This window comes from Chiloscyllium punctatum, chromosome 37 (genome assembly GCF_047496795.1).
Source record: "Chiloscyllium punctatum isolate Juve2018m chromosome 37, sChiPun1.3, whole genome shotgun sequence".
NCBI classification, from domain to species: Eukaryota; Metazoa; Chordata; class Chondrichthyes; order Orectolobiformes; family Hemiscylliidae; genus Chiloscyllium; species Chiloscyllium punctatum.
Window position 1 is genome coordinate 36900033 of NC_092775.1, and position 288358 is coordinate 37188390.

General features: G+C 40.3%; 3 protein-coding genes across 7 annotated transcripts; 2 read left to right on the plus strand and 1 right to left on the minus strand.

Moving 5' to 3' along the window:
- Window positions 1-1883: 1883 nt before the first annotated feature.
- On the minus strand, window positions 1884-58337 carry LOC140462997 (stathmin-3-like). The gene is made up of 5 exons (XM_072556582.1): window positions 58191-58337; window positions 11380-11475; window positions 9277-9446; window positions 7076-7267; window positions 1884-3644 (listed from the first exon to the last, which is right to left on the minus strand). The coding sequence occupies exons 1-5, from the start codon at window positions 58207-58209 to the stop codon at window positions 3585-3587; spliced, it is 537 nt and encodes a 178-aa protein (XP_072412683.1). The 5' UTR covers window positions 58210-58337; the 3' UTR covers window positions 1884-3584.
- A 17402-nt stretch (window positions 58338-75739) lies between these two features.
- Window positions 75740-225201, plus strand: rtel1 (regulator of telomere elongation helicase 1). Of its 5 annotated transcripts, none has more exons than XM_072556584.1 (36): window positions 75741-75986; window positions 80591-80700; window positions 81991-82186; window positions 86098-86191; window positions 89272-89353; window positions 91044-91104; window positions 96513-96588; window positions 107275-107359; window positions 111534-111599; window positions 114188-114341; window positions 117409-117447; window positions 118682-118760; window positions 124691-124788; window positions 125610-125665; window positions 128672-128746; window positions 138203-138284; window positions 141865-141997; window positions 142462-142575; window positions 144485-144525; window positions 157557-157642; window positions 158826-158903; window positions 159057-159134; window positions 159976-160122; window positions 165405-165520; window positions 167049-167172; window positions 171070-171223; window positions 184768-184913; window positions 193224-193310; window positions 194563-194773; window positions 204375-204518; window positions 207626-207766; window positions 208859-209113; window positions 212341-212541; window positions 213901-214131; window positions 217289-217389; window positions 220559-225201. In XM_072556584.1, exons 2-36 carry the CDS (start codon window positions 80599-80601, stop codon window positions 220685-220687), a joined length of 4062 nt encoding a protein of 1353 aa, XP_072412685.1. In that variant the 5' UTR covers window positions 75741-75986; window positions 80591-80598; the 3' UTR covers window positions 220688-225201. The 5 variants fall into 5 exon arrangements, with proteins under 5 accessions (XP_072412686.1, XP_072412688.1, XP_072412685.1 ...); XM_072556583.1 differs by having other exon boundaries at window positions 75742-76266; XM_072556585.1 differs by lacking the exon at window positions 207626-207766 and having other exon boundaries at window positions 75740-76266.
- Window positions 225202-246462: 21261 nt separating this feature from the next.
- On the plus strand, window positions 246463-252044 carry LOC140463223 (tumor necrosis factor receptor superfamily member 6B-like). The gene is made up of 4 exons (XM_072557012.1): window positions 246463-246489; window positions 247614-248001; window positions 249515-249718; window positions 251106-252044. Exons 1-4 carry the CDS (start codon window positions 246478-246480, stop codon window positions 251435-251437), a joined length of 936 nt encoding a protein of 311 aa, XP_072413113.1. The 5' UTR covers window positions 246463-246477; the 3' UTR covers window positions 251438-252044.
- Window positions 252045-288358: the final 36314 nt, after the last annotated feature.

Here is a 288358-nt window from a genome sequence, read left to right on the forward strand (position 1 = left end):
AGACCCCACAACCAGGGATATATTTCCCTCTCCACCCCTAAACGTCGATTTCGCTGCTCGTTGGATGCTGCCTGAACTGTTGTGCTCTTCCAGCACCACTAATCCAGTATTTGCTTTCCAGCATCTGCAGTCATTGTTTTTACCTCATCTTTCTGTATGTCAGGTATGACACTAACCAATGGAGAGTTTACAGCTGATACCCAATAATTCCCGTTTTGCTAGGCTCCTTGATGCCACACTCAGTTGAATGCAGCCTTGATGTCAAGGGCTGTCACTTTCACCTCACCTCTGAAATTCAGCACTTTTGTCTATGTTTGAACCAAGGCTGTAATGAGGTTAGGAGCTGAGTGGCCCTGGCAGAACCCAAACTGTGTGTCACTGAACAAATTAATGTTGAGCAGGTATTGCTTGATAGCACTGTTGATGACACCTTTCATCACTTTACTGATGGTCAAGAGTAGACTGTTGGGGTGGTAATTGGCTGAATTGGATTTATCCTGCTTTTTATGTACAGGACAAACTTGGCCAATGGAGAGGCAATGGCCTAGTGGTATTATCACTGGATTGTTAATCTGGGGACTCAGGTTTGAATCCAATCATGGCAGATGGTAGAGTTTGAACTCAATTTTTAAGAAACTCTGGAATTAAGAGTCCAATGATGACCATGAATCCATCGTTGATTGTTGAAAAAACCCATCTAGTTCACTAATATCTTTTAGCGAAGGAAACTGCCATCCTTATCTGGTCTGGCCTATATGTGACTCTAGACCCACAGTAATGTGGTTGACTCTTAATTGCCTTCTGGGCGAATTAGGGATGGGTAATATTGCCAGTGATGCCCTCATCCCATGAATGAATAATGAAGCAAAAAAAACCTCCATATTCTCGGGTAGATGCCAGTGTTGTAGCTATACTAGAACAGCTTGGCTAGGGGAGCGGCAAGTTCTGGAGCACAAATCTTCAGTACTATTGCCAGAATGTTGTCAGAGCCCATCGCCTTTGCATTAACCAGTACCTCCAATCACTTCTTGATATCATGTGGAGTGAATCAAATTGCTGAAAACTGGTATCTGTAATGCTGGGGAGCACTGGAGGACGATCATCTGGCTGAAGATTGCTGCAAAAGCTTCAGCCTTTTCTTTTGCACTGATGTGATGGGCTCTTCCATCATTGAGAATAGGGATATTCCTCCTCCAGTGAGTTGTTTAATTGTCCACCATTATTCATGACTGGATGTGGCAAGAAGACAGAGCTTAGATCTGATGCATTCAAAAAGAATGAAATACGATTATTAGAAATAACATGAACGACTACTAGGATTGGGAATGTTGGCTGGGAAAGTGAAGAGGAAATGAATGTGATGGGAATAAAGGTGTAAAGGAACAAAAATAAGAAGGAAATAGAAATAGAGGAAAGCATTTACCTGATCCCCAGTGACAAAGATAGCCTGTAACCATTGATGGCTCCTTTGTACACATCACTATATAATACTAACCATCACTTCCAACCAAAAGAAGAAAACAAATGTTAGAGGAGGAATGAGGAAAGTTAGAGCAAACCAAATTGAAGAGAAGAAGCAGAGAGGAAAGCAAAACAGAGAGATAGAAGTAGAAGGGACAGATATAGCAATATTATATAATCTCAAACTGTTGAGGGAGTGACCATATTCTCCAACTTGCCACATGTACACAATAAGCTAAGAATTCATACATGTGCCCAAAAAGTGACATTGTTTCATCTGACTGAAAATCCTTACACTAATCCTAGTTATTTTGGTTGCCAATGGACTTCTACACCATGACTGCATATATATGTGTGTGTGTGTGTATAAGAAATATACACATTTATTTTTGTCAGTGCGAAAAAGAAACAACAGAAAGAAATTGTAAGTGTATATATCATGGAATTTATTTTGTAACCACATTTTGCACACTACAACAATTTTGACCTGACATTAAAATGCACATTATGGAACCTATAATGGGTGGGCAAGAATCTTCAGGGTGATCATCTTCCTGTGACTTTTACTGTGTGATGGGAGAGAATCGTTAACTTCCTCCCAAAAAGCCCAAAGGATTCAAATACAAATACATCAATAATTAGCAAGATCTAATCAAGTGATTAAAAACATGCCACCTTCAAGTACAGTTAATAGATGAAAGTATCTAGCACCATTTACGGTCTTACCCTGACTCTAGTTTCAATTCCAGTAGGCAGATATACAAACCGTCAGAGTTCGAGGTGAAATGGCACATAAGTAAAGTAGATATTAGCAAAGTACAGTGTTACATATTAAAGGTTATGTACTAGCTTGCCGAATACAATCTTTTAAAGAAAATTAGGTATTTACAAAAAAATTTTCAAAGTCAGATACTCCACAATAAACAATCCATAACTTATACAGCTTAATATTTGGCAAACCATTTCTACTCAGCACAGCTACAGCAGTAATAAGACAAAAATTCAGCTGGATAATTTAGGAATGTCTCACAGATACAATTAACCATTTACTTTTTGCAGAGAGACTATTTTCACCAAAATGTTGCTTACTTACATGAAGGTTTCTCCCTCTTTAGTGAGCATAAGTTATAGAAAGAGTTGCTTAATCTGACATATGTACTATACAATGTTACCAATGACATTTTCTATTTATAGGTGGAACTTACTCCATTTATTAACAACTTCAACCAACAAGATCAACTGTCAAATAGGTCTGTTGAAGGCCTCCATATTTTTATTTTCTAAATATGAAAGGCCCTATGGGCATCAAGCATTAATTAATAAGCTGTGATTCCTCCATAGAATAAACATTGACATTCATTTCAAATTACATATTTGTTAAATTATTACGTTAATGATAAATTTTAAAATATAGCAATTATAAAGTACATAAGACATTTAAACAATAAAATGTATAATTTAAAATATATCTTTGGGTTACTTGTTCAGAAGTATGATTAGGAACAGTCACATTATTATTTGATTTGATGAATTTGGCCACACTTATGTAATTTATTAACGTGCATCATTACTTGCTTCAGTGATGTTCAGTTGCCTTCAAATGGCTGAGGATTCCAACAACATGGCATGCTGGAGAACTGCTATCCTCTAAATGTGAGGTCCAAGAAAGGAGCTCCAATGATTACACTGTGGCATAACAATTCAAAAGTTGACAATGCTTAAGTGCCCATAATAATGTCAATATAGGCCCAATGGCTAATTACATATTGGATTAGAAAACTTTAATTAATTTGTGGGTAAAACTTTTCTAATTGTAGGTTGAATCTGTTAATTAATATAATGGATCTATATATACACATGTTAAAATACATTGGCAGATTATGATGTTAATAACAATTAATACTCTGAATGTTTTAAATATCATTAGACTATTGATATTTTGCTGATTTTTGCCTACTTACAACTTTCTGTATTGCACATGAAATAAGAACCAATAATCTGAATGCAAAAAAGCATGAACTATTAGAAGTACTGAATTCAGGAACAGAAATCGTAACTTGATAGCCAGGACATTGTCATTAGATTCATTCAAGGGTGTTCTTCACAATGTGATAGAAAGACGTTCAGCCAGAAAGTTCCTCTCGTAACACCTTGTTCCTACGAACCTCAGCTGCATGCCTTTCCTAACAGAGAAAATGCACAAATTATAGAAGACAACACATTCAAACAGCTAGTCTTAAAAAACATAATCCTTTCATTGCCATCAAGTTGTACCAGTTTCAGTCAGAAGCTTCTGGGATGAGATGAATCTGAAATCTTTTTCAATGATGCAGTTGATGGAGTTTCAATTTTATTTGACAATCTAAAAACCTCATAAAATTGATACAGATTAACTTCATTCATCTCAATCTCCTGAGATAAAGCATTTAATTCCCACAAAGTGTTCTACCCATAGGTTTTTAAAACTCGCTTTATGGATTCCTAGAGTTGCATCAGGGTTTTAAATTTCCGTCCTTTTTAGATTTTAAGTGCAGACACCAAAGAACAGTGGCACGGTGGCACAGTGGTTAGCACTGCTGCCTCACAGCGCCAGGGACCTGGGTTCAATTCCCACCTCAAGCGACTGTCTGTGTGGAGTTTGCACATTCTCCCCGTGTCTGCGTGGGTTTCCTCCGGGTGCTCCGGTTTCCTCCCACAGTCCAAAGATGTGCAGGTCAGGTGAATTGGCCATGCTAAATTGCCCGTAGTGTTAGGTAAGGGCTAGATGTAGATGTAGGGGTATGGGTGGGTTGCGCTTCGGCGGGGCGGTGTGGACTTGTTGGGCCGAAGGGCCTGTTTCCACACTGTAAGTAATCTAATCTAATCTAATCTAATCTAACAGGTCTTTTGTGATGTATTGATGTATTCAATTATTTTCTTATTAATTGTTCTAGTTGTGCATTGAGTCTATATGCATTTTTTAAAAGCTGCAATCATAGTTTCAGAAAAACATTATTTTCTTCTGAACATCAAAATAAATATTGTCAAAAACATGTCAATATTTGCAGAGGATACCCAGAGTGCTCCGTATATATAGTTTGCAGGACTGGGTTACTATTTGTCTGGTGGCCCCTCATGGGAAACTTTGGAAAATTATTTGTAAGACACAGACATATTTATTTGAATTACACATAAGCTGACATTCTCTGACTGGGTTGTTAAGGAAATAATTTCTTTACACAAGTAGTGCAGATATAAAGTATTTTAATTATCATTAACAATCTTACATGAAACTGAACATGAACTATTCAGATGAAGAACAGTTTGAGAAAATATAATATTTTAGATGTTACTAAAGCACATTTTCAAATGCAGGGCCTAATCAGTAAGAGCTACCACACCTAACTTACATTAAAGATAGCATGGCTCCACTTTATGACAAATTATGGGTCCTCCTTTACTGAACAGCATGACTGTTGCACAGAACCTAATGGTAATGGATGCTTTATCATAAACTGTAGCGAGCAGAAGAAACATCCATTAAAAAGTTACACTGTTGCTACATTCAGCATGCAAGTATTTCGCAAGGTGTTCTTTATTTTCAATCTACTGTACTTATAGAGCAACCTGATTTTCCAACTCATAAGTCACGAATACAATGCAACCATAGGTTGAAATGAATGAAGTAAATACAAATTATATATGTATAAAGTATATCAGCAATAAAGTATTACATTAAGAATATTGCAAATTATGAGTTTCATCTGAATATGTTGATTTTTACCAGAAGTACATAGAGGTCATATGGCACAGTAGGTACTGCCCCATAATGCAGGCTATCAACCTGCAATTGCCACCAATACATGCTAATGCCAGGCAGTAAGAGTGGGTAACATTCCTGATTAGCCATGTATTAGAAAGAAAATCGGTGCCTCCACTGTCCATAGGTTGAGGTTGTGTATTGTGCCAAAATCCATTTTGCCCACACCTAGAATTCCTGACTGAACTGGAACCCACTAAAGTTTATGTGATCAGTTGAAGTGGAAACATATCAACAGATCATGGATAAGAAACTGAACCTCATCATGCAAGTTTTTGCAGTTGGGAAATAAGTGCTATAAAAGTCAATTCTGGGGACTAGAGCCTATGCCCAGAGTACATTTGCCTGAAAGTTGCGTGACCTGATATTGGATTCAGTAATTAAAGTTTCTTATTTCTACAGATAAGCAGTCTGCTTTATGCTCCCTGGCCAGTTGGGCTAGTGGCTGATTTTTTTTTTAATGAGTCTCTGGAAGCAGCTTGTCAAAATAATAAAAGGTCCAATTTTGAGATGTCCTCTGGCTTTCTGGTTGAGATTTGCACTCTGTGCTCAGCAGCAATTTCAAGGCCCAAAGGAAATTAACTGATATCTGCTTGGGGGCTCTTTTTTAAAACAACTTTTTCATATAGAACATTTCTGAATGCATATGGGGCGGCACAGTGGCTCAGTGTTTAGCACTGCAGCCTCACAGCACCAGGCACCCAGGTTCAATTCTCACCTCGGGTGACTGTTTGTGTGGAGGTTGCACATTCTCCCCGTGTCTGCGTGGGTTTCAACTGGGTGCTCCGGTTTCCTCCCATAATCCAAAGATGTGCAGGTCAGGTGAATTAGCTATGCTAAATTGCCAATAGTGTTAAGTGATTTCGCCAGGGGTAAATATAAGGTAGGGGAATGCATCTGGCTGGGTTACTCTTTGGAGGGTCAGTGTGGACTAATTGGGCCGAAGGGCCTGTTTCCATACTGTAGGGAATCTAATCTAATCCAAATACTGTTGAATGTTTATCAACCAGATTCATGACATTAATAACAATATATATGAACTATATGCCTTTGAACTGTTGCATGTGTTTCAACTTAGTTATTACTGTAAATCTTCCAAAGCATAATCAAGTTTTTTTTAAAATCACTACTTTTCACAGAAATTATTGTACAGAGGAACCTTGATTATCTGAAGGACACAGGCGGGCAGTACTTCGTTCGGTTAGTCGAATTCTGGATAATTAAATGCTGGATAACATAGTTTTGCCGAGCATCAGGTCCTTGCGATCTTGCCGGATAATCTGATATTCGGGTAATCGAATGCCAGATAATCAAGATTCTTCTGTAAATAGGACATTAAAGGTGCAATAGACATAGTCATAATGAAATTTTCAAAATGTATTACTCCATTTACGAACAATCAAAGTGCAATAATATTAATATGCCACAATTCATGCTTACCTCTCGAAGTCTACAGCTTTATCAGCAGTAAATAACTTAATAATAATTGCTAGAGATTCAAGTGTAAGTTGGAAAGAGTGAAAGGCAGTGTGGAAGCTTTATCTCTTCCTGAACTTGAGAGCAAGTCATCTATGAAACTGCACGCCCACAGTGTCTATACGTTAAGATTCACCAATTAAACTTAAAATTAAAATCTACCTAAGACAGGCCACCAGAAACAATAAAACACTAGAAAGCTTTTTCCTGGATAAATGTCCAATAAATAACAATGGGAGTGGACAATTATTTGCTTTTATTCAAATGAATAAAACATAATCATTTAGAGTTATCTATTTTTGAACATGAAATAGAATTTAAAAGATGTGAAATACTTGCCTTTTCACGAAGACGATCTTTAAGGGCAGCTATATGAGCTTTGCGATTTTCACTACAAATTTCCATCTTCTGATTTAACTTCCTTTCAGTAGTTCTGCTGAAGTCACAGTTATCCACAATTGCCCTGTGTAGAACGATACGCCTGTGTTGCTGCTTTTCTGCAAGTTGTTGCAGAAGCTGCATCTCTTGGGACTGTAAAGCCAGAGAATAACAGTTATGCTGATATGACTGAGATTTTAGAAACAGATTGCATAATTGGGCTGCATTTTGCAGACAGCAGCAAAGACATGTACTGCTGACCTTGAGGAAAACACTACAAAAAGATCCAGCAAACTCTATGGTATGGGTTTCCCTCTTTCCAGCCAGGAGTTTATTTCTGGTGCCAAGATATGGACACCTTTAGGCATCATGCAGTCATGATACAATTAAGCAGGGGAAGCAGCCAATCACATTCAAACGTTCTGATAAACCATCAAACCAGGGGTTATATTAGAGTTAGCATTTTGAGTCAAAAATACTCCTTTCAGCATCTGTTCCTATCTCTTCAGATGCTAACAGACCTGCTGAATTTCTCCAGCAGTTTCTGCTTTTAATTTAGATCTGTAGTACATTGCTTTTGAATCAGGAAGTAACAACTGAATGGCTTCAATCTTAAGTTTTGATTTTTTTATAGATAACAAAATTACATTGCATAAATATGGAATTTAGATGGATGATTAAATATCGTAAACAAAAAATATGCATAATTTACTCTCAAAATGAAGATATTTGTTATTCAGCAAATATAAAATTGCTCTTTCAGAGCCTGTAAAGCTGCTTATCAATAATTGTGAATCGAATGCACCATTCACAATCCAAATTTAACAATTCAGCAAGTACAATCTTTTCAATGATATTTTTAAAGGAACTTATAATTGAACTTATTGCCAGCTCAGGGGTTTCCAATTGATTGAAAACTAGGAACACGTTCTGGAGAAGTGTAAAATCACTAACAATCTTTGAACTTCTGCATTCAACAGTACATAGTAGCAGTATATTAGCCTTTGTTAGAAAGGGCTGGAGTGTACAGTAACACAGTCTTACTACAATGTACCAAGCATTGATGAATAATCTATTGAGTACTATGTTCAGTTTTGGTTTCCTTAGCTAAGGAAAGACATACTTTTTCCAGAGACAATGTAGTAAAGGCCTGTTAAACTCTTGGAGTGAGCATGTTGTTCTACGAGGAGAGAAACAGTTGATTGGATCAATATTCTCTAGAAATTAGAACAATGAGTGATCAAATTGAAACATAAAATTCCTAGAAGGCTGAAGAAGCTGAGAAAAAAAAAATTCCAGGTCCAGATCAAAAGGTTGGTCATGTAGGACTAGGATGAGAAAAAAAAAATCTTCATTCAAAGATTCATAAATCTCTGGAGTTCTCACACCAGAATGCTGTGTGCACTTAATCATTGAATAAATTCAAGACAGACATCAAACAATTTTTGGATACTGAGGGGATTGTTGGATATAGGGTCAAGGCAGGGAGGTGCTCAAATGGAAGATCAGCTATGATCTTGTGGAATGGTGGTTCAGGCTGTTGGGCCACATGACCACTCTTGCTCCTTTTTCTTATAGTTTCATGTTATATTCTTCTGTGTGGACTCCTAAAGTTGCTTTCCATTTTGGTGGAATCATGATGTTGAATGCAACAGTGTCTCAGTCACTACTTTTGCAAAGTCTTGGACATAATGTTAATCAGAAACTGTTTACATGAGCAGAAGGGCTGATAGGGCCCAGATTTAAAGTAGGTGGGAAAAGAACCACACGGAAGGTTATAAGAACCTTTATGCAGCAAGTTGTTACTGTCTGGAAAGCATTACATCAAAGGAAATTGGAAGCAGATTCATGAGTAACTTTCAAGGAATTAGGCATTACTTGAAAAGTGAAATTTTAAAGTCCAAGGGAAAAGAACAGGGAAGCACAGGCATTATAGGTATAATGGCTTCCTTGGACTATATTATTCTATGAATAGCGAAGATAATTTTTATTTTACTAACTTGTGACTTCAGTTGGAAAAATTGACTTCAAATCCAAAAGGCTATGGGAAGATAGTTTTCCATAGGTAATGTTCTTCTAAAGTCTCTGAGTTTGGAGTCAGTGAGGTAGGTGTGGAATGTTCAATTTTCCACTTGACACATAACACTGGTATTGCTGTTTACCTTTCTCCTGTCCTCAGCAGCATCCAGCTGTTGCTGAAGTTCCTCCAAAGAGATTTCCTTCTTCTTTGGTGAGATAGGTTGTTCAGGTGTCAGATCAGTGGACTGGGGCTTCAGGATCACTTCAAAAGCTTGTCCAGATGCACGCTTATTAATTGGTTTCACTTCCATATCTAAAGAAAGGATGGATATTTGAACAGACGATAGAAAGTGAATTGAACTATGGAGTGAAGGATAAACTCAAATCTCTTCTTTCTTCAAATAACTTGTGAAATTATCAACAATAGTGAGTAAAGCATAGTCCAGCATTATTATGTTAATTTTAAAACAGCTACTTTCAAATTTTCCTTTGATTTGTTCTTTTATATTTCTATCTAACAAAGAAGTGTGTAGAGTGGGAATGAATTATCATGGGGTTTCTTCTGATTGCACACAATGCTTGTTGTGGAAGGCTCCAGAAAACTCAGTGAAATTATAATCTGTGCAGTTTGGAACTGTAGCAGCTTTTCCATTGAAGTTACAGCAGCTGAGCAGGAGGTTCCTTTGGTGACTGACTCAACCACATATTTTATGGAACACAAAATAAAATTATTACAACATCATACTTTCTGGAGGCAATGGCAAGTGTTCATTCCTGGTTTTTATGCTATCTCTGGAGTGGGGTTCGGTGATCGACCCCTTCTCATTGTACGGTACACTGCAACATCAATAGTTCTGGCTTTGCTGAGTAAGGAACTTATGCCTAACAGTATTATCAGTTAGTGTTGCTGAGAAATGACAAGTTGTGAGAACCCAGAGCAGCAATAGCAATTTACATTGATAGAAAGGGAAAAAAACAGAACATCCCTTTGGGTCAAGGGACAAATTCAGAAGACTAAATTTGTGTTGACTTCTTACTGATCCTTTGAATTCTTTTTAATGAAATCTGATTGCTGACAGTCACAGAATAATGGGAAACCTCCAGTCTAGATTTCAGATTCAGCTAAGTTTGGAGTCCTGATATTTGAAACATAATCGTGTTTTTGTCAAATTACTTCACTGAAAGAGATCTAGAGAGTGCTGCTTTCAGCCCCAAGCTCTGTTTCTTACCGACTGAGAAATAGAGAGACAGTACTGTCTCCCTGCAAACCTCTCCAGCAATTGCCCATAGCTTATAGGCTTGAACTGAAATATTATCCATACCTCAGTCGAGAGGCTGTTGCTAGGTCACAGCAGCATGGATCCATTAGGAATTTCCATACTTGTTTGTTCAACAATTGAAGCAACAAAACTCCACCTTTACTTCTCTAAAAACTTTGCTGGGCATTGCTTTCCAAGTCACTTGTTATTTTTTGTAAGCAGCAAATAGACCACAGTCTCCTTTAACCTTGTGGCTTCACAGTTCCAAGCAACTGCATGATGAATCCTTTAACTTTATTCCCTCAGGGCTCCTGCAGATCAGGTCTTTGGCAGAACAACCACATTTTATTGCTGACAATCGGCCCATCCCACATTAAATTCCATATATATGGCGAGGAAAGTAAAGGGTAAGTACCCAATAATTGTGAATTACTAATGATTTAAAGTGTTAAGTATGCACCGAAATGTTGCCTTAGAAGGGTACAAGGAATGCATAAAGAATTGTAATGTCACAGAATTTCATTTGGATTAAATGTGTTTGCAAGGTTTTGGTGCTAATTCTATCAGAAATGTCAATATGATTAATTTCGTGATCTAATCATCACAGTCCTAATATTGTCAGATTTAAGGGGCAATGGTCTATGAAGGTTGATTGTTTGATGTCCTGTAATATGATTGTTCACTTTGGATTCTGGACCTTAAATGATACATAGCACTGCATTTAATAATTAGCTTTTTGTTGTAACATTTTTACCACATAGTTTTATCAATAAATCAGTATTTCAGAATTACGCCACATTTGTTGTCATATATTTATATGAAATAAATAATTGTACAGATATTAAAACTGGTTTTACAAATACATGAATAAAACAATAACTATTACTACCAAATTATGTTTTGGGCAAATACAGTTTTTACAGTATAGTTAGGCAATTTGAACATATTAACAGAATAATCTATAGATTACATAAAGACATCACTCACCACCAAATTTGCTAATTGTGTTGGGATGTGGTTGAGAGTAGAAACAAGAGCAGATTAGCGAGAGCATTGATAGCTCCTTCATTTTCTCCTTGTAGGCTTTAAAAATAGAAAATATAATTGTGATTAAGATTTGTATTTTCATTCTTTTTTTCAGCAAACTTATTCCACTTGAATTTCCTATAAATGACTGTTCATTACGTAAGATCCAAAATTTAAATGAAAACCCAAAAGTTTTGTGCGGTAAATTGCTGATACTTATGTTGTTTTGACAAACTCAGGGTGTCATTTTCTCAGGCCTGGAAAGAACACAGCATTGGCGATTGTTTTCAGGAAGTACGGCAGATGTAAAAATTAGATTTTACTTTACACAGGAAATACAAAAAAGCAACAAGGTATTTACTTCAATTAGTCCATGTCAACATTTATGCACCACTTGAGCGACTATCCAAGTCTTCCTCATTTATTTCAAACAGTATAACCTTATTTTTTGCTTCTCGGTGTATGTTAGCATAGTTAGCTGAATGGCTGGTTTTCAATGAAGAGTGACACCAAAAGCATGGGTTCAATTTCCACACTGGTTGAGGTTATCCTGAAGGAATCTCTTTCTCATGATGACCCTCAGATTAACTCACCATCAGTCTTCTGTCTCTAATGGGTGTCTCTATAATCTGGTAAGACTATGAGAATTTTATATTTGTTTCTCCCTCATAAGGTAATCCAGAACTGAAAAGAAAACTCATAAGGAGCTTTACAAAATATCCTATCACTTACATTTAAAACTGGATGAGAATCTGTTGCCGTTGGTCTTTGGAAATATATTTTGTCAGTTTTAGGTACAAAATGTTAATCATGAAAGAGATGGATTTAGAAAGAGCATCATGCATGGATTTTTCCAAAGCAAATCCCATTTGGCAACTTAACAAACTTATGAAGAGAATGAACAAGTATTGATTATGATTGTTCAGTTTGAAGGTTTTGAACATTTAGAACATAGAACATTACAGCGCAGTACAGGCCCTTCGGCCCTCGATGTTGCGCCGATCAAAGCACCCCTAACCTACACTAAGCCACTATCCTGCATATACCTATCCAATGCCCGCTTAAATACCCATAAAGAGGGAGAGTCCACTACTGCTACTGGCAGGGCATTCCATGAACTTACGACTCGCTGAGTGAAGAACCTACCCCTAACATCAGTCCTATATCTACCCCCCCTTAATTTAAAGCTATGCCCCCTTGTAATAGCTGACTCCATACGTGGAAAAAGGTTCTCACTGTCAACCCGATCTAACCCCCTAATCATCTTGTACACCTCTATCAAATCACCCCTAAACCTTCTTTTCTCCAATGAAAACAACCCCAAGTGCCTCAGCCTTTCCTCATAGGATTTTCCTACCATACCAGGCAACATCCTGGTAAACTTCCTCTGCACCCGTTCCAGTGCCTCCACATCCTTCCTATAGTATGGCGACCAAAACTGCACACAATATTCCAGATGCGGCCGCACCAGAGTCTTATACAACTGCAGCATGACCTCAGGACTCCGGAACTCAATTCCTCTACCAATAAAAGCCAGTACGCCATATGCCTTCTTCTCAGTGTTGAGGAAAATAAGTATGATTTTCTATAAAAGCTTTCAACAGCTAGTTAAGAATCCTGGTATTGAGTGGTGGAAGGTCTCTTTGCATACATTAACATCTTATAATTACTTAATCTCACTTCATTTCTATGCAGATTGCTATTTTCCCTTGGAGTCCAAATAATAATCTGGTGGCTGCAGCTTGCCACTTACTCCTCTGGGCCTCCATCTTGGCTAGTTGTTCCCAACACCTCATGATTTGGAGGTGTCTGTGTTGGACTGGGGTGTGCAAAGTTAAAAAATCATACAACATCAGGTTATAGTCCAACAGATTTATTTGGAAGCACTAGCGTTTGGTAAGGTATTTTCATCAGGTGATTGTGGAGTATAAGATCGTAAGACTCAGAATTTATAGCAAAAGTTTACAGTGTGATGTAACTGAAATTATATATTGAAAAAGACCTGGATTGTTTGTTAAGTCTCTCATCTGTTAGAATGACCATGATAGTTTCACTTCTTTCAGATATAAATACCTCACAGCAGATTTCAAGGGCAGGGTCTGTCTGCCCTCGCCATCCATGTCCATGGAGGTTGTCATTGGCAGACACATTGCCTAAACACATCAGCATGAAACGTCTTAGACCCCCTTCAGTGCTTCACTCTGGAGCTCCCTGCCAGCTTACATTGCAAAGCTGCTGCCAGGCTGCATTATGTGCAGGGGCAGGAATCCATTTCATGCATGGGAACAGGTTGCAACCCAGCATTCTCAGCTTGCATTTTTAGCACTCATTCACTTTGTGCCTAATCGGATGCTTACATCATCTCTACCTTGTCTTGCCCTTTTGCACTTTGCTACTTCCATCAGAATATATAGACTCATTCTACTTCTGTCTTACTGTGCCGCTTAGTGCAGACACAAAGCCAGGCATATTGTCATGAATGCCAGCAATGAGCAGTCTTGGGGTGAATATTTTGCTGTGCGGGTTTGTGCGATACCAATATCCAAGTTTCTGTTTGCACGAGCAGTGTATATAACAAACACATTGAAAATGCATCAACTGAATGACCATGTCTCAAACGGGGGTCGTCCTCAGCCAAGTCAATGGGGATTGTTATGAGTCTCAGTACACTATGTCAATAGCATGGTTAGTTGGCATTTAAGGTCAGCAGATCTGCATCATTTCAGTCCAGGGAGTGGTCACACACAGCCCTACAGCCCAATACAACCAGTCTGAGACTAGCATGGGTCAGTCAGAGAACTACAGAGATCATTCAGGGATCAGATCAGTCATCAGCCAGGGCTATTATTTCCAGTTAGTCCACAGGTTGAGCTAGAGTCAGTCCTGGGGCTCTGCTCAATGAAAGTCATAGGGAGGGGTGGTTTATTGGGGCCACTGCTGTGGTATGTGCATTGGGACAGTCATTTGTGGAGATTGGAGGCAGCACTCTGGGATGCAGAGGGCATAATAATTGTGAAGGAGGCAACACAGCGTATAAGGGTGAGAGATGTTAGAGAATGGGAGACCATGGGAGGATGGTCACTGACAGTGACTATCAACCTAGCTTTAAAGACGGTCAGTCTGTTCCAATTTCAAAATGGCAGCAGGAACTTGTCCACTCTATCCATTCCTTTTTTCTTTTGTTTATCTTTTTGATTCTCATTCATGATTGATCATGTCAAAGATTTGGAACAAAACATTGAACTAATAATGGAATTGTAACTCAAATACTTTGAAAAATCACTAAACTATAAAGTAATTAATTCTACTCTTATTATGGATGTGTTCAGCAATAAAAAACAGCAGCTAAAGTTACCTTGTAGAAATTAGCTGCCTTTTTGAAACTATTTACACGATTAATAAGTTCTGGTTAAAGATTCTTTAAATAGTCATGGACATAAATTCCAACATAATTATAAAGCATGAAAGAGATGTCTGGCATTTCTTGCCTGATTAGCTAAAAAAGTTAACAATAGAAAAAAATTACAAACTTTTAATTATTATTAATATTACGAGCCTTTATAACAGAATCAACTTTTTATATAAAAAGGGGTAATGGACTTGGATAAGAGATAGCAAGTACAAAGAAAAATAGAATTCAAGCAATCCTTCAAGATAAACAATGTGCGTCGTGACTGAAAAGAGGACAGCCAGTAACACTGGAATGCAATATCAAACAGTCCCAAGACCGAGAGATTACAATAATTGTTAAACATCATTAAAAAAAAACTAAGAACCTAGGGCTGCCCATCGGAGTGTCCATCATTGACAAGATTGGTCTCACAGAAGGGAATAGGTAACCACATTGTGTATGATCATAGTAACACAAAATGTACAAAAATACTGCTTTTTACCTGTAAATTCAGAGTGTGTTATTGATTTGATCTCAAGATTAAGGAAATGATTGTGTTTTCAGGTCAAAGCCAGATTCAGAGAAGATCCACTAACCAAGTTTTGCTTTAATAAAAGTCCACTCATGTCTGTATCCTGTCTACCTCCTGAGTCTTTGTTGGGAGCTCTTGCTCTTGCATACATGCCAATAAACCTAATTATAATTCTGATTTTGTCATTACTAAATTGGAAAGTCAAGCATCCCCTGTTTACTCCCAACTGCAAATACAGCTCATTAGTTTGGTCTTTTTTAGGTTTTTCTGTTGTTTGATAAAAGTTAAATTCAAACTGATGGAAGGCTTCAAAACATTTGTCCACCACCAAGACTGACTTGACAGCAGTAATACAGATAGAGCTGGTCAGGTCCGAAAGGACAAAGCTGCTAGACTACGTCAGCAGCAAGTGGTGAGGTAAACAACAATACGGAAAAACATATTTGACCTCATCCTCACCAATCTGCCAGCTGCAGATTCATCTGTCCATGACAATATTGGTAAGGGTGACCAATGCACAGTCCTTGTAGAGACAAAGTTCTGCCTTTACATTGAGAATAACCTCCATTGTGTTGTGTGGTACTATCACTGTGCTAAATATAACAGATTTTGAACAGATGTAGCAACTCAAGACTGGGCATCTATGAGGCACTGTGGGCCATCAACAGAATTGTACTCCAGCACAATCTGTAACCTCATGGTTTGGCATATCCCCCACTCAAACTAGGAGATCAACCCTGGTTCAATAGAGAGTGCAGGAGGACATGCCAGGAACACCACTTGGCGTATGTGAAAATGAGGTGTAAAGCTGGGCAAGCCACTAAACAGGACTACCTGCATGCCAAACAACATAAGCAGCAAGTGATAGACAGAACTATGTGATTCCACAACCAACAGATCAAATCTAAGTTTTGTAGTCCTGCCATATCAGTTGTGAATGGTGTTGGACCATCAAATGACTACTGGAGGAGGAGACTTCACAAATATCTCTATCCTCAACGATGGAAGAGCCCAGTACTTCAGTGCAAAAAATAAGGCTGAAGCTTTTGCAGCAATTTTTAGCCAGAAGTGCTGAGTGGATGATCCATCTCGGCTTCCTCCAGTGCTCCCAGCAAGACAGATACCAATCTTCAGCCAATTCAATTCACTCCACGTGATATCAACAAATGTTTAAAAGCACGGGATATTGCAAAGGCTACGGATCCTGACAAAAGTCCAGCAATAGTACTGAAGACTTGTGCTCTAGAACTTGCTGCTCCCCTAGCCAAACTGTTCCAGTACAGTTACAGCATGGGCATCTACCAGACAATGTGGAAAATTGGCCAGGTATGTCCTGTACGTAAAAAGCTGGAAAAATCTAACCTGGCTAATTACCACCCCATCTGTCTACTGTTGATTATCACTAATGTGATGGAAGGTGTCATCAACACTGCTATCAAGCAGTACTGGCTCAGCAAAACCTGCTCAGTGATGTCCAATTTGGGTTCCGCCAGGGCCACTCAGCTCATGAGCTCATTACAGCCTTGGTTCAATATTGCACAAAATGCTGAATTCCAGCAGTGAGGTGAGAGTGATGGCCCTTGACGTCAAGGCTGCATTCAACTGACTGTGGCATCAAGGACCTCCAGCAAAACTGGAATCAATGGGTATCAGGAGGCAAACTCTCCAATGGTTAGAGACATACCTGATACATAGGAATTTAGTTGTGCCTGTTGGAAGTCAGTCATCTCAGCTCCAGGGCATCACTGCAGGTGTTCCTCAGGGTACTGTCCTAAACCATCTACCAATTGCTTCATCAATGACACCACCCCACCCCCCCCCCCCCCCCCCCCCACCCCCCCACCATCATAAGGTCAGAAGCGGGGATGTTCATCGATGATTGCACAATGTTCAGCACCATTTGCGACTCTTCGGACACTGAAACAGTCCATGTCAAAATACAAGAAGGTCTGTGTGCATCTCCAGTGGGCAACAAATCCTCTGATGGACTTGACTCTAAAGGCAGCTGCCAACCTAATCACAGAGGGGCAGGCAGGGGCAGGGTGGTGAAATGGGGATAGGTGAAGACAGGTAGAGGGTACGACCTCGTTGCTCAATGGGAGGAACAAGTCCGGCTGGTGGCAAGGAGCAGTGTAAGGGAGGGGGAGGGGCTGGGAAGGGAGTCGGGGTTGGGGAGAAAGGTTATTTGAAATTGGAGAACTCAATGTTGAGTCCTCTGGGCTGTAGGGTGCCCAGGCGGAAAATAAGCTGTTCCTCCAATGTCGGCAGGTCTTGTATCTTTTCTGGTTGCAGGGGGTGGTGGATTGGTGTGAACCAAGGACTGTTGGAGGGAATGGTCCTTGTAGAAGGCAGAGAGGAGTGGGGAAGGGAAGATGTTCCACTCCTTCACCTTTACCTAGGGCCCCAAACATTCCCTCTAGTTGAGACAGTGGTTCAGCTGCTTCTCCTCCAACCTAGTTTACTGCATCAGCTGCTCCCAATGTGGTCTTCGTTACATCAGGGAGACTGCTCAGGGACCAGCTCACCAAGCATCACAGCCAGGTCTGCAGGAGTTGACCGGACCTCCCAGTCACCACCCATTTCAATTTGCCAAACCACTCTCTTTCGAACATGATCATCCTTGGCCTCCTCCTTTGCCAAAACAAACCATAGCTCCTCTTGGAGGAACAACACTGTATCTGCTGCCTGGTAACCCTACAGCCTGGAGGACTCAACATTGAGTTTTCCAATTTCAAATAACCTCTATTCCCATCCTCCGACTTCCTTCCCAGCCTCTCCGCCTACCTTCCACTGCTCCCTGCCAACCGGATTCATTCCTCCCATTGACCAACCAGGTTGTACCCTCCATCTGTCTTCACTTATCTCCACTTCACTACCCTGACCCCACCTCCTGTTTATTTGCAGCTCCCCCCACACCTAACCCCAGTCCTGAAGAAGGGTTACACTTGAAACATCGACCTCTGCACCTCCTGATGCTGCCTGGTTTGTTGTGTTCTTTTAGCCTCTGCCTGTCTACTTTGGATTTCAGCATCTGCAGTTTTTTTTTGTCTCTAACCAAATCATAGAGATAGCCATAGAGTCACACAGAACTGAAACAGACCCCTAAGTCATGCCAGAGCCAGCACAGTGCAGATGACATTGTTGATCTCATCTCACCTTCCAACTAGATTCACAAGTTTCTCCAATAAACTTGCCTGCTGCTCCCTAGCCATTTTGAGCATTGGTGGAATGTGGGTGCATTAGTGGAGTTAGAAAGAATGGTGGAACACAGAATGTCATTTACCTCCTTATTGCTGGCGATTCCTCTGGACCATGGACCCAAGCACTTTTGCCACTGGTAAGCACATAATAGTGCAAGAGTACAGACTATGGTGCATGCTTAATCAGGTGATCGCTGTAAAATTGTGAGAGAAAACTGGCTAGAGCTCACAGAGGATAATGATACTCCTCGAAAATGACACTTGGGACTGAACTTACCAAAAGATTTGGCAAAGTTTCTAATGGAGATTCAATGAAACGTCATGCCTAAGATTCCCTCAATTCACACCTTTGCCATCATGGTTGGTGCATCAATAGTCATATTAAGAGCAGTGGGATACTCAGGAAACAGAAATTATGGTACTGAGCTTGTGATAATTTGGAATTAGAGAAGTCTCCACTTCACAAATAATGTCAATAGCTTTACATTGACTCATTTTATTTCCCTGCTGATTACTCATCTTTTTTTGTCTGTTTCTGCATTTGCTTCTCACAAGTTTATTTTTGAATGAAGCACATTAGAGAGGTGCATGGAGATTGCAACGTAAGTTTCTCTAGGACAAGTAGGTTCAAGAAGAGGGAAAAGATTAAAAAATTTAAACAGAATTGATTGAGAAGGAAGACAATAATAACAATGGCCTAGTGGAAATAAATATAAAGAAAGAGAAAAAAAATGAAAATTAGAAAGCAAAGAAAAATCCATAAAGAAAATAAAGCAGAAATAAAAAAAGTGAAAAAAACATTGAAAATACAAAAATAACAATAAAGGGGAGCAAATAATAAGAAATATTCTGAATCTTCAATTGTCATGAAAATAATATTTGTCGAGTGGGGCAGCAATGCCTTGTGCAGAGATACACATACAAAGGAAAATTGTTGGCACTGAAATTTAATACTTGGGCTGTATCACCAACTGACATGTTCAACAAATATTTGAATACACAACTGAGTCTTTGATACCTAGTTGACTGCATTGTCTGTTAGTAGGAATACATATATATTAATTTCCATTGCTGAAGTTTGAAACTTTTATAACTCTTTTTGTTGACATGTCAGGATCACATTAAAAGAATTGCCATGTGAAGCAGGAGATAATGTAGCGAGATATCATTTAGCAACATTTTAATGTGCTAAAGTGCTTCAGAGTCCTTAAACTGAAAGATTGATGCTGAATAATTTATGCCTGACTCCAAGAGATCATTAATATTGTCTTGAACATATAAAAAATGTAAGATAAAAGTGCATAGGGTTTGTAGCTGAAAAATCATGTCATTCAGGTGTGGATTTTTACCATACAATACAGGAATGTTTTTTTTCAACTGGACACATGGTGAGATGAGCATGATTTAAGGAAAAGTAATGTTTTCTTAATGGCTGGCTCTGGCAAATATTATAATTAAGTTACAGCAGGAATTAGGAAAGTTACAAAATCTAAAATGCAAAATCAAATGTATATGTTATGGGGAAAGAAAATGATCCAGCAGAATTACATTTTTCAAAGAATATACCAGAATTCCGAATGAAAAAAGAAATCAGCATACTCAGGAATCAAAATGAAAGAGATGTTGGATTTCCACAGCATTTTTTCACAACCTTAGGATAAATCGAATTGTTCCAGACAAGTTACTCCACAATATTGTTAACCTTGGTATTGACTTTAAAAAAATCAAGATTTGATTATCATTAGTTCATTTCCAAAGTTCTACCCAAAATAATTCTAACATAATTACCTATGGCTGCTGAGGCTTTAATAAATTTATCACCCACTGGGATTGTACTTTTTTTATTGCAGCAGATAGCAATTCCTACGTGACAATCAAAATCCGACATGAAACATAAGCGGCGCCATTATGTCTCCGGTGATTTCTCAACAGATGTGCTGGTTGCACGAATGGTGCAGTGCAATAATTGTCACTCTTCTGTATGACAGGAATTGCATACATTGTCATGCCCCTGAGGCATGAAAAACATGTATTAGCATGTTCCTGTAGACATCCTGTCCTGATTTCTGAAATGCAGTATCACCTTCCCCTTTGCATTCATTGTAATAAATGATTTTCTGTAATATAAAGGCATGGCAATCACGTGAAGACTTTGATCATGGACCTTGGCTTTGCCCTGATTGCCTTCTAGCAGTTCCTGGAATGCTTCGATACCACTTTCAGGTTCTGGTCTCATTTCCTTAGTGTGCTGCGCACTGCTGCCATTTGCCAATTTTATCAGGGGAAAATTTAACTGGCAACTGCAAACAGCTGGTCAACAGATAAGAGCTGTTGTGGAAGTGAGCAAATCTCAAAGGATGTGAATAGGTCAGCAGCAAGCAGGAAGGTTGTTGGGGATGGGGGGCAGAGATGCACACCTGCTTGTCCTGTTTGCAATTCTTTTTCATAAAACCCTCCATAATTTCAGGGAGGAATCCTTTGGCCCATTTAACAATTGTCATGTAAATTTCTCAACATCTGAGGAACTTTTTCAGGTATAAATATTTTTAAACAACCTGTTCAGTCATATTATGACACACCTCTGGAGCAGGTGAGACTTGAACCGAGGCCTCCTGGCTCTAATGTAGGGATGCTACTCTTCACCAGAAGAGCTCTCTGGGGCTGGTTTTTGCAATGCACCTACCACCCATTTCTCCTTGGAATTAGCAATTAGGGTTCTACAACAAGTGGAGCTCAAGTTCTATCTTTAAACCCTCTGTGGGAATATTGGGTACCTAGCTGCCAGTTGAAACAGGCAGGCAAATAGATGCACAAGATCTCTACCAAGCTTTCAATTGCTGGTTAGCACATGAGTAACAAGGGGCTAACACTGTCACTGGCTCATAATCCTGGAATTCCCTCCCTAACAACTTTGTTGGTCCACCTTCAGCAAGTGGACTGCAATGTTCAAGAAGGCAGTTCACCACGACTTTTTCAAGGGCGACTTTGGATGGGCGATAAATGCTGGCCAGCCAGCGATGCCCACATCCCACAAGAGAATAAAAAATGTCTCTCCTAACTTCTCCTTTCATAACCTATTATAAATCATCACAATTTTCAGACATCAGTATTTATTTTTACATTTAGTAGCTTGGCAAATGCTCAGCGGGTTGATTATAATTTTTTTTTAATATCAGTAAGAACTGTGATGTCATTATGATGGAAATGCATGATTCTTCTGACTCTACTCCCTCTCCTTTTTTTAACATTAAATAACGCAGCATTGTAGGAACGGAACATTTTATAACACGGATGAAAAGCCATTCATCCAATCATTCCCCTGTCAACCAAAAAGGACGATCTAACCTCATCCCATCTTTCAGCTCACAGTCTGGAGCCCTGCATGGTGTTTTTAATTACTGAGTTGTATAATTGTTATAGAGAAATAAAGATCCTATATCATTTTGAGAAGCCACTCAACAATAGTTTTGAGCCACCACTAATTTAATTGAGGTTCACCCTCAACCATGAACATTTTTAAAGTGAATGGATCTAGGGATAAAATAAGGTGGCATCTTTTATAAGCAGTTTTATTTTTATTCATTCTTGAGATGTGAGCAACAATGACAAGGCCAGCATTTACTGTCAGTCATTAATTTCCCTGAGGAGATGGTTGTGAGCAGAATTACACATTAACCATTTCAGACATGTTATATTATTGACAAGATAAATTAAACATGTTGCTCTTCATTAACTGTTTTGATTACTTCCTCTCAGCTAAGAGTTTAGGAATATACTTGTCCATATTCCACATGATCTCTCACTTACCAGAATTGTCAGAAACTTGTATTGTGCAGAAAGTTGGACAGAATTTCACCCACCATGGTCGAACATAATCCTAATTCATGGCTCAGGATTGTTGAAATCATATACTAAAAGCCTGCCAAGGCATTTACCCAATTTTTTGACCTCTTCAATGCTGTAGATGTTCATGTATGTATTCATAAAACACTACTGTAGTAAATCATTAAATGTTGCACAATGTTTTTGCAAGGATGGACAAATAATAGTATAATGATATATTTTAATTTCATATTGCATGTTTGTTTTTATTCAAGTGCAATTTTATTCTGTGTTCAGTGAGATCTGACAGATCAACTCAGATACTTCTTCTGTTCAGACATACAGAATCAAGGAGTCATTGGTCCCATCATGTCTGTGCCTGCTTTTTGTGAAAGCTTCATTCCCTTACATATGTTTCCCTTTCAATATCCAATTCACTTCTGATTGTTACTACAATTGAATCTGCTTCCACAACTCTTTCAAGCAGTGCATCCCAGCTTATAACAGAAAATTGTTTACTGCCTTCATTGAAGGTCACCAACGATGGATTTTTTTTTAACCAAGTACCAGTTGTGTTGAGATTTTTTATGGCTAAGTGCTAGTTGTGTAAGGTTTTTGGATGAGTTCTCGCTGCAAGGCCTAGCATAATTTATTGCCATGTCTAACCAGATGTACCTCACCTTCCCATTCCCTATAGCTTCTCTCACATCTGTTTCTTTCCCCATCCCACCATGCAACGTTAATGGAACAAACTGCTATTCACTGTATGTGTGCTAAAGCACCAGTATTCCTGGCACCTGCACCACACTTTAAAGGTCATTGGATGAGCACTGGCATTCCAAAGCTGCCCTGTACATTGCTGGACTGAATCGGAATCTGTTAGAGAATGGGAATTTGGCACCTCAATTCTCCAACAGCAATTCAAGGTCCTGCTGGACAGAGTGATGCAAAGTACTGGCATCCACTTTCGCAAGGACAGATAGCGGAAGCCCTGGCAGGCCCTAGCAGCCTGATCTGACATATCATCCATGGCATTTTCAACAGTGCAGAGGAATGGCCAATAGTGCTGTAAGAAGGTCAGTGACCTTTTACTGGTCTGTCAGACTATGTGTCACACTCTTCACTTTGCTATCTCACACTAACTCCATCTCTGTTACTGCACCCACCTCTCTCCAAGGCTCATGCGCTGCCACTTTCACTATTATGTGCAAGATCTTCCATCACTCAATCTCCACATTACCAACCCTGCATGGTCTCTGTGCTGGCCACTCATCCAGCTGGATGACCTTTCAACCACTTTCATCCAGTAGTAACAGCCATGCTCGCCCCCCACCCACTTTCAACTCACTCAATTACTACCTTTTTCTCATTCCAGGAGAAGACAACTGCATTAGAAAGTGCCCAGATGTGTGGAGGAGAATCCATTGGATTTATCCTAATCAATTGGTGGTGGACAATTAACCCATCATGGCATGGGGTCCTGTGGTTCTTTTGTACCATCCCTTCAGCAGTACAATCTCTGCTGTTTGTACCTCCTGGGATGGTCTTTTCTGTTCAGATTGCTAATTCACATAAATGGCCCCTGTACTAAATATGACAACTTATCACTGATGGTAGTACCCCTCATGGTTTGTGCCCCATTGTGCACGATAGGACTGCATCTTTCTTATATGCATCTTGACAGTCCTTTGGGTATAAGTAGGGAGTTAACATCTTTGGTAGGATGGGGAACTAAGTCTTACTGACTCAGCTTGGACCCATGCTTTCCCATTTGATTATGACATGTTTAATTCAAAACAATTGTGAATTGACTGAAGCACTCATAGAGTCATAGAGTTGTACAGCATGGAAACAGAATCTTTGGTCCAACCAGCCTATGTTGAACAGCTATTGTAAATTAATCTAGTTCCATTTGCCAGCATTTGGCCCATATTCCCTCTAAATCCTTTGTATTCGTGTACCCATTCAGACGCCTTTTAAATGTTGTTATTGTACTAACCTCCAACACGTTCTCTGGCAGCTCATTCCATACATGCACTATCATCTGTGTAAAAAAGTTGCCTCTTAGGTCCCTTCCAAATCTTTAATCTTTAAATCACTCATGAGCAAACTGTGATCCATTGTCCAAAATGACAACATCAGGGAGACAATGTGTTGCAAACATTTAATGTGAGACTCCTGGGGCTGCATTCATAGTCATGGTGTACAGCTTCTTAATCTCTATTCACCAGGAGAAAAAATGGATGACAATGAGCTAAGATCTTTCCACCATAAACAAAAAGATCTTTTGCCCACATGTTCTCATGGTTCAATGGCGAAGGTGGTAGGTATTAAGAGTTCTATAAACAATGAAATAACCACAGCGGCCTTATTTACACATGGAGAGTCATTCACACTGATCCAGCTTCCTCAGAGTGAGCTCTGAGTGAACACAGCTTCTGACATGCCTATATATCTGTAAGCTAGCGCTCCCTGATTGGATCAAAGTAACAGCCCCAAACTGGGAACTCATATTCTATAAGGTCTGTATGGCTGACCTCGTTACAGTCACTATAGTGAATGGCACAGGTTTCAGGATTGGCAATGAGATCCTCAATGTCCTTAGAGATCCCAACCACCATTTACTGACTGAGATCTGGCTTACACTTGATGATTGTGGTAAAAGTGAGCACTGCAGATTCTGGAGATTAGAGTCAAGATTAGAGTGGTGCTGGAAAAGCACAGCAGGTCATGCAGCAGGAAAATCAATATTTCAGGCAGGAGCCCTTCATCAGGAATCTGGCTTACACTTGATGATCATCAACTGTCCCTGGCACATCTTCTTTCAGACATCTTCCAGAAGGGAAGATGGATTAACCAATCATTCATCGTAATCTAGTATGTTGTCCATAATTGTAAAGCATTGTTGGTGCTCAACATATTTTGTTCATGTGAATCTGCTGAATATTTGGTCTGGCCAATCCTAAACATAATAACAATGGATGTTGCAATATCCTTGGTCGAGCAAATACTCCTGTTAGATCTGGCTAAGCCAGTTGTGGCTTGCTGGCCTATTTGACGCTGTCAATTTTATGAATAAACTTAATGTCATACCCAATAAGGTGGTTATCTGTCACTGTAAAGAATATATCAGACATCAACTGAAGTTTTCTCTACACTTTAGGTGTTATATATACAACGTTGAAATCTTTGTATAATCTTGGAAGTATTCTTGCTAAATCCTTCTTGTCCAGTAAAGAAACTAAAAGTTTTTTGATCCATTTCTATGGAGACTTTAAGACAATGATGTATTCTGAATAACTCTCACAAGCTCATGTAACTGAAAAAGCTTCCTGCTTAATCACAGCATATCATACTTTTCCTCTATTTTTACCATGGAGAAAGACATGAAGACTTGGGAACTTAGGGAAGTCAGTGGTGATATCTTGGGGACAGTCCACATCACAGTAGAGGAAGTGTTAGACATATTAGAGTGTATGAAGGTGGATAAATCTCCTGGTCCTGACCAGATATATACAAGAATACTGCAAGAGGCTAGATAAGAAATTGCCGGGGCCCTGGCTGATATTTTTGCATCATCATTAGCCATGGGTGAGGTCTCAGAAGACTGCACGGTAGCGAATATTGTGCTCTTATTCAAGAACAGCTGCAAAGAAAAATGTGGGAACTATAGATCAGTAAGCCTAACATCTGTGCTAGGTCAGTTACTTGAGAAGATTCTAAGAGATAAGATATACATGCATTTGGAACCGAGTTTGATTTGGAGTAGTCAGCGTGGCTTTGTGAGTGGGAGATCATCCCTCACAAATTTGTTAGAGTTCATTGATGAAGGATAGCACGGTGGCTCAGTGGTTAGCAATGCTGCCTCACTGCACCGGGTTTGGGGCCCGGGTTCGATTCCAGCATCGGACTACTGTCTGTGTGGAGTTAGCACATTTTCCCTGTGTATGTGTGGGTGTCATCTGGGTGGTCTGTTTTCTCACACAATCCAAAAGATGTGCAGGTTAGATGAATTGGCCATGCTAAATTGCCCATAGTGTTCAAGGAGGTGTTACTTAGGGGTAAATGTAGAGTAATAGGGTAAGGGAATGGGTTTGGGTGGGATACTCTTCGGAGGGTTGGTGTGGACTTGTTGTGTCAAAGGGCCTGTTTCCACACTGTAGGGATTCTGTGAAGTGACTGGAAAGGCTGATGAGGGCAGGGTGGTAGACATAGTCTATATGGATTTCAGTAAGGCCTTTGATAAGATTCTACACAGTAGGCTGCTCTGGAAGGTTAGATTGCATGGAATCCAGGGGGAGCTGGCAAATTGAATACAAAATTAGCTTGATGATAGGAAGCAAATGCTTCTCGGAAGGATGCTTCCCGGACTGGAGGCCTGTGACTAGTGGAGTGCCTGAGGGGTTATTGCTGCAACCATTGCTGTTTGTTATCTACATCAATGATTCGGATATGAATGCACAAAGCATGATTAGTAAGTTTGCAGATGACACTAAAATCGGAGGCATTGTGGACAGTGAAGAAGGTTATCAGAAATTGCAGCAGGGCATTGATCAGCTGGGGAAGTGGGCCGAGAAATAGTAAATGGAGTTTAATATAGATCAGTGTGAGATCTTGCATTTTGGAAAGTCAAATCAAAGTCAGAGTTTCATGGTGAATAGTAGGGCCTTAAGGAGTGTAGTGGAACAGACAGATCTTGGAGTTCAGGAACACAGTTCTCTGAAAGTTGAGTCACAGGTAGATAGGGCAGTGAAGAAGGCATTTGACAGATTGGCCTTCATCAGCCAGGGCATTCAGTATGGAAGTCGGGAAGTTATGTTGCAGTTGTACAGGATATGTTGCAGTTATGTTGTAGTTGGTGAGGCTGCACTCAGAGTATTTTGTTCAGTTTTGGGCACCTTTGCGATTGGAAGGATGTTATTAAACTGGAAAGAGTGCAGAAGAAAGTTACAAAGATGTTGCCAGGACTCAATGGTCTGGGTTATAGGGAGAGGTTGGACAATCTAGGACATTTTTCCTTAGAACGTAGGAGACTGAAGGGGATGTTATAGAAGTGTGTAAGATCATTGGAGACATCGATAGGGTGAATGCACTCAGTCTTTTTCCCAGGGTTGGAAAATCAAGATCTAGAGGACATCAGTTTAAGGTTAGAGGGGAAAGACTAAAAGGGAACCTGAAGGGCAACATTTTTACACAGAGGGTGATATGCCTATGGAATGAGCTGTCAGTGGACGTGGTTGAGGCAGGTACATTAACGACATTTAAAGGCAGTTGGACAAATACATGGATAGGAATCGTTTAGAAAAATATGGGCCAAGTGCAGGGAAATGGGATTAGCATGGATGGACATTCTCGTCGGCATGGACCAGTTTGGACCAAAGGGCCGTGCTGTAGGGCTCTTTGACTCTATGACACTATATTGCTTTGTCATTGATGTGCAATAGACTGGTTTGTGACAGCCATCTGGTTGCTCATGGAACAACTCCTTAGTCTGTAGCTGAAGCATCAGCTGTATAATGGTTCTAAAGAGTGGATTATGGTACATTTAGCCATCTGTGGACATCAGCATGTCTTGTTCCTCTGAAGGCATTCTTTCAAGTAGATTTGAATCACATCCTTCCATCTTCTTGAGGAGGTATTTCAAGGGTTCTGTAGTAGTTGCCAAGTGATGCAAGAATTTTGACAACTGCTTTACCATCCCTAAGAATCTTTTTGAAAGAGCCTGGACTGAGTTTGGAGTACAGAATTCTGTGATGGCTTTAGCCTTCTGAGGATCTGCCATTCATTGTTGACAACGTGTCTCAAAAAAGAATAGATTCAATTCACACTTGTCTTCAAAGTTGAACCCTTTCACTTGTATGTGCTTTGAGATTGCGTGCACTCACTGATCATGCTCTTTAACTGTTTCCCCGTGTATCAATATGCCATTACTATGATATGTGACTCTATGATGACCCTGTAAAATATTGGACAAAGTATAAGGTCACCCAAACTGTTGACATGAGACTTGGTCTGCTAAGGTTTTTCTTCTCCCCAACATTGATGCTTTATTAGCGGCTTTGTGATATCCCCAGGTTTGTGATCTCAGATTAATTTTTCTTTCACAGTACTTTACTTCTGTTTCAGTAACCATGCCTCATATTGCTTGCTCACCATGGCAGTGATGCTCATATTGAGTGCTAAGCAAGTTTTTAAACTTCTTGCTCTTCTGTCCTGCTTTATTGTGCTTTTTTAAAAGTTTCCTCCAGCCCACCAGGGATTTTAAGGTTTACTCATGGAGAGGCCAATGTCTGTTCTCTCTCCGCTGAGCCCGGTCTCAGGACTGTGCTCATCGACCAACCACCTCGTGTATTGCCTGTATCAGCTTCAGAATCCTAATATTCCTTCCCCAGGGAGTTATTGACTCTCCTTTTCCAATGCATCTCTTACCAGATCTGAAATGTTTCTACCATTCACTGATGTTGAAATCATCACTGGTTTCATTTATTTTCTCATTTTTGGTTTGGAATAGTGAACTGAAGTTGAGAATGGAACTTCGAATTTTGAACAGCAGCTTGTTGTAAAAAAAATGAACTGCTTGTGCATATGGGAATTGGCCTAGAAAGATTATTGTTGGTTAATTATTGTTATAAGAACACTGCAGTTATTATGGCACCAGGATATATTATAAATCATAGAATCCCTACAATGTGTGGCAGCAGGTCATTTGACTCAGAGAGTCCACATTGATCCTGTGAAGAGCATCCCACCCAGACTCACCTCCCTACCCTAACCTTGTAACCTTGCATTTCCAATGGTTAATCTACCTAGCCTGCACATCCTCGGACACAATGGGGAATTTAGCACGGCTAATCCACCTAACCTACACAATTTTGGACTGTGGAAGGAAACCCATGCAGACACGGGGAGAATGTTCAAGCTCCATACAGATAGTCAGCCAAGGGTAGAATCAAACCTGGGTCCCTAGCACTGTGAAGCAGCAGTGCGCACCACTGAGCCACCATGCTGCTGAAAAAGAGTGTGTCCCCACCATCAGTTTATGAGACTGACATGCTGCCTACTGTACTAATGAGGCTCTTTATGATAAAACGACTGGCAGCTAGTTGGATGCTGCATTGATCAAAGGGAGGTGGGTGCCAGCCAGCCACAGCAAGTGTTGAAACAAGATCGAGAAACCTCAGATTGAACTGCTTGAAATGGTTATTGAACTGGCACATTCCATTTTTAAAGTTTTCTTCTAATTTATCCCTTAACTGTGTTTGGCTGGGTACATGTGAGAATGGGGGGTTGTAATCAAAGAAGATTAGGTTTAAATCATATACATTAATTAGATTACCTTTTGTTTAGCTTTTCTCTGCTAAGGTACAGTGTTTTGTTTTATTAAGAATAAAATTGTTAATTTTTATTCAAATTATAAACTTCATGTCCGAGGTTTGTATTTCTGTTCTTGCCCTCATCATGGTGGCTGGTGCTAATGTCACTCCTCAGTAGTAACACCTTCACACAGATATCCAACAAGGATTGGGAACAACGTTGACAGCAATCTGACAAATGTTCAATCAGCATGAGACTGAAGCTGCTAGAGAGACCGGTGATACATCAAGTAAAGGAAAACAGTCATTCTGAATAAGGGAGAAAAGGGATCTGTAAAGTTATTCCTGACAGTTGCAAGATACATAAGAAAGCTTATTAGTTCCTGAGCTTGGAAATGAATGGAAATCAGGGAAAAAAAGAAAACTTGGGCTGGTCTCAAATGTTCTGTATTGAGACGGTCTAATCTCAACTCTAGAAATAGATTTCTCCACTTGATTTCAACATGATCTTAGACAATGGAAGAAAATATATGTTGCAATATCATATAATTAGGCAAAGTTAAAGCTCACACAACACCAGGTTATAGTCCAACAGATTTATTTGGAAGCACTAGCTTTTTGAGTGCTGCTCCTTCATCGGATGGTTGTGGAGTATACGATCATAATACACAGAATGTATAACAAAGGTTTGTGTAATGTAACTGAAATTATATTTGAAAAATACCTGGATTGTTTGTTAAATCTCTCATCTTTTAGAATGAACATGTTGGTTTCAGTTCTTTCATATGTAAATCGCAGAACTTTTTAAAAGTTACATTCTCAAGTGAACTGCACTGAAGGTATGAGGTGCCCTGTGTGAGACTGTCTGTGCCACAATGTTTAGACTCATTCTAATGTAAAAAACAGATTTACAGAATCTTACAAGGATTCATGCAGTTTTTGAGCAAAATAAAATGTAATTCAGCAAATACAAGTTCACCCCACAAACTTATATTTGGGGGGGGGGGTGGGGTATATGAGTTTCTGTTAGAGAGTGTGTGTATGTGTGTGAGTGTGAATGTAAAGGGGTATAACTCTGTGAGAGTCTGCATGTGAGTGTGGGTGTATATGTGTGAGCTTGTGTATGAGAGAGGGTCTGTGTGAGTGTATGGGTCTGTAAGAGTGTGTGTGTCACTAGGAGTGTGTGTATAGGAGTGCCTGTGCATCTTTGTTTATGTGTGTATGTGTAGTGCAGTGGGGTCACGTGTAGTGTGACATGAACCCAAGGTCCCGATTGAGGCCATCCCCATGGGTACCTAACTTGACTATCAGCCTCTGCTTTCCATTTTTGTCTGTCCCAAAGTCTACCATGGAGGATGGTCACCCGAAGGTCCGAGGTCAAATGTCCCAGACCGCTGAAGTGTTCTCCGACTGGAGATTGTTGATTGTTGTGCAGTGTCCACTCATGCATTGCCGTAGCCTCTGCTCGGTCTTGCCAATGTACCATGCCTCAGGGCATCCTTGCCTGCAGCGTATGAGATAGACAATGTTGGCTGAGTCACATGAGTACTTGCCACGTAGTGGTGGTATCTCTGTGTCGACACTGACACGTCTTGCAGTGTCTTACTGAATCCATGTAAGATTCTGTAAATCCCTTTTGTAAAGTAGAATCGGTCTAAACATGTGGCACAAACAGTCTCACACAGGACACCTCATACCTTCAATGCATTACCTGGGCTGACATGACACCAATTGTTAAAGTTCACTTGAGAATGTAACTTTAAAAAAGTTCTACGATTTACATAAGAAAGAATTGAAACCAACATGTTCATTCTAAAAGATGAGAGATTTAACAAACAATCCAGGTCTTTTTTAATATATAATTTCAGTTACATCATGTAAACCTTTGCTATAAATTCTGCGTCTTATAGTCTTATACCCCATAACCACCTGATGAAGGAGCAGTGCTCCAAAAGCTAGTAGTTCCAAATAAACCTGTTGGACTATAAACTGGTGTTGTGTGAATTTTAACTTTGTACACCCCAGTCCAATACCAGCATCTCCATATAATCAGGCACTAAGACATTAAAGTTAGATGAGTTTTTGGGTGTCATATTATAAAATTTGCACAGTTTTTGTTCATAAACAGAATACAGTACCACAGTTTAGAGATGAATGTGTCAATGAGATCTGAAGGGTGATAGTAACCCTGTCTGTTTGGCAAAAAAGACAAGCAATTAAAATTCTCTGTGCGACAAAGTGGTCAATATTCCACAAGGACTTTGATTTTAATCTGCTGTTCTGAGTAGGCGAGAAGGACAGCCCCCTCAAACGACTGGGTCCTCATTGAAATAGGCAGGTTCAACAGTGGGCCTGAATACACTGATTAGATTTCCCCATTGGTAAAATCTGAGTTTAATAGGATATGAAGACATGCAATGTTTTATTGCCAAAGCAAGCATAAATATGACACATAGCTTTGAGAAATACAGCAATTTGCAAAGTGTTAAAATAAGATGGTTCAAATTGCAGGAATACTCCTGTATTCCTATGACTGATACTGAAGAGAATAGTAATCCTAGTAATTATTGCTTATTGACAATCTGAAAGGTTGTAACAAGACCGCCACTTTTCTATCTTCACATTGAAGGTCTTGATCAATATGAGATTGTGTAAAGAAACTAGCAACACAGGATAATGGGATGGTGAAAGACTAGCACAGGAGACATTTAACCAAAATGTTAAACTAAAGCAAAATATGTTCGATGCTGCTGGCCTGAAAGAAAAACAAAATGTACAATTTCAACCAGTCTGGCAGCAATAGTGGAAAGAGAAAGAGAGAGTGCACATTTTGTGTCCAATATATCTCTTCTTCAGAACTGAAGAGCAAGGTGGATAAGTGATGGGTTTTATACTATAGAAAGTGGTGGAGGGGAGCTAGCAGAAAAGGTGTGGGAAAAATTAGAGGATGAGGGAGAGTCAAAATCTTGAGATCAGTGTCGGCGTGAACAGTAGAGCATAGGTTAGCTCTGTTGAAAGCAAAACCAAAAAATCTGGAAAATTGAGGGAAACAAAATGGAGGCCAGAGTTCATGTGGTGAAGCTGGTGAACTCAATGCTGAGTCCAGAAGACTGTAAAATGCCTAAAGAAAATGAGTGCTGTACTTCCAGATTTTATTTTGCTTCACTACAGCAAATGTCGGACAGAAATGGAAATATTAGAGTAAAGTAGTGTATTGAAATGGCAGGTGTCCAGAAGCCTGTGTCATGTCTGTAGCTTGAATGGAAATGTCTGCTTTTGGTGTCCTCAATGCTGAAAAGACTGCATTGTAAGCAGTGGTTGCAAGATTGAAAGAAATACAAGTACATTTTTTATCTTATCAGAAAAGAGATTTTGGAATCGAGGAGAATGAGGAGGCAAGCAATTTTGATAAAAAGAGTAACTGTTACACCTCCAGCATTTGCATGAGAAGGTGTCATCAGAGGGGTTCAGGTGTTCAGAACGTGATTCCAGGATGGTTTGTTGTCTTCCTGGTGCTAGGGTCAGGTATGTTACAGAGCAGCTGCAGGAAATTCTTTTGAGGAAGGGCAAAAAGCCAGATGTCCTGGTGCCTATTGGCACAAACAACATTGTTAGGAAGGGAGATATGGTCCTGCTGTTGGAATTTAGGGAGCCAAGTAGAAAATGAATAAGCAAGATCTCTAAAGTACTAATCTGTGGATTACTCCCAGTGCCATAAGAAAGTGAGTACAGAGACAGGAAGATAAAATAGATGTTATGGATTCAAAAGTGACTCAAGGATAGAGCACAAAACATTAATGGTTAATGTGTATTTTTTAGGCTTGAAGACTTTTTGTAGTGGACCTTCCCGGGGTTGTTATTGGGACCCTTGCTATTCCTGATATTTAGCTCTTGATGTGTAGAGGCAATTTCAAAGTTTCCTGATGACACAGAACTTGGGAGAATTATAAATTGTGAGGAAGACAGTGTAAGACTCTAAAAGGACACAGACATGTCGAGGTGGAGTGGGCAGATAGATGGCATGAAGTTCAGTTTCAAAAAGTGTGAGTTGATACACTTTAGTACAAAGAGCATGAAGAGACAGAATAAAACAAAGGGTATTATTCTAAAGGATGTGCAAGAGCAGAGAGACCAGGGCACGTGGAATATAAGCCATTTCAAATTACAGGACAGAAAGAAAGCTCTTGCTAGATCTGTGTAGTGCTTATATATTACTTACACAAAGTCATGTAATTTAAGGAAAAGCTGATTTGTCCCACATTTTGTGGGACAAGATAGCACCAGTTGTCTTTGAGATGAAAAGCTGCCTAGCAACTGCTTTTTGGAGTTTTAGGTTGCAGTTTGTCCAGTTTGCAGTTGGAATTTTAGGGAGCAGTTGCATGCAAATCTCTGGAAAGTCTGCAAACAAAGACAGGCTTCTCTCATTCTCACTCTCTGTAAGGGGAATAAACTAAACACTCAAAGACTCTGAAAGGAAGAATTTCTAACTCAAACAAAGTACTAGCTCCAACTGACTAGCCATCAAATTGAAGATCTAGCTCTCTGCAACTAACAGCAACATGATAAAGTCACCAAAAACCCCCCAAAAATGGAGGTAGCACCTCATTCTATCCTTGTGGTTGAACTCTTGATCCACAGAATTCACACCTTCTTGGCTAAGTTTTCCATAATGATATTGCTGCAGAGCTGACTGTCTTGTCTCTTCTGTAAGCAATGCGTCTGTGTCTGCATTTAATAGGCTTGTAGGAGAAGTCTGCATTGTAGTAGTAGTTGATCATCTATTTTGCCATTTGTTAATGAATAAGGTATATATATAATCTTTGATCTTTTCATTTACTGATAAAGACTTAGTATGAGATTTTTTTAGTCCTGGATGACAGTCAAAGTCAGACAAAATAACCATTTTATTCATTACAAAACAGAAACTGATGGAAAAACTTGTTCTTCCAAATTTGTTTTATACTCATTTACAATCTGAACTGAGCTAGTGACTTTGGTGACAAATTCTCAATTGTTCAAATTTCTCTCCTTATCTCAATTCCTCATCTTAGTATAGTTGGCTGTTGTTGGATATCTTTCCACAGCCAGCACAAGTAACTCCTCTGTCCCACCCCAAAAATCCTCATTCGATGGGAGAAGGTAATGAGGGTGAATATCACAAGCAGGCTACATTCTTATCTGATGTTCACATTTACATGATTTTGTGAGAATCACTTGACAAAAATCAAGATTTTCTTGTTTCTTAGCAAAAGGTGCTGAGGGTAATAACCAATGACTCTCTTACTGTCTATCTGTATAGCTCTGTTCTACACTCCCATTACTATCAGGTTATGGTATTCTCATTGGAATTAATGACTAATCTAAACTTTCCAATTCACAATTCATATTCAATCAGAATCATGCAAATATTCAATCCTTTTGAAATAGCTTCCATTAAAATCTTTAATTTACATTTTGTATTACCATAACTGTGTACTGAATTTTGCATTGTCTTGCTTTAAGTACTGATAACAAATAGAGATACATTTGAACACCATTTCATGTTAAGATGAATGTGGTCCAATGTATACATGAAACTTGGTCAGCATGGTAATTTCATGTTTAATTAATTTTCATGCTGGCCTGTTCTTGATAAAAGCTAAAAATGTTCCTTATGAATCATCCTTCCAACTGATGAAATCAACTGGAATTGAAGAAATCCAATGGTGGCAACAACAGTCCATTTAATTAACTGAATAATATGAAAAGTTACATTTGCAGAGAATGTTGAATTGCCTTTATAGATCAATATATTGATAGGTGAAGTTAATGGGCAAGAAGTTGGTAAATGGAATGTCATGTAGGATTATGTGAAGTGGTTCATTTTGTAAGGGAGAACAAGAACAGAATATTATTTAAATGGAGAAAAACTGCAGAAAACTACAACACAAAGGGACTTGGGGGTACTTGTACACAAAGCACAGAAAGCTAGCCCACAGGTGCAGCAGGTAATCAGGATGGCAAATAGAATTCATCCCCTCATGGGAGAGGGTAGGATCAGAGAGCAGAGTCTCAGAATAACGGTGTACCAATTCAAGACTGAGATGAAAAGGAATTTCTTCTCTCAGAGGATTGAGAGTCTTCGGAATTCCTCGCTACAGAGTGCAGAAGGGGCAAAGTCCTTATGTATATTTAAGGTTGGGATAGATAGATACTTGCTCATTAGGGGAATCAAGGGTTATCGGGGAAAGGCAGGAAAGTGGACGTGAGGAATGTTGGATCAGCGATAATCTTACTGAATTATGAAGCAGGCTTAAGGGGCTGAATGGCCTAATCCTGTTCCTATTTCTTATGATCTTACGAAAATAGTCCTCAAACCCTTGATTTTGACATAATATTCTCTACATCAGTAATAATAGTTAGACAAACAAGCATTCTTAATTTGTAGATATATTCTCATTGTTAAATTCACTGGGAGATTGGTTCACCCTCCCATAATGGGTATGGGACTGAAAATCTCACTACATTAAAGCCAAATCTAAATTTAGTAAACTTTAGCCAAGGTCCCTCTTTCTAAGACTTTTGTAATACTGTTACAGAGCTCTTAATCATTGTTTTTAAAAGTATCATTTATTCTCTGAAAATATTTGTCACATAATAATAATCCTCCAGGAGAGAAATTTGTGCATCTGACAAATATTCACTGTATTGTGCGTATTCCATTTCAAGCTATGCCTTTTGTTTAGTTAGCAATTTTGAATGCATAGGAGCTAATCCTGCAATACTTTGCTTATACTCAGAAGGAACACAAGTACAAAATTCCACAAGAACATTTTGATGCAGATAACCATATTAATTTCAAATCCTACGAGAGTTTTTTTCTTTAAATAGTCTGAGCTGTGAACAATGTAAATCCATTATAACACAAAAATGCACTTTCTGACTTAGCTAATCTTTTTTTCTTTGACATTGTTCAATAAACATGGCTGATTTATTGCTGTAACTCTTTATTGCTTAGATTTGATTTTATGTTGAGCAATAAGTAAAATGTGCATCCAATATTCAGAATGAATACTGTTTCCACAAAACTGTTTTATTAGTTCTTTATTCTGTATGGATCTGTGATATAGTCCCTTGGTATTAATTAAATTGGTCAAACTGAAATGCTACTTTAGATGTGCCTTCTGAGGCCACTTTGAAAAATCATTCCCATAATTGAATAAAAGCTACGATCAAATGAGAATTTATTGGCTCTGCACTAACCTTCATCTTAAATATCTTGTGCACAGAGATTCCAGCAATCTAATTATGCAAATAGCAATATTTGAAATTAACATATTTTAAAGATCAATTTCATAAAATGTGGATAAACACGAGCACAAATATTGTGTTTCTTTTATTCCTCTGCTTAAAAATGTTACAATATCTGTAAGATGTAGATTTCAAATATCACTAAGCATTTTGAAGACAAAAACTAGCAATCCATATTCACAGTGCTTTGCATGCCCTTCAAGTACCCTTCCTTTATACAACACAAACTGCACGGGAACAAGCACTTTGGCCCACTAACCCTGCGCCGATTCATAGCCCTTATTTAGCCCCACTACTCATTGTCCATGTGCAGTTAATAGTCTGAATCCAAATTGTGAAATGCTGCATTATTTTTCCTTGCCCTTAAAATTTGCTTGAAGTCCAGATTTCATCCAATTTGATATGATTATTAATAGCATCGCCAAGAAAAGTAAGATGATAGAAGCTGCATCGATCTGCATTCTGCTGGTGGTTTCTAATAAAGGCTGCTCTATTCTTAACAAAAAATGTTTTTTAAATCTGACTAATCCTTTCACTGCAATTTCTTTAATGGTGCATATTAGATTCGATTACTTACAGTGTGGAAACAGGCCCTTCGGCCCAACAAGTCCACACCGCCCCGCCGAAGCGCAACCCACCCATACCCCTACATCTACCCCTTACCTAACACTACAGGCAATTTAGCATGGCCAATTCACCTGGCCTGCACATCTTTGGACTGTGGGAGGAAACCAGAGCAGACATGGGGAGAATGTGCAAATTCCACACAGGCGGGAATTGAACCCGGGTCTCTGGCGCTGTGAGGCAGCAGTGCTAACCACTGTGCCACGGTGCCGCCCACAATAGCTTTTATCTTTTATTAACTTGCAATTAATCATCTCGGCAAATATGCTGATAGGCTTGAATGGCATTATGTGTTGAAATAAACTAAGTCTGTTATTGTATGAATTTCAAATAATGTGAATCATAACTTAGTGAATTTGATTCTGGTTAATGTCAGTATAGCACTTCATTTCCCTCCAAGTGTAAACCCCTTCTCTTGAAAAGCATGATTCTTCAATGCCAGCAGATGGATTTAAAGTATCCTTTTCTATTCTGTATGTTCCTATTCATATTAAAATACATTTTCATAACAGTTGGCTGCCCTCCGATACCTTATTCAAGAATCCATGCTTTGTGTGTAAGTTTCTTCACTAGGTTACAGCAAGCTTATTATCTACAGATTCTTCAATCCTCATTTTATCCACACTCAAAAACAGAAAGCGCCAGAGGAACTCAGCAGGTCTGGCAGCATCTGTGGAGAGAGAAGCAAAGTTAGAGATTCAAGTCCAATGACTCTTCCACCAGTTCTGAAGAAGAGCCATTGGTTAACATTGCAAACATTAATGCTGTTGCTCTCTCTACATATGCTGCATGACCTGCTGAATTTTTCCAATACTTCCATTTTATTTCAAATCTCTAGCATCTGCAGTATTTTGCTTTATTTATCCTCATCTGCATTTTATACACGTACCTGTAAATGATTTTCATAATACCTTAAATATTTTCTAAGGTAAGTACAACTGATCTCTCCCAGTATGGTCTAAGTGTTAGGAATGTACTTTCAAATTTCTGAGTTTTCATGAGGAACCAGGTCTTGACCACAGATCAGAAACCAGAAAACTATGTATATTTTTGAGCTTTTAGTTCCACAATGTGGTTTTTAGAACTGGGCTGATGTAACCAAAAATGGCTGTGGATCTAAATTAAGTGGCTGCCTGGGGAGAAAGAGATCCATGGAATGTCACAGCTAAAGATACTAAGGGAATTTAAAAGAACATCTTTCAGAAGGGGAAGGAGGCAAGTCAAAACAGACTAGATTGTGATGCCTTATGAAAAGAAGCTTTTGCTCAATAAAAAACTACCCCCTGCAGATTTTATTCCAAAATGTCGATATATTTTGAGCAAATCGTTTTGAAGAATATAGAAGAGCAGAAGTTGAAAAAGCCAGTTTCAATTTCACTAGACTAAATACTCCCATATATCAGCCTGGGTTCGAGTATTTGCATACCGTGAAGTTCAATCGAAGAACTATCTCCTAATCGCCCCTGTATGGCAGGTAAAAGGGTTCTCTCACTATGAGTCTTAGAATTTGGTCTGAGATAAATCAGAACAATAGAATCTCAACCAAATTTAAGGAAATGGACAGATTTTTAATTAGTAATGGGTTGAACGGTTATAGAGAGCAGGCATGGAAGTGGAGTTGAGGCCAAGATGAGATCCACACGATCATATTGAATGCAGAAGTAAACTCAGGTGTTGAATTGCATGCTCCTGCTCATAGTTCTTATATTTAATCAACTCATCTATTTTCTTCAAATAAAAGCAACGCATTGCGGATGCTGGAGATCTGGAATAAAAACGGAAAGTGCGAGAGAAGCTCAGTAAGTCTGGCAGCATCTGTGGAAAGAGTTAACATTTCAAACCCATTATAAAACTAGGTAAAAGCAAAGGACCCACTCTGTACTACGTTCTCAGGAGAATTCATACTCTCAACAAACAGTATTTCAATTCCATCTCAAACATCAAAAACTGTAAGTACAACAAATTTTTACCCACCCACCTCCATAACCAGCGCTCCTCAAACATTCCAGAAGATCCCCCTGGCCTTGGAACCTATTCCACCATTAGCCATGTGGCTGATGTAGCTGCCACCCCCACGCTGATTGATGATGTCACTTCCGCCCCCATCATGGCCACTCCCACAACCACTTCCACCCCTCACAATTCCTCATGCATCACACCTGACATCACTTCTGCCCTTCACATCATCGCTGATGCCACATGCTCAGTGACTTCCGTCACCCCTACTGCCGTGGTCACCACCACTTCTGCCCCCACCAGCGCCACTCACCTACATTCTGCTGACATGCCTCCCACAGACCCCACTATTACTATCCCCACCCCCCAGAACCCCAAGGGGAACACTACCCCTGCTCATGACTCCACCCCCATTCCCCCCACCATCACACCCACTCCAGTTACAGGTTCCACCCCCACTCCCAGCTCTACACCCACACCAGATCCCAGCTCCCAACCCTGCCGAGTTTTCACCATCCCCCCCAGACCTCCCCCTCACTGAGGATGAACGATCAGTCCTCAGCAAAGGACTCACCTTCATCCCCCTCCGTCCACGCATCAATGAATTTAATACACGCCGTGATGTTGAACAATTCTTCCGTTGCCTCCGCCTCCAAGCTTACTTTCACAATCAGGACTCCCGCCCACCTTCTGAGGACCCCTTTGCCCACCTCCAACACACTGCATCCACCTGGACACCCCGCGCTGGCCTATTACCTGCCCTCGACCTCTTCATTTCCAACTGCCACCGGGACATTAACCGCCTCAACCTGTCTACCTCCCTCCCCCACTCCAACCTCTCACCCTCACAACGCGCAGCCCTCCAATCCCTCTGCTCCAATCCCAACCTCACCATCAAGCCAGCGGATAAAGGGGGCGCAGTGGTAGTCTGGCGCACTGACCTCTACACCGCTGAAGCCAAACGTCAACTCAAGGACACCTCTTCCTACTGCCCCCTCAACCATGACCCCACCCCCCATCACCAAACCATCATCTCCCAGACCATACAGAACCTCATCACCTCAGGAGATCTCCCAGCCACAGCTTCCAACCTCATAGTCCGGGAACTCCGCACTGCCCGGTTCTACCTCCTTCCCAAGATCCACAAGCCTGACCACCCTGGCCGACCCATTGTCTCAGCATGCTCCTGCCCCACTGAACTCATCTCTACCTACTTCGACACTGTCCTATCCCCCCTAGTCCAGGAACTCCCCACATACGTTCGAGACACCACCCACGCCCTCCACCTCCTCCAAGACTTTCGTTTCCCCTGGCTCCCAATGCCTCATCTTCACCATGGATATCCAATCCCTCTACACCTCCATCCGCCATGACCAGGGCCTCCAACCCCTCCGTTTTTTCCTCTCCAGACGTCCCCAACATTACCCTTCCATCGACACTCTCATTCGTTTGGCTGAACTGGTCCTCACCCTTAACAATTTCTTCTTTGAATCCTCCCACTTCCTCCAGACCAAAGGGGTAGCCATGGGCACATGTATGGGACCCAGCTATGCCTGCCTCTTTGTTGGCTACGTAGAGCAGTTGATCTTCCGTAATTACACCGGCACCACTCCCCACCTCTTCCTCTGCTACATTGATGACTGCATTGGCGCGAGGAGGTTGAGCAATTCATCAACTTCACCAACACATTCCACTCTGACCTTAAATTTACCTGGACCATCTCTGACACCTCCCTCCCCTTCCTGGACCTCTCCATCTCCATTAATGACGACCGACTTGACACTGACATTTTTTACAAACCCACCGACTCCCACAGCTACCTGGATTACACCTCTTCCCACCCTACCTCTTGCAAAAATGCCATCCCATATTCCCAATTCCTCCGCCTCCGCCAGATCTGCTCCCAGGAGGACCAGTTCCACCACAGAACACACCAGATGGCCTCCTTCTTTAGAGACCGCAATTTCCCTTCCCACGTGGTTAAAGATGCCCTCCAACGCATCTTGTCTACATCCCACACCTCCGCCCTCAGACCCCACCCCTCCAACCGTAACAAGGACAGAACACCCCTGGTGCTCACCTTCCACCCTACCAATCTTCGCATAAACCAAATCATCCGCCGACATTTCCGCCACCTCCAACAGACCCCACTACCAGGGATAAATTTCCCTCCCCACCCCTTTCCACCTTCCGCAAAGACCGTTCCCTCCACGACTACCTGGTCAGGTCCACGCCCCCAAACAACCCACCCTCCAATCCTGGCACTTTCCCCTGCCACCGCAGGAACTGTAAAACCTGCGCCCACACCTCCTCCCTCACCTCTATCCAAGGCCCTAAAGGAGCCTTCCACATCCATCAAAGTTTTACTTGCACATCCACAAATATCATTTATTGTATCCGTTGCTCCCGATGCGGTCTCCTCTACACTGGGGAGACTGGGCGCCTCCTAGCAGAGCGCTTTAGGGAACATCTCCGGGACACCCGTACCAATCAACCACACCGCCCCGTGGCCCAACATTTCAACTCCCCCTCCCACTCTGCCGAGGACATGGATGTCCTGGGCCTCCTTCACCGCCACTCCCTCACCACCAGACACCTGGAGGAAGAATGCCTCATCTTCCGCCTCGGAACACTTCAACCCCAGGGCATCAATGTGGACTGCAACAGTTTCCTCATTTCCCCTTCCCCCACCTCACCCTAGTTCTAAACTTCCAGCTCAGTAACTGTCCCCATAACTTGTCCGGACTTGTCCTAATGCCTATCTTCTTTTCCACCTATCCACTCCACCCTCTCCTCCTTGACCTATCACCTTCATCCCCTCCCCCCTTACCCATTGTACTCTATGCTACCTTCTCCCCACCCCCACCCTCCTCTAGCTTATCTCTCCATGCTTCAGGCTCACTGCCTTTATTCCTGATGAAGGGCTTTTGCCCGAAACATCGATTTCGAAGCTACTTGGATGCTGCCTGAACTGCTGTGCTCTTCCAGCATCACTAATCCAGAACCCATTATAAAACTGCAGAGGGTCTTGTTTTCATTCGTTCATAGGATGTAGGTGTCATTGGTTGGGCCAATATTTATTAGGAGAAAGTGAGGATTGCAGATGCTGAGGGTCAGAGTCAAAAAGTATGGAAAAGCACAGCAGGTCAGGCAGCATCTGAGGAGCAGGAGAGTCGACATTTTGGATATAAGTCCTTCATCAGGAATTCCAGTATTTATTACCCATCCCTAATTGCCCAGAGGCAGTTAAGTATCAACCACATTGCTTTGAGGCTGGAGTCACATTGTAGGCCAGAGCAGGTAAGGTTGGCAGTTTTCTTTCCTTAAAGGACATTAGTGAACCCAATAGATTTTTTCCCCTGGCAATTGACAACGGTTTAATGGTGTCCATTAGACTCCTAGTTCCAGATATTTATTAAATTCAAATTCGACCAGATGGCAGGATTTGAACCCGTCCCCAGAACATTACCAGGGTCTCTGGATCAACGCTCTAGCTCTAATATCACCACACCATCACTCCTCTTTGACCTTGAAATGTTAACTTCTTTTCTATCTCCACAATGCTGCCAGACCTAATGGGCTTCACCAGCGCTTTCTGTTTTATTCCTAATGTCTTCATTTATTATTCAGTGTCGATTCCCTTCATGTGCCTGTGAAATTTTCTCATAACTCAGGTGCTAGATAAATGTTCATTCTTATTCTTGCAGACACTCACCTTGATGTAGATTAGTTCTGGAGCATTATGTCAGCTCAATCTGTCATAAACCGCACTGTATTTGTTTAATATCAGCACAATTATTTGACTGTTTGTTGCCAGAAATGGAACAGCAGTACTGGTATTAAATGAATTAATTCCCTTGGAAGCTAGAGGTAATATTCTCGCATAATGAGCAAAAGAACGTACTTGTACTTACAGGGTGCATCTTATGGCCTCATTTTGTATTTTGCAGCCAATTACATACTTATGAAGTGTCACCACCATTGTATTGCATGAAATCAAGGAGCTAATTTGTGCACAGCAATAATGTAATGACAACATAATTCCAACTTAAGCATGTTAGTTCATGGATAAATGTCAGCTCATTATACAGGAAAGTTTTGCTTTTGTACATGGCACCAGAAGCATTATCAATAGCAGGAACACAAACAGTAGCCTCACATTCCTTGTCCTCAGGGTTGAGGTGATGTACACTGAGATTCTACATGCAGGACAATTCCTCAGTTTGTCTGAGCACCGACATCTCAGGATGCTCAGGCACTCACAACAGGCATCTACTGACATCTGCAAACTCCTGGAACAGGGCATTATTCCCAATAGTAGTTCCAGGGTCCCTCCTTTCCCTCCACTCCCTCACCCAGGATATTTTGTTGTCTTCATGTTGTGTGTTCTTTCTTCTAAAACAAGCGAAAGCGGGGCACAGTGAGTAAGCACTATGGCTTGTGCGGAGAAATTGGAATGACACATTTGTCATTGGGTGAAAGCTAGTAATAGCTTAAAGGTGAGTGTGGGTGTTGGCTGTTTGGATGGGGCTGGGAGGTGCCTGCAGGGAATAACTGCAGCAGAAAGGTGTGTTGTTTCGAGGAGTGCTGCACAAGAAAATACTGTGAAAGTCTGAATGTGGCATCTGAAAATGTTAGGTCATTCACTTACCATGCATTCATTTGGTGTGGCATCTTCTTGAATTCACTACACAATGTTGAAGGGACTAGATTAATGCTGCTAGTCCTCTATCCAGTTTGCCTGCTTGGAGAGCTCAGGTCACTGTCGTCCATCAAATATTGCAGCATGACCTCCAGGTAAGAGTGATAGACCTAGATGGCTGTCATCCCAAGCTACTTCTCTATTCATATAGTCATCAATATTCCAATATTGTGCAGAACATCTCACCATACAGTATGCCATTCTCATCTTCATGACAAAAACAATCACTCAGTACAAACTGAATCGTTCATGGATTGAATCCTATACTTTTGGCTAAGTGTCAGTTTTCTCACGTTTCTTGGTGGGTTTCTCTCTACAAGGTCCAGTCAGCTCTCTCACCCCATTTCACAAAGCCAACTCATTAATTACCTACTGTGTTCCTATGGTGTACCCCTTGTCCAATTCTAGACCCATTTTACCATTCACCGTACCTCTAATGATTTACCAATGCCGGGATATTTTGTATTTCTGATGCTGATGCCATTTTATAAAGTTTGTTGTGACCCAGATGAGCACTGTTTAGTCTGGAGCTGCCCTCACAATCCCTGACATTTCCTCTGGACATGGCAGTGAAGGGAACATTTGGCACCTCACTTTAATGTCCTTTCGCCCTAGGATCACCAGTGAGGCCACAAGACCAAACAATGCCAGCCTGCTTTGGGGTGGTCATCTGGGTCAGTGCATTATCAGTCACTTATGGAATGTCCAGTAGTGTAGGAAGAAGATTAGTAATCCCTCCACTCTGCCAGGATAAGTGCGACCACCTTCCCTCTGCTACCTTACATTCATTCTATCTCTACTACTGTACATATCCCCCACCAAAGTTCATGCTCTGTCACTCTCATTATTGCCTGTGACATTGTACCTCAATTACTCTCATCCACCTAACCTCCTGCTAGGCAGTAAAACTGCATAGCCTCTGCACTGCCTACACACTCGCTCGGGTCACCTCCCAAGCCGCACCTCCAATAACAGCTATGCCAACCTCTTTCACCTCCTGTAATACCTCCCAGTCTCTCACTCCAGCAGGAAAACAGCCTACAATAGCCAGGCGGTGTGCTGCCTGACACTCAGCTTCTCCCTGTTTATGAGAAGAGGAGCTTCTCATAAAGTCCAAGTCCAAGGCTGGTATCAGAGGGCTCCAGTAGGCTCAAAGTGAGTGTGTTATAAAAGCAAGCAACAGCCCAGAAATGTAACCTGAACTGGTTGTGTGTCCCTGAACACAGTGTCCTTGCTACAGCATTACAATGAGAGTTGCCCCTGAATCCTGCAGTGCACCACTGAAGTACAGAAGGGTATCAGAGATGTGCCATGAGGTTTCTTAGAAGCTAGCACATAAACAGATGTGAATATCTGTACATGTGAGATGCACGTGACTGGTACTCATAAAGCATGCTGCATGTTGACAAACTTGGCATCAAGCTGAAGTCACCAGATACCCACTCTGACTCTTATGTCGACAAACTTTCAATTTTCTTACAGTTTTCACAGTTCTAAATGAATTTCTTAACCACTGCAAAGGTGACTATAACCTAAGTTTTACATAATTTTCTTCTACTAGTCCCACACCTCCCAACAACATTCTCACCCCCCCCCCCCATACAAATTACAGAATATTCTTATCATATGTAACTACTTTGAGAGTAGAAAATCCCTCAAGTGGAAAAAAGATAAAGTAAAATACAACTTTGTTCATGCTTATCTTTTCCAACCAGTTCTAATAACTAATGACTACATATTGATTTTCGATAACTGTTGAGTCTCTGGGGATAGATTTTGCAATTAATCTTTTCTTTATCTAAATGCATCTCCCTTGCGTACATTGGAAATTCACTTTCATCAATCCCCAAACCAAAAGAATCCTCATAAAAATCAGGACTATTGTCTGTGAAGAAAATGTTACAGAAGTGTTTTGGTAATTTTTGCCATTTAATTCAGCAAATTAATTGTCTATTTGTTAAAATTCTACAATCAGTTTGAATCAATTTACCTTTCTGTAGAGTCTAAACTTGATTCAAGAATAATCAAAATTCACTTAGTAACTGAGTAAGATATACTGGATTTTGTGAACACTGTTTTCAATTTGCAAGCCAAAATGAAAAGCATAGATAATAGTTTTATTCCAAATATAAGGTTTGTGTTAATCTGCAAAATATCCATCTTGGAGCATTTTTTAACCAATTGTTAATGGTTGCTCCTTCAGTTTAAAGGAAATTTTGATACTGGCACATTGATCAAATTCAAGTATGAAGCTCCTTAATGTTCACAAACAAGTAGACAAGAAAGTCAATGCATCTTATATGTCTATCTTGCAACTCCTGAGACACAAATATGCTTACGAGTATGATCATTAGTTCATGCAAATGATCATTGTTAATTGTTATTAAGTATGTCATACAACTGAGGGCTACCTTTTCCAAGGAGTGGCAAGTGGAAAGTCCAGGCCAATGAATGTGGGGCATATCTCAAATAAGTATGGCAACCTAAAATGTGATAACTTTGCTTTGCGAGTGGGAATAGATGAGATAGAGACAGTGCATCTTTTGAGAGAAATCTGAAAGATATTTTAAACAATGAAAAAAATATATATAAATTAGTCTAGCAAAAATCTGTGATAGAGGAGATATAATTGCCTCCTCCTCTGTTGTATTAAATGTTTGACAGGCGTATGTTTTCTAGGCAATCATTCTCCTTTGGCATATTTTAAATTTTCAAGGAATAAGACACAATGTGACACATAAGCCCAAATTAAAACTTGATGAATATAATTATTTCACTGTGTGTTTACATCTCAAGAGCAACCATTAGCTTGTGCACAATAAATGTATGCCAGAAATATAAAAAGTAGGATGATCATCATGTTGGTCAGCATATCACATTGATTTAATACCAGCAGGGTCATTATCTAACTCAATGCTCCAGTCAATATCCTCTCTTAATCTTGCACAACTCAATGTACATTCAGCAGCCTGGAGAACCCTACCCCACAGCCTTCACTCATCCTATTTAAAAGGATCATCACCAACCTACAGATTAGTTACTGGTTGATTACTTCTGGATGTTGATTTGAGTTTGCAAGTATACAGTAATTTCGATTAGCATTTAAATTTGGAAAAGTCTACAATCTGGCAGGTGCTGAAAGTTTGTTTGCTGACTTTAAGGCTTCTGTATAAACCAGTTGCTCCTCGACAGAGATGCATTAGGATGCATATACTTTGAAACTCAGCATGACTTGGAAAATGAACAGAGGCCATAATTTGCACAACAAACTGCTGGATGAGGCAGAGGAGGGGGAGAATTACTCTCATGGGAGATTGTATTTGCTCAGGTTGTTCAGGGAGCAAATCTATCTGAAACTCAACAAGGGATAACATGTGAGGTCTGCTGCAGCCACAAGCGCAATCTCGGAACAGATGATTGGCATGCTGAAACAACGACTTAGCTGTTCTGGAGGAGCTCTGGAGCACTCAGCAAGGCAAATGTCCAGATTCATGATGCATGCTACACAACAATCATGTGAGGAGTAACAGAATTAGGAGGTGGAGGAGACAATCAATAAAACACCTGTTTTGCCTGAATTTCCATGAAGAACTCGTCTGAAAGTGAAATTGATTGTGTAGGGCTTTAGGACCCAGGAGCTACCTTCTGTTGATGTTGCTCCTAGTACACCATTAGTTCCACTCAGAATAGGGTTCATAAACTGCTGTCAGGGCCTACAAGCCCCTTTGCAAATTGCAATCCGTAAGCAGTTCTTTCAGCTTGTCTTACTTTGACCTATGCTACCTCTACATCTTTCAGATATTAGGTGTCTGTTGCTGGTGCAAAATTGAAGTTGTGATATCAACCATCTGGAATTACATCATGGTTGGCTCCCTATGTCCATTTTGGGAAGGATGGACTCCAAGCTCTGTGCCAAGATGATGCTGGAATCTTCCATGCCCCTTAAAACTGATGACAGGCCTCTGGTAGTTCTGCCAATGTGTCTAGCATTTTGTTATGCATTTACGTCTTCCGTGTCTCTATCATCATTCAGTTTGTTTTATTTCTCCACTGCCTGCCTAGATTCAATCCCTAGATATTCCTAGATATGTGAGAGAAAAACAAGGGTAAAGTTGTGATACAGAAACAAGGTGAAAGTAAAAGGTATATTTTTACACTCACTCTTGCTTGAGTGTGCAATGAGGGGGCAGTGCAATGTAAAATGGAGGACTGGATTTAAAGATACTATAATTAATGGCTTCACCCTAACCACTGATCACAGTGGCTATCTCAAACTTGCTCTCCCTAAGGGTCAGGAAGCATCTGTTCCCCTCAGGTTAACCTTTGTTGCACCCAGCTGTGTGCCACCCTGTGGTATAGTTAGAGAGAGGGAAGGTGTCTGAGTGTCAGGAAATCTGTCTGGATGGTGGGTTGTCTTGGTTCAATAGCTGGCAGTGGGCACAAACTGAAATGTGGGTATGAGGCTGACAGCATTGCTAGAGGTGCGGCGTTGAGGTGAAAGCATATAAATGTTAAATGCGAGTCCTGATTGATGAGGATGGTGCTACTTGTTGAGGGATTTTTTTTAGGGATTTAAAAAAAATTATTCATGGGCCAGAATTTTTATTGCCATTCTTAATTGTCCAAAGAGTAATTAAAAGTCAACCACATTGTTGTGGGTCTAGAGTCACATGTAGGTGTGGACAGTGGGTTTCTTCCCCTGAAGGACATGTGTGAATTAGATGGGTTTTTACAATGATTGACAGACCATCTTTTTCAAATATCACCATCTGCCATGGTGGGATGCAAATACATGAGTCCAGAACATTAGCCTGAGGCTTTGCATTACTACAGTTGTCCATTCACTTTACACTACACTACCACTTCCCCTATTATAATGGATCTGGTCATTTGAGCCGTGTCTGAGGTTAGTGGTGTATTGGTAGTTTTTTACAATTGTTTTTACTGACCTTGAAAGTGTGAGATCACAGTTTTCTTGGCATACATACATACATACATACATACACAGTTTGCTTTAGCTTCAGCTTCCATTGTATCTGCTTCGAAAACCTTTGGCTACATGTCTGGAGGGCAACTCGATCCCCTGCAGACACAGGAACATCTTTCCTCCTTGTGATTTCTTCCACCAAGATCTCCAATGCACTGTTCAAAAGCTGTGACACACATTGTCACCCATGTTGCTCAGTTTAATACTTGCACATGGTATGGTGGCTCAGTGGTTAGCACTGCTGCCCTAGTGACCCGGGTTCGATTCCATCCTTAGGCAACTGTCTGCAAGTAGTGAACTAGCGTTTAACATGGTAGGGAACCGTATGCATTTAATTGAATTACACATAATGTAAGGTGAGCAGCAATGTGAGATCTTCAGGTTTACTTCATACACCACAAATCAGCAGCAGGGAAGAACTGAAGGACTCTTAAGAACACCTCGTGACAATCTTTAACATTCTACCCGTGTCTGTGTGGATTTCCTCCAGGTGCTTGGGTTTCCTCCACAGTGCAAAGATGTGCAGGTTAAATGGATTAGCCATGACAAATTGCCCATTATATGCTAGCTAGGTGGATTTAACATGGGAAATGCAGGGTTAGAGGGTAGTGGGATTGGATGCTTTTTGAAATGCCAGTGTGGACGTGATGGGCCAAATGGTCCTCTCCACACTGTAGGGATTCCATGATTCTCTACCAGTGCTTGCACATAATTCAGCTACATGTGTGCACCATTTTAAAATAATTAGCACAGCTTTAAGCAGTGCAAGCTAGCTTTAACAGATACAAGTTAAGATTTTGGGTCCCATGTTGATGCATGCATGTTTACAACTAGCTGCATGCAGCAGTTATTCAAATAAGCAGACAGTATAAAGTTGGATGCTGCCTGCATTACACTGATCAGGCCCAGTTAATTGCACATTCTGATCCACTACCCATTTTTTTGGAGTATCTAATCTTGCCGTGTCAACATGAATTACTCAGCGTGGAACTAGTTGAAGGCAGTAAAGCAATTCACATTTTTGTTCGTCGGAACATAGTAGCACAGGAACAGGAGTAGGCCATTCAGACCGTCGAGCCTGTTCTGCCATTCAGTGACATAATGGCTGGTATGTGGCCCAACTCCATTTACCTGCCTTTGGTCCATATCCCGTAATATCTTTGCTTATCAAAAATCTATCCATTAATTTAAAATTAATAACTGATCCTGCATCCACTGCATTTGTGGAAGAGAGCTCCAACTTTCTATCACCACTTGTGTGTGGAAGTGCTTCCTAACATTGCTCCTGAACGGTCTGGCCCTAATTCTAAGGCTATACTGCATAGTTCTAGAATCTTCAAACAGTGGAAATAGTTTATCTTTATCTATCCTGTTTCTTCCTGTTAATAGCTTGAAGACTTCAATTAAAATGTTTAAAACACATATTTCACTGAATGTTGACTGGAACCACTCTAAAATTGGTTCACTTAAAGTGGAGAACTGAATAGAAATTGAAATTGGCAATTTTTAGTAAATATTGCCTAATTTCTCTTTAAAGATTATGGATCAAGATTATGGTGGCTACATTCATATACCACTTTTATGCAGTGGATCCTTGACAGAGCTTGAGAATGGCTGCCTGGGCTCACTCATCTGTTCTTGCAACTTTCAACCAAGTACCATCAAGTAGAATGCTGCTCAAAAGTGACTGCTTTTGAACATGGACCTTTTCAAAATGAACACAGCAATCACAGTGTTGCCATTTGATGAAAACAAATGTAAGGAGAAATTAGTTTCTGCAGCATTACACAGACTGCAAAGAATCCTCAAGCAGGTACTACACACTGCACAGGTAATGACCACAATGACCCCTGTCCCCAGGCAATGAATACAAGACTGCTTAAAGTGACATGCATTACAAATCTCTCCTTTATAGTGTCAAAATGGATCACACCAATATAGACAAATACTTACACATACAAGAGGAAGTCTGGTCATTGTAAATCGTTACAATGCATAACATTATTTAGCTAAAGAAAAGTTTTAACATTCATTAAGTAATTTTGCCTTGAAGTTTTCCCATGAGACACTAGCAGATCAAGATTTAAGACAGTTAATTGAAATTCCTGTCTCTGTTTTGCTGGAAGCATAATTTATTTAACGAGATTCTGAACTTCATAAAAAAATTATTAAATCTGAATGGTGTCCTTAAGACCATTTTATTGTGTTTTATTATCAGGTGTTTACCAGCATAATAACAAAGTTTCTGACTGTAAAGATTCTACATTTAGAGTTATAGATGATTAGATAACAAAGATTAGCTCTCACCAAACTATCATGCTTTTGATTCTCATACATGATATAAATGGACACTGGAATTTACTTTAAATCTGCAAATTCTTTGATATACATAGGAGGATGGATATTTGGACATAACAAGTAAAATGCTTATGTTAATTCGATACATTGACCAATCTAAAAACTCTGCAATTAATTTCCAATTTGTGTATGCTAAAAGCATCCATGAGTCAGTTACAACAGCTGGCCATGCCATTATCGTACTGGTGTTCACTTACTCACAGTGGTTCATAAAAGTGGTACTGTATACTTTTCCATGCAATTGATGAACTGCTTTTTCTTTCCTCGTGCATTTAACTTGCACTTCATTTTAGCCAGTGCAGATTATCTGAAGTCTCATTTATCACTGGATGTGGCAAACATCCTTTTATGAACTGGAAGCAAACATTTGACATTTCAAAAATGATGGATAATGCTGATTAATAAACCAAAACACTCATTCATAAAACAGCATAAATTGAGATTGTTCTGTAACTCCTACTTGATTGTATGATAACCAGCAGCCTGAATGAATGAATGTATGATTTATTGTCACAAATATCTAGGGTGATACAGTGAAAAGTATTTTGTTGCCACAATCAGGTGCCATTTTAAGTTACAGAAAGAATAAAAAGAAAGTACTTAAATAGAGTTCATCTTTACCAACCAGTGTCCCAAACACAGCTCCAGGACTTCTGCAATGTCTCTACAAGGTTGGCCTCAAGGAGTTTTCTGCTCCAGATACAGCAAAACCAGGTAACTTGCAGAAAATGTGCAGAGGAACATGCAGTTTCAGGAAAGTAATAAATCAGATAGCTATCCATGAAAACATTAATGTGCAAGAACGGTCTACAACAGGAGGAAAACCTAAAGTGTTCCTGGGGGGAATAGGTGATCCAGCCCTTACAAGCAATATGCAGAGAGAATATCTGCCATCTGATTGCAATAGAAGAATGCCAACTTTGCCTGTAGCCTAAGTAATGAGCTGAGAAGTAGAAGATTGCATGAGAAATGTTACTGTGAGCCATGATGGGACGTCTACCTGAAACTGTCTGAAATTAAGCCATAACCGGAAAAAAACAGGAAAATCTGGTCCAGTGATTTAAAACAAGTGTCTTTACAGGGCATTTGAGTTCCCAAATTAACTCAGATTCATTCCTTATTCCATAGAACAGCAGGATGCTGATTGTTTTAGATGTACCTGCTACCAGTGCTAATTTTGTAATATGTGAAATAGATGGTAATTAAATTACATTTTCCCTGCAAAAATAAAATCTTGGTATTCACCATACTAACATTTCTGAAAATGCCATCTCTACAATCCATGTGAATTTCTGTCTGTAGATGCAGACTTGAATGCCTGCAATTTTTGCATCTTCCACATCATCATCCATTTGTTGTTGTAACTTTGATATAATTGTGTACTTGGAAATGTAGCTTGTCCTCAAATGTACTTCATCACAAACTGTTTTTTCAAGAGTGCAGTTACATCATTTTAAGGCAGCCAATGTTCACTAATGTACTCAGCAAAGAGGGACTTGTGCATAATATACAGGAAATGGATGACTTTCCACAGATTAGATAATCTAGGACAAGCTTTCTTAATAGTTTTCAGCTGTGGTGTAGAAAGAAAGCCCTTCCCTAAGTAAAGATTGAAACACTTACCCCTCAGTGAGAGGGAGTTCCACACTCGAGAGCTACCCTAACAGTCCCAGCAGTGCCCACGACTCCATTCTGATGCTGCTGGGACTGCTAGGGTAGCTCTCGAGTATGGAACACCCTCTCACTGAGAGGTAAGTGTTTAAATCTCTACTTGCAGCTCACCTTTTACAAGGTGAGCAATGCATGCTCCCTTGTGAAATTCAGCACTTGGTTTCCTTTCCCAGGAGGGGGAGAAATATATTGACTATACAGATCTTACAGATTGCACGTTCTATCAGAAGCTCTGGTATAATTTAAAATTTAATAGTAAGTTCAGAGGAAATCATAATAGAACAAAATATCCTTCTCATATGATGATGAAGTGGGATTATTGTCAGTTTATTACTCAGTAATTTAACTGCTAAGAATCATGAATCTTTTGGCAAATTTCATAGTTTGCAATCATACGTGTCTATAAATGCATGTTGTACTGTCCACCTGTCCATACTTCTGTGCTCTCGTTGATTTTTTTTCCTTTATGTGCATTGGGTATATAATCTCAAAATGCTGCCAGAGACAAAGGAATAATACAATTTACTAATTTGAATCCTACAATTTTTGGAGTACAGAAATGCAGAAAATTGCACCTGGGTAAGAGATTTCTCTCTTTCATGCTTAATACAATTTGATTCAGCACATGATGAATTTTTGAGAGAACAAATTTAAAGAGAAATTAAATCTTTCCAATTCACTGGAACACTGTAAGCTTTTACATATCATGTAGGTAGTGACATCATCTAGCTGTAATATTTCAACAGTTGACAGCAGCTTTGAAATGAAATATGCTGGGTTGCATTAAGTGATTTTGCATTAAGAAGAGATATATTGTGACCTCATTGGAATTGTCCAATAAAGACTATAGTCCTAGTCAGTGTTTCTAAGAAATTACTTCATTGTGCCTGCAAGTGGCTTTTCCAACAGCAATGTAACAGGAAGATAATCCTGTTTTCTGGATGACTACCAGGAATCCCCTTTCTGATGAGTTATAACTTGCATCAAACCTAACAGCAAAGTTTAACACATTGAACCAATTGGAAAATACTACTTATACTACAGAAGCATAAAAGCTGAGAACTCTCAGAAACTCCAACAGCATTTCTATGATGTAAAGAAACTTTTTGTTTCAGTTTTGACCCAAGACAGAAAATGTTGCCACTAATTCCTGTTATTGTTTAAAGCACCGAATTTTAGTCTTCCCTATTTAAACCTATGCAATGACTTACTTAGACTTTTGAGGTGATGGACAATATTTTCTTATTAGAAAATATACAAACAAATGTAAAGGTTATGAGATTTGGTTCTCATAAACTCTGAAGTTTTGGTGAAATATTGTCATTAGAAATTAATAAGGAGGTTGTACACAATCTAGTCATTCCTATATAATTTTAGAGATTGCAATATTTAAAGCCATTTGGTCCATTGCATGTTCAAGAATGGTGGGTAAAGTTTTCACATTGGGCATAAAGGTTTTCTATATTTCTCAAAATGTATTTGAATAAATATAACTGGATATTTAAAGAAAGTCTTGTATCTTCATAGGAAAAAGACTGCGCATTTTGAAAATGGAAAGTGTTGCATAACTGAGAGACATACTCATGGGATTTTTGAAGAAACTTGACTTCAATTTTCCTCTAATCTCTGTGTCTCTTATGAATAACAATGTAAATCTGAACTGAAATGGTATGGTTGAATGGAATATCATTTAGAGGAGCATGGTGCAATGAAAATCAGCAGTATGACCAATAAAAACATATCCTAAACCTTGTTTAAGGTCACACAAAACTATCAGTAAAGACAATATTGTGGTCTCTTGTCATGTCATAAGTCCAATAGATATTTTACAATAATTTACTATGTAGGTTGTATTTCATGCAGCATTATTGAAACTAATTGCAAATTGCAGGTAGTTAGTATGCCCTTATATGTAATGGTATTTTAGGATATCTAATACAATAGACATTAAATGATGGTGTCACAGAAGATAACTGATACAGTACTGCTCAGACTGGTAACTTATAGGTTTGTGATGGAAAGCTCAACATCTGCTAAAGAAGCAATTACACATTTTGGGCATATGTAAATGTTTATTACAACATTACTGCCAACATACATGAAACATGAGACTTTTCATAATACAAAAACATTTCAGCCTATTAGATTTGTAAAAGTTAATGCTTGAGAAATTGATCATGCACTTCAGTAGCAAATCAACATGTAATAATTGAAACGCTAATATGCAAGCATTAAAAAATGTAGAAAAGCGAATATATTGTTGGCAGGAGGTCTGCAGTATAATTTTTAAGTAATTTTTTAAATGTAAGCCTGTGCACTATTTATATTAGTCCCCTGTATGCAATTTATAGATCTGTATTGTTGAATATTGTAGAGGAATAATTGCACAAAAGGAACAAATTATAAGGAGACTTTAGTCATTAATCCAAATGATGTTCCTTTTTTTCTAACTTAAAGCTTACAAGAAAAATACTGCTAACTTTGTAGTTACTGTTTAGCCATGTTTTCTGCCACTGACACGGACAAGCATTAAACCATGCGGTATAACATAAGTACTTGAGAGCTTCAATATCAACGTAAAGCAATAGTTAATTAAAAATATGTTAAAGAATTCAATGAATGGAAAAAATTACTGGCTGACTCGACTAGCATTCTTTCAAAAATCCTAATATATGATCCACTATTGCACAAAGAATAAACAGATAAATTACGATACTATGCTTAAAATATGGACCACTTATTAAACCCCCTGGCACTTTATTATAGTAGCTCCCCCCCATTTTGTGTTGCAGCATAGACTGCAGTACAAGTGATTTGACACTCACAGACACTGCCTCAGCTTGGTGCAGGTTTCAGCTGTGACGACACAGCCTGCAAATCTGTTCAGACACTGCAGATACTGCAAACCTTCTTTGTCATTAATGTCAGCAAACTAACTGCTCCTTTGCAATAAATAGTCTTTATATTTTAATTTATTCCTGATACTGTGCAAATGTATGCCATGTCAAATAGATCCATTAATTTCCATATCATTAATTCAAATCAAATAAATGTTCCACATAAATCCCTCTATTATTATTTACATGCATCTAAAATCTTAGAAGATGGATATAATTTGTCTAAAATTGATGAAATTAATCAAAAATCACTTTCCATTCCCTTTACTAAATTAGCATAGAATTATAAAGATAAATATGTAATTTTAAACAATTTAACTATTTAGAATTTTTATTTGTTCATCAGCAATCTGATATCAGCACAGTAGGTTACATAAATATATTCTTCACCTCAACAATTTGCTTATATTTACCATATTTCTTTCCATTTCATGCACACAAAATTTAATTCAGCAAATAAATAAATGCAAATATTTTGTTAATAGTTTATTATTCTATGTTTAAAGTAGGAAACTTTTACAAACAAGTTTTGGCCTTCATTTTGGCTGCATATTTTGCAAAGCAAATTATCTCATTTTTAAAGACCTAACTAATAACTAGAGGTCCAACTATGTAAAATCACAACCTGAATTTTAGATCACCTGATGACTATTACTTGATTAATGCCAAATGTTTTGTAGTGTTGCAAAATATACACAGATTATACGTCTGAGAACTTGCTTCGAGATTCTGTAGAGTCAGGTGCCAAGTTCTTTACGACTTCTAGTATACATGGTTTTCTTTATACATTACTAATCAATAATGCCAGTGAGTGGCTAATCTGTTATAGTGCAGGCTATATCATTAAAGATGTTGATGGACTTGTTGCTACTTACCCAGAATGCTATTTTCTCACCAAGTCATTTAATATTCTTTAGAATAATTTCTCTAAACATGGGTTTGCTTGGTAGTCCTGAAAACTTAAATCGATCTTTGTTGCAATAGATGCCTATTGCAACCATAAATAATTAAACTGTACACATTTATATCTCACTGGGGATAGTCTTCATGCTGGAATCATTAAGCCTTGCCCATCCCTTAGCTGCACTGCAAAAACACTATTGTTTAAGAATTGCTCAGCAGATAATCTGTTTTTCTCATAGCTGTTCTTTATTTATTGGATCAAGAAGTATTGGATTTAGAAGACTTGGCACTACAAATTATCTTTGTTGGGTAGTTTCCATTAACTATTAATTCCCTATTACTTAGATCAATAAAACAGGTTAGATGATTCGGGGAGCTAGCTGCAATCAGTAACTGGTTCTTAGTAAATCTTATAACACATAATCTTTATACAATAACTTCAAATGCAGAAAACCAATAAGAGTTGATGTGTTATTTTTTGATTCAGATGTTATTTCCTGATGAATACTGACTTGAAAATATTAAGGGTTACCAATTACGAGATTGTCTCATTTTAATATTTTAGTGACCTAGTTTCAGTGACATTCTATGGCCTATTTCCATTGCAAATTGCTAACGACGTACTTTTCTGTCTCCCACTGGGTTTGCTGTCAATGTTATTTCTGATCAATTTATTCAAAAGGCAATTTCTTCTGATGCACTACCTCAGGCAATTTATAATATACAGATATACAGTCCACCCAGGAAAGTAATATGGCTGCTGGGTGGAACCTTCTGCATTAAGTCATATTTTCCTCAGTCAGCTTATAGAACACTGAAAGAAAATGCCTTGAATTTCCCCTTTGATTATTTTAAACAATACAGCCCAGGTTTATTAGCAATCACACATACTCTGCAATATATTTAAAACTACCACATCTACTTTCACTGAAAATGAAAATATCAGAATTTTAAGGAATCAGATAAAGCAATTAACAGAATTATAATTCACTATATGTATTTCACATTGCATTCAAATTTACCTCTGGCAAATGAGATGCAGGCAGATTTTGCAGCAACACTGCTTTCTGCTCTGCTCAGAAATAAATTAACAAAATCCACATTTTAAAAAATATTTTTTACATACCTGCTACAGTGCTGGACATGGTGGCGCAAGATGTAGAGGCTCAGGCAGCAGGAATGAGATGGATCTGTGCTGCAGTGGTGTGGAGACAGATATCTGAATAAGGCACTGACTCAGTGGTGTGTAAACTGCAGAAGGGAAAGAGGAGAGGTAACCTGTTAGAAACAGTAAATCTGAGTGGCTCTGATCATCTTTTGATGTCACTGCTGCACTGCCTCTTTCTCTGCACAATGAATATTAATTTGCTCAATAATCCAAAAACCCAAACCCTTAAAATGCATGTTTAAAATGTTTGAATTAGATAGTCTATCTCAAAACTCCCCTATCAATTGTACATTCCAAGGAAAAGCTTTTTTAGCCTGTTTGATGTTAAAAATTATTTTGAGACATTGGATTCTCCATTTGAAATATTTTCAATTCACACAATATTTGCTTTGAGTGATCAAAATGAAAATGGTTGACTACTAAATTAAATCTTATGTTATGCATAAATATTCATAGTAAAATTACTCAAGTGCTATTTGCTAGCCCAGAATCATTGTTGTTAAAGTATTTATGATGGATAATATAATTCTTTAACCTTTGCAATACTGTAGACTGCATAACATTTGTGGTATGCTAAACATACATAAATTATCTGCATATACATTTATACACTTTATCATCAAGCTGATTTTCTGTATTAAAGGATTTCCAAAACATTTGACCTTGACATTGCACATTGCCATGTTTGTATGAAAATTGCCAACACTTTATAAAAAAATCACTGCAGAAGGGCATTTTTCACATTTTCTTACAAGAATTCAATGCTTTCTAACAATGGGCTGAAGAGATATAATTGGTCATTCTTTATTCTCCTCTCAGATTCAAGGAGAAACAATGTCATGCTTGGTATAACTAAAGGCACAACAGATGAACAAACAAATGTCGTGAGATCTGTCAGACTCAAATGATGTTCCCAAATGAAGAATAAAATCCATTTTCACATAACCTGTTATGCATAATTACTTTATAATAAGTAACAGGCTCATAGTTGATAATAAAAGTTATTATACAGGAATATTCAATCTTCTCTAACACATCTTTTACCATGCTAAAGGCCTTTTGTATGAAAGGATTTTTTTCAAAGAATCATGCACTTTTTAAGTTGAAATTTATATTTAGGTGGCTGGACATAGGACACTCCAATAATTATTCAATGAGGCCCAAATTATTTTTGTGGTTGAGCACTGATATAGGACTGTGACTACAATTAATTTAAGGCCCAAAGTTTTGTAATGGCCAGGCTGCTACTTGGGCTTATACCTAGTCCAGGGATGAGAAAGTAGCTCAGAATAATTTAGCACCAGATTCTATTCATTTTTGTGGTGTCACTGATTATTCCGCACAGGTTTGAGTGGACTATCCACAACCTTCCTTTTCTTGTCTAGAGACATAACAAGAGAGTACATGCATTGCCCAAAGATTTCTGACCTGAAAATGTCGCAGTGAAATTTACTCCAGCTAAAAGCTCTTCAGAGTCCTTCTTGAGGCAAGAATGCAATTGAGACTGGAATTAGTTTCTGTAGGAGCCTTTTTTTTAAGATTTCACTGCCTTGAATCTATCCATTGTTCCCATTTCCTTGGCTTCCCTTAACACTGTTCTCCAAACATGCTGACCCTGTCCTTTGTTTGTCTTTATCTTTGTTCCACCAATGGTTCATTCTCGAAACCCAAGGCAGCACTGATAACTTCCTTCTCATGTAGAATACTAATTATTTGCACTCAATGATTGCTTCACTTGCATATATTGTGATAAATTCCTGTTCCTTCCTTTCAAAGTCCACGCCTCTTTCTTTAATAAAAATGGAAACAACAAGTGTAAGTTTTGGAGAGAGAAGCAAAAGGTTATGGATCTATAACTTTTCATTGAAATGTGTTTTAATCAGCAGTATTTTAAGATTTGCATTATTGCAAAACATACAGCCACCTCTCTTCCAGGAAGGTGTCCTGCACTAAGCGGGATTTTCTTTTGTCTAGTCCTGTTGGCTGAAAATGTGAATGTTTTATTTCCACAGATGGCTTCTGGCACATCGAAGCAATCAAGTATTTTCTCTTTTGTTTCAGCTTTTTTGCAGCTACAGCATCCTACATTTTCTTTGTTAAAGCTTGGTAATTAATAGGTAGGCTCACATCATTTAGGTAATCTATTAAGGTTGATCTTTCCATTTGTAAACAACCCATTTTAAGTATAACTCCACCTCCAATTTACATTTGCTTCTGTCAGCTTTCTCCACGCGTCACATTTGTCTTGTTACTTCCATGTCTCTGCTGTTTAGTTCTCCACTTATTGGCTACCTTTCAGTCATTTTTCTATTCTCACTTTTCATTTGCTGTATCTCTCATATTACTGCCTCTATTTTGTCTACCGAAATGGTAATTTTCCCAGAGCTAGATTTTTTTCTGGTACTTTGCCTGTAATTTTGCTTTCACATTTTTCTCTGATAACACATCTGTGAAGGACATCAAGATGTCTTTCAACATTAACAACACTATAAAAATGGAAGTTTTCTTTGTTTAATATCCTGAGAAGCTGTAGATATCCAAATAATTTATTCAACTCTGTATTAATTGATGCTGCTTCACTGACTTAGAACTATGGAGCTCTCCCAATAGTTCAAGCTTCCCTAATTTAGTTAAAGTTAAAAATCACACAACACCAGGTTATAGTCCAACCGGTTTATTTTGAAGCACCAGCTTTCAAGATGCTGCCCCTTCATCAGGTGGGTGTAGAACATGACTATACGACACAGAATTTATAGCAAAAGGGTTACAGTGCCATGGAGTTGTAATGACATATTAAACAACTTTGTTTAAAAATCACACAACATCAGGTTATAGTGCTGCAACAAATTTAGATTAAGTCAGAATGGGATATGCTGGTTTAGGTTCGTTGATATGGAAATCTCAGAATTACATTCTCAAAATGGCATCAGCTTATTTAACAATAGGTGTCATCTCAGCTCAGACAATGCATTAAATGTAAAGGTAAAGCCTGTACCAATGTTGAGTCAATTCTATGTCTAAAGTGGGGCCCACAGAAATTTACATGGATTTAAGCAGTTTTTAAGCAAAACAAAATGTAATTCTGCAAATACTAATTCACCCCATAAACGTATATGTGTGCGCATGCAGGAGAGACAGAGTGGGTGTGTGTATGTGCATGTGTGCTTGTTGGTGTGAGTGCATGTGAAAAAGTGTATGGTATGTGTGTGTGTAAACTTGATCAATTATGTGTATGGGTGTGATGCGGTATAAGCCTATGAGAGGGTACATGCGTAGGGGAGAGTACGGGGGGGAGCATGTGTGTGCATATGAGAGAGAGCTTGTGTATGAGAGAGGGTCTGCTTGGGTGCGTGAATATGTAGGAGTATGCGTGTGTGTATGTGCGCACGCGAATATTTAGTGCAGTGGGGTCACCTGTACTTGAACCCAGGTCCCAGTTGATGCCTTCCCCATGAGTATTCAACTTGACGATTAGCCTCTGCTTGGCCATTTTGTGTTGCTGCTTATACCAAAATCCGCCTTGGAGGATGGTCACCCGGAGGTCCAAGGCCGAATGCTCCAAACTGCTGAAGTGTTCTCTGACTGGGAGGGAATAGTCCTTACTGGTGATCATTGAGCAGTGTCCACTCATCCGTTGTTGTGGCATCTGTTCAGTCTCAACAATGTACCAAGTCTCAGGGCATCCCTGCCTGTAGTGTATGAGATAGATGACATTGGCCGAGTCGATGAGGATAAGCACCTCGCCAAGACCTTCCCAAGCCTCCACTTCTTGCCTTTAAACAACTACCAAATCTTAAACAGACCATTGTTCACAGCAAATTCTCCAACCTTCAGGACAACATCGAAAACTGACACCTTACAACCATGTCATGGCAACCGCTGCAAGAAATGTCAGAGTGTCGACACGGATACCACCATTACACGTGCGGACACCTCCCATTATATATGTGGCAGATTTCATGAGACCCGGCCAACATTGTCTATCTCATAGGCTGCAGGCAGGAGTGCCCTGAGGCTTGGTACATTGGTGAGACTGAACAGATGCTATGCTGATGGATGAATGGACACTGCGCAACAAGCACCAGACAGGACTGCTCCCTCCCAGTTGGAGAATACTTCAGCAGTCTGGGACATTTGGCCTCGGGCCTCCGGGTGACCATCTTCCAAGGCTGATTTTGAGATAATCAGCAACACAAAGTGGCAGAGGCTGATAGCCAAGTTGAATTCCCATGAAGAAGGCCTCAACTGGGAACTTGGGTTCTTTTCACACTACAGATGACCCCACTGCACTATACACACTATACACTCTCTGTCTCTTTCTCACACACACACACACACCCTCTCACAGGCTTATACCTCATCACACTCATACACATAATTGATCAAGGTTACACACATACATACACATGCTCTTTTACATGCACTCATACTCACATCCGCGTACACGCACATATAAGTTTATGGAGTGAATTTGTATTTGCAGAATTACATTTTGTTTTGCTCAAAAACTGCATAAATCCATGTAAGATTCTGTGGGCCCCACTTTAGAAATAGATCTGTCTCAACATTGGTACAGACTTCCTTCATACAATTAATGTATTGTCTGAGCTGAGATGACACCTATTATTAGATAGTCTGATGCCACCTTGAGAATGCAATTCTGAGATTTCCATATTAAAGAACCTAAACCAGCACATCCCATTCTGAAAGATGAAAGACTTAATCTAAATTTGTTGCAGCACTATTAGCTAAAGTTGCTTAATATATCATTACAACTCCATGACATTGTAACCCTTTTGCGATAAATTCTGTGTCGTATAGTCATGTTCCACAACCACCTGATGAAGGGACAGTGTCCCGAAAGCTAGTGCATCCAAATAAACCTGTTGGACCATAACCTGGTGTTGTGAGATTTCTAACTTTGTCCACCCCAGTCCAGCATCGGCATCTCCACAAATCATGACTAATTTAGTTTAAACTGGTGGAGTCTCTTCCCCACTGTGCTTAATATGTTGTTATTGATCATTGTGTGCACTTAATCCACCCCAATGTTGATGGATTTTATTCAATTATGTGTTTGGACTGGAGGAAACTTTAGTTGTTGCACTGGAATAATTTTTAGATTTTTTTTGGTTGTCACTTTCACTGAGTTTTTTCAAAGGGTTTTTTGCCATGAAGCCTGGCGAGAACACTCACTGCATGTTACCAAAGTTGCCTCATTGACTACCTACCACATTCTGATGGCATCCGTCTCATCCAATTCTAGCCCTAAATTGGCACATACCACTCCTGGAGCAACTCACCATGGCCAGGTTACCCTGGATTTGATCAGCATCCCTGGCATTGGTGCCTATTTTAGAAGGGTGCTGTGCGCCCTCTTGAGTAAGGAGCTGCCCTGTGTAATTCCTGAGATTTGCCTTTTGAACATGGCAGACAAGGGAAATTTAGCTTCACACTTTGCAGGCAGGGACCCGCATATCCTGTTGGACAGGGTGTATTGATTAGGCAAGAGGCAAGATGTCCCTTCCCCCAGGACCAGCAGAGGAGGCCATGACACAAGAACATGCCAAACTGGTCCAAGGTTATCAACTGAGTCAGTGTAGCTTCAGCCATTTGGATGTAGGTAGAAATACAGGACCATCTCTAGTGACCATCTCCATTCCACCATCTTTTCTCTAATTCATCATGGTTACTCTAGCTCTGTCACTGTGGTCACCTCACACTAAGGCTTATACTCTATTGTTCTCACTATTGCCTGCAACATTTTCCCTCACTCACTCCCACCCACCTCAACCCCAACAAAGCTACCCTTTGTAGTGCCTTGTCAATCACTCGCTCACTTCCTCGTCTGCAGGAGTCACAGCTATATCATTCATTTTCAATTACACTAATGCTAGCCCTATTCTCATTCCAGGAGGAAAGCAGCCCACAGTTGAAAGAGATAACATGGGTGGCTGTCAGTTTCGGTATTAATTCAGAGGTGAGGTTGTCACTGGCTAGGCAAGCATTTATTGTCCATCCCTAACTGGTCAGAGGGCAGTTAAGAGTCAAGCACATTGTTATGATTTGGAATCACTGTAGGCCAGGCCAGGCCTACCTAGAGGACATGAGTGAATCAGATAGGTTTTTTCCCATCATTGCCATAGCAGGATTCAAAAGTAGGCTTCCAGAACATTACCTGAGTGTCTGGATTAACAGTCCAATGATAATATCACTAGGCCATTGCATCCTCATTATTCTTTACTCCCCTGAAGTGGTGAGGGTCCTGACTCTGACTGCTCTAAGCAACAGACTGACCGTGTCCAAGATCCTGGATGGGTATCAGAGGCTGCCCTTGACTTACTGTATTTGTACCACTGACCAAAGGCACACTCTCTTGTTTTGACTGAGGACTACTGACAACAATAACAAGTTTCCTGACTTTGTATCTGTGCTAAATGACATGGCAGTACAGCAGTAGTGTGACCCTAGAATCCCTGGCTGAGAAGATAAAACACAAAAAAGCAATGTAAGGCAAGGCTGCAATGAGTCTCAGAGTGGGTGCTACAATGGCAAGTAAACAGACTGGAGATGCAACCTATGATCCAAAGGCTGGATGTATCTTCCTGAGTACACCGTGTCATCACTGCGGCATTACAATAATAGTTTCTGATCCAGCCCAAGTTGCAGCATTAAAGTGCAGAAGGGATTGTAAGTGAAGGTGTCTTAAGGGTTTTTAGAGGTTGGTATTTGTAAGATTCCAGTGTCCATGGAAATGGGGTGCATCTGATCAGAACTCATGCAGTGTGCTTAAGATGTTTGTGTCCAGTATCCAACATAGTGATCTTTTGTAACAAGCGGTGAACTGAAGTCACCAGCTCCTGCTCTGACTTCCATATCAAGGATTCTCAGCATTCAGTTTGTTTGGCGAGTTTGGTAATGCTGCACATTAATAAAGTCATTAATAAGATATATTATTTAATTGGCAACTTAGCATTACCCAGCAAGAAACTCACCTTGATGCTCGGCAGATGCATAAAAGAGGCAATGAGTTGCTCCAGTGTGGGATCCGCCTCCACAGACTTCTCAAGTAAGACTGCCACAAATTATGTCATAGCCCACCTTGTTCAGGCTGCTGTAAGAACCCCATGTTGGGGAGGTGGTGGTCTATTGGTATTAGTGCTGGACTATTAATCCAAAGCCACAGCTAATGTCCTGGGTACCTGGATTCAAATCTTACCATGACAGATGTGGAATTTGATTTTTAAACATCTTGAATTAAGAGTCTAATGATGACCATGAATCCTTTGTCAATTGTCAGGAAAAAAAATCTGGTTCATTAATGTCCTTTGCAGAAGGAAACTGCCATCCTTAACGGGTATAGCTAACATGTGACTCCCACACCCATAGCAATGTGGTTGATTCTTAACTGCCCTCTGAGTATGGGCAATAAATTCTGACTTAGCCAGAGACACCCTCAAGAATGAATTTAAAAAGAAGCTGTCCCTCATGAATTGCTGTTGTTGGTGCCTTTTCAGCGTTTTGTTACTTGCGTTTTTGGATTAGGTATTTGTTGTTTTTTTGCTTGACTTCTATTTTACTACTGGAGTTTATCATTCACTTTGCGTGATCTGTTAGTATGCTTGACCCTGATTATTAGCAGTCCTCTGCTTCATCCTAGTGCAGTAAAGCTTACCGAATTTGAAGTGAACAAAGATTGTTCACGTATCACACTATGACCCTGCAGCAACTTATTCCTATGCAAGATGAGGGTCCTGCAAGGAGTGCATCAACCTATTATGATTGGATAGCAGAAAACCTAAGGCAGCCCTGTATGGGTGCCAGCAGCACAGAATACGCCTAACAAAATGCACCTTTGGCAGTTTTCTTCATTCTACTCTGGAAGCTTTTTGACTTCATGTAGAGATGCAGTTCCATGGATGCCAATTGTCCCTCAGTTTTTAACCTATGCAGCAAGTATAAATTTTTATAATAAATGCTTGCTAGCTATTCAGCTGTTGGGCTATCTCAAGGAAAACAAATTGCTACCTGGAGGTGTGAGGTTCCTCCTTCTGGCCTTTATGGTTGTATGATATTGCAACAACATCAATCTTGATATGGGTTAACAAAATTGTACAATCTTATGATGGTTACGAGGAGGTCATTTGGCCTGTCATATTTGTGCTGCGTCTCATGTAACCCCACTCACACTCCTTTTCCACTTACTGTTACCATTCTTTCTCTTCAGATAATTATCCAGTTATTTTGTGAAGGCCTCAATTGAATGCTGAGGTGATTTATTCCAAATCCAAAATACTCACTGCATGTTAAGGGTTTGATACCACTGAATGAAGACATTTTTCCTCATCTCTGTCATAAATGACTACTTTCTTGTTCTAAATGCCCCAGCTGGGGGAACAGCATCTCAGTATCTAGTTGACCAAGCCCCTTCATAATCTTGAATATTTCAATGAAATCAGCCATTGTTCCCAACACCAGATAAAATAGACCCAATTTACTTAGCTTCTCATCTTAGGACAACCCTCACATCACATGGACCAAAGCACTGTCGCTGGAAGCTTGATTACTTTGTATCCTGCGGGAATCAGTGTTCATCTACACCCTGCTTATGGTTTACAGAAATGACTTAGACTTAAACATAGGAGGGTTGGTCAGTAAGTTCATGGATAATACAAAAATGGGTGGATGGTAAATATTGAGGAGTATAATCTTAGATTACAGGAGGATAGACAGGCTATTTATCATTGGCAAATGGAATTCAATTCAGATAAGTCTGAGATGCATTGCGCAAAATAAACAAGGCAAGGGAATACAATACTTGATGAATGGTAGGACCCTGGGAAGCACCGAGGATCACTCTTGGTGTGCTCATCCCATGGTCCATTAAGGACAGATAGATAAAGTGGCTAAGGAGGCATATGGGATACTTGCCTTTATTAGCCAAGGCACAGGGTTTAAGAACAGGAAGGTTATTGCTGAAATTGTATAAATTATTGGTCAGGCCACAGCTAGACTATTTGTGTGCAATTCTGGAATCCATATTGGTGGGAGGTTTGCTACAACTCATCAGAAGGTTTAAACTGGATTGGCAGGGAGGTGCGAACCTGAGTTCTGGATCAGATGATCAAGTAAGCGGTGAACAGAGAGTCTGTGAAAAGGGACAGGCACTTGATAGGGCAAAGGTGCCATCAGTATGATGTTTGTAGCCATTACTGAAACTTGGATATTCCAGGGTTTAGATGCTTCAAAAAGAAGTGTGTGTGTGTGTGTAAAAAAGAGGTGGAGGAGTGGCGTTGCTAATCAGGGATAGTATCACAGCTGCAGAAAGGGAGATCAGCGAGGAGAGTTTATCTACAGAGTCAGTATGGGTGGGTGTCAGAAAGGGAGCAGTCACTTTATTAGGAGTTTTCTACAGACCCCCAATAGCAACAGAGACACAGAGGAGCAGATTGGGAGGCACATTTGGGAAAGGTGCAGAAGTAACAGGGTTGTTCTCATGGGTGATTTTAACTTCCCTAATATTGTTTGGAACCTCATTAGTTCAAATAGTTTGGATGGAGCATATTTTGTCAGGTGTTTACGGGAAGGGTTCCTAACTCGATATGTTGATAAGCTGACTAGAGGGGAGGCCATATTGGATTTGATGCTTGGCAACAAACCATGCCAGGTGTCAGAGCTCATGGTGGGAGAGCATTTCAGTGATAGTGATCACAATTCCCTGCCCTTTACTATAGTCACGGAGAGGGATAGGAGCAGATGGTATGGGAATGTATTTAATTAGGGTAGGGGAAGTTACAATGCTATTAGGTAGGAACTGGGGTGCCTAAATTAGGAACATATGTTCTCAGGGATATACACAACAGAGATTGTTTAGGGAGCACTTGCTGATAATGCTGGACAGGTTTGTTTCACTGAGGCAAGGAAGAGATGATAGGTTGAAAGAACCTTGGGTGACAAGGGATGTGAAATATCTTGTCAAGAGGAAGAAGGAAGCTTACTTAAGGTTGAGAAGGCAAGGATCAGAAAGGCTTTGGAGGGTTACAAGGTAACCAGGAAGGAACTGAAGAATGGACTTAGGAGAGCTAGAAGGGAGTATGAAAACGCTTTAGCAAGTAGAACTAAGGAAAATCCTAACTACGCTTATGTGAGGAATAAGAAGCTGGCCAGAGTGAGGGTAGGGTCAATCAGGGATAGTGGAGGGAACTTGCGCCTGCAGTTGGAGGAGGAATGGGAGGTCCTTAATGAATACTTTGCTTCAGTATTCACGACTGAGAGGGACCTTGATGTTTCTGAGGACAGTGTGAAATGGACTGATATGCTAGAGCAGGTTGATGTTAGGAAGGAGGATGTGCTTAAAATTAAAAAAAAAACATAAAACTAGATAAATCCCCTAGGGCTATGCCCTAGTTCACTATAGGGTGTGAGAAAAGAGATGTCTGCACCTTTGGCAATTATCTTTGCATCCTCACTGTCCACTGGAGTAGTGCCAGATGATTGGAGAGTGTCAAATGTTATTCCCCTGTTCTAGAAAGGGAATAGGGATAACCCTGGGAATTACAGATAAGTCAGCATTACATCTGTGGTGTGCAAGGTATTGGAGAGGATTCTGAGAGAATTTATGATTACTTGGAAAACCATAGTTTGATTAGAGATAGTCAGCATGGCTTTGTAAGGTGCAGGTCATGCCTCACAAACCTTATTGAATTCTTTGAGGATGTGACAAAACATGTTGATGAAGATAGATCAGTGGATGTGGTGTACGTGGATTTTAGAAAGGCATTTGATAAGGTTCACCATGGTAGACTCATTCGGAAAGTAAGGAGGCATGGGATACAGGGAAACCTGGCAGTCTGGATACAGAATTGACTGACCGATAGAAGACAGAGGGTGGTAGTAAATGGAAAATATGCAACCTGAAGCTTGGGGTAGTTCCATAGGGATTGCTCCTTGGACCTCTAGTCTTTGTGATTTTTATCAATGACTTGGCTGAGGAAGTGGAAGGGTGGGTTAGTATGTTTGCCGATGACACGGAGGTTGGTAGATAGTGTGGAGGGCTGTTGTAGGTTGCAACAAGACATTGATAGGATGCAGAACTGGGCTGGTAAGTGGCAGATAGAGTTCAACCTGAAAAAGTGTGAAACCATTCACTTTGGAAGATCGAATTTGAATGCAGAATACACTATTAAATGCGAGATTTTTGGCAGTGTGGAGGGACAGAGGGATCTTGGGTCCATGTCTATAGATCCCTCAAAGTTGCCCCCCAAATTGTTAGGGTTGTTAAGAAAGCGTATGGTGTGTTGGCTTTCATTAGCAGGGGGATTGAGTTTACAAGCCACAAGGTTATGCTGCAGCTCTATACAGCCCTGGTTAGACCACACTTGAAATATTGTGTTCAGTTCTGGTTCGCTTTGTTATAGGAAAGATGTGTAAGCTTTAAAAAGGGTGCAGAGGAGATTTACGAGGTTGCTGCCTGGACTAGGGAGTATGTCTTATGAAGAAAGGTTGTGGGAGCTAAGGCTTTTCTCATTGGGGTGAAGAAGGATGAGGGGTGACTTGACAGAGGTGTACAAGATGTTGGGAGGTGTAGATAGAGTGGGAGGCCAGAGATTTTTTTCCCATGACGGAAATGTCTATCATGAGAGGGCATAATTTTAAGGGTATTGGAGCAAGGTTTAGGGCAGATGTCAGAGGTCAGTTCTTTACACATAGAGTGGTGGGTGCATGGATTGCACTGCCAGCAGTGGTAGTAGAATCAAATACATTTGGGACATTTAAGCGACTCTTGGATAAGCACATGGAAGAAAGTACAATGAAGGGTATGAAGATTATTTTGCTCTTAGAGTAGGATAAAAGGCTGGCACAGCATTGAGAGTTGAGGGGCCTGTACTGTGCTGTACAGTTCTATGTTCTATGCTCATATTATAGGAGGGAGGTGATTGCAGTGGAGAAGTGAGATTCACTTGGAACTTGCCTAGACTGGACAGTTTTAGTTATCACATTGGATAGACTGCAGTTGTTTCCCTTGGAGCAGAGGAGACTGAGGGGAGACAGGATTGAGATGTATAAAATTATGAGGGGCATAGATAGGGTAGACTGGGGCCAAAGATTTAAGGTCAGAGGCAGAAGTTAAGAGGGGATGTGAGGAATGTTGTCTGTATCCAGAAGGTGGTGGGAATCTGGAGCTCATTCACTGTAACGATCGTAGAAGCAGAAACCCTCATAACAGTTAAGAAATATTTAGATGTACATTTGCAATGCAAAGGCACACAAGGCTATGGGCCAAGTGCTGGAAAATACGATTAGAATTGTTGGTGCTTGTTTTTGATTTGTGTAGACTTGATGGGCCAAAGTGCCCTTTCCTGTGCCACAGAGCTCTGTGACTCAATGCTGGAATGTTACCTCACCTCCTATGCTTTGCATATTTCTGATATGTGAATGTTTTGCTCCATTTGAATCAGAAGCTGCATCTAGGAATTCTCTAAAATGTCTTAATGGGCTCCATCCTGTGTTTAAATTATTGTTCGAAACAGAACAGTCAAATAACCTCATTTCCTTGATGTTCTAACTGATAAATTAGCCAGAGAGTTCTCCATTGCTATCTTCGTAGGTCAGAATACACATTGAGATTCTTCTAATTCCATGTACTGTAAGACTGGTCTTATTGGCACTTCATCAATTGGATCCAAGCCATTTGTTCACCATGTATGCTTTAGGTTGAAGTAGAGCATGTCAAAGCAATCCTTTGTAATAATAGCTGTCATTATTAGATAATTTCTCTCTGTATACCTAAGGCTATTGCTTTTGATTGTGAAAAGTGCCCAGTCTACTTCAGATGACACCGGAAAGGCAAGATTTCTTAGAAGTTTAAGTAATAGGTGAAACTTGCTGTTTGTCACTGCTGCTTTATGGAAGGTGTTTGCTCCTAACAGAAGATAAAAGGATGTTCTGCCTATGACACAAATATGTAATGTGGTATATGAATTGCATTATTAGTGTGATGCCATGTGCATACATCGTACATCCCAAAGACAGGCAGATTGTATCAGACAGTGTGTCCCTCCAGCTGTTCATTACAAGGAAGATAATGATTACACCCAACCAGCCCACGTTTGCAAAACTCACAATACAGTAGATCATTGGATCACATTCTGCAATTTGGTAATGTTTGTTAAATAGCCTTGTTTATGTGAAGTATTACACTAACAACCAACTTAGAATTGACTGTCAGGATTGCACTGTAGTGCACATGTGTTTCTAGAAGCTTCATGTATGAACATACAACCTGCTCTTTGCAGACAGAAAGAATATGTTCATATACTGTACCCATTTCAAGTCAACAAAATAAGTGACAGCCATTTGCTGGTTCATTTCTCAGGACAATGCCTTGGCCAATTAGAGTCTGCCTGTGTGGCATAAAATTGAAAAGAAGCCTGGCAGTCAAGTGGTGCATTCTCCGTTCCAATGCCCTTACCAATCAGAGTCCACTTACCAACCAATCAGCACTTTCCTCTCATGCTGTATAAATGTTGGTTTTTCCTTAAATTGGTATTTTTGCAAACTGTCCTGTTGCATGATGAATAACTATGACATAATCTGTCAATATTCAGCAATACACAACAGAAACTAATGAAATGTATGCAATGCATGAAACTTGACAACATTTGCAGGGGCATTAAGATATATAGCTGATGAAAAGACTATTATTAGTTTAACCATTAAGCACATTCACCTGCAAAAATACATTTAGAAATGCTTAAATGAGTTAGGAAACAGAATCAAAAAATGCTAGAGACACTCAGATGTTCAGGCAGCTTCTGTGTCTAGAATGAGCAAGTTGCTTCACAGGTTGAACTTCCAGTCTGAATTAGGTAAATAGGCAAAGTCTTTTCCCTGGGGTCATGGAGTCAGAACGAGAGGGCATAGGTTTAGGGTGAGAGAGGAAAGATAAAGAAGAGACCTACGGGGCAACATTTTCACACAGAGGGTGGTATGTATACGGAATGAGCTGCCAGAGGAAGTGGTGGAGGCTGGTACAATTACAACATTTAAGAGGCATTTGGCTGGATATATGAATAGGAAGGGTTTGGAGGGATATGGGCCGGGTGCTAGCAGGTGGGACTAGATTGGGTTGGGATATCTGGTCGGCATGGACAGGTTGGACCGAAGGGTCTGTTTCCATGCTCTACATCTCTATGACTTTATGAGGTATCAGGACAAATGCATGAGAAAGGTTTTTCCTAATTTATGCAAGTTCCATGTGCTTGTGGGTGTAGATTCATTATTGTTATTAATTTCCTGTCATTTCGAAAATACTTAATACAGAATATCATTTCCTCATCTTTCTGTAAACCAACGACTATGATACATATATTGGAAGTTAACAACCTATTTCATATCATCTATACTACAGCTAATGGGAGTGCAGATACTGGTGAAACATTTTATTATGGTGGCATGCTCTCCAGCGCCAGTGTACCCAAATGTGTACAGATACTCATTCATTTCAATTGTAGTGTTAACCAGGGTTGAATTACATAATTCTAAAAAATAAACAAATTATGTTTATTAATTCTTTTTAATTGCTAATCCAACCGTTAGTTATCGTAAATCATATTCCTCACATTTTCTAGCATTAATAGTCCTGATTCCATCTTAAGTTCTTCTGCATTTAATGGATTTTTAGATCTTTTATGAGAATCTTAAAAATTAAATGTGGTACAGTAGACTACTGAAAAGAGAAGTCCGGCTCAGCAAATGGTATGCCTAATTTTCCTGTTACAATCCCCAAATGAAATCAGATAGGATACTGGGAATGATGGGAAAATGTATCAGTGAGGCCAAGCAAACTAAATTTTCCTTTGCCTATCTTCTCTGTAACTATTGCTGGCCATTTATTTCACACATGACAAATAAAAACATTGTCAGCCTTCCTTTCTCCATCTTATTTCCACCTGCTAGATCGTTGGGGTATTTGGTAGAAAGTGGCTCGAGGCACTGAAATATAACGGTAAAACCATTAAGCACATCAACAGAAAGAGAGCCCTGATAAATGCCTCTTCTCCTTTCAGTTCAACTCTAACTTACCATTGTAAGCCTTGGTCTCTTTTCAACACCTGATATAGTTATGGTTGGGTTGCATCTTTAGGTGATTTTCTGTCTCTTTAATCTAGATATTTGCCCACTTGTGTCAATTTGAGACATCATAGGCTATTTAGTTACCCCTTTTTATATAATTTGCTGTTCATGGTGAAATGGTAGGCTCTGCCCCACAGCCAGAACCAGAGATTCACCAACAAAATGGCTATGGTGTTTGAACTGATTATTCAGAGATGCCGGCAAATTGCTTATTGTTTACAGACTTTACATCTTTATTTCAAAAGTAGCTAAAATCAAACCATTTAATAACATTAGGATGGGAAAATTGTTTGCAATATCATGAACTACTTCAGCTTGCATCTGCCAATGGGTGTGAAAGACGAATTAGAACAAAGCAAAGAACAAAGAAAATTTACAGCCCAGGAACAGGCCCTTCAGCCCTCCAAGCCTGTGTCGATCCAAATCCACTGTCTAAACCTATCGCCCAATTCCGAAGGATCTGTATCCCTCTGCTTCCCACCTACTCATGCATCTGTCCAGATGCACCTTAAATAAATCTACCATGCCTGCCTCTACTACCTCTGCTGGTAACGCATTCCAGATGCCTATCACCTTCTGCATACTTTTCGCTTGGATCCCCCTTAAACTTTTCTCCTCTCACCTTGAATGCGTGACCTCTCGTTATTGAATCCCTCACCTTGGGAAAAAGCTTATCTCTATCATCCCTGTCTATACCCTTCATGGTTTTGCAGGTGGCATTGAAGGAGGGAAGCTGACACTGAAGACACAAATAAAGATCAAATTTGTAAGCACAAAGCATACAAAGTATCTTGGCATCATTTGGGGAATAGGCCTTCAGAATTAGGCTGAGGCTGAGCAATAAATGGAGAAGACACAGATGTATACCATTTGCTGCAAAATGACCCCCCCCAAGCATTGCCTGAGTTTAGATGTGATGGCACCATTCCAATCACTTACTGGCAAATAATTTGCCATCCATAGATATTTCATAGAGTTTAATGATGCCTTTCCCATTGTGTCAATAGCAATCACTTTTTCATGAACAAACTGCCAAAAGAGGGTGGAAATGTATTTTCATTCAGCTGCTGATTTCTTAACAGTACAAGGTTTCTTTTCTGATTTTCTGCCCTTTGTACAATACAACAAATTATTTAAAGGAAAGTGATTTTACTCCATCACTGTAGAACATTAATGTCTGCATTTTACATTATTTCTGTTCCTTTTATATTTGGAGTGGAGTAAAATAATCTGGAATAAATCACTAATCTGCTGGCGGCCATGTAACTCCTGGTGATTGTCAGTAAAAACTCGTCTAGTTCACCAATGACCTTTAGGGAACAAAATTTTCCATTTTTACCTGTTCTGGCCTACATATACATTTTTAAATGTGTTGCTGGCTGGCCACTATTTGTTGTCCATCCATAGTTGCCCTTGAGAAGGTGGTGGTGAGCTGCCTTCTTGAACCGCTGCAGTCCATCTGTTGACCCACAATGCAAGCAGGGAGGGAATTCCAAGATTTTGTTCCAGTGACAATGAAGGAACGGCGCTATATTTCAAAATCAGGATGGGGAATGGCTTGGAGGGAAACTTGTTGGTGGTGTTCTCACTTACAAACCCATAACAGTGTGGTTGACTCTTAACTGCCCTCTTAATTACAGAAGCCATGATGTGAAATGCCAGTATTGGATTAGATTCCCTACAGTGTGGAAACAGGCCCTTCTGAAGAGTAACCCACTCAGACCCATTTCCCTCTGACTAATGCACCTGTGGGCAATTTTTGTATGGCCAATTCACCTCATCTGCACATCTTTGAACTGTGGGAGGAAACCAGAGCAAACCCACGCAGACACAGGGAGAATGTGCAAACTCCACACAGCCAGTCACCTGAGGATGGAATCAAACCTGTGACCCTAGTGCTGTGAGGCCGCAGTGCTAACCACTTGAGGCTCCGTGCTGCCCCCAGATTGGGGTGGACAAAGTCAGAAGTCACATGCCACCACTTTTTATCCAACAGATTAATTTAAAATCACAAGCTTTCTAATCACTGCTCCTTCGTCAGGCGAAGGACTTCACCAGGTGTTGTGTGACTTCTTGCAATTAGGCAAAGGCAATAAATGCTGACTTGGCCTCATACTGTGAAGGAACAAAGCAAGTGTGACAAACCTCGGGAGTACTATAACATTAAAGGCGCTATATAAATAAAGGTTGTTGCTGCAAGTAAATGCCCGCTTCGTCAGGCGCCTTATAAAAATACAGCAGCATTTTGATATTATTAGCATTTCATTATAATTCAGACGTGGTGGTATTTTTAATTAGCATTCAACCACTTCCGAAGGATAGTTTGAAAACTCGGTTGACACTGAGCGAACTGAAAGGACAAGTTCCAGGAAGTCTGGTCCCTCCCCCGCGCCCAGTTTAGTGACTGAGGCTGCACATGTGAATCAGCAGGAACAGGAGTAATAGGGGCAGGAGCAGGAGCGCTAGAGGAGGAGCAGCCGAACCCGGGCTGATCTCAGGCAGGCGGCTGCAGCGAGGGAAGCGGTCCCGGGGATCCTACAGCTCGATCTCTGGCTTGGGCCCGTCACTCGTCTTTCCAGCAGCAAGGCGCTGCTCTCATCTGGAGGTCCCTGTAACTGGGTGAATGCAATAAGGTGGCTTCAAACTAACAACAAGGAAATCATCCCTCATCACCGAGATCCAGCAGCAACTCCTCACTGAGCTTCCAGTCTACCTTTTGCTTATTTCAAATTAACTGATCACAAAGTTCACTCTTATGGGTTACTTAAATTGCCTGTTGCAAATCGTGAATTCATTTAATATTTTTTAATGCAAACTGTGAATTATTTTAAATGAAGACTACTTTAACCAATTATCCAGTGCAGTCCAATTTTTGTTCTCCCGCGTTTACATAACTGAGGTAATGCTTTCCTTTGGGAAACCTCGCGATTAGTGTGTTGCTGAAAGGGTTCATGTTGTTTCAATGTACAGACTAGAAACTAAAGGGTCAGGCTTAATCTGAAAATGACCTCTGGTCATTCATTGCCATGTTTATGCCGATTTTGGGATTGCACATTCCTGGTGATCTGATTGTCCACTGTTATGAGCACATTAAATTTACAAATGTTGCAGTTAACTTGTCATGCGGGAAGTTAGTGTGTGACCATTATTAGTTAGTTGTCTGGAATTTCACTGAGTTACCGTCATATGTTGTTAAATTACGCTCTGATTCCGTCCTCACTTTCTGTTTTGCCCTCTCCCCTGCTGGTAGTGGCCTCCAAATTATGATGATGTCCAGGACCTGAAAAAGTAATATTTTAAAATTGAGATTTTAAGATAAATTTTGTAATTATCAATTTAATGTTATTTGATAAGCTTGATTTTTAATTTCTAGCCCGAGACTTTTTATGTCATCACTATTGTCCAGCAGTCAAATATTGCACTGACAATTCCAAACATCTGTGTACCTAGTCAGTGGAAAAGATTTTGTAGAACTTACACATTTGTCTCTTTTTAGCAAAGTCAAAACTTTTTGTCTTGCACTCATCCGGACTGACAGGCAAGAAACCAAGCTTGGAAATAGAATATTAATTCATACAGCAACAGAAGAGGGTGCTGATTGGTGTAACTGTGGTTGGTATGGAGATGCAGCAGGCATTGTCAACTTTAGTTAGCAGAAAAAATCTCAGATCAGGCAGGTAGTCTTCAATGGACCAGGGGAATACCACAACAACTGGATTTTTTTCACGACCCCGTCCTCCATAAAAAGGTGCGATTATATGGACAAATTTCTTTTGCCTGCAATGATCAGGATCTTGTGTGTTAATATGTAGCTTCTCGAATGTTCAGATGAACCAAGCTGCAAACCAAGTAGATCACCTTAAGTTGTTTTCTGGTGCATCTGTTAGCACAGTCACAATTATATAATAACCTTGGAAGTGGAGTCGCAGGTAGATAGGATAGTGAAGAAGGCGTTTGGTATGCTTTCCTTTATTGGTCAGAGCATTGAGTATAAGAGTTGGGAGGTCATGTTGTGGCTGTACAGGACATTGGTTAGGCCACTGTTGGAATTGTGCAGTTCTGGTCTCCTTCCTATCGGAAAGGTGTTGTGAAACTTGAAATGATTCAGAAAAGATTTACAAGAATGTTGCCAGGGTTGGGAGGATTTGAGTTATAGGGAGAGGTTGAATAGGCTAGGGCTGTTTTCCCTGCAGTGTCAGAGGCTGAGAGGTGACCTTATAGAGGTTTATAAAATCGTGAGGGGCAAGGAAAGGGTAAATAGACAAAGTCTTTTCCCTGGGGTGGGGGGAGTCCAGAACTAGAGGGCATAGGTTTAGGGTTAGAGAGGAAAGATATAAAAGAGACCTAAGGGGCAACCTTTTCACTCAGAGGGTAGTACATGTATGGAATGAGCTGCCAGAGGAAGTGGTGGAGGCTAGTACAATTGCAACATTTAAAAGGCATTTGGATGAGTATATGAATAGGAAGGGTTTGGAGGGATATGGGCCGGATGCTGGCAGGTAGGACTAGATTGTGTTGGGATATCTAGATGGCATGGATGAGTTGGATCGAAAGGTCTGTTTCCGTGCTGTACATCTCTATGACTCTCAATGTTATCTAACAGCAAGATTACATCTAATGTTGGCAGCTATGTTCTGAGGTTTATGAGTAATGATAAGCAGGATCAGCATGCTGTCAATGTGTGGTGCTGGAAAAGTACAGCTGGTCAGGTAGCATTTGAGGAGGAGGAGGAGAGTCGACATTTCGAGCACAGAGCTTATGCTTGAAACGCTGACTCTCCTGCTCCTCTGATGCTGCACAACTGGCTGTGCTTTTTCAGCACCCCACATATGCTCCCTATGACACGCAACCAAAGGGATGTGTTGTTTGGTATAGTCCACCAGTCAGTGGGACATACTGCCTACCTACTTGGCATCACATTGGCACTGATCACAGTATTCATTTGTGTGGTAAGCAAAACATTTTTTGACTGACAGCAGCATCTTGTTCATTGAGAATGGCACCAAATGTTTACTGCAGAGAAGCAGAGTGATATAGCTAGCTGCCCCTTTTGCTTAGATTTTGAGGCACCTTCCTGTTCCAGGGTAATTTCAAGTAGACTGGACAAAGTTCAGGGTTAAAAGTAGTGGAATTATGCCCTTTACTGACTTTGGACAATACAGACCAATTGATCAGGGTAGCCATTATTATGCAGAATAGTTGTGATATGCCCAATCTTGTCATCATATTTGTATGATGAGCAGGTGACCAGGGTGTTATTAACAAGGTTCATCTTGCAGTGTGTGGAACTATAGCAGTTTCCAACATATGTATTGATCAATGAGTGTAAGTTTCACCATGAGTTTAAATATCAGTTTGAGGTGCAGAGTGTTATAAAGTGCATTGGTGACTTTTAAATTTGATCTTGCACTATGGCATTGCTGGCTGAGTCATTAGATTAGATTACTTATTGTGGAAACAGGCCCTTCGGCCCAACAAGTCCATACTGACCCTCCGAAGAGCAACCCACCCAGACCCATTCCCCTACATTTACGCCTTCACCTAACACTACGGGCAATTTAGCATGGCCAATTCACCTTACCTGCACATTTTTGGATTGTGGGAGGAAACTCTCACAGACACTGGGAGAATGTGCAAACTCCACACAGACAATTGCCTGAGTCAGGAATTGAACCTGGGTCTCTGGCGTTGTGAGGCAGCAGTGCTAGCCACCGTGCCGCCCACTTTATTACTTCAGAAGGTAGTAATGAACTGCATTTTTTTTTATTTGTTGACTCGGCCAGCATTAACTGCCCAGAGGACAGTTTTAACAGTCAATCACAATGCTCTGGAGTCACATATATGCTGATTTTCTTACCTAAAGGCCATTAATGAACCAAATTGATCTTTACAGTGATCAATAACCATTGTGTGGACTATAGGCCATGTATAATTAAAAACAGCCCATGGTGGGATTTGAACTCGAGCTTCCTCAGTGCATTAACCTGGAGTTCTAGCTTATTTGTCTTATGACGTTACCACTACGCCACCACCTCTTGTTGAACCTTTGAAGACTTTTAATTATAGATAAGCCTGTTAGGAAGGGAATTCCAGAATTTGAGCCAATGTTAGTGAATGAATGATGGTATATTTCCTAGTCAAAATGGTGTGTGGCTTGGAGGAGCATTGCAGGTTATGGTGTTCCCAATCATCTTCTGTCCTTGATCTTAAAGGTAGTAAAGATTGTGCGTTTAGAATGTGCTGTTGAAGAAGCCTCGGTGAGTTGCTGCAATGTAATTATTAGATGGTTGCTGTCAGTGTGGAGGGAGTGAATGTTGAATGGGGTGCCAGTCCGCCAGGGTGCATTATCCGGAAAGGTGCAAAGTGTCTTGTATGTTGTTGCAGCCAGACTGAATCAGTCAAGTGGAGAGTAATACTATCACACTTGTGCCTTGTCAACAGCAGACAGGTGCTAGGAAGACAGGAGGCAAGTTAGTCATAAGGGTTCCTCGCTTCTGACCCGTTCTTGTAGCTGCTGTATTTATGTGATTGTTCCAATTCAGTTTCTGGCTAATGTTTTTCCCAAGATGGTCGTATATTTTGAAATTAGTGACGGACACATCTTTCACTGTTGCATGCTTTGGATTGTCTTCAAAAGCTTTCATTGAAAGGGATATCTAATCATACATAAACATTGTAAGTGAAGATGCTGTGGACATGTTGTATTAGATTTCATTAGAAATGAGGAAGAGCAGCATTGAGTTTTGCATTTTACTCACATGCTCATTTTTTAAAAAATTGGGCTTCAGTCTTTTTAAGCTTTTTCCTTTTAATTCATGAGGCAGGAGGGCAAATGGATGGTATTGGATATTTTGGTTACAAAGCAGAAAAATCTTGAATGTAATGATCAAACAAGAAGTTGCAGATTAAAAACAGGAAATGCTGGAAATACAGAGCAGGTCAAATAGCATTCATGGACAGAAAAGCAGAGTTGAACAAACTGTATTCTAATGAAAGGTCATTGACCTGAAATAATAATTCTCTTCCCTCTTCACAGATGCTGTCTGATTTGCTGAATATTGCCAGTACTTTTTGTTTATGTTCCTGATTTCTAGCATTTTTAGTGTGTTTTTTTTTGCTTTTCTATTAGTAAACTTTGGAAAATTTATAAATATTGTCACACTCAAGTCATGTATTCTTTTCTTAATTTTAATTACTTCTGGTTTTTATTTTGTTGTCTTTAGATACCAAGATGCCCAAAATACAGCTTGATGGGATTACGATAGATTTTCCTTACATTCCTTATAAATGCCAAGAAGATTATATGTCTAAGGTGATAGAATGTTTGCAAAAGGTAATATGACCATCGTAATGTAGCCTTATTATCACTATTTTACACCTGACATCGAAAAGATTTAATTAATGTTGCAGCAAACCAAACTAATAATTCATTCAATAGAATGAGGAATCTGCTGTAGCTCTGTATAAACATAAAAGGAAGCATTTCTAACACTGCACTGTTGTTACAATCTATAGTCAGAGCAAACTGCTGTATTACTTTGTGTTACTGCAAGAAAAATAATTTTAATACTTTTGTGAAATTGAATGCTGGATATTTCTAATCCTTTTTCACTAAGATTATGTTTAGTTTTTCCGTATTATTGTGCAGTAGCAATGTAACTTACCCACAGTAGGGTTGAAGTTACCACACCTCCACTGATATAGATGCTTCTATTCTTGTTTTTGGTCTCTTTCGCACTCTTGCACCCATTCTCTCTCATCATCTGAACTCAATTGCACTGATGCCAATTATACTGCCCCACTCTTTTATTTCTGGGACTTGAGAATCAGTCTAGAGTCATGGTGAGTTGTATGGCTTCATAATGCAGTCAAATAAGCCACAATGAGAAACTCGAATTGTATCCTAAACAGTGTATAAATTATTATTAGCTTGATCCTGTGCTGTGCTGTTGGCTGAAACATTATGTTTTTGTTTATAAAATCCAATTCCTAGTGGGTGAAAGGCCACAAAACTAAACTACCCTTAATGAGTATAACGTGGCCATCATCTTCTTGACCAACAGCTAATAGGTGGCGGAGCACCGCTGTACTATTCGCTCTTTAATCCCTGGGAGTATTACTAGCTTCAGTGGTCAAAAATCAGGACAAAGACAGCAGTCTTTGGCAATGAATTATGGTAGGCATTTCTTAAACAACCTTGTGTGTAAGGTGTTATCTACTAAATTTAGTGCATGCGGCTAAAACAGTGTTGTAGTAGTTACCCTTGTGACAAGTTGGTGATTTCTACTTGGCACTGTACCAGTTGATATTGTTGTCTGAATGTTATAAAATAATAAGTTTTGGCTAGTTATGTGTTATGGAACTTTTTGCTAAATAAGTTGTGTTCTTCATACATGTGTTGAGGTTTAGCTTTAAATGGCCAAGAGCATAAATTTTCTCCATGTGATATTTAGAAACTGTATGAAGCTTTATCAATCCACCAATTTGTTTTTATTTTCCAAATTTTTCCTCTCTCCTTTCTGCACGTACTCAAGGAAGACTAGCTTGAGATACTTTTGACAGTGAATTAGTGTTCTCTGAAAGGAATGCTTATTTTAAGAATCATTCTCTTCTTGTATTGCAGAAAGTAAATGGGATTCTAGAAAGCCCTACTGGTACAGGAAAAACACTTTGTCTTTTGTGTGCTTCTTTGGCCTGGAGGGAACATGTAAGAGACAGTATTTCAGCAAGTAAAATATCCCGTCAGTTAAATGGGCAAGAACTTTTTGATGGTCGATCTCTGTCTTCATGGGGCAGTGCATCTGTAGATGCTGATTCAGGTAAAATAAACTTTTGTCATTTTTTTCCCTTGTTCCATCAATTGTCTGTTTTCCTGTCACCAGTGATTCATATTAGAGTCCTGTTCTGAAGGCCCTGATCCCCCTCTATCTTCTAAAAAAAAAATCAGTGATTGCTTTGGCCATCATAAAATGGGATGCAACACAAATGATCCACTTTTGACAAACCTGATGAGCGGAAATGTCGATTCCAATGAGATTTATGAAACATGGCTGCAGATTAGAACTCTGAATGTTTTGTTGCTCTTCCTAGACCTGGTGCACTGCTACGAGTTGCAATGCTGCCACCAATGCATCTGTTCTAGTTTGAGAACAAATCTAGAAAATTCATCATAATATTTTTACAACCTACCTTGATGAGCTCATTGAATAAACACCCAACACTGTATTATCTAGTTGGAAAAAGTCTGTATTGCTAACCAATTACACTCCTGATGCAATATCTTAATTTAAGGAGTTTTTAAAACTTCACCAAAGGATGTATTAAAATTAGATATGTTTTTGTATGAATCATGAGCATTAATGAGCGGCATGGAGACTCCGTCGTTAGCACTGCTGCCTCAACGCCAGGGATTTGAGTTTGATTCCAATCTTGGGTGCCTGTCAGTGTGGAGTTTGCATATCCTCCCATTGTTTGCATGGCTTTCCATTGGGTGCTCCAGCTTCCTCCCACACTTCAAAGATGTGCAGGTTAGATGGATTGGCTGTGCTAAATTTCTCTGCAGTGTTGAGGGATGTGCAGGTTGGATGGGTAAATGTCGAGATACAGGGGTGGAGTTGGATGGTCTGCAGAGTGTTGGGGCAGACTCGATGATCTAAAGGACTTCTTTCCATGCTGTAGGGATACTATGATTTAATAATGTGTTGTCAATACCCTATTCCTGAGCTTAAAGTAAAAGTTAACCAGGATTCCTTTCTTCTATGACTACTAGACGAAACGATATGTTGATGCCAGATAGGGTTTGCTCTTTAATGGTTAAGTGCTGTGTAAACACAAAAGAAACCTTATTGTGCTGAGCTATCAGAGACTCACTGCTGCTTCTAGAACTCTTTAATATGTGTTAACTTGCTTAGAGACAAAAGATGAGGATGCAAATGTGTTTTTATAATATTAAAATAAATCACTTTTTACCATAAATTAACTCAGAAATTTAACTGTGCCTGAATATTATGTAAGGAAACAAAAGCCAATGTAAAATAAAATTGGATTTAAAAGCCTTTCATTTACTTTTTTCAAGCATGTGAAATCCCTGCAGTATATGTTCAGATATCCAAAATTTGAGTTACTTTCAGGCCTCCAATGGCCTTAAATAGCTTTCTTCACATTGATCTGGAACATTCTCACAGTTTAAGCAAGGGATAGCTCCAAACACAAGCAATTACGATTATTTTGGTCAGCAGACTGAAGGTATCTGCATGTACTGTTCAGTAAAACATGAAAAGTACTGTGTCACTGTTATGTACAGGTAGTTCTGAGATAAGCACACATTTCAGTAGTGTGATTTGGCTGTAATGTCGCTGAAGAATTAGGGAAGGGTCTTTTGGAGACCTTTGAATAGCGCGATTCCAGCGGGGATTGGTTCATGTGCTTCGTTGTGCGTATGCGCCGATGTATGTGCCAAAGTCTCTGTGCTGTTCTGTGCACATGCTGGTGCCTGTGCTGAAGTCTCTGCGCCGTTCTGCCCATGTGCCAATGTCAGCTGCTGACAGAGCCACTTTCTGTGAGAGGTACTGTACAGAGAGCAACTTTCTTACATTTTTAAAATGTACTCTGTTAAATTTATTTTCTGTTTCATTTAGAAATATGATTTCAGCCTTCATTCAGGCTGTGCTGTACTTGTGTTAAACTTTTGGGTGATTTTTTGCTGTGATCGTGAGTGATTTTTCTTTATATTTTGTTGGCCTGCCCCTAACCCCACTTTTCCCCTCGGCCCCATTATTTCTATTAAGCAGTTCTCTATTAAGTGAGGTTTCACTGGAATGCAACTACGGGAGAACTACCCATACAGTAGAACTTTAAATGATATTTGGGTTTTCGTGCATTCCAAAAGTGAAATACTTGTGTTCAGCTTTGCTTTTGTTTTGAAAATGTGGTGAAAAGAGAGTGAATAATTTAATGAACAATTGTGATTATGTTGAAATGTTCATTTTTATGATAAATTAACAAAGTAACGAACCAAAGGTTTTACTAAACCTTTGACTTAGACACAAGGTTTTGTTAAATAGGACCCTTAAAGAGAGCTATATTGACACATTTACAGGATGACTTCAAATAAAGAGAAATAACTTATGATCTGGAATGAAAACAAAAGTGCTGCATAAACTTAGCAGCTCCAGACACAGATACACAGTCAGCACTTCATTTTCTATTTGGGCACTTTACAGTCGTTGGACTCTATGTTCCGTTTTGATACTTCCCAACCCCTCACCCAGTATATATCTTGGTTTTCATGGTTTTGCTTTCAGTCAGAGCTCATGTTTATTTTCTTTCTTTCCATGGTGTCTTCTCTACAAGCACTGCCACTCTCTTAACCTTGTATTCTCTGACTGCTTGGACCTCCAACCTCCCTTAACCTTTCCCTGATATAGGCTTCAGTTCCAATAGTTCCCCTACCGCCCCCCCCCCCCCGCGCCCCCCATAAAAGCTGTGACTTTTCCACCTCTCTCTCTCCAGTTTCAAAGAAGAATCATTGAACTCAAAATGTTAATTCTGTTTTTCTCTCCACATAATTTTGTTTTGCTGTCAGACCTGCTTAGATTCTTCAGCACTTTGTTCTTCTTTCAGATCTCCAGCATCAGTAGTACAGTATATCGCTTTTATGTTAGTTGATCTGGAAATTGTTTCTTAATGGAAGTGAGTTTAGTGTTAGTTTATTCAATATTTACTAAGTTTATTTCATACTTTTAAAATCTTTTAGATTATATGTGCAAAGATCTTTTAACTTCTTGTACAAAGTTTGGATCTTGTGTCACTTCCAAAGTATCTTTGCCCAGTTTTGGAAGCCTTTGCGTGAAAGTGTCTTGCCAGCTGTCAAAATGTGAGCCATGAATAGTTTGGCCTTGAAGAGAATGTAAGAACCACTTACATTTATATATTGCTCTGAAAGTAATGAAGCATTCAAAAATGATTTATGGAACACCAATCAAATAACATTTAATAGAAGCTATATTAGGAGATATTAATGTGGTTGACCAAAAGATTGGCTAAAGAGAGAATAAATTGTATATTCCAGATCATTGGCAGCTAAAGGAACTGTTACCAGTGGTGGAGCAATAATAGTTGGGGATAAACAATATGCTAGAATTGGAGTAGCACGTGGTTCTTGATGCCTCATTCTACTTAGGTTACTATTTTATTCACCTTGCACATCAAGTTCCTATTTGAGACATAGACCATTGTTTACTCCTCCCTTCTTTGAAGCCAGTGCATCAAGTGTCCTTCAGTTTTGACAAAAGTCTCAAGCTGGAATGATAACCATTTTTGTTGTAATTTTCTACACACTTGTGTGTACCCAATATTGAAGTGCCACTCATGTTGTGCAAAGCTAAGCTTTTAAGTCAGGTTAGTGTGCCCTTCCACATACAATTATTAACAGAATGTAGAATTTTGTTGGATTAGACTTACAGTTAACATTTCCTTTTGTCTCTTCATTGCAACTCTGGAAATTGTTTTACATTATCCAAAGATGGTGCTCATATAATGTTGTTATTATTAAGGTAGCAAGCAAATTTCTGACTGATTGGTCTGTCTGCGCCAATGTGTTTCAAAGTTTTACTAGTTCTGGTTTCATTAGTGATTCGACCTCATTGCTAATTTGTGTTGTTACATGAGTCAGTGACTCATTTTTTATTTTTTACTGATGTGTTAATATTGTTTGAATGTCTCCACTCAGCAAGTTACAGTGATATCCCAAAGATCATTTATGCATCAAGGACACATTCACAACTCTCACAAGTTATTAATGAGCTAAGGAACACAGCATACAGGTACGATACTTATTTTGGAGCAGTTCAGTTAATCTTCTGTCTTTTTCTGAACTTTACTGACCATGCCCATTAAACTGAAGTGAGTGAACTGTTACTAGATTTTAGTCACATACTGGAGTGAGAAAATGTTATGTAAACAATTTTAATGGATGTTTGTTCATTGGCAATTGTGCACATAGTTCCTTTTATTTTGTAATAGCAAACATGACTCATGTTTTTGGTCAGATCCTCAATGCTTGGATCAAATCCTGACTTGACCTGCAGAAAACAGACATTCAGAACCAATTTTCTCTGAATTGCCTAATTAGTGAAGAGAAGAAGCGTCACTGTGCAATTACGGGTGCTGAGCAGACTCTCTAATTGGCTGGATCATCAAGAGAGGAGGAGCCTACAGGCAGCTTGTAAAATTCCTCTGTCTAAAAGGCCTGAGGGTGGGATGGTAGTGGCACATTAGCATGCCACTAGCAGTGTGATTTTTTTCATACCCATCTGCCTCCATTAATTTTGCCCTTTAGTTGTGAACTTTCAAAACCTTCCCATGTCAGAATAACTTGGATTAAATGTTAGTTTATTATAAAGAAAATAGAATCTCTGAATTCTTGAATTCTCTGACACTAAACTTTCAGTAATCTGACATTCTGAGTTTCTAGTTTAACTGCTAGTTATAATACCATTTTCATACCAATTGACCAATATGAAGTGGTTTTGGTTATGTTGTAGGAGGATGTTACTGTAAAGTATTCTGTATATGACAGTTTAAGGGTATTGTTTATATTCTAACGTTTTTGAAGAAATAGTGTCTTAAAGACATAAAGATTGATAAATTTCCAGTTACATTGCAGTCACTGCAGCAAAAGCACAGCAGGTCAGGCAGCATCCGAGGAGCAGGAGAGTCAACATTTTGGGCATAAGCCGTTCAACAGGAAGTTTGGGGGGAGATCTGAGATAAATAGGGTGGGGCTAGGGGAAGGTAGCTGGGAAAGTGAGAGGTGGATGCAGGTGGAGGTTGATTGTGATTGTGAAAGGTTGATGGGGAGTATGGAGTGGATAGATGTAAAGGAAAATGGACAGGTCAAGAGGGCAGTGCTGAGTTGGAGAGTTGGATCTTGGATGAGGTAGGGGGTGGGGAGATGTGGAAACTACTGAAGACGGCTTGGTGGAGGCCTACAAGCCCACCGTTTCTTCCTCTCCCGCTGACCCAACCAGTACCCCTCCACTGACACACTCATTTGATCGGTGGAACTGGTCCTCACACTCAAAAACTCCTCCTTTGAATCCTCCCACTTCCTTAGACCAAAGGAGTAGCCATGGACACCCGCATGGGCCCCAGCTACGTTTGCCTCTTCGTTGGATACGTGAAACAGTCCATCTTCTGTTATATCGGTATCATTGCTCACCTTTTCCTCCATAATATTGATGACTGTATCGGCACCACCTCGTGCTCCCATGAAGAGGTGGAACAGTCCATGAGAAGTTCAGCAACTTCATGAACACCTTCCACCTTGACCTTAAGTTCACTTGGACCATTTCTGACACCTCCCTCCCTTCCCATTCGTGGACCTCTCTGACTTCATCACGGGCAACCGACTCAACATGGATATCTTTTCAAACCGACTGACTCCCACAGCTACCTTTCCACCCAACTAATCTCTGGATACAGCGCATTATCCTCCGTCATTTCCACCAACTACAGTCAGACCCCACCACCAGAGAGAGGTTTCTCTACCCATCCCTATCTGCATTGTGCAGAGATCATTCCCTCCGTGACTCCCTTGTTAAGTTCATGCACCCCACCAACCCACCCTCCACAATCAGCACCTTCCCTGCTGCTACGTGAGGTGTAACACCTGTGTCCACACCTCCCCCCTCACCTCTGCCCCAACCAATCTTTTCACATCTGGCAGAGATTTTCCTGCACATCCACCCATCTCATCTATTTTGTCCGTTGCTCCTAATGTGGAGTCCTCTACATCGGAAACAGGACGCCAACTCGCGGAGTGCTTCAGGGAACATCTCTGGGACACTCCCATCAAGCAACCCCACCTCCCTGTGGCTGACTGCTCCAACTTCCCCTCTAATGCCCCCAAGGAAATGCAAGTCCTGGGTCTCCTCCACTGAGGATGGACCTGTCCCACCTGTCCATCTTCTTACTTATCCGCTCTGCCCTCCCCATCGACCTATCACAATCACTGCAAAGCTGCATCCACCTATCGTCTGCCTTCCCAGCTACCTTTGCCCCTTTCCCCCCTCCCCTATCCCACGCCCACCTCCGCGCTCTTATTTATCTCTCAGCTTCCCCTCCAGCCTCACATTCCTGATGAAGGGCTTATGCCCAAAACGTCCAGTCTCCTGCTTTTCAGATGCTGCCTGACCTACTGTGCTTTTCCAGTGCAACACTTTTCGACTCTGACTCTCCAGCATCTGCAGTCCTCACTTTCTCCTAGCCAGTGCAGCAAGCCAGCTTTAATTACTTAAGATTTTCTTGTTTGTTGATTTTCATGTTGCAATCTGTGTGATGAAGGTTAAGATTATGTTGGATGACATTTGGCATTATTGGGCAATTGAATCAGTTAACTTAGAGTCATAGAGATGTACAGCACGGAAGCAGTCCCTTCCGTCCAACTCGTCTGTGCCGACCAGATATCCCAAATTAATGTAGTCCCATTTGCCAGTGCTTGGCCTATATCCCTCCAAACCCTTCCTATTCATGTACCCATCCAGATGCTTTTTAAATGTTGTAATTGTACCAGCCTCCTCCACCACCTCTGGCAGTTCTTTCCACACACTCGCCACCCTTTGCATGAAAACATTGTCCCTTTAGTCACTTTTAAATCTTTCTCCTCTCACAGTAAACCTATGCACTCTAGTTCTGGACTCCCCAACCCAGGGAAAAGACTTTGTCTGTTTACCCTATCCTGACTTGAATTGTGGAACTGTTTGTAACCTATGTTCATATTTTCACTTTATTTAGAATTACAGTTTGAATGTTTGCAAATGTTCTGTGATGAGAAATATAAATTAGAATTTAATGACCAAATCATTTTGTTGTCACTTTTTATTTCATTCCCTTTCCTGTGTAGACCGAAGGTATGTGTTCTTGGATCAAGAGAACAGTTGTGTATCCACCCTGAAGTAATGAAACAGGAAAGCAATCATGTGAAGGTAAAAAAAAAACTTTCTGAACTGTATTTGAATTATTTTCCTTGTTTTCCTTTTTATGATGTGCCTTTTCTTTGCATTTTTTGCTTCATCTGCTTTGTTCCTGCAGATGCAAGGAGGATCCAACTGTTATGTGACTCAATAAGATGCTATAATTAGAAGGAGTGAGAAAGCAAGCAAATAATTTTTGAAGTATCATTTAAGATGATAGCAGTACATTTGTTTATCGAATGTTTTCATGTGAATCAGAAATAATTCAAATAATTGCCAACAATATATAGTCTGAAAATTTTATCCAGAATTACAAGGAGTGCTAAGCATTTTTTCTGTCTAGTGTATTATGGCCAGATATCATTCTTTTGAAGCCAATTACCTAGGTATAAAAGCAGCAGTCTGATAAACTTTATTCTTATTGGAAAAATGCAGGAAACATGGTGGAATAATGTTCTTAACTCTGTAGTTATGCAATTTCATACGCAGTATTTTTTACATATTATTGTTAAAATTAGGACAAAGGTAAAAATCATGCAACACCAGGTTGTAGTCCAACAAATTTAACTGGAAGCACTAGTTTTCGGTGCGCCGTTCCTTCAACAGGTGGCTGTCCGCTCCGAAAGCTAGTGCCTCCACTTAAACCTGTTGGACTATAACCTGGTGTTGTGTGATTTTTAACTTTGTCCACCCCAGTCCAACACCGGCATCTCCAAATCAAAATTTGGAAAAGTCTCGTTAGGACCTGAGGGTCAATGTTGTTTTCTGGAACTGATGTCAGTCGTGGTGTTGGGGTGCCTGAAATCCCTCTGCACGTTTCAATGGCAACTAATTGCATTTCCTTGCTATTGATCATTTGAGTACTTTTTTTGTTGTAACTTCATGCATTTACAATTTATAATTTGGCCGCATTTATAACGAGGCCAAACTGGTTGAGTATCAACCCACAAATCCTATGCCAGTGGTAGTTTGTGAAGAGTTAGAGAGATTCCTAATCAGCTGTGTGATGGAAAGCAAGTTGGACCTGCTACCATCACTTGCAATGCCCATAACCAGTGCATGTAGATTGCTTAAGATAGCAGATTTTGGACATTAATTCAAACAAAAGGACAATGATTTAAAATAATGTGTTCATTTTCTTTGCTGCCCCACCCACAGATGCGCTTTTAGTATTTTGCTATTAGGGCTGACTTCCTTTAGCAAATTGGATTTCTGCAAATCTTTCATTTTCTTATCATTTAACTAATTTCAGATTGAATTCACCAGTGCTTTTGTAGAGGAGAGCTGGGAGTGAAAAGCAGCCAGAACTGGGACTCAAATTTGAGCTCCACAGTGAGGAGTCTAGCATTTTGATTTAGCTAATGATTCTCTGTTCCTGTTCTATTTCAAGTTGGTGATACAGAAATAAGCATCACGGACCCCTGATGGCTCGGTGAATATTTGATCCATTCCAATCAAGAGGTTCACCAATTTGTATCCAGCTGTCTGTCAATTTAGTAGCTTTTAACTGACACAGCTGCTGGATTGTAATAATTGAGCTTGCAATTATGTTAGGGAAACTATGTTCATGGAAATTTAATGGAATTTTCAAATGCTTTTCTAGAAAAGAAATTTCTAGGTCCTAACACTTAAAAGTGTGCTCAAGACATTATTGTTGTGCTCAGAATGTACCAACTTGAGATTTGATTGTTTTTTCTTTCAGATCCACATGTGTCGAGCAAAAACATCCACCCGGACTTGCCACTTCTATAACAATGTTGAGGGTAAGAACTGAATACTTGAGTTCTATTGAAAACAACAAATGCTGGAGATCACAAAATGTCAGACAGCATCAATGGAGAGAGAGCAAGACAACATTTTGATGACTCTTCATCAGAGCCAATGTGAAGTGTGGAGGGGACAACATGCTATAGTTTGGGGGGGTATCCTCACCTTTTATTACCACCAGCCTCCCCATTCTCAATGGATCATTCTCTGCTATTTCAGACAACTCCAGCAGAATGCCACCAGACACATCTGCCCCTCACTTCCACTGTCTGCATTTCACAGGGATTGTTCCATCTGGGACACCCCAGTGCATTCTCCAACCACCAACACCACCCCTCTGACTCTCCACGGCACCTGCCCATGTAACCATAGAAGGTGCAATACCTGCCCCTTCACCACCTCCCTGCTCACCATCCAAGGACCTAAATAGTCTTTCCAGGTGAAGCAGCATTTCACCTGTACCTCCTCCAATCGTGTGTATTGTATTCACTGCACCCAATGTGGCCTACTCTACATTGGAGAAACTGAACACAGACTGGATGACTGTTTTGCGGAACACCCCTAGTCCGTACAGAAGCATGATCCTGACCTTCCTGTGGGCTAGTCATTTTAACACAGCATCCTGCTTGCATGCCCACATGTCTGTCCTCAGCCTGCTGCAGTGCTCCAGCAAATCACAGTGCAACTGGAACATCTCCTCTTCAGACTAGGCCCTTTACAGCCTTCTGAGTTCAAATTGTGAACTATTTCTTCCCCCTTTTTTAGCTTATCATATTCTTTGTCCCGGGGGACTGTCTGTCCTTTCAAGTCTGGCAGGAGACATGTCATTGTTCTGCCATGCTCACATAGCATTTACTTAATCTGAACTATCAATATCTTTTCTCCACCTGCACCCTATATCTACTAACCCCCAGTCCCCCAATAACACCCCTCCGACCCCCCCAAACTATAGCACAAATGCTGTCCCCTCCACACTTCATTTCAGCACTGATGATCAGTCATCTAGACTTGAAATGTTAGCTTGCTCTCTCTCCATGGGTGCTGTGTGACCAACTGTTTTTCTCCAGCATTTGTTGTTTTCAGTACAGATTCCAGCATCTGTAGTGATTTGCTCCTACTTCAGCTGTATTGCTGAAATTGTGCTTTCTCTGTTATAAGAAGTATTCCTATTCAGTTTAACACTCAGTTGCTACTTTCGGTCAAGTTTGGAGCAGAAACCCAACATGCTGTTCGACTTTCAGCATACCTAGATTTCCTATATTAAGTTTGTTATTAGCTCGGATTCTTCAAGTCTATAATTTTATTGCTATTTCCTTTTTCTTGCTTCCTGAGATGAGTTTTAAAAAAAAATCCAAACCATTATGATCCAGGATCTCAATTTCTTTTGTGCTTCTTTACTTGTTTCTAAAGCCTATGAATTACAACGCATCATGAATCCTCTCCTGTAGTCAGGATCATAATTAATCCAGTCTTGTAACACAAAACCAGGCCTTGTATCGCCTGCATTGTGGTCAGCTCCAGAACATGTTATTCTTTAGAATGTTTTTGGGATTGATAGATTGGCTCTATTGATAGTTCAAAATCCTCTTGTATAGTTATAGAACTGGAAGGAGCACTAGCCTCAGCATGGTTCAGATGGAGACTGTCCTGTCAGTACAAGTCTTTCTTTCCTTATTACTAGTGTAAGTGTTCTCAAATTGGAACACAGGTCTCCCACATTAGTCTTTGAGCTGCATATTCATCCTATTGATCTGATTTGCCCTTCGTGAATTTCCTTGTGGCTTAATAATCCAAATTTGGCATCTATTGACTATGCTTCTTTGTCCTGTCTGTGCCATTGGTACCTACGTGGACCGTGATGACCGGATACCCCTCCTGTCACTGCATGTTCCTGAGTAGATGTCCTGAACCTTAGCACTGGGTAGGCAGCACAGCCACCTGGACTCAGATTCTCCATTGCAGTCAGTAGTGTCAATCCCCCTCACTATACTGTATCCTACTACCACTAGATTCCTTGTTGGTCCACTGACTTGAATGGTTTACTGTATCACAGTGCCATGATCAAATCACTCATCCACTCTAAAGCCATCTTTCCTACCAACAAGCTTTGTCTATATTACTAAGACATCCTCCAATACAATTAAACTTTCCAATCATAAATTATAGTCTGCCCTTGGCTAGAGGTAAATTAACTTAGAGTCATAGAGATGTACAGCATGGAAACAGACCTTTCCGTCCATGCCGACCAGATATCCCAACCCAATCTAGTCCCACCTGCCAGCACCCGGCCCATATCCAAACCTTTCCTATTCATACCCATCCAAATGCCTGTTAAATGTTGCAATTGTACCAGCCTCCACCACATCCTCTGGCAGTTCGTGTGACCTTGCCAGTTGTGATCACCTACAATTTGATGCCTTGCTGTTTCTGCAGTTGAATACAACAGATAATTTCCATAGGCAGGCTCTTAATGGGGTTCTGTACCAATTAGTTTCCTTTTCCAAAGGAAACTGTCATAGTATTAATTTGTGAAACCTTCTACTCTTACAGAAGGTATTTATTTTTATCATGTTAAACCTTGTTTTCTAGTGTTTTATTAGTTTTTTGGGGGGAAAAATCAGAATAAAGTTTGATTTTATATTTAGCAGAGCATTTCCAGGTGAACAGCATTCCTGCTGCGTAATGGATGCAACTGGTAATTAAATGTAATTTGCTGGCAGCATTTTCTGTGATACTTGTCAGTGTTATTCTGTGGGAAAACCAAGTCAAATCTTTTCTGCCCTTGACATGTAAATGCAGCTCAACCATTAGTAAGTGTCACCCATCTAAAAGCATTTCCGATGTGTTTTTATTGCAGTAGTGAATGTATTCACACATGTTGCTGCTTTACTAAAATAGGAAATATTGCAAACACTCAAAGTTGGGCAGTATTTGTGCAGAGAAGAGACAACCGATGGGGGTATTAATGCAACTAGATAGAGAGAAGTGGATTCTACATGTTCTAGAAAACACCCTGAGAATTCCTAAGAGAGGTCTTAAGTGGAATGATGTCATGGATCATTTTGGTTGATCAGTAAATGAAGACATTAAAGAAACAAATGAGCAGCATTTACAGGAGCAATAAAAGGTCATGTGCAAAAGAAAGGAAATTAAGTTACTTGTGGGGAAAAATCTTCATTATCTTTTATAATAATTAATATTAATCTGAGGTATTCTGATGGGAATAAGATGGTGTGAATGCGTGAGTAAGTAGTAGTAGATTAAGAAATGAGAAAGGTTCCATAACACAAACCCTCAAAGGGAAAAACATGCATTCTAGAGATTTTGAAATATTTGGCCTTTTCTCTTTGATCCAATCCTCGTCAGATCTGTTCCATTTCCCATCACCCTTCCTCTTGGCCTATTCCTTTCTTGCTGCCTCTTCACAGTTCCCTCAACATTTATGATAAGACCGAGAGAGTGGTGCTCGAAAAGCACAGCAGGTCAGGCAGCATCTGTGGAGCAGGACAATTGACGTTTCAGGCATAGGCCCTTCATCAAGAATGTGCTTTTCCAGCACCACAATCTCAACTCTGATCTCCAGCATCTGCAGTCCTCACTTTCTCCTCGTTATGATCAGACCCCTTTACCTTCACCTTATTCTCACTAACCTCCAATTATGATAGGTAATCTGCATTTGTCACAATTCTGATGTGATTTTACCACCCTCCATATCCGCCCTTGCAACCTGATTTTCTTTTACTGGCATGTTCTTATGCAATCACTGGACATACAACACCTACCCATTCAATTCCTGCACTCCACTGTCCAGATCCCAAACATGCCTTGATGGGGAGCAATTTATGTTCTCCAGCTACTATGCTATATATTTTACTGCCCATTGTGAGCAGATGCACAGGAGATGAGCATGTTGCTGAGGGTGTAACTTTCATTTACAGGGGTGGCAACTATCTCTACATATTCATCTAAATTAGCTGTTCACTGCCAATCTGGCCTTACTGCCTTTGAACCATCTCTTGATAATTCTTGGTAGAATCATTACTAAATATGCTAAACCTCTGGTTTTAATATGATCTGCTTAATTTCAGACTTTAATTCTCACTTGCACTTTACTATATTACATGTCAGTATTTCTGAAAATGTTCTTACTATAATTTGATTCCTATGCCTTTCCTTTTAAAAATGCCATGAAACCTCTGTGGGGTTGTAGCTGTCCTTGACTTCAGCATTATCGCTATTAAATTACTAGATAAGGAAAGGTGGAAGAGGAAGAGGCAATTCATTCCCTTGAGCCTTTGCTGCTATTCAGTTAAACCATACCAGGTCTGTCACTTCAATTAATTCACTTGCTTTAGTTTAATAATCCCTTGATAACCTTTCACAATGAACACCTAGAGATATCAGTTAAAATGTCTACTGACCAAACTTGAGGTTTTAAATACCTTTTACTAGAAAAAGCACTTCCTTATTTTTGCCCTAAATGTTAATTGTGTTATTTTAAGATTGCCCCCACCCCCAAGTTCAGGATTCTCCAACACTGGAGATCATTTCTCTTTATTTATCCTTGTTGAATTCTTTGCTCACGACAACAACCTCAATTCGATCGCTTCTCAACCTTCTGTTCTCAAAAGACTGGAACCAAGCTATGCAACCAGTCCTCAATTTAACACTTATAAGCCCAGACGTTTTGGTGAATCTGTATGCTCTTTAAGTATAATATATTCCTCTGAGTGACAGTGTCGTACACTGAATACAGGGCTTCAGATAGGATCTGGCCAAAGTTCATGAAGGAACTGTAGTACCGTTATTCTCCCCACAGTATTCCAACTCTCAAAGATAAAATTGAGTATACAATGAAGGGCCAGGTAACAAAGGAAGCTTTAACGAATTTGCAAATTGTATTGTTTAAAAAATTTATTTTTGCTTAAATCCAAAACTGACAATATTTTATTGCTTCGATTTAATTGACCAGTTGAAAATATGATGAAACAGCACATGTAGAGAAAATTATGTTAAATAGGTCAAATGTGAAACAGAATACTAATGGACTGAAGACTAAATTAACATATCATGTTTAGAAATCTCTATTTGTACATTGAATTGTCTAATCATTATCAACCAGTTAAGTGTTAATTTGAAACAAGCTGCTAGCTTTTTTTCCATATGTGTCTTGTTTGTGTAATTTCATTCATAGTTTGTTTAGAATCCCGATTAGTTTTGTGTCAAGATGCACAGTCATTTTGTGCGACAATATCAATTTACTCAAAATAAGGCAAAGTACTTCCTCACATTCAATTTATCTCAAGAATCAAAAATTCTATTAGTTGCTGGTTGCCTATTGTCTGTTAAATGGCAGTAACGTTATTGTAATGATGGGTTTCTCAGACTTTATCTCTTATTTCAGAAAAGAGCACAGAAAAGGAATTTACGCAGACCATTCTTGATGTGGAAGATCTTGTTAAAAGTGGCAACAAACACAGGTATAATTTGTCAATGGCAGCAGATCTTTTCAGGAGATACTCCTTTTCAAAAATGTTTCTCTGAATACAAAGGGTATTGCTTGGGGGCCTCTTTTATATATTGAGAAGAGGTTGGTAGGTGAGGCAAAATCTACTGTCCTTGGGGAGGGGGAGAAGAAATGTGAAAAGACCATGGTTTATATTTTCTTCTCGTTATCCTGTTGGATACATCCATGTCTCACATGGAACATATGAAATGTATATGAGTAGAATTTTCCATTTTAAAGTTGAAGCATGGCATTGAACATATTGGCTGGTGACTTATCCACCATTGCCCCAAAAGAGTGAGCTTGCTGAATCATATGTTTCTCATGTGATTCTCCCTTACCAACGCAAACGATATATTGTACAATTTACTTTGAGTCTGTTTGGCTTGTCAGATGGAGAGGGAATGTCTGGCTCTTGAAGCTGGACATCAGTTCAGATTGCTGTATACGAGGAACACCAACTCAGCCTGTGGCGGTCACAGCACAGAAGCTCAGAAACAGCTGCTGAGAAATCTAAGATGGCTCCAAGCTGTACTGCTGCCCTGCTGACCTTGCTGGATGACATTACTGAAAGAAGACCTGTCCCCTCTCTGTGTGGACCACATTAGGAGAGCATTACGTCAGACCTGTTCAGTCTTGCTGGAGATCACACATTAATGCCACTGGCCCCCACAATTGCAGTGCAGACAAATAGCCAAAATCCGTGCCACCTCCTCTCTGTTAGCTCTTACTTGCTCGGGATAAGTCTAACTCTGGCACTGCACAGGCGTCTCACAAAGTCTGCCGGCCTCAGTATCACATGTATGATGTGCACTCAAGGGCTCACGCCCACCTCATGCCAGCCAAATTACCCGCCCTCCCTGTGCTGTGCACTTCCCAGTCAGTAAGAATACCTCACCAGGTGGAATGGAGTGTTTGCTGAATATAAAGATCCTCATCCCCTTCGAGGATACAGCCACCTAGCTTGCTGGGGAGGATTGGGAGCATTCTTCTGGTGATGTGGAGACCCCAGTAGGACAGCAACCATTAAATACTATTTTGCTGTGCTCCTTTTCGATGTGCACCAAGGCAATTGTATTGTTCTGCAGAAGCTATTCAGCATCTGCACCATCTGATTCTTTCTCCTTTTCTGCAGGCACTGGTGGCACCTGAGACTTCCTACTACAAAAGAGACCTGAGCCAATGCCCCTGTATGTCAGCACTGCCTCAAGAGGAAGACTGTGAACCCTCTGAGTGTGCAATGGTGAAGTGTTCCCCGGGACACCCTTATAGCATACAGATGTTCACCTCACTAGGTCCTCTATCTAGATTAGACTTTGCGCCACAAACCTGTGATTGTTTGGAATATACTGCATGGCACTACTTAACTGCCTCAGACTTTGGAACCTAACCTTCACACCCAGTCTATAATGGCCGTCATGGACTAGTGGATAGCTTTGTGGCAGTTTGAGGAATTCATAGAGGTGTCATCTTCCAGATGTGGAAGACAGACCCTTGCAGGCTCAGCAAATACCTTTTGTATAGACTGAGGAGCTTTTAAAAAGAAGCTGGCACTTGAGTGTGGTCCAGGATGAATAAATCACAGCAGGTCCCTGGATATCTCCTACAGATCTGCAATTGTGGACGCCAGTGAATTATATACTAAGGGAGTGGAATCCTTTTCTGTTTAGGACACTGCTGATGGCAATGTAGTTGCAATTAATTGCACCGTGCTTCTGCAGGAAGCCAATGATGGCTGAGAATCCTAATATCCTCACTGCCTAGCTCCATATGTCAAGGGGAAAGGAGATAAATCCATGGACCCTTGTGAAGAGAGCCTCAGTGGCATTCCAGATGCAGTTAGGTGATAAAGACTGAAATGCTACAGCGGTCCACCTGAAAAGAATCCATTGGCCAGCTTCTCTGTTTAGGGTGACCAGGCTGGGATTGGAAGTCTTTTTCCAGCAGCTGGTGTGACATGATTGTTTGGGACATCCTGAGTCTGCACTAGCTCTGTAATTTGCACATAAACATGTCGATCCTGATCAGCGCAAGAGCTCTCCTCTGGTGGCAGCTGTTGTTGTTTACAGCTGCAGTTGTCTGTGGTGTCTTCTGTGGTTGTTCCTCTGTTGTTTGTAGGACCTCGAGCTACTAGAATGACCTCTGCCTTTATTTGTTAATTTGCAGCAAATCTTCCAGCACTGACATCTTCCCCATGACACTCCAGGTTATACCACGAGACCTGGGCAAGGCCCTAAAAAGCATGCACTCCATTTGATTCTACATTGCTGTCTATGCTATGAGACTGACCTCTTTATAAGAAACATTAAAACACTGACAAAATTTGTGTGCGGGTATGCCATTCAGCCTCTGAAGCCTGCCCCACCATTCTGTAAGATTCTGGCTGATCTGCTTCAGTCCTTCATACCTTCTTTCATGTCACCTCCTCATAGCTCTCAACTCCTTTATTTCAGAGGTCTGCCTTCTTCCTCTTTAAATACTTTCAGTGATCCAGCCCTTATAGCTCTCTGGGGTAGACCATTCCAGTCATTCAGTACCTTCTAGGAGAAGAAAGTCCTCTGCATCTCAGTTTGAACTATGGTCCAGCCCTGCCCTGCCCCGGAAATACTGGAAACCTCTTCTCAACATCTACCCAGTCAACCCCTCTCAGTATCTTTTGTATATTTCAATAAGATCACCCTTCATTCTTTTAAACTCAAATGAATAAAAACCCGTCTTGTTTACTTGATTCTTGATAAGTCAACACTTCATTCCAGGAATCAGTCCTTTTTAAACAGCCTCCAATTCCAGTACTGTATATCCTTTCTTAAATATAACCACCAAAACTGTATGTAGTACTCCCGGTGAAGCCTCATCAACACCATGTACAGTTGTAACAAGACTTCCCTATTTTTAAACACCAAAGTTCCAAATGCAGTCTTAATTACCTGCTGCACCTACATGCTAACATTTTGTGTTTTAGTACAAGAACACCCAGATTTCTCGGTGATGCACTTTTTTGGAATCTCTCCTCATTTAAGTAACTGAGCAAAGTGCAAGACATCACACTTTCTTACATTACACTCCTTCTGCCAAGTTTTTGATGATTCATTCAAAACTATCTCTATCCCCGTGCAGATTCCTTGCATTTTCATGGCAGCATGCTCTTCAACCTATTTCTGTATTGTCAGCAGGTTTGGATACATTATACTCTGTCCCCTTGTCCAAGTCATTAATGTAGTTGGTACCTGATTGAGATAGCTTGTGATACTCAACTCGTTATGTCTTCACAACCTGAAAAAAAAAATCTTGACCCTCTGACTTCTATGTGTTAACTACTCCTCAATCCAGGTTAATGCATTAGCCCAAAAACACTGAGCTCCTGTCTTTGCAATAACCATTTTTGTGGCACGTTATGGAATATCTTCTTGAAAATCCATATACGTTATAACAATCCATTCCACTTCATCTACTCTGCTTGTTACATCCTCAAACAACTCCAACAAACTTGTCAAGCATGTCTGTGTAAAGCTTTTCTAAATGTCCTGCAAATTCTTCCTTAATAATGGATTCTAGCATTTTTCTAATAACAGATGTTAGGCTAACTGACCTGTAGTTTCCTGTTTGCTATCTTCCTCCCTTCTTGAATAAAGGTATCACATTAATGGTTTTCCATTCTGCTCGATCCCTCCCCAAATCCCGAGAGTTCTGGAATATTTCAACCTATGCCTCCATTTTCTGTGCAGCCACTTCCTTTAAAACCCCTGGCTATAGACCATCAGGTCCTCACAACTCCCTTTAATTCCATTCATTTATCAAATACTTTGTACTTGTGGTAGAAACCATTATAGGTCTTTCCTTCCACTTGCACCTTGCTTACCTGATATAGAACATCGAACAGTACAGTACAGCACAAGAACAGGCCCTTCAGCATACTGTGTCTGTACCAAACATGATACGATTCAAAATTAATCCCATCTGCCAGCATGTGGTCTGTATCTCTCTATTCTCTGCCTGTTGATGTGTCTAAATGTCTCTTAAACATTGCTATTGTATTTGCTTCTACACCTACCCTAGCAACACATTCCAAAAATCTACTACCCTCTGTTTTAAAAAAAACAGATTTCCTCACACATCTCCTTTTAAGCGTTCCATCTCTCACCTTAAACCTATGCCCATTAGTATTTGACAGTTCCACCCTCTGAAGGAGACTCCGAATCCTATCCACGCCGCTCATAATTTTATATACTTCGATCAGGTTGCCCTTCAGCCTCTTTAGCTTAAACAATCCACAGGCAATATTCTGGTAAACCTCTTCTGTACTCTTTCCAAAGCCTCTACATCCTTCCTTTAGTGCAATGACCAGAACTGTACATAGTACTCCAAATGTGAACTAACTAAATTTTTATACAGCTCCAGCTTTACTTGTCAACTTTATAGTTAATGCGAGGTCAAGAGTGTGGTGCTGGAAAAGCACAGCAGGTCAGGCAGCATCTGAGGAGCAGGAGAAGCAGTGTTTTTTGGCTTAGACCCTTCATCAGGAAGGGCTTATGCCTGGAATGTCAATTCTCCTGCTCCTCGGATGCTGCCTGACCTGCTGTGCTTTTCCAGCACCACGCTCTTGACTCTGATTTCCAGCATTTTCTGCTTTATAGTTAATGCCCCAGGCAAATGTGTGTACTTTTCTTTACAATATCCACTTGTATTGCCATGTTTGGGGAGCTATGGGTAGATGAGTTATTGAGTGAATGTGCCTTGCTCCATTGACTCTTGTTGTCCTGAGTGATCACAAGATGCCAATTTGGGCACAACATGGTCTCAATCAGTTCTTCATGGGAGCAGTTCAGAATTAGATGTTATGAGAAAGGAAAAGATATTTAATTTAATTCTAATCAACCTGTTCAGAAATGTTTTCATGCACATTGGGAGCAGTTGAGATTTGAACCTGGGTTACCTGTTCCAAAAATAGGGGCACTACCACGCTGCCAGATTGACACACCTCTGTGTGATAGTTGGGACTTTTAAAAATAAATATTCATTCAGGAGATGTTGGGTTTGCTGGCTGAGCCATCCCTAATTGCCCTTGAGAAAATGGTGGTGTGTTCATTCCTTGAACTACGTGCACGTCCAGTTCCATTAGAGAGGGAACTCAAGGATCTTGACTCAGTGATACTGAAAGAAAAGTGATGTATTTCCACAACAGGATGGTGAGTGGCTTGGAGGGAAAATTGCAGGTGGTAGTGTTCCCATGTGTCTGCTGCTCCTGTCCTTCTGCATGGTAGTGGTCGAGATTTTGGTAAGTGCTGTCTAAGGACCCATGATCAATTTTCTGTTCTGCATTTGTAAATGCTATGTTCTGCTGTTACTGATGAGCAGTGGTTTCTGTGAATATTTGGATATGGTGCCAATCAAATGGGCTGCTTTGTCCTGGATGGTGTCAAGTCTCTTGTGTTATTAGAGCTTCAGTTGCCAAGGCCAAATGGGGAATATTCCATCACATTACTGTACTTTGAAGATAGTGGATGGGCCTTAACCTCTGATCTGCTGTTATAGCCACAGTATTAATATGGCTGGTCCAGTTTAGTTGAGTCCTGATGAAGGATTTTTCCTGAAACGTCGACTCTTCTGATGCTGCTTGACGTGCTGTGTTTTTTCCAGCTCCACATTTTATCAATTTTGACTTTCCAGCATCTGTGGTCCTCACTGTCTCTCAGTTTAATTTCTGGTCAGTGGTAACCTCCTGAGATATTGATTAACAAAGGATTCAGTGATGGTAATCCCACTAAGTTCCAAGGGTGATTAGTCATTGTCTGGCGTATCCTCGGCTCCCACACCACCACGATTTTTAGGACCACACCAACCTCTCCACTAACTTACTAGTCTCATCTCACCACCTATCGTGGTTCCCCATTAGAAAATATCTTGAATAATTCCTCATCATTTTTATCACTCTCTCAGTCACTGAATGCAAGGCAGCCAATCAACTGACTGTACCCTTGACAGTGCTGTGAACTGATAATTGAAACCTTCCAGGTTTGCATGACCCCCCCCCCCCCCCCCCCCCCCCCCACTCACTCCAACCAACCATGGGTCATCTTTCAGGGCCCACCCCCAAGCTGGTTTGACAATAGAGCCCCAACAATAGGCTGGTGAGGCCAGATTGGTTTTGCTTGATTGCCAGCATCAACCCCATGACCCAAGAATATGATCAGTGGACTTTGACAATAATGATCCTCTCGGGTATAGTCAGTATAGGAATGAGAGTGGGAAATCACGGTGTAAGCAGAGGATGTTTCTTAGAGAATTCATGGAGAAAAGTTGGCAGGTGTAATATACTTGGATTTTCATTCTCTACAAAAGATTGATAAGCAAACTTAGTACCTATCCCATGTCTTTTAATGTACTGGCAAGAGTTAGAGAATGTTTAAAAGGCAGAAACCAGAGAAAATGGGTCATTCTCTTTACAGGTTGTGACTCGTGGTGTACCACAAGGATCAGTTCTTGGGGCCCCCTGCTGTTTGCAATATATATTAATGATATGAATATGGTGACCAATTGTAATGTTTCCATGTCTGTGGATGATACAAAGCTAAGTTGCAATTTATCTCTGAGGAAGATGCAAAGTAGATTCCAGGACATTTGGAAAGATTTAGTAAGTGGGCAAGAATATGGCAGATGAAATGTTATCCACTTTTTTTGTATTAACAGCAGATGTGCAGAGAATTTCTTAAATGTTTAGAATTTGAGAAGGGTAGCTGTATAAAAGGACCAGGATGTCCTCATTAATAAGTCACTGAAGGTGAATATGTAGGTGCAGTTGGCAATTTATTTGTTTGTGGGATGTGGGCATTGCTGACTGGCCAGCGTTTATTTTTATTGTGCTCTCTAATTGTCGCGAACAATTAAGAGACGGCCTGTGGGTCTTGAGTCACATGTAGGCTGGAGCGGGTAAGGATGGCAGATTTTTTTCAAGGACATTCATGAATCAGACGAGTTTTTACGACAATTGACGGTCGCTAAATGGTCACCATTAGGCCACCTCTTTATTCTAGATCTTGTTATAATTTCACAGTTCACGATCTGCCATAATGAGACTCAAAACCATGTCCCCAGAGCATTACCTTGGGTTTTTGGATTGCTGGTAACTATGCCAGTCTAATTATCACGGTGCCACTCCTTCCAACATTGGTAGGATTTTGGTTGTAATGGAACGTTTGTTGTAGCACTGTGCTCTGCTCTGTTTTGGTCCTCTTACCTTTGGAAGAATATTATTGCCATAGATGGAATGTAATAAAGGTTCACCAGCATTGACCTTGGGATGATTGGGCTGTCGTGAGAAGTGACATTGGGGAATTCTGTATTCTCTACAGTTTCAAAAAAATGAGGGGTTATTTCATTGAAACCTACACACTAAAGGGTAGATACATGTATGATATTTACCTGGGTTGAGAGTCTTGAGCTGGGGGAATGTTATTTAAAAATAAGGGGGCAGCCATTTAGGATAGAGCTGGATAATTTTTTGACCTCCTGGTTGTGAATCTTTGGAACTCTGTACCCAAGAGGACTGTGAAGCTCATTTATTGTGTTTATTTAAAATAGAGAATGACAGCTTTCTACATACAGTGACCTAAAAGGTTATTGGAAAAAGGCATTGAAGTGAATGAACAGTCATGATCGTGTTGAATAGTGGACCATGCTCACTAGGCTGAATGGCCTACTGCTGATCTGGTATTCCAGTTCCCAGATGGAAATGACACAGAAACCCAGATTTGTGTTGGCTCAATTTTCTGACTGACTGGAGTCCACCCTTGCTCTGCTCAGCATGCCTCACCTTTCCCTTTCAACATTGTTGTTCTCTTCTGTTATAACAAGGTGGTGAACCCTTCTGTTAATTAAACCAAACACACAGAAAAACTCACCTGGCCTCATAATCTGTTAAAATATGAGTCACCAAAAACTCCCAGATTCCAATATTTAAAGAAAATAATATAAATTTATTCTTTAACTCTAAAAGTGAACATTAAACAACAATTATTCACAACTACAAGCCCCCTTTCTTTTAACTTTATTATCTGCCTCCAACTGTATAACAATATACTATTCCAATAAAACACTTAGTAAAATTACATCAACTTAATTTCAAAACCATACAGCAGCTGTCGTCATTGGTGTCTGTCTTTGTCTGGCTGAAGATCTCACTGGGTTGTCGTCTTTCTTTTCTGTTTTGGGTCTCTCTCTCACTCACTCTCTTTCTCATTGGTAGTTGTTCTATCTGAATTTCAAAATGCCTGCCTTTTTTTAATATCCCCAAAATCAGATCATCTCATTGGTTCGAGGTTGGCAAATCAATAAGTTCAAAGTCTATTGGGTTTTATTATCCTGGGGTATAATTTAAACTGGTTACATTCAAATTGTTGTCAAAACAGCAACCAAATCTGATATCTATTTCACAGGCAAATGTTGCATATTTTCAATTTTCCATTACACTCTTGTAAGCTCTCAGTGCAGAATACACTCCCTTAAAGGTACAGTCCATGCCTTCAACTTCATAACACTTCATATGCATGCCATATACTTGCTGGGGTAGCTGCTGGCACATGCACTACCACAGCACTGTGCCATACACACTCATGTTCTATCCCATTCCCTTGACATTTCCCCTTTGCTGTTTCCTTCAGCTGTGAGTCTTTCTGCTGTGCTGAAGTGTCACTTTACAACCACAAGCTGTTTGCCTGACTCTGCCTGTTAAAGTATTACCTGTGGGAGAAAAGCTGCTGCTAATGTACTGAAGTGTCACCTGAGGGGCTGGCTGTGCTGCCTTGCCAGAGTTGGAGGTGTGTAAATAACTAACGCTTCTAGCCCTGAAGGAAGTTAAAAGTAGGAAGAGGCAAGACCACTGTAGGATCTGAAACTTGCAGCATTGTTGAACCAGGAGCCCGTGTAGCACTGGGTATTTGTACCTGGTCATGAAAGGTGGCATGAATTAGGATGTAGACAAATGTTTTAAATGAGTTTACTTTGCAGAATGTGCTAGAGAGTTGACTAGCTTAGAGTGCATTAAAGTAATTGCATTTAGAGGTAGCAAGACAATGGAGAAGGATTTCATCACCAGACAGCTGAAGTGACAATGAAGATAATGAGTTACAAGTTGGGAACAATGCAGGGGTCAAGAGGGAATGATGAAGTTGAGCTGGGTGTTATAAACGCAAATATGTAATTTAGAGGATGTTTTCGGATGACACTGCCATGAGATTGTATGGGAATGAGCAACAGGAGATGGCCAAAGCTAGATCATTGAGGCATCCTAGAGGAGTGGGAAGAGAGCCATGGCAAGGGCTGCTCTGGCTACCACTGGTTAGATCAGAGTAAATCTAGGTAGGTGCAGTTAGCTATCGCTGGTCGAGGAAGGTGATTGATGTGCTTTCAGGAAATGTTTTTGTTTTTGTCTGACTTTACTTCACATTGCAACACTGATGTTGAATATCTGATTTAGTTTCTCTTCTGCAAAAACCACACCCAAAAGAGAACTTCTGGACAGCAATTGAGCATTTACATTTAGTACCTGTTCTCGACTTCCTGTTAAGGCAAGTTTGAAGAAGTTAAATGTTGATTAAATGGAATGATATGCATTGGCTTTCACTACCTTTTGCGTGTTTTATATGTTGGCTTTACAGTTTATTACAGATAGCTTTGGATAAATTAAATTGCTTATAAAACCAAGATGAATGACTTACATTGAAATACCCGTCAGCACTGGAAAAATATCTCTGAGCACTCTCCATTTTTTGTTGATCTAATTTCTAATTGGAAGGAGGTGAATAAGAATAGATTTAAGAAACACAGCAGCAACGAGTATTGTTTAATATGCTTTTGTGAAAGTATAACATGAATTTCTAAAGACACTGATGGAAGTTACTAGGTGCTTTGTTTAACTCAGATCTATTTGTGTCTGAAACCAGCTTAATTAAATAACAAGTTGCTCATGAGGTGAGAACATTGCTTGTAAGACATGAATGGATTATATATGTGCAAGATCCAATTTAAAATCAGCCTCTCATAGCGTTAGTGTGCTATAAAAATACGAAGGTTGTAAATTTTCATTGAAACAATATGTTCACGTTGGCTTATTTTAATCTTGTTTCAAGTAACTGACGAGCATCAATAAGTTCACAAATGTAGGTGGTTGCTTGTTGCTGAAGTAATAGATCATGTGTTTAATCTGTGAATATGTAAGTGACCTACACTGGAATTTTTAAAAAATACCCTCCGTTACCGAACCATGAGATGTCTCGCCTGAAAGTGTAATAGCCGGACTCTTAATAATTTCTAATCAATAATTTTTAGAAGAGAAGGATTTTGGAATAATAGACATAATTCTAAATTCTAACCCATTTCCCAACGAACTTCAGGCACTTTGGATATCATTGTAGTAGATTTTCAAACCTCCAGAATACAGTCTGTGGTAAAATAAAATGGAAAAGAAAGCTGACCATTATTATGTATTCTGACAGATTTGTCTACCTGGAAACAAGAAAGCAATTAGTAGACTGGATGGCAGCATTTTGGCTTGACACTATTTATAAATGTGCTTGACAGTACGTGTCATGAACAGTCTTGCATAATTTGAATTCTTTTCACTGAACACGTCCCTTAATATTCCTTGAAACTTTGTTTTGAACAGGGTTTGTCCTTATTATTTATCTCGAGCTCTGAAGCAGAATGCTGAAATAATCTTCATGCCATACAACTATTTACTTGATCCAAAGGTAAGGGTGAAGAGCGTTTTTGCAATGTCTTTATCATTTGTAATGGGTTACCATGCTGCAGTGTTTTGATAAATTAAATCTCAGATTCTGAATTGTATTAAATATTTATACTGTGACACAAACTAGCATACATTTTAGATCCTGATTCTTTATTTAATTTTGTGAAGTGAAAAATAAACTTTAACATTATTTCTGAGACCATTCTATGCAGTACATTCACTGGGGTGTCTTTCTATAAAATCATTTTAAAATATACTTCAGGAGCAATTTTATATTTAAATATACCAACATCAAAAATTAGACACTTATTATGAATTAAGAAACAATATTAACGAATTATAATAAATTATAATAAACATGTAGTGTCCTCCCGATATCTGTACTTGGCCCCCTTCTGTGTATCTGTATACTGCCTCTCAGCAACAAAAATACTATTACCTTTCAGATATATGTTCATGTCACCCAGCTCTATCTTACCATTCCTCTCTTGAATCTCCACTGTTAATAAATTATTAGCCTGCTTATTTGATGTCCAGTACTTGAGAAAAGCTGAAGCTATTGTTTTCCAGTTCTGGTCCAAACTCTGTGTCCCCTCACTACTCCAAACAACAGTCTGAGATTAAATTAGTCTGTGCACTCTTGGTGTCACATTTACTCTGAGATGGGCTTCCAAATGCAGTCAACTGTGATTAGAGCAGACTGTTTACATCTTTATAACATCGACCAACTTCATCCCACCACAGCAGGTGATGTTGGCAGCCTCCTAGGAAAATGCTTCATTCCCATTGGACATGCATTGTCAATGACTATCATGGTGCCTGTCACTGGAGAACTGCCCCTAAGTCTTTGTCTCTCAAGAGGACAGACGGAAGAACAACATTCTGGAGGGTGACTGTAATTTTATTTTTGCTCAGACAGGGACTTAGGGTACCTGCAAAAAGAGGAATATGTATATCGGCAAGGTTGTTTTGAGGAGAGCCAGGATACACAGTGGGGCTTGCCATTTGAAAATTATGTCACTCCCCTATTGTGCCTTCCTGAGGCCCCTGATCCTTGGTGCATCATCACCACACTGGAGGGGCTGTAATTCTGCGGATTTCCTTGGGCCACTACATCTGTATTTGTTTTTTGAAGAGGTTTTACTCTTCCTTTTGCCCTAAGGAGAGGTCACCTTGCTGTAGCAGGACAAGCAGCAAATGGAGAGAAACCCAGAGATCAGCCTTCCCAGGTCTCTTCTCCATTCCATTGGTTGCAGTAGTCTTATTAATCCATTTCCAACACATGGTGGGTCTGCTTAACGAGAGATCCTGCTCAAGATAGGCTTATTGATGCAATCCTCATTCAGATGTGCCCTTGAAATCAAGGGTATGTCAGTCACAGCTCATCTCTGGAATTGTACATACTCTTTGTACATGTGTAACCAAAGGTTATGGTGAGGTCAGGAGCTGAGTGAACCTTGCAGAGCCAAACCGGAGTGTCATTGAGCAGGTCATTGTTAAGCAACTACCCCTTCCATCACTTTACTAGTGGGGTGGTAACTGACTGGGCTGCATCTATCCTGCTTTTGATATACAAGACGTAGCTGGGTAATTTTTCACATTTCCGCCTTCACCCCTCACATGCCTGATGAAGGGCTTTTGCCCAAACTATCGACTCTCCTGCTCCTTGGATGCTACCTGTCCTGCTGTGCTTTTCTAGTTCCACACATTTTGGCCGAATTATCCACATTGTCGGGTAGATGCCAGTGTTGTAGCTGTACTGGAACAGCTTTGCTAGTGAGTTCTGCAGCACAATTGCTGGAATGTTGTCAGGCCCTATAGCTGTTGTGGTCTCCAGTGCCTTCAGCCTTTCCTTCATATCATGCAGAATGAATTGAATGGGCTGAAAGCTGGCATGCATGATGTTCATGTCCTCCAGGAGAAGTCGAGATGCATTATCCATTTGACATTTCTGGTTGAAAATATGTCCTTGATATTGATGGTAGTCAATCTCCGCTCATCTCTGAAATTAAGCTTTTTTTTTTGTCCATGTTTGAACCCGGCTTTGTCTTTTGCACTGATGTACTGGGCTGCCCCAATATTGAGTATGGGTGCATTCATGGATTCTGTTTCTTGTACTGTGTTGTTTAATTGTCCACTACCTTTCTCAACTGGGTGGGACAGAACTGCAGAAGTATCTTCCAAGTGACTTTGTCTCCACAAGGACTATGAGGTGGTCATCTGTAATGGTTAGTGTTATGGACAGATACATTGTGGCAGGCAGATTAGTGGGGGTGAGGTCAAGTATGTTTTTCCCTCATGCTGGTTCCTTCACCACTTGCAGTTGACCCAGTTTCAGTAGCTGTTCCCTTAGGACTGGCTCAGTATGTACTGATGAGCCACTCTTGGTGATAGACATTGAAGTCCTACACCCAGAGTATATTCAGTACCCTTGCCACCCCTGGTGCTTCTGCCAAATGGTGTTCAATGTGAAAGAGCAATGCTTCATTAACAGAGAAAGGGATGGTATGTGACTATTGCCAGGAGGTTTCTTTGCCCACATTTGACCTGATGTCTGAGCATTCCTGGGGTCCACAGTCAATATTGACTCCCAGAGTAATGTCCTCCCAACTCCTTACCACTGTGCTGCCACCTCCCTGTGTTATTCCTGTTGCTGGAACAAGGCGTACAGAGTGGTAGTGATGTTGTCTGGAATACTGTAAGTAACGATTCCATGGGAGATGGCTGTCTCAATTTTGCTATTAGCTCTGAATGTTATTGAGGAGGATTTAGCAGTATCAGTGAGGCAGAGCTTTCTAGTGCCGAGACAATGCCATGCAATCTGTCCAGTTTAGTTCCTTTAGTTTTATTTTAGATTTTTTTTTAGCAATTTTGATGCAATTGAATGTCTTGTTAGGCCATTTCAGAGGACATTGAAGAGTCAACCATATCACTGTGTGTCTGGAGTCACATGTATGGCAGACCAGTAAAGGATGGCAGATTAGATTAGATTAGATTACCTGCAGTATAGAAACAGGCCCTTCAGCCCAACAGGTCCACACCGACCCTCTGAAGAGTAACCCACCCAAACTCCTTTTCCCTCTGACTAGTGCACCTAATTGACGATTTAAGCATGGCCAATTCACCTAACCTACACATCTTTGGACTGTGGGAGGAAACCAGAGCACCCAGAGGAAACCCACAGACACTGGGAGAATGTGCAAACTCCACACAGGCAGTCACCCGAGGTTGGAATCGAACCCGGGACCCTGGTGCTGTGAGGCAACAGTGCTAACCACTGAGCCACCGTGCCGCCCATATGTTATTGAACCAGGTAGGTTTATATTACAATTGACAATGGTTTCATGGTTATTAGTAGACTTCCTTAATTCCAGATTGTTTTTTGTAAAATTCAAATTCCACCACTGCCATGGAATTTAACCTGGGTCTCGGGATCACTAGTCCAGTGACAATGCCTTTACAGTGTAATATTCTGCCAACCTTCCTGACTGGCCAAAGGATCAGTGGCCAGGTGCTGAAGCTGTCTCAGGTATCCAGGCAGAGCCGGCTGAACTGAAGTCTTCAGGCTGTGAGGAAAGTCTCCTCAATGTGTCTGCACCATGTCTCTTTGAGCATATTCAGTTCACAAGCCTTGTCAGCCCTTAAAATAGTTCTTGGACGTTTTAATAGTTTTATATAAGTAAGACTGCTGAGCCTTCAACTCTCTTGTTATAACACTTAAACCTATAAAATTACTCCCATCAAAATTGGTTTTCTTACTGATCCATCACCATAAAATTTGGGTGTGTTCTCAAAATCATACATTTTCAGAGGCTGAAAACACCAATCAAAGACAGTTTCATTGCTAATACTGAGTTAGGTTGTGAGATTGCCTTGAGACACTCACGCAAATCTTTGACCTCCAAAACAGAACTCTGCTGAATACTATTGGAAACTCCAGAAGCCTGATGTGCTTATTTCTGATTTTGCAAGTTTCTAAGCTTTTTGAGAGGCCTGTTGTCCACCTTCCTTGATAAGTAGATCTGTTTGATCAGTTGATTTCATAATTAACCATTCATAGATGAACAAATTTGTCTAATTAGATCACAGATCTATTCTATCAATGTAAGTTTTTGGAATTAGCTTAGTTACTAAGTCATTATTGAACTAACTGTTTAACTTGCATTTTCTCTTAGAGTCGCAGAACTCACAATCTAGATCTACGTGGCACTGTAGTGATTTTTGATGAAGCACACAATGTGGTGGGTATTTTGTTGTGGTAAAATTGTTTTGTTTGATATTAATTCTTAAAATATATGTCAATATTTATGTTTAACTATTTTAAAATTAGAAATTAAATTTCATAATAAAGACTTCAGAAACCTTTGCAGAACTGTACAAGTACAGTGAAAGATTATGTATTGTATCAACCAAGCATAAGGTTGTTCTCATAAAGTGGTTATTGTGCTAAGGATTCTTGGGTTGTATATGTGCATGTATTTAGCTTAATATTTAATTTGAACAATGCAATTTGAAAAGTAACTATCAGCAAAGCTTTACCTTTAACCAATTTAAAGACTATTTTATTGCAAAACATGATATATTCTTGAGTAAAAATATACATTTTGTTCGTAAGTTTGTGTCAAGGATAATACAGATTGAAGAATAACAGACACTTATGAAGATAAAATTCAGTTCAACCCTTTACACTGTCATTGCAGGCCTATTTCTTGCAGTTGAAGTGTTGGTTGTCTGGAGTAAAGGGTTGAAGTTCAAGAGTTCAGCTGCAATGGCTTCTACCTGAATATGTTGTGGAGGTACTGGTGTTGGACTATGTTGGACAAAGTCAGAGGTCACACACCACCAGGTTATAGTCCAACAGGTTTATTTGAAATCACAGGCTTTCGGAACACTGCTCCTTCATCAGGTGAAGTCTGACTTGACCGTTATTTCACCTGACAAAGGAGGAGTGCTCCGAAAGCCTGTGATTCCAAATAAACCTGTTGGACTGTCACCTGTTGTGTGACTTATGACTTTCTACCTGAATAATTAGAGTTTCCCTTTCTAAGTGGATTCGTTAGATAGCGTTGGGTAACAATTAAAGATCCATTCTCCTCACTGGTTCAGTTGGTACAATGCTTGAAAACTGCCTTTGTTTATTTAAAGCACAATGTAAATGAATAAGGGGAAGTGGTGAGGATAGATTCTTGTGTGTTGCCAGAGCTAATGGTGAAAGAAGAGCAGTTAGCCTGCTGTGATCAGAAATGCAGAAGTGTAAATAATGAGGACAGTTCCACTGGGCTGAAACTGGAAGAGATTCTAGAAGTGTTTGTGTGATGGCATGGTTGATGGTGTCAAAGGCTTAATGAAGGTGTAAAGTGTACCATTTGTATTACTCGGTAACCGCAAAACTCTCAACACAGTGTCCAACATTAGATGTGATTCTGCGATTGGGCAACTTTTGCTAAATGCCTCTATCTGTGGAAGAATTAGACTGACAACCAATTTAGGACAGTCAGTCAGCTTCACAGTATGGCAACACTTTATAGCTACATATATTGACACACAGGGCTCTGCTCTTTGCAGATAGAAAGGACATGTGTACACAGTATATCTTTCAACTCAATGACATATGGCAGCTATTCTTTAGTGAAGGCATTGGCTCACTTCTCAGGGCAATCAGAGTCAATCTGCTGGGATGACATTTCAAACAATCCTTGGCAATTAATTGTCAGTAATTGTGCACTAGTGCATTCTCCATGGTAACACCTCTGCTAGTCAGAGTTCAGTTGTGCTCCCCTCTCACAGTAGAAGGCATTTTCCCTTTATTTTGGTATTTCGTACAAATTGACCTGATGAGTACAAAATGAAAAACTTTGACAAATTGTGCCTTTTTTTTTAGCTGTATTCAAATTATGCCCTACCAAATGACTAATTGTAAGTATGAAAATTTATGGCTAGATCTCACCTTTTTCAAAAATATTGGGAATTTCAGAATTTCTATCTTGCTCTTTTGTCCCCAATCCATTTGATCTCTTTCCCTTCACTCCCTCTCTTAGTATGAGTTTAAAGATGTTAAACTTTTATGCAAGAAGAGTGGCTAAGTGGTTAGCACTGCTGCCTCACAGCACTGGGGTCCCAGGTTCGATTCCAGCCTCTGGCAACATAGTGTGTGGAGTTTGCACGTTATCCCTATGTCCTCTGGGTGCTCTGGTTTCCTCCCACAATCCAAAGATGTGCAGGTTTAGGTAAACTGTCCATGGCATTGGGTGCATTAGTCAAAGGGGGTTGGGTTACTCTTTGGAGGTTCGGTGTGGACTTGTTGGGCAGAAGGGCCTGTTTCCACACTGTAGGGAATCTAATCTAAAAAGATTGCAAGACTCCACTTGCCCATTTTCTGTGACTATTGTAAGTGAACGCACTGAGTGCATTTGTGTTAAAAACAAATTGCTGGAAAAGCTTGGTAGGTCTAACAGCATCTGTGGAGAGAAAGCACAGTTAACATTTCAAGTCCAGTGACTCTTCAGAACTAGTAGTAGCTAGGAAAAGATGGTATGTATGCTGATGACTGGGTGGAAGTGGAAAAGGAGTGAGTGGAAACAGTTCCGAGAGAGAAAAAGAAAGTTTGGCAAACAAAGGGATGGTTAATTGTTAACCAAGGAGGGAGAAAAGCTGATAACAGGAACCACAGGTAGATGAAATTGGGTTTCCTGTGCTGAAAGCCACCCATGTCATGACAAGGCCTGAGGTGTGGGGGTGTAAAAGACATTAAAGAAAGTGTTCAGATTTTAAAATTGTTGAACTTGATGTGCACTTCCAAATAATTTGCATTTTTGTTTCCTCGTCATAGGAAAAAATGTGTGAAGAATCAGCTTCATTTGACCTTACTCCTTATGACCTTGCCTCTGGAATTGATGTCGTTAATCGGGTCTTAGAGGATGAAGCAAAGAAGGTTAAACACAACAAGGACGATACAGACTTTGATTTTGAATCAATCAATTCAGGTTTGTTCATTAACGTTTCCAGTCCTTTGCATCAATTGTTCGAACTATACTCGACTGAATCTCTGTGCTTATCAAGAAGAAGGTTTTATCATGTGCTCAAAACTTACAAATGTTTGTGTACCACATTTTTTCTTCTGTCCCTTCTTTCTCATGCTTTCTTTCATTCTGATAATATGGAGAGGTGATCAGTTCAGAAGATGTTGCTGCAATTCCTGTAAGTGTCAGCCAGAAACTGAAAGATGGCACACCAGTTTGGGCTGATTTACTTTTTTGCTCATTTTCCCTGTGGGAAGGTGTTTTCTAATGTCCCCTCCAGGTTTGAGACCTCAATCTGTAGCATCTAGTCGATGCAAACGCATCAACCAATGATTGAGTGTACAGCTTTAAATATTTGTTCTTTTTAAGCAAGGCCATCCTGTTGTGATATATATGGTCATATTCCTAAAAATCGCAATTGAAATAACTTTAAGTGAAGCGTAGATTTAGAGTCACACAACATGGAAACATGTCCTTCAGTCCAACCAGTGCATTGCCAAACATTATCCCAAATTAAACTAGTTCCACCTCCCTGCTCCTGGTCAATATCCCTCCAGAAATTTCCTATTCATGTACCTAACCCAATGCTTTTTAACTGTTGTAATTGTACCCACATCCACCACTTCCTCGGGAAGTTCATTCCACGCATTCACCACCACGCATTCTGTGTAAAGCAAAAAAAAATTGCTCCTCACGTCTTTTTAGATCTCTCTCCTCTCGCCTTGAAAATGTGTCCCCTAGTCTCTGAAGCTCCTATTCTAGGGAAAAGACACCTATCTATACCCCTCATGATTTTATAAATCTCTATAACTGGTGTTAGATCCTGTAGACTGGCTGAATTTCTGCATTGATACATGAAATAACTGTTAAAGTAAAATGCATTTTTCTTTTATATTTTAAAATGCAACTTTCTACTTGGAGAACTTTCTGTATTGTATTCTCCAAGACTGGCATTGGAGGTGCCACTGCTGGGGTCTCCACTGGTGGGAGGGGGAGCTTTTGCTTATCAGTCTCTGGGCCACCAGCTGGTACAAGTCAAGGTTGGATGCAGAGACCTATCCCATGCCACCATCTCACTGGTCAGGGACTTGGAGCCAGGGCACAGTGGTTGCGAGGTGTGGCGTATTGTTGTGCCCAGCAGGTCATAGAGTCATGGAGGTATACAGCACAGAAACAGACCCTTCAGTCCAAATTGTCCATGCCGACCAAATACTATTCTATTCTAGTCCCATTTGCTAGCACTTGGCACATATACCTCTTAAACCCTTCCTATTCATATACCCACCCAGCCTCCACCACTTCCTCTGGCTGCACATTCCAACATGCAGCACCCTCTACGTGAAAAAGTTGTCCTTAGGTCCCTTTTTAAATCTTTCCCGTCTCACCCTAAACCTATGCTGTCTAGTTCTGGACTCCCCCACCCCCCCACCCCAAAGAAAATATTTTGTCTGTTTACCCTCTCCCCTCCCCTCATGATTTTATAAACCTCTATACAGTCACGTCTTCGCCTTCAATGATCTAGGGAAAACAGCCCCAGTCTATTCAGCCTGTCCCTATAGCTCAAACTCTCCAACCCTGGAAACATTCTTGTAAATCTTTTCTGAACCCTTTCAAGTTTCATAACATCCTTCAATAGGAAGGAGACCAGAAATGCACACAATATTTCGAAAGTGGCCTAACCAATTTCCTGTACAGCTGCAACATGACCTCTCAATTCCTATACTCAATTATCCTGTCTACCTGCAACTCTACTTTCAAGGAGCTATGAAACTGCACTCAGAGGTCTCTTTGTTCAGACACACTTCCCAGCACCTTACCATTACATGTATAAGCCCTGCTCTGATTTGTCTTTATAAAATACAGCACTTCACCCTTAGCTAAATTAAGCTCCATCAGCCACTCATTGGCCCAAAACCCTGTTGCTCTCTGAGATAACCTCCTTTGCTGTCCACTACATCTCCAGTTTTGGTGTTTTCTACAAACTTACTAACCATACCTCTTATGTTCACATCCAAATCATTTGTATAGATAGTGAAAAGCAGTAGACCTGGTACCATTTCTTGTGGCACTCCATTGGTCACAGGCCTCCAGTCTGAAAGGTAAAGCTTTACCACCCCGCTCTATCTTCTACTTTCGAGCCAGTCCTGTATCCAATTGGCTAGTTGTCCCTGTATTCTGTGAGATCTAGCCTTGCTAACCAGCCTATCATGAGGAAACTTGTCAAATGCCTTCCTGAAGTTCATATAGATCGCATCCACCACTCTGCCCTCGTAAATCTTCTTCATTACTTCTTCAAAAAAAAAATCAATTAAGTTGGTGAGACATGATTTTCCACACACACAGCCATGTTGACTGTCTCTAATCAGTCCTTGCCTTTCCAAATAAAGCCTTTCAGAGGATGCTATCAGGGGCAACTGCAGCATGGCTAGGGCTGTGTGCCAGCTCCAGTGAGTGATCTGGTGGCTGAGGGCACCATGGGTTGCAGTGTGTCCTGTGGTAGATCACAAGTTGGAAGAATGGGTACGGGAGCAACCTTCAGTTTGAGAGAAGGCGAGGTTGCCCCAAAACGCTACTAAACTGATGAGGTAGAAGATTAAACAACTTGAAAGCAAATCTGTCCAAGCTAAATGAGATTTAAGATCCTTCTAACTTAAAGTTAAAGCAAAGGTGTGTTCAAAGGGACATCAAAATTCTTGTATTTTTAATTCTTGCTACATCTGTTTAGATATGTGACCAAAACACTATAGAATATACAGACTACCTTTCACAAAGTGGCGAACTCTTTTGAAGAAGTTTAAACATGAATCCAGTTTTAAACTCCTTTTCAAATGCTGTTTCCAGGTTAGGAGTTTTGTGCTCTGTCATAGCTAGTATGGTTCTGTGTTTTGTTCTAAACAAAGTACTTGCTGGTTTACTGGAATCACAGTCCGATGAGGGAACTTGCTTTCAACAATGAAATCCTAACCTTTCAGTAACTTTATGCACAGGAAAAGATGACACTGCAATGTGTGTATTCTTTTTTTAATTTCAGGGCTGAAAATGGACTTGAGTGATCTGGCTAAAGTAAAAAGTAAGTTGATTTGGAGGTTCTAAAATTATTTTGTCAATTTAATCATTTCCATGTCAAATGTTCCATAGGCTGCTGGGACAAGATGAGCATAAATACTCGTTAGGTCCATCTACTGCATAGATGGAAATATGTAGTTTAATGTCAGGAGCATCACAATATTCTTTATAGAGAGGGTTGAACAAGAGTAAGATTTAGTAGAATAGATCAAAAGTATCTGAAACAATAAGTATTGAGGAATGTATTTAAATAGTCATTGGATAGATGGAACTTGCTGCAAAAAGCAACAGGCTATTGAATATTTTCATGTTGAACATGTTGTGACTGCAAAAATACCAAGTCTGTGAGCATTGAACAGTTCATAATGTATGAGAAGAGGGTGCTGACTAGTTGGCGTGAGGACTTTATTTGGTGGTGCTGTTGCCACCACAAATGCACTAGAGGATGGTTCACTACAAGCTTTTGTCTAAATTCAAACAAAGCAAGTTGACTTTGGTTAGTCAAGGAATTGCCATGAGGAGTGTACCCAGGAAATATTTGTTCCCCAAGCATTAAGTTCATTGAAAATGGTGTGGTGCACGAACATGTTCCGTTTGCAGATTAATGCATGTAGCTACCTGCTCTGTGCTGGAGTACAATTCTTCTGCTTATTTCTTCTATTTTCTTAAGGGCTTATGCCTGAAACAACAATTCTCCTTTGCCTCGGATGCTGCCTGACCTGTGCTTTTCCAGCACCACACTCTCAACTCTGACCTCCAGCATCTGCAGTCCTCACTTTCTCCTACTTGCTTTATTCCTTGCATGAAGGGAGAAATACTAAATGATGGTAAAATTGCTCATTCAAAGCCAAGTTACTACAGTAATTTGAATGACCAATCATGTGATTGGCAGACTATCTTTCTGGTAGAAACTGAGGACTTCAGTCTCGATGAAGAGCTTATGCCTTAACGTCGATTCTCCTGTTCCTCAGATGCTGCCTGTCTTGCTGTGCTTTCCCAGCACCCCACTCTCAAGACTATCTTTGATTTGACGGCAGCATCCTGTTACTGGAGAATACCTCTCATGTTAAATGTGATACAATGATTGGACAGCACGTGTTAAATAATTCTATTTTTGCTGAAAATTGTTCTCCAATTTAAGATTAGCTGTTGGCCTGACAATGTGGCGTTAAAATAAGAATTTTTCTTCTGCCAATACTGATGCACTTTTTATTTTTTGTATGTTTTATCCTTGAAAGAAATTCTACTTGATTTAGAAAGTGCAATAGACGCGATTGAGTTATTACCGAATGGAAGTGGTGTCACCAAACCAGGAAGGTAAGAATGGCTTTTAGCTCCTCTATTTTTAATAATTTCATATTGCTTTCAGTTTTCAATCACTAATTAGTGTTCAAACAAAGATGATGCAGTTCGTAGATTCTAAAAGTATAATGGTGTATAAATGGAAGTATAAAATGGGGTACCCTGATCACTTTGACTTGATGTGAAATGCCAGAAGATTTTGGGTCTAAAGTCTGTATAGATTGCTGTTCTAATACTTGTTGTCTGCCTGGTACTGCAATTTCTGTATTCATGATTAATGCCACATTCACTATACGTAAAGGTAGATCAACTGCAGATAGCCAGAATTTGTATTGTGAGGATCAAGTCAATAATTCTGTCATATTAATATTTTCCAATGGTAATTATCTTTGTTGCCAGAGACCTTTTCTACTTTAAGTTTGGACAAAAGATGGCAATCTTGGCACTGCTTTGGAGCACCAGTAAATATTAGTATGGAGCAGTGGGAAATAGTTGGCATTATTATTTATGAAGCACAGGTACAATCTGCTTAACTTACAACATTATGCAGTGCTCTATTTTTAAGCTGCAGCAAATAGGCTGCACCTACACCAATTAGTACAAGGCTTGATTTGGCACCCCATTTACCACCTTCAACATTCGCTCCCTTGGCACCAATGCAGGGTGGCAACCATGTGTACAATCTCCAAAATGCATTGCAGCAATTCACCCACGGTCTTTTGACAGCACTTTCCAAACCCATGATCTCCCCTCCATGAAAGGGCAGGGCAGTAGGTGCGTGGGAGCACTGCCTACACCTCAGCAAAAACTTCCTCCCCAAGCCAAACACCCTCCAAACTTTGAACCTTTGTGCTGTTCCTCACTGTTGTTGGGTTAAAATCTTGGAGCTGCCTTCCAAACAACACCGTGTGTGTACTGACATCCCAAGGACAGCAGTCCAAGAAGGCAGTTCGTTACCATCTTCCAAGGGACAATTAGGGAGTAAATGCTGGTCTAGCCAATGACATGCTCACCCATGAAAGGATTAAAACAAAATGGCAGAATGTATTGTGCATATTTCTTCCCCATTTGCAGTGATCTGTCCCCAAAGGTTAATTTGATATCTCTTACTGACACTACAAATCATTTCAATTTTACAAATCTTGTAAAATGACATGCAAGTCGCCATAGAAGGGCATTGGTGACTATTGAATTCAGAACCATGAATGTGCAGATAAAGCCTGAGAAACCTGCAACCGTTCTAAGCTGCGTTCCCATCCTGTTGTCTGTTTGGTTGGGTGCTCTTCCAGCTTAAACTACTTCAGTTCCAGCTCTGTTCCATTCTGATCTGCAAGTTGTGTGTTCCCCAATCCCATATGCGAAAGACACAAGGTCTGATGAAGACTGTAGTCTGTCATTTGATGGAATGCATTGGTGTAATACCAACGATGTATTACTCTGAGTGAGGTTTAATTGGAACAAGTACATTATTTACTTTTTAAGTGCTAGTACTACTTGTATTTGGTGGTTGCTTGAGAGGTACTTTTTCAATATCATGTGGTATGTTGTGACTATGTAATCATTAGGGAACAGTCTCAAATTGCTTTCAATTTTAGAAAGGATCTGGAATCAAGTTGTTCACCAACCTTTTTCAAGAGGCTAGTTTTTTTGTTTACAACAAATCTACAAACAATCACTGATGTGAAAAGACTTGCTGCTCATTCAGCCTGTCTCTCAGAACTACACTGCCTTGTAAATCATGCAATAAACAAGTCACAGTGCAACTGAAGAAAAAATGAAAAATCCAAACCAATTAAAGAAATTATGGAAAATTGCGCCTTCAATCTCTTAGGCAACCACCTAAACTCCAGGTCACCACTTTCACCCTGAATTCCTGTGCTATCTTAACTTTTAAATTAGGTAATTTGCTGGAAACAGATCTAGCTCTCAGTGAATCTGGGTTCGCCACAGCCAGCATTACCCTCTTTCAGAGGCTTGATGTTCTCTGGGATTGGGCATGCCTGTTCATTAATGTAGAAATGTACAGCTTCTGTATAATTGAAAAATCATAAACACCCCAAGTATATTTGCAGAATGTAACATTGAGCTCCAGCTAGCCTTTACTAGTCATTGGCCTCTGCTTCTGTTGGGTACGTTTTCCACACAATGTCATTAATGTCTGTCTAAATGACCTCTCTGCAGCAGTGCATCCCCTCTGGGCCTTTTAACAATAACAACTGTAGGGAAGAAAATAGTTATTCTGTACCATTATAATAACAAGACTTTCTCATCTAGAATCTTACAATTGCTTATAATCAGAAAAGCTTAGAAACAATGTGATATTTTATCAGTTTGAAATGAGAATTTGATATCTCCATTCAGATAAATCTGCAGTCAACAATTAGCTATATTTTCAGACCCACCTTTGGTACACCAGATGGAGAATTTAAAAACGACAGATGTAAACTAGAAATATTCAGAACATTTGCATTTTCCTACAGTGTTGCTATACCATCAGTTGTCTTACCTGATGGTTCCTGGTTCGAAACAACTCTCAGCTGGCATCACCAAATTCTATTTATAATCTGTTCAGTCAATGAATCTGATATCCAGTGTCACTTTTGATGCTGTGAGTACTCTTCTGTCTCCAAATTGGTGTTTCTGGTGAAGAGATAACTGCAGCCAATGTGGTTAGTATGTGAGCATGTGCAGAGTAGGCAGATCAATTGTTTCTACTGGCGGGTGAGACTAGAACTAGGGGATATAGCCTCAAAATGCAGGGGGAAGCAGATTTGGGACTGAGCTGAGGAGAAACTTCTTCACTCAAAGGTAAATTGATGTAATCTCCTATCCAGTGAAGCAATTGAGGCTACCGCATTGAATGTCTTTAAGGCAAAAATAGATTTTTAAACGTTCAAAGAATTAAGGGTTATAGTGAATGGGCATGTACATGGAACTGAGTTCACGAAAAGATCAACCATGATCTTATTGAAGAGCAGAGCAGATTCAACAACAGGCCAGATGGCTGCCTACTCCTATTTCTTATTTTCTTATCATGACATTAATCAGTGTATAACATTAGATTTGTAATTAGTCCTGCTATTTAGGAGCCTAATGCTCCTTTTTTTTAAAAAAATCTTGCACAACTGAACATAAGCTGAAAAGAAGAAAGGGCCCCCATCCCCTCCTCTGTCACTGCTATTTAAGGAGGTCATCAATTGCTTTCATGCAAGTTGCTGATTGCTGACCCAGCAGGAATCAATGACAGAAATTGAATATAGTGGTTTCCAAAGTTGTTTAGAGTCTATGCTGGTGGCATATGTTGAAGGACTTTATTTTGATTTCACACATTCTGCATAAATTATTTGCTCCCAGAAGAGTTTTCGTTTCCTCATGGGATCTGAGCATTGTTAGTAAGGCCAAATGTCCAACCCTAATTGACCTCCATAAGGTGTTGCTGAACTGACACCATCAAATGTGGCTGTTCTGCTGTAGGTAAGCTACTTCTCTCAGGGAGGTAATTCAGTAACTGAAAGAACAGTGATATAGTTCCAAGGATAGCATGTGGCTAGAGGGGATCTTGTAGAAGCTGGTGTTTCTGTATGTTTGCTGCCCTAGTTCATCTAAATGGTTTGTAATTGGAAGGTCCTGTTGAAAGAAGTTTGGCGCATTGTTGCAATGCATCTAGTCATTGGCACACACTGCAGCCATTCTGTGTCTCAGTGTTGGAGACTGTTAGGAGGCAAGTCCTTGATCATAAAATTTCCAGGCTCCAACCTATTCTTCTTGCCAGAGTATTTACATAGTTAGAGAAAGTGAGGAGTGTGGATGCTGGATACTCAGAGTTGAAAAGGTGGCACTGGAAAAGCACAGCAGGTCAGGCAGCATCCGAGGAGCAGGAGACTTGATGTTTCGGGCATAAACCCTTCATCTGGAATGTGCAATGATGAAGGGCTTATGCCTAAAACATCGACTCTCCTGCTCCTTGGGTGTTACCTGACCAGCTGTGTTTTGTCAGTGCCACACTTTTCGACTGAGGATTCTTGTCAATAGAGCCCACAAGATGTTGGTAGTGAAGGACTTAGTGATGATAATATCATTGAATAGCAAGAGGAAACAGACCTTCTCTCGATAGAGATAGTCATTGTCCATCATTTTTGTAGCATGAATGTACCTGTCACGTATTCTCCAGACTGGGCTTCATATGGGCAGGGACTGCCTCAGTATCTGTGGAATCACAAATGATGTGGTGATTGTTGAACTTTATTCGCAAGCATCCTTACTTCTAGCTTTACGATGGAAAGAAAGTCATTGATGAAATATGTGTAGGTGCTGGTGTTGGATAGGGGTGGACAAAGTTTAAAAATAACATAGCACCAAGTTATAGTCCACATGAACTGTTGGATTATATAACCCGGTGTTGTGTGATTTTTAACATTGATTAAATAGTTGAAGATGGTTGGGCCTAGGACTCTACATCACTCTTAGGGGTATATGGTATTGTTTTAATTAATGTGAAATGTGAAAAAGGAGTGAGCTGGTTTGTGATGCGGAGTGTTACCATTAGCATGGGTTTAATTTCTGCATGGGCTGAGGTTACTGTGAAGGTCCTCCTTTTCGGTCTCACCCTTGACTGAGGTGTAGTGCTTCTCAGGTTAAACCAACACCAATCGTCTCTCGCTCTTGCTCTCTCCAGGAGCAGCCCAAAATTGTCTGGACTATACTGCCTTTACTTTTACCTTCTTAATGTGAAATGTTCATTCAATCAATTAAGTCATTGCAATTTTCAAATTCTGACTTGCTAATTTCTCTTGGGCACCTTGATGGCAACATTATTTTCTGCAGTACTCTATCCTCTGCTTTGAGAACATTTAATATGTTTAATATTATTGCTGGACTAGTTACTAAGTTACAGTACATAAAGAATGGCAAGGAGTTTTGTTATATTTATGTACCACCAGTATCATCTTTTCTTTGCTTAAACTTGCTTCATATGCACCCTATGAACAGATGTTCTCTTTCTCTTTTTTTAAACCTAATTTCTCCTTAAATACATCTATGCTATTTGCCATAACAACTGATTGTTCTTCATTCTCACAACTCTGAAAGTAACAAAAATGTCTTGACCTTGTGGCTGTGCTTTGTTGGGAAACTCCTGTGCAAGACTCTGGTATAATCATATTTCAGGGAAACCGGATTGGTGGGATGTATTTGTATGAAATTATACCAGTTTGACCTTTCTTGTAACTGAGCTTAGAAGTGGGTGCCAAAAGGAATGAAGTATTTATTTTTGAACTCCTTGGCTCAAATGACCAGCCATCTTGACAGAGAAGCAAGGTGCTGTACCAGAAGCTCTTTGAGGGACACGTGCCCAGAAAGTGCCTTTATCGATGTAAGCACTTGCCCTTTATTGCAGTGATCTAGTCCTGGGTTTCGGCAAATGGTGAAAGATTGTCCAGATGTGCAGCTGGATGCCCTTTCCTGTGAGGCTCATGAATGCAGTCTTATCTGATAATTGTATACAATAATTTAATCTCCTGGCAGAAAGTTGCACTAGTGTAATTTGTTTATTGTTGTTAACTCATGGTTTATTTTAATTAAAGATTAATGCTTTTCCTAATTTTGAAAGCAGACATACTGCAGATTCTGCAAGTATGAAATAATAGCAGAATGTGCTGGAAGCACTCTGTAGGTCAGGCCACATCTGATGGAAAGAAGGTTGAAGACCTAAGGGTGGAAGGTCAATGACGTGAAACAACCTCTCTCCACAGCAAGTTTAAGCAAAGTAAAGAAGATATTGGTATGGTACATAAATATTAACATAAAACTCCTTGCCATTCTTTCTGTACTGCCTGACCTACCTGGTATTTGCAATATGTCCAGTTTTTAATTGAAGGCATTTCCTAGTTTTCTGGCAGTTGCTATTTGTTTTCCTCTTAATAATATACTACGATCTTCAATTCCAGTTTCATCTTTGAATTGTTTGCACAAGCTCAAATTACTTTCCAAAACAAGTTTGCAATTTTAGAAGCATTGCAACAGATCATCAGTGCATTGTCAGAGCGTAAGTATTTGATATATTGTGTCTTTTCAGTTGCTTGCATCACTTGTATGTTTACAAAATTTTGGATCTTTCCTTACGATTGTCTATCATTTATTGGGTCCAGCCAGCAAAACACTGAAATTATATAATTTTACCGTAATGTTTTTGCTGTGTGGCGTGTTAAAGCTACCAAAAATATTGGCTCAAAGGAGTGAACTCACGAGTAACAAGATTTGAAAATCAGAGTGGGAAGCTGCGGACTTCAGATATCTTTGGAAGTAGCAGCATGAGAAATGACTTAGATTAATAATTAAAATGAATTCCTGCAGGAGGTCCTTGTATACATTTTAATTCCTGTTATATTATTCAATGTTTCAGTTATGTATGTGTGAACAGGTGTATTTTGCTCAGCTTGGATGATGAAAATGTATGTTCTTGTGAATTATTTTATGCAGGAATATGCAGTTCTGAAATGGAAAGCCACAACTCTCTAACTTCAAATAATGCTAATCTTGCTAAAGTTGATCTTGTCCAGTACATGTCCTGTGTGACGTAATCTGGATGCCTCTAAGTTTTTTTATGTCACCCTAACATCTGTATGTCCTTGCTTACCATGCCTGTACTGCTCGTAAACAAAGCTTTTCATTCTACTTCGGTACATGTGACAATAAATCACATCAACTCAATGATGTTAACTGAGTTTTCATTGTTCATTGGCTATGACTAGTTTATCTGCTACCAGTGTTGCTTTAAGGTTTTATTGCCATATCTCTGCATCCCCACCAAAAATTAAGTTATTAGAGCTTGAAATTCAACTAAATTCTTTACTCATCTGTGCATAGGCAGTGGAATATTCACCAATACAAATGGATTACAAAAGGTAGCCGATATTCTTGAGGTAAGATGGTCTTAGTAAATTGTAATGTTCGTGTTAACTTTGCAGTGTTTTTAGAGCACCATGTGGTTGTGAATGAAATTGCATTTTTTCGCTTTAATAACATGATCTAAAGAATTGGCTCCTTTTTAGAATTGATTTGTATTTATTGCAATATATGTGATTGTGCTTGCTTCCAATATGAACTAAATATACAAAGGATGCTGGCAGTATTGTGCCAATATAGTAGTGTCTCTACTCTGTCTGAACAGGTTGATTTAAAATAACTACAAAAAGATGCTAATTATAGAAAATGGGGTATAGTCTGCAGCATAGTGATGCATACCCCCAGGTTTGTATCTCGGAGAGAGATTTGCATAGTCTTTTCCAAAGCGGAAGTGATGTGTTTTCAGAGTTCCTAAGATAATGTGACAGTGTACCCACCAGATGTTATTGTGAATGTATTTGTTGTCCACTGGGTGGCAGTATTCCCTCTGAATTCCCTTCCTCAGCATTCTTGCCTGACCCCACAGGCCCTTCTCTCATAACCTTGTGCTGAATGAATTCTGTGTTTGTTGTGGGAGCAGTGCCAAACAATGGCTTTGTCCCTGGTCACTGAGTGAGGTCAAAGCTTTATTTGCAAACTCGTCATCCAGTCTGACACCAAGTTCAATTTATGGCCTTACCTTCCACAGGAAGCATATTCTCTGTACTACCTGTTATTTTGGCCCTGCCTCAGCCTCTCAGTTGCTGAAATCCTCCCCTCTAGCTTTGTGCAGACTAATTCCAATTCCGTTATCTATAAACTTCCAATTTGGCAGCTGAGCTCCCAAATCTCTGCTGCTTGAGGAAAAAGCAGAGTGAAACTTAATTGCAATGTTGAAACAATCCACTATTCAAAAAGAGGATTTGAGATAGTAGGCACAAACCAAGGTACACAAGAACAGCAACAAGAAATGGCACCCAGAGGACAAACTAAACTGACAACCTGTAGTTACTCCGCAGAGCTCAAAACCTTTGTACAAGAATATGGCTTTTCAACAATATAACCGGCTGTTGTGTGGAATAGTTGGTTGTATTATTGAACAGCCACATCTTTGTACAAACTACAAAGATTGCTGTCAGCTGATGTGTGACCTTGAAATTAATGGAATCATTTGAATGCATAATTGGAATTGTCATGGGTGTGACCCATTCCTGTCTGTTTGTTGTGGCCAAGGTTTTGAGTTGTCAAGAGTAACTACAGATTCTCTGTTTAACTTGCTGTCTGCAAGTGTAATTTCCTGTTACCTTTCTCACTTTGGATGGAGAAGAGAGGGAAAATGGTCACCCCAAATATTGTCACAATTCCCTTTTTAGTCATGAAGAATATTTCTTGTAATAATGGACACAATGTTTTACATGGCCCTTAAAAGGAGGCAAAGGCAGTACCTAGTGTTGATCTGTGTCTTGAATGGTAATGTCATCAATTAAGTGGAGCCTGTGTATAAAAAGGGAAGTGACAATTGTAAAATGTAACTTTTATTTTCCTTTGCAAAGGAGACTTGAAGGTTGCTTAAGGCTTTTAAAATCTGGCAAGTCTGATGCAGTGAAATTGTTCATTGTTACGAAGAATTCATATGATGTGTCCAGTGAAAGAGATATTTTGACAACTGCTAATGCCTGTGCAGATCATACAGTATGGTATCAGTCACAGAAATTGAGTCATACAGAAAATGATGACTGAGGAGTCTTGAAGGCAGAATGAAATCTTCAGTCATGGGAAGCAAATGGATAATAGAAAATCAGAAATCATTCAGGAGCAAGGGGCAGATACTAGAGCAGGAACAAATTGGAACGAATTCAGCAGCATAGCAGAAAGCTGAGCTCCCAAAAGCACATCCGCTACTGCTGCAGAGTTAGACCTGCACGGAATAAGCACTTTCAAAAATAAAGATGCAGGTTGCTCAAGCTTAAAGTTAGATGATTATCAAAGTATTTGGTCCGGAATTATTGTAGATTTCCACACAACAGGTGAAAAAGAACAGAAGAACTAGGAGCAGGCAATTCAGCCCCTTGAGCCTGCTGCTCCAGTTAATATAGTGAAGGTCTCAACTGGACTGTTCTGTCCAGTCCTGAAACCCATTAACTCTTTAATCCATTACTGATTAAAAATCTATTTTATCTCAAATTTATTCATTGTCGTGACATCCACTGCACACTGGGGTGATGAATTCTCTACATTTGCAAGCCTTTTGAGAGATTGTCCTCAGCTCAGTTTTAAATCTGCCACCCCTTAGAGTGATGGGCGGCACGGTGGCACTGTGGTTAGCACTGTTGCCTCACAGCGCCACAGACCTGGGTTCAATTCCCGCCTCAGGCGACTGACTGTGTGGAGTTTGCACATTCTCCTCGTGTCTGTGTGGGTTTCCTCCGGGTGCTCCGGTTTCCTCCCACAATCCAAAGATGTGCAGATCAGGTGAATTGGCCATGCTAAATTGCCCATAGTGTTAGGTAAGGGGTAATGTAGGGGGTATGGGTGAGTTGTGCTTTGGCGGAGCAGTGTGGACTTGTTGGGCCGAAGGGCCTGTTTCCACACTGCAAGTAATCTAATCTAAACTATGACCTCTTGTTCTAAGTTGCCCCACAAGGGGAACCATCCACTCTGTCTACTTTATTAATACCCTTTAGCACCTATATACCCCAGTTAGATCTCCTGTCATTCTTCTAAAAACCATGGAGCATAGGCCTCAACTGCTCAAACTCTATTCCATATGACAAGCCTTTCATCTCTGGAGTTAATCTTGTGAACCTTCTCTGAACTGCTTCCAATGCAATGACATCCTTCCTTAAGTAAGTGGACCAAAACTGTATGCAGTCCTCCAGATGTGATCTCACCATTGCAGCAATATGTCCATACTTTTATATTCCATTCCTTTAGCAGTAAATGTTAATATTGAAGTCCATCAGGATGGTATTAGAGGTGTGTACTGGAGCTAATGATAAACTTACTGTAGTATTTCCTTTTTGTATTAAATCTGCCTTTTTCAGATTGTTTTCTGCATTGATCCTCCGGAGGGTACTGCAACACACACCGTGGGCCAGAATGTGAGCAAGCACTACAAGGTTTGTTTTGAATTTTGTGTTTTTTTTTTCTTAAAATTAGTGTTCAAAGAAGACTATTATAGATTTTTACAGCAGAGAACAGCGGGAGCTGGGCGGAAGTGAGGTCGGAGCTGGGAGGCCGTTTGGGAAGGCAAGTGATTGTTATTGAAGTAGGTGTGTTGTAAGTTCCAGGTCCTACACAGTAGGGCTTCTGTCCCACCCTCTTCCTAAATAAGAGTCCACAGACTTACAGCAGGAAGAGCGGGAGTATTAATCAGGCGGCCTACAGGGAACGTGAGTCACCGCTTTAAATTTTCAAAAAAGGTTACCTTGACCAGTGGAGCCCTCCATTTCTGTTCCAGCAGCAGGAAGAGCGGGACTCTCATATGTTGTTAAGGTAAGGCTTTTCAATTTATATTACTTATGTATGTTGTGATTAGAAGTTTAATTGGTCAATTGAATGAAACCGTAGCAGAGAAGTACTAGAAATTATTTAATACATAATTTAACTAACTTTTACAATTCATGGCTGGACTGGTGATGTGCTGTATAATGTGGGAGTTGGCTGATTCCATTGTGAATAGCAGTTCACAATGCAGAACATCTGCAGCGTGTGTTGGTTGCTGGAAGAACACCGGATCAGAATTGATGACCTGGAATCTGAGCTTCAAACACTGCGGCATGTCCGGGAGGGAAAGTTACCTGGACACTTTGTTTCAGGAGGCAGTCACACCTAGTCGATTGAGTAATTCAAATTCAGTAAGGGTTCAGGGACAACAGGATGTGACTGTCAGTGAAGCAGCTAGGGGGATTCTGAGTTCAGGAGTGGAGGAGCCTCAGCCCTTTACATTGTCCAACAGGTTTGAGATTCTTGCACCCTGTATGGATGAGGGAAAGGGCTGTGGACAGGATAAGCCAGCTGGCACCATGATGCAGAAGGCCATTCAAGAGGGGGAGGGAGCAAAAAGACGAGTAGTTACAGGGAGTTCTTTAATTAGCAGGACAGATAGTATCCTATGCAAGCCGGATCGGGAGTCCAGAATGGTGTGTTGCCTGTCCAGTGCCAGAGTGCAGGACATCTTCAACCAACTTGAAAGGATATTGGAACGGGAGGGGGAAGATCCAGTTGATGTGGCCCACGTTGGGACTAACAACATAGGCAAGGCTAGGAAGGAGGGCCTTTTTGGGGATTATCAAGCACTAGGAAGGAAATTGAAGTACAGGTCCTCAAGGGTCATAATCTCCGGATTACTGCCCAAGCCATGTGCCACTTGGCATAGGGATAAGAAAGTTTGGGAAGTAAACACGTAGCTAAGGGATTGGTGTGGGAAAGAGGGATTCATTTCATGGGGCATTGGTATCAGTTTTGGAACTGGGGGAATCTGTACCGTTGGGACGGTCTCCACCTGAACAGATCTGGAACCAGTGTTCCAGCAAAAAGGATAAATAGGGTCAATAGGATTTTAAATTCTGAATCGGGTGAAAGGGAAAGCGAAAGTGTCGGGAGTATGGAGTTAAGTAGAAAGATAAGCAGCAGGCTAGCGTGTATGCAGGTGGGTTTAAGCTTGAGGTTGACTAGGAATGCAGCAAAAAGGAAGGATAACTTGGGGTATCTTATGATTTCCAATATCTCTAATAATAAGAAAGTTATCATTAAGGCACTCTACCTGAATGCTCATAGTATTCATAACAAAGCAGATGAATTAACAGCAAAAATCATTGTGAATAATTATGATGTAGTAGGCATCATCGAGACGTGGTTGCAGGGGTTCAGGACTGGCAGTTAAACATAAAAGCATTTACAACTTATCGAAAAGACATGGAGGTGGGCAGATTGTTAGTTGCCTTGTTAGTTAAAAATGAAATTAAATCTATGGCACTGAATGACATCGGGTCAGATGATGTGGAGTCTGTGTGGGTGGAGTTGAGAAGCCACAAAGGCAAAAAAACCCATAATGGGTGTTATGTGCAGACCTTCCAGCAGTGGTCAGGACCAGAAGATAGATGAGGCATGTCAGAAAGGCAAGGTCACGGTGATCATGGGGGACTTCAATATGCACATGGACTGGCAGAATAATGTTGCGGTGGATCCAAAGAAAGGGCATTTGTGGAATGCTTACAGGATGGCTGTTTGGAACAGCTTGTGTTGGAGCCCACAAGGGAGCAGGCTATTCTGGACTTAGTGCTATGTAATGAGCCAAACTTAATAAAAGATCTTCAAGTAAAGTAACACTTAAGAAGCAGTGATCATACTATAGATTAGATTAGATTAGATTACTTCGTGTGGAAACAGGCCCTTCAGCCCAACAAGTCCACACCGCCACGCCGAAGCGCAACCCACCCATACCCCTACATTTACCCCTTACCTAACACTACAGGCAATTTAGCATGGCCAATTCACCTGACCTGCACATCTTTGGACTGTGGGAGGAAACCGGAGCACCCGGAGGAAACCCACGCAGACACGAGGAGAACGTGCAAACTCCACACAGTTAGTCGCCTGAGGCGGGAATTGAACCCGGATCTCTGGCGCTGTGAGGCAGCAGTGCTAACCAGTCTGCAGTTTGAAAGAAAGAAGGCAAAATCGGACGTAATGGTGTTACAGTTAAATAAAGGTAATTACAGGGGCATGAGAGAGAGAGAGAGAGAGGAACTAACGAAGATCAACTGGAAGCAGAACCTAGTGGGGAAGACAGTAGAGCAACAAGGTCAGGAGTTTCTAGGTCTGATCGAGGAAGACTACAAAAACAAACAACAGACAACAAAGAGAGAAATAAGGAAGAAGATGATCAAATATGAAGGTAGGCTAGCCAGTAATTTTAGAAATGATAGTAAAAGTTTCTTTCAATAGATAAGAAATAAACGAGAGGCAAAAGTAGACATTGGGCCGCTCCAAATTGATGCTGGAAAGCTAGTGATGGGAAATAAGGAAATAGCTGAAGAACTTAGTAAGTACTTTGTGCCAGTCTTCACAGTGGAAGACATGAGTAATATCCTAACAATTAAGGAGAGTCGGTGGCGGAGTTGTTCAAGAAAGGATCAAGACAAAAGATGGAAAATTATAGGCTGATTAGCCTAACCTTGGATATTAGTAAAATTCTAGAATCCATCGTTAGGGATGAGATTTCTAAATTCTTGGAAGTGCAGGGTAGGATTAGAACAAGTCAGCATTTAGTAAGGGGAGGTCATGCCTGACAAACCTGTTAGAATACTTTGAAGAGGTAACAAGTATGTTAGACCAGAGAAACCCAGTGCATGTTATCTACCTAGATTTCCAAAAGGCTTTTGATAAAGTGCCTCACTGGAAACTGCTGACTAAGGTGAGGGCTCATGGTGTTCCAGATGAGCTCCTGGCATGGATTGGGGATTGGCTGTCTGACTGAAGGCAGAGAGTTGGGCTAAAGGTTCTTTTGCAGAATGGCAGCTGGTGTCTCACAGGGTTCAGTGTTGGGACCACAGCTGTTCACTTTATATTTTAATGATCTGGATGAAGGGACTGGAGGCATTCTGACAAAGTTCGCCGATGATACGAAGTTAGGTGGACAGGCAGGTAATTCGAAGGAGGTGGGGAGGCTGCAGAAAGATTTACACGGTTTAGGAGAGTTGTCCAGGAAATGGCTGGAATTCAATGTGAGCAAATGCAAGGGCTTGTACTTTGGAAAAAAGAATACAGGCATGGACTATTTTCTAAACGGTGAGAAAATTCATAAAGTCAAAGTACAAAGGGATCTGAGAGTGCTGGTCCAGGATTCTCTAAAGGTTAACTTGCAGGTTGAGTCTGTAATTAAGAAAACAAATGTAACATTGTTTATCTCAAGAGAATTGGAATTTAATAGCAGCGATGTGCCTCTGAGACTTTATTTAGAATACTATGTCCAACTTTGGGCCCAACACTCAGGAAGGACATATTGTCACTGGAGCGTGTTCAGCGAAGATTCAAATGGCTGGTCCCTGGAATGGTAGGCCTAACATAAGATGAACGGCTGAGGGTCCTGGTATTCATTAAGAGTTTAAAAGGTTGAGGGGAGATCAAATAGAAACTTATAAGATAATGCATGGCTTAGAAAGGGTGGATGCTGGGAAGTTGTTTCCGTTAGGTGGGGAGACTAGGACCTGTGGGCATAGCCTTCGAATTAGAGGGGGTCACTTTAGGATGGAACTGAGGAGACATTTCTTCAGCCAGAGACTGGGGGGCCTGTGGAATTCATTGCCACAGAGTGCAGTGGAGGCCGGGATGTTAAATGTCTTAAAGGCAGAGATTGATAAATTCTTGTTCTCACAAGGAATTAAGGGCTACAGGAAGAGTGTGGGTAGGGGAGTTGAAATGCCCATCAGCTATGATTAAATGGCGGAGTGGATTCCTTGGGCTGAATGGCCTAACTTCCGCTCCTGTGTCTTATGGTCTTATTATTCAGAGTAACATTATTGCTTATTATGAAATGTTTCATCATTTTGTAAAATCATCATTTGTTGAAACCAATCCCCAGGCAAGGTTTCCCAGTGTATCATGCAGACCCAATACAGCAAATTATCAAGCTCCCGGGTGAAGAGGGATGAACGGGCTCCCTTTTCTTTATTCAAACAACCCCCACAACCTGCCCACAGTTTTTCCCAGCAGTTAATTTTGAAAGAATCCCTTCTTTAATCATGCATTTCTCCCAGATCATTTGAATTTATCCTTTTAAAAGGAGCCAATTTAAACAGGGCTTTCAAGAATTAACGAAAGAAGGAGATTATTAGTTAGTAAACCCAGGAAGAAATAACAGAGGAACACACACATGTAGACGAGAGATGAGGCAATTCCTAACAAAAAGATATACATGCTGGTTTCTGAGTACTATACGAAGTAGGTCATTGCAGCCTTTACACTGAACCCGGGGAAAGATTTTGTCTATTTACCCTATCTATGCCCCTCATGATTTTATAAACTTCTCTAAGGTCATCCTTTAGCCTTCGACACTCCAGGGAAAACAGCCCCAGCCTATTTCTATAGCTCAAACCCTCCAACTCTGACAACATCTTTATAAATCTTTTGTGAACCATTTCAAGTTTCACAGCATACTTCCTTTAGGAGGGAGATCTGAATTGCACACACTAATCCAAAAGTGGCCTTAGCAATGCCCTGTACAGCCACAACATGACATCCCAACTCCGATAGTCAATGCTCTGAGAAAATAAAAGAAAGCATACTAACATCACCTTCACTATCCTATCGACCTGATACTCTACTTTCAAGGAACTATGAACCTACACTCCAATGTCTCTTTATTAAGCAACACTTCCCAGGACCTTACCATTTAAGTGCATAGGTCCTGCCCTGATTTGCCTTTCCAAAATGCAGCACCCCACATTAATTTGAATTAAGTACCATCTGCCACTCCTCAACCCATTGGCAGGTTGATGAAGATCTCGATGTACTTTGAGGTAACCCTTTTCGCTGTCCACTACACCTCCAATTTTGATGTCATCTGCAAACTTAGTAACCATACTTCTTATGTTCACATCCAAATCATTTATATAAATGACAAAGCAGTGGACCCAACACCAATCATTGTGGCACACTACTGGTCACTGGCCTTCAGTCTGAAAAGCAACCCTCTTTCCTCTACCTTTGAGCCAGTTCTGTAACCAAATGGCTAGTTCTCCCTGTATTCCACATGATCTAACCTTGCTAACCAGTCTACCATGATGCCTTACTGATGGGTTATGGACTAGGCCATATCACTTGAAAACATTCTTAAGCAGGCAGCCCAGACCATAACTTTGCAATTTGTGTCGGTAAGTGTTCAGCAAAAATTATCCGGAGTAAGTTAGCTAGGTAGACTACCAGGTTTAAAAACAGACAAAACTTTATTCATAAAGTTACACAATGAAACTCAAAACAGAATAAAGGAGCCCTACAGAACTCAGTCTATCCAAAACTAGACTTAATTATGCCATTCTGAATAAGCAAACCCCCTTAAACAGTAAAAATAAAACAAATGTTTACAGGTTGAAGTTAGAAGGGCAGGAGGGAGAAAGTTTACTAGCCTGTGTCCACACAGCTGAAATCCTAACTAGTTCTGGACTGAACTGCTCAGCCAGAGAGCTGACTACTCCCCTTTCATTATACAGGTCATTTCTAAAACATGACCACTTTGGCCTGAAGTCTCATCTGTTGACATAGAAACAAAAGGCCTCTCAAAGTCCTTTTTCATCTCTGTACGAAACTAGCCACCTCGGAGCCAGGAGAGTTTTGTGACCCTTCTGGAAAAACCAAGGACACAGTGTCCTTGAGAAATGGGACAGCTTTTAGCTAAAAAGGACCAGCTTTTTGACACCTCCCCCCTTAAAAAATGAACCACCAATATTAAAAATTGGCACCATTTTTAAAACCCTTCAAAAACCTGGTTAGTAGTCTAAACACACATACACTAGACTAGCTATAAACATGCATAACCACATGCAAATTCAGGCCATGGCACACCCACTACCGAATGCCCCATGTATCTCATTTGAGTCTCAATAACGCAGTAGCAGTCACGTTTCCGCACCCTGCCGCATACACAATTGTCAAATTGAATGGCTACAATAACAAGCTCCATCTAAACAGTCTCTGGCATTTTTATCCTTAAATTTTTCCACAAATGTCAATGGGTTATGATCCGTGCATACGATTGTCTCAGATGCTTGTTGGTAATATAAACACTGAAATATTGTCATGCCAACACCAGGCTCAAAATCTCTTTCTCCACCATTGAGTATTTCTGTTGAATGTTCAACTCCCTGGAAAAGCACCCAATGGGTCTTTCTATCCCGGCCTCATCCTGCTGCAGGAGCACCACACTGACACCCACATCACTGGCATCGATAGCCACCTTAAAAGGCTTCATGTAATTCAGTGTGGTGAATACTGGGACAGTGGTTAACATAGTTTTTAGGCTATCAAATGCATTTGACAGTCCACTGTCCACTGAAACTTCTTGCCCTTTTTTAACAGTTTGGTGAGTGAAACAACCACACTGTGAAAGTTTGGCACAAATGTTTGGTAAAATCCACTCAACTCCAGGAACTGGAGTATTGCTTTTTATCATCGATGTGGCAACTTTTGCAATTACTTCCGTTTTTGCATCCCGTGGGGCCATTTGACCATGTCCAATAATATGGCCTAGGAGGGTGACTTGGGCTTTGGCAAAATCACGTTTAGCCTGCCTTCCGAAGTCAATCAAACAATTCTGATAAATGGTGTAAATGTTCCTTCTATGTGTGACTAAAACCTTTTGTGCATACTCACATGACACACTCTGTGAGATTTCTTCCTGTCTGGAGTGCTTGTCAAGTCGTTCACCTCACTCAATTTCTTCACGATTTGACATGGTCCACTACACCTTGCTTTTAAAGTTTCACCTATTATTGGAAGTAGCACCAATACCTGATTCCCAATGGCAAAATTGCGAATTTGTTATTTCTTATATGGTTTCTGTTTCATTGTATGTTGTGATACTTTTAAATGCTGTCTATCCAACTGTCTAGCTCTCTTTCATCATTGTCTAAAATTTGACACAAAGTCCAAATGAATGATCTCTGAATTCTGACGTATTAATTTCTCCTTAATCGGTTTTAACGGTCCTCTTACTTCATGTGCAAACGTTAATTCAAATGGACTGAACTTAGGCAATTCATTTGATGCACCTCTGATCGCAAGAAGCACAAACGGAACTCCCTTATCCCAATCATCTGGATAATCCTGACCATAAGCCTTCAACATGGTCTTTAATGTTTGACTCCATTTCTCTAGCACTCTCTGTGATTCCAGATGATACGCAGTAGATTTGAATTACTTTATTCCCCAGTTATACATAGCTACCTTGAATAGTTTGGATGTGAAGTTTGTCCCTTGATTTGACTAGATCTCTATGGGTAGTCTGTATCTCGTAAAAAAAATTAAGTAATTCATCTACAACCCTTTTAGCTGTGATGTTGCATAATGGGATTGCCTCTGGAAATCCAGTCAACACATCCAATTTTGTTAATAAATACTTATTCCCACTTTTTGTTTGAGGTAGGGGACCTATGCAATCAATCAAGACTCTTGTGAAAGATTCCCCAAATGCTGGAATAGGTATTAAGAGTGCAGGATTTATTACTGCCTGTGGTTTTCTGATTAGCTGACTTGTGACACATCTGGCACATTTGGTTATATCCTTGTGTAGCTCAGGCCAGTAAAAATGTCTTTGTATTTTAGCCTGTGTTTTCCTCACCCTTAAGTGTCCTCCAAGTGGTAGCTCATGTGCCAATGGCAGCACCTCCTTTCTATACCCTACTGGCAAAATGACTTGATGAATCTCTGCCCATCTCTCATTTGCTTGAATGTGTGATGATCTGCATTTCCTCAATGGGACATCATTTGTCAAGTAATAACACATAGGGAAGCATCCACTCTCCTCCTCTGTATATGGCTTTTGATATAACTGTTTTAACTTCTCATCTTTCTGCTGTAACTAGATTAGCTCAGCAGAGCTAACAATACTTGTATGTTTACCTAATTGCTCCTGCCCTGTCCCACTTGTCTGAACACAAAAAGTCTTGGATAAAGCTATGTCAGCTTCCTTATCTCTGCCTTTCGATCTCTCCTGCTTTAACTTGTGCCTCTGTGATCTTGTGATCACACAATCAGGCAAAATTTCTGGATGAACATCCTTCCTTCCTTCAGTTGCTTGTGTTCCCATTGGCATTTCACCTAGACTAGGTAGCACGCCTACCAGTGAATCAGTGATATCATTGGCAAGGACAGTTTGTATTTGTGGAGCCGAGAGTTTGTCCAGTACTCCTACCACAAATTCTCCACTCTTCTCTGGACTCTCTAGCCTCTCTAGTATCACCAGGAATTCCTATTACCAGTACCTTTTTCTGGCAATAGTCCCTCAGGAGTACATATCTCCTCATCCTTCAGCATTACAGACTGAGAGGACTGAGTGTCCCTTAGTATTGTAACCTCTTTACCTGCTACTCCTGGCCTATGTGAATAAACTTTACCCTTGCATGTACATTTTTGAAGCAGATCTGGTACTTCCTCCTTAAACAACCTGTACACTGTGAGGCAGTTGTCTAACTTCTCTTGTGCTTTTTGTTACTGTATCCAACAAAGCTCCCAGACTTGTCTGGTTTTCCTCCATCTGGTTTTCTCCTAGCCCACCATCACTGATTTTTATGTCGTCTACTGTATTACAACGAAAACACCAGAGCTTTTTAACTTATTTGTCCCCCTCAAGGGGGACTTCTTTTTTTACCCTATGGTAAGTTATCCTTATAAATTTCACTGAGATCTACCTTTCTCTTTCCACGTGAGGATTTCTATTTGCCCCAATTTCGATACCTCAAGGACTGAAATTGATTCTGTTAGCATTTTCCTACTGAATATGGAATTTTTTAGTGTGTCATAACTATTACATCTTTTGTTTCTGCTGTGATGAGAGTATGCACTCTATATTTCTCTAGGTTCATGTGCACCCAGATAACAGTGGGAAGAAGAAGCAACACAGAACTGACTTATGGACTTCATCTGTTACAAAGAAACAAGGTATGAATCTTGTCAGACTAATAGCAATAGAAGTTAATTTATTTATTTGCTATTTGATGTTCCTATGCAGAAAGTAACTACCATATTAGCTTCACCACTACAAATATCTATGTTCCAAAGTTGGTCCTTCTCATTGAGAAGGTGCTCAATATGAGTTTGAGTTTTCTTAATTTTAAAGTCCAATATGTCAGCACTTAACAGAAGTATATTCCTACAAACCATTGCAGCTAACATAACCAACAGTGCAAAACTGTTAGTGTTAACACAGTGTCATTTTAAAGTCATATATTTTTTGTGTATTTTAAAATATTTTTCATATTATTACCTGTGTAAACGCATTGCATTGTGATCGCAACACACTCCCAGCAGTGATACTGCATTGCCTCTAATATATGACACACAAATTAAAGAATAAAATTTGACCAAGGTATCAGGAAAGCATAGAATTAGGCCATTTAGCCCAACTTCTGTATTTTGGTGTTAATGCTCCATATGAGCATCCATCTAGATCATTTCACTTTATTTTCTCTGTTATCTTTCTCCATTATCTGTTGATGTAACTTTCCTTAAATGTATCTCGGCTGTACGTTTCAAATACTCTACTTGAACAAAATAACTATGAGTAGGAGAAAACTATTTAGCATTTTTGAGTCTGCTGTATCGTGCAATGTAATTGCTTACCTTTTACCTCAACTCTATTGCACTGCTATTCCATTTGTTTGGCAAGAGATCAAAAATCCTTTGCTTTTAGCCTTAAATATACTCAATGATGGACCATTCACAACCTCTCTGGGGTAGAAAGTTTCAACAATTCAGGAGTTTCTGTATGAACATGTTTTTCTTCCAATTGATTTTAAATGATTCAACCCTTTATTCTGAGGCTGTGCGCTCATATTTGAGATTACCCACTTGGGGCGATAACTTTTCAGTGCCCACTCTGTCAGGCCCTCATGTGGTATTAAGTTCCATGTTCTTCAGTCTCTGGAATTCTAATAGATTTGTTGGTGACTATCTTGCATTTATGTCCACAAAGTTTTGCCCTCTCCACTAATGAAACCATTGCCTCAATTCCCATTCTATTAAAACATCAACATTTTTGAGTTCTTCATTAGATTAGTCTTTAGCCTTCTTTATTCTGAAGAAAAGATTCCAGTCTTTTCTAAAATAAATAAAGGAGAGCCAAGAAACATTTAAATTCCCTGCCAAACCATCTGAAGCTTTCAAGTAGTTCAACTGAATTTCTTTTCAATTCATTCTCTTCACAATCCCTGAGAAATTCAAACAGTCAGAATTTGAGCGTCACCTAAAGGCAAGTGGAAATTAGCCAGCCCTGGTAAGATTTGGTCTGGACATGCTTCCCCATTATAATCACCATCCGCTTTCAATGCTGGATCTGCGAAAGATCTGCATCTGTTGGACGTTTCATTCCTGTACAAAAGGCTTAACATTTCAAAGTGAATGACAATGAATTTTTAAACCAAACATCTGCAGAATGATTTCGTGGAAGTTACCCAAAAATAGTCTTTGCACAATTATAGATAGTCAATTTTTTATCGGGTCCTCTGAATTTTGCATGATATTTAGTTTAACCCAAACGCCCTGATCTTAAATTCATTGATGTTGTGAAATCATGTGTATTAGAGTTGAGTGTATGTATACAGCCCCATACTAGTATATCTGGAAGTAAATATAATCTTGCAAAGAGTGAGTTAAGTAGCATGGAGCGGTGTACTAACCATGTACAAATGGGATTGAAAATTATTGGTTATGCTGGGTTTTTTTTGTTATATTTTAAAATTCTTATGACATGCCTTTGCTCGTGAACTTCAAGGGGCGAAAGTTAGATTCTCTCTTGTTAGAAATGGTCATTGCTTGGTATTTGTGTCGTCTAAATATACTTCCTATTTGCCAGCTCAAGCCTGATCTTGTTAAATATAGTGTGCTTCGGCATCTGCAATGTCAGTAATGATGTTGAACACAGTGTAATCAATAGTGGACATTTCCACTTCTGACCTTATGATGAAGGGAAGCTCATTGATAAAGCAGCTGAAGGTGGTTGAGCCAAGGAGAGTGTTGCAGGAGTCTCCCGGGATTGAGGTGATGGGTTTTCAACAATCATGAGAATCTTATCTTGTGCAGTGTATGAAGCCAGGCATTGGAAAGTTTCTCCCCTATCTCTCATTGACTTTGATACAACAAAAGACTCATTAGAATCTGACCGAATGTGATATTATCTTGATGCCAATTACAGTTATTTTCACCTCAACTCTGGGATTCACCTCTTATCCATATTTTTAACAAGACTGTAATGAAGTCAGAAGCCAAATGGCTCTGACAGAACTCAAATTGGGCAATGATGAACAGGTTATTGCTGTCTAAGTGCTCCCTGATGGTACCATTATTGAAACCTCCATTAATTTGACAGTGATTGGGGGTAGACAAATGGGGCAATAGTTGGGGATTGAATTTGTCTTGCTTTTTGTGGACAGGACCTACTTGGCCCTTTCCCACCATTGACAGGTAGATGACAGTATTGTAAGTTACACTACGTAGTTTTTTCAACGGAGTGGCTGATATGATTGAAAATATTAAGATGATACATTCCTTTAGAAAACATTTTGAATGGACTGTTTTCTTATTGCTTTTCCATTAAAATTGTTTGAAACTTGCAAACATTTTGATATTGTGTACAGCTATCCCCATTCTAAAAATTTGGAAGTGAAATTGGCAAATGAGCCAAAGCAGTCAGAAATTATGGGCATTGTGTAAGTGTAACAATCACTTCCCCACTCTTTGGAATACACTGTTCTGATATAACAGAATAGTTCTGTTCCTGTGCGATCCCACATTATAAAAAAATTGCGTAATAACACCATCTGTTAAACCAGTGGGACTGGAATTGTGTTTTAGCCAACACAGGTAAAGAAAGTTTGCATTCTACAAATAATGGTCTAATTCAATTGTGTTATAGCCAATTCATGTTGAAAAAACATGTGTCCTAGAAGAACTGACTGTATTTTACTTGTCTGTTTTAGAAATGTACAATGACCAGAAATAATTTGGTAGATGTTACAGAGTAAATGTTTCCATATAGTTTGTTACTATTAAAAATGTACGTCATACTAAACTGCTGTACGATCTTTCAGGCTTGCACTAGGACTATAGCAGAATCCTAAACTGAGTTTTAATATTTATAGTAGCAGAACTCAATAGAAGACTACCATAATCTGCATATGTTTGGTTTGAGTTAAAACCAAATTAAACTAATACTCCTTGTGTAAATATAGTTACTTAGTTTACAGCAGGTTTGGAATTTAGATAGAAGGTGTCTCTCAATATTTCAGTGTGCAGTTCATTACACTGATCATAACTCATTCACAACTTTTGTCATAAATTATCCAGTCATCTTATTTATTTATCAAATAAAACAGAGGAATATAATTTCAGATGATCCCGAGACAACTTCGAAACTGGGACATTTATCTACTTGAAAAACATAGCTGTTAGAATACCCACCAGCAGTGAGATTTTTCTAGATACTTGAATCTTGCAACACCTAAAATATTCATTATGTTCACAGGAAAAATATTAAGTTACTGGTGCTTCTGCCCTGGCTACAGTATGGCTGAACTGGTACGCCAAGGGGTTCAATCCATCATCCTCACAAGTGGTACCCTTGCTCCATTGTCCTCTTTCACCACAGAAATGCAAATGTGAGTAGGTTCAAATAATATGATCAAAAACATGTCTTGAACATTATTCACCAGTACAAGTGAAAATTGAATACACTTGGGATGTATAAATACAAACGTACATTTTACAAGTTGAGTAGGTTGAACATTTGTGTGTTCCATTGCTTCAAGCTTCAGATTTAAACAATGCATAATCACAGGCAGTCATGTTATTACCTGCAACAATTATTTAATTTGTACACTTGAGTCTGTGCTACTAATACAGAGTCATTCCAATTGCAAAGAATAAAAACTTACTTTATTTTGTACAAATGATGTATGCATTAGTTAAATGATAATAGTTTTTCAGTGTGACTTTGGTTTCTTCCAAAAAAAAGCCTGATTAGTTTCTATTGAGTTTACTGAATTGCTTGCTTTGATTAATAATGCATTCATATTGAACTGGCTAATAAAATCATATTAATGGATGCCAATACATCCTTCAGTCCTTTCCCTGTCAGTCTGGAAAATCCCCATGTGATTGACAAACACCAACTATGGATTGGGATTGTTCCAAAAGGCCCTGATGGAATACAGTTGAGCTCTGCATATAACCAAAGGTAAGATGCCATTGCATTCACATGACAAATAATACACAATGAGTATAAGTTTCTTGGCACGATGCAGCTATTAAGCAGAAGACTGAACTTTGCACTACATCTGTTTTACTTGCTTGTATATTCTTCTATCATGCATTAGTTCCTTATTCTGATTCACAGAAGTGACTGTTATGGGATTATAAAAGTGATAAGTACACAAGAGGAAAAGTTGCTTGAATCAAATGCACACTGAAGTGGGTCAGATATTTGCTCATACTCTAAGAAGCATTGACATCCATAAGAACAAAATATTGTGGAGGCAGGAAGTCTGAAATAAAGGCAATATTCAGTAAATTTATAATAGGTGTGGTAACATTTGAAGAACGATGTGGCTGCACCAGTGTTGGACTGGGGTGGACAAAGTTTAAAAATCACACAACACCAGGTTATAGTCCAGCAGGTTTATTTGGAAGGACAAGCTTTCGGAGCATTGCTCCTTCGTCAGGTAGCTAGTGGGCCAGGATCATGGGACACAGATTTTTTAGTAAAAGATCAAAGTGTCAAACGACTGACGTGATGTATTGAACAAACCTAGATTGCTGTTAAGTCTTTAATCATTTAGAATGGGAATGCAAATTTTGATTGATTAATATGTAAATCCCAGAATATCTTTCAAGTTATAGCCCTGAGATAACTTACAGTTTTATCAGTATAAATAGAAGCTGAAATCTCGCTGATAAAGCAACCGATAATACCTGAAGTTATCTCTGGACTGTGACGTGAAAGAAATTCTGGAATTTACTTATTAATCAATATTAATCAATCAAAACTTGCATCCATTCAAAGTGATTAAAGATTTAACAGCAATCTAGGTTTGTTCAATACATCACATCAGTTGTATGACACATTGATCTTTCACTATAAATTCAGTGTTCTATGACCCTGGCCCACTAACTACCCTAACAAAGTAGAATGTTCCGAAAGCTTGTACTTTCAAATAAACCTGATTTGGAGATGCCGGTATTGGACTGGGGTGCACAAAGTTAAAAATCACACTATGCCAGATTAGATTAGATTAGATTACTTAGCCCAACAAGTCCACACCGCCCTGCCGAAGCACAACCCACCCATACCCCTACATCTACCCCTTACCAAACACTACGGGCAAGTTAGCATAGCCAATTCACCTAACCTGCACATTTTTGGACTGTGTGAGGAAACCGGAGGACCCGGAGGAAACCCACGCAGACACTGGGAGAATGTCGCCTGAGGCGAGAATTGAACCCAGGTCTCTGGCGCTGTGAGGCAGCAGTGCTAACCACTGTGCCACCGTGCCGCCCATAGTGGATAGTCACAACGGGTGACTATCACCTAATGAAGGAGCGGCACTCCGAAAGCTAGTGTGCTTCCAATTAAACCTGTTAGAATATAACCTGGTGTTGTGTGATTTTTAACTGCACAGAGAGAGAGAGAGAGAGAGACAGACTGGGGTTGGCATTTCAACTGATGTAATACCATCAACTTGGAATATTGACTGTTTCCTCCATTCCTCCATTCTCCACAAGCATTGAGGTTTGCCTAATTTAGAATCATCTGTACATTCCTCGCCTATTTCCCAAAGGCACACCAAAGGAAAGTATTTCAAATGTGTTGGACTTTCCATAAAACCATAACGTTGGAGACCGCATCCTGTGTAGACCAATGAAGTTTGTGAAATAATTTAATAAGTATCACTAAAATCCATAGTAGTCTTTACATCCAATTGCTCTTTTGCTACTGTGTTGTATGTGAGATTCCATTTTTTAAAGTTTATCTTTGTATAATTGTAATACACAGTCTGATCTTTCTCTTATGGTTCAGTTGGATTATTTAATAATTTGTGCTGAAAAATCTGCATCTGAATTGTGATGGAACTATTCTCACTGTTTAGGTTCTCACCTGAGTACATGTCATCTCTTGGAAAAACACTGGGTAAGTCATGAGTTTTTATTTCAAATTGACATTAATACACTAAAAAAAAACAACTGCAGTGACTTCGATCTTGTGCGGGTTTATCGTTTTTCTTTCAGGTGTTTTTGAACTTGCTCGATCATTTCAAAGGGCAGTTAAAAGTCAAGCACGCCACTTTGCTTGGTGCATAGGTCAGACCGCACATGCTCAGCAAGTTTATTTCCCTGTAGTTACCGAATCATTAGGTCCGGTAATTTCATGATTGTCATTAGTGCTACTAACATTTTGTTACCTGTCTATTGAATTAACTGTATTAGATTACCACCTGTTGTGGGAATCCCTATCTGGATTACTGATCCAAATCTCTGGATCACTAGTCTAATAACAGACTATCCTGTGTTTTTGTAAACCCTTTGCCTTCTGAATATCAAATACAATAGTCAGTGTCTTCTGCCTGTTAAGTTTAGTGTTTGCATGTGAATGACATCCTGCTGGAGTTGTCTGTTTATTTGTAAATTAGTCTAAAAGTAACATTCTGTTTTTCACCCACAATGGTCTTCAGATTTGCAATCTGAAACTTAATCTAAAGTTTCAACATCAGATGTTGTTTTGTAAAAGGCGAAGATTGAAATCCCGATTTACTAACTGTGACTCAGCAAAATCAGCATTTACTATTTTGAGTAGCATATATAGTAACCACAGTGAAACAAAAATTATCAGTTATGTTGTAAGTTAATTGTTTAGAAATACTATTTTAGTATAAAGAAAGACATGAACATATATTGAAAATAAGGTAATTCTACGTTGAAATTTGTTAGGCTCCTTTGTATTTAAAATTGTGAAAGATTAAACATCTGAATTCCTATTATGTGTCTGTCATCCAATTCTGGTTTAAGAGGAGCTGGCATGAAAAGTCGGTTATCTTCTTGCTGAATAATTTATATTCAGTTTGCATTGCTAATTAAGGCCTTATAATATTTTTAAGAATTGATACTTATTCATCAGATTCCATATTTGGTCCTATTTTAGGATTTGCTTCTAGTTATTCATGAGACTAATTATTGGTGTGTCTTTTTCTGGTTTTTGTATCTTTCCTACTAACTGCACCTACCCTGGTTCTGCTTGCCCTTCAAGAACCTCGGAAATAGGGGCAAGAATAGGCCCTTTTGGATTCTCAATCCTCCTTCAACACTGTGTTAGATTTGTGGCTAATCTGATTGTCGCTTAAATTCCACTTTCTTGGCTACTCACCTCTTTTCCCCACCCTCCCCCACCTCACTTAACTTCGGACTTCCTCGTCATTAAAAATGAAAGTCAAATGACTTAAAAAAAGAACTTAAAAACTGAAAGAATTGTATGTGCTGTAAATCACAAATAAAAACAGAAGTCAGAGTTAACATTTTGGGTCAAGTGACCCTTCCTCAGAACTCCTCTCTGCCTCCACAGCTATCTAGGGTAGAGAATTCCAAAGGTGAACAATCTTCTAAGAAATGAAATTCCTCCTTGTCTCTGTCTTAACTGGAATTTTGATTCTAGATTTGCCAACATGTGGAAAGGCCTCCGTAACTTCGAGCCTACCAAATCCACTCAGAAACTTGTATGTTTCAATAAGATCTTCTCTAAATATTTTAACCTCAAGTGATTATAAGCTCAATTTTGTGATCTTTTCCCCATAAAACAACCCCTTGATCTCAGAGTCAACCTAGTAAAGCTTCTTGGAACTGGCTCCTATGCAAGTATATACCCTTTTTAAATAAGGAGGCCAAAATTATGATGTGGTACCCCGATATGTGGTCTCACCAATGGCTTGTAAACCTGCAACAAGACTTCCCTACTTGGATGCTTGCAATGAAGATCACATTCCATGACTTGCTGTATCTACAAGCTAACTTTGTGATTTTATGAGAGGAAATCCCAATCTCTTTGGACTTACAGCGGTTTGCCATCTCTCCACTTTCCTGTTAGAGAAAAGGGCCTCACATTTTACCACGTTATGCTCCATCTAGCAATTCTTTTGCCCACACATTGAACCAATCTATATTCATTTTGGAAATTTTCTACATCCCCCTTATAATTTGCTTTCTTACCCACTTGGGTATTGTCAGTGATTTTGGCTGGAATACATTCTAATTGTTTTATTGAGTCATTTTAATTGATAGTTTATGGTTGAGGTCCCAGCACTAATTCCTATGTGCCCCTCCTACTCCTAAATAGTTAGGATTTGTCAAACTGAAAATGACTCTCTATCTGGTTGTTTCTTCATTTGTCAACCCTCTAACAAAGCTAATATATTTCCTTCAATATCAAGAATAGTCATCTTTTATATGATATTCTGTTAAATGTCCAAATACACGACATTTCCTGTCACTCCCTTATTCACCCTGCTTGTTATATCCTCAACGACTGTCAATACATTTGCCAAATGCTATGACATTTCATAACGTTTAAGGCCAGGGGCTAAGCACTGGAAAGTAGGGCGAATATATAGAGGAACCTTGACTATCTGAATGACACAGGCGGGGAGTATTTTGTCAGATAATTGAACATTAGGATAATCGAATGCCAGATAACACAGTTTAGCCAAGCATTGGGACCTTGCGATCTTGCTGGATAATCCGAAATTCGGATAATCCGAAATTCGGATAATCAAGGTTCCTGTGTAATTATTGTAATTTTGGCAGTACACACACAATGGCCCTAGGGCCGGTTCTGCATTGTATAATTCAATTTCCCTTTCATACAATCTGGCTGAGTTAACACGGTTTTATGATTTTCTAAATGTCCTATTATTACTTCCTTGATGGATTTCAGTGAATTTCTATTGACTAATGTTAGGCTAAATAGACTATAGTTTGTTGCTTTGCCTTGCATTGTTTACTTGAACCATTGGCAGTTTTTCAAGAATTTAAGGAATTTTGGAAGATTGCAATGGATGCATTCACAATCTCAGCAGCCCCATCTTTAAGATCCAAAATAGAAGGCTTTGAGGCCAGGGAGAGAGACAACATAGTTAACTGAGCATAGAGAGAGACAGAGTGACAACACACTGAACTGGGAATACAAACAAATAGAGTGACTACACACTGAACGGGAAACAGGGAAAGTCAGAATGACCACCCTCTGAACTGGAATAGAGTTACAACATATTTAACTGGGATTAGACACAGAGTGAGACAACACATTGTACTGGGAATATATATATATATATAGAGAGAGAGAGAGAGACACAGAGAAATTGAGTGACAACACAGTCAGCTGGGAATATGGAGAGACAGACAGATAGACAACACTGAAGTGACAAGAGGTAGAGTTAGAGTTAATGACCATACACTGAACTGAGGGAAATAGAGAAAGAAAAAGAGACAGCATTCTTCCTGTCTTTGATTTGGAGATGCTGGTGTTGGACTGAGGTGTACAAAGTTAAAAACCGTAGAACACCAGGTTATAGACTTACAGGCTTATTTGGAAGCACGAGCGTTTAGAGGGCTGCTCCTTCATCAGGTGGTTATGGAGTATAAGATCGTAAGACACAGAATTTATAGCAAATGTTTACAGTGTGAGGTAACTAAAATTATATATAGAAAAAGACCTGGATTGTTTAAGTCTCTCATCTTTTAGAATGAACATATTGGTTTCCATTCTTTAATATGGTTATGTTACTTTTGGAATATTGCATGCAATTCTGGTCTCCTTCCTTTCGGAAAGATGTTGTGACACTTGAAAGGGTTCAGAAAAGATTTACAGGGATGTTGCTAGGGTTGGAGGATTTAAACTATAGGGAGAGGTTGAATAGGCTGGGGCTGTTTTCCCTGGACCATCGGATGCTGAGAGGTGACCTTATAGGGGTTTATAAAATCATGAGGGGCATAGATAGGATAAATAGACAAAGTCTATTCCCTGAGGTGGGGGAGTCCAGAACTAGAGGGCATAAGTTTAGGGTGAGGGGGGAAAGATATAAAAGAGGCCAAAGGGACAACTTTTTCACGCACAGAATAGTACATGTATGGAATGAGTTGCCAGAGGAAGTGGTGGATTTGCAAGATTTGAAAGGCATCTGGATGGGTATATGAATAGGAAGGGTTTGGAGAGCTGTGGGCCGGGTGCTGGCAGGTGGCACTAGATTGGGTTGGGATATCTGGTCAGCATGGACAAGTTGGACCGAAGGATCTGTTTCCATGCTGTACATCTCTATGGCTCTATGTAAATTGCAGAACTTTTTTAAAGTTACATTCTCAAGTGAACTTTAACAAATGTTGTTATGTCGGCCCAGATTATGCATTGAAGATGTGAGGTGCCCTGTGTGAGACTATTGGTCTGTGCCTCAATGTTCAGACTGATTCTAATCTAAAACAACGGATTTATGGAATCTTGCATTGATTCATGCAGCTTTGAGCAAAATAAAATGAAAGTCCTGTCTTTAGTTGCTTTAGTTCTTTTCTATTTTATTCTCTCCAATTGTCCCTTGGATTTTTTCACTCTTCTTGGGATGCTTTTAAGGTCTTCTCATTATCATCATCATCATCAGCGGTCCCTTGCAGATGACAGTGACTCTCTTCCATTCTTCATAGGTGGCTGTGCAGACCAATGTGGTTACCACAGGCTCTGTTACACTTGAGGCAGGTGGTGGGCACAGGAAAGGGTGGGTGACATTAACGTGGCAGCACTCTCCTTTTGCTGTTTTCGCCTGGCTTCCATTTTTGTAGTACAGTTTACTATTACAAGATAAATTAAGTTAAAATATCTCTTCCAACCCATTGCTGTTTCTTTAAACCTTTCAATTCTAATCAGTTCCATGCTGCAAGCAGTGTTTAGATCTGCTTCTGTACCAAAGGCTTTCCCTGAATAAATGTTAATACTATAACCTACTCAGAACAATGCCATCATATCTCCATAACTCACCCGAAACTATGGAAAGACTGTGGGAACAGCAGACATGTGGACACTATTTAAGGAGCAGTTGTTGCGAGTGATCCACAAATTTGTTCCTCTGAGACAGGTAAGAAGGGGTAAAATTAAGGAACCTTGGATGATGAGAGCAGGAGCTTCTTGTCAAAAGGAAGAAGGCAGCTTACGTAAGGTGGAGGTAGCAAGGATCTAGCACAGCTTTAGAGGATTACAGGCTTGCTAGAAAGGAGCTCAGAAATGGACTGTGGAGAGGCAGGAGGGGGCATGAAAAAGGCTTGGCCGGAAGGATTAGGGAGAACCCAAAGGCATTTTACTCATATGTAAGGAATAAGAGAATGATCAGGGAGAAGTCAGGGCTGGTCAGGGATATCATAGGGAACTTGTGCGTGGAGTCTGAGCAGATAGGGGAAGCCCTAAATGAGTTTTCTGCTTCGGTTTTCACTAAAGAAAGAGACATTGTTGTGACTGAGAACTTTGAGGAGCTGGGATACAGGCTTGAACAGCTCAATATTGCTGAAGTTGATATGCTGGAAATTTTGGAAACATTAAGATTGATAAGTCCCCAGGGCCAGACCAGATTTATCGCTTCCCGGAGTAGCCTAGGATAAAGGAGGTTGCTAAACCGCTAGCGGAGATCTTTGCTTCCTCACTCTCCAAGAGAGTTGTACCGGAAGATTGGAAGGAGGCAAATGTTGTTCCTCTTTTCAAGAAGAGTAGTAGGGAAATTCCTGGCAATTAAAGACCAGTCAGTCTTACATCTGTGGTCAGCAATATTTTGGGAAGAATTCTGAGGGATAGGATTTATGAATATTTGGAAAAGCATAGTGTGATTAAAGTCAATCAGCATGGCTTTGTGAGGGGTACATCATGCCTCACAAATCTTATTAAGTTCTTTTTGAGAGGGTAACAAAACAGGGTGATGAAGGTTGAGCAGTGGATGTGGTGCACATGGACTTCAGCGAGGTATTTGATAAGGTTCCCCATGGTAGGCTCATTCATAAAGTCAGGAGGTATGGGATACAGGGAGATTTGGCCGTCTGGATTCAGAATTGGTTGGCTGACAGAAGGCAGAGTGGTTGTAGATGGAAAGTCTTCTGCCTGGAGGTCAGTGGTGAGTGGTGTCCTGCAGGGCTCTGTTCTTGGGCCTCTGCTCTTTGTCGTTTTTATAAATGATTTGGATGAGGAGGTTGAGGGGTAGGTTAGTAAATTTGCAGATGACACAGAAGTTGGAGGTGGCGTTGATTGTATCAAGGGCTATTGCAGACAGCAGCTATGACATAGACAGGCTGCAGAGTTGGGCTGAGAAATGGCAGATGGAGTTCAACCCAGATAAATGCGAAGTGATGCATTTTGGGAGGTTGAACTCGAATCCTGAAAATCAGACTAACAACAGGATTCTTAGCAGTGTGGAGGAACAAAGAGATCTTGGTGTTCAACTACATAGATCCCTCAAAGTTGCGACCCAAGTGGATAGAGTTGTTCAGAAAGCATATGGTGTTTTGACTTTCATTAACAGGGGGATAGAATTTAAGAGCTGTAAGGTTTTGCTACAGTTCTACAAGTCCCTGTTGAGATCACACTTGGAATATTGAGTCCAGTTCTAGTCACCCTACTATAGGAAAGATACAGAGGCTTTGGAGAGAGTGCAAAGAAGGTTTACCAGGATGCTGCCTGGACTGGAGGGCTTGCCTTGTGAAGAGAAGTTGACTAAGCTCGGACTTTTCTCCCTGGAGAGAAGAAGGAAGAGAGGTGACCTGATCGAGATATATAAGCTAATGAGAGGCATGGATAGAGTCAATAGGCAGAGACATTTCCCCAGGGCAGGATTTCTGGCACGGAGAGTCATAGCTTTAAGATATTAGGAGAAAGGTATAGAGGGGAATTCAGAGGAAGGTTCTTTACGCAGAGAGTTGTGAATGCATGGAATACGTAGCCAGTGGTGGTGGTGGAAGCAATGTCACTCGGGGCATTTAAGCGACTGCTGGAGATGCACATGGATAGCAGTGAATTGAGGGGTGCACAGGTTAAATTTATTTTATTTTACATTAGGATTAATCCTCGGCACAACATCTTGGTCCAGAGGGCCTGTCCTGTGCTGTACTTTTCTATGTTCTAACTGTCTCTCGAGACCTGAATAGGTTGCAAAACATCAAACAGTTTCCTCAACTAGGATGCATGTTTTAAGTATATGCTAAATAGGGCCATTACCTCTTTAAGAAACTTGCTGTCAAAACAGTGCTTCCATGAAACCACATGAATGAATATCAAAACTGGCATTAGTAAATGCAATCTCATAACCTGGCTGTGGGCGATCAGTTTAATATCCTTATACTTTTATTTAGTACATGTATAATTTCCAAATTATTTAGATCATATAGGTTATTTTTACTAACATTACTAACTTTAAAGACTAAAAAGACTAACACCTCTTAATTATGTAAGCTCAGACCAGACAGACACACTAAACCTGTCAGGGTAACAGCCAGCATTTAACAAATACTTAAGCCATCCCCTGCTGCCCCAGGACAGATGTCACACAAACTTCTCTGTACAATAGATACAATAATTTAACACAGTAATGTATATCAGAACTATGCATAAAGAGGCTCCTGTAAAAGTGCGTTTCGGATTCCATTGCTGCTCTGAACTGCGCTACTGCAGATGCTCAATAAAGAGGCTATTTTCGTCACTCGGTGATTTTCGGTCATTATTTGAACATAATCCCATACAAACAACGTCTGCTTGTTCCAACCGAGTAATGTTGCTCATCAATCTCCCTTGATGAAGTGATGGTGTAGAGGAGCTGGTATTGTACTGGGGTAGCTACCTGATGGAAGGAGCAGCACATCGAAAGCTAGTGCTTCCAAATAAACTTGTTAGACTATAACCTGCTTGTTTAACTTTGACTAAGTGAGTTGGCTCTGAGCACACAGCCTGATTTTTGTACCTATGAGTCAGTGCTGGGTGCAATTCTTGGAACACTAAAGGAAGTATACCAGACAGGAGAAGTTATCAATGTAGTCAAAGATGGAATAATCTTTTGAGATGGAGTCTAAAGGGGATGGGCGGCCGGGGGTGGGGGTGGGGGCGGGGGCAGGCAGGAAGTGGCATGAACCAGTGATTGGCGAAGGGAGCGGTTTTTGTGGAACTCTGAGAGGGGTGGAGAAGGGAAGATGTTCTTGGTGGTGTGGTCTAATTGGAGTTGGCGGAAGTGTTTTATGGGTTCTAAGTTGGATGCAGAAACTGGTGGAGTGGTATGTGAGGACAAGGGGGACCCTGTCTTTATTGTGTTTGGAGTGGGTGGGGGGGAAGGTTTAGAGCAGTGGAGTGGGGAATGGAGGAGATACGGTGTAGGGCTGTCTGGATGACAGAGGGAGGAAAAGCATTTGGGATGCTTAGGAGTGAAATGTCTTCTCATCCGAGCAGATGTGACAGAGGTAGAAGATTTGGGAAACGGCTTTGAGTTCTTGCAGGATACTGGGTGGGGAGGAGGTGTCATCCAGGTAGGTATGGGAGTCTTTGGGTTTGTAGTAAATGTCCATCTGTAGACTATCACCGGAGATGAAAACAAGGAGGGAGGGGTCTGAGATAGACCAAGTGAATTTGAGGGTGGGGTGGAAGTTGTGAAAGTTGATGGACTACTCCAGGTCAGCCTGGGTACAGGATGCAGCAACCAATACAGTCACTGATATAACGGCGAAGGAGTTGGCGCACAGTGCCTATGTAGGTATTGAAGAGGACTGTTTGATATAGTGAATAAAGAGGCAGGCGTAGCTGGGGCCCATCTGGGTACTCCTAGCCATCCCCTGGGTTTGGAGGAAATGAGAAGAGTTGAAAGAAAAGTTGAGGGCGAGGACAATTTTGATGAGGCGGAGAAGGATATTGGTGGTCGGGGACAGGATGGGTTTGTTGGAAAGAAGAAGCTGAGGGCCTGATCACTGTATGATACTGATGTTTACTATATAATTAAAAAAATGTTACACATGTAGTGTTCACTTCTAGGTTGTATAGCAAAGTTTAGTGGCTTATTCAAAACCATAAAATCTTGTGCTTTATTCATTTAGTAAGTCCCTTAAAAAGGTAACTAGGGAGCGAATAGGGCCTGTCAAAGATCAGCAAGGCGGCCTTTGTGTGAAGCCGCAGGAGATGGGGGAGATACTAAACTAGTATTTTGCATCAGTATTTACTGTGGAAAAGGACATGGAAGATATGGAATGTAGGGAAATAGATGGTGACATCTTGGAAAATGTCCATAAAACGCATAAAGGTGGATAAATCCCCAGGACCTGATTAGGTGTACCCTAGAACTCTGTGGGAAGCTAGGGAAGTGATTGCTGAGCCTCTTGCTGAGATATTTGTATCATCGATAGGCACAGGTGAGGTGCTGGAAGACTGGAGGTTGGCTGACATAGTGCCACTGTTTAAGAAAGGTGGTAAGATCAAGCCAGGGAACTATAGACCGGTGAGCCTGACGTCGGTGGTGGGCAAGTTGTTGGAGGGAATCCTGAGGGACAGGATGTACATGTATTTGGAAAGGCAAGGACTGATTAGGGATAGTCAACATGGCTTTGTGCTTGGGAAATAATGTCTCACAAACTTGATTGAGCTTTTTGAAGAAGTAACAAAGAGGATTGATGAGGGCAGAGCGGTAGATGTGATCTATATGGACTTCAGTAAGCCATTCGACAAGGTTCCCCATAAGAGACTGATTAGCAAGGTTAGATCTCATGGAATACAGGGAGAACTAGCCACTTGGATACAGAACTGGCTCAAAGGTAGAAGACACAGAGTGGTGGTGGAGGGTTGTTTTTCAGAGTGGACGCCTGTGACCAGTGGAGTACCACAAGGATTGGTGCTGGGTCCTCTACTTTTTGTCATTTATATAAATGACTTGGATATGAGCATAAGAGGTATAGTTAGCAAGTTTGCAGATGACACCAAAATTGGAGGTGTAGTGGACAGCGAAGAAGGTTATCTTGGATTACAAGGGGATCTTGATCAGATGGGCCAATGGGCTGAGAAGTGGCAGATGGACTTTAATTCAGATAAATGTGATGTGCTACATTTTGGGAAAGCAAATCTTAGCAGGATTTGTACTCTTAATGGTAAGGTCCTAGGGAGTGTTGCAGAACGAAGAGACCTTGGAGTGTAGGTTCATAGCTCCTTGAAAGTGGAGTCGCAGTTAGACAGGATAGTGAAGGTTTAGTATGCTTTCCTTTATTGGTCAGAGTATTGAGTACAGGAGTTGGGAGCTCTACAGGATGTTGGCTGGGCCACTGTTGGAATATTGCATGCAAATCTGGTCTCCTTCCTATCGGAAAGATGTTGTGAAATTTGAAAGGGTTCAGAAAAGATTTACAAGGATGTTGCCAGGGTTGGAGGATTTGAGCTATACAGAGAGGTCGAATAGGCTAGGGCTGTTTTCCCTGGAGCGTCAGAGGCTGAGGAGTGACCTTATAGAGGCTTATAAAATCATGAGGGGCATGGATAGGATAAATAGACAGAGTCTTTTCCCTGGGGTGGGGGAGTCCAGAACTAGAGGGCATAGGTTTAGGGTGAGAGGGGAAAGACTTGAACGAAACCTAAGGGGCAACCTTTTCATGCAGAGGGTGGTACGTGTCTGGAATAAGCTGCCAGGGAAGTGGTGGAGGCTGGTACAATTGCAACATTTAAAAGGCATCTGGATGGGTGTATGAATAGGAGGGTCTGGAGGGATATGGGACAAGTGCTGGCAGGTGGGACTAGATTGGGTTGGGATATCTGGTCGGCATGGATGAGTTGAACCGAAGTGTCTGTTTCTGTACTATACATCTCTCTGACTCTATGACTACTTTTAGAAGTAAAGGTTACTGATCCCGAATAGGATTGTGCCATAATTTGGTGATCTCAATCTCGGATCAACATTGAATTGCCATTCTAGTCTGAGGTCATAATTTATGATCTGGGATGATAGACTCTTGTTGTCTGGTTTAATATTTTTTGCAAGTTTCCTCACAATCTAATTTTTCCCTGCATTTTAGTCATTCTTTGCAGGTTTTTAAAGTTTCTGCAATCTGTGGCTTACCTTGAATGTTTACAGCACTGAACCTCTCTCTTAAATTTTTACAACTCCTAAACTCCTTCACCACAGATGGTCACTCTTCCTTTTAGAGTTTTTTTTGATGGAATATACCTTTGCTCAGCAAATGAAACTTCTCAATTGATTGTCACAGCTTCTCTGCTTTTAATACATTTTCCCAGTGTATTTTACCCAATTCCCTCTTCAAATACCTTTCATAATTGCTTTCATTTAAACTTTAAGGCACTACTTTCGTACCTAAATTTCTCACCTTCAAAGTGATTGTGACAGTTTATTATAGTTTTCTGCGTACTGTTCCCTCGAGGATCCTTTACTATATACTTACCTCCATACACATTGCCAAATCTAAAATAGCCTGTTCCCTGGTTTAATTCACAACATATTATTCTTTTCAAAAATAAAATTCTCCCAAATGAATTCTGAACTCACTTGCAGGATGATTTTTCCCAATTTGAATTGTCCAGTCTATCTGAAAATTAAAACAGCCCATGATTATTTTGGTTACCTTTTCTTACAACTCTGTTATTTCTTGATTTATACACTGTCCTGTTTGAGGACTACCCGACTAGTGACGTTTTCTCAATTCCTATTTCTTATCTCAAGCTAACTTGATTCTACGTCTTGATCTTCTGAGACAAAGGTATTGCTCATACTTTACAGAGCTCCCCTTTTATCCTTTCTTCTTCCACTTTTGAATTATTAAATATCCTTGAATACACATTTCTTCATCTTCTTAGTTTTCCTAGCCACACAACCATGTTAATCATTCCATGTCTATCCATTTCTATTCTTACCTTCAGTTAATATTGTTCCAAATGCTACTGACATTGAACTCAGGAATCTTTAATTCTGTATTTTTGTCATTTGTCCCAACTCTGACTTAATTTGCCAGTGCATTTTTGTGTTTTTAGCCCTTGTCCTTTTCCTGTTTATCATTGCACATATTACTACACTGCCTTGTTTTTCTCTAACTTGCTGAATTTTCTCTCGTCTAAAGTATCCTTCTTCAGCACCACCACTGCCAGTCCAGTCCCCTCATTATTTAGTCTTAAAACTGTGCCATCAGTACTCATGGACCATTCCTCTCCAGCCCTGAGGTGATGTCCTTAAGCTGAACACTAGCAGGCAATATAGCCTTAAGGACGATCGCTGTCAGCTGCACAGCAGTACCTGTTCTTTCTAACTATGTTGTTCGTTACTGCATTCCTTTTTACTTCCCCAGCTTGAACATGCCCCAAACCAATCAGCTCGAGAACATAATCAAATATCAGCTCGAGAACATAATCAAATATCAGCTCGAGAGCAAAGAACAGTACAGCACAGGAACAGGCCCTTTGGCCCTCCAAGCCAGCGCCGACACATTCTGCCCTTCCATACTAAAATTGTCTTCACTTACAGAATCCGTATCCCCCTATTCCCTTCCTATTCATGTGTTCATCCAGGCACTTTTTGAACACTGCTATTGCGTCTGCTTCCACCACCACCTCTGGCAACGCATTCCAGGCACTCACCAACCATTGTGTGAAAACCTTGCCCCGCACATCTCTTTTAAACTTCCCCCTTTGCACCTTGAACCCTGACCCCTAGTAATTCACCCCTCCACCTTGGGGGGGAAAAAGCCTCATACTTTCCACTCACAACCTTATAAACTTCTATCAGGTCGCCCCTTAACCTCCTGCCAGTCCAGTGAAAACAACCCCAACCTTTCTTCACAGCTAAAATCCCCCCAAACCTGGCAACATCCTCGTAACCCTTTTCTGTACTCTTTCCAAAGCATCCACATCCTTCTGGTAGTGTGGTGAACAGAACTGTATGCAATGTTCCAAGTGTGAGCCTAATTACAGTTCTGTATAGTTGCAGCATAACTTGTCTGTAAAGCTTCCATTGCTCTAAAGAAACAAAGCACTTAGTGAAATGTGTTTTCTATATATTTCAAAGAATGAAATTCAGCAACACACTTTGAAGTGGTTCTTTCAAATTGTTTTGGCAGCGTTTGGAATGTTTGAATTGACTTCTCAAATCTCATGATTTATTCCATTGCATGTTTGTTTCCCGTCTCCACCTCTAGTTAATTTGTCTAGAGTTGTGCCAAATGGGCTGTTGGTGTTCTTCCCATCATATCCTGTCATGGATAAAAGCCTCGAGTTCTGGAAGGTAAATGACCATGGAAATCTTTTGAATTCAGCCATGGAATGTGGACAAAGCTGGTAACTGAGCGGCACCATCAGGTCTATTCAATGAACAGTTAAGAGGCAACCACATTGCTGCAGTTCACATATTGAGAGACAGTAGTACAATTAGTTGCTATTGGACTAACAGTCCAGAGCTAACATTCTAACAACATGGGTGCAAGTTCAGTTCAAATCATGGAGTGATTGATTATAAAAAGCTAGTCTCAATAGTGTTGATCATGAGACTACCAGATTATGGTAAAATCCCATCTAGTTCCCTGCTGTCTTTCCGTGGAGGAAATCTGCCATCTCTACCTGGTCTAGCCTGCATCTGAGTGCAGACCCGCTCAATGTGGTTGACTGGTAACTGTCCTCTGCCAGCAAACTGCCGGGTCATGCCAAAGTCATAAAGGAATAACATCAGACAGATCACCCAACATTCAGCTGGGTATCCAAAAAGGCCAAATGCGCATCCCACCCTGTCAAATGTCCAAAATCCCCCTTTTAAACATCTGGGGGTTGTTCTATAATTTTGACAGCCATCCCACAGTCAGTTTTTGTCATACACTCAGAATCGTGCCAACTTTCAACGTGGGCCCATCAGAGGTGGCAGCACAGTGAGGGGTTTAACTTAAAGTCTACAGTATTGATGCCATACCATGAGGTCTCATGACGCCAGGTCAAATATGGGCAAAGAAATCACCTACCAATCACAACCTACTACCCTTCCCAATAATTTAGTGGAAGCATTAGGGTGGTAAAGACATATAGTAAACTCTGGGTGTGGAACTCCAATGTATTGAACACACAAAGGGAGGGAGAAAAAGTTAACAGATTAAGTATAAATGCATTTTAACAGCTTACTTGTGTGTTGTTCTTTTTAACAAAGTTTGTAAATATTTCCATTTATCTACTTCCACATTGTGCTTTGAGAGCATGTGACGTCCACATATATTTGCCTCTTACATCAGCAAAATTATAAAACCCTTCCAAGCAGCTGGGCGTAATTCTGAACATGTTTAAAAATAGTAACACTCAAAGTTTCCTCTCACGGGCATGTTAGTAACTTCTGGAAATGTTTTTGTACACGGTTAGAATGTTGTCATCAAGAATCAAATGACAGAATAGGTTCACCCTTTTCCATTTCTAACTGTTTCTTCTAACAGGAGCAAGGCATTTCCAACAGAATAGAAGAGATCAAACAACTCTTTGTGGAAGTGAAAGGCAAAGGATCGTTTACAGAGGTTTGCTTTTTGATTTGTGTTTTGCTTTGCTTTTCACAGGTTTGTAAAGCTCCATGTGTAAAGCTCCATTCACTCCATAAAGAAATACATCTTGACTGTTTTTGGCATTTGGTCTGAATTTGAATATTTTAACTTATGGCAAATTGATTTCAGGTCATGAATGCATATTACGATAAAGTGAGTGATCCAAAGTCGAATGGAGCTTGTTTCTGTGCAGTGTGCAGAGGGAAGGTGAGAAATTTGATTCTATGGATAATCCCTCAACAAAGAGTCTCATTTTAATTGTAATGTTTAGGTTGTACATAATTACTGAATGGAATCCAAAGTAATGACTATACCTATGAAGGTCGGCTGTGCTATCTGAAAGTAGCGCTAGGTGCGGTTTGCAAACAGAGCAATTTGCATAAAAGTAAATACAAAAGAAAATCCAAAGGTACATCGCAGGTGTAACCGGGGTGGCTGGGGGCACACAGCAGTAGGATTCCACACCAAAAAAATTGATTACGCAGATTGATCAGCTCGAGGCAAGTTTTTGAAGAAAGACAAAATACTGCAGATTCTGGAAAGCTAAAACAAACACAGAACACTGGAGAAATTCAACACGTCTGGTTGCATCTATGTGGAGAGAAACAGTTAATATTTTGAGTCTGGTATGACTCTTGTTTCCACAGATGCAACTGACCTGCTGAGTTTCGCTAACGTTCTGCGTTAGAAGTGAGGTAGAATGCACTGCAAAAAGAAATGTTTGGATTTGTAAAAAATAATTCAAAAGTGGAATTGAAGCAATTGAGGTTTTTGCATCAGTTACCTGTCATGTACAGGTAGTGGTTTGCATGTTCTACAGAAGGTTGCTTGAAGTAGCATTGAATTTTGAGAAATAATTAAAGTTTGGAAAAGTAATATTGTTCTGTATTTTCATGAGATTAATAAAATATATCGAATTGTAGACAGGACTTTCAAGTAAAACTTTAGAAGTACAATGTGATTATTGGTTAACTTGTATTTGTTTCATCCTGTTTGAACCCAGACCAGAGTGATAGAATGAACCTGATGCAGTATTTGTTGTTTTCAGGCCAGCGAAGGTTTGGATTTTGCAGATATGAATGGGCGAGGTGTGATTGTTACTGGATTGCCTTTTCCACCTCGGATGGACCCTAGGGTAGTGCTAAAGATGCAATTCCTTGATGAAATGAGAGTGAAATGTGTCGGAACAGCTCAGGTATTATATGCATACAAGTATAAAATTGTTTAATAGACTTGTCCTTTTAATAATTATCTAGTTAAAAGATTACTTTGTGCTTATGGTCTTGATAACTCTTTGCTGGTCATTGCTAGTTTGTAACTGAAATGTGTATGAAGTTGTAAACGTTCTTCGCGCATGTCTGATGCAATAGGTGCATTAGGATTGCATAAACTCTATTCTAGAAGCAACTTTAACTGTTTCAGTGATGCACAAGTCTTTATACTTTAGTTTTTTTCATGTTGAATGGTGTAGGACATCCTCAAGAATGTTGTTAATGATAGTGAAGTGTGTCAGAACTAAGTGATTCCACAATCAGTGTATTAAATCTAAGCCTAATAGACTTAACACATTCAGTTTGTGAATGTGTTGAATAATTGAGCAACTCACTGAGGCAGAGTTTCCACAAATATCTCAATGATGAGGGAGACCATCTCATCAGTGCAAAAACTAAGGCTGAAGCAATTGCAACTATCTTTAGCCAGGTATGCCAGGCGGATGGTCCATCTTGGCCTCCTCCAGAAGTCCCTTGCATCTCAGATGCCAGTCTTCGGCCAATTTGATTCACTCTACATGATATTAACAGATCGTTGGAGGCACTGAATGCTGTAAAATCTGTAAACTGACAACACCGACAATAGAATCATAAAATTGTTATGGTACCAAAGGAAGCCATTCAGCCCCTTGTGCCTACACTGGTTGTGTTCCCTTGTGTCAATCACTTGTCCTTTTCCCCATATCACTTCACACCATTTGTACCCAAGTAATCATCTCATGCCCTCTTGATTACGTTTAATTGAAATTGCTGCCACCACCACATTTCCAGGCAGTGCATTCCATAATCACCCATCTTTTGCATATCACTAAATCTGTGCTGTCTCATTCTTTCTTTTATGACGGGGAACAGCTTCCACCCTATGTGTTCTATACAGCCTGCTCATGATTTTGAAAGCCTCCATCAAATCTCCTCTCAGCCGCCTTCTCTCCAGAGAGAACAGTCCCAACTTTTTGAATCTATCCTAGAGTACTGAAGACGTGCTTGAGAATTTGCTGCTCCCCAAACCGGGCTGTTCCAGTACTGCAATGATACTGTCACCTTCCCAACAAATGTGAGCGATAACCTATACACAAAAGGTTGGACGCTTCTAACCTGGCCAGTTAACATCCCAGCCCCCCACCGTGATTCTCAGTAAAGTGGTGGAAATAGTGCAATCAAGCATCAGTTGCTTCATACCAACCTGCTCACCGATTTTCAGCTTGGGTTCTGCCAGGGCAATTTATTACAGCCTTGGCCCATGTGATGTGAGATTTTGCCCTCTGGCCCGAGACTTTCCCACAAGAGGAAGCAACCTCTCGGTATCTAGCTGGTCAAGCCACCAAGAATTTTATATGTTTCAAAAAAAAGTCAATGAATACAAGTACATTCGTTTAAAAAAAAAGTCCCTCTATACCTGGGATCAACCTTCAGGTCACCTCACGGTCCATAAGGTAAGACCATAAGAGGTAGGAACAATAGTAGACCATTTGACCTATCAAGTTTGCTGTGCCACTCCATCATGACGGATATGTTTCTCAATCCCATTCTCTTCATTTCTTCCTGTAATCTTTGGTATATTCTTACTAATCAAGAATCTATCTATCTCTGTCTTAAATACACTCAATGACCCCTCACCTCCACAGCTTTCTGCAGCAGTGAGTTCCCCAGATTCACACTGCTCCTCATCTCCGTTCTAAAAGATCAGTCCTTCACTTTGATGCTGTACCCCTGGATCCTATTTTCTCTGACGGTGGAAAAACCTCTCCATGACCACTGTATCCAAGCCTCTTAATATTCTGTAAATTTCAATGAGATCCCCCTGAGCATCCTTCTAAACTCCAACCAAGTCCTAGTTGTGAATTCTGTTAATATTAACATGCAGTTTAGGAATGCAAACACACTGTTGGCAAACATTTCAAGAGGGCTAGAATACAACAACAGGGATGTACTGCTGAGGCTGTGTAAGGCTCTCGTCAGACTGCATTTGGAATATTGTAAGTACAGACCCACAGTTCTCAACTGCTTCTCATATGACAAGCCTTTCATTCCGGGATCATTTTTGTGAACCTCCTTTGGTACTTCTCCATCACCAGCACATCCTTCCTTAGATGTGACACCCAAAGCTGTTTGCAATATTCCAAATGCCACTTAACCAGAGCCTTACACAGCCTAAGCAGTACATCCCTGCTGTTGTATTCTCGCCCTCTTGAAATGTTTGTCAACGTTGCGTTTGCATTCCTAACCTGCATGTTAACACTAAAAGAATTAAGAACTACGACTTGTAAATTCCTTTGGTGCTTCAGACATCTGAAGCCTCTCCCCATTTAGAAAATAGTTGACACCTTTATTCTTCATACCAAAGTGCACCACCTCATACTTTTCCACATTCTGTTCCATCTGCCATTTCTTTGTTCACTCTCCTAGCCTGTCTTGAGTTCTTCCGCAGCCTCCTTATCAAATGACACTATCTGTCCCTTCATCTTTCTTAGTGTAAAGTGCAAACTTAGCAATAACACCCTCATTTCCTTTGTCCAGATTGTTAACATATAAAGTGGATAGTAGTGATCCCAACACTGACTCCTGTAGAACTCCACCAGTCACCAGCTGCTCTCTTGAAAAAGACCCCTTTATCGCTACTCTCTGCCTTCTGCCAGTCAGTGCATGCCAGTCATCTTGTCCCTGGCACCTTGTCCAAAACCTTCTGGAAATCCAAATAGATAATGTCTCCTTTGTCTAACTTGCTTATTACCACCTCAAAGAATTCTAACAGATTTGTGAGGCATGACCTCGCCTTGATGAAACTGTGGTGACTCAGCCCTGTTTCACCATGCATTTCTAAGCACTCCACAATCTCATTCTTAATAATGGACAACAGCCAAGATCAGGCTAACTGCACTATAATTTTCTGTCTTCAGTTTTCCTCCCTTAAATAGGAGTATTACATTAGCCATTTTCCAGTCCTCTGGGGCCCTCCCTGACTCAAGTGATTCCTGAAAGATCACCACAATCTCAACAGCTATCTCCCTCAGAACTCTCTTGCAATTAAGAACCCCTGATGTTTAGATTAGATTAGATTACTTACAGTGTGGAAACAGGCCCTTTGGCCCAACAAGTCCACACCGCCCCGCCGAAGCGCAACCCACCCATACCCCTACATCTACCCCTTATCTAACACTACGGGCAATTTAGCATGGCCAATTCACCTAACCTGCACATCTTTGGACTGTGGGAGGAAACCGGAGCACCCGGAGGAAACCCACGCAGACACTGGGAGAATGTGCAAACTCCACACAGTCAGTCACCTGAGGCGGGAATTGAACCCAGTTCTCTGGCGCTGTGAGGCAGCAGTGCTAACCACTGTGCCACCATGCCGCCCAATTAAGTAATTCTAGCAAAGGCACAATTTAACAAATGCCAGAATTTTGAAACAAAGTCGGGATACAGGGAGGCAATGGCCTAGTGGTATTATTGCTGGACTGTTAATCCAGAGACCCAGATAATATTCTAGGAACCCAGATTCAAGTCGTGCCATGGCAGATGGTGGAATTCAAATTCAATTCTTAAAAAACCTTGAATTTAAGAGTGGAATAATGACTGTGAATCCACCGTCGATTTTTGGAAAAAAAAAGCCAACCAGTTCTTAAATGTCCTTACCTGGTCTCCAGACCCACAGCAATGTGGTTCACTCTAAACTGCCCTCTGGGCAAGTAGGGATGGGGACTAAATGCTGACCTCGCCGGCAACACTTCATCCCGTGAATGAATATTAAAAATTGCCAGAAATAACTCAGCAATTGTAGCAACATCTGAGGAGAAAGAAAGAGAAATGACTTTGCAAATTTAGCTTTTCATCAGAATGTAATGATAAAATGTCACGGAGGTTATTAAGCAATAGAAAGGAGTGGGTTAGAATAACAAAAAGGAAGCTCTGTCACAGGAGGGTGGGCAGAATAGATTAAATGTCAGGTCTTTCATACAAGGATTAAGGGAGTGGTAATGCAATAAAGAAACTAAAGATATATCTGGAAAATGTGTGAATGGAGAAAGTGAGGACTGGAGATCAGAGCTGAAAATGTGTTGCTGGAAAAGCGCAGCAGGTCAGGCAGCATCCAAGGAGCAGGAGAATCGACGTTTCGGGCATGAGCCTGAAGAAGGGCTCATGCCTGAAACGTCGATTTTCCTGCTCCTTGGATGCTGCCTGACCTGCTGCGCTTTTCCAGCAACACATTTTTAGCAAATGTGTGAATGGCCCAATTATGAATAATTACTATTGCAAGTGAACAAAAAACAGGAAAGTTAAGACCAGGAAAGAAAAAGGTAACAAAATGGGGGCTGTGGTTGAACTTGCTGAACTCCATGCGGCTATAATGCCTAATCAAAAGATGTGATGCTGTTCCTCAGGCTTACGTTGAGCTTCATTAGAAAGCTGCAAATGATAAAGGCCGTGGAGGTCAGTGACAGCAAGATGGAGAATTAAACTGATAGGCCCATAGCTCGGAATGTACTGCAAAAGATTCACCTGGTCTATATTTGATGCCTCAACTTAGTAGACCACATATTGAGCTGCGTATACAGTATTCAAGTCATTCTGCTGTAATGCGACAGTTACATTCCTCTGCAACCCTGTGCTGTAGAAAACCTCTAAACAAAATCAGGCTGTACAAAATCGCTATAGAAAATTGCCATACCTGTTCAGTAGAAAGATTATGTTATCTAAACAGCATCTGCAATTCAGCAATCGCGTTATAGCCAATTCATTTTAAAACATTATATCAGAATAACCTGTACTGTTTTGAAAAAAGTACAAGGAATCACTGGGTATGAGTTTTTGTGGAACTTGGAAGGTAAGAAGCGGGAGGACATAAAAAAGCAGATTTTGCAGTTTCTTTGGCCCACATAGAAGGGAGAGAGAGGGGCTTTGGGTTCATTGAGTCAACAACAGTGTCAGAGATCGGCGATCCTTTCAGAGTTCTGAAAGAGAAGGTAGGGTAAGACTTCTTTGTCATGGCATCATGGCAGAGGGAGTTCTGTTTCTTGTTAGCAATTATTTTGGAGATTACATGGTAAATCTAAACAAAGCTGGTCACATCTTTGTGGATCAATTTGTCATTCATACCTCCAAGGAAAGGTTTATGTAATTGAAGATAGCATGATGTTGAAATATGAATACTTACAGGATAATTTAAAGGATAAAGCTGGATTACATCAATTGATTTTTTTCAAAGCATTTATCTGGGCAAGAATGGTACAGACAGCAAGCATCACGTGCTGTTAATCAGGCCATCGGTAGGGTTATTCGTCACCGCAATGACTATGGAGCTATCTTCCTGTGTGATCATAGGTATGTAAGTAAATTAGATTTTGTTCAAACATCTTCCAATAAGCTATATTGAGTAGGTTAAAGCTTTGGAATTGACTAATAACATAAATCCTTATGGAACTTTCTTGCAATCGTGTATTTCAATGCCTACTAATTTTAATTGACAGAGACTAATATGATGTGTTCTGTTCAAGTATCTAAATGTTAGAATTTGTCCATTTTTCTTGTCATAATGTGTGATTTTACTCTGCATAAAAATCTGTTCTGTAATTTGAACAGTTGCAATATTTAAACCACTGATACGACTGAATGAGATTCATTTTTTTTCCTCTGCTATCACTCACTATCAAAGTTAACTGTCATGTTGTAAAACATCTTCATCTCTCTACGTTCTTCTGTTACTGTCTCCAGAGTTGTCTTCCCCTCCCAAAAATACTGTGCCCATAAAACAACTCTCCATTGCAAGACCTGTTCCTCCACAGCACCCCCTCTTTTCATCCTCCCCGCCCACAACAACCTCCCCTCCCCACCAAAGTTCCATCATCATGTATTTTGTGTGATGATAATGGCATGGATGAGGACTTAGTGGTAAAGATGAAGCAAATGGTAGAGCTAAATGGGTCTCTTATGGGTTGGTAACCTCTGACAGTGTGTGACAAGGACCAGTTCTGGGGTCTCAACTGTTTATGATCTATATAAATGTATGGGTTACTAAATTTGTGGGGTTGTGGCCCTGTGAGGTCAGAGCAGTGGTGTTTGGCCTCTGTTAGGTGAAAGTCAATACACTCTTACTTTTGGAGAAAGTGAGGACTGCAGATGCTGAAGATCAGAGCTGAAAACATTGCTGGAAAAGCACAGCAGGTCAGGCAGCATCCAAGGAGCAGGAGAATCGACGTTTCGGGCATGAGCCTGAAGAAGGGTTTCCTGAAGAAGGGGTCATGCCCGAAACGTCGATTCTCCTGCTCCTTGGATGCTGCCTGACCTGCTGCGCTTTTCCAGCAACACATTTTCAGCTCACACTCTTACTCTTGTCAATGGATTTGTCAATGTTATAGTTGAGCATGAGAGAATGGTGGGCTACAAATTCAGAGACGCTTGGGTTGGAGTGAGTTTATCTCCTGATTTGTCTTTTTTCATGTTCTTTAGTGATTCTGCTACAATGAGTTCATTCCAGAAGTTGTTTACATTCTCACTATGTGCCTACTCTTGGACAATATAATTTCAGTAACTGGCTAAGCTTTTGTTGTCTGCCAGAAGCAAGCCTAGCTAAGCATGACTGATATGGATTTAAATAGATTGATGAAACTGCTTATGCTGATGCTTTTAAAATCTAGGATCTTGTAGAGGAAGAATGATACAATTGTGCATGCGTTTTTCACAGTCGCAATTTTTGTTTTTACCATTTTGAAATGAAACTGGAAATAACTTGAAAGTCAGCTCCACAGATTGACTCTGACTCAGAAAAGCAGCCACATTTGGCATCAAGTAGATGTTAAGTTCAAAATGATTTTCTTGATCAACTTCACGTGTATTCTGTCCTTATTTTCAGATTTACTGGAACTGAAGTGAGGTCACAGTTGTCATCATGGGTGCAGCCATATGTCAAAATTTATGATAATTTTGGACACACAATTCGAGACGTGTCACAGTTTTTTCGTATTGCTCAAAAAATTGTAAGTACCCAATGTTTGATTTGAATCTATAAGATGTTATCTGTAAAATAAATGTTTTGTACTCTGAAGAAAAATAAGGTGGCGATTGTTTGCTTTTGTTCTTGAAATTCTATGGCCTCCTGGATTAGATGAGTGTATTCTGAAATCTTGTTTATGCTGTACAAACTGTTGAAAGGATGGTCGATCTTTAACACTTACACATTGCTCTGGTACATTTTACAGTCATAATGTTTATTCAGTGTGTGCTTATCCTCCTGAAGAGACTAGCCTTGTGTTTTACTTACAAGAATTGCATATTCTTAGTTTATTTTCAAAAAAATACTTACTTACAGGTTCATTTGTCACTTTGGCCAATAGGCCATAAGTTATATTAATGCCAAGCAATAATTATTTTCAGCAAGAAAGATATCATGGGAACTAGATTCTATTATATTTGCATTTGGAATCCACTAGCATCAACATCCTGGGACCAAGCATTAACCAGAGGTTGTGTGCAGCCAGAGGAAATGGGTGAGATCCTTATTAAGTACCTTACATCGGTATTCAGCAAAGAACGGAATGTGAGGGGTGTTGAATTTAGGGAAAGGTGTGTAAATACTCTCCGATAGGTCAGCATAATGGAGGAGGAGGGAGTGTTGGGTGCTGTCTTATGTATTAAAGTAGAGAGTCTGGTGCTGGAAAAGCACAGCAGGTCAGGCAGTATCTGAGGAGCAGGAAAATCAATGTTTCGGCTGAAAGCCCTTCATCAGGAATCCCTGATGATGGGCTTTTGCCTGAAACATCGATTTTTATTGTTCATCTGAAAGGACATACAGACTTTTCAACATGACTGAAATTACTTTGTAAAAACCAGCGATAAGCAATGGTTCTTATTTTTATTATGTTTAATGTTGCAAACATTTATGATTCTATTCCTATGATGTGCATTAATTGACTGATGTGTACTGACTCAATTTCTCAATATTTTCAGAAATTTGAAAATCACATTTTGTTTGACATTTTGGTAATGTGTAACGTTTTCTCTGGTAACCTTTTTCCTCTTTACAACCATTGACATGTACCACCTTCCAGCTAGAGTGGAGTCCAGACTGTTGTAATATTTTGATTTGATACATGGCCACACCTCTCCCACTCCCTTGCAAGTGGGAGAAACTGGTCCTTGAAAGAAAAGAAAGTCCTGATGAGCTTCAGTTACTAGGAAATATTCCCAGTGACTAATCATTGGAATGGGAATGTGGTTTTGCAAAGATACACCACCTAATAATACTTAGCTCTTAATTGTTATGATGTCAAGAACCTTCAGCTTCAGCAATTGAAATTCTGATTCCACATTGAAGTGACACTTGCCCATTTTCTATGATTTGGCTGAATTCTGCTGTTGGTCATGATTGTGGAAGCATTATCTTTGACCTGATGTGTGCTTTTTTAGCCAAATTGGATTGAACACATTGTATGTAAGCTAGTTCAGGTAGCTTCTACAGATGCCATGTCATGATAAGATGAACAGAAGGCTGTCCAGATATTCTTAATATGTTAGAAAAATAAATTACTTAATCGTTGTCATTTTCAGAGCTGTAGGTGGATGAGGTGCCCTGTTTAACTAAGAACATTAGTCATTGAAGTTCAGGTTACATTTGGCGTGTTCGGGGATACTTCTGAGGGGAATTATGAGGTGCAAGTGTTCTCCCCTATATGATATAAATTACATAACCCTTCAAGGATTCAAAGTAAAGTTTAAATAGTTCCTTGAATTTACAAACTATGGATCTGGGCTGAGATCACAATAACTTAAATATGAATTAAATTATAGATTTCTTTGAAAGACTGTGCCTCATATTCTGTTTACAGTTTTATTTGCTGTCAGGTGGAAAAAAAAAGACTATTAAAATATGTATGTTTTCAGACTGAAGAAAACTGACTTCAGACAAATCTCTAGTATTTGGTTTTGACCGTTTTAATATTCAAATAAGTAGGGTTTCACAGCATAAGTCTGATTTTTTTTTAATATCCCATGTGAAAACATCTAAGACAGTGCTACATTAACCTAGAATTTGAGCTCCAGTGTCTGAGATGCAAATTGAACTGTAAATTGTCTAATTCCTATTTCGTAATAGTCTATATTTGGTTATTGTGCTTTTTCAAATTAGAAAACAGTAAATATCACTTAATTTAATTGAGAAGGGAAGGAATAAAAGTTGGTAAGCTATGGAGGAACCAGTTGATCATTGATTGTAAAAGCCATTTATTGCCATCTATTTGAAATGGAATGGTGAACACTTTTAACACCCCAACCAAGCAGCATAAACTACATCAGTTTTTCTTCAATAGCATTGCTCTCACGTCTGAATTAGGAAATTTGTGGTTCAAGTTCCATGTCAGAGACTTGAACTCAAAATCTAGGTTAAAATAGCACTGTCTTAGATGCATGCTTTGTACAAAATATTAAAATAATGACCCCCCAGTTGCCTGAAATGACAATAAATATTCCATAATGCAATTTCAAATAAGAGTGAGAGGTTATCACTATCATACCAAATATTTATCCCTCAAATCTACATCACTAAAACAAATTACCTGCATTATTACTCCAGAGGATCATAGAATCGCTTAGGTGAGGAAGCACGCCATTTGGCCCATCAAGTCCACAGACACTCCAAAGAGCATCTCACCCAAGTTTTTCACCCGTCCCTATTCCCATAACCCTGCATTTCCCATGGTTAACCTACACATCCCTGGACACAATGGGCAATTTACCTAACCTGCACATCTTTGGACTGCAAGAGAAAATCGGAGCACCTGGAGGAAAGTCACGCAGATATGGGGAGAATGCGCAAACTCTATGTTGACAGTCACCTGAGGCTGGAATGAAAACCCAAATCCCTGTGCTGTGAGGCAGCAGTGCTAACCACTGAGCCACTGTTCCACACCTGTTTACAGCTCTGCATAAACTAGCTGCCGCACATCTTAAATTCTACCAAAGACGACAATTCGGAGTACTGCATAGATTATAAAATCCTTTGAGATATCCTGATTTTGGAAAAAGTGCTGTACAAATGCAAATCTTCATTTGCTTCAATCTCTTGTGTGCCATCTCAATTTTTAAATAAGTTAATATGTTTTCACTGTTCGTATGTATTGTTCAGCCTGTGAAGTAGATTTAACTTTATAAGCATTGAATTGATGGCATGGTGTGTGACACTTTTCAAAATAAAATGTAGATGATTTCCTGCATGATCTCATATGCATGATATGCTATAATTAAGGGAAAATTACAAAATCTGAGCCGCACTATGTTGGAATCAGAGGATACATGCTTCTATAAAATGGTATTTTTTTTTACACAAACCAAGACCGAAGTGAGCAAGCCTAAACACTCATTTTCTGACAGTGTAACAATAAAGTGTGCCTTGTCTGCTACTAGTTCCAAATAATTGCCAACCTAAGAGGTTTTGTGCCAGCCCAATCCACATTGCAGGCTGGCTGGAAGGAAGGTGGACTGACCACTACTTCACATGTAATCAGAACAAGTGCTAACTAAGTAGCTTATTTGTGAGTTTGGTGAACCAAAATAGGGCATCTCTGCAGGATAGGTAAAACCAATTTGGAAGTTCCAAAGTTAAAGTTGTAAGTTATTTTCGAATATATAGTACTTTAAACAGCTGTTGCTGATATATTGTACTTAGTTCTGCCAGTGCCACCCAGTAATAGTTATGAAATACTAATGTTGCTCTTAGAGAGCCCCATGTTACAGTTTGCTGAAGTAAATTTAAAATGGGGGGAGCGGGGTGAAAAGTTTGCAACAACATTAAAATATAGGCTTATTACAGTATTTCTGTATAAATATTACAGTATTTCTGTACAGTATTTCTTATAACAGTATTTCTGTTACATAAACAGATGCCTGCACCAAAACTGAAGACTGGCTGTTGCAGTGGCCGGTGTGTGGAAATTGATCCTGTTCCCTCATCCTCGTCTGCTGTTTCAGACCTCAATCTGAAGAAAGCAAAAACTTTAGATTCCCATGTTCCAAGCCTCAAAAGAAAGCGTGCTGGTACAGTATTGTTCATATTACTACAGAGGAACCTCAATTATCCGAATGAGATGGACATGCACTATTTCGTTCAGATAATTGATTATTTGGTTAATTGATTAAATGCCACTCCTCTGGGGGGACTCAGAGTTTTCTGAAGTTTCCTTTTTCTTCACTCTGCCTACTTGCTCCTTCTCTCTATCTCAGGACTTTGTTTCTGAGCAGACGCACATGTGTAAGGGACCTGCAGCATTGCTGAAGCCTTCCGCCCCTCCCTCTCCATCAGTTCAATGGGATTGACACACCAAGCACCTGCTATGTCTCTTTTTTCCCCCCCCAACCCTGGTCAGGACACTAGGCAGCAGCACACTGGTGCAAGCCCCCACCCCTCCCTCACACACACATACACAGCCACACACTCAACTTTTCACTGCAATGTTTTGACAGGTTCCACCTTTGCCCTGTACAGGACAATGTTGGAGAGATTATCTGGGGAAGGGGGGTTTAGGGTACATCCCTGTGTAGAGCTCCAGGGAAAGTGTGGGGAGAGGGGGAGAGAGAGAGGGCAGGTGATCAGTCATTTGGAGATGGTGTCTGGGCTCCCATCGATGTCTAGGACTGTTCTCGGCAGCATTTCAATTAGCCGAGTTCATTTTTAATCATAGTAAACAAAAAACGCGATCACTGTTGGAAACAGGTCTTTGATGTAATGTTTCTATCAGGACCTTGAGATCATCTTCAGGTAATCTGAAATTCAGATAATTGATATTGGGATAATCAAGGTTCGTCTGTATTCATTCAAATAACTCTGTGCTTAGGTATAGTATAGGTATGTGTACGTTGGAAGCCTGTTATCGTTGTTTTAAATTAACCTAAGGCTGTTTAGAAAACAAGATACCAAAATAAAATCTTAATCGTTTTGAAAGCCATACATTTTTATAGACAAGAATGCCTGCAAAGGGCAATGGGGGATAATGTGCTAAATTAAGCTAGGTTGATAGTGCTGCTAAGAAGGCATACGGTGTGTTAGGTTTCATTGGTAGTGGGATTGAGTTCCAGAGCTACAACTATACAAAACGCTAGTGTGGCCGCACTTGGAGTATTGTGTACAGTTCTGGTCACCATATTTTGGGAAGGATGTGGAAGTATCGGCAAAGGTGCAGAGGAGATTTACCAGGATGTTGCCTGGTCTGGAGGGAAGGTCTTATGAGGAGAGGCTGAGAGACTTGGGTCTGTTCTCATTGGTAAGAAGACTAAGTGGGGATTTGATAGAGACATACAAGATGATCAGAGGATTAGATAGGGTAGACAGTGAAAATCTTTTTCCTAGGATGATGACGTCAGCTTGTATGAGGGGACATAACTACAAATGGAGGGGTGATAGATTTAAGACAGATGTCAGAGGCAGGTTCTTTACTCAGAGAGTGGTAATGGCATGGAATGCCCTGCCTGCCAATGTAGTCAACTCAGCCACATTAGGGAGATTTAAACAATCCTTAGATAAGCACATGTATGATGATGGGATAGTATGGGGGGAGCGAGCTAAGAATAGTTCACAGGTCGGCACAACACTGAGGGCAGAAGGCCCTTTTCTGCGCTGTATTGTTCTATGTTACAGACTTAGACAGCCTTTTGTTGTATAGAAACTGATGAGCTAAGGTCAATTGTAGTATTCGCTTCAAGTGGACTTCCAAGGCAGGGGATAAGTGAATGTTGGCCAAGGAAAACTAGGGATTGAAATATGACAGAGGAAGGGTTAGGTTGTTGGTTTGCTTGCTGAGCTGGTGGGTTTGTTCTCAAACATTTCGTCACCACACTAGGTAACATCAGTGAGCCTCTGGTGAAGTATTGGTGTTCAATCCTGCTTTATATATATGTGTCTTGATTTGTTGTGGGTGAAATCATTTCTGGTTCTGTTTCTGAGACATTGGTAAATGGGGTCCAAAACTACATGTTTGCTACTGGAGTTCCAGTTTGAATGCCAGGCCTCTAGGAATTCCTGTGTATGTCTTTGTTTGCCCTGTCCCAGGATGAATGCATTGTCCCAAAGGAAGGATTGAAGGAAAAATTGCGGCAAAGAATTGAATTGGGACAGTCATTGTGCTCCATTGAAATGGAGGTATGCTCGCTAGGGAAGTTGCATTCTGGTCAAATGAAGGATGGATTGTTGTTGTGGGGGTTGGGTGGGGGGGGAAGATGACGGTTGTCATTTTATGGGATTATAGGTTTTGGTCACCAAAGTGATGATCTATATATGGAGTTGGGACAGCTTTTGGTCAGGAGATTTATTGATATAAGGTACATGGGTTTTGATTGTTAAAACAGTGGTAAATTTGCAAATAAATGTTACTGAGGAGTAGGACATTAAAATCTGCTAAGTAATGCTGCATCAGCAGAGGGTTTGAATTGCAGGTTCAGAGCAATTTGGGTATCATGGTGGGGAGGTCATGGTAAGGGTGAAGATCTTTGAGATGTGGGATCCACTTTGCTGTACAGATACCTTTGAAATATTTCACTTTCTTGAAAAAGAAGAGTTATTTGCTGGGGCGGGGGAAGGGATTATAATCATTCCCTTTACAGTCAGTGAACTTTAGTGACTATCCAATTCTAGCTTCTTTTTTTGCTCAGTGGGAGAAGTTTATGCTGCTAGAACTCATGATCATTAGAATCATTTCTTCGGGTTTAGTATCATGGACCAGATAATAATCTCCTCTCATCACTCCAGGGTAGCAGTGAAGTTGAAGTTGATGAGCGGTTGCAAAGGATTGGTGCTTGTATGTGGTTTTGTGCAATTAATAGAGTTTACACATATTTCCAAGTATGGTTTATGTAGCTTTAACACTTTTCTGTTTCTGTGCTGTGATGACGGACTTTACGTGATGTTAGACGACTATTTTATCTCCTATGTTGTCGGTTTTGAGAGTTTACTGATAAGGTATGCTTTCCTTTTTTGGTCAGAGTATTGAGTACAGGAGTTGGGAGGTCATGTTGCGGTTGTACAGGTCATTGGTTAGGCCACTGTTGGAATATTGCATGCAATTCTGGTCTCCTTCCTATCGGAAAGATGTTGTGAAACTTGAAAGGGTTCAGAAAAGATTTACAAGGATGTTTCCAGGGTTGGAGGATTTGAGCTACAGGGAGAGGCTGAACAGGCTAGGGCTGTTTTCCCTGGAGGGTCGGAGGCTGAGGGATGACCTTTATAGAGGTTTACAAAATCATGAGGGGCATGGATAGGGTAAATAGACAAAGTCTTTTCCCTGTGGTCAGGGAGTCCAGACCTAGAGGGCATAGGTTTAGGGTGAGAGGGGAAAGAGACCTAAGGGGCAACTTTTTCACGCAGAGTATGGAATGAGCTGCCAGAGGATGTGGTGGAGGCTGGTACAATTGCAACATTTAAAAGGCATTTGGATGGGTCTATGAATAGGAAGGGTTGGGGGGGATATGGGCCGGGTGCTGGCAGGTGGGACTAGATTGGGTTGGGATATCTGGTCGGCATGGATGGGTTGGACCGAAGGGTCTGTTTCCATGCTGTACATCTCGATGACTCTAAGGATGTCCATTCTAGTATGATCGCAAGTATTGTGAATGCCACTGCTAGTGGAGCAGCACACACATGCCCAGGAACACAACTTGACATGTAAGCCAATGTCATTGATTCCTATCTGTGCATTTGTAGTGGCCATTTTATTGGGCGCTTACAGTCTGGATGAGGAGGTGGATCAGAGTGAGGGGGACCAGGCACATCAGTCGGCCCTGTTGCTGGGCTTGGACTTGGTGCTCCAACAGAAGCCGCAACGAGGATGCTGGATGACCGAGTGAAGATACAGCAGCCAATGAAACCTAACCTCTTAGGCACTGTTAAGGAAGGAAGCTCTGCTTCATCAGCCTCCCCCACCTCCTCCACTCTAGAATGGTGATGTCAGCAGAACATGTGCATGTAGGTGCTTCCTATGGCCTGTTGCAGCCATTAGTTGACCTTGTGAGCAGCCTCTGCACATACACAGGAGCCATTTGTCATTTTAGATTATCACTTTGTTCTAGTTTTTTTTTTCTTGGTGGCTATTGGCTCTAGCTACAACGTGAGAGAGTGCACCCAACACTTCCAATAGGAACAATGGCTGGTGTTCTGCTCATTCAGCGTATTATCTACAATATGCATGTGTGCTCATTGTTTCCTAGTCCATGTTGGGAAGAAATGCAATTATTGTTCAGTCTGTTGTTGGATGAGTTCATGCTGGGAATTCTAGCCCACAATTCAAGCCAATATTTTGAAATTTTGAGGTTTCCACTTCTTTCTTGCTGAATTTTAAGCTGTTGGTTTCCCAATTCACCACAAAGTTCGTTTGGCATTGCAGCAAGCAGGGTTATTTAAAAAAAATTTTAAAAAGAGCTGCTCAACTAAGGTTCAAACCCACAATTGTTCGTAGTGTTCAGTGTGTGCTCAGTGCATTCCAGGAAGTGCTAATGTTTTGTAGAAGATGATAATTGATTTTATTTTTAAGCATGTGATGACAGTCGAGAGACCATGCTGACCAGAAGATTTATTCTGTTAGTTGCAGATTTACTTCATCCTGTTAACAAGGTCTGGATGAATCATTTGAGGAAGTTGGCTGCATTGTATCAACAAGGGTTGCCTGATTCTCTAGCCTTCATTCAACAATTGAGGAGTCAGAAACTCAGGCGTTCACACTTGGCTTGAACAACCTACTGTATAAGGTTGAAGATTAGAAGTTTTGCATATGCTGTGAAAAGCATAAAAGAACAAGAATAAAGGTCTCAATTGTCAAATCCCACTATTTAGCGTTAACCCTTTGTATCACTTCACAGGAATTTCTAGGCCAGCGACAATATAAATTGTATAAAAGCTGTAGTAATTGTAGCAGAAAGAGTGGGAATGCTCACCTCCCAGTCAGAAAATCTTGAATTTAGTTTTAAAAACTAAAGTTTACCTGTAACAAAGCACCTTTGTTCATGTTCCTAGGTGACAATCTAGACAGGTTAAAAAATCTTATCACAAATTAAACAGTTCAAACTGTAGCTCGTAGGTGTCTTCAAGTCCATCTGGTTTGTGCCAAAGGAAAATCCCATGTAGACAGCGATAGTAAGAAAACTGCATGTAAAAAGGAGCTTTGTAAATAACAAGGTCTTTGAATCCTTCATCTACATTCCAAAATCCACGGGATTTCTAGTAATCATTTCCTTCCCAACTTACAGCATTTATCTCCCAGAGATCCTTTCTCTACTACCTCAATTTCCTGATCAATGATATGAAGTTGCTGGTATTGGACTGGGATGGTCAAAGTCAGAAGTCACACGTTACCAGGTTATAGTCCAACAGGTTTATTTGAAAGCACAAGCTTTCAGAGCAATGCTCCTTCATCAGGTGAGACCTCCAAAAGATTGTGATTTCAAATAAACATGTTGAACTATCACCTGGTGTCGTGTGACTTCTGACTTTGACTTTATCTATGTTGATATTATCTGTAGAATGGAGGTTGCTTATATAAAGCTAAAATTAGACCAATTCTCTTGATTCTTTCACTGCCCCTTTGCTGTTTCTCTGCATGTCTGACATCCAGTCTCCAATGAAGTACAATCCATCTCTCAAAATCCTTCTCAGCCAAGAGTTTTCTTAAAGCCCATATCATAATTAGGGTTCATACTTCACTTTCTCAGTGTCACATTTGGTTTGGTGTAGTACTTTAAAATGTTTGTCTTTCTTAAAGTTGCAAATTGTTTTCTCATTTAATGCGATTTTCAGTGTTTGAATGCACCATTTGCAACAGGATTAAAACACAAATCTCTAATTTTTCAAATTGAGAAGTTATGACAGCAGTCCAGCAAGAAATATGAAATCAGCTAGTAAGAATTTCTTTGAGTATTTGGAAAGGAAAGGAATGAAGTCCTTAAGTGTCAGTTCTCCAGAGAGGTTCTAAGGGATGAATGATGAGATATAAGAAAATGGCAAATGAATTAAACAAATGTTTTGTGTCTGTCTTCATTGTTGAGGAAAAAGATGAAACATTTCAAAAAAATTGTGAATCGGACGTGAAAGGGAATGAGGAACTTTTAAACCTTTACAGTCACCAAAGGAAAAAGTACTGAGGACATTATGAGAACTTAAAGCTAGTAAGTCCTGATGGACTTCATCCTAGGTTTTGCAGATGTGGCTGATGAGATAGTGGATGTATTGATTCAATATTGCAACATTCCTCAGATTCTGAAAAGGTCTCTTTAGACTGTAAGATAGCAAACATGACTCTTCTGTTCAAGAAAGGAGGGAGACAGAAAGCAGGAAATTGCAGGCTGGTTAACCTAACATCAGAGGAAAAATGCTGGATTTTATTATTAAGGAAACTGTACAGGGTACTTAGATCTTCATGCAATGCAGCACTGTCAACATAGTTTTGTGAAAGGGAAATCAGGTTCAGCTAATTTATTGAAGATGTAACAAGCAATGTGAATAATGGAGAAGTGGTGGATATACTACATCTAAATTTCCAGAAGGCATTTGAAACATCAAAGGTCATTGTGTAAAATAAGATCTCTTGATGTAGAAGGTAAGATATTAGAATGGGCAGTTGGCTAATAGGAAACAGTTGGCACAAAGAGATCATTTTCAGTTAGAGTTATAGAGATGTACAGCATGGAAACAGACCCTTCGGCCCAACCCATCGATGCCGAACAGATATCCCAACCTAATCTAGTCCCACCTGCCAGCACCCGGCCCATATCCCTCCAAACCCTTCCTATTCATATACCCATCCAAATGCCTCTTAAATATTGCAATTGTACCAGCCTCCTCCACTTCCTTTGGCAGCTCATTCCATACACGTACCACCCTCTGTGTGAAAAAGTTGGTCTCTTTTTTTTATCTTTCCCCTCTCATCCTAAACCTATGCCCAGATGTGTTGAATGGAATGGCATGAGGGTAAGTGGGAGGCTTAAACTACTTCTGATTTATATCAATGATTTGCTTGAATAGGTAGAAGGTATGACTGCTAAATTTGCTGTTGATATAAAATAGCGAAGAAGGTAAATTGAGAAGAGGAAACAAGGAGTGTACAAAGTGATATTGATCAGTTAATTGAATGGGCATAAAGTTGGTAACTAGAATATAATTAGGATAAAGTGAATTGTCCACTTTAAGTTGAAAGGTAAAGCAGCACATTATTTAAATGGGGAAAAAAAATTGCAGAATCCTTTTGTATTAATCACAAAAAGTGAATTTGCAGTTTCAGCTAGTGATAAGGGAGCATACCTTCCCTCTGCCACTTTGTAGACCTTAGACGTCTGTGTGTGGCATCAGCTTCCAGAAGTCAGTGCATCCACATGCCAATCAGCATGCATGTCTCTGAGTGACAGTGCAGCTTCATAACTTAGGGGGAACATTGTTAGGGAACCAAGTGGGATATTGTTATTTATTATAGTGAGACTGGAATATTAAAAATAGGCAAGTTTTGGTACACTTATTTGTGGTATTGGTGAGATCACATAGAGCAATAGAACACAGAAAACAGACCCATTGGACCAACTAGCTAGCACCACATCTGGAGTACATTGAATAGTTTTGATCTCCTGATTAAGGAAAGGATAAAAATGTGTCAGATGCTGTTCAGCCAGGATTCACTGGAATGATTATTGTGATGAAGGGATTATGAGGGAAGGAGTTTTGTTATTGACTAGGCCAGACTACTCAAAACATTCTGAAGCAGGCAACACAGACCATAACTTGGCAATTTGTTTCGGTAAGTGTACAGTGAGAATTATCCGGAATAAGTTAGCTAGGTTGATAACCGGGTTTTAAAACAGACAAAAATTTATTCACAAAATTACACAATGAAAGAACAGAATAAAGGACCCCTCCAGAACTCCGTCTATTCAAATTAGACTTAGCTATGCCTTTCTGAATATACACAACAGTCCCAATAAGCAAACCCTGTTTTAAAAAAAACAGTAAAAATGGAACAAATACTTACAGGTTGAAGTTAGAAGGGCAGAAGGAGAGAGTGAGCTAACCAGCCTGTTTCCACACAGCTGAAGTTCTGACTAGTTTTGGACTGAACTACTCAGCTAGAGAACTGACCACTCTCCTTTCATTGTACAGATCACTTCTAAAACATGACCACTTTGGCCTGAAGTCTCATCTGTTTACATAGAAACAAAAGGCCTCACAACATCCTTTTTCATCTCTGTACCAAACTAGTCACCCTGGAGCTGGGAGGGTTTTATGACTCCTCTGGAAAAAAGAAACCAAGGACACAGTATCCTTGAGAAAAGGAACAGCATTCTTTTTAAAAAAAAGGACCAGCTTTGTGACACTTCCCCTTCCCCCGACCCCCTTACAAAACAAATGAACCATCAATACCAATAGATGGTTAAAAAAAACCTTCAAAAACCCAATTAATAGTCTAAACACACATACACAGTATACTATCAATAAACATGCAAACATACGCAACCAAATGCAAATTCATACCATGGCACACCTGCCACCGAACACCTCCATATCTCATTCGAGACTCGATAACGCAATAGCAGTCACGTTTTCGCGACCTGCCACATACACAATTGTCAAATTGAATGGCTGCAACAACAAGCTCCATCTAAACAGACTGGCATTTTTGTCCTTAAATGTTTCCACAAATGTCAATGGGTTTTGATCAGTGTGTACAATTGTCTCAGATGTATTGCTGGTAATATAATGTTGTAATGCCAGCACAAAGCTTAAAGTCTCTTTCTCCACTGTTGAATATTTCTGTTGATGAATGTTCGACTTCCTGAGCAAATACCCAGTGGGTCTTTCTATTCCCTCGTCATCCTCCTGCAGGAGCACCACCATGACACCCACATCACTGGCATCGATAGCTACCTTGAACGGGATTTGTGTAATCCAGTGTGGTTAATTCTGGGACAGTGGTTAACATAGTGTTTAGGCTGTCAAATGTCATTTGACAGTCCACTGCCCACTGAAACTTCTTGCTGTTCTTTTAACAATTCAGTGAGTGGAGCAGCCACATGCTAAAGTTGGGCACAAACGTTTGGTAAAATTCATGCAATCCCAGGAACCTTTTTTTTGAGGGTGTGAGAAATTACCTGCTTACTTTTATTTTCACTTCACATGGGGCCATTTGTCTATGTCCATTAACCTGGCCCAGGAAGGAGAAAGTAAGGATTGCAAATGCTGGAGATTAGAGTCGAGAATATTGATGAAGGGCTAAAGCCCGAAACATCAATTCTCCTGCTCCTGGGATGTTGCCTGACCTGCTGAGCTTTTCCAGCACCACATTCTCAAACATGACCCAGAAAGGTGACATGGGCTTTGGCATATTCACTTTTTGCTAAGTTGACACCAAGCCTGCCTTCCGAGGTGAATTGAATAAGTCCAATAAATGCTGTAAATGTTCCTTTCATGTGGGACTAAAATCAATATACACCACGCAGTTGGGTAATCCAGCAATGACCTTATTAGTCAGTCTCTGAAAAATGCTCCAGCTACATTTCATACCAATGGCATGACTTCGAACTGATGTAGTCCATTTGGCATTACGAAAGCTGAAATTGCTTTGCTGTCTGACAGGTACTTGCCAAAAGCCTCTGAGCAAGTCCAACTTAGAAATGTCAGTTGCTTGTCCCACTTTTTGAACACAGTCCTCCATCCGTGAGATTGGATATGCATCAGTCTTTATAACGGTGTTGACTTTGTGACAGTCCACACATAACCGTTGGAATTTGAGGAATGTCCAATTCAGAATCCTCTGAACTTGGTTCTTTCTTCTCTGCTGTAATCATTAACACCTTCTCCTCTTGCTTTCCTTCCCGATCAAAATAGCTTTTAAACATATTCACATGACACACACTCTGAGATTTCTTCCTGTTTGGAGTCCTTCTCAAGTAATTCACTTCACTCGATTTCCTCGCTTTGATAAGGTCCAACTGTTATTGGAAGTAACACCAATAGCTTATCCCCAATTGCAAAATTGCAATTTTGTGATTTCTTATCTGCTTCCTGTTTCATTATATCCTGTCTAGTTAGCTCTCCAGCTCTACATAATAGTTCTCTAAAATTTGACACATCGTCCAAATGGGTGGTCTCTGAATTCTGACTTATTAATTTCTCCTTCATCAATTTTAATGGTCCTCTTCATGCTCAAAAATTAATTCGTATGGACTGAATTTGGTTGAATCATTCAGTGCCTCTCCGATTGTAAAAAGTACAATTGGAACTCCCTTATCCTAATCATGCAACATGGTCTCTAGTGTTTGCCATCTCTCTAGCACTCCCTGCAATTCCAGATGGTATGCAGTAGATTTGAATTGCTTTATTCCCCAGTTATCTATAACCACCTTGAATAGTTTGGATGTGAAGTTTGATCCTTGATCTGACTGGATCTGTATTGGTAATATTTATCTAGTAAGACATTTAAATAATTCTTCTGCAACCTTTTTAGCTATGATGGTGCATGATGGGATTGCCTCTGGAAATCTAATCGGCACATCTATTATTGTTAATAAATACTTATTCCCACTTTTTGTTCGAGTTAGGGGACCGACACAAGCAATTATGACTTTTGTGAAAGGTTCCTCAAATGCTGGGATAGGTATCAAAGCTGCAGGTCTTATTACTGCCTGTGGTTTTCTGATTAACTGACATGTATAACATGTCTGGCAAAATTCAACTACATCTTTGTGTAGTCCAGGCCAATAAAGGTGTCTTTGTATTTTAGCCAGTGTTTTCCTCACCCGTAAATGACCTCCAAGTGGTAGCCCATGTGCCTATGCCCTACTGGCAAAACAATCTGAACTTCTGTCATTTCTCATCTGCTCGAATGTGTGATGGTCTCTATTTCCTCATTTAGACACTATCTGTTGAGTAATAAAACACAGGGATGCATTCACTCTCCTTCTCTCTATATGCCTTTTGATGCAACTGTTTTAACATCTCATCTTTCTGCTGTAACTCAATAAGCGTAGCAGAGCGAAAGACACTTGCATGTTTGCTCTTGCTCTGTCCCACTTATCTGATCAAAAAAGTCTTTGATAAGGCTATGTCAGCTTCCTCATCTGTGTGTTTTGATCTCTCCTGCTTCAAGCTGTGCTTCTGTGATCTTGTGATCATGCAATCTGGGAAAAGTCCTGGAAAAACATAATTCATTTCTTCAGTGGCCTGCATCTCCACTGGCTTTTCAACGAGAGTAGGCAGCGTGCCTACCAGTGAATCCGCTATATCATTTGCAAGGACAAATTGTATTCCTGAGAGTTTGTCCAGTACTCCTACCACAAATTCTCCACTCTTCCCTGGACTCTCTTGCCTCACTTTATATAATTGGGCACTTTTTGTCTCACCATGAATTCCTGTTACCAGGACCTTTTCTGGCAATAGTCCCTCAGGAGTACATATCTCCTCATCCTTCAGCATTACAAACGACTGAGAGGATCCTGTGTCCCTTAATATTGTAACCTCTTTACCTGATACCCCTGGCCTATGTGAATAAAGTTTACCCTTGCATGTATATTTTTTAAGCAGATCTGGCACTTCCACCTTAATCAACCTCTGATCATCTTATACACTGTGAGGCAGTTGTCTAGTTTCCCTTGGGCTTTTTGTTACTCTATCCAACAAAACTCCCAGGCTTGTCTGGTTTTCCTTCATCTGGCTTTCTCCTAGCCCACCAACACTGTGATTTTGTGTGGTCCACTTTATTACAATGAAAACACTGGATCTTTTTAACTTGTTTGTCCCCCTCAAGTGTTTCTTTTTTACCCTGTGGTAAGTTATCCTTATGATTTTCACTGAGACCTACTTTTCCCTTTCCATGTGAGGATTTCTCTTTGCCCTAATTTCTGTCCCTCATGGACTGAAATTAGTTCTGGAAGTGAAACTGTGTTTTATGAATTAGCTCATAATCATTAGCCACTTCAGCTGCTAAACTTGTCATTTTAACTCTCTGCTCTTCCAAATGAGTTTGCACTACTTCCTCGCTAAGGTTACCTTCAGCCTTTATCTCCAGCCTTTTAAGCTAACTTTCCTTTTTAAGTGTCAGTTTCTGAAGTTCAAAAGCTCTTTCCGTTTCCCTCTCTTCTGCTTTTGATTGTAACTCAAACTGTTTCAAGTCTGCTGCCCTTTCCTTATCACTCCCCTCTAACTCAAGCTGCTTCATTTGCAACTGAATTCTTGCTGTCTCTATAGACTTTGATAGCTTCTCTGGCAGGTTTAAATGCTGAGCTACTGCTGTAGTTATTTCTCCTTTCCTTACAGAAGCAGGCAGCTCCAATCCCAGCTTGTCTGCTCATTCCTGCAGCTTGGCCTTATTCACCTTTTTGCAAAACTTCCAAAGTCGCCGCATCCACTTCCGGGAAAATTTTGGCAACTGAAAGAGCCATTAGTGTTACAAGCTTTGTCTACGCAGCCAAATCAATAACTGAAATAAAGGTACTTTATCTTTATGTACCACTTGCTGTTTAAAATCCCGCAAAGAGCCCCCAGTCTGTTATGCACTAGGCCAGACCACGCAAAGCATCCTTAAACAGGTAATCCAGACCATAACTTTGGAATTTGTTTGGGTAAGCATAAAAATTATCCAGAGTAAGTTAGCAAGGTTGACTACCAGGTTTTGAAACTGACAAAAATTTATTCACAATGAAACACAATAAACAGAATAAAGAACCCCTACAGAGCACAGTTTATCCAAACGAGACTTAATTAAGCTATTCCAAATATACACAATAGTCCCAATGAGTAAACCCTTTTAAAAAACAGTAAAAATGGAGCAAATACTTACAGGTTGAAGTTAGAAGGGCAGAAGGAGAGAGAGTTTACCAGTCTGTTTCCACACAGCTGAACTCCGAACTACTTCGGGACTGAACTGCCCAGCTAGAGAGCTGACCACTCCCCTTTCATTATAAGGTCACTTCTAAAACATGACCACTTTGGCCTCAAGTTTCATCTATTTATATGAACAATAGGCCTCTCAACATCCTTTTTCGTCTCTGTACCAAACTAGTCACCTCCAAGCCAGGAGCTGACTTATGACCCCTCTGAGAAAAATCAAGGTTCCTTGAAAAAGGAACAGCCTTTTGGAAAAAAGGATCAGCTTTGTGACAGTTTTATGAGGAAAAGATTGGGCAGGCTGGACCTGTATATATTGGAGTTTAAAAGAAGAGGCAATCTTATTGAAATATCTAAGTTCCTGACAGGGTGGATGCTGAAATGAATTGGGAGAGACTAGGACTAGGGCACGTGGGTTTAAAGTGAGGTATCTCCATTCAAGCAAAAATGAGGAGAAATCCGTTGTTTGAGGGTTGAGAGTCTTTGGAACTGTCTGCCCGCGATAGCAATGGAAGCCAGATTATTGATTATCTTTGCTTAAGAGTCTATCTGGGATAGGCAAGAATGTGGAATCCAAACAGCCCTAATGTTATTGAACGGGGGAGCTGGCTTGATGGACTAACTGGTGTACAGGTGTTCCTAATTCATATACGAACAACTCCCTACATACCCAATAATGTTACTAAATTATTTAAAACCAAATATTACTAATTTGGACTGATTTACTTATATATAGATGGTGTTGAGTCTTGTGGAGGAGATGGCATGACCAAGATCTGCATTGAATATGAGAAAACAAATGAGAATACAAGAAAAAAGCCTGTGAGTCTGCTTGATGCACTAGAGCACAGTGAACTAAAGGTTGATGAAAGTGGAAAAAAGGTAAGATGTACAAGGTTTGTGGCTCAGGCACTGGTTGCAGTTCTTACGGATATGTTTGACAAGCTGGGGAGTTGGTTTGCAAACGCTTTGTCCCCTTTCTAGGTGACTTCCTCGGTGCTGTGGAGCCTCCTGTGAAGTTCTGCTGTCCTGTCTCGGATGGAATTTAGCTGGTTCTGTTCCAGCTGATTCCGGATGCCGGTTGTTTGTTGCAGTGGTTGGTATATAGTGATCGGCAACCAGAAGCAGTGGGAATGAAATCAACTAAATTCCAACCGAGACGGGGCAACAGTGCTTCACCAGAGGCTCCACAGCCCTGAAGATGTCATCTGGAAAGGGGATGAAACATCTGCAAACCAACTACCCAGCTCCACGAACATACTCCTAACAACCGCAGGTAAGATGCATGTTAGTCATCTGTTATGTTTTTAAGTTTTAAGCTATTGAACTTGTCCCCACCTGCTTATACAATAATCAGAGGGATTTTCATCTGTACTTCATTAGATCGCTTGATACAGTGACTCATAATGAACCATTTTAATCTAGTGAGGGGAAATTGAAGGTTTGTTGTGATTTTCTATCTCTAAGGATTGAATTACTCCACCTTTAAAATTTATGCTAGTTTCAGCTCTTGTGTGTGGCTGAGTATTGCCTCGAGCTTCTCATATTCACTTGTCTTAGTCATGGATCTGAGGCAAACATGTTTTTGTTAATTGTTCCGGGATGTGGGCTTTGTTTTAATCATGATTTGGAGATGCTGGTGTTGGACTGGGGTGTACAAAGTTAAAAATCACAACACCAGGTTATAGTCCAACAGGTTTAATTGGAAGCACACTAGTGTGATTTTTAACTTTGTTTTAATCCGTTTACGTTACAATCAGCTTTGCAGACACTTGAAGAATTTGAATCAGAAAAAGAAAGCCTATTCCTTTATTTTGTTGAGACAAAGTCCTGAAAATCTCTCCCATAATGGAGATAGTGGGCTGTAACAATTTACAGAAACGACTTGTCACCATGTTTGCAAGACCAATTAAGAATGCACAATAGATGAAAGTCCTATGACTTTGTTTAAAACATACACATCTAATTTCCTTTTGAACCATTTAATCTCCTCAAGTTATTTAATATAAACTATTCTGAAGTAACCAGCTAATATTCTTTCAGATTATGTTTTGCTGTAGTAAATCTCACATTCTAACCAAATACTGTCTGGAAAATATGTTTCAAATTCCCCTTTTACTACTTTTTCTCATTTATACATGCCTTCCCTGCAAAACAAAATAGCTTCAGCGTCCTGGGAATATTACATTCTCCCTTCTGCACCATCTTTCTAGTTGCACATTCCTATTTCTGTGTGCACTTGCTTAGCATAGAGTCAAAGAGCTGTACAGCATGGAAACAGACCCTTCGGCCAATCCGACATCCTAAATTACTTTAGTCAGCACTTGGCCCATATCCCTCTAAACCCTTCCTATTCAGGTACCCATCCAGGTGCCTTTTAAATATTGTAATTGTACCATCCTCCACCACCTCCTCTGGCAGTTCATTCCATGTCGATGTCCTGTCGATGGTGCAGAAATGTCTGCCTGTTCCCCTAACTAACGAATCTTCTAACACTACTGCTTTTCCACTTTTCCTCATTCTCTGCTGTATCGATGAGCTACTTGAGTGGCTTTCTAATCCACAATTATGTTTGCCAATAATATTCTTCCATTTACTTGGTAAGTCTGTTGAAAATCAGTTACTTTTGATGCGAGTGCCCTTGCTTTTGGCTTTTATTGTTCTAACAATAAATCTAAGTGTAATTTTTCTCGGCTGTTTCCTTTCTTTTTAGGTTACGTAATTGTTCTGCCTGTTTCCTGACTTGTACTGGCAAATGTGTATTAATATCCTGAATGTATTGCAAAAGTATCTCCCTCATTGTAAATGATGGCAAAAACCTGGTTTACGTTTCTAAAACTAATATTTCCTACAACTAAAGCTGCAGTGTTAATGCTATAAATCTGTAATTTGTTAAGGCAATTCATTCTTTCACCAGTAATGTTAGATTGAAACCTTCCATATAGAATTGAGCTCAGCTGAGAATTAAATCAAGCTTTTAGTTGACCTGTCTGCACAGTTCTCTCTCTAAAGTAGATCCTGGTGCCTCTTTCTTGCACCTTGGAGATAATTTGTGGATAATGCAATATGCTTGTGGTTTCAGAATGACTGACTATTTTTCCCTCTGTGTTGAGTTTCCAAATACCACAGTATATCTGCTGTTAACTCTTTCCCCACATCTTGCATTCACACTTGCATCATGACATTACTTATATATTTTCCATCTTTAGTTGCTGCCTTTGATTGTATCAAAAATAGCATGAGTGCTGAATACTTAGGAAACTGTTTGAGACGTTAGCTGTTTCCTTTTGTGACTTATGAACCCTTTTCTCCACACCCACAGTGGCAATCAAATTATTTTCGTTTGACAACTCATGGTGTGACCGCTAACCAAGGAACTCTTCCTTCTCTTGGAGATTTGCTGTAATATTACAGGACAGAAGGAGGCCATTTTACCTAAGAAGTTGCACTAGCTCTTTCAAAGTGAAATCTAGGAAGTCCCACTTTCTGACTCTTTCCCCATGTCCTTGTCATATATTTTCTCCTTCAACGTCCAACAGAAATAATGAGGAGGGGGAACTTAAAATAATTCTTTTTGTTTTTAAAAACTGGCAAATTAGTCCCTGCATCCTAATGACTTATTAAATGGGGTTTTAAAAGAAGTGGCAACAGTGGGGGAAATGTCTATTTTTTGCACTGTCTTCTCGAATATGTCTCATTAACTACCCATGATGCCCGTATTGGGTCCGTCATGTCTGATGCCAGACCAATTCTACCACTCGGAGAAAGTGAGGACTGCAGATGCTGGAGATCAGAGTAGAGTGTGGTGCTGGAAAGCACAACATGTCAGGCAGCATCCGAGGAGCAGGTGAATTGACGTTTCAGGCAAATCCCTGATTAGATTAGATTAGATACAGTGTGGAAACAGGCTGTTCGGCCCAACAAGTCCACACCGACCCGCAGAAGCGCAACCCACCCAGACCCCATTCTCCTACATTTACCCCTTCACCTAACACTATGGCCAATTCACCTAACCTAACGGGGAGAATGTGCCAACTCCACACAGTCAGTCGCCTGAGGCGGGAATTGAACCCGGGTCTCTGGCGCTGTGAAGCAGCAGTGCTAACCACTGTGCCACCGTGCCGCCCTGATGAAGGTCTCTTGCCCGAAACATTGATTCTCCTGCTGTTCGGATGCTGTGCTTTTCCAGCACCACACTCTGGACAATTCTACCACTATCCCTATCCAGAAGAACTTGCCACTGCCAAATATCCTGGAATGGACAGCAAACCCTGACACTGTCGCCACCTTGGAAAAGCCATCAGGCATCTGGACAAGAATTGTCAGTCCGGAGCTACCCTGCTCTGTTTGTAACACTTGCCTCAGGCATGGTTGAGAAGAGGAAGTGACCAGACACCACCAGCCTGGTCCACACCTATCATCTGGTGCAGTGCACAGCAGTGTAGGAAGCTCAATGACCGTCTCCTCCTCCCCCAGGGTAATTTCTGCCATCATCTCTCTGCTGTTATACCCACCTCCCACAAAGCCTCATGGTTACTACTCTCATTATTAATGCTGTCAGTCACTGTGATCCATCCCAAACTCCACACCGCTAACCCCGCAGCCCACTCTGCTGCCTGCTCACTCTGGTGGGAGACCTCAGTGCTTTTCTTTTTTCTTCTCTTTTAATACTTACCTTTCTCTCTGTCCAGAAGAAAACTCACCACAATAGACCGTAAAGAGTCAAGATATCAAGAGCCTCTCATTTGGCTGCTCACAGTTTGAGGAGAGCATCCTGACCTTGAAAGCCTTGGGCCGCTGGCTGACCATGTCCAAACATCTGGCCTGATATCAGAGACTGCCCTTTGTTTACTTTGCTGGGATTCCCTGGTTGAAGCCTGTTTCCCTGATTTAATTGAGTCCCACTGACAGTGACGATGGCACATCAACACCTTGAGCCTAGTATCTCTGCCTGAAGCTGCAAAGTGTAAAAATGGATGGCATAGATGCTGTGAGCAGCGAGGTAGATTCAAAGTGAGTGAGTGCTAAGAGAGGAAGTGAAGAGCCCTGAGGTGCAATGTTGTCCAATCCATGAATTGCATGTCTATTGCTGTGCACAGTGTGTCCTTTGCAGGAACATTGCGGTCACAGTTGCTGATAAGCTTGAGTTGCAGAAATGTCCTGTAGGTGGATTGAAGATGTATCATGATGATGCTGAGAGAGTAGCAGGTGTCCAGTGCCAAGGTCTATTGATGTGGTATGGTTATGATTGCTGCCGAGGTAAAATCAATGACTGCAGATGCTGGAAACCAGATTCTGGATTAGTGGTGCTGGAAGAGCACAGCAGTTCAGGCAGCATCCAAGTAGCTTCGAAATCGACGTTTCGGGCAAAAGCCCTTCATCAGGATTGCTGCTGTCTGAGTGTCCTGACAGGTTGGTGTCTGGTTTCCAAGCATGGACATCTAGATGAGCAAACAATGAGCTTGAGTCACCAAGAACCTGACCTGACATTCTTGTCAATAATTCTCCTTGCAATAGCTGGTAGGATAGAAAGCTGTATATCAATGAGGTGAGCTGTCAATTTATGAGGGTGACGGCAAACAGTAATCCCCTTTAATCGGCATCTGGCCGCTGGCTTGCAAGAATCTCATTTTGATGCCTTGGACTTTGATGGAAAATGCAGTTAGTTGACCTAGACATCACGCAAGTAGGAGGGAGTGAGGATTGCAGATGCTGGAGAGTCAGAGTCAAAAAGTGTGGCTCTGGAAAAGCATAGCATGTCAGGCAGCATCTGAGGAACAGGAGAGTCAACGTTTTGTGCTTAAGCCCTTCATCAGGAGTATGGGCTGATGAAGGGCCTCTGCCCAAAACATCACCTCTCCTCCTCCATGGATACTACCTGACTTGCTGTGCTCTTCCAGCACCACACCTTTTGACTCTGGATGTCATGCAAGGTCTTGCTGAACCTCTCTCAGATGTCTCACCATAGTCCCTGTGATTAGGCCCTGATATAGGACTCCACCCAAGGGATGTATGGGTTTTTATCTTCCACGATTCTTTTGAATCTAGAATGACTTATGTGAGTTCAAAGGCAAAATTGTCCTGCCGTTCAGAAAAGGATGAAGAAAGAAAATTACCCATGAACCCCTATTTTCTTAGGTTGTTACTAGCAGGATAGTTGAGAAGCAATACATGTAACTAGTTTACATTATCAGGAAGAACTCTAAGGTTTTGTTGCCCAAGAAATAGATCTTCATAGCATTGCAACTAGGATAGTGGCCACAGAATTGGTGCTTGAGTCTCAGCTATATATAATGTGTACCTATATATCAGTTAGTTAACTGAGCAGACTGAGTGTTACATATCCACGTTTGGTACACTCAGGTGTGTGAGGAAGCTGCGATGGGATAAAGATTGATTACGTGATGTGGATTAGAACAAAGTTATGCTGTTTAATAAGAAGAACAGAAAAGCACCATGTTTTCTAAAGTGAGAGACTACTAAAGTGGTTAGCAGTGCTGCCTCACAGCTCCAGGGATTCGGGTTCAATTCCAGCCACAGGTGTCTGTCTGTCTATGTGGAGTTTGCACATTCTCCCTATATCTGCTTGGGTTTCCTCTGGGTGCTCTGGTTTCCTCCCATAATCCAAAATTTGTGCAGGTCAGGTGAATTGGCCATGCTAAATTGCCCATAGTGTTAAGTGCATTAGTCATGGGTAAATGTAAGGAAATGAATCTGGGTAGGATACTCTTTGTAGGGTCGTTGGGCTGAAGGGCCTGTTTCCACACTAGGCAATGTAATCTGATCTAAAAGAAATCGAATTGAAATGTTGAGATTCAGAGAGATTTGGATTTATTCGTATAATTAATCAAATATTGAATGGTGGAGCAGGCTCACAGAGATTTTAAAAAAAGTAACTCAACTCCTATTGCTTTGGCTTTTACATAAGTCTGGAAGCCGTGATCATGCATTGATCATGCTTCATGTTAAAATTTGTGTCTCAGCAAAAGTTAATTATCTGTGTCACATGCTGTCAGTCTCATAATTCCTGCTGTACTTGTTTGACTACCTTTTTTTCAGCTTGTTTGTTTTGCCTAATTTTCAACCATTCGTTTCATGGTGGTTTCTTCCTTGCGCAAGGAATAGACTAAAGAGAAATCAGATAAAGCACAGTAGAATACCAGTTAGCTCACAAAATGACTTTTGTTCAGGATTAGGTATCAGTCTTTTTTCTTCCTTGAAATCAGAGGACTGGTGAGTTGGAAGTTTACCCAGATTTAATGTAATCCTCCAAATTTATACACCACTTTTGGTACTTATTACAATATTCAGCAGGAATATCTTGCTTGCCAACTGTCATTAGAATATTGCCACAGAAGGCTGTAGGAATCAGGTCATTTAGTATATTTAAGACCGAGATAGATAGGTTCTTGATTGTCGAAAGGATCAAGGGTTATAGGGAGAAAAGTGGGAGAATGAGGTTGATCAACTTAACAGCTGTGATTGAATGACAGAGCAGATTTGATGGGCCGAATGACCTAATTTCTGCATCTATGTTTTGGTCTTACTGTCTAACATAACAAGGAAGAGCAATTTAGCCCCTTAAGCCTGCTCTGCCAGTTAATATGATTGTGACTGATCTCACCTCAGCCTCTGTTGCACTTTCCTGCCTGCTCCTTAAGACCCTTTAACCCAGCGAATTCCACAGATTCACGATCCTTTGTGAGAAATAATTCACCCTCATCTTTGTTTTAAATCTGCCATCCCTTAATTTAAAGCCATAATCTTGTTCTAGATTACCCCACATTTGGAAACATCTGCTTTGTCTCAACACTATCAGTCCCCTTTTGATGTCTTCTATTCCTCAATTAGATCTCCTCTCATTCTTCTAAATTCCAGAGAATGCAGGCCTAAACTGCTGAATCTCTCATAAGACGAGCCTTTCACCTCTCGAATTAATCTTGTTAATCTTCTCTGAATTGTCTCCAGAGCAATTACATCTTATTGCCACTGACAAATTATGCAATTGGGAAAAAAAAACAAATAATTGAAAACAAAATTAGAAACTGTTCTAAATACACCAGAGATCCATCATTGTCTGCAGTGGTGGAGAAAGAACAGAATCACAGTCTGGATGAAGGCTTCTTCCCTTTAACACCCATTGAAACTAATGTCCTTTTCTGGCTCTTAGTCCATCGCTTCAAAGGATACAACATTTCAAACACATGTCCAAGCAATGTTTACTACAATCTGTCCTGCTGCTGAGCAGCCCTCCAAGGTCAATACTGAAAGCAGAAACATTGCTTCGTGCATTGATTGACAAGTATGGTGCTTCCCAGCAGCTCTGTGGTCGAGCATAGTGCCTGAATATTTGTTAAATGTTATGTGGGTTTCCCGCACACTTTTTTTCAGTTAATGAGTTCCACATCCTCACCACCCTCCAAGTGAAAGGATTTCCCCTTGAATCTTTTTTGAATTTCCTAACTCTTCCCTTTTATCTATACTCTGCAGTTATAGACCCTCTCAGCCAAAGATATCTTCCTAAGGATGACCTTACTTTCTGCTCTATTTAGACCCCTTATCATTTTGTGTGCTTCAAGTAGGGGTCCCCTGAGCCTCCTAACCAATCTAATCTTTCCACCTAACTAAATTTATTCAGTTTTAGACTTTAGCATCCTCACAAAATGTCCTCTATACCTTCTCTCATGCAGTCATATTTTTCCTATTGTTTGGTGACCAGAACTACATGTGGTAGTTCAGCTATCACCTAACCAGTGTTTTATGCTTTTGCTGCATCACCACCTGCCAGCACTCTATCTTCTGTATGCTTTCTTGGCTACGTTATCTACCTGTCCAGTCACATTCGGGGATCATGTATTTGCAGGTCCTCCTGCTCCTCAGTATGCCTCAGTAGCCCATCATTAATTGTCCATTCACTTGTCCTTTTAGACTTCTTTAAAAGCATTGCCACAAGTTTAAGGAATTGGGTGGATTTTTCATCACCATTGTCAGTCAAGCCTTTTTATGCTTTCAAACCTTGGAATATTTATACCATTGCTAATAGCTAAACATAAAATGATAAATAATCATGACATGGATTTATTTTGTGCTTTTCACATTCAGGATTTTCCAAAGTACTTCACTCAATGAATCACTTCTAGTAAGTCACTTGTTGAATGTCAAACAGTTAATCTATTATTTGGTTTTCTGTAGGTGGTTAAAATGCCAACAGTGTCTTCTAAACATGTGACAGGTGAACAGCGAGGAGGGAGGAAAAAAATCACGCTAGTTAGCAATCATGTGAGTATGTCTCTTTTGTCCTCTATTACATAAGTACACTGGTATTTAATCTAGTAGTACAGTTTCGTAATACATAACAGCTGCTTTTCAGTGTACTTGTGTGTCACAAAATCTTTCTTGAAGTTAATTCTGTTTTTGAGATTCTTAACGCAAGTTGCTTTGTATATAACCTAAGTAAGAATACTCAAAGGTGTATTGTTTACTTTGACAGTCTGAATAGCTGTTGGGTTTTCTTCCAGTTTAGAAACATGGTTTTCGTAAAACACTTCTTCAATAGATTATTAATTTAATTCAGGAGTGCCAAACCTCCTAATTTTGAATAGCTTCCTCATGAATGCAATAAATTGCATTTGAATTTTATTTGTTTTAAACATGGTGTAATTAGTTATGTTTTGAAGTCTGCATGTAGAAATGTGTTAAGTCCTTTCTGTCTAATTAAAAATACTAGAAGCTTTTAAAATGAAACTGTGCTGAGGCTATTAATGTCTCTTGTTATGAAGATGTATGTGTACATACATTTAAGAGAGTAAAAGCTAGCAATGACAGCACCAAGTGTTCTCAATAAGACATGATATAACGTGTATTCTAGCTACTGGGGTAGCTAGTTGCCTGGAATGACAAAAGAGATTTGAATTAGGCCAATCAGTTTAGATTATACTCCGAAAAGTACAAAATACCAATCAAGTTTAAATTGAGTATATTGCCAAACTTAAAAGCCAATGGCACAATCCGATGCTTTGGGATATAAGACCAGGGAAAGTTGAACAGCTAGGAGGAGAACTGCCAAGCAAACGACATTTGCACACTTCAAAGGTGCCTTAATCGATCAGAAACCTGTGAAGCAGACTTCCCAAGAAGAAAACAGGAATTCAGAGAAAACTGAATGCCGTCTAGTTTTGAGATAAGTTTTGTAAAGTGTGTTTGGGATTTTAATTGGACTGGTATTACAGAAGGGAAGGTAAAAGATAGGTTAGAGGAAGGACTTGTAAATAGTTGTTGTTAGTTAATCATTATACTTGAAAAATTAAGTTCATTTTTACTTTAACAACTACTTGGCCTATTGAAGTTTCACAGATTACTGTACGGGATAAATCTTTTCTATGTTGCTGGTTTTAAATTAAGCAGGAGAGTTTACCCCATGTTGTAACACTTTGTAACAATATAGCTTCTTTTCCAGTTCAAATTCATCTTTTTAGTGGTCAATTAAATTATTTTGACAAAAATAAATTCATTGTTTATATCTTGTTTTTAGGTGCTTGATGTATTGCCACAATCTGAGAAGACAAAAGCAGAAAAAGCTAAATTTTTCATAGTAGCTGTCAAGGAGGTTCTCAGCAATGCCAGTTATGAGCGTTTTACCAATGCAATGCAAGAGTACAAGTTGACAGATGATTTTGACACCTTACTTTGTGAAATGGCAGCGCTTTTTACAGAAGATTCAAAAAAACACAATCTTCTGCGAGGTAATTAATTGTAAGGGTTAGCTATTATGTGGTTAAATAACATTTATAAAGCTATATTTTGATACAAAACCAGGTTAAATTATTGCATGACTTGGGTCTGCTACTCTTTATTGACAAGGTCAGTAGTCCGATGACACTAGGTTACAGTCCAGGCAAAAGTGAGGACTGCAGATGCTGGAGATCAGAGTCTAGATTAGAGTGTTGCTGGAAAAGCACAGCAGGTCAGGCAGCATCCGAGGAGCAGGAAAACTGAAGTTTCGGGCAAAAGCCTTCATTCCTAATGAAGGGCTTTTGCCTGAAACATCGATTTTCCTGCTCCTCGGATGCTTCCTGACCTGCTGTGCTTTTCCAGCACCACTCTAATCTAGGTTATAGTCCAACTAGTTTGTTTGAAATCACAAGCTCTCAGCGCACTGCCCCTTCATAGAAGTCCATAGATTCCCTATAGTGTGGAAACAGGCCCTTCGGCCCCACATTGACCCTCTTAAGAGTAATCCACCCAGACCTATTCCCCTACAACTTTACATTTTAACCCTGACTAATGCACCAACCAACGCATCCCTGAATAATTTGGGCAATTTAGCATGGCCAATTTATCTACCCTGCCCATCTTTGGATTGTGGGTGGAAACAGGAGCACCCGGAGGAAACCCACGCAGACACGAGGAGAATGTGCAAAATTCACAAGGACAGTCACCTGAGGCTGGACACAAATGCGGGTCCCATGTGCTGTGAGGTAGCAGTGCTAACCAATAAGCCACCGTGCCGCACTTGTCAGGTGAAGTCTTTGATGACAGAATGGAACAGAATGTCACAGACTTGAGTAGATATGCCATTCTCTGACTGGGACAAAGCTACCTATGAAATATTGACTATTTCCCTCCTAATTGCAGCAAGCTACCTCTTGGGTTACATTGAAGAAGAGTGAGCAGTTATCCGTAGTGTCCTAGCCAATATTCATCCAACAATTACATCACTAAAATAGATCATCTGATTGTTATTACATTCCTGTCTGTGGGAGACGTATACAAACCAGTTTTGTTTAATTGCTTCGTGGGATGTGGGCATCACTGGCAAGAACAACATTGGTGACTCATCCTCCATTACCCTCATGTCATCACCTTGAGCTAGTGTAGGTACATCGACAGTGCTCAGAGAGAATATTGTGTTTTTTTTTTGCATCCACCATTATTTTCCTGGAGTTTTCTGTGGTCTTTGCTTATTAAATCAAACTCTTACAACTTCTTCCTTTTGTTTCTTGTGTTAAATTTATATACTCTCGTTACTAGCTAACGAATCAGTGACAATGTTTTTTCCCCCAATTATTGAAAATTTGTCCTCTGATTAGTTAGACAATAATTAGCAAATATAAATTTACCACGAAAAGAACAAAGGAATTTCAAGAAAAAATCTGATCAAAACCTGTTTATCAAAAACCTTCATTATTTTAACTAGTCTCACTTTTCCCTTTCTCTGATCTATGATAGTGAGTCCCCATTTCCCCACTTTTACACCCATTGACCCCTTGATTTTCTTTTTTCAGCAAATGATATCTAACATGAATGTGTGACCTTATTCATTTACAGTCATAAAGCTGCACAGCACAGAAATGGACTCTTCAGTCCAACTCATCCACGCTGACCAGATATCCTAAATTAATCAAGTCCTGTTTGCCAGCATTTGGCCAATATCCCTCCTAAATCCTTTCTATTCATATACCTACCCAGATGACTTTTGAATATTGTAATTGTACCAGCCTCCACCACTTCCTCTAATGAAAATATTGCCCCTTCGATTCCTTTTATATATTTCCCCTCTCACCTTAAACCTATGCCCTCTAGTTTTGTACTCTACTACCCTGGAAAAAAATCCCTTAACTATTCATCCTAACCATGCCTCTCATGACTTTATAAACTTCAATGAGGTCACCACTCAGCTCCGATGCTCCAGGGAAAATAGCCGCAGCCTATTCAGCCTCTCACTATAGCTCAAAACCCCCAACCTTGGCAGCATTCATGTAAGTCTTTTCTGATCCTTTTCAAGTTTAACAACATTTTTGCTGTATTAAGGAGACTAGAATTGTATGCAGTATTCCAAAAGTGGTCGAATCAATGTTCTATACAGCTGCAAGATGACCTCCCAACTCCTATACTCCATGCACTGACCAATAAAGGAAAGCATACCAAGCACCTCTTTATGATCCTATCTGCAATTGCACTTTGGAGGAACTCTGAACCTGCACTCCAAGGTCTCTTTATTTGGCACCACTCCCCAAAACATTACCATTAAGTAGGTAAGCCCTGCCCTGATTTGCCCTACCAAAATGTAATACCTCACAGTTAGCTAAATTAAACTTCATCTGCCACTCCTCACCCCATCAGTCCCTCTGATCGAGGTCCTATTGTATTCTGAAGTAACCTTCCTCGCTGTCCACTACACCACCAATTTTGGTGTCAAATGCAGATTTACAAACCAAACCTCCTGTATTCCCATCCAAATCATCTATATAAATGATAAAAAGCATTGGAGCCTGCACCGATCCCTGCAGAACGCCACTGGTCGGGCAACAGTTTGTGTGGAGTTTGCACATTCTCCCCTTGTCTGCGTGGGTTTCCTTCATGTGCTGTGGTTTCTTTTCACAATCCAAAGATGTGTGGGTTCGGTGAATTGGCCATGCTAAATTGCCTATAGTGTTTAGGTGCATTAGTCAGGGGTAAATGTAGGGGAATGGTCTGGGTGTGTTGCTCTTCAGAGGGTCGGTGTGGAGTTATTGGGCCAAAGGGCCTGATTCCACACTGTAGGGAATCTAATCTAATAATTTTGGAATTTGTTTCGGTAAATGTAGACTGAAAATTACCCGGAGAAAGCTCGCAAGGTTGACTACCAGGTTTTAAATCAGACAAAATCTTATTCACAGAATTACCAGTGAAGTACAGAGAACAGAATAAAGAACCCCTACAGAACTCAGTCTATCCAAAACTAGACTTAATTGCGCTGTTCCAATAAGCAAACCACCTTAAAAAAACAGTAAAAATGGAACAAATGCTTACAGTTTGAAGTTAGAAGAGCAGGAGAGAGAGTTTACCAGCCTGTTTCCACACAGCTGAACTCCCAACTAGTTATGGACTAAACTACTCAGCTAGAGAGCTGACCACTCCCATTTCATTATACAGGTCACTTCTAAAACATGACCACTTTGGCCTGAAGTCTCATCTGTTTACATATAAACAAAATGACTCTCAGTCCTTTTTCATCTCTGTACCAAACTGGCCACCCCAGAGCTGGGAGGGTTTTATGACCTCTCTGAAAAAAACCAAGGACACAGTATTCTTGAGAAAAAGAACAGCTTTTAGAAAAATGGACCATTTTTGTGACACGTCCCCCCACCTTCCCACCCTTTTTAAAAAAAAGAACCATCAATATCAAATGATAGTTTCATTTTTAAAACCCTTCAAAAACCCAGTTAGTAGTCAAAGCACACATACACTATAGTCGCTATAAACATGGAAACATGCATAACCCCATACAAATTTAGGTCGTGGCACTTGTGCCACCGAGCACCTCTGTATCTCATTCAAGCCAATGGGCTGAGAAGTGGCAGATGGAGTTTAATTTAGATAAATGTGAGGTGCTGCATTTTGGGAAAGCAAATCTTAGCAGGACTTATACACTTACTGGTAAGGTCCTAGGGAGTGTTGCTGAACAAAGAGACATTGGAGTGCAGATTCATAGCTTCTTGAAAGTGGAGTCGCAGGTCGGTAGGATAGTGAAGAAAGCATTTGGTATGCTTTCCTTTATTGGTCAGTGTATTGAGTACAGGTGTTGTGAGATCATGTTGCGGCTGTACAGGACATTGGTTAGGCCACTGTTGGAATATTGTATGCAGTTCTGGTCTCCTTCCTATTGGAAAGATGTTGTGAAATTTGAAAGGGTTCAGAAAAGATTTACAAAGATGTTGCCAGGGTTGGAGGATTTGAGCTATAGGGAGAGGCTGAACAGGCTGGGGCTGTTTTCCCTGGAGCGTTGGAGGCTGAGGAGTGACCTTATAGAGGTTTACAAAATTATGAGGAGCATGGATAAGATAAATAGACAAGGTCTTTTCCCTGATGTGGGGGAGTCCAGACTAGAGGGCATAGGTTTAGGGTGAGAGGGGAAAGATATAAAAGTAACCTAAGGGGCAATGTTTTCACGCAGAGGGTGGTACGTATATGGAATGAGCTGCCAGAGGAAGTGGTGGAGGCTGGTACAATTGCAACATTTAAAAAGGCATCTGGATGGGTATATGAATAGGAGGGGTATGGAGGTATATGGGCCAGGTGCTGGCAGGTGGGACTAGATTAGGTTGTGATGTCTGGTCGACATGGACAAGTTGGATCGAAGAGTCTGTTTCCATGCTCTACATCTCTATGACTCAATGTCTCGATAATGCATTGGCAGTCACGTTTTCGCGACCTGCCACATGCACAATTGTCAAATTGAACGGCTGCAACAACAAGCTCCATGTAAGCAGCCTGGTATTTTTATCCTTAAATTTTTCCGCAGATGTCAATGGGTTATGATGGCGTATATGATTCTCTCCGATAAATTGCTGGTAATGTAAATGTGGCTGGAGCATTCTTCATGCCAAATGGCATGACTTCGAACTGATATACTCCATTTGGCATTACGAAAGCCAAAATTGCCTTTGCTGCCTGACAGAGGTACTTGCCAAAAGCCTCTGAGCAAGTCCAACTTAGAAATGTCAGTTGCTTGTCCCACCTTTTGAACACAGTCCTCCAACTGTGGGATTGGATATGCATCTGTCTTTATAACGGTGTTGACTTTGCGATAGTCCACACATAACCGTTGGGTGCCATCTGCCTTTGGCACCAAGACTATGGGTGCGCTCCAGTCACTGTAACTCACTTTGATTACGCCATCCTGGAGCATGCGCTGTATCTCTGACTGAACTTGTGCCAACTTTCGAGTGCTATGATTGATTTAGATTACTTAGTGTGGAAACAGGCCCTTCAACCCAACAAGTCCACACCGACCCTCTGAAGAGCAACCCACCCAGACCCATTCCCCTACATTTACCCCTTCACCTAACACTACGGGCAATTTAGCATGGCCAATTCACCTAACCTGCACATTTTTGGACTGTGGGAGGAAACCGGAACACCCAGAGGAAACCCACGCAGACACTGGGAGATTGTCCAACCTCCACACAGACAGTTGCCTGAGGTGGGAATTGAACCCGTGTCTCTGGCACTGTGAGGCAGCAGTGCTAGCCACTGTGTCACCATGCCTCCCTATGCCTGTAAGGATGTTGCTTAATCAGAACAGTATCACCTATCTTTACATCACGCACAATAGGTTAGTACTTCCCAGTTTATTTCCGCCTATCTACCCATGTGATAGTAATAACTCTTTCAGGTCATTTCGATTTTCTTGTGGAAGGTAATTCAATAGTTTATCCCAATGTTTGACAACATCCTCATTGTCCAATTTGATTTGAAGAATGTCCAGTTCAGAATCCTCTGAACTTTGGTTCTTCCTTCTGTGCTGTAATCATTAACACCTTCTCCTCTTGCTTTCCTTCCCTATCAAAATAGCATTTGAGCATGTTCACATGACACACTCTGTGAGATTTCTTCCTGTTTGGATTCCTTTTCCAGTAGTTCACCTTACTCGATTTTCTCTCGATTTGATTGGTCCATTAAACCTTGCTTTTAAATGTCCACCTGTTACTGGAAGTAACACCAATCAGCTTATCCCCAATTGCAAAATTGCAAGTTTGTGATTTATTATCTGCTTTCTGTTTTATTATATGCTGTGATACTTGTAAATGCTGTCAAAGCCAACTTTCCAGCTCGATTTAATCGTTCCCTAAAATTTGACACACAGCCCAAATGTGTGGTCTCTGAATTCTGAAGTTTTAATTTCTCCTTCATCAATTTTAACGGTCCTCTTACTTCATGCCCAAAAATTAATTCAAATGGACTGAATTTGGTCGATTCATTCAGTGCATCTCTCATCACAAAAAGTACAAATGGAACTCCCTTATCCAAATCATCTGGATAATCCTGACTTTTAAGCCCTCAACACATGGTCTTTCGTGTTTGATGCCATCTCTCTCGTGCTGCCTGTGATTCTGGTTGGTACGCAGTACATTTGAATTGCTTTATTCCCAAGTTATCCATAACATCCTTGAATAGTTTGGATATGAAGTTTGATCCTTGATCTGACTAGATCTCTGTTGGTAGTCCATAAGTAATTTAAATAATTCATCTACAACCCTTTTAGCTGTGATGTTGTGAATTGGATTGCCTCTGGAAGTCTAGTCAACACATCCATTACTGTTAATAAAAACTTATTCCCATTTTTTGTTTGTGGTAGGGGACTTATGCAATCAGTCAAGACTCTTGTGAAAAGTTTCTCAAATGCTGGAATATGTTTTAAAGATGCAGGTTTTGTTATTGCCTGTGGTTTTCTGATTAGCTGACACATGTGACACATCTGGCAAAATTCAACTACATCCTTGTGTAGTCCAGACCAGTAAAATATCTTTGTATTTTAGCCTTTGTTTTCCTCACCCCTAGATGACCTCCAAGTGGTAGTTCATGTGCCACTCACAGCACTTCCTTTCTTTACCCTACTAGCAAAACAATTTGATGAATCTCTGCCCATTTCTCATCTGCTTCAATGTGTGATGGTCTCCATTTCCTCATTAAAACATTACTTGTGAAGTAATAACACACAGGGATGCATTCACTCTCCTCTGTATTTGCTTTTTGATAGAATCGTTTTAAATTCTCCTCTTTCTGCTGTAAATCAATCAGCTTAACAGAGCTAAAGACGTTTACATGTTTGCCTGTTTCCTCCTGTTCTGTCCCACTTATCAGATCAAAGAAGTCATAGATAAAGCTATGTCAGCTTACTTATCTGTGCCTTTTGATCTCTTCTGCTTCAACTTGTGCCTATGTAATCTTGTGATCACGCAATCTGGGAAAATTCCTGCATAAACATCCTTCATTTCTTCAATTGCCTGTGTTCCCACTAGCCTTTCAACTAGAGTAGACAGCACACCTCCCGGTGAATCAGCTATATCATTTGCATGTACAAACTGTATTCCTGGGGCTGAGATTTTATCCAGTACTCCTATCACAAATTCTTCACTCTTCACTAGACTTCTCGCCTCACTTTACATAATTGGGCACTTTTTGTCTCACCATGAGTTCCTGTTACCAGTACCTTTTCTGGCAATAGTCCCTCAGGAGTACATCTCTCCTCATCCTTCACCATTACAGACTGAGAGGATCCTGTGTCCTTTAATATTGTAACCTCCTTACATGCTACTCCTGGCCTATGTGAATAAACATTACCCTTGCATGTATATTTTTAAGCAGATGTAGAACTTTCACCTTAATCAACCTGTGATCATCTCGTACACTCTGAGGCAGTTGTCTAACTTCCCTTGAGCTTTTTGTTACTGTATCCAACAAAACTCCCAGACTTGTCCGGTTTTCCTCCATCTGGCTTTCTCCTAGTCCACCATCACTGATTTCGTGTGGCCCATTTTATTACAATGAAAACCCCGAAGCTTTTTAACTTCTTTGTCCCCCTCAAGGGTTTCTTTTTTTACCCTGTGGTAAGTTTATCCTGATGATCTTCACTGGGATCTACCTTTCCATTTCCACATGAGGATTTCTCTTTGCCCCAATTTCTATCCATCATGGACTGAAATTGGTTCTGGAAGCCAAACCGTATTTTATGGACCAGCTCATAATCATCAACCACTTCAACTGCTAACCTTGCCGTTTTAACTCCCTGCTCGTCCACATGAGTTTGCATTACTTCCAAGCTAAGGTTACCCCTAGCCTTTATCTCCAGACTTTTAAGATGACTTTCCTTTTTAAATGTAGGTTTCTGAAGTTCAAATGCTCTCTCTTTTTCTTTGTTTTGTTGCTGTCTCTTCTCTCTGTTCAGATTTTGATTGTAACTCAAACTGTTTCAATTCTGCTGCCCTTTCCTTATCTCTCCCCTCCAACTCAAGCTGCTTGATTTGCAATTGAATTCTTGCCATCTGTATAGATTCTGATGGTTTCTCCAGCAGGTTTAAATGCTGAGCTACTGCTGTAATTATCTCTCCTTTCCTCACAGAAGCAGAGAGCTCCACTCCCAGCTGGTCTGTTCATTCCTGCAGTTTGGTTTTATTCACCTTTCCACAAAACTTCCAAAGTCACAGCATCCACTTCGGGAAAAATTTTGGCGACTGAAAGAGCTATTGCTATCCCAAGCTTTGTCTCCCCAGCCAAACCAACACCCGAAATAAAGACACTAGCACCTACTACTCGCTGTTTAAAATCCTGCAAAGAGCTCCCATTCTGTTATGGACTAGGCCAGATCACTCAAAACATTCTTAGACAGGCAACCCAGACCATAACTTTGCAATTTGTTTCGGTAAGTAGACGTGAAAATTACCTGGAGTAAGTTAGCTTGGTTGACTACTAGGTTTTAAAACAGACAAAATTTTGTTCACAAAATTACACAATGCAACACAAGAAACAGAATAAAGGTCCCCTACCAATCTCTGTCTTTCCAAACTTGACTTAATTATGCAGTTCCAAATAACCACAACAGTCCCAATAAGCAAACCCCCTTAAAAACAGTAAGATTGGAACAAATGCTTACAGGTTGAAGTTAGAAGGACAGAAGGAGAGAGAGTTTTTGCAGTCTGTTCATACAGTCCACTGCTAACTCCTAACTAGTTCTGGACTGAACTGCTTGGCTAGAGAGCTGACTACTCCCTTTTCATTGTATTGGTCACTGCCACAACTTCACCACTTTGGCATGAAGTCTCATCTGATTACATATGAACAAAAGACCTCTCAAAATCCTTTTTCATCTCTGTTAGCCACCTTTGAGTCGGAAGGGACTTTTGACCACTGTGAAAAACAGCTTTTAGAAAAAATGGACCCGCTTTGTGACAAGACCTCCAGCCCTACCTCTTGTAATTTGGACACTTTTCAAGATATCACTATTTATTTACCCACGTTCTCTCGCTTCTCTATTCTTCTCCACAGTAAACACTGATTCAAAATATTTGTTCAGTATCTCACCCATCTGTGTGCTTCCACACATCGGCCGCATTGCAGATCTTCGAAAGCCCTGTTGTAGAGAACGAGGGTGACATATTACAGATGGTTATTACAGGAAGGGTACTCTGGTCTCTTTTCATCTCAGGTTATTTACCTTTTGCTGTTGATGTCGGGGCTTGCAGGATTGCTTTGGCCTGACTGCTTATTCAACTTGCTCCCATCTCTCTCGGCAGTATAGATACAAATATACAAATTAGGATCAAGAGTGGGCCCTCAAGCCTGTGCTACTTTTCAGTTAAGGTTATAGCTGATCTACCTACCTACCTACCCACTAATAACTGTTGATTCCCAGGCATGATGGTCAACCATGATGCGTATACTCTTGCATATGATTTTGGTGCAACTGTGGCAGGCTATGCCTTGAATATATTAATGGATTTTTCTTGGTAATGACAGCCTGTTGTCTCAGAATCACAACAATAAAATATACCCTATGAGATTTTAAAAACTGTTTCTAAACAGAATTTTATCAGTTTGTTCGGCCACATCACAAAAAGAGGTTTGATGAAGCTTGCTATAATCTGACTGGTGAGGGATGTGGATTTAAACCTGAACATGCAGTTCCAAGAGAGGAGAGGAGAAGAGCAGAGCTTGACGAAAATGCAGGTATGTGGTTTAGAAACATAAATGTCTGTTTAACTACAATAATGCATTAGTTTGTTATCATTTTTTCTTGAAGTAGTCAGTTTTAAAAATAAGTTGGTTTGTGCAACATTGTGGGTTACCTATTACAGGAAGGGTGTTATTAAATTGGTTAGTGTGCAGAAAAGAATTACAATTACTAGGACTGGAAAACTTGAGTTATAGGGAGAAGCTGGATGAGCTGGGACTTTTTTACTGAAGCACAGGAGGCTGAGGGATGACCTTATGGAGGTTTATAAAATCACGAGGTGCTTAGGTAAAGTGAATAGCAAAAGGTCTTTTCCTGAGGGTTGGGAAGTTCAGAACTAGAGGACATATTTTAAGGTGAGAAGAGAAATACTTAAGAGAACTGAGGAGCAACTTTTTCACACTAAGTGTGTTTTTTTTGTGGAATGAACTGCTGGAGCAAGTGGTAAATGCAGGCACAGTTACAACATTTAAAAAAACATTTAGGTACATAAATCCAAAAGGTTTAGACGGATATGGGCCAAACAGAGGAAAACTGAATTAGTTTAGTTTGGGAAACTTGATCAGTCTGGACTAGTTAGACTGAAGGGTGCTAAATGACTCTGTGACTCCAAAAATTAATAGCATCCTTCTTGTTTCATTTTCCAGTAAATTATATCACTGTTGGTATTAAACATTTTTCAGTGTTTGCTATTGAGAAGATTGAGGTACTTGCAGTCAACAAAAAAGGAAGTACCTGGTGGGTGTTTTCCCGATGTATATTTTGTTTCACTTTGAAGTCACTTCTTAAAATATTGTAACTGGAAATTTATCATGTCAGTTAACCTCTGATGGGAAGGAGTGTTAATTTGGAAATGCAGTAGCTTGTATTTATCTTTTCAATTAATTATTTTGTATTGCAGTTAACTGAAGTTTCAAAAGAGAGAATATTTTATTTATTAGTTTTCTTCCAGATACTTCTCCATCTCTCCTTGCTCTTCCCTAACTCCATAACATCACCATAAAATTAGGTTTGCTGAAATCTGTCACCATCTTACAGGTGAAGAATTTGAACATCTCTGTATTTCTTTTATTTTAAGGGACTATGTTTAATTGAAATCTAGTTTGTATGTTCAAGGCTTCTGTAAGGAACATGTTCAGAATCGCTGTAAAGCAGAACACATTGCTGTATTGTTGTACCTGTTGATTTTATTTTGTATTAAATAACTTGTCAAAATATTAATTTTCTTCGCTCATCAGGTAGTAGAAGTTAGAAAAGTGGGTCTAATGGACTACAGGAATCCTTCAATGTCAGTTACAAGTTGCATTGTGGGAGTTTTAAGAGCAAGTTGCCTGCCTATCATTTTGACCAGTGAATTGTGCATGGCATTGACATGCCTAAAGAGAGTCATCTAGAAGATATGACTATAGGTAGTCTATAGTTCCAATACAAAGTTGTCAGAAGCTCCAAAAATCCTTTAGTATCTTACTCTTGAATTTTTTTTAATAGATATTTAGTTGCACACTTGGTTCTTAATCAGCTGTAACTGATTTTAGACCTGTTTTTATTGACCTGTCATTTCCTATATACAGCAACAATGGGATTTTTTGTGAGAATCTTTAAGGCTTAGTTCTATGCACCAGTTTCAGTTGTACATTGTGTTAATGCCTGTTTTTTTCTTACATCAGTATACTTTAATAAATCAAAATGCCAATATAAGCCTACATTTCTTAGGAGCAATAAAATAAATGCTGGAAGAAAGAAGTCTATGCAACATTTTGACTTTTCATAGCACTGCATTTTATTGAAAAATTGCTGAACATTTTTTGATTTTTTTAAACCTCTAGTTACACACATGCAGGAAAAGGGCAGTCACTATCAATTTCCCAGGAAATGCAAATGAAGTAATTTCTTGTAATACAAAATTCTGTTTCCTAGAACAAATGAGTATTTGCTCTCACTTTAAAACTTGCTGCCTATTTCTTCCTCTGTCTTTTGAAAATTTATATTGAAATTACAGCAAATCCTATATTATTCTGTCATAAAAGTGGAAAAGGTTTGGGATTTGATACCTGATTTGTGCTTCTTCATTTCAAGCTTCATTAGGGAAGTTAAGTTAGATTAAGAGTTCCAAAACTAAGTCCTGGCAAAAGTAAGTAAAATATGAATGTCGGATGAGGACATAAATCAGAAACCACTATTATTTTTCTAGTTCCCTTGAGGAATAACTTGCCGTCTGTAAAATTCATTGTACTATACGAAGTTTGTTGGCATCGGGTTCCAGATTCAGTCCCTGGTTTTCCCCGAGTTCGTGAATTGCAACTAGATGGGGGAAGATGTATGACCTGTGGCCTCAATTCTATTGGGATAGGAAGAGGAGAGAAGAATGTCCAGGTTTCAAAATGCTGCTTCTGAGTCTTCGACTGCTTGGAAGAAGGGTATACGAATTTTGAAGGACACAATCTGGCTCTGTCATGTCTATATTTTGCTTTAGTATCTTGACAAACTGATTGAGAAACATCTGTATTTGCAAAACCTTTTTGATCAGGAGTCACTGTTGATAGATTAGATTAGATTAGATTACTTACAGTGTGGAAACAGGCCCTTCGGCCCAACAAGTCCACACTGCCCCGCCGAAGCGTACCCACCCGTACCCCTACATCTACATCGACCCCTTACCTAACACTACGGGCAATTTAGCATGGCCAATTCACCTGACCTGCACATCTTTGGACTGTGGGAGGAAACCAGAGCACCCGGAGGAAACCCACGCAGACACGGGGAGAACGTGCAAACTCCACACAGTCAGTTGCCTGAGGCGGGAATTGAACCCGGGTCTCCGGCGCTGTGAGGCAGCAATGCTAACCACCGTGCCACCCACAAAGGATAGGAGTGGAGGAGCAAATATTTTGGGATCACAAAGCTTTGGAATCCACTTCAATAACTTGAACATTTTTAATGTTAGTTATTTTTAAATCATCGGTCAAATTCAATGTGCTTAATGTGAATATATATGAAATGTACAAGTAAAAATTTAAGTCTTTCTAATCTTATTGTAAAGCTGCAGAGAACTGCTCCTCTGCTTAAAGTAGGATAATTACTTAACATTTTATGGAAAATCTAGGTAATGAGAATAAATGGACGTTTGAGCGAGCAGTCGCTGCAGAGAGCAAATTTACATCTTCAAGTTCATCTCAACAGTTAAATGCTTGTACACATCTCAACAAAGGAGGACAGCACCTAAACAGTGGCATGGTTATCAAAGGTATACAGCTTCCTTTGTTGATATATAGACTATTATTTAGGTTATTTTTGTTTGGTACAGACCCTGATTTTGAGACATGGTTTCCTTTTTGGGAAGTCTCCAAATATGTTCCTGTAGAGGAAGACATTGTTTTCCTATTTCTTTCCCAGTGGTCTTAGTTCAAAATCCCTAGAGCATACAACATTTCTAACATTTAACTGAAGTTAATTGCATGTAGATCAGTAAGATACTTGTTACCTAATATCATTGTAAACTTCATATGCAACATCACAGCACTTAAAGTAATCAACAGTGATTGACATAAGGATAAATCCCCTGAAGAAAACCAAGGGCTGAGAGATGGGAATTATAAAATTGCGTCAAGTGACGACACTTAATTGTAGGCAGCAGGTAATTAAGGCGGCAATGGACTATTGTCCTTCATTGCTAGAAGGATGGAATTTAAAAATAGGAGGGTATGCTACAGCTGTGTAGGGTGTTGGTGAGGCCACACCTAGAGTACTGTGTACCGTTTTGGTCTCCTTACTTGAGAAAGGATATACTGGCACTGGAAGAGGTGTAGAGGAGATTCACTAGGTTGTTTCTGGAGTTGAGAGGGTTGGCTTATGAAGAGAGACTGAGTAGACTGGGATTATACTCATTGGAATTTAGAAGAGTGAGGGGGATCTTGTGGAAACATAGAATTATGAAGGGAATGGATAAGATAAATGCAGCAAGGTTGTTTAGAACTAGGGGACATGGCCTCAAAATAAGGGGAGCAGATTTAGGACTGAGTTAAGGTGGAACTTCTTCACCCAAAGAGTTGTGAATCTGTGGAATTCCCTGCCCAGTGAAGCAGTTGAGGTGACCTCATTGAATGTTTTTAAGGCAAAGATAGTTTTTTGAACAGTAAAGGAATTAAGGGTTATGATGAGAGGGGGGTTAGTGGAGCTGAGGCCACAAAAAGATCAGCCATATTGAATGGTGGAGATGGCCAACTCCTCCTATTTTTAATGTTAAAAAATGAGATTTTCAGAAAACTATTTTGTCTAAGGTGACTGATTTATAAATTCGATTGTATTAATATAGGTTTTTGTCTCCCTTTAAATATAGGTGAAACCTGTAACTCTGAACCATCTGTTTTGACAACTGCACCTCCAAAAACATCAAATTCTACAGCAGATGAAAAAAAACAGCATGTACTTGCTGCCTATATTAGTGATGCTAAGAAAGCTTTAGGACCCAGTAAATACAACAGATTCTCAACAGTACTTCAGACATATAAAAAGACTGATAACTATGATGACATGGTATCTGAAATAGGTGCCCTGTTTACCGAAAAGTCTGAGGATTTTCATTTATTAAGAAGTAAGTCCTGGAATTTTGATGATACTAAGTTTACGGTTAGGCTTTATCTGTTGGTAATGATTCATTCCTCAAAACCACTAATCCTCCAGCAAATGTACAGAACATCATTAGCTCATCCAGTTATGAGATGTTCAGTAAAAACTTAAATATTTAATAAAAACAAGCTGATAACATCACATTATGGCCATATACTGCCTCCATGCAAATATCTTCTTCCTTAAATAGAGAGGCCAAAATTCCAGATTTGGTCTCAACAATGCACTGTCAAGTTATAGCAACATTTCCTTTTTTTTTAAGACTCCATGCCCCTTGCAATAAAGGCCAATGTTCCACTTACCTTCCTAATCACTTTCTGTACCTGAAGGCTCAGTTTTGTGATTTGCATATGAGAACACCCAGAATCCAAGGTCCCACAATAATTCTGCAGTCTCACTTTATCTAAATATTCTGCTTTTCTGTTTATCCTACTGAAGTAGACTATCTCACTTCCCCACGTTACCCTCCAATCTTTTAAAGTAAGATATTTGTTTTTACAAAGCCCCATTAGCAGGGTCTGAGAACTGCTTGAAACTCTTCAGAAAGCTTTAGTGTGTGAAAGCTCTGAAGGAAGCATATGGACCGACTACTTTCCAGTTTTAATAAAAGCTAATAATGCCAACTTGTATTTTTATACAGTAGTATCTCAAACATAGCTTTTCAAGTATCATCACTGTGGAAACTTTGAAGTTTGCTTTTTGATCTTGGCTATCTTCTTCAATTAATGTAATTGCGCCTGAATATGCAAAGAGTTGGTCCAAACATAAAAGCTTTGGAGATATGCTTGCTTTAATCTGATGGTTATTTGTACTGCAGAGTTCAGTAAATTGGTAGAAGCAATTACAGGCCAGAGTTTAGACAGTGTTGAATCCATTGTGATGTTTGAGCATTTGTATAGTGCAGTGAAGTGTTCCCATTCACAGCTTTGATCACTTTTCTGAGATTTTTGTTACACTGGGAAATCAATCAATTCGAAGCAGCGGAAGGGTTGAGGATGGAGGGTACAAAGCACAGCGGTTATGTTGTGCAACTGGCATGCAATGGTCATGACAAATAATCTGGATTTGAGTTCAAATCCCTATAAAGCCACTGAGAACTCTTTTAACAAAAAAAGTAAATCAATCAGGAATTTTAAAAAAGCTGTTGTCAGTAATGGTGATCGTGAAATTGTCTTTTTTTTTATTTCAAAAATATACTTTATTCATAAAATGATTTGATGGTCTGTACATTTGGTCATGCCATACATATGCCCACATTTACAAACACAGATTCGAATTTATCCTTGTCATATACAGGTCTGTGCATTTTTCAATCTTATACATATATTTGGCTGAGGCATCAGCAGAGCCCAAAAAACGTCCGCATGGGCCCCCTGTTCTTCTTTAGGCAGGCTGATCTTACACGGTGGTCTTTCCCCACCGCGCCTTGGCGGCAGCTGCCCCAAGCTTCAACGCGTCCCTCAACACGTAGTCTTGGACCTTGGAATGTGCCAGTCTGCAACACTCGGTCGGGGTCAACTCCTTCAGCTGGAAGATCAACAGGTTTTGGACCGCCCAGAGAGCGTCCTTCACCGAGTTGATGATCCTCCAGGCGCAGTTAATGTTCGTCTCGGTGTGAGTCCCGGGGAACAGGCCGTAGAGCACGGAGTCCCGCGTCACGGCGCTGCTCGGGACGAACCTCGACAAACACCACTGCATTCCTCTCCAGACTTCCTCTGCATAGGCACATTCCAGAAGGAGGTGTGTGACAGTCTCGTCCCCCCCGCAGCCACTTCGAGGGCAGTGTGCGGTGCGGCAGAGAGTCCGGGCGTGCATGAAGGATCTCACAGGCAGAGCCCTTCTCACCACCAGCCAAGCCACATCTTGGTGCTTGTTGGAAAGTTCTGGCGATGAGGCATTCTGCCAAATGACTTTGACAGTCTGCTCAGGGAACCGCTCGACAGGATCCGCCCTCTCCTTTTCCCGAAGGGTCTCAAGGACGCTACGTGCTGACCACTTCCTGATGGACTTGTGGTCAAAGGTGTTTTTCCTCATAAATTTCTCCACGAAGGACAGGTGATACGGAACGGTCCAATTACTCGGAGCGTTCCGCGGCAGCGAGGCCAGGCCCATCCTTCGCAACACCGGGGACAGGTAGAACCTCAGTACGTAGTGACACTTGGTGTTTGCGTACCGGGGATCCACGCACAGCTTGATGCAGCCACACACAAAGGTGGCCATCAGGGTGAGGGTGGCATTGGGCGTGTTTTTTCCCCCATTGCACCGGTCTTTGTACATTGAGTCTCTTCGGACCCGGTCCATCTTTGATCTCCAAATGAATTGGAAAATGGCCCGGGTGACTGCGGCGGCACAGATCTTGGGGATAGGCCAGACCTGTGCCACATATAGCAATACTGAGAGTACCTCACACCTGATGACCAGGTTTTTTCTCGCGATGGAGAGCGACCGTTGGCCCCATCTGCCTAGTTTCTGTCTCATCTTCCTGATCCGCTCCTCCCAGGTCTTGGCGCACGCCCCAGCCCCCCCGAACCAAATACCCAGCACCTTCAGGTGGTCAGTCCTGACGGTGAAGGGGATGGAGGGTGATCGTGAAATTGTCGTTAAGAACATAATGGACTTGCTAACTTCCTCTTATAATTTTGCCATCCTTAATCAGTTTTCCAGTATCTGTTGCCAAACCCTTTGCAATGTGGTTGTCTTGAAACTACTCTCAAGAAAGACGAAAACAATCCATTCCTTATTATTCAAGACACCACTCCGAGGGCAAGTAGAGATTGATGAAATAAGCGAGGGTCACATTCAGTTAATGAGCTAAAATAAAAAATTCATGTGCAAGATGAACTGGGTATGATTGGATTAGATGTGCAAGTGTCCAGAATGTGCTGATCATTTCCCCATGAGGCAGTCTTTAAATGAGGAAGGGGTTTGTTCCCAGAATAGATTCTTCAGAGATTCGTCAGTGGTAAATAAATGTACTCATACTTGAACTTTGGCAGTTCAGATGAAATTATATTCTGGCTTTCTATTCAGTGTTTATTGGTTCCAATATTTTCTCAATTGAGAAAACAGTCTTTGTGCTATAGAAAACAATTTGGTCTTTTCAATGTATTGTAGCATAGTTAACCTATCTAAACATAAATAAATTCAGGCCTGCAAGATCCGTGATAATGTTTGCTGATTATTCTTTCGCAGGATTTTATATATTTGTTAGAACACACCATAAACAACAGTTTAACCAGATGTGTAAAGAGCTGACTGGAGCAGACTGTAAACACTTCATTGAGAGTGAGTACCAACCTGAGACACAAAGGGGAATTCTGAGCAAAACTGAGGAGAAATTCCCTAAACATACAGTTCTGACTGGAAACGCGAGTGCCAGCAATAATGAGAATGGTAAGGACATCCTGGCATTTATGATATTCGTTTATTGTCTTTCACAAGATAATCTTTGGGTTGTAAATGAACGTGGTTGCTTGGAAACAGAAGTAACTATTTCCGTGGAATAGCTGGAAACCAGTTCCCAGATTGTAATATGCTGGGCAGATCTATTGATATTCCAGTAATATCACTTATTACAGTGGAGATTTTTGTAATATTCAGCAAGTTCTAAAATATTGTGTTTTAATTACTGCTTACCCTGACCATTTTACTTTCAATGGCATTAGCCTTCTTTTAAATCTAGCCGAATGATTTTTAATTATCACAGCCCTTTTATATCTGTAAAAGCTTATACTTTCAGGTTATCCATTTGGTTTTGGACAAGAGCAGCTTCCAAACTAAAGAGTTACTATGACACTAATTGGGCTATTCTGTGCTCCTATGCCATTCACTTGTAAGTTCTGTGAGCTGGTCATGCTTTTTTCCTGATATAGCATGAAATTTTGTTTCATTGCATTATTGTCAGAATGAAGCCATCAAAGCCAATTATTTCTTTTTTTTTAGGAAATGTTGGAATTTATTAACATGAATATAGGTCAAGTCACCGTAGGCCTAGCAGTCCGTAGGACTGCTCTCTCTTTGGAGAGAGCCCATTGGTGGTGCTTTAACCCGATGGTTACCATGCCTCAGGTGAAGGGAGAGGTTGAGAAAGAGAGTCCTTCGTGGGAACCTCAACTTGTGTGGGAATTGAACCCAGACTGTTGCCATCACTCTGTATTGCAAACCAGCTGTCCAGACAACTGAGCTCACTAATCCCTATGAATTTTACCTTTAACATGAAGGGTACTTCGAGAATTGCATTCCTTTCCTGTTTCAGAATGCCTTTTCCTGTTCTCCTGCCACTCTCTTTCCCTCCCCTCAGTTGTCTGATTGTCTCCTCGTAATTATGTTAAGACTGTGTTTAAAAAAGTGAGGAAATCAGCAGAACGAAAGAGTATGTGGTGGTTTAAATACCAGTAGCGGAAAAACTAACTGGGAATACTTGGAACAGAATGACTTTTAAATTTGATATGAATGAGGAAAATGCATTCAGAAGAATACCAGAAAATGAAAGCTTTCAGTGAGGCTTTAAACTGTAGTGAGCTGTCTAATTGTGCTGTTACATTATACAATAGTGCTCTTGTCTTCTTCAAAATTTAATCAGCAATACTATTTCTATAATAAGCTGGAGAGCTGTAATTGGAGCTTCCATTAGATGGATACACACAATGGAGCAGGCACTTTCAAAATTTGATGTCAGGCATTTGTTGTCATTTAAATACAAGTTGGCCGTGTATGAATAATGACTTTTGTTTTGCCTGTTAATTTCAATAGCTGAAGGGTCGAGAACTACACAAAGCAAGATTTCGGCATTATTTCCAAATGGTGGAAAATCAAAGCTTTTAAATGTCTTGGAGAAAGCAAGCACTTTACATTGCATTGATGATGACAATATGGTAAAAAGCTGTCCCTCTGAAGTTCAGGACAAGGAAACAAAAAGCATACGACCCCCGTCTACAAATGCTCCGTTACTGCCCTTCTCCTCTGATACGAATTTGAAATTAGGTAAGTTACATAAATTAACATATTTTAAGGTTAAGATTTAGCTGGATAAATTGTTTCAGAATTAGACTGTACATCAACCTGAAATTCACTAGAAATGTGTTCCCACTCTTGCCAGAAAAACTTCTGAATTTTAGAGTTCTTTGGAATGTTCAGAGATTGTGCAAAGTACTGTCTGGATAATTTATTTGAGACAAACCAACTCGCTTCCAAATTATTCATTCACCTCAATGAAAGCCAAACACAGGGTGTGCATTAAGAAAAATAAGTTCAACTCTGATAATGCTTGTTTCTTTTGTAAGTTCCATTGTGCATTTTTAATTATGTATTCTGACCTTGATAAGTTCAAGAAATATTCTAATTAGTCTGTGATAATACAATGGCTTTTATTTATGGTGATTTGCCATTATGAGATGTTCTTGCATGCTTCTAAATAAAGTAGTAATTGTATGTGGTGAAGTTAATGATTAGTGGATGCATAACTACAAACCATGAATCTTTCAGTGTTCCTAGCTTGCTTTTTCCAGAAACTCCTAATAGTTTCCCAGTTGTGCTGTTTAAATTACATCATGAACTATTCCAGGTTGTTGCTTCTAATGTTGTTACGAGTTCATTGTGTAGATGTGGTTTTTGATTGAGAACTCACCTGTACTCCTATAAAGGTGTAGGCTTTACCTCTCTGAGAAGGTTCAAGTCCCATTTGCCCCAAACGTGTGTCATCACATGTACAAACAACTTGATAATTTGTAGGGGACTCTTGTGGCACAATGGTAGGTCTGTGTCACCTGAACCAACAACTAGGTTTAATCACGTTCAAAAGACAGCATCTTTTAACAGTGCAACAGCCCTTACAGAAGCAGCAGTCATCGACCAGAGGGTGGGGACATCTGGTTCCGGGGGAAGGAATGGGTCCATGGGGGCAGGGGCTGTGCACAGGGAGGTTGGGAATAATGATACTGGGGACCGTGGGGAATGTTGGCTGTCAGAGGGCCAGGGAGAGGGGTTAGGTCACGGTCCAGTTTGCCATGTGAATGGCAAACCAGGGGGTCAATTTTATGGTTTAGCCAGAAGTAGGACTCAGTCTTTAAATGTTGAACATTTTTTGATAACTACTTATTTATTATTAAGAGTACCCTTCGAATTCTGTGATTAAATAGAGATATTTTGTGGGCACTGGAAAATGCCGTAAAATTCATCAATTTCCTGGGCACTTCCTTTCAAGTCTGCCACATCAGATTCCACAGGATATGGAAGTGCAACTCCCTTCTGTACTGCAGATACGACTATTGTTTAAGAGTGAATGGGATATCTAGGATCTTCTGTATCCATATCTCTGCAATCACCTGACTTCGAAGTGCCAGCAACCAGCCACGCTGACTAATCATTTATTAAAAAACTTCATAGAAGGCAAAATAACTTAAGCTACTGAAATTGGATACCTGGAAATCTAGTTTTAAAAATGTAGAGTTCAATAATTCACGGTAAGGTATTAACGTGTATACAGGTAGTGGATTTAAGTGCAATAATTTGAAAAGTGTAATTATATACGAACAAACTGAAATGAGTTTTACATTGCTTTAGATCAAATTGTGATGTCATACTTTAACACAAGTAGCTCCTGAAAGAGTGTAAAGTTGATCATAAAGTTGTTGTGGTTCTGTTCGCCAAGCTGGGAATTTGTGTTGCAGACGTTTCGTCCCCTGACTAGGTGACATCCTCAGTGCTTGGGAGCCTCCTGTGAAGTGCTTCTGTGATGTTTCCTCCGGTATTTGTAGTGGTTTGAATCTGCCACTTCCAGTTGTCAGTTCCAGCTGTCCGTTGCAGTGGTCGGTATATTGGGTCCAAGTCAATGTGCTTGTTGATTGAATCTGTGGATGAGTGCCATGCCTCTAGGAATTCCCTGGCTGTTCTCTGTTTGGCTTGTCCTATAATAGTTGTCCCAGTCGAATTCATGTTGCTTGTCATCTGCGTGTGTGGCTACTAAGGATAGCTGGTCGTGTCGTTTTGTGGCTAGATGGCGTTCATGGATGCGCATCGTTAGCTGTCTTCCTGTTTGTCCTATGTAGTGTTTTGTGCAGTCCTTGCATGGGATTTTGTACATTACATTGGTTTTGCTCATGAGCTTCACAGGAGGCTCCCAAGCACTGAGGATGTCACCTAGACAGGGAACGAAACGTCTGCAACACAAATTCCCAGCTCGGCGAACAGAACCACAACAACGAGCACCCGAGCTACAAATCTTCTCACAAACTTTGATCATAAAATGACATTAGTAGCTTGTGCAATCTAATTTGATGATAATAGTGTGGTATTCTGTCTGTCCCATATAGTTTGAGATTCAACATCCTTAGCTAGTACTGAACTTTGAAGTGTCCAACACTATCACATCTGCATACAGAATCCCCTGTTTATTAAGGATGGACATTCCTCAATGTATGCTCTTCTGTTTTGTATTCTTATGCTTTCAGACCATGGGTTATGACCCTTGAAAATAGTCCATTGTGTTTCTGATGTGATTCTGTTTATTTTTAGAACCTACATTAATCAAGCACATATAGATAGAGACAATGAAGGATATATTTTGTTTTATTATCCTTCACCACTGTCCCATTGACACACAAATCTAGGGCACAAGTATCAGAATTTGAGACCAAATCTTTAATTTTCTAATGATCTACAAGCCATCGTTTCACACACAATTGTGTCACAGGCATTTTTCTTAACATAGTAAATAAGTTCCAGCTTGTTTCTGTGTGGACATCCTGGTAGCTGGTAAAGGTAAAGTTACCATTGTACCAGAGGACCAAAGACCCAGACATCTGATGGTTTAACCTGAGGTGAGGGAAGAGGTTGAGAGGGGGAGTCCTTTATGGTGACATTAGTCAGTGCAACAGTTGAACCCATGCTGTTTGTGTCCATCTGAATTGCAAACCAGCCAACCGGACAACTGACCATTATCTGGTGATTAGTATTGGAGCTGTGAAAACATTTCCTAATCCTGTAACTCGAGCAAAGTTGCTTTCTAACTGGGATTTGGTACTTGAAGTGCTTTTTATGTCCATGAGTGTACTGAAACTTGTAACACTTAGATCAAATCATTCATATCAACAAGTTTTGTTTCTCAGAAGAAATATTATAAACTTTGCAAATATTCTGCTAGGTTTCCGCTGCATAGTTTGCAGAATTGATGCTACAGTGCCATTTAATTGTCAATCCTGTGACTTCACCTGCTGCATGTCTTGCTGGAAGCAGTTGTTGAAGGTTAGCATAGCTTATTTTAAACTTTATAAGAAAAATACAGCCTGATTAGCTGTTAAGAAATTGTGGGATTTTTTCATGCATATTAACTCTACAGATACCTTTGAAAATCAGCCTAATAATTATATCTAAGAAAATTGATAGTCTGCTGAAGATGCAGTTACTTAGTACAAATATGTTCATAAGTAGATGGATGATTTATTGAGAGTTTTACTGGAGGATTTATGAACATATGAGTTACTAACGCTCATATATATTTAAGAATGCAATCTCGCATGGGAGTGTGATTTTAAAGATCAGAGAAGTAAACGTTTCCTCATATTTAGAAATATCTATTTAATGTTGTCCTACATTGTGTTCTGAATTGTGCACAAACCAATTTGTGAATGGACTAGAAATTTTACAAAAAAAAATCTGATAACTGATTATTACAAAAGTTTAATTCATGTAGATGTTTCCACTTGAGCATTTTGCTACCACAGGAAGTGCTAGATGCAGGTACAGTTACAACAGGCTGTATAGGACATTGGTTGGATCACTTTTGGAATACTGCATTCAATTCTTGTCTCCCTTCTATAAGAAAGATGTTGTTAAACTTGAAAGGGTGAAGATAAAGTTTACAAGGATATTGCTGGGGTTGGAGGATTTGAACTAATAGGGCGAAGCTGAATAGGGTGGGGCTCTTTCCCTGGAGCATTGGAGGTTGAGGGGTGACCTTATGGAGGTCTATAAAATCTTGAGGGGCACAGTTAGGTGAATTGTCAAAGTCTTTTTCCCAGGGTGAGGGAGTCCAAAAGCACATAGGTTTAAGGTGAGAGGAGAAAGATTTAAAAGGGGCTTGAGGGGGGATCTTTTCTACGCAAAGGGTGGTGCATGTGGAATGGACTGCCAAAGTGGTAAATGGACTGCCAAAGTGGTGGAGGTGGATAATATTACAATATTTAAAAGGAATCTGGTTGGGTAGGAAAAGTTTAATGGGATATTGGCCAAATGCTGGCAAATGGGACTAGGTTAATTTAGGATATCTGGCCAGCATGGATAAGTTAGACCTAAGAGTTTCCATGCTGTATATCTCTGACTATTTAAAAGATGTTTGGACAGGTATCTGATTTGGAATATTTGAGGGATATGGGCCAAACGCAGGCAAGTGGGATTAGTTTTAGTCTGGGAAACTTGTCATAGACAAGTTGGACTGAAGTTTCTGTGCTGCATGACACTGACTCTTATGCAATCTATTCTCAGAACAATACTTGTTTTCATGTATTCTAGGAATTATCAAATGTGTAAGAATAGTCTAATGCCTGATCCTGCCTGATGCTCACTCCATTTGTGAGGTTTTGCTTTCGGCGTGTTGCCTTATAGCAAAACTACAACTAACTGTAAAATAGCATAAAAGCTTAAAAGAATATGGAAAATGCCGAAGTATGTGAGTAAAAGAGATATGTAAAGATTCATGGAAAGTGCCAATATAGGTAGATTGAATAAATCAGTTGCATTTTGGATTTATATTGGGGAATAAACTGCAAAAGTGAAAAGATGATAGTTATACAAGCAAAGGTCAGGCCACTATCAGGGTACTTGTCCTCTGGGAGCTTAATTATCTAGGAAAAATTAAAGGCATATTGTGTGTACAGTATAGATTCAAAACAATAATAGCAGGGGACAGAAAATAGTGACCATCAGTGATGGGTGTTATTGAGATCCATTACAATAATAAAATGGCTTTCTGAGCTGTATTTTTCTATGCCTGTATAGAAATCTATAGTGAATCAAAAAAGGAAACAACAGCATTCTCTTGTCAGGTTTGCATGTGATCCTTGAATTTTTTTTTTCCATATTTGTAATCTATAGACTTTTAAAAAATTTTCCTGTTCACAGATTGAATTTTATTTTTGTTTCCTGATGTTAGATTGTCTCATCTTGCTACTTTGAGTCTGTAAGGTTTGGAACCAGCAGCAAGATTCAAAACAATGTGTTTGCTCCATTTCTCTGAAACATAACATGCTTTACTGTAAATGTTCTTTGATAATCAGCTATTGGGATAGTCATGTTTTCTTTGCAAGTCACTGGAGACAGGAACCAGAAATGAAATAATTGTGAACCATGGAAGAACAGTTGCCCAGAATAAAAATACTTTATTATTATCCCAAGATGTTAAAGAGGAAGTTCCTTGTTCTATTGACCCTAATTGTTTGCGCATATGTTTGCTAAAGGTAATTCCCAATGCTGTGTTTCTGGTGCAGGTGCCCCAATTTCATACCATATAGAAGAGCAACCTTTGACTTAAATGTATATAACTCTTTTCCTTGACAAACGCCCACAGTAAATTTGTGTATCGTCTATGTTAGTCCTAATTTAGGAGTCTCATATGTAGTAGTTCTGCATAATTGGCCAGTTATATAACTATATTATTACTTAATTTTGAATGCACAAATTAATATTTTACTTCAAATCATTACACAGAATATTGTAATGAAAATAGCTCTCAATAAAATGCATCTGTACCTCAACATCATCATATCTGTGTTGGTAAACCTTGATATTTTTACCTCAAACACCTACAAGCCTTAGTCTTCAGCTTTAATGAAGTTAACAACCATAATATTTTTGGAGCTGGTACAGTTGGTAGGAGGGCGGATGAAACCTTTGTGGGAGGGGAACAGAGATGTTATCTGAGTTTTAAGTTGAATCTTGCATAAGAGTAAGGTTCACCTGTTAAGATACTATTGCATTCTAAGCCCTTTATTCAATAATCCCTTCTATAATGGTTTGCAGTAGAAAATTGTGTCATGTTTGTAAACAGGTAAGTCTATTATTTTAAAGCACTCGGGCTTGACAAATAAATTGCTTCTATAAGCTTACTAAAGAAAATCTTCGGTTCCCATCATGTAAAATCTGTGTTAGAAAATAAAGGTAGGATAGAGAAATGGAAGATTTAATAAAGACATTTTCCAGTGCTATTTCTGTGAACCTAATCCTATTGAAGAATATTCTTAGAAAGGGAAAAATTCCAATTATAATTATTGTGGTTATTTTGCAGTATTCTTTTGTGAACTGAGCAAAAATTCAGAGGAAAGTCTACTTAACTGTCAGCAGTCTAAAGATCAAAATGTAAATATATTTACTGAAATGCAGCATTTCCAAAGATTTCATTGTCTTATCATCTTTCTAGAAAAATAAAAAGTGCCCACAGTGCAAAGAGACTGTCAACAGAAGATGCTTGAGGCAACTTTTCTTTTGGACAAATGATCCACAGTCTATGAATCAAGTGAGGAGCAATCCGGATACATCAAGGAAATGACTTTAATTCTTTGGACAAAAGTACTTTTATTTGGGTATAAACTATCTTGTGTTTTTGTAACTTTAAAATGTCTTTTTTAATTTATCATACATCTGGGAAAGTTCTGAATTTTGAAAATGTCAGCTTTGTTGAAAACGTCTGAATAATAAAAAAAAGATAAAATGTATGCTTTTATATAAAATAATTTAGGAATCAAAAGTGGTCAAGGTGTAGTAGAAATACAATTCAATTGGATCTGGAATTAATGGCGTAGAACACTGAATTATCACTGTAATTCTGTGGAGTGATGAATGTGAGTTTACTTAGTTCTGCATTTGCAAGGAATTGAATGTATAAACTTGAAAATCTGTCACAGAGACAAAATGTTGAACTGATCAAGAGCACTCTATCAAAAAAGATGATATTTAGTGGGGGAACAGTGGGGAAAAAAAATGAATATATTCAAAGTATTGTTGCCTGTTATACTTATCCAACCCTGCAAGGAGTTAATGCAGAAACACAAAACCGTATAATTTGATCACTGCATTTCTGTCAACAGTTGTACAGGGGTCCCGATCAACTGAAGTCAGGCATAAAATTAAGCGACGATTGCTTCTTGGAGGGGTGAGGAGTTAGATTTTACTCACCCATGAAGGCATGTTAGGAGCCAGAAGTCTAGGGACATAATGACTACTCCTAACAGGCCTGTTAAAGGCATTCCAGTTAGGAATGTTCCCCAGTGAGCATTTGCATGTGAGTTGGATCCCTGATCTCTCAAACCTGGCATGCAGCCCAAATCAGAGGTGATTGTGTAGTTGGGCAGCCTCCATAAGCAATAAGGCTCACCTAGCTGCTGGCAAAACACTATTGTTTCTCCACCCCCATGGCACCAGAATTACCAGCCCTCTAATTTGGAGGTTGCCTCAGTGGCAGTCTGGTTGCCAGCAGCAGTGGACCTATGGCCCTTGTTTGATCCCAACATCAGGATCTTCACTCCCCACAGCAAAATCCCAGTTCCAAAACTGGAAAAAATATATCTTGCCCAAATTTTCTGGTTTCTGGATTGTCAGCTACTGGTCAGATTGAGGAAGATGCACATGAGGAACTAGTGGAGGTCCTTACCCATGGAACTTGACTGGGAATTGCCTGGGATGTTTAAACTATTTTTGGGCAATTCCCTGACCCTCATGGCTGGGATCCTGCAAAAATGTGTGTGATGCGGAGATAGAACTGGAGGCTTGACACAGTCAAGTGAGTTACCTTGGTAGATACACTGGAGTGGTTAGACAGTTTAAAACTTGTTAATTTTACAGCTGACCACCTGACTATAAAATGAATTGACCCAACTACCCAGGAGCTGGGATCCCCATGATGAAATTCATTAAATTGTTCCTTCAACAAAGCCCATCTCGGTAATGCTTTTACCAGCTGAAGCCAGGTATGGCTGAGTATGGGGTAAATAGTGATAAGCATTGATTAATTCAATTAATTCACAACTTCATCTTGTACTCAGCAGTACAATGTTTGGTGCTGCATTTTTGAACTGACCTTAGTTGTTTGCATGTCTATGTTATGCAATTAACTGCATTTTTTCACCACAGTATCAATAGGCACAGTCATTTTTGATGATTTGTCAATGGAATCATGAACGTGAACAAGAAAGGGAAAGTAGATACAAGAAAAGGTTACACATGAAAGATCAGGCAAAGATTATTAAGTCCATTAATCTGCTTAGGGTTTGGCAAATCCCTTACCTTTTCTTTTTCCCTGTACACACTCATATACTGTAAACACACAAGCACACAAAGCATGCCAGGGTATGGAATGAGTGCAAGGCTAAATGGAACATATGAAAAAAATCTGATGTATCAGAATCCGTGCTTGCAACTAGCAACAAGACAGACGAGTACTGAGAAACAGTGAAAAGAATAGGCAAAATTCATCTGATTCCACAGAAGTGTCTAAGGAATGAGGAATACCTGAACTAGACTCCACCATTGTGGGAACAAGTTCCGCCATGTACTCGAATTTTAATCAGAAGCAAAGAAGTTTCATTCCAAACACGTAATTTGTGAAATAATTCTCATTGCTGTCGATCTCTCTTTTTGGTAATACAACCTAACGTTGGGGTTTCTTTTCACTCAAAGTGTGGACGTAGACCTACAAGCAGGAAGGACTTTCCCTCAGGTATTCCTGGGTAATTACATTCTCAACTCATCACGTATACATTTATGGGTCTGCAGCAAATATCATGGGCAGGAAGTTCTGACACCCATCAGGATTTTCTGATCTCCAACATCTAGGTGCTGTAGTTAAATTGCATCCAGTCAGCACTTCACCCTGTACTGCCCAACAGCATCACACACCCTGTGCTCATTGCACCTACTCATCTCCAGACATGTCAGAGACCAGGTAAAAACCAGCACCGTATGTAAGTGACACCGTTCTGTGGTTTCTCCTGTAAGGTGTCCCAAGAGAGAAGGAATTTCACTTCCCAAGGGATGGTAATAAGTTCATGTGAAGGTTAACACCTGTGGGCAGATCTCAAAACTCACTCCAGCACCATGAATGGATGATTGATTCGCTCTCCTCTGCCAGGGTAGCTACCACTCTGTTGCAGGCTTCACAGTCTGATGAGTGAGACTTAACATTTTAAGATTTCTGCTAAGAAGGTTGGGCACCAGTCATCTCAATTGGATAGCACATGTGCAATCAATTGCTCTTTATTCCATTCACTTATGAAGCACTGTTGGTACCCACTGTGCCTCTTGCATTGAATCCCTACAGTACAGAATCATGTCATTCAGCCCATCAAATTCATACTGACCTTCCAGAGAGCATCACCCAACCCAGCCCTACTCTTTCCCTCTAAGCCTGGATTCCCCATGGACAATCCACCTAACCTACACATCTTTGGACTGTCGGAGCATGTGGAGGAAGCACACCCAGACACGGGCAAAATGTGCAAATTCCACACAGACAGTCACCCAAGGTTGGAATTGATCATGCATCCCTGGTGCTGTGAGGCAGTAGAGCTAACCACTGAGCCACCATGCCGCCCCACTATGATATACACTTAAACAGCAAAGGAGCTGTAATACTCCAGTGCGTCGGCTTATTGAGCTTTCTTCAGAACTAGGAGAACATAGACATATGGTAGCATTTCACCAAAGGCTTACTTTATGGGATAAGAACAAAACCACAAAAGATGACCTTTTGAATTCAGACCCCTTTTGCATTTAGCCCACTGAACTGACCCAGTCAGGTTTGTTACTATCAGCCATTGTGGCTGCCTTGTTAACCTGTTCAGGCTTCATTGTCTGCATATCACAGCAGACTGGACTGCATATAGCTTAAACATCTCATGGGCTGATGGACAAAGAGAGGCTTCACCTCAAACACTAAGAGTTTGTGCAAAGAGAGAGAGGCCTTGGTTATTGAGGAGCCCAAGTAACAGAAGAAGTATTCATTGGAGCTTGAAGAAAAGCATCTGTCACACCTCATAGATATTTTTGGGGTTTGTGAGCCACTTTTGGCTAATAAGTTACACTTGCACAATTGCCCAAGGAAGGCTAATTAATACAAAAGAGGTTCTCTGTCATGAAGGTAAGGAAAGCCAATTTGGCTGAAACGCTGAGAATTTGATAGCAAAACTTTAAGCTATAGTCAGGAAGTTGAACTTTTGCCTCCCAAGCAGTTAATGCTCCCTGCCTGCCCTTCTAAAGGTTGTGAGTAGACTTGGAAAATTTGACTCATTGGTAAACATAAATTCAAAGAATATAGAAACAATATGTCATTTAATCTGATTTGATTATCATTTTGTCCAGTCCTTCATGATACCAATACCAGCTGTATAAAGAACAGCCATAATTATTAATTTCAATAACTACGGACATCTTGAAGTTTAAGGTATGAAGTGAAGCTTCAAAGCCTAATGAGTGACATTGTTGATAGAATTTGAATTTAAAATTCACATAACAAATACAATACCAAACAACCCCAGTGTTAATCCCCATTGTATCATAACTTTGTAGTTTATGCCTTGTATCATTATCTTAAATGGTCTTGCTTTTTTAGTACCCAACTCCGTTATTCTTAAGATTTTGCACTTAATTCTTTCCCAGTACTTATTCAAATGCATTTGTTATTCATTTAAAATTGATTCTCTGTCTCTAGTGTATTCTTTCAGAGTTTTGCAACATCAAGCAAACATGACAAAGCAAGATTAAATAAGCACGTAGTGTATGCTGTCTTAAAAATAGTAAGTCTTTCAAAATCATTTAGTTACTCAGTTGAACTGAATGTCAGTCTGAGTGAACAAAAAAAATTTTGTGGTATGTATGAGACAAATAAACCTGCATCATTTTTATCTAAAAATAACTGACACACCTTACTGCTACGTCTGAATGCTGGAATGTTTGCATCACAAAACAATCTCAAATTACACGTGTGTATTTTTTACTGGTTTCAAATAACATCTATTGCACTATTAAATGAGTTCATTGTTAATCTGCAGTGTAACTCGATATACCTACCTTTGGCCTATATCTCTTAATGCCTTTACGTAACATAGGTTTATGTATTTCAGATTTAAAATAGGTAACCTCAGAGTACCACAGGATCTTGATCAAATGTGCCAATGGGCTCAGGAGTGGCAGATGGAGTTAAATTTAGATAAATGAGGTGCTGCATTTTGGAAAAGCAAATCAGGGCAGGACTTACACACTTAAAGGTGAGGTCCTGGGGAGTGTTTCTTGTAAGAAGTTGAAGGTGCGTACTGTACCTTTAGGAGAGAGTGAATGTTGTTTTGCACTGAGTGCTTACAAGCACCTGTCATATAACTAGCTAGTAGTCCCAGAGTGTACTAGAAAATTGAAAGTGTGTAACATTTGGCTGTGAAATAGATACTGGAGTTGGTTGCCACTTTGACAACAATTTGATTCTAACCAATCGGATTAAAGTATGCCCCGGAAGTTAAAACCCAATCTATTTTGATTTTATTGTTTTGCCAGCATTTAACCAATGAGATGATCTGATGTTAGGGCTGTAAAAAAAAAAACAGGCATTTGAAAGACAGTAACTTCCATCAAGAGAGATAGTGACCCAAAAGATTGCAACACTCTATCAAAGGTACCTTTTCATGCAAAACATATTTGCAAGTAAAAGAAAGACGGCTACCCTGCCAAAGGAAGAAAGACACCAAAGATGAAGTTGATGGAATTTCAATGAGTTTTTTTTATTGGAATAGTGTATTTTATACATTTGAAGGCAGATAACAATCAATTAAGAGAAAGGGGGGCTGAGAGTTGTGAATAGTTGTTCAATGTTTGTTTTTAGAAATAAGGAATAAGTTGATATTATTATCTTTAAATAGTGGATTTTGGGAGTTCTCTGTCATTCATATTTTAACAGATTATGAGGCGAGGTGAGCGTTTCTGGGTGGTTAATTAGCAGAGGAGTTCACTGCCTTGTAACAGTTTGGGTGCTCGGGTCTGTGATTTGGATAGGTTTAGACAGATCCAGTCTGGGAGAAAGTGAGGACTGCAGATGCTGGAGACCAGAGTTGAAAAGTGTGGTGCTGGAAAAACACAGCAGGCCAGGTAGCATCCGAGGAGCAGGAGAATCGACGTTTTGGGCATAAGCCCTTCTTCAGGAATGAGGCTGGTGTGCCAAGTGGGCTGAGATAAAAGGTGGGGGGGGGGAGGGGGAGGGGGGAGAGGAGGGGGAGGGGGGAGGTGGTGGGGGGGAAGAGAGGAGGTGGGGGAGAGGGGGGGAGGTGGTGGGGGGGAAGAGAGGAGGTGGGGGAGAGGGGGGGAGGTGGTGGGGGGGAAGAGAGGAGGTGGGGGAGGGGGGGGAGGTGGTGGGGGGGAAGAGAGGAGGTGGGGGAGGGGGGGGGAGGTGGTGGGGGGGAAGAGAGGAGGTGGGGGGGTGAGGGGCACTGGGAATATGATAGGTGGAAGAAGGTGAGGGTGATAGGCCACAGAGGGGTTGGGGGCGGAGAGGTCGGGAAGAAGATTGCAGGTCAAGAGGGCGGTGCTGAATCCGGGGTTTGGGACTGAGATAAGGTGGGGGGAGGGGAAATGAGGAAGCTGGAGAATTCTACATTCATCCCGTGTGGTTGGAGGGTTCCTAGGCGGAAGATGAGGCGCTCTTCCTCCAGGTGTCGTGTGGCCAGGGTCTGGTGATGGAGGAGGCCAAGGACCTGCATGTCCTTGGTAGAGTGGGAGGGGGAGTCAAAGTGTTCAGCCACGGGGTGGTTGGGTTGGTTGAAAAATTGACCAGGCACATGGTGTGGTCAGAGCACTTCTTGATGAAGGGCTTATGCCCGAAACGTTGATTCTCCTGCTCCTTGATGCTGCCTGACTTGCTGCGCTTGTCTAACACCACACTCTTGACTCTTATATCCAGCATCTGCAGTGCTCACCTTCTCCAACTTGTTGATAATGCTAGTTCAGACTAAGCTGGTAGGCAGAGCTCATCAGGTATTTGCAGTGCTGTCAGATGAGGGGTCAACAGATTATACAGATGTCAAACAGGCTATTTTGAGTGCTTATGAATTGGTACCAGAAGCGTGTAGATAGCGGTTCAGAAACATAAAGAAGGAACCAGGTCAGACTTTTGTTGAGTTTGAAAGAATTAAACATAGTAAATTTGATAGATGGGTGCGGGCCTTAAAAATAGATAAGACCTATAAGGCTCTAAGAGAGTTTATTCTGCTGGAAGAGATTAAACACTCACTTCCAGCGATGATAAGAATTTATGTGGATGAACAAAAAGTTCAAGAAATGAGAAGAGCAGCAGAGATGACCTATGAATATGCATTGGTACATAAGGCAAAAATTTAGCTTATGACAAGGATTTCATCCTGAGGATTAGAAATTGGGAGAAGGGCAATCCTACACTACAAAACCAAGAATAGAGCACACTGGTAATAGTTTACCACGGGTTAAAAAAGAATCCCAAGAGTGCGAAAGGAAGGTGAAAGACCTCAGGTGTTTTCACTGTGGTGAGGTGGCACATGTAAAGTCACTGTGCTGGTTGTTAAAGAAAGGCATTGTGGGAAAAGATGTGGTAAAAGTGGCTAAGCCAGTGGCATTTGTGAAAGCAGTAAAGAAAACCCCAAGAAAATTTGAGATGCAAGAGAGTGTACAACCTAGGCAGGGACTGGGTATGGGGATAGTGCCTTATCTCGATAAAGACTTCATCTCTGTGGGTAAAGTTGACTCAGAACAGGAGGAGAAGGGAAAGAAATTGTAATTTTGAGAGACATGGGATCTAATCAGTCTCTAATAGTAAGAGATTAATGTATTTTGCACTCTTTCTGATCTGTTACCAGAGAACGTGGTAATTTGTGGGATAGATGGACAGAAATTTAATGTTCCCCTATGTAAGATCAGGTTGGAGTGCAAGCTCCAGATTGGGGAAGTAACTGTGGGAGTGATTGACAGTTCCAGGAATACCGTTTGTTCTTGGAAATGATTTAGGAGGATCCAAGGTGGGAGTGACACCCCTTGTTGTGGAGAAGCCAAAGGAAGGCCAGGGAACTGTGGAGTTAAAAGAAAAATACCCTGGAATTTTTCCAGTGTGTTAACATTATCCCACAATCATAAGTCACAGCATGAAGCAAAATCTCAAAAGACGAAGGAGTTGAGGTTCAGTTAGCGGATACCCTGTTTGATGTAATGGTGCAGGAAGAACCTGAAACAGACGGAGGGTCAGGCAGAAATGTTTAGTCCTGAAAGGTGAATGGACTTAGAAATATGAGACAATAAAAGATATATATGTTGATGCATACTTAGAAAAGGAGTCATAATTTATTCTTGAGGGTTATTATCTTAAAGATAGAATCCTAAGATTAAAATTGAGAACATGGCAGGTTAGTGCAGAGGAGAAATGGGCAGAAGTGCACCAGATTGTGTTGCCAGTAGCATACAGTCAGGAAGTGTTATGGGTAGCACACAAATTAAAAGTAGGAGCTCACCTAGGTGTGAGAAAGACTCAGGCTAAGGTACAAAAACATTCTATTGGCCTGGAATGCACAAAGATGTTGTTAACTTTTGCCATATATGGTTACCAAATGGTTGGTAAGCCATAGGCAGTAATAACACCAGCACCTTTGTTGCCAATTCCTGCGTTCAAAAAACCTTTCATGTGGGTTATGATTGATTGTGTAGGTCCCCTCCCAAGAACTAAAAGGAGGAATCAGTACTTGCTAACCATAATGGATGTGTCTACCAGATTTCTGGCAGCAATTCCATTATGGAGTATTAAGACAGAAAGGGTGGTAGAAGAGTTAATAGCTTTCTTCACGTGGTAAGCTACCCAGACAGATTCAATCAGACCGAGGGTCTAATTTTACTGCTCAGCTGTTTAAGGAATAGCCTAGGCATACAGCAATTTAAATTAAGTGTGTACCATCTTCAATCCTAGGGAGCCTCATAAAGGTGGCATCAGACCGTGAACACCATGTTAGAAGCGTATTGTCAGGATTACCTGAATGATTGGGATAAAGGTATCCCATTTGTATTGTTTGCCATTAGAAATGCCCCAAATGAATCTACTCATTTTATTTATTTTGAGTTAGTATTCAGACATGAGGTAAGAGGGCCTTTGAAATTAATTAAAGAGAAATTGACAGGACCAAAGTTGGAGATCTCACATTTGGATTATGTATCTGACATGAGGGAGAGATTAAATCGGATAGGTGAGTTAGCTAAACAGCACCTGAAGAGGGCACAGCATAGAATGACACAAGTGGCAGATAAAAACTCCGAGATTCATATGTTTCCCTGTGGGGGTAACATATTGGTATTGTTATCAGTGATAGGAGATCACTTTAAAGCCCTGTTTAGTGGTCCCTTTCAAATTGAGAAAAAATTAATTCAGGTAAATTATCTGGTAAAGATACTGGATAGGTAAAATCTGTATGCCATGTGATTATGTTGAATCCTTATTATAATAGAAAGAGAGAACTGGAGAAACAAGTGTTAGTTACTGTGCTGCAGAGTGAGAAATCAAATCCAGTTGTCTAGTTTGATGTGTCTCAAAATATGTTAAACAATGAGGATGCCCCTGAGGAGTGGGATAGGTTAATGAACTATTTCAGGACCAAAGAACCCAGTTGAAAGGATTGTTGCAGCAGTATGAGGACAGTCACAGGAATAAGATGGGGAAGACTAATACTAATGTGCATGAAGTGGAAGTAGGGAATGTTGTTCCGATGAAATAACATCTCTGCAGACTTAATCTTTTCAAAGCTACACAGATCCAGAAGGAAGTGGATGCAATGCTCAACAAAGACACCATCGAACTGAGCCAGAGTGAATGGAGTTTGCTGATTGTGTTAGTTCCCAAATGGGACTCAATGATTTTGTGTGGCCTATTGGAAGGTCAACACTTCCAATAACAAAGTCAAACTCGTACTGAATACTAAGATTTGTGGACTGTATAGAGAAAGTTGGATTTACTGCATGGTTATTTGCAGGTACCTTTATCAGAGAAAGTGAAAGATGTTTCTGTGTCTGTAACCCCAAATGGGCTATATTAATTCAAAGTGATGTTTTTTGGAATGGAGGATGCACCTGCCATATTCCAAAGACTCAGGAACAGAGTTGTGGCTGGGTTAACAAACTGTGCAGTTTCTCTGAGTGCTTTACTGAGTCATGGAAAGATCACGTGGCACAGTTGGCAGAACTCTTTGAATGATTAACAGAAGTAAAATGGTTAATAAAGAAAACAGAATTTGCAAAGGCTGAGGTGATGTTCTTGAGACATAATATCAGTCACAGAAGGTTGACCTCCAAGGATGCAAAGATGAAGGCTATCGGGGAATTTCTACAACCATCCTTAAAGAAAGAGGTACTTCCATTTTTGGGACTAAGCGGATTCTACCAGAAGTTTGTTCCAAACTTCAGCAGCGTAGTGGCACCGCTAACAGATTTACTGAAGAAGAACACAAAATTTCAGTGGACAGAACAATGCCAAAAGGAATTTGACAATTTAAAAACAATATTAACCACTGCACCAGTTTTAGCAACACCAAATTGTTTTGAAACCTTGCAAAGTCACAATCGGTAGTAGCGACATAGGAATTGGAGGTGTATTGCTACAGGAAAATGATGATGGAATTGAACAGTCAATTGGCTACTTTTCAAAGAAACGTAACACCCACCAGGGAAAATATTCTACCATCGAAAAGCAATTATTGAATTTGGTACTGCCCTACAACATTTTAATGTTCATGTAACAATGTATCGGAGACAGCTATGCATGCAGGACACAATCCTCTTACAAGTTTGGAACAATTTAAAGATAAAAATATGAGACCATTTCATTGGAGTCTTATGTTACAGACTTTTAATTTACAAATTGTATATGTTGTGGGTCAAAAAATGTGATTGCAGATGCTTTATCATGGATTGAAAGGATAAAGTATAAAAAAGATTGCACAGATACCTATATATACACACACACACATATATAGTGTGTGTGCAGAAATTAATATGAACTTAGATTAATGTCCAATGTATTTCATTGTAATGGGATTAAGAATTAGAAAAAAAATCTTTTCATTATGATGGTTCAACTTTTTAAGGGGGGGGGGGCAAGTGTTATGAAGCTGAGGGCATATACTGTACCTTTAAGAGAGAGTGAATGCTGTTTTGCACTGAGAGCTTACAAGCACCCGTCATATAACTAACTAGCAGTCCAAGAGTGTACTGGAAAATTGAAAATATGTTACATTTGGCTGTGAAATGGACATCTGAGTTGGTTGCCATTTTGACAACAATTCGAATTTAACCAATTAGTTTAAGTTATGCCCCAGGAAACGAAAATCCAATTGATTTTGAATTTATTGCTTTGCTAACATTGAACCAATGAGATGATCTGATGTTAGGGGTATTAAAAAAAAGCAAGCATTTTGAAAGTCAGAGTAATCACCATTGAGAGAGAGAGAGACTTGAAAGATTAAAACACTGTCTATCAAAGGTACCTTTTTGCACGTGACATATTCAGAGTAAAAGGAAGACGGCAACCCAGGGAGGTCTTCAGCCGAGGAAGACCGTTGCTATATGATTTTGAAATGAAGTTGATGTGGTTTTATTGGAATAGTATATTGTAAGGCAGATAACAAACAGTTAAAAGGAAGGAGGCTTAGAGTTGTGAATAGTTGTTGTTTAATGTTCACTTTTGAAGTTAAGGAATAAATTGATAGTATTTTCTTTAAATAGTGGATTTTGGGAGTTCTCTGTCACTCGTATTTTATGAGGCGAGGTAAAATTTTCTGGGTGTTTGGTTTAATTCGCAGAAGGGTTCACCATTGTGTCATAACATTCTGAACAAAGAGACCTTGGAGTGCAGGTTCATAGTTCCTTGGAAGTGGAGTTGGAGGTAGATAGAATAATGAAGAAACATTTGGTTTGCTTTCCTTTATTGATCAGAGCATCGAGCCTAGAGGTTTGGAAGTCATGTTGCGGCTGTACAGCACATTGGTTAGACTACTTTTGGAATATTGTGTGCAATTCTGGTCTCCTCCCTATGTTGTGAAACTTGAATGGGTTCGGAAAAGATTTACAAGGATGTTGGCAGAGTTGGAGAGTTTTAACGATAGCAAGTGGTGGAGGCTAGTACAATTACAACATTTTAAAGGCATCTGGATGCATATCTGAATAGGAAGGGTTTAGAGGAATACGGGCCATTAGGAAAATAGGACTGGATTAGTCTGGTCAGCATGGATGAGTTGGACCAAAGAGTCTGTTTCGTGCTGTACATGTTCATGACTCTATCTGCTGCTTTTTGTGGAAGAGAGTTCCAAACATTGGCCATCTTTTATACTTTGAAGCCCTTCCTAACATCTCCACTGAACAGTCTGGTCCTAATTTTCACATTGTGCTCCCTAGTTCGAGAATCTAATTGTATGCATGATAGCATAAAACTGGCCGCCTGAAGAATTCTAATATTTCTGTTTCCACATTTATAGAACTGAAAACATCAAATGCTAGAGATCACAGTGGGTCAGGCAGCATCCATTGTCACAAAGGTGGTCCCTTTTTTTAAAAAGCTGTTCCTTTTCTCAAGGATACTGCGTCCTTGGTTTTCTTTCAGAGAGGTCATAAACAGCTCCCAGCTCCTGGTTGACTAGTTTGGTACAGAGATGAAAAAGGATTTTGAGAGGCCTTTTGTTTAAACAGATGAGACTTCAGGCCAAAGTGGTCATGTTTTAGAAGTGACCTGTATAATGAAAGGGGAGTGGTTGGCTCTCTAGCTGAGCAGTTCAGTCCATAACTAGTTAGGAGTTCAGCTGTGTGAAAACAGGCTGGTAAACTCTCTCTCTCTCTCCTTCTGCCATTCTAACTTCAACCTGGCAGCTTGCGTTAGAGGCAAGAGATAAGGAAAGTGCAGCAGACTTGAAACGGTTTGAGTTATGAATAAAAGTAGAAGAAAGGGAAAAAGACAGAGCAGCACAACAGAGAGAGAAAGAAAGAGCATTTGAACTTCAGAAACGGACACTTAAATAGTAAAGTCAACTTAAAAGGCTGGAGACAAAGGCTGAAGGTAACCTTAGTGAGGAAGTAGTGCAAACTCGTGGGTAAAAACAATGACTGCAGATGCTGGCAACCAGATTCTGGATTAGTGGTGCTGGAAGAGCACAGCAGTTCAGGCAGCATCCGAGGAGCAATAAAATTGACGTTTCGGGCAAAAGCCCTTCATCAGGAATACAGGCAGAGAGCCTGAAGGGTGGAGAGATAAATGAGAGGAGGGAGGGATAACTTACCACAGGGTAAAAAGAAAACCCTTGCGGGAACAAAGAAGTTAAAAAGCTCAAGTATTTTCATTGTATTAAAGTGGGCCGCATGAAATCACGGTGTTGGTGGGCTAGGAGGAAGCCAGATGTCGGAAAACTGGACAATCCTGGGAGTTTTGTTGGACTCAGAGTGTACAAGATGATCAGAGGTTGATTAAGGAGGAGGTGTCAGATCTGCTTCAAAAATATATATGCAAGGGTAATGTTTATTCATATAGGCCAGGAGCAGTCAGTAAAGAGGTTACAATATTAAGGGACACAGGATCCTCTCAGTCTGTAATGCTGAAAAATGAGGAGACATGTTCTCCTGAGGGACTATTGCCAGAAAACATCCTGGTAACAGGAATTCATGGTGAGACAAAAGGTGCTCAGTTATGTAAAGTGAGGCTAGAAAGCCCAAAGAGTGGAGAATTTGTGGTAGGAGTACTGGAGAAACTCTCAGCTCCTAGAATACAGCTTGTCCTTACAAATGATATCACTGTTTCACTGGGAGGTGTGCTGCCTACTCTAATTGAAAAGCCGGTGGAGATGTAGGCCACTGAAGAAATGAAGGAATTCCCAGATTGTGTGATCACAAGATCACAGAAGCAGAAGCTGATACAGAAGAGATCCAAACGCACAGATAAGGAAGCTGACATAGCTTTAGGTGAGACTTTTTTGATCAGATAGTGGGACTGATCTAGAGCAACTAGGCAAACATACAAGTATCTTCAGCTCTGCTATGCTTATTGAGTTACAGCAGAAAGATGAAAAGTTAAAACAGTTGCATCAAAAGGCATATACAGAGAAGGAAAGTGAATGTATCCCTATGTGTTATTACTTAACAAATGATGTCTTAATGAGGAAATGGAGACCATCACACATTCAAGCAGATGAGAAGTGGACAGAGATTTGTCAGCTTGTTCTGCCAATAGGGTATAGAGAGGAAGTGGTGCCAGTGGCACATGAGCTACCATTTGGAGGTCATTTAGGGGTGAGGAATACACAGGTGCAAAGACATTTTTACTGGCCTGGACTACACAAGGATGTAGCTAATTTTGCCAGACATGTCATACACGTCAGCTAATTGGAAAACCACAACCAGTAATCTTTAATACCTAATCCAGCATTTGAGGAACCTTTCACAAGAGTCTTGATTGATTGTGTAGGTCCCCTACCTCAAACAAAAAGTGGGAAAAGTATTTATTAACAGTAACGGATGTGTCAACTAGATTTCCAAAGGGCAATCCCATCATGCACCATCACAGCTAGAAAGGTTGTAGAAGAATTACTTAAGTTTTTTACTAGATACGGACTACTAATAGAGATCCAGTCAGATCAAGGATCAAACTTCACATCCAAGGACATTATGGATAACTTGGGAATAAAGGAATTCAAATGTACTGCATACCAACCAGAATTGCAGGGAGCGCTACACAGATGGCATCAAACACTAAAGACCATGTGAGCGCTGACAGTCACAATTATCCAGATGATTGGGATAAGGGAGTTCCATTTATACTTTTTGCGATCTGAGATGTACCGAATAAATCAACCAAAATTCAGTCCATTTGAATTAATTTTTCGATATGAAGTAAGAGGACCGTTAAAATTGATTAAGGAGAAATTAAAACGTCAGAACTCAGAGACCACCCATTTGGACTGTGTGTCAAATTTAAGAGAACAATTAAATAGAGCTGGAGAATTGGCTAGGCAGCATTTAAAAGTATCATGGCATCCAATGAAACAAGAAGCGGACAAGAAATCATAAATTTGCAATTTTGTCATTGGGGATAAAGTGTTGGTGTTCATTCCAGTAACAGGTGAGCCTTTCAAAGCAAGGTTTAGTGGACCTTATCCAATTGAGAGGAAATTGAGTGAGGTGAATGACTTGATTAGGACTCCAGACAGGAAGAAATCTCACAGAGTGTGTCATGTGAATAAGCTCAAAAGGTATTCTGATAGGAAAGGAAAGCAAGAGGAGAAGGTGTCAATGATTACAGTACAGAGAGGATTCTGAATTGAGTAGTCCTCAAATTAAATTGGACAATGAAGAAGTTGTCAAACATTGGGATAAATTATTCAGTTACCTTCCACAAGAAAATCAAAATGACCTGAAAGAGTTATTGCTATCGCATTGGGATTTATGTGGAAATAAACTGGGAAGTACTAACCTAATTGTGCATGATGTAGATATATGAGATGCTGTTCTGATTAATCAACTTCCTTAAAGACATAACCCTCTAAAGTTGGCACAGATTCAGAAGGAGATAGAGCGCATGCTCCCAGATATATAATCGAAGTGAGTTAGTGACTGGAGCTCACCCATAGTCTTGGTGCCAAAGCCAGATGGTACCCAACAGTTACATGTGAACTATCGCAAAGTTAACAACACTACAAAAACTGATGCATATCCAATTCCACGTTTGGAGGACCGAGTCAAAAAAGTGGGACAAGCAACTTATATTTCTAAGTTGGACTTGCTCAGAGGCTCCTGGCTTTCATAATGCCAAATGGACTATATCAATTCCAAGTCATGCCATTTGGTATGAAAAATGAACCAGCCACATTTCAGAGACTAATAAGGTCATTGCCAGATTACCCAACATTGATGACCTGGTGATTTTTAGTCACTCGTGGAAGGAACATTTACAACATTTATCAGACTTGTTCGATAGACTTCAGAAGGCAGGCTTGGTGGTAAACCTAGCTAAAAGTGAATTTGCCAAAGCTTAAGTCACCTTCCTAGGCCATGTTATTGGACATGGACAAATTGCCCTATGGAATGCAAAAATGAAGATAATTGTGGAATTTCCCACACCGTCAACAAAAAACGTGCTACGGTTCCTGGGGTTGAGTGGATTTTACTGAAAGTTTGCGCCAAACTTTAGCAGTGTGGCTGTTCCACTCAACAAATTGTTAAAAAAAAGCAAGAAGTTTCAGTTGAGAGCAGACTGTCAGAAGGCATATGACAGCCTAAAATCTTTGTTAATCACTGTCCCATTATTAGCCACACCGAACTACATGAAGCCTTTCAAGGCGGCTATTGTTGCCACTAATGTGGGTGTCAGTGCAGTGCTCCTGCAGGAGGATGACGAGGGGATAGAAAGACCAATTGGGTTGAACATTCTCCACAGTTCAATATTTCTGCTGATGGAAGACACTTTAAGCTTGGTGTTGGCATTACAACATTTCAGTGTTTATATTACCAGCAATGCATCAGAGACAATTGTACACACTGATCATAACCTATTGACATTTGTGGAAAAAGTTAAGGACAAAAATGCCAGACTGTTCAGATGGAACTTGTTGTTGCAGCCATTCAATTTGACAATTGTGTATGTGGTTGGTCACCAATGCATTATCAAGGCTCAAATGAGATATGGGGGCATTCCGTGGTGGGTGTGCCATGACCTGAATTTACATGTGGTTATGCATGTTTGCATGTTTATAGTTAGTACAGTGTATATGTGTGTTTAGACTATTAACCGGGCTTTTGAAGGGTTTTAAAAATGAAGACATTTTTGGAGATTGATGGGGAGGGAGGTGTCACAAACTTGGTCCTTTTTTCCTAAAAGCTATTTCTTTTCTCAAGGATACTGTGTCCTTGGATTTTTCTCAGAGGGGTCGTTAACAGCTCCTGGCTAATAGGTGACTAGTTTGGTACAAAGATGAAAAAGGATGTTGAGAGGCCTTTTGTTTCTATGTAAACAGATAAGACTTCAGGCCAAAGTGGTCATGTTTTAGAAGTGACCTGTACAATGAAAGGGGAGTGGTCAGCTCTCTGGCTGAGCACTTCAGTCCAGACCTAGTCAGGGCTTCAGCTGTGTGGACACAGTCTCTCTCTCTCTCTCTCTCTTCTTCTGCCCTTCTAACTCAAACTGTAGGCCTTTTGTTCAATTTTTACTGTTGTTTTAAGGACGTTTGCTTATTGGGACTGTTGTGTATATTCAGAATGGCATAATTAAGTCTAGTTTGGATTGACTGAGTTATGTAGGGATTCTTTATTCTGTTCTTCGTGTTTCACTATAAGTTTGTGAAAAAATATTTGTCTGTTTTAAAACCTGGCAGCCAACCTAGCTAACTTACTCTGGGTAATTTTCACTGTACACTCTGAAATAAATTTCAAAGTTATGATCTGGGCTGCCTGCTTAAGAATGTTTTGACTGGTTTGGCCTAGTCCATAACACCATGGAGAGAGAGAGCAAGCTAACATTTTAAGCTTAGAGCTACTCTGGTGAAGAGTCATCGAGACTCAAAGCATATGCTTGCTCTCTCTCCATGGCTGCTGCCTGATCCACTGTAATCCAACTTTTGTTGGGTTCAGTTCAGATTCCAGCATCTGCAATAATTTGCTTCTCCTAGTTCCTTTATAGATCCTCTGTCAAGGTTGAAAGTTTTACTCAGCCATTCATAATGATCTTATGCAATGAGACCACCTCAATTCTTCTCATCTTCTCTGTCCCACCCCTAATCTACTGTTTGTAGATTTTGAATGTTTTCATTACTTCTTATTTAAGCCTAAGATGTAGCCTCACCACAGCATGTTCTCCGCATGGTGCCATCATGCTGTATGATGTTGACAATATTTGTTTCTCTTCTGATTGACTGCATATGGCCATTAACAATGTCAGGAGCTTCCATTTCTACACTTCTTAATGTCCCAAAGTGCTGTAGTCAAATCAATCACTTTTGAAGTACAAACACTGTTGCACATCCTGTTTGCACATAGCAATATTCCACAAGAAACAAATGATAATCTGTGGTTTTGGATGTATCCTTAAAGGCAAATATAATTATAATTATTCTTAATCATAATTAAGTATATCTCCTATAGAGAAACTAGGATTATTCTCCTCGTTATACCTTTTGTATTATGATAAATCTTATTTTACACACTGGGAAATTTTGCAACCCATATTTACAATGAACAGGCTTAGTTTTTCTCTATAGAAGAGAACAGATGCCTGAAAGAGGTCTTTAAAGATATGAAAGAGGCAGTTAGAGTGGGTGTAAACATGTTTACATTTGTGGGGCAGACCAAAATGAAAAAGGACAAAGGTAAAATGGTCACTCAAATTCTGTAAAGAATTACAATGAAACATCTTCGATACCCAAAGAGTACTTACAATGTAAAACTTACTCCAGAAAGAATGGTTAGGGTGAATAGAATGCATGTAGCTAAGGCAAAACTAGATGAGTAAATAAGAGGGAAAAGTACAGAGGACTATTCTGATAATGTGAGATGGAATTTGAAGGAAATACAAACCATGATCTCAACATGTTGGGTCTAATGGCCTGACTGTGTTTGCTGACATTACTGAGTTAATGCATGATAGAAGTACTGGTAAAGCAAGAAATGGATATTCCATACAAATCACTAGTGTAGAAGAGAAGTTCACTGAAATTCCTGACCCTAATTGCTTTTGTGAAAATTTAACACTTAGAGCCAGGTATTTAATAAAACTGAAATATTACAAAATCCATGGAGTACTATCTCAAATAAAAGATAAATAGATTTGTTTAACAAGTTATTGAATGTCAGTTCATTCACAAACCTGAAATGAAAGTAAAACAGTAATTATCATCTTACTTACTCACTGCAGTTTGCAAAACCATTCAAAATGGCCCTGGATATGTTTGCAGTCTTGCAGGATATAGGGTTAAATGATGATCTTACTCTATCCTTATGCTTACCTTTCAATTCTATTTGCCAGTTCCTTTCTACAGTAAATGATGGAGCTCCAGGGAATTACAATGTTTGGTTACAATGTGGAAAACACTTCCAATTTGCAGCAGTAAGATTATTTCAACACCACAAGCAGTTTTCAGCAGTTTGGACTGCAACTGTAAAAGACAGCAACAGAGCTGATATTTCAAGTCAATGATCTTTCCACAGATTTTCAGAAGTTTAGTTCAGATTTCCAGCATCTGCAATATTTTATTTTCAGGAACAATATTTTAAGATTGAACTCAATATATGAAAGTAAGTATTTAAATACTTCAAATTGTTTCCCTTCCTTTTTTGCTGTAAACATGCTGTCACTAGCCTAATTTTAAAATCTGTTTTAAGAATACTTTTTTATGTTCTTTTGTGTGTTCCTCGAATGGTGCCATGGATATTGGATGTAGAATCCTCATTGGAATAGTTTGCTTTTTGTTGGAAACAAGCCATGGACCTATCTTAGTTGTTATCTATTTGAGATCTATATGCTGTTGTATTCACATTAGAGTTTGTTGTAAATTAGGCTTACTTGCCAACAAAGCTTGGTTTCTATGTGATAACTTTTTCTCTGTGCTAACAGTCTATGCTGAAAGAAAATGATACCCTGAAGATTGGCTGCATCATGCAGTTTACGAAATCTTTCATAATGAATTCCAGCAAAATGTCAATTCCAGGTTGTGTGCTGTTCAGTAATGTAAGGGGTGACTCAGCTGTCAGCAGTATTGCCTGCAGATCAGAAGATCATACATTCAAGTCCCACATGGAGACAAACGTAGTACAGAAAGAATGACATAAATACAAATTTAAGTCTTTTCCTTTCATACTGAACATATTTGATTGAATGACTGCTAAAAAGGCTAGCAACCCCTTGGTTAACATGTCTGAACTCTTTGGCATTGACTAGATTTTCACTATCGCCAATGATTTTGCTTCCTATTATTCAGTAAACAATTCTACCTTCTTGTCCACACACAAATTCACTTTAGGCATATTACTTGTTAGTTAAAAAGAATACATGAAAAAGGACAGTAGAAGAAAATTACTCTCACAAAAAATCAAACTTAAAATGCATACTAAAGCTATTCTAATGCATTAAAATAGTCAGTCAATGAGTTTCCCTCTGAGTACATAACTTCATCCACTTGAAATATCCGATATCTATGAGAATATCTAATTCCAAGCTGCTTGTTTAGTTTGCTGTATCCAAGAGACCAGAAGACAATTATTCAGAGTCATGCACTAATATATTGACCACAATCTTGCACATTTTTTGTGTGTGGTACTGGCACATGCTACCCTTCTGGTTTTGGTTTAACAGTGGATTTTTCTGATGAACAACAAAGGCAAGCAATTATTTTCTGTCTATAGTAAGTATCACCACAGTGGAAACATTGCTAGGGCATATCATAGTTTTGTCTGGACCCATGATCATCACCACAGTAAACAAACACTCAGAAGGTCTGCATGTACTGTTTTTGAATGTAAATTTTATTGTCTGACTCCCTCTACTGGCACAGTATCTTCAGTGAATGATGCACGTAACACACAACACATACCATAGATTCATATTGGACCACCAATATAGTTGCAGAAATGAAATGTCAGCAGAGCAGATGGAAGTGAGAAAAAAAGCAAGTAACAGCTAGCACTGTTAAATTTTTTTAAAAATCGAAAACAATTCAAACTAAAAGAAAAATAAAAGTTTACCTTTATATAAAAAGGAACTTATGGGAGATTCAAGTTTTTTTTAAGAGTTTCACTGAAGTCAGATCCATTTTACAAATCACATGTATTAGAGAATCTGACTCATCACTTTGTCACCTGATCATTGCTACTTACTTTGCTATTGTGACTACATTTCAAAGTATTGATTTGGTATAAATGCTTTACATTGAGCAGTGTTTGTATGAATGTTTGTGCCCAGAGACCTGTGGGTCCAGGTTTGGTTTTCAGAGATTCCTGAGAATAAATGCATCATGAGTCCTGTAGTCGTCACATTGTTATCATCAATCCCTCGAATCAATATACAAATAGCACAGGCAGGTGGGATTGTTTAGTTTGGGATTATGGTTGGCATGGACTTGATGCACCAAAGGGTCTATTTCCATGCTGTATGACGCTGTTAAGATTGTGCGTCACAGCTAGGTCAACATTGGAATTGCTCATGAGAAGGCGGTATTGAGCTGTCTTCTTGAACCACGACAATTGGTTGAGGGGTGGGGTGTGGGCACTAATGCTGATACATAGCCTCTACTTAGCAATTTGCATTCCCATAATTTGCTGCCATTGTACTTCTTAGTAGTGTTGGTTACAGGTTTGGAAATTGCTTATGATCTAGAAAGTCATTGGTTTGCATATGAATATGAATATGGTTAGGCCTAACACACTGCCTAAGAAACTCCTGCAGTCATGCCCTGTCACTAAAATGATTGACTTGCAACAACAACCAACTTCCTTTGTATTGGGGATAATTTCAAACAGTAGAGGGCTTTCGCTCAGAATCCTATTGTCTCCTCAATACCACATTGGGTGCCCTGATGTCAGGTTCCTCTCACTCTACCTCTGGTATTCAGCTCTTTTGTCTATATTTTGATCAATCCAATGATGATGTCAAGAGCTGAAAACTCTTATGGACCCCCAAAGTCAGCCTTACTGATGAGATTATTATTGAGAAAGTACAAGATATATGTTGATGACCCATTCCACAACATTTGCTGATGGTCAAATTTATACTGATGAGGCTGGAATTGATCGCGTTGGATTTGTCTTGCTTCATGTATACAGAACATCCCTGATCAATTTCCCACTTTATCAGGTAAATGCCTGTGTTGTAGCTACATTGATTCAGCTTTTCTACAAGAACAGTGAATTATAGAGCATTAGTCTTCAGAACGATTGCTGGAATGTTGTCAGGATTTGTAGTGGTGCTTTCCAAGCTTTTACTCAATCGAATCCCATTTCGACACTTTAACATTGTTGTGAATGCTCAGTGAGAACTGTTGTGGGGTGGGGAGGGAATAGCTGTGAGGGTGGTGGCCTGTTGGTAGGTGTACAGCTGTCATAAATCTGTTGGAGCAACCATTATTGTCTCAGACCTGGCAACACAAATATTCAGGTGTCAACACCCATTTTGGGAATGTCTTCAACTATTTCTGAATAACCATGAGAAGTGATCAAATTGGTGAGAAACATACTATTGTGTCATTGATTAAATGCATGTTGGCATTTATTATATAGATTGCTGGACTCACCATAATATTGACAGATCTTTAGTTGTATTATGTTTGGGTGACCGACTTTATCCCCCCATCCTCAGGCAATTAAAAAAAATTGCCAAAATTCAAAGAAATCAGAAATTTCTGTAAAAACTCAGCAGATCTGTCAGCATCTGTGGAAAGAGAAAACAGAGTTAATGTTTTCGGTCCAGTGACCCTTGTTCAGTCCCAAGCTGTCAAGTCAGTTTGATTGCTCTGAAACTGACCTGGGTACAAGTATTGTATGGTTAGTTAAGTCTTAAACAGCAACACATGATTGAAATCCAAGCACACAATTACAGATTAAAGTTGAGATCGGTACATTTTTGACAAGGCAGATAGGCACAGTCGATCCAGCTGTAAAATTTTGCAGGCCTTTAGTTTTTGATTGATAATGTATTTTAAGATGTGGCTGGAATGTTATTTTCCCTGCTAGGGTTGTTGCTGTGGAAACTCAGAGGCTTTTTCTGTAGAATTCACTTGCAGGAATGTAAACACAGGACAAGGCTCTGGCCACTCAAACCTCAGCTGTTAAACTGATGTGAGAGAAACAGCTATTTCTCACTTCTGTTGTTGTATTTTAATAGAGAGAGCAGCTTCCCCTGCTTCTTCTATATTTGATGTGGAGGAGCTGGTGTTGGACTGGGGTGGAACAAGTTAAGAAGCACACAACATCAGGTAGTAGTCCAACAGCTTTATTTGGAAGCACTAGCTTTCGGAGTGCTACCTGATGAAGGAATAGTGCTCCAAAAGCTAGTGCTTTCAAATAAACCTGTTAGACTATAACCTGGTGTTGTATAATTTTTAACTTTTTTTCTTTACTTGATAGTAAAGCTAGCTGCTGTCAGGTGACTGGCTTTCAAACTGTACAGTCATGGTTCAAAATAATGTGTCACGGTCATCAAATAATTAGGTAATCTGCCACCTCATCTGACCTGAAACATTTGGTTCCTTTAGACAGATTTGCATTCTCTTCCAATAAAGGAGTCAATAGAATTCTGTTTACCATATTAGGCATTGAGTCAATATCAGAGAAGTTCTCTCATTGTTCTTGGAGTAGTCATTGATACAAGCAATTGTAGAAATCCCCAGGATTATCTTGGTATGTACCTTTTATAACTGAATTTGGAAACTTCTCAAACTTAAAGTTGCAACTTAAGTTTACGTAGTCCATTTCAAAATGTTTAATATGTGAAACCAGTCAATAAACTTAAAGATGAATTGTTATATAGCACATCACGGTGGCTCAGTGGTTGTTAGCACTGCTGCCTTACAGCGCCAGGGACCCGGGTTTGATTCCTGCCTCGGGTGACTGTCTGTGTGGAGTTTGCACATTCTCCTCATGTCTGCATAGGTTTCCTCTGGATGCTTCAGTTTCCTTCCACAATCCAAAGATGTGCAGATCAGGTGAACTGACCATGCTAAACTGCCCATAGTGTTAGGTGCATTAATCAGGGGTAAATATAGGGTAGGGAAATGGGTTTTGGTGGGTTAGTCTTGGGATGAATGGCCTATTTCCATTCTGCAGGGAATCTAATCCAAAATCTTCAAAACAGCTGAGGTTTGCAGCCTATCAGTCTACCTTAAGCTTCATTCCTCTTGGCTTACCAATTGAGAATCAATCCAGTTCTTTTGCCCTGAATTCATTATGTGCATTGTCATGTTATGGCTTGTTATGTAAACTGACAAGGATACAACTGACTCTTCTTAATTTTGCACTGTTTCATTTATTTTATGGATAACAAATGTTCTTTAGTTGTAGGTGAGTGAAGAATGAATTTGAATTAGTAGGAAACGATTGGAAGTCAAAGATGTAGTCTTACTTAATATAAAATAACACCTTATGTTTGATATTTGGTTGTAATCTGACTTTGTTTTCATTACCTTGCATTTCAACCAGAGTGCAAGATCCTTTGTACCCATTTCTCTACCCCCTACACGATCATTCCATTTGCATTTGGTCTCAAAATGAAACACTATGAGTAGTGAATACTGTGTATATCTTGAGCGATCATTTCAAATCCTACTATGGCAGTTGAGGAATTTCATTTTTGTTCTGAAATTCCAAATTCTTTAATTAGGTTATCAGTAATGGTGATTATTCAATTGCTGGACTATCATAAGAAAGGAACATTTTCTTTACTAATACCATTTCATGAAGGAAAACAATTGTCCTGATCCAGTCCAGCTTGAATATGGCTCTGGACTCACAGCGATGACCCACAAGGGCTGATTCTTACCTGTCCTCTGAAATGGCCTAGGATTAGTCAAGAAATATGGCTTTACTAGTGAGGCCCACATTCTGCAATTTTAAAAAAAAATCTAAATGGAAAGAAGTATTTCTTTGCTCACTGGAAATAGTGTTTGGAGTTCTGGATGATTGGAAAGGAGAGGTGTAAGGTCAGATAATACATCTCCTGCACTTGCACAATGAAGTGCTGTGGAAAGGGGACCAGGTATAAAGGGCGATGGTATTGATTTGAATGGAACAGAACCTTTGAATTGCTGAAAATAGAATGGGAGGGGAGGATGTGTTGGGCTTTACACTGGAGATTGTCAAAGTGATGGAGGATCATCTGTTCAAAGTGAAGGCTGGTGGGAACTAGAATATAGATAAAGTGGACATCATATTCAGATTCTGGGTGGGGTTGGAGGGGATGAGGTGAGGATAAAAATGAGACAGACATGATTGAGGGCCCAGTCAACTGTAGTACAGAGAATTGTTTTGTTAGTTGTCTATCCCATTCACAAGCTTGACCCTGAAATTCTAAATTTTAAATTTAATTTAATTTTAAATTTAAATTTAAATTTTTGTCCCATCTCATTTTGGTCTTACTGTCTTAAACCTCTTGTGCCATTTCATTGAAGATTAAAAGACATACAATTGTTTTTGATTAGGTAGTTTACATTATTCTAGACTCAACAAAGTTCAATAATTTCAGGTCACAACCACTGCTTCCCTGTTGGGGAAGAGCAGGTGCTGGTTCTGCAATTGCCATTTACAGCTCCTCTCAAATTGTCCTTCCTTTCTATGTCCCATTACCACCTCCTTTGTCTAACAGCACAGCAGCAGGCTGCATCAGAAGAGCAGGAGAACCGATGTCTTTGGGGCAGAAGTCCTTCATCAGGAATGTGGGCATCTTCCCTTGGCCATATCAGAGATATCCCTTGTCCTTTCCCTGTCTCTCTGCAGTTATCTGCCTCTGCATTGGTGCGATCACTGTTGCTCCTCTCATCTCTTCCAGCAGTTCTGAGGAAATATTGCTGACACTTTTCTGCCTGCACAGATGTTGTTTGGCTGCTGAGAGCGAGAAACATTGGAATGGAGATTTAATCTGAAATAATATTTAACTTCGAGAAGCATCGGTACTTTCAACTGAGACACACTTACAGAAGTGAGTAAAAGAGATGATATATCAAACCATCCCATATATAAACACTACTCAGACCCCATGTAGATGTATCCCTCCCCTTTGGATTTGTCTCCTCGCCTTTGCAAAGAAATCTGTTTGAGCCGAATGGCCAGGTACCAGGACATGCCATTGATTTCCAATTCACCTTTGGTTCAATTCCTCAATAAATTTCTCGTCCATGCGGATACGTTCTCAGTATATACTGGTTCTGTCCCGTCTAATACACCCCTTAAAAAGAAATATAGTTTCCAAATCTGGTATGTGAGACACGATAAATGATGTCCCATGAAAGATACTCACTGACCTTTAGAAACCGCCCCGCACCATCTCCCAGAGGAGGGCTAGTCAACCGCGAGTAGTAAAAGTGTTAGAAACGGTCAAAGACTCCAATTCCCATAAAATTAGCCCCCCCCCCCCCCAATCGACGTTCAGGAAAACGGGGGAATTCCATTTGTGCATGTCACAACGCAACTTCCTTCTTCCCCTTGACACAAACCTGGTGAATGAACGTGCCTGCTTTCAGAGAACTCCTGAGCATGACTCACACACCGCCTCTCCCGTCATCAACTTATTTAAAAGGACAAGCCGGACCAGAAGGAATCCCAGAAGTGAGAGGAATCCCGACGCATTCCAACATGCTCTTCAAGGTAAGCGGATAAACTGAATGAATGGATTCCACTATGATGGAACTTATATCGTTAATTCATAGACGCTAAGTATTGCCGATGCTGGAAATCTGACTTTTTCCAAACAAAGCAATGCTAGAAGTACTGATAGATTTATTGTCACTAGCATCATATGTGGGTGGAGAAACAGTGATTAACATTTGCAGAGTGAACTCTGTTCGATATAATATCTATTTGTGTTATGAACATTTCCTGCCCTTAATGGTCAGTATTCTTGCTGGTTGCTATGAGAACGAATTACTCCAGATGCTGTGATGAAGAGTCATTCAGACTCGAAATGTCAGTTTGCTCTTTCTCCATAGATGCTGCCTGACCCACTGTGATTTTCAGCATTTTGTGGTTAATCAGAGAACGTGACTGCATTTCATAATGTTAAACCAGGTATTTCTGCTAGGGAGGTCTTCTGGACTACTGGGTGGTCTCTCTGCCTCTGAGTCAGAAACTCCAAGTCCCATTAGTGGACCTGATGGCAGAAGGAAGAGCACTCATGATTAGGCTAAACAGGTGAACATTAACCTGCAAATCCTTCCAACATATTGCCAATGGTAGGTGACATGAGTGGGAGAGGTTCCTGGTCACACATGCGGAGTATTTCGACCCCATGTAGATGCATTCCTCCTGTCCTTCACAAAGAAATCTTTGAGCCAAATGACCAGATACCAGGGACAGGTCATTGATTTTCAATTCAGCTTTGGTTCAATTCCTAAATAAAATTCTCACACATACAGATATGGTATCAGTTTCTACTGGTTTTCTCTCGTCGAATACGTTTCTATGCAATTTGAAGCCAGGTTACAAAGATTCACTGAAAGTCCAACTGAAATTCTTTGAGCATAGCCAAACATGTGAAGCTACAGAATTTGAATATATAGTTTAATTGTTTTACAAAGTAAATTCTAATGCATGATATTTCTCATATTTATCATTGATTGAATTTGCCTTCTTGGTGTATTTTGAGCTTTACTTTTTCTAGTTACCAACATCTAAAGTTATGCAAATTTATTTCCAATGTGATGGACTGAATGATAACAATGAGCTATTTATATCATATTTAATTCTTTACTTGATTCTGATTCCTCCAACAGTGTCTCATCAGCATCGTACTAATAGAACAGGTTTCAAGCTTGTTTGAAACCGTGAACAGCAAGCCTACTTACCAAAGAAGAGATCCATATACTGGTCAGATGGTGACATGTGAACAGTGTCCCCCTGGGACATATGTGAAAACACAATGTACTAGTGACCATCCAACAATATGTGAATCCTGTACAGATTTGCATTATACTCAGTATTGGAACTACCTTCAGAAATGCCGTTACTGTAATGTGTTCTGTGGGCACCACCAATATGAAAAGCATCAGTGTAATTCTACACATAATAGAGTGTGTGAATGCAAAGCAGGCTATTATTTGGAATTTGAATTCTGCCTGAAACACTCTAGTTGCCCTTATGGTGCTGGCGTAATTAAAAAGGGTAAGACTACTGTTTCTATTATTAGAACTTGCATTATCCACCTGCTGTCTTGCCTATATAGTATAGTGTGTTTCTCAAGAATTGTGATTCCTTTATTTTTGTGAACAAATATCTATTTACAGAATGTGCTGTTCATGCAAAGTTAAAAATCACAACACCAGGTTATAATCCAACAGGTTTATTTGGAAGCACTAGCTTTCGAGCGCTGCTCCTTCATCAGATGATTGATGAAGGAGCAGCGCTCGAAAGCTAGTGCTTCCAAATACACCTGTTGGACTATAATCTGGTGTTGGGTGATTTTTAATTTTGTATACCCCAGTCCAACACCGCCATCTCCAACTCCAGTTTATATAATTTTTGTAGGATTAAAACTTTCCATTATAATATGTGATAATGACAAAGAGGAATTTTTCTTTGAAGTTGTTATTTAGTCTTTTAATACTTTATTCTTTCTTGACATCTGGCACCACTGGCGAGGTCAATATTTGTTGCTCATCCCTAACTGCCCTTAAGAAGGTGGTGGTCTACAACCTAACTTAGGGCTTGCTCAGCCAATTGGAAGGGCACTTAATAGCCAACTGCACTTGTATTGGAGTCATATGAAGGTCAGACTAGTTAAAGATAGCAGATTTCCTTCAAGGACATTATTATCAATTGCAGTAAAATTAATTGCTAATTTCATGGTCACCATTACTGTGACTAGTATTATAATACAGATTTATTTATAAAATTTAAGTTTAAATTTCATCAGCCATGGACTATATGGTTGTCAGAACATTGATCAGGGCTTCGGCATTCCTAGTCCAGTGGCATCACCTCTATGTCACGGTTTCCTCATGTTTGTTGAAATTTGTTTTTAACCAATTAACCTTTCTATGCCTTTCAGGCTAATGAAATACTGAAGGACAAACCCCAATTTCCCATCTTGTCATCTGTTAACCATCCATACCTAAGTGTGTTCACAACAGGAATAAAAACTGGATACCTGTACAAACTTTTAAAATAAATGCAAAGCAACGCGTTACATTTAATTATACTTATCAATCAGCACAGAAACTAAGTACAAGTCCCCTGAACTCTTACAGTATGCATTGGACAAACAAAGTAGTTGTGTGGATTAAAAGTCCAATGTAGGTTAGCATAAACAAAAGTTGGACCAACATATAAGTACTTGGGGAGTGTGACTAGAAAGTCTTGAACTATCCAAATAGATAATCTTACTAAATATTTTATTTTGGGCAGTTTAAAATCCTTGAATGGTAGAATGCAATCATTAATTTCACATATAAACTTATCTTTTAATGGATTAGTAATTTGGGTTTTATATTCACACTAGAGTCTCTCAAACCTTTTTGTTTTATCTCAGGTAGCAACTGATGCTCTTCCCAAAATACCATAAATTGGTTTCTCTTATCAGTTCTGAGTTCCATTTACTGCAAAATGTAATGCATGCTGCATTATTGTAACAATGTTTACTGAAAATTTAACAAAAACTATTTTTTTTTTCCCCCAGGAACACCATACAGTGACACAAATTGTGAAAAATGTACTGATGGTCATTTTTCTGCCAGTGTGTCCAGTTCAGAATCTTGTTTAAAGCATACAAACTGCACTGAAAGAGGCTTAGTGGTTAATGTCGCAGGTAGTCAATACCATGACACACTGTGTACTCCTTGCAAAACATATCATGGCCGCAAACCTTTGGTCAATGATTCAGGTGAGTAAAATAATCAATTTTAATGGAATTTTGCTTTAACATACTTAAATAGCCAATGTATTATGTGACATACTTCTCTCTTAGTTGTCATCAAGTTTAGTATTTAGGCAAGGAACAATCTAAATTAGAATGCTTTACTACATTGAGTTCTTCAGAAGATGCATTGCAACAATAAAATTGCATGAAGACACCATGCAGAGTTTATATGCCTCTGTATGTAGAGGGGAAGCTGGATTGGGAGTTCTCCACTGAGCTACTTTAGTTGTACAGCCTGCAGTACAAGTCCCAGCATGCAATTACCTTAAACAGCTGGATTTGCTGATCGGTACTATTTTAATGCTGGTGGCTCATTTTAATAATGAAGTAAACATTTTGCATTAAAAAAAAGACTTGCATTTGTACAGTGCCTTTTCGAATCCCAGGTCATCCCAACTATTTTACAATGAAGTTATGTTGAAATGGTATATGGGATAGTCAATTTGCATGCAGCAACTGCCAAAAATAGTATTTAGATAATGACAAGGTAATTTGTTTTAATGATATTGGTTGAGGGATTTAAAATTGGCTGGGGCACTGGGGAGTGGTGATATTTTCCTTATTCTACTTTGAAAGTGTATCCACTTCTTGTCCACCTAAAGAGGGCAGACGGAGATCTTTGTTTATCATTTCAAGTAACATTCCCTCACCACTGTTATACTGAATATTCTTGTATATTCAGGAGTGGGACTTGAATCCACAATCCTCTGAATTCCAGGCAACAGTGGTACCAACTGAGCAACAGCAATTTAATTTTTTAAAATGTAGTATTTTATGGTATGACCATTGCTGGCCAGACCAGCACTTATTACTCATTGCTAATTCCCCTAAGAAGTTGCCTTGAGCCATGTTGAACTGCTGCAGTCCATGTGACTGTTTTAAGTTCTAAAGAAGGGTTGCTGGACTTGAAACATTTTCCTCCACGGATGGCTACCAGATCTGCTAAGTTTCTCCAGCAATTTCTGCTTTTGTTTCAGATTTTCAGCATCTGTAGTTCTTTTGGGTTTTTTGTTTGTCTTTTTACCCTTGCCCCAAAAAGGCACTAATTTATCTTCAAAAGTTACTTTAGTCATTTTGCATGGGAATCATGTCACCACACATATGTGGTGCATTATATTAGGAACTGTTCTCCTGCTTCAGCCTTCAGTTTATAAAGCTCAGTGCAAGATTCAGTCAGAACCTTTTCTTGAACTTTAAATGTATTTTGTGCAGAGAAAGAAAATAATCAGAAAAGCAGGAGATGGCTTGTTGTGACTATCTGAATAGTCTTATCCAAATCCTTCATCTGAATGCTAAGTGCCAATGGTGCTTTTAATAAAATGCTACATTTTCGTTTTCTTTCTTTCAACAGCTGTTTCAACCTGTAATGAAGCAATTATTGAGTTTGTGGCATATCAGAAGATTCCAATCAAGAAACTGAAACGATTTCTTACTTTACTCGAGATTGAACAGGCAAAGAAAGTTAGTAAACAGTTGAAAGCACAGAATAAACATATGATGCATCAAAGTTTACATCCCCTTCTAGTGAAATGGAAAGAAGTTGTCAAGGAAGACCACCTACTTGAAAAAATCCTGCTTATACTTCAAAAAGCAAAGATGAAGAATATTATAAAAAATGTCAAAGAGCGTTTTATGTTGAATGTGGTAACTTCACTCTCAAATATATTAGTTGAGGCTGAATGACTGCATAGTATCGCTAAACCCTAGAGACAAGCAGCTCCAAATTTTATTCCATGTTTGTGCTGTGAGTTAGCTAATATTAGCTGAAGCAGCAATTCATTGACTTGGGCATTTCTGCAGTATGTATGGGAAAAATTAGCATGGCTCCCCATTTCTGACAGACCTTCCCCAACCCCCTTCTCTGACAACCAAACCATATTTATGTAAAGCATTTAATTTATTTTGGGGCTCAACACCGATTGCAATCATAATGAATTAGCACTTCAATGAGATAGTAAATTGTATCATATTTGTCCAAATATATGCCAGCCATTATTAGGTCATTAAAAGACAAGAATAAAAATTTGAGCGGGCTGTGCAGGCATTTTGAAGTCAGACAGAGCAAATGCCATTAAAACACTCTTTTATCATATGAAACATATTGGCAGTAAAAGAAGAAAGCCCAAGGAGATCTTTAGCAGAAAGAAGAAAGACACCGATGATAACAGACGCTGTATAGTTTTCAAATTAATTTGATATAATTTTAATAAGTGTTTTATTGGAACAGTATATTGTTATACAGTTGGAGGCAGATAATAAGCAGTTAATAAGAGTTGTGAACAGTTGTTGTTTAATGTTTATGTTGAGTTAAAGAATAAATTGATATTATTTTGTTTAAATAGTAGAATTTTGGATTTCTCTGTCACTCGTAATTTAATAGATTACGAGGTGAGGTGAGTTTTTCTGAGTGTTTGATTTAATTAACAGAAGGCTTCTGTGCCGTGTTTTAACATGTGCAAACATCATACGCAGCAAGTGATAGAATTAAGTGATTCCAAAACCAACAAAGTCAGATCTAGGTTCTGCAGTCTTGCCACATCCAGTTGTGAATAATGGTGGACAATTGAACAACTCCCTAGAAAAGGAAGTTTCACAATATCCCCCATCCTCAATGATGGGGGTGTCCCAGGGCAAAAAGTAAGGCTGAAGCATTCTCAACAACTTCAGCTCCAAGTACCAGATGAATTAACCATTTCAACCTCCCGCAACTTCTGTTTTTGTTTCAGATATCCAGCATTTGCAGTTCTTTGTTTTAATTTATCACTTTTAGAAAGGTGTTCACACTGAAGTTTACAGTATGTAGGCAAATAAATAATGGTGACTATCAGATAGTCTAAGATAACCAGTCAAGTAGTCCTCTGAAAGGATCTTGTCTACAAATTGATTTACACTTTGCATATTATTGTTGGTAGTGATTTCTCATTAAAATTCTGTCAGCACCAAGCCAGTAGTACCAATGGTGGTTCAGCTGTACAGCTGGAGAGGAACAAGTGTGGAAGAACAGTACTGAAAGAGATTCTTTAGCCACACCTTTTGACTTGAAGAAAGTGAGATGATTTAAAGAAGAACTTGTTCAAAATAGGAATGAGCTTAGCCAGATGGAGCATGGTTGCTCACATGGGTCCCAATTATGGCTGTCTCTTTTTATGTCTCCTTTTGAAGTATGTGGACATTCCTTGTTCCACACCTACGTGGGTCCCCACCCTCAACTCTCTCCAATAGATTGATGGTATCATTGGTGCTGCTTCCTGCTCTTACCTGGAATCGAAAAAAACCCCATCAGTTTTGCTTGTAATTTCCAACCTTCTCTCACCTTTACCTTGTCCATCTCCGACTCTTCCCTTCCATTGATTCCACCCTTTCCATTTCTGATCATAAGCAGTTAACCAGTATCCACCCACACCAATTAACCCCACTGCCCTGTGGCCAAACATTTCAACTCCCCCTCCCACTCTGCCAAGGACATGCAGGTTCTGGACCTCCTCCACCGCCACTCCTTCACCACCCGGTGCCTGGTGGAAGAACGCCTCATCTTCCACCTTGGAACACTTCAACCCCAGGGCATCACCGGTCTCCTCATTTCCCCTTTCCCCCACCTTACCCCAGTTCCAACCTTCCAGCTCAGCACTGTCCTCATGACCTGTCCTACCTATCAATCTCCCTTCCCACCTATCCACTCCACCCTCCTCTCTGACCTATCACTTTCATCCCCACCTCCATCCATCTATTGCACTCTTAGCTATCTTCTCCCCAGCCCCACACCCTCCCATTTATCTCTCCACCCCGGAGGCTCCCTGCCTCATTCCTGATGAAAGGCTTTTGCCCAAAACGTCGATTTTCCTGCTCCTTGGATGCTGTCTGACCTGCTCTAATCCAGCACCACTCTAATCTAGTATCCATTATAAGCCTACCATCCCCCTTTAGCTTGACTATGCCCAGCTCACAACCTACTTTTGTGTCCATTCTCCCAGTTTCTTTGCCCTGTTGCATCTATTCCAATGATGCCACCTTCCTTCAGCATGACTATCTATTTTCTCAACTGACAATGCCCCTCCATTATAGGTAACAGGGCCCTCAGCCCTTTCTGACCCATCCCCTGCTCTTCTACCTTAACCCCTTTCCAGAATAATAGCTTTCCCCTTCTCCTCACTTTCTATCTGACCAATGTCCACAAAGCATCCAGCCAGATACCACAACTGAAAACATTTTTCTCTCCCCTCCACTGTCAGCATTTCACAGTGACCAGTTCTTCTCTAACACCATGGTTCATTCTCCCATTAACACATTCACATGCCAATTCACATCCTCCACTCTTAATGTCCAAGGTCCCAAACACACTTTCTAGGTGAAACAGTATTTTACTTGTACTCCTTTCAATTTACTCTATAGTGTTTGCTGCATACAATGCAATCTCTTTTGCATTGGCAAAACCAAACACACACTGTGTAACTGCTTTGCAGAATACCTGTACTCTGTCTGTAGGAGAAACTTCCAAGTCATTTCAAGATCTAGGCTCTCACCCTACTATTTTTGTCCTGGCTCTGCTGCTATGTTCCAGTGAAGCACAACATGAGCTCAAGGCACAATCTTTCATTTTCCACTTAGCCACATTACAGATTTGAAGACTCAGAATTGAATTCCATAACTCCAGAGACTGACTGTATGATGTCTAGTGTCTAGATCTTTTTTTAAAAAAAACATTTTTTAAATCAACCTGTTCAGACATGTTATTACACACCACTGGAACAAATTGAATTAGAACCTGGAGTTTCCCTATCTTGGGTAGGGACCCTACCACTGTGCCACAATAGGGTCCTTTTTTTTTGTTTTTTTTAGAATTGAATCTATTTTCCTCATAAACCTGTTCAGAAAGGTTGTCACACACCTCTGGAGCAGTTGGAACTTGAGCCTGGGCCTCCTCATCCAGTGGTAAGGACACTACCACTGCACCACAAGGAGGTCCCTTGTATTTTTTTGTAAGCTCACCACAAAAATGATTAAATGAACGCAGATTGAACTCCGCTTTATTTCCTGAAAACCTAGCAGCAAATCTTCCGTTTCACCAATTAAAATTGCAAGTTAAAAGAAGAGTCAGTGGACGCGAAACATTGACATTGTTTTCTCTCAACAGATACTGGCAGACCTGCTGAGTTTCTAGAAACTTCTGTTCTTATTACTAGAAGTGTTATCCATTTAGGCTTCGACCTTGCTGATGCACAACAGTAATTCTAGCCTCTGCTAAGTTCTGGGTGGTGATAGTTGTGGCAGATGTGTTCATCTCTAACACAGACAGTGCACTCATGACTTCGTACATATGACAGGCTATACTTTTCACTCGGCTGAGTGAACCTGACATATTTTAATTGTGCCTATCTTTATTGCAAGTAGAAGAGCTCACTAGATGCCCACCAATCAGCTCCTTCTGCTGCACCAAAGTAAGAACCAAGTAGTAGATGGTGAAGAAAGTAAGTTTAACAAAAGGGGTAAAGAAGGATCTCTTCCTTCCTTAACCTAACCCACCATTCATGAAACTCATTGCCTCTCAGTAGGTGCTGTTAAATCTTTACTTGCATTCTAATGTAAAGAATAATGATTACAGCTCCCTAGTACAGTCTCAAAGTCGTAATAGCATGTGACTGTACTTATCAGAGTTACACCTTCATTCCCATTATTCTACACTGGGGTAGGATTCTAACCTGGAGGCTCTGGTTCAGAGGCTGTGATTTGACCTATTGTGTGATAGATTGCTGATAGAGAGTAAATTTTCACCAAGCTTTTCAGTTCTGGATATATTCTGAAACATTTGCAAGTATCTTCAGAAAGACTTGTTGATTAGATGACACATCTCAGCCTCCCCGCTGCAGTCCCCATGATCACGGATGCTAGTCTTCAACCAACCCAATGCATTCCGTACAATATAAAGAAATGCCTGATACTGAAAAGCTATGGATCCTGACCACACTTCGGTATTAGTACTGAAAACTTATGCGCCAGAAATAGTTACACCACTAGCCAAGCTGTTTCACTATAGCCACAACACTGGCATTGACCCAACAATGTGGGAAATTGCTCAGGTATACTCTGTCCACAAAAGCAGGATAAATCCAACTCAGTCAATTACTGTCTCTATAGTCTACACTCAATCATCAGCAATGTGATGTAAGAGATCATCAACAGTGGCACTTACTCAAAATAGGTTGTCCACTGATGCTTAATTTGGGTTGTGCCATGCCCATTCAGCTCCTGACCTCATTACAGCTTTGGTCCAAACAAGCAGAATTCAAGGAGGGAGGGGAGTGTGACTGCCTCTCATATCAAGATACCAAGTGACTGTGTAGCATCAGGGACCCCTCAAAACTGGAGTTAATAGGAATCAGCAAGAAAATTCACTGCTGTTTGGAACCATTCCTAGCCCAAAGAAAGATGGACATAATTTTGTAAGGTTAATCGTTTTGGTCCCAGGACATGACAGCAGGTATTCCTCAGCATAGTTCCCATCATCTTCAGCTGTTTCATCAATAACTTCTATTCCAACATAAGAATCAGTGATAGGGTTCTTCGTTGATGACTGCACAATGTGCAGCATCACTCACACTTCTCGGATGCTGAAGCAGTCTGTGCCCAAATTCAGCAAGATCTGAACAACATCCAGGCCTGGTCTGATAAGTGGCAATTAATATGCATGCAACAAGTAATTTGCATGCAACACAAGTGCCAGGAAATGACCATCTCTAAGAGAACTTCCAACCATCACCCCTTGATACTCAATGGCATTTCTATCACCAAGTCCCCTCTATCAACATCAACATCATTGACCAGAAACCAGTACTGACACTGCAATACCTGTTCATCATCCATGACAAGAAAGAAGAGAGATGGAATACTCTCCACTTGCTTGGATGCTTTGCAGCAGCTATAACACTCTGTTCAACACCACTGAGAACAAAGCAGCCTGCTTGATTAATGCCTCATTTAACACCTACGACATTCACTCCTTCCATCACCTATACATTGTGATGGTAGTGCGTATCATCCACAGGATGCACTGAGAAAGTTACTATGGCTCCTTAGACATTGTGGAATTTGGGGTTCCCTTTGAAACTATGCTGTCTTGGTATTCCATATTTACTATAATCTGTATAGAATGAGACCTCATTCACAGTGTCACTGTGGTAACCAACTTTCTCCAAGCATAAACAAAAGATTTATTTGGTGCCATGCTACTCTATTATGAACACAGTTGTCAGATAAGGAGATTTTCTTCTTCAACTAAAACTAACCTTTAATTTGAGGTGAGCAAGGGGACAATGGTCATCTTATGTCATGAGTAGCTACCACATATATATTGGCCAAAAAGTTGCATTTGACTGACACTGCATAAGATACCCAATGTAACGTATATCAACAGGTGCAACAGGGGGAGATGAGAGATAGAGAAAGACAGACATACAAATAGAGAGAGAGAGAGAGAGAGAGAGAGTGAGATAAAAAGAACAAGCCATGATCTTCTTGTGAGATGACCAGGAATTCTCCTCCATCAGCCTGAAGAACGAACAAAGGCTCTTACCACCAAAGACTGCACATTGCTGATGAACACTCCACCATTTTAAAACCGCAGCCGCTGCTCTTCCATTCTTCATGGCGAAATGTTCACATCACTCATACTTTCATTGTCTAATTGACTAATATGTCATGATTTGGAGATGCCGGTGTTGGACTGGGGTGTCCAAAGTTAAAAATCACACAACACCAGGTTATAGTCCAACAGGTTTAATTGGAAGTACACTAGCTTTCGGAGCGACGCTCCTTCATCAGGTGATAGTGGAGGGCTCGATCGTAACACAGAATTTATAGCAAAAATTTACAGTGTGATGTAACTGAAATTATACATTGAAAAATTAATTGTCTGTTAAGCCTTCCATCTGTTAGAATACAGTGATAGTTTCACTTCTTTCATGTGTAAATCACAAAACCTTTTTTTTAAAGTTGCATTCTCGGGTTAGCTATTAACAATGGTGATAGCTAGACAATATGTTGAAGGTGTTGGCCCCCTGTGTTCTCTGTCTATGCCATGATGTTTAGATTGATTCTAATCTAAAAAGTGAGATAACAGAGTTTTACATAAATTCATGCACTTTTTGAGCAAAGTACAATCTAACTCTGCAAGTACAAATTCACCCCACAAAATATATGTGGACAGTATCTTCTTAATCCACAACCACTCCCACTTTGGGGAACAAGGGTAATACCAGCACCTACAACTTCTCCTCCAAGACACTTATCATTCTAAATTGGAATTATATTACCATTCCTTCACTATTGCTGGTTAAAAATTCTGGAACTCCTTTCCTAATTTTAGGATTTTAGCATGTACCTTTACCCCAAGGACAATAGCAGTTCAAGAAGGTAAGTCACTATCACCTTCATGAACAACTCAGGATTGGCAATAAACACTGGTCTAGTCAGGGATGCCTATAGCCCATGAATGAAAAGAAATAATAAAGATCTCTGAGGCAAAATGGTGAGAGATGGGGAATTGCAAGGAAAAATATAGTATTATTCATATAGTAGGAAGAATAGACAAAAGTGTGACATTTGTAAATGTTGGTATTCAAAGGGACTTGGGCATATTCATCCAAGAACTATGAATAGTTAGCACATTGATACAGCAAGCAATATGGGAGAAAATGCATGTTGACTTTTATAGCAAGGAGATCAGAATAAAACAATAAGAAACTATTCCCATAACTGTAAAGGATTTTGATGAGCTCAAACATGGAGCACAGTGTCCAGTTTTGGCCTTCATTTTGAGGAATGTGTACATACATATCCTGGAATTGGTGCAACAAATGTTCTCTAGACCATACCTTGAGATGCTGAGTAAATTAGGTTCACATGTTCCAGATTGTTGAAGAAGGAGAGATATTCTCAATGAATCATGCAGAATTCAGAAGTGGCTTAACAGGCTAGACGTTCGGAGGTTATTTCTTCTGGCTGGGGAATCTAGAACATGGGGGCACAGTTATTGGAGAAAGGAGGATAATTTATTTTTTCAAAAAGTTAAAAATCTTTGGCATTCTCAATTATAAAGGATTGTGGTTACTCTGTCATTGAATTGATTTAGTGCTGAGAATATCACCATAATGGTAAATTATGAACTATGCTAGGATTCCCAGATAATGCTATTGTTGGACAAGTCAGATCCAAGAATGAAACTGGCCAGATCGATCACATTTTGCTTTGATTTAAATGAAGGTGTCTCTTGCTAACACATAAGCATGCAGTGCTGCAAATTTTGTATTAAAAATAAAATAAATGAAGATAAAATAGAATAAACCAAACTATTTAATTATAATACAAATTCAAAGATTACTAAATCACATTAATCTGAAACACTGCATTCCAGAGTGAAAAGAAAAACAACAGCTCTTGCATCGCACTCAAAACACATCTTAGTACAAAGCCCAAAACCACACCATGTGAGTACCCAATAATACACTCATACAATACTCATGCCAGAGTCTCTGTTTCTAAAACCTTAGTATTAAGTGGTATTTAAGCCACTTATAACTTTAATTTTTAGATTGGAACTGCAGATAACTTCTCCTGAGAACTATTATAAACTTTCATTTGTTTCAATTTTGCTTTTGGTGGAATGAGGGCCACTTTGGGTTGGCTGTGGAGTTGGAGGCTTGGTTCGGGGTGACGGTTCAGTGCGGGTTAGGGGGAACATGGAGGTGCTTTGCTTCAGTGGGGTTTGGTTCTCCTGGGTTGTGGATGGCACCAAAATTGGTGGTATGGTGGACAATGAATAAGGTTATCTAAGATTATGAAGAGATCTTGATCAATTGGGTCAGTGGGCTGAAGAATGGCAGATGGAGCTTAATTTGGATAAGTTGAGTCTCACATTTTGGTAAAACAATCAAAGACAAGATTTATACAATTAAAAGTAGGGCCTTGGGCAGTGTTGCCGAACAGAGGGAACTAGAGGCTCAGGTACATATTTCTTTGAAGTTTGCATCACAAATAGATAGTGTGGTTAAGAAGGCAGTTAACCTGCTTGCCTTCATTGCTCTGAGTTGGGACATCATGTTGAGATTGTGCAGGACATTGGTGAGGCCCCTTCTGAAGTACTGTGTGTAGTTCTGGTGACCTTGTGATAGGAAGGATATTATTAAGTTGGAGAAGATTCAGAAAGGATTTATAGGATGTTGCCAAGAATGGAAGGTTCGAGTTATATAAATAAGCTGGATAGGCTGGGACTTTTTACTGGAGTGTAGGAGTTTGAAGGGTGACCATGTTGAGGTTTATAAAATTATGAGGGGCATAGATAAGGTGAATAGGGGTAATCCAAGATGGAAGGGGGGAAGAAATTGTGACTGTGAGAGCTGCTCCTTTTTTGAGGTTTTTTTTAGGTATAGGAGGCAAATTTCCTCAAATTCCAGGAGCAGCAATTACTGCTTTATATTCTGTTGCATTGTTTTGGAACTGTCGTGGAAATTAAATTGACTTGACTCAATAATTAGCAAGAGCAAAGCAAGGGTCTTTATTAAAAATCTTGCAAGATTGACTCATTACACTAAGTCAGATGCCTCAATGCAATGAGTACCGAAGAATTACACAGACGCCTGCCTTATAGCATTCCTTATCACACTCTCAGGGGCAGAGACTGGGGAAACTCAAGTTGTTATCCTCTCATCCCCTGGTCCTAGACAGAACAGTTATTCAACATTCGCTGAGTTCGACTATTACAAGGTCGAATTGAATGTTTACAGAATTCAAAACAGAGATAAGCCACCTGCAAACCTTCATCAAAGCATCGTTTACAAAGCTCAACACAGCATTGATTTAAACAAAGCACTGTGTTTAAATTTCACAGTAAGTGGATAATTAATTTCACAGTAAATGGATAACTTTCCATCACATTTTCCCCCTTTTTGTCATTTTATTACAACAAGGACAACTACAGCAACAAAAGAAAATACAGAGCCAGAATAGCTCTACATCGGAAAATGTATAGGAAACACCAGGCCTTTCCTCAGACACCCCCTGCCCGAAACAGCTTTGTGGTGATATTGTCACTTGCTCTGGTGTGCTCTGTACGCATCCCATGTTCACACGTCACACTCGTCAACACCATGGTAGGGTCCAGTCCACGCAATGCCCCTGCCTTTATGAATAGTCCTACCATGGCGCTTGCTAAAAGTGTGAGCTGGGGCATACCCATATTTGTATGAGGCTTCTAATCACTACTTGCACTTAACTGGTACCGGTGCTGTCCAATGTCTCCTCAGGCTCAGCTACATGCTTGCAATGGCTGGCGTGTATCCACGTGGCTCTTTCTGCAATCTTAACTGCTGTCTGTGTTGTAAGGAGCACTTGAAACGGTCCCAGCCATCTCTTCGCCTTCCAGGTTTTCCTCCTGAAGTCTTTCACCACTATCCAGTCTCCCAGTTCTAGATCATGCAGCTTCCCTTCTGCTGGTTGGGGTAGTGCTGCTTTCACTTGATTCTGTATTTGAGATAAAAGTATGGAGAGTTTTATACAGTAACACATCTCATCCTCACAGTGGCCTGTGACTGTAACTCCCGTACGTTTGCTGTTGGGGTACAAATTTTTGTCATACACATGTCAATCTGCTCACTTATTGGCTGCTGGGCTGCTGTTTTTGCTGCTGAGTCTGCCCTTGTATTGCCTTGAGAAATAAAATCATTATTTTTTGTGTGGGCTTCACACTTACACACAGCAATTGATTTAGGCAACAGGACCACTTCCAGGAGGTCAGAAAGCAGGCCATGGTGTGTGATGGGCTTTCTGGTGGAGGTCAAGAAGCCCCTGTGTTTCCACAGGGATCCAAAATCATGTACAACCCGGAATGTATATCTGCTGTCGGTGTCCATATTCACTGTCTTTCCCTCAGCCAATTTACATGCCTCAGTCAAGACAATCAGCTTCGCTGCTTGTACTGACAGATCAGAAGGGAGTGATCCTGCTTTGACTATCTCGTAGGTAGTCACGTCAGCATACCCAACACAATTCTGGCCTGTCGCCTTGCTCCTGAATGCTGACTCATCCACAAAAAACTCCATATTTGGATTCTGAAGTGGTGAATCCTGCAAATCTGGTCTGGGGCTGCAAATTTCATTAGTTACAATGACACAATCATGTGGGTCTCTGTCTCCTTCTGTGGGGAGAAGGCTAGCAGGGTTAAGGACATTACATTGCTTTATTGTAATGTTAGGCATCTCCAAGAGCACAGTATTATATCTGAGCCAATGTACTGCTGACATGTGTGTGGCTCTTTGCTCAGAAAGCAGTCAGGATACTGCACGTGGGACCAGAAGGGTTAATTCACCATAGCCAACTAGATCCCTGGACGTTATAATAGCTTTTTCAGCTGCAGCCATGCCTCACAGGTATTTAGGCATTCCTGCCACTATGGGGTCTAGTTTAGCTGAAAAATATGCCACCAGCCTCAATCTTTCCCCATGATCCTGCAACAGCAAGATGTCATGCAACCATGCTTCTTATCTACCGTTTGTACAAAAGGCTTGTTTGGATTCGGAATCCCCAGCGGAGGTGGAGTTTGGAGAGCCTTTTATAATTCAACAAAGGCACTCTCGGCCTCTGGGGTCTACTGCAACGGACTCCGGTTCTGGGCTTTGTTATGGGCTATGTCACTTAGGGGCGCCTCAAGGATTGCGTAATGTAGGATAAACATTCTACAATAGGACTACATGCCCAAAAAGGATAGTAATTGTTTCTTTGTGTGAGGCTTTGGAATTTGCTGGATTGCTTGAACTCTGTCTTGACCAATAGCCTTTCCTTTTTCAGATATAGTATAGGAGTTAGGAACATTTGGGGCGCATGGGACAACAGCACTATTGACTGCCTGCAGGTCTTGAACAAACCTCCATTCCTCCAGTTCACCAGGAATGTTTGCCTTTTTGACCGGAAAAATGGGGATTCTCACCGGTGAGTTTTCACGGGGGATTATCATTCCAGCCTTTAGGAGGATTCAAAGACTGGAGTAATTCCTTCTATGGCTTCGGGTTTTAACAGGTATTGTGCTCTGCAAGGACAATACTCAGACTTTGGGGTTATCCTTATGGGCTCACAGACCTGTATGAGCCCCGCATCATGTTTGCCATTTGCCCACAACTCAGTCGGGACCATTTTTAATTGTGGGTCTGAAACTTCTATCTTAGGGAAACGTCAGGCTATTCCCCCTAAGCTGTTCAGGGCTAGTGGGGGTTATCTGGACTGTCCTATCTGCTGAGTTAGCCAGTCTAGTTTCGTTTTATATGTTCGCATGTCTGCATTGAACCAGATACCCACATCATCCTTGAAGACCCAACCTTCTGTTCTTTGTGCCTTTAGCTCCCATGGTCCCAAATCCTGCCACCTGTCACTAGACGCCTTCGCCAATGACACGTGAGGAACGGAGCCTTCCACATCAAAAAGATAAGGTCTACTTGCTGTTAGATACCTTAGATAAGTTTACACTGACTGCACATCTGTGATCACTCCAATAAAAATCGCACAATAACAAGTGATCTGGATTAACCCATCTCCTGAACCAATCCTTCTCATATGATTCGTCAGGGCTGTCAGGGTGTATGTGTGCTGTGCAGTGCAGCATATCGCCAGCAAGAAAATTGGTGTTAATAGGATTAACATGGTTGCTTGCTTCCAGGGTGAATGAAGCGCTCACTGAACTTATCGCTGTCTGGCCTAATCGCCACTCATAGACATACATCAGGGGTCGTGGGTCATATTTTACAGCCTGCACTGGTAAATCTTCCCTTTGAATTACCTGCAAGCCCGTCGGAGTACTGACCAAATTCAGCCCCAGTCTCCCTATGAAATCCCGACCCATCAGATTTGAAGGACAAAATTCCGATAACAAGAAGGAGAATTGGAATGTTGCCCCGTTAGTAGTTCCACACAATAGGGGCACGGAAAATCTCTCCCACACCACGACTCCTGGTGCACCCATTGTGTTCAGGAACCTTTCACTCATCTTTATTTGTGTCAATTGTCTAAACTGGCTTAATGTAAGGACTGAGTGTGTTGTCCCTGTATCTACCAAAAAGGTAACTGATGTACCTTCCACATATAACAGAGGTGGGCATTGACTTATACACATCACTGTGATAGTGGACATACTGTCCACACTTCGCAATCTCAGCGCTCAACATAGAGGTGTGACATGTCTCAGTGCCTGTAAGGTTAGTAGAAGAGATTAGCGTAAGTGAGTCTTCGTTGCCAAGCATAAAGGAAAGAGGCTTACCTGTACCTTGTGGGCTGCCCATCTCCACCTCAGCCTTCCCCTGTCAGTCACCCTGTCACTCAGCCTCCAGGGCCAATTGGGACTGTCTGTGTGGGCACTGCCTTGTGCAGTGGTCCATTGCTCCGCAAACAAAGCACCCGCCAGATCTACCTCTGCCAGCACCTCTTCTGCAACTTCTTTTTCTGCAGCACCTTCCTCCAAGGCTGGGTGACCATCTTTTTTCGCTATTTCATCCTTCATTTCATTGATGAAGCTGTTCCTTAGATGTGCTTCATACGGTGTGATCTCTGCTGCCGTTATGTCTTCAGGTGGTTTCAGTCCACTATGGACATTATGGACTTCAGTGAGGCGCGTAAGGTACTGGGACACTGTCTCACCTTCTCGTCGTTTACACATTGCTATTTTAGTCATGTCCATTCACACTGGGAATGCTTCCCTACAGGCAGTTGCCAGCGCTGCAACAAAAGCATTAACATCTCAGTTATCTTCTGCTAGTGGGTTGGCTACTCTGGCATGGACATTTACGGCTGGGCCAGTTATACTTCTCTTGGTTTTCTTGCTTTGATCTGTTGAAGGTACGAGTTGCTACCGGTGATTCAGCAGACTCTGAGGTGGGGGCCACTGACCTGGAACCTTCGCCAGGTGGATCTCGTAGGGGGGTTGTAGTTCTCGGAGGGCAGTCATCAAGGTCAGGATCTGAAACAGACTTAAGACACTTTACATCTTTGTTAGGTTGTTTGCCATGCCCGTCTGCATGTGTGCTGGTGTTTGCGTGTGTATTTGATCTATCTTTTACTTGCGATTTCCTTTTGCTGATATCAGCCTCAGCCTTCCACATGTTATAAGCACTTCAATTTTTCTCTTCCTTTTCTCCCTCTCTCTCTCCTCCAACCTCGACCTCAATATTTCTAGCTGCCTTTTGCTAAAACTTCCTCCCTCCAGAAAACCACATTCCTTAATCCACAATTCTAACTTCTTCACAGACTCTGGGCTGTAATTATTTAGCATATATTGTATTTTTGGTTGGCCAGTACAAGTCCAGTGTGGACTCTCCCATTGTTTGCTCTTGCTGGAGCCCATTTTTAGTGTAACTGGAAAAGTGTTCAGCTCTCTCTCTCTCTCTCACTCTCGTGGTACCGTTATCTTTTCCCTTTGACTTGCTTTTACCTCTGGAGGTCCCCTCTCCATTGGGCGCATCCACCTCAATGCCTTGGTTTCGTAAACCACGTACCCGGTACATCTTAGGCGAGTCCAACTCAGCCAGTGGTGGTTCCAAGTCTAAAACCGCCCTTAACCTTGCTGTCTCCTAAACACTCTTGAGACTGCAAGCCCCTTCCTTGGGGTTTTACTCTAATACCACGCGAGAGTTCACTGAACCCTTTTCCTGCTGTATTTATTCTCTTAGAATGAGTCTCTGTGCAGGATTACTTAACCCATGACTCTTACACTGACCTTATTTGATTTTAAACCCCAGCACTAGGGTGATCCACAGATTCCCAGTCCTCTCACGCAAAAGGACCAATTCAGCGCTCGAGATGAAGTGAAAGACCTTCAAGGTGCTGGTGCCTGCATCTCCTGGGAATCTTCAGAATCTCACCCAGTCGCGGGGTCCTGGAACGAGCCCCCAAGTTTACTGTCGTGGAAATTAAATTGACTTGACTCAATAATTAGCAAGAGCAAAGCAAGGGTCTTTATTAAAAATCTTGCAAGATTGACTCATTACACAAAGTCAGATGCCTCAATGCAATGAGTACTGAAAAATTACGCAGACGCCTGCCTTATAGTGTTCCTTATCACACTCTCAAGGGAAGAGTCTGGGGAAACTCAAGTTGTTATCCTCCCATCCCCTGGTCCTAGACATAACAGTTATTCAACATTCACTGAGTTCGACTATTACAAGGTTGAATTGAATGTTTACAGAATTCAAAACAGAGATAAGCTAACGGCAAACCTTCATCAAAGCATCGTTTACAAAGCTCAACACAGCATTGATTTAAACAAGGCATTGTCTTTAAATTTCACAGTAAGTGGATAATTAATTTCACAGTAAATGGATAATTTTCCACTACAGGAACTTTGGGGGAGAAAAAAAAATCAAAACAATGGCACTTTCAAAAGGAGGATGACAGACAAAGGTACAGCCCACATGGTCAGAGAAAGAAACCTACACTGCTGCCTGACACAGCAGTGAATCTGCACAGCTACTGCCTTTGCTGTTTGAGTTCAAGTATCTTTGGATATCAAAGTGCATCTAGGAAAAGTGAACAAACAGCAAAATTCACAACTGACCTTGGAGGAACCTTGTGGGAGAGGTCACAGCACAGAAACAGATAAGTGCACGGCTTTTAAATGTAGCCTTGCTCTAAATCTACAATAATGAGTAGAATGTGTTCTATCTTGATTATATGTTTTATTGAGATCTGTCTCTTGGTTAAATTTTTAAAAATATCAAAAATAGTCTGGAGCATTGGTTTTTAGAACAGGAAGATGGTGCTATTTTGGGGGTCTGTAGTTTGTGAAGGAGCAAAGATGGTCTTCAGTACAGTGATATATTCTTCCTGTCGGATGTGGGAGCTTAGGGAGAATTTCCATGTTACTGATGATTATGTCTGTAAGAAGAGTCTTTGCTTGCAAATCTGATCAGATCACATGGATTGTTTAGAGTGGCAGTTCAAAGCAATGAGGCATTTATAGAGGTCAGGGGGTGTGATGGATACCAGTTATAGGAAGGGAGACAGGATGCAGATAGAGTCAGATAGATGGGTTAACTCCAGGAAAGGTAGGAGAGGGAGGCAGGTAGTGCAGGAGTCTCTTGTGGCTATCACCACCCCAAACATGTATGCTGTTCTGGAAAACATAGGGGGTGACAGGCTCTCAGGGGAATGTAGCACGAGCAGCCAAATTTCTGCTACCGAAAATGGCTCTCATGTAATGAAGGGTATGTCAGGTTCCAAGCGATCAATTGTGATAGGGGACTCTCTGGTCAGAGGTACAGACAGACGTTTCTGCAGCCAGCAGTGAGAAATCAGAATGGTGTGTTGCCTCCCTGGTGCCAGGATCAAGGATATCTCAGAGAGGATGTAGAATGTTCTCAAAGGAGAGAGAGACCAGCAGGAGGTTGTTGTACACGTTGGAACTAACAACGTAGGAAGGTAAAAGGATGAGATTCTAAAGGGAGAATATAGAGAGTTAGGCAGGAATCTAAAAAGGAAGTCCTCAAGGGTAGTAAGATCTGGATTACTCTGGGTGCTTCGAGCTAGTGAGGGTAGGAATAGGAGGATAAAGCAGATGAATGCATGGCTGGAGAGCTGGAGCAGGGGAAAAGAGTTCACATTTTTGGATCATAGGAATCTCTTCTGGGGTAGATGTGACCTGTACTAAAAGGACAGATTGTACCTGAATTGGAAGGGGACTAATATACTGGCAGGGAGATTTGCTAGAGCTGCTTGGGAGGGTTTAAACTAGTAAGGTTGGGGGTGGGGGGGGGGGGGGGGGGGAGGGTGGTGGGAGGTGGGACCCAGGGTGATAGTGAGGTAAGAGAACAATCTGTGATTGGTACAGTTAGGAAAAGGAGTGAGTCAAACATGGTGGCAGGAACAAAAGTAGAGAACAAGGTAGGACTGATAAATTAAACTTCAATTATTTCAATGCAAGAGGCCTATTAGGGAAGGCAGATAAGCTCAGGGCATAGTTAGGAACATGGGACTGGGATATCATAGCAATCATAGAAATGTGGCTCAGGGGTGGACAGGACTGGCAGCTTAATGTTCCAGAATAAATGCAATTGGAAGGCTAGAAAGGGGGGTGGACGGTGGCAAGAGAGGAGGGGGAGTGATGTTTTTGAAAAGGGATAGCATTACTGCTGTATTTAAGGAGGATATTCCTGGGAATACATCCAGGGAAGCTATTTGAGTGAAACTGAGAAATAAGAAAGGGATGATCACCTTATTGGAATTGTATTATAGAACCCCCAATAGGAAATTTGTAAGGATATCTCAGTTATCTATAAGAATAATAGGGTGGTTATGGTAGAGGATTTTAACTTTCCAAATATAGATTGGGACTGCCTATGTAAAGAGTATAGATGGGGAGGAATTTATTAAGTGTATACAATAAAGTATTTTGATTCAGTATGTGAATGTACCTACGAGAGAAGGTGCAAAACTTGACCTACTCTTGGGAAATAAGGAAGGCAGAGCAGGTGACTGAGATGTCAGTGGGAGAGCACTTTGGGGCCAGCGACCATAATTCTATTAGTTTCAAAATAGAGATAGAAAATGATAGACCAGCTCTCAAAGCTAATATTCTAAATTGGAGGTAGGCTACCTTTGACAGTATTAGGCAAGAACTTTCAAAAGTTGACTGGGGGCAGACATTTTTATGAAAAGGGACAGCTGGAAAATGGGAAGCCTTCAAAAATGAGATGATGAGAATCCAGAAACAGTATTTTCCTGTTAGGGTGAAAGGCAAGGCTGGTAGGTGTAGGAAATGCTGGATAACTAGAGAAATTGAGGTTTTGGTTAAGAAAAAGAAGGAAGCATATGTCAGGTATAGACAAGACAGATCAAGCGAATACTTCAAAGAGTATAAAGGCAGTAGGATTGTACAAGAGGGAAATCAAGAGTGCAAAAAGGGGACATGGGATAGCTTTTGCAAATAGGGTGAAAGAGAATCCAAAGGGATTCTATGAATACATTAAGGAAAAAGGGTAACAAGGGAGACAACAGGACCCCTCAAAGATCAGCAAGGCAGCCACAGGACCACAGGAGTTGGGGAGATACTAAACAAGTATTTATTGCGGAGAAGGACATGGAAGATACTAAATGTAGAGAAATAAATGGTGACATCTTGAAAAATGTCCATATTACAAAGGAGACAGTGCTGGATGTCTTAAAACTCATAAAGGTGGATAAATCCCCAGGACTTGATCAGGTGTACCCTAGAACCCTTTGGGAAATGAGGGAAGTCATTGCTAGGCCTCTTGCTGAGATATTTGGATCATCAATAGTCACAGTTGAGGTTCCGGAAGACTGCAGTTGGCTAATGCGTTGCCACTATTTAAGAAAGGTGGTAAGGAAAGCCAGTGAACTCTAGACCAGTGATCCTGACATCAGTGGTGGGCAAGTTTTTTTTTTAGATTAGATTACTTACAGTGTGGAAACAGGCCCTCCGGCCCAACAAGTCCACACCTGCACATCTTTGGACTGTGGGAGGAAACCGGAGCACCCGGAGGAAACCCACGCAGACACGGGGAGAACGTGCAAACTCCACACAGTCAGTCGCCTGAGGCGGGAATTGAACCCGGGTCTCCGGCGCTGCGAGGCAGCAGTGCTAACCACTGTGCCACCGTGCCGCCGGGACAGGATGTATATGTATTTGGAGAAGCAAGGACTGATCAGGGATAGTCAACATGGCTTTATGCAGTGGAAATCATGTCTCACAAACCTGATTGAATGTTTTGAAGAATTAACGAAGAGGATTGATGAAGGCAGAGCAGTGGAAATGATCTATATGAACATCAGTCAGGTATTTGACAAGATTCCTCATGGTAAACTGGTTAACAAGGCTAGATCACATGGAAAACAGGGAAAAACTAGCCATTTGGATACAGAACTGGCTCAAAGGTAGTAGACAGAGAGTGGTGATGGAGAGTTGTCTTTTAGACTGAAGGCCTGTGACCAATGGTGTGCCACAAGGATCGGTGCTGGGTCCACTGCTTTTTGTCATTTATATAAATGATCTGGATGTGAACATAGGATGTATAATTAGTGAGTTTGCAAATGACACCAAAATTGAAAGTGTAGTGGACAATGAAGAAAGTTACCTCAGATCACAACAGGATCTTGACCAGATGGGCCAATGGGCTGAGAAGTGGCAGATGGAGTTTAATTTAGATAAATGTGACGCAGTGCATTTTGGAAAGGCAAATCAGGGCAGGACTTATATACTTAATGGTAAAGTTCTGGGGAGTGTTGTCGAACGAAAAGACCTGGGGATGCAGATGCATTGTTCCTTGAAAGTAGAGTGAAATAGTGTGAAATAAATAGAACAGTGAAGGAGGTGTTTGGTATGCTATCCCTTATTGGTCAGAACATCAAGTAGAGGAGATGAGGGGGTCATGTTGCAGCTGTTGTGTGCAATTCTGATCTCCCTGCTATAGGAAGGATGTTGTGAAACTTGAAAGGGTTCAAAAAAAGATTAACATGGATGTTGCCAGGATTGGAAGGCTGGAGCAAGAGGGAGATGCTGAATAGGCTGGGGCTGTTTTCCCTGGAGCATCAGAAGCTGAGGGATGACCTTATAGAGGTATATAAAATCATGAGGGGGCTGGATAGGGTACATAGACAAGGTATTTTCCCTGTGGTCGCGAAGTCCAGAACTAGAGGGCATAGGTTTAGGGTGAGAAGGGAAACATTTAAAAGGGACCTAAGGGGCAATGTTTTCATGCAGAGGGTGGTGCGTTTATGGAATGAGCTGCCAGAGGAAGTGGTGGAGGCTAGTACAATTACAACACTTAAAAGGCATCTAGATGGATACATGTATAGGAAGGGTTGAGTAGGACATGGGCCAAGTGCTGGCAGATGGGACTGGGTTGGGTTGGGATATCTGGTCAGCATGGATGAGTTGGACTGAAGGCTCTGTTTCTGTGCTGTACCTCTCTATGACTCAAGAAATAGCAAGAGTCTTTTCCTTTGGATGGGGGGAGTTCAAAACCAGGGGGCATATGTTTGAAGGTGAGTGGAGAAAGTTTTAAAAAAGATGAGGGGCAATTTTCTTTATACACAGAGTGGTTTACATGTGGAATGAACTGTCAGAGGAAGTGGTGAATGCATGTACAGTTACAACATTTAAAAGACATTTGTGTATGTATATGAATTGGAAAGGTTTGGGCTAAATACAGGCAAGTGGGACTAGTTTAGAACTTAAATAGAGCTCATTAACCTTCCCAACAACCTTTGTGCTCTGACCTCACTTCTGCCCAGCTCCCGCCGCTCTCTACTGCATAAGAAAGGAGGTCGAGGGAAATGTCTGGTGAGAAAAGTGAGAGTCTTTGGCTCAGGAGTCTTCAGCAAAGAGGCTGAGTGAGGAGATTACACCACAGTTGAAGAGGGTGAAGACATGACTGCCAGGCTGATTCAGTGTGCTGCGGGCATGATGTGGGAGGTCAAGGACAGCGATGGTGTCTCTGGCTCCCATAGCTGTGGAAAGTGCGTACACATTCAGCTTCTGAAGGAGCATATTGCAGCACTGAAGAAAGAACTAGATGGCCTCAGGCTTATTACGAGAATGAGAATTTTCTGGACAGGACTTTCACGAGGTCATTACACCAAACATAACAGCAAAGAGAAGGGAAATGACGATGAGGAAGGAAGAGATGGGAAAGTACCTCTCTTGAACAGGTTGAATCTCTTGGAAACTGTCGAGACAGACGACAATGTCAGTCCGAGGAGCGGACAGGTCTGCCAATCGAAAATTGGCATGGAGGAAGGGCCGAGGAGTCAGACATCATGCAGAGCCATGGTAATAGGGGACTCCATAGTGAGAGGGACTGAAAGGGGTTTCTGTGGCAACCGGCAGGATTTGAGGATGGTGCATTGCCTTCCTGGTGCCAGGATCCAGGACGTCACCAACAGAGTGCAGGGAATCCTCAAGGGTGAAGTGAAGAGCCAGAGGTGGTGGTGCATGTTGGCATAAATGACATTGGGAAGAAGAGATGGGATAGCCTACAGTGGGACTTCAGATAACTTGGAAGAAGGCTGAAAAGCAGGAATTCCAGGGTGGTTATGTCTGGTTTGCTTCCAGTTCCAGAGGGCAAGAATAGGGAGATAATGCACTTGAATGTGTGGCTGAGGAACTGGTGCAGGAAACAAGGATTTAAATTGTTGGATCACTGGGGTATGTTTTGTGGTAAGGATAAATTATACAAAAGGGATGGGTTGCACATTAATAGGTGGGGGACCAGCATTCTGGTAGGCAGGTTTGCCACTGCAACATAGGTGTGTTTAAACTAAGTAAGTGGGGGGGGGCGGGGGTGGTGGGTGGAGTGGGGGAGGGGAAAAACTGGAAATTTAAGAAGGAACTTAAAGGGAAAGTGAGAATAAGAGAAGTTAAGAAAAACAACAGAATCAGCAGAGCACAAAACTTAAGAAGGGATCATTGAGTATGGTCAAGTGAAGTAAGGATTGATAGGAAGGGTGAGGGGAGTAACAAATTAAGAATATTATATGTGAATGCACGAAGCATAAGAAATAAGGTGGATGAGCTTGAGGCTCAGTTGGAAATTGTCAGGTATGATATTGTGGAGTACTGAGACGTGGCTTCAAGTGGACAGGGCCTGGGAAATGAATATTCAAGGCAATACGTGCTATCAAAAGGACAGACTGATGGGCAGAGGAGGGTGGCCCTGTTGGGGAGGAATGATACTCAGTCCCTTGTGAGGGGGGACATAGAATCAGGGGATGTAGAGTCAATATGGATAGAGCTGAGAAATTCTAAGGGTAGGAAGACTGTAATGGGAGTTACCTACAGGCCCCCAAACAGTAGTCTGGATGTAGGGTGTAAATTGAATAAGGAGTTGAAATTGGCCTGTCGCAAAGATATTACTACAGTTGTCATGGGGGATTTCAACATGCAGGCAGTCTGGGAGAATCAGGATGGTACTGGACCCCAAGAAAGGGAATTTGTGGAGTACCTCCAAGATGGATTCTTAGAACAGCTTGTACTGGAGCCTACCAGGGAGAAGGCAATTCTGGATCTGCTGTTGGGCAACAAACGGGATTTGGTCGGGGACCTCGAAAGGAGCCATTATGAGGTAGTGACCATAATATGATAAGCTTTAATCTGCAATTTGAGAGGGAGAAGGAAGAATCGGAAGTGTCAGTATTGCAGTTGAACAAAGGGAACTATGGAGCTATGAAGGAGGAGCTGGCCAAAGTTCAATGGTTCAATACCCTAGCAGGGATGGCAGTGGAAAAACAATGGCAGATATTTCTGGATATAATGCAGAAGGTTCAGGATCGGTTCATTCCAAAGAGGAAAAAGATCCTAAGGGGAGGCAGAGGCGGCCGTGGTTGACGAGGGAAGTTAAGGACTGTATAAAGATAAAAGAGAAGGAGCATAACATAGCAAAGATGAGTGGGAAGCCGGATGACCAGGAATCTTTTAAAGAGCAACAGCTCTTTACAACACTTAAAAAGGCAATACATGGAGAAAAATTGAGGTACGAAGGCAAGCTGGCCAAAAGTATAAAGGAGGATAGTAAAAGCTTTTTTAGGTATGTGAAAAGAAAAAAATGGTTAAGACTAAAACTGGGCCCTTGAAGACAGAAACAGGTGAATTTATTATGAGGAACAAGGAAATGGCAGAAGAGTTGTATAGGTAGTTTGTATCTGCCTTCACTGGGGAAGACACAAGCAATCTCTCAGATGTAATAGTGGCTGAAGGACCTAGGGTAATGGATGAACTGAAGGGAATTAATATTAGGCAGGAAATGGTGTTGGAGAGACTGTTAGGTCTGAAGGCTGATAAATCCCCGGACCTGATGGTCTGCATTGTATGGTACTTAAGGAGGTGGCTCTAGAAATCGTGGATGCATTGGTAATCATTTTCCAATGTTCTATCGATTCAGGATCAGTTCCTGTGGATTGGAGGGTGGCTAATGTTATCCCACTTTTCAAGAACGGAGGCAGAGAGAAAACAGGGAAGTATAGATTGGTTAGGCTGATGTCGGTGGTGGGAAAGAGGCTGGAGTTAATTATAAAAGATGAAATTATGACTCATTTGGATAGCAGTAACAGGATAGGTCAGAGTCAGCATGGATTTATGAAGGGGAAAGCGTGCTTGACTAATCTTCCGGAATTTTTTGAGGATGTAAATATGAAGATGGACAAGGGAGAGCCAGTGGATATAGTGTACCTGGACTTTCAGAAAGCCTTTGATAAAGTCCCACATAGGAGATTAGTGAGCAAAATTAGGGCGCATGGTATTGGGGGCAAAGTACTGTCTTGGATTGAAAATTGGCTGCCTGACAGGAAGCAAGGAGTAGTGATAAACGGGTCCCTTTTGGAATGGCAGGTGGCAACCAGTGGGGTACCACAAGGTTCGGTACTGGGACTGCAGCAGTTTACAATATACATGAATGATATAGATGAAGGCATTAAAAGTAATATCAGCAAATTTGCCGATGACACAAAGCTGGGTGGCAGGGTAAAATGTGAGGAGAATGGGAGGGTGACTTGGACAGGCTAGATGAGTGGACGGATGCATGGCAGATGCAGTTTAATGTGGATAAATGTATGGTTATCCACTTTGGTGGCAAGAACAGGAAGGCAGATTGCTATCTAAATGGAGTCAAGTTAGGCAAAGGGGAAAGTACAACGAGATCTAAGTGTTTTTGTACATCAGTCAATGAAAGCAAGCATGCAGGTACAGCAGGCAGTGAGGAAAGCTAATGGCATGCTGGCCTTCATAACAAGAGGAATTGAGCAAAAAGGTTCATCAGCAACTGTACAGGACTCTGATGAGCCCGCACCTGGAGTATTGTGTGTAGTTTTGGTCTCCAAATTTGAAGAAGGACATTCTGGCTATTGAGGGAGTGCAGCATTCACGAGGTCAATTCCCCAACTGGCGGGACTATCATATGTTGAACAATCAGAGCGACTGGTTTTGTATACACTTGACTTTAGAAGGATGAGAGGAGACATATAAGATTATTAAAGGATTGGACACTCTGGAGGCAGGAAGCATGTTTCTGCTGATAGGCGAGTCCAGGATTTCAGCTATTAAAAGGCAACACCTTTTAATATTTCTTAGAATTAACTTGGAACAAGACCTGACCAGCAATATTATGAGTTACCTAGAAGGCTGAATTTGCATTGAACCAGATTTGATTTACACGGAAATATTGCATTTTGTGTGCCCTTCTAATCGTTCTGACAACAGTCAAGGAAATTCAGGAAGAGACATGATATTTAATACAACCAGATGTGAAGAATGAGACACACTGTATTGAACAAACTATAATCTGCAATGAATACTGTAGTTTCTGCATGAGAAAAAGATGACATTAAAAGTTATGAGGCACTTTAAGTTAAAATAGAGCTAGTCTTAACTTTATTTCACAGTATTGCTGCCACAAAGTTTTGCCCACAATCAGGACATTAATCTACCCTCCCCATTTACACAAATTACAACAGATGCAATGAGAATACTCCACATTACAGTTTCCTTCCCCACTCAGGGAGGAGACAGAATATGGTTAAACAGTAGAATTGGTCTCTCCAAATATTCATCCTGACATGGGGTGGGGAGAGGTATGAATGGGGTTAACAATGGCTGGCCACAGCCCCAATCATCACCTTCTACCTCCCTCACTTCCCAGGGGCACCCTCGCTTCCTTACACCACCCCCCCCCACTCCCCAAACTTATGAGGGTCTGGAGTATAGCAGAACCTGGACCCTGGTGCCTTTCAGTTCTGCTTTTCCATGAAAGCCACAAACTGGAAACTCAACCTCAGACTCGATCTTGTGTCAGGTCAGCCTTTAAAATCTCTCTTTTTGTATCAAAGTTTTGTATCCTGGCTTAATATCTGGATAAGCAGTGTAGTTAACATGTTGAAAGAAAGATGCACCTTATCATCAATGACCAGGAGATCATGTTATCACTCTGACTCAACTGTAATTGACAGTAATATGCCCTGGCTTTTTTTTTGCCTTGCAGTAAGTGTCTGATTCATCTTTAGGGACATTTTATGTGGTGACGTGAAACAGCTGAGTTTTCTGTTAGTGGTACTTGATTTTTCGGGCCCATGTGTGACTGTGCAGCTGGTTGACTGGCAGCTAGCACTGTTACAGCTCAAAGACTGTGATGTCAGCAGATATCAGAGGAAGAAACTATTTTACAAACAAACAGAGAATATAATTCCATACAGGCATTATGGCATTCTTGAGGGACCTTGCTTGAGTTTATGAGTAAACCATTGAAATTGGTAATCACGTAAAATGATTTCTTGAAAAACGTACAATATTTTAGCAACTCAGGAGCTCCTTGCTTCACTCAGAGTGTGAGAAGAGCTGTTTAAGATATTTTTATGGATGGTGATTAAAACTTGCCTATTTTAAAGGGGGGGGGGGGGGGGGGATTGTGATAAGACAGAATGAACAACAGAATGTGACCAATAATATAAATGTAAAAGTTCTCATTCAAAATTTTTGTCTGAAAACTTTGCTTAAATGAAATGACTAATATTTAGTCAGGTGCTGCTGAAATCCATGAGAATTAAATTAAAAGAAGCAATTAGAAATGAAAGGATGGAGAGAAATTCAGAAATGTAAGTGTAAAATCATTGATCAATAAGCAACAGTAAAGTACAGTTCAAGGTTCTATAAAGTGAGAGGGGTCAAAAAGACTGTAAGCAATTCAGTGGAAATAATCTAATATAAAGGAATATAAGGAATACTCAAATATAAGGAATCCAAGTATGACCTTCTCCGAGCCAAGAAGATAGCCAAGGACCAATACCAATCCAAACTAGAAAGCCACACAGACACTCAGCGACTATGGAAAGGACTAAATGACATCACAGGTTCTAAAAAGAGACAGTGTAAAAAGCAGACAATGACACTTCCCTCCCAGATCATCTCAATGCCTTCTATGCTCGCTTTGAGCAGAATTTCAGTGGAGAGGTAACACCTATTGTGACAAGTCCTGAGAAACCTATCCCACCAGTAACTGCATCACAGGTCAGATCAGTTTTCCTTCATGTGAGTCCAAGGAAAGTAATGGGACCAGATGGAGTACCAGGCTGTGCACTCAGAGCATGCACAGATCAACTGGCAGAGGTCTTCTCAGACATCTTCAACCTCCCCCTGCATCAGGCCATTGTCCTTGCCTGTTTCAAGAGGGCCAACATCATCCCTGTGCCTAAGAAGGCCCATGTAGCACGTCTCAATGACTACCACTCAATGGCCCTAACTTCAGTGGGAGTGGCCATGAAGTGCTTTGAAAGGCTGGTCATGGCATTAATCAACTCCAGCCTCCCACTACTCTTGACCCACTCCAATTTGCCTATTGGACCAACAGATCCACTTCAGATGCCATATCACTTGCCCTTCACACCTCCCTAGAGTATCTGGACACCAAGAACAGGTACGTAAGAATACTACTCACTGACTATAGTTCAGCCTTCAACACTATTATCCCCTTGAGACTGATTACTAAACTTAGTGATCTCGGACTAAGCTCCACTCTCTACAACTGGGTCCTCAGTTTCCTGACCCACAGGCCACTATCAGTGAAGACTGGAGACAATATTTCATCCTCACTAACACTCTACACTGGAGCTCCCTACTGTACTCACTGTATAGCCATGACTGCATCGCCAAATACCAAACTAATGCCATTTACAGGTTTGCTGATGACACCACTATAGTCGTTCAAATATCAGATAACGACAAAACAGACTACAGACGGGAGATGGAAGACCTTGAAAAATGGTGCACTGAGAACAACCTAGCTCTCAATGCCAGCAAAACCAAGGAACTCATTATTGACTTTCAGCAGGATGTTACTCATACCCCCCTACACATTAAGAGCACAGAGGTGGAATGAATGGAGAGTGTCAAGCTCCTGGGAGTGGTCATCCACAACAAGCTTCTTCATGTGGACGCACTGGTTACAAAGGCCCAATAACGTCTCTTCTTCCTCAGGCAGCTGAGGAAATTTGGCATGACAGCAAATACCTTGCCAACTTTTATAGGTGTGCCATTGAAAGCATTCTGTCTAAATGTATTACTATCTGGTATGGCAACTGTACCATTCAAAATTGGAGACAGTTACAGAGAGTGGTCAACTCGGCCCAGACAATCACAAAGGTCAACCTCCCACTTCCAGAATCCATCTACTAGGCCCTCTGTTAAGGAAAGGCCGCCAGCATTCGCAATTATCCATTCCACCCGGCAATGTTTTTCTATAACCTCTACCATTGGAGAGAAGGTACAGAAGCCTGAACACACACACACACACCAGCCAGTTTCGAAATAGTTTCTACCCTACTGTCGTTAGAATACTGAATGGACTCACAAACTCTTAACATTCACCTGGACCCGTGTTTTTGTTTTTGCTGCTATTTATCTATTATTTATTTATCTATGCTACTTAACTCTGTGATCTGCCTGTATTTCTCACAAGGCAAAGCTTTTCACTGTGCCTCGGTACACGTGACAACAAATTCAATTCATCTTTTGTTAGATCTTTTGTTACATTTAGACAGAATGCTTTCAATGGCACACCTATAAAAGTTGGCAAGGTATTTGCTGTCATGCCAAATTTCCTCAGCTGCCTGAGGAAGAAGAGACGTTATTGGGCCTTTGTAACTAGTGCGTCCACATGAGGAAGCTTGTTGTGGATGACCACTCCCAGGAGCTTGACACTCTCCATTCATGTTGAAAAACATTTGAAAACCTATAGCAATTAACTGAAGTTGGTGTCAGAAAATAGGTTTGGGGTAAAAAAAAAACCAAAAAGTATTAAATGTTCTTCATGTGATGTTTCATTTAAAAACATTTAGAAACATGAGGAGTTTCCAGTGTAGATGAGTGTTGCAGATGGAAACCTTGTGGAATCCCCATTGGAACACACTTGGAAGGAATTACCCAGGGAATTGAATGCTCCGTTGAGCAATTGTATTACACTCAGAACCTTTCAAAAGGGGTTAATTCAAATCGAAACTTGCATAGTTTGGATGAAATTAAGTAAAATACTCAGGAAATATTTGACTATTAAATGCAACGCTTAACTCCTGCATAAATGTTAAACTAAGACCATACTTACCTCATACACAGCCAACTATACCTTCCCGGATCCAACCCCTCTGCTAGATATCCCCAAGTATTTAACCCCCCCTTCCCCCATCTCCCACAGTCCAATCCCATTGGACTAGGTCTGCCTTCCCTTCCTCCAGACAACAAAGCCAATTGGATGCTACTTACAGAATTGATAGGTGTGAGTGGATATAAAATCTTAGATTTACTGAAGGCTTTTGATAAAGTCTCTCCCTGGAAATTGTTTGGCAAAATTAAAGTACATAGAATAGGCGGTAAAGTACTAGAATGAATTAAGTATTGGTTTACCGCCAGAACACAGAGATTAGGAATGAACAGATAATTCTCATCTCGGAAGGCTGTAACTAGAAGGGTGTGGCAATCATCAGTAGAATCCGCCAGTTGTTCATGATATATACTGAGGATTTGGATATGACTATATATGTAGTACTTCTAAGTTTGCAGATGAAAAAGTTAGGTTGGAATGTGTGCTGTAAGGAAAGTACAAAGCAGTTTTGAGAGACTTTGCACAAATTTAGTTAATGGCCAAGAACATAATGGAATGTAATTTGGAGAAAAGTGAGTTTTCCCCACTTTGGTAGGAAAAACAGGTGTGCAGAGTACTTCTTATGCCACTGTATAAAGGGATTCGTAACACATTAAAATACTGATTCAATAAGTCAATGAAGACTAATATGAAGGTGTGAGAGGCAATTAAGAAGGCCAATGGTATGTTAGGTTTTATTGCAGGAGGATTGGAGTCGTGATGTCTTGCTTCAGTTATATTCAACTTTGGCTAGCACCTAGAGAACAATGTGCAGTTTTGGTTTGCTTACCTTAAAATGAATACTATTGCCATAATGGGAGTGCAGTTAGGTCCACCAGAATTGTTGATGGTGGGACTGTCCTATCAAGAGAGAAAGGGAAAACTGGGCCTGTATTTTCCAGAGTTTTGAAAAATGAGATGTGATCTAATTGAAAGTCACAAAATACTTAAAGAGATAGGCTTAATGCAGGTAAGATGTTTCTCCCCTGAATGGGGAGTCTAAAATTGGGGAGCACAATTTCAAAATAAGAAGGAAACCACTTGCAGCAAAATGGGGATAACATTTTACTCACAGGATTGAGGATCCTGTAGAAGGATAAAGACAGATAAAGCAAGTGGGCAAAGACTTGGCAGTCAGAATATAATGTAGGAAAATGTGAACGAATGGACTTTGGGAGGAAGAATAGAGGAGCATCTATGGAAAATAACTGCAGAAAATTATAGAAGAGGGATTTGGGGATCCTTGCACATGAACCACAAAAAGCTAGCATACAAGTTCAGTGCTTAAAAGGGAAGGCAAATGGATTGGTGGGCGTTATTTCAAAGGGATTGGTGTGTAAAAATAGGGAGGTATTGTGAAAAATATACAAGGCACTGGTCAGACTACAGCTGGAATATTGTGAACCGATTTGGGCATATTAACAAAGGAAAGATATACTGCCATTGGCAGTGGTCCAGAGAAGGCGAGTTGATACCAGTTATTGAGAGCCTGTGATGTGAGGAGTGGTTAAATATATTGGAAACATACAGTTTGGAATGTAGGAGAATGAGAGGTGACCTTATTGAGTCATTCAAGATTCTTTGGAGACTTTACAGGGTGGAAGCAGAAGGGGTATTTCTCCTTGTGGGTGTGTCTAGGATGGTGAAGGGCTTTTGCCTGAAACATCAATTTTCCTGCTCCTCGGATGCTGCCTGACTGGCTGTGCTTTTCCAGCACCACTCTAATCTAGACTCAGATAGCATTACCTCAGATTAAAGGGTTACACATTTAAGACCAAGCTGAGAGGGCTGTCTTCTTTCAGAGGGTAGTGAATCTGTGGAATTCTTTGCCTCAGAAGGTTGGGCAGTCAAGGCTGGCTCAAAAATATTGTCCGGGGAAGATAGATTTTTAATCTGTGAGGAAATTAAGGTTGCAGGAAAAAGTAGCAAAGTGAATTTGAAAATTATCAGATTAACCATAATTGGATTAAAAGGCAGAGCAGACTTGATGGGCTGAATGGTCTACTTCCACTCTACTTTTTATGTTCTTATGGAATCACATATGTAGAGCTGCACTCAGGAATCTTCTCAACATTAATGTTAGTATGGGCATGAATATTTCATCAATTTTGGCCAAAGCCTTAGTAAGCTGATTTCTGGGAATTTAGCTAGTTGGCAAGTTTGTTTCTGGGACATTTGGCTAGTCAGTGAACTATATTTGGTGTATTGGCAAGTTGTGAGCTAGTTTGTACATTTGTCTGATTTCTGGTAGATTGCTCAATTGACAAGTTGATCTATGGTGGTTGTGAGTTGGTATGCTGATTTCTGATGGCTGGCTAGGTGATAAGCTCCCAACTGAATGTTTACTCACCTCTGTGACAACTAATGCAGTAGCTTGGTTAGTTGATGAGTTAATTTCTGCTGAATTGATTGGTTGATTAGTGACCTCTAATGGCTTGGTTCCTGGATTGCTGGCCCCTGATGGTGAGCTGGTCTCTATGTGCGTTGTTATTCATGAACAGTTCTTTGATATAATGAATAGTTGGCAAGCTGTTTTCACTTGTTTTTGCTTGTGTCATGATATAACTATGAAGAATGGGCATGTTATAGGAAGGATATTACTAAACTGGAGAAGGTTCGGAAGAGATTTGCCAGGATGTTCCACGAATGAGGGTTTGAGTTATTAGGAGAGGCTGGATAAGCTGGGACTTTTTCACTGGAGCATGGGAGGTTGAGAAATTGCCTTATAGAAGTTTATAAAATCATGGGATATACAGATAAGGAAAATGGCAGTTCTCTCTTCCCTAGGTTGGGGGATTTTAAGACTAGGGAGTATATTTTTAAAGTGAAAGGAGAAAGATTTAAAAAAGATATGTTTTTTTTTACGTAGAGTAGTTCGTATGTGGAATGAACTTTCAGAGCAAGTGGTTCATGTGGGTAAGAAATGTTTAGAAGGACTTTGGCTAAGCGCAGGCAGGTGGGATTGGTTTAGTTTAGGATTATGGTCGGCATGGATTGGTTGGACTCAAGGGTCTGTTTCTGAACTGTATGACTCTATGCTTCTTCTGTCATTAATGCACAAATTGACTGCTGACTCACATAATTGTTGAGCTGAATACAGAAGAAACAAAACTCCAATTCTGAAATACTGGAATTGGATTCTTAATCAAATAGTAAACTCCTATTTGCACAATTGACAGCTATCAACAAGAGGCTGCAAAAGACTTTGGCACTGCAAAACTATCACATATCATAGAAATCCTACAGTGTGGAAGCAGGTCATTAAGTCCACTGAGTCCACACTGACCCTCTGAAGAGCATCCCACTCAGACCCACTCTAATACTGTAAGCCCACATTTCCCATGGCTAACTTCTTATTTAGCACTAATATTTCATCTGAAGGTTAAATCAAGAAAAATAAAGATGACATGAACGTACTGTACTTGCTCCCTTTATTGCTCTCCAACTGTCATTCTGAAGTGGGATTAATTTGTTTAAATGAAAATAAGTCTGCACTTTCATTCAATCTGTTTTGAAATCAAGTAATATCTGTACAAAGAATCAGTTGCTCTGTGATAATAGTAGATTTCCCAGCAATACTAATGTACCACATTATTTTCATACAGGAATAAGTGGAAATGCAAGACTGACACCATCCCACTTCATTTAAACCTTGTAATGGAACAAGCTAGCTATGATACATTCTGAATCAAAAAAGTCACTAATTTATTGGCAAATCATATGCTATGATAGAAAAATAATCTGAAAGGGGCTACTGGACTTGAAATATTAACACTGTTCTCTCTTTATAAGTACTGCCAGACCTGCTATGTTTCTCCAGCAATTTCTGGTTTTGTTTGGTTCAGATCTCCAGTATATGTAGTTCATTGTTTTGTATTACCACAGTCACATTGGATGGGTAGAGAAAGCTTGGAATAGTAATGGCTCTTTCAGTCGCCAAAAGTTTTCTGGAAGTGGATGCGATGACTTTGAAAGTTTTGCAAAAGGTGAATAAGCCAAAGCTGCAGGAATGAGCAGACCAGCTGGGATTGGACATGTCTGCTTCTGAGAGGAAAGGAGAGATAATTACAGCGGTCACTCAGCACTTACACCTGCTGGAAAAACCATCAGAATCTGTAGAGGTGGCAAGAATTCAATTGCAAATGAAGCAGCTTGAGTTAAAGGTGAGATATAAGGAAAGCGCAGCAGAAATAAAATAGTTTGAGTTATAATTAAAAGTAGAAGAGATGGAAAAAGAGAGCAGCAGAAGAGAAAGAGAAGGCAACAGAACAGAGAGAAAAAAGAGAGCGCGTTTGAACTTCAGAAATTGACCTTTAAGAAGGGAAGTCAGCTTAAAAGGCTGGAGATAAAGGATGAAGGTAACCTCAGTGAGGAAGTTGTACAAACTCATTTGGAAGTGTAGAGATTTAAAATGGCAAGGTTAGCAGCTGAAGTGGCTGATGATTATGAGTTGGTCCATAAAATATGGTTTGACTTTCAGAATCAATTTCAGTCCATGATGGATAGAAATTGGGGCAAAGAGAAATCCTCACATGGAAAGGGAAAAGTAGATCTCAGTGAAAATCATAAGGATAACTTACCACAGGGTAAAAAAGAAACCCTCGAGGGGGACAAAGAAATCAAGAAGATCCAGTGTTTTCATTGTAATAAAATGGGCTGCACAAAATCAGTGTTGGTGGGCTAGGAGAAAGCCAGATGTAGGAAAACCAGATAAGCCTGGACTAATGACAAAAAGCACAAGGGAAGTTAGACAACTACCTCAGAGTGTACAAGATGATCAGAGGTTGATTAAGGAGGAAGTGCCAGATCTGCTTCAAAAATATACATGCAAGGGTAAACTTTGTTCACACAGGATGGGGTAGCAAGTAAAGAGGTTACAATATTAAGGGACACAAGATCCTCTCAGTCTGTAATGCTGAAGGATGAGGAGATATGTACTCCTGAGGGACTGTTGCCAGAAAAGGACCTGGTAACAGGAATTCCTGGTGAGACAAAAACACTCAATTATGTAAAGTGAGGCTAGAGTGTCCAGAGAAGAGTGGAAAATTTGTGGTAGGAGGACTGGAGAAACGCTCAGCTCCAGGAATACAATTTGTCCTTGTAAATGATATAGCAGATTCACCAGTAGGCATATTGCCTACTCTAGTTGAAAAGCCAGTGGAGATGCAGGCAACTGAAGAAATGAAGGATGTTTATTTAGGAATTTTCCAAGATTGTGTGATCACAGGATCACAGAGGCACAAGTTGAAGCAGGAGAGACCAAAAGGCACAGATAAGGAAGTTGACATAGCTTTATCCACAATGTTTTTCGATCAGATAAGTGAGACAGAGCAGGAATTAAGTAAATGTGCAAGTACCTTGAGAACTGCTACACTTATTGAGTTCCAGCAGAAAGATGAGAGGTTAAAACAGTTGTATCAAAAGGCATATACAGGGATGGAGATTGACTGCATTCTTGTGTGTTATTGCTTAACAAATGATGTCTTAATGAGCAAAACAAACACATTCAAGCAGATGAGAAATGGGCAGAGATTCATCAAATTGTTTTGCCAGTAGGGTATAGAAAGAAGGTGCTGTGAGTGATGCATGAGCTACCACTTGGAGGTCATTTAGAGGTGAGGAAAACACAAGCTAAAATACAAAGATGTTTTTACTGGCCTGGGCTACACAAGGATGTAGTTGAATTTTGTCAGACATCTCATACATGTCAGCTAATTGGAAAACCACAGCCAGCAATAAAACCTGCACCTTTAATACCTATTCCAGCATTTGAGGAACCTTTCACAAGAGTCTTGACTGATTGTGTAGGGCTCCGGCCTGAAAAGCCGATTCTCCTACTCCTTGGATGCTGCCTGACATGCTGTGCTTTTCCAGAAACAAAATCTCAACTCTGATTGCGTAGGTCCCCTACCTCAAACAAAAAGTGAGAATAAGTGTTTATTAACAATAATGGATGTGTCGATTAGATTTCCAGAGACAATCCCATTTTGCAACTACACAGCTAAAAGTGTTGTTGAAGAATTACTTACTTATTTTACTAGATATGGACTACCAACAGAGATCAAGGATCAAACTTCACATCCAAACTATTCAAGGAGGTTATGGATAACATGGGAATAAAACAATTCAAATCTACTGCGTACCATCCAGAATCACAGGGAGCGCTTGAGAGATGGCATCTAATACTAAAGACCATATTGATGGCTTATGGTCAGGACTATCCAGGTGATTGGGATAAGGAAGTTGTGTTTGTACTTCTTGCGATCAGAGATACACCAAATGAATTGACCGTGTTTAGTCCATTTGAATTAATTTTTGGGCATGAATTAAGAGGACCATTAAAAGTGATTAAGGAGAAATTAATAAATTAGAATTCAGGGACCACCCATTTGGGCTATGTGTCAAATTTTAGGGAACGATCAATAGAGCTGGAGAGTTGGCTAGACAGCAGGCAATGAAACAGGAAGTGGATAAGAAATAACAAATTTGCAATTTTGCAATTGGGGATAAGGTATTGGTGTTACTTCCAGTAACAGGTGAGCCTTTAAAAGCAAGGTTTAGTGGACTGTATCAAATTGAGAGGAAATTGAGTGAGGTGAACGACTTGATAAGGACTCTAGACAGGAAGAAATCTCACAGTGTGTGTCATGTGAATAAGCTCAAAAGGTATTTTGAGAGGAAAGGAAAGCCAGAGAAGGTGTTAATGATTACAGCACAGAAGGAAGAACCAAGTTCAGAGGATTCTGAATTGGACATTCCTCAAATCAAATTGGATAATGAGGAAGTTGTCAAAAATTGGAATACATTATTGAGTTATCTTCCACAAGAAAATTGAAATGAACTGGAAGAGTTATTACTATCACATGGGGAGATATGCAGAAATAAACTGGGAAGTACTAACCTAATTGTGTATAATGTACAGACAGGAGATGTTGTTCTGATTAAGCAACATCCATATTTGCATAACCATTTAAAGTTGGCACAGATTCAGAAGGAGATAGAACGCATGCTCCAAGATGGCATAATCAGAGTGAGTTACAGTGACTGGAGCTCACTCATAGTCATGGTGCCAAAGCCAGATGGTACCCAACGGTTACGTGTGGACTACTGCAAATACAACACCGGGGCAAAGATTGATGCACATCTAATTCCATGGTTGGAGGACTGTGTCAAAAATGTGGGGCAGACAACTTACATTTCTAAGTTGGCCTTGCTCAAATGCTACTGGCAAGTACCTCTGTCAGAGAGAGCAAAGGCAATTTCAGCTTTCGTAACGCCAAATAGACTATATCAGTTCAAAGTCATGCTATTTGATATGAAAAATGCTCCAGCCACATTTCAGAGACTCTAATAAGGTTATTGCTGGATTATCCAACTGTGTTGTTTACATTGATGACCTGGTGGTTTTTAGTCACTCATGGAAGGAACATTTACAGAATTCATCAGTTTTATTCGATCAACTTTGGAAGACAGGGTTGGTGGTAAACCTAACTAAAAGTGAATTTGCCAAAGCCAAGTCATGTTCCTGGGCCATGTTATTGGACATGGACAAATGGACCAAAGGGATGCAAAAATGAATGTAATTGAGGAATTTCGAACATCATCGATGAAAAAAGCAGTTCCTGGGATTGAGTGGATTTTACCAAAAGATTTTGGTGAACTTTAGCAGTGTGGCTGCTCCACTCACTGAATTGTTAAAAAAAGGGCAAGAAGTTTGGACAGTTAAGGCCTAAAACAGCCTAAAAACGGTGTTAATCACTACCACAGTATTAACCACCCCAGATTACAGAAACCCTTTCAAGGTGGTGATCGAGGCCAGTGATGTGGGTGTGGGTGTAGTGCTCCTGCAGGAGGATGACGAGAGGAAAGAAAGACTCATCGTGTATTCTTCCAAGAATTTGAAAGTTCAACTACAGAAATATTCAACTGTGGCGAAAGACACTTTAAGCTTGGTGTTGGCATTACAACATTTCAGTTTTTATATTACCAGCAATGCATCTGAGACAATTGTACACACTGATCATAATCTACTGACATTTGTGGAAAAATTTAAGGACAAAAATGCCAGACTGTTCAGATGGAGCTTGTTGTTGCAGCCATTCAATTTGACAATTGTGTATGTGGCAGGTCACGAAAACGTGATTACCGATGCGGTATTGAGGCTCGAATGAGGCTCGAATTTTCATGTGGTTATGCATATTTGCATGTTCATACAGGCCAAAGTGAGGACTGCGGATGCTGGAAATCAGAGTCTAGATTAGACTGGCTTTGGAATACATTTTTATACACTCCACTGTATATGTGTTTAGACTACTAACCACGTTTTTGAAGAGTTTTTAAAAAGAAGCCATCTTTTGATATTAAGGGGGAGGTGTCACAAAGCTGGTCCCTTTTTTCTAAAAGCTGTTCCTTTTCTCAAGGATACTGTGTCCTTGATAAACCCTCCCAGCTCTGGGGTGAACTAGTTTGGTACAGAGATGAAAAAGAATGTTGAGAGGCCTCAACATCCTAAACAGATGAGACTTCAGACCAAAGTGGTCATATTTTAGAAGTGACCTGTACAATGAAAGAGGCGTGGTCAACTTTCTAGCTCAGTAGTTCAGTCCAGAACTAGTTAGGGGTTCAACTGTATGGACACAGGCTGGTAAATTCTCTCTTTCCTTCTGCCCTTCTAACATCAACCTGTAAGCATTTGTTCCATTTTTTTCTGTATTTAAGAAGGTTTGCTTTTTGGGACTGTTGTGTATATTTGGAACAGGATAATTAAGTCTAGTTTAGATAGACTGACCTCTGTAGGGGTTACTTATTCTGTTCTTTATGTTTCATTGCATAATTTTGTGAATCATTTTTTGTCTTTTTTAAAACCTGGTAGTCAATCTAGCTAACATATGCCAGTAATTTTCACTGTACACTTACTGAAACAAATTGCAAACTTATAGCCTGGGATGCCTGCTAAAGAATGCTTTGAGTGGTCTGGCCTAGTCCATAACAGATTAGGGGCTCTTTGTGGGATCTTAAACAGCAAGTGGTAGGTGTTACTGTCTTTATTTCGGGTCTTGGTTTGGTTGTGCAGACAAAGCTTAGGATAGTAATTTCAGTCGCCAAAAGTTTTCTGGAAGTGGATGTGATGACTTTGGTAGTTTTGCAAAAAGTGGATAAAACCAAGCTTCAGGAATTACCAGTCAAGATTAGAGTGGTGCTGGTAAAGCAAGCAGGGCAGATAGCATTCCGAGAAGCAGGAAAATCGATGTTTCGGGCAAAAGCCATTCATTAGCAAACCACCTGGGATTGGACCTACCTGCTTCTGTGAGGAAAGAAGAGGTTATTGCAGCAGTAGCTCAGCATTTAAATTTGCTGGAGAAACCATCAGAATCTATAGAGATGGCAAGAATTCAATTGAAAATGAAGCAGCTTGAGTTAGAGGTGAGAGATAAAAGGGCAGCAG

Bases quoted from the DNA above. Each gene is read 5' to 3' on its own strand.
- LOC140463223 (XM_072557012.1), top strand. The intron at 248,002-249,514 runs GTAAGACTACTG...TTTTTCCCCCAG, and splicing joins TGCTGGCGTAATTAAAAAGG to GAACACCATACAGTGACACA. The intron at 249,719-251,105 runs GTGAGTAAAATA...TTCTTTCAACAG, and splicing joins ACCTTTGGTCAATGATTCAG to CTGTTTCAACCTGTAATGAA.
- rtel1 (XM_072556584.1), top strand. From the start codon at position 80,599: ATGCCCAAAATACAGCTTGATGGGATTACGATAGATTTTCCTTACATT. The intron at 80,701-81,990 runs GTAATATGACCA...CTTGTATTGCAG, and splicing joins TGATAGAATGTTTGCAAAAG to AAAGTAAATGGGATTCTAGA. The intron at 194,774-204,374 runs GTAATTAATTGT...GTTTCTAAACAG, and splicing joins AAAACACAATCTTCTGCGAG to AATTTTATCAGTTTGTTCGG.
- LOC140462997 (XM_072556582.1), bottom strand. The intron at 9,447-11,379 runs GTGAGTGATGTC...TCCTTTCTTTAG, and splicing joins CACAATTAGCAAATTTGGTG to ATATGGAAGTGAAACCAATT. The intron at 7,268-9,276 runs GTAAACAGCAAT...CTGGCTTTACAG, and splicing joins CTGCTGAGGACAGGAGAAAG to TCCCAAGAGATGCAGCTTCT.